Source organism: Melozone crissalis, unplaced genomic scaffold (genome assembly GCF_028551555.1).
Source record: "Melozone crissalis strain CALT ecotype California unplaced genomic scaffold, PUWL_Pcris_2 ptg000018l_1, whole genome shotgun sequence".
Taxonomy (NCBI): domain Eukaryota; kingdom Metazoa; phylum Chordata; class Aves; order Passeriformes; family Passerellidae; genus Melozone; species Melozone crissalis.
Window position 1 is genome coordinate 1687790 of NW_026535796.1, and position 237736 is coordinate 1925525.

A 237736-nucleotide genomic window follows, 5' to 3' on the forward strand; every position below is an offset into this window, starting at 1 on the left:
CTGACTTTGAGTCAGAACTCGACAGAAACAGAGGTTAAAATTCTTCTCTGCCTTGGATAAGGTGGCTTGGGAATGCAGCAATGGATTTTTGGGAGCATTTGGGACTCTGCCTAAATCACTGAAATCAAAGGGTTCTTTCCACTGGCTTTCTGTGAGAAAATAAACCTGATTTGGGGAGAAGGGATTGTCTTTAAAGGACTCAGGAGATATTAATTCAGCTCTTGGCTGTGCCAGATGTTCCCAGGGTGTTCTTGTGAAGAGTGCCTTGTGTGCCTCTGGAAGTTTTCCACTTGCACAGTGGAATGGTGCTGCCTCTTTCCCAGCACCTTCTGCCTGCCTTGTCCTTGGGAAGTGTTTGTGTAGGATCCACCCCAGACCTGGGTTTGCACAGCATCCATCACACTGCAGTCCCTGCTGAGGGGGGATCACAAAGGACACTGCAATGAATGACTTGGTGGGAAGAACATCAAATAGGAAATATTATTTATAAAATGAGTGGTTCAACCAGACAAAAAGAAATAGAATATTTTGTACTGAACTAAGCCTTAATTTTAAATTCTTGAGTCATTCTGGGCTCACTTGCTGGAGATAAAAAATAAGAGACAAATCAAACTGAAAGAGGAGAAATTTTGGTAAGAAGTTAGGAAGAATTTTTCCCTGTGAGGTGGGGAGGCCCTGGCACATGTTGCCCAGAGAAGCTGTGGCTGTCCCACCCCTGGAAGTGTCCAAGGCCAGGCTGGATGGGGCTTGGAGCGCCCTGAGACAGTGGGAGATGTCCCTGCCCATGGCAGGGGGTGGGAATGGGGTGAGCTTTAAGGTCCCTTCCAACCCAAAGCAGTCTGTGCCTCTGTTAGCCATAAACCTGTGCAGCACATCCCTCATTTCTAGGCTGAATTTCTATATTATCCAAAGAATCTAAATCCTCAACCTCCTTCACACAGCTTCTGAGTCAGTAATTAACAACAGCAGTGCCAGCAAGCCTGGAGGGAGGTTGTTCCTAACAAGCAGCAAGCACATTTTAAGTGAACAGTAAAATTTTGGGAGAGCTGTTTGTTCAGATTCGCCCTCTTCATTAGAGTATCAGAAATAACATCCTTATTTCTGCATTTCTCACCATTCTCCCCTACTCAGCTTCACCAGCCTAATTGGGATAGGAGACCTTTTTCCCCTCTGATTTTACTCTCCATGCATCCCATAGATACATTATGGTTCATAATAAATCCTGAGCAACAGGGATCCAAGTGTGCTTAATGTCTGCAATCACCCAAGGCAGATTTGCTTTGTTTATTGTGGCAACTGATCAGGAAAATCTTCTTTCAGGATAATAATGTTACTTCAGAAAGAGCTGAGGCACAATAAATCAAAAAAACCTTGGCAATACAAAGGGGGAAAAAAATAGTTGGCATGCTTAGGTAAAAGATACAAGCCCAGGTGGGTAACTACTGCACTGAGCATGATACAAAGCCAGGCTTTCCTGGGAGCAAAATGATGTTTGGCAGGATAGCAACAGAGGAAAAAAATAACATTTTTCCAGCTTTATTGGCAAAGATTACAAAGGGTCAGATCCATCATGCCTTTGTTAGACCAAGTCCATGGAGACTTTCCTTGACACAACCAGATCTATCAAAAGAGGAAGAAAACACAGTTAGCAGTCAGCACTAAGGGATTCTTGTCAGGTTCCCCCAAATTACTTGGAAAAATATCTTTCCTTCAATTCTAGACTTGTCCCTGGGTATTAAACATCTGCTCAATTGTAGAAATACTTGAAAGATTAGTGGGAGATAAAACTGAGAATAAAATAAAAGGTTCTCCAGGCAGACTGATAACGTGTACACTCATCCAGTAAAACAGATCTCCTCCCTGTGGTCTGTGACACAGCAGGGAAGGGACTCAGGTGAAATTTGTCACCTGGACCACGATCCAATTCCTCCCTTGCTCCCTGAATTTCTTCATACATCTATAATCATCCATGATTTTATGATATACCAGCACAGCAGTCTGCAGAGGCTTCAGCTCTCAGGTGTTCACCTATCATACCAGCCACACCACAAAAAACAGCTGCTGGCCTAAAACCTCTGCAGACAAAAACCTAGTCCTAAAAAACTCCCAAAAAAGTGCAAAAATTTGGGTGGAACTCAATAGGACTGTGCAAAACCTCTTGGATGTTTTTGTCCCTGAGTGGTTCCAGGTCAGCAGCACACCAATAAGCAGAACATCCGTTTCTATATTCAAAACTGAGAATTTCAGGGAATTGAGAACATTCAGAGCATTTCCATCATGGGGTATTTAAGCAAGGTAAAATATATGTTGTGGATTAGCCCAGAGGGAGTGGGCCATGGTAAAATGGGATGGCTGCTTGCCCATCAGCCATCCAAACTGGCCCCCCTGAAGGCTGTGGGTACCAGGGAGGGTGGGGAATCCCAGAGGATGGATGGGAGTTGTTCCCACTGGATCCCAGCTGGGGAAAGCTGGGAGGAAATCAGCTCTGTGTATGGTATTCCCTCGAGCTCCTTCCTCAGAGGGTAAAAAGCTTTTGAAGAGGGATGGTGGGAGGATGAAAAGATATTTCTGGCACACTCCTCAGTGCTGAAGGAAACTGCTGGAAGAGAAGCCGCTGTCCTGAAGATGTAGTGACAGAAATCCCTAGAAATTGATAAAAACGAGAGCAGGCTCCCAAACTAAAGTGATTTCAGCTTTTATTATAAGAAAAAGGAAGGCCTAAAGCAAGGGGAGCTGCGGGCCGAGCAGGAGCGTTCCCATCGAGGATGCTGCAACGCTGGCACTGGGGCTGCTTCAGCAGTGATGTCCCCAATGTCCCAGATGGAGCAGCACGGATTCAGTGGGTCAGAAGCCCCTTTTAATCTGTTTTTTGCCCTTTTGGATTGGTTTCTTTTTGGATCCTTCATTTGCATGAAGGTTTAAGGCGCTGGATTCGCCCATTACAGTTCTGTCCAGGCTGGCTCATTTCGCTTGGGGGATGATGCACTTTCCTTAGGTGTATTATGGTATGTTGAGTGCGTATTTCTTATAATTTCCCTTTTACAATATAACAACCAAACTAACAGTGTCAGGGTCTCTAGCTTGTCAGACTGACCCCAAGAAATGTTAAAAAGTCTTTTTTCCCAGCCTGGTGTTTGAAGAAGGAGTCAGGGCTCTTAATTTCTCTTTCTCAAGGTTGTTTATTGAATTTTGTCTATAAAATTCTTTCTCCTATCCTGCCAAGGTCCACCCAGCAAGACAGTCTGAGGCACTCTCCCTGCCCCAGGGGTGTTGTTATATCTTTATACTAAAAACTACCTATACAATGTTTACAGTTGCTTTCCAATACCTATCACCTATGTTAGACAGCGAGCTTCTACTCTAAACCAATCTAAAAGTGCCAACATCACAGCAGAAGATGGAGGCCAAGAAGAAGAAAAGCTGGACACGCTCAGATCCCTCCATCTTGCCCCCCTGAACCCCATTCTAAAAACCCCAAATCTACTTTTTCACCTTGTGATAAATTCACTATCATTCTACTTAATTTGTCATGGCTTGCAGATCTTCATCTAAGGTTGGTAACTTGCTCCAAAGGTCACAATCAAAACCACAGGGGCATCTTGGGCTCTGTGCCAGGGTCTCTGAGCCCCCTGGCAGGGGTCTTGGCTGCTCAGGACAGCCAGAGGGATGTCCTGGGTCCGGACATAACAGTACATAACGATCTATAAACTATTTCACAACAGTTTCTAACCTATTTTTAACAGAAATCAGCAATTCTGCTGGCCCAGACCCGCGGGCCCCAGCCGAGGCCACCCGTGCAGGATCGGCCGCTCCCCGCGGCCCTGAGGGAGCTGATAAAGGCGTTTGAGGCTGGAAAGGCAGGCAGGGCACGGAGCCGCTGCCGGGCTGCTCTGCAGGGCGGTGATAATGGGGGCTCGGCCGGCCCTCCTGGCCGAACCGGAGCGAAGGAAGGGGAAAGGCGGTGCGGTCAGGCCGAGCCCACCGGGCCCGGGCCGCGCTTATCGGCGCGCCCAGAGGCACAGGCCCCCCGCACAGGGGCGTGTAAAACACCCTGCGGAGCGATAGCAACGGCACCGAGCGGGAAACAGCCCCCGAAAACAACAATTTTCAGCGCTGCTTGTTTTATTTCCTGTTCCTTTTTTTTTTTGTTTTTTAAATTTTTCTTTAAAACCTGAAGGCACTTCTGAGGGTATCATACCCTCTGAGGGTAGCTCTGTTTTTCCGTACACTCTCCTATCACACATCACATTACGTGTCACATCTATATTTCACACTGACAAAATGTACAAAATGTCCTGAGCTCTGGGAAACCCAAATCCTTGCTCAGCAAGTGCTGATCACATCCACCTCAGCAGCAGGGGCTCAGAGCTCAGCTCACCCAAGGCACACACACAGATAGAATAAATGAGGGGAGTTCTAAAAAGGAAAATATGGGTGAGGGGAAGACAAGGGGAAAATGAAAATGGAAGTATGTGGAGGGACACAATGGAGAGAAAAGCCAAGGAATGTGATGCTATATTTAATTAAAGTCCAAAGTGTAGCTGGAACACAAAGAAGTCGCATGGTTTGCTGTCACAGGAGTAATGGAGTGCATCTGCTTTCATCATCAGCCCTGCTTATAGGAACAATAAACAGAAGGACTTTAAAACTCAGGGTTTAAATATCTAATATAGCTATCAATTAAAAGCTAGTGTTAATTTTTTTCCCCATAAAAGGCAGGTGACAATCCCAATGGGTGGGTTTAGACTGGATATCGGGCAGAAATTCTTCCCTATGAGGGTGGTGTGATCCTGGCACAGGTTGCCCAGAGAAGCTCTGGATCCCTGGAAGTGTTCAAGACCAGGCTGGATGGGACTTGGAGCAACCCAGGATAGTGGGATCTGTCCCTGTCCATGGCAGGGGTAGAACAGATTTTTAAGGTCCCTTCAAACCCAAACCCTTCTGTGACTCTGTGACCCCATGGTTGCATGTTAAACAAGAAGGATCAGACCCAGCACATCTTTGTGCATGAAATACTCCACAACACTACAATAAAAGACTTACCACGTTGTGAGGCAGTGCTGAGCGCAGATTTAGCCAGGATCACAGGAACACCAGAGCAGTGAATGAGTTAAAAACAAGAAAGGCTGTGGAACAGGTACAAAAATAACACCACTACAAACACTTGTGGGAGTGAGAGACTCGCAGGTGCCTGGCTGAAGGCAATCCTTGCCTCAATCCTGGCAAAAGGTGGCTCTGCTGATCAAAATAATTATGGAGGTGAAAGTTTATTGTCAGTGCAGAGGAAAAAAACTGCAAAAATCATAGCCAACAGATCAGAGCCAGCTTTAGAGGGAGTGGTGAGAGAAAAGTGATGTGGCTTCAGATCAGGATGAAGTTGCATCAATCAGATATGCAGATTTTTACAGTTTAGGAGGGGGGAAAAAAAGGAAGAATGGAGTTTAAAAATGCTTGTTATTTTCCTTGATGCTATAAAGGCATTTTATTTGGAGGGAGCCATTAGAGAACAGAGCAAAAACGATACAGCAATTCAGACAAGCACATTGGGAGGACAAATGTTGGGGACTCCTGCAGTGCTGCAGGAATTGGGGAAAATTAAGCAACTGGTTCAATCCAAGGCTGATATGAAACAAAGAACAAGGAATGTTCCAGCACTTCCATTGGACATTAGGGTGGTAAATGAGTGGAAGCATGTGACAGTGGAAGATCTAAACTTCACATTATGCAAATGGCATTGCAGAATTGCCAGAGAAATGAGGTAACGTTGGTTTTCTTTGCTAACTGGCAAAATTGCTGCAGTCATCCTGAGGTTTAAAATCTGTTGGGAAGACAGAGAAAGCATTTCTGCCTTGGAAAGAACAGGGATTTTTGTGTAAATATGCCTGGGGAGTTTAATTGGTGCTAAGGAGAAGGAGGAAAGAAGTACAAAGATTTGCTTAGCCAAGAGCTTAAAACATGAAAGCATCAATGTGCTGAAAGGGAGCTCTAACACTCTATAGGCTCTCACTAAGCACAGGCTGTACACACCAATTTTATCTTTAAGGGACCTGGCTGAGGGAACAGCAAAGACATTCCTGCACCCACACAGGGCTGAATGGATCCCCCAGCCCCATGGCTGGACCTTCCTGCCGGGAGTAGGACTGCCAGGAATTTGTCAAAGCTCTAGACAAGGGTGTTATACAACTCCTGTGCCTGCAGAAAAAAAAAAAAGAGCTAGGAAAGAAGACATATTAAAGTCTCTGCCTTGGCCAAATTCCAACTCAATTAATTACAATCCTCCTTTTAACATTCCCCCTGAAGTTCCAGCAGGATAATACATCCTTCCATCCTTGCGTGCCCTGTGAGGCTGGAGGAGGCAGAGCTCACCACCGATGGGTACCGCGGGTGCTGCACAGAGCCCAGGTATCAACTCGGGATTGGGGAGACCCTGGAACCCTGGAAAATGGGAAGTGTGAAGGTGATGAAACCATGGAAAACCAGCAGCAGCCAGTTTGCTGTAAAACTTCCTGCTGGACGATTTATTTTTTTGGTAGATGTTCTCATGAAACCTCGCTTCTGCCTTCTAGTGGGGAAAAGACAGGAGAGCAGGGCAGGAGTGAGAATTCCCGAAGGGAAAATTACCTTGGGCTTCCTCAACATCATTATTTACAAGACTCCAGCAGAAGTCCTGTGGTTTTTCACTTGTAACAAGGACTGTTGTGCTCACTTCTCACCCCGACTCCATGGATTACAAGGGTACAAACCCCTCTGGAAACTGCACTCCAAAGAGGAAGGACAAAGTACAGCAGTCATGGCACTGAAAGGCTCCATGGATTTTTTAATTCTCCATGGAGGTCCCAGTAGGAATCTTAGGATTATGGAATGGTTTGGCTCGAAGGGATCTTAAAGAAGATCTTGTTCCAGCCTCCTGCCCTGGGCAGGGACACATCCCACTACTCCAGCCTCCAAGCCCTGTCCAGCCTGGCCTTGGACACTTCCAGGGATGGGGCAGCCACAGCTTCTCTGGGCAGCCTGCTCCAGTTTAAGCCAAAACTCTTCATAGGATGATGAATTTTACAAATAATTTTAAATTGTATCAGCACTGAGTTAATAAAATGGCATTGCTTACTCATCCTTGGAATATTCAATCCAGACCTTCTTCCAAAAAAACTGAAACAAAATTTTCACCTTTCTCTAACACTTCCAAGATTAGTTTTTCCTAACAGCCATCTCTGATGTGCTGTTGGCCACTAGGGATGTATACACTCGGTGGGAATAATCACAGAAAAACGCCAAATAATCGAGGATTGCTTCCTTTCTTTCATCACCAGCAGAAGCCAGAACTGAGACATCTCCCTGAATCTCCTTCAAACCACCGTGACTGTCCCGTGGTGTCCCTCAGAAAAATCCTGGAGCTGAAGGGATGAGCTGAAAATGGAGCTTTAAAGCAGTTCTTGAGCGCTCTCTAGTGGTTAAAGAGCAACTCCTGCTAATGGCACCTTCCATCACCTTCTCAATTTTAATCAATAAATCACTCACTGTGACTCATGCCTCCCAGAGATAAAAAGCTTTTAAAATTAAGGTTCTAATTACTGTTGTAATTATAAACGATTTTATTACAATTTATTCTTTGGCACTGGAGTGGTGTTTTTCACTATGCAAAGTGTAGAGAGAGTTTAACATCAGTCCTGTGCATCAAAATAACATTTACCTTTTTGAATAACCAACAATTTTCATCCAAACTCTGTGATTCCCCACTGGAAATTCATCCTATCCACAACTATGAATATTTCCATGCCTATTTTCCCACTTATTCCAGGATTACTGATGGCCACTCAAGGTCTTCATAGAAGCTCTGAATGTATGTCACAGAAAAATGCTAATTTTTCATTTCACAGCAGAAAACAAAGTTGAGAAAGAACTGGGTGACCCAGTTATGGAAATCTGGCAGCTCTCAGACCAAAGGACAGATTAAAGCAAGGAATATGCCACAGACAGCAATGACAAAATCCTGGAGTTGGGTTGGAATAATTAATAGATCACAGGCCCGTGTCCACAGGAATATTTGCATGGAGCATTATTTACATACCTTTTCAATGTTTAATTGCAACTTGTCCAGCAAAAACAAACACCCTGCTCCACAGACACACGTTATTTGAATGTTTGCTTTTACTTTTGTCTGCTATCTGCTTATTTGAAGCCTGTGCCTTCTTGTTTGCCTGCCTTCCTCCCCACGGCTGCTTCCTTCATCATCAGTTTAAACACCAGGCTGCCTTCCATGAAGATTGGGAAATCACTCCAGTAACAATCCTTCACAAAGCATCCTGGGTCTGTAAGGATTGTATCCCCAATATTTATTCCAAATCCCACATTTTCCACCAAGCCCTCTTGTCCTTAAACAGATGTGGGGAATAAAACAAAGCTCTGTGAGCAGCTCCCAAACTTCATGTTTGCCAGGAAAACTTCCTGTTAGCCAGCAATTTGCACTCCCTGGTAATTTTTCATGACATTTCGCAGCCTGACAACAATTTCTCGCTTATTAAATCATTAAAATACATTGCCATTAATTTTACTTCCCAATTAGATAATTGTTCTGCCATTGCAATTCTCAGAGTGTAACATGTTATTACTGCAATGTTTTAGTTACTAATGCCAGTGAATCAAAATTACACGTTGTTTTAGGGTTTGTTTTTTTTTTACCTTTAAATATTTCATTGCTCCTCAGCAAGGTGTGCTCCAGCTTCCCCAGGGACTGCTGTTCCCAAATTTCTCACTTCCTCTGCTGCAGTGGGATCTTACCCTGTGTTTGCAGATACATGGTGAGTAATCCTAGAGCTCCTGAAACACATTTATGATCCATTCATCACTGGGGTGCTGGGGAATAGAATTGCCCAGTGGACCTGAAGAGTTTGGACTTCAAGTAAAAAAACTGTTGAAGCACAGGCAAAAATTAGGAATAAATCTGAATTTATGTAGGTGATCTCCTCACCTGCTTTCACATTATTTTTATGGTTTGGGGGGTTGTGCTTTGTTTGGCCATTTTTTGGTCCATTTGAGGCTTCTTTCACACAGAAGCATTTTCAATTCTTTGGTGGAAGTTTTAGTGCAAGAATTCTTTAGTTCAGCTTCCCTGGGATGGACATGGCCTAGAGGAACACAAATTTATTTCTCAGAGAGTGCTGAGCACACAGGAAGGAAAAGGGCAGCAGTGCCAGTGGGCACTCCTGGAGCCAGCACACATGGAAAGGCAGCTGTAACACCAACAGATTTGGAAATACTTGTTTAAAGCAACCATTAATTGCTCTTTAATTTTGAGTCTGGGATCAGTCTTCCTCAAAATAGCCCAGCTGAGCCTCCAGTACTGACTGGAGTGAGAATTGCCAGCCCTTACTTGCTCTCCTCTGGGCTGGAGGTGTTTTATCCTGGGGGGGTAAAGGCTTTCTGCATTCCTCATGCCAATATTTATTGTGAGATGTAATTCTGTTCACTGTGGGGAAATGACATCTCTATTAGCACTTTATCTGCTAAACATGGGTAGGCTCTGCCATCTCACAGATAGGCAGAAAAATACTCACATACAGCCAATACATTATCAACCTTAAAATACACCTGACTTACAGGAGAAATCCTCAGAACCTCCAAAAGACAGGAGACTCAGGCTTAAATATGATGGGAAGAAAACGGTAAAACATCCTGTGATTTTCTTCCCTCCTGCTCCATGGTTACCTTACCAAGATTGCTCAGTGGAACTGGAAGGTACAACCTGTACCTGCCCCTTCCTAAGGGTTGTTTGCTTCCAGCCATGCTCACTAAGAACACTTTTATTCTCCACACCAAGGATATTTTGCAGAAGAGGTTTTAAGTATTTCCTGTCCCTTTCTGACCTGGCAAAGAGATATTGGGTTAAGAAATGTAAATTATATAATACAGCCTGAGCTAAGCAGGTCAGCACAAACAAGCACAGGACTCAGACTGCAGAGTGGCATCCTCTCACCTCAGCTGTTTCTGGAGGAAACTTAGCTATTTTAAAGCTCTTATTAAGAGCTTTTCAACTGAGAAATAAAATTAAAGCAATAAATTGATGTGGCCACCTTCAAATTAAGCTGTGTACGTGGGTCTTCCTAAATTAAGTTAGAGATGCTCTACCCTTATTTATTAAATTACTTTATTAAACATCCCAAGTGACTAGGGGGAAAAAAAGGAGGTAACAGGCAACATGAATTTGCCACAACCAAACTGTGCCAGACTATTTCATTTCCTTCCATAAATGGACAGAGGAGAAGCAGAGAAAAATCAGAGAAAGATCTCCTGACTTCAGTAAGGTTTCTGCTGCTCTCTTCCACAACTCAGATGCAGCCTAAGAAATCAGGACCCAAACCAAAACCACAGTAAAGTGAGTGCAAAGCCAGTCTAAGTAAAGAACAAATTCCAGTCATTCCCTGTCAAAAGGAAATGAGGCATCAAGAGAGGAATTTGTCCTATATCAGCTTTATGGATTCCCTAAAATAGCCAGTTATTCTTCACCTTCCAGTTTTATTTCTCCTTTACCTTCCTTATGAATGTGATGTGCAGGAAAATCCTGAGGTGTACCTTGGAGAATGCAAGGTTTGATTGGCAATTTTCAGGTGTTGTGAGCATGAATAATTTATGAATATAATTAGCAAAACCCATTGTTTTTTCTAATGACTGTGCTTGACCAAATCAGCTGAAGGGATGAAGGGCTCAGGCACAAAATTCCTGGGGGGCTGGATAAGAGGACAGGCATTGGATCTGCTCATTTGTCAAGAACTATTTGGACTCCTCAATTCATAGAAAGAGCCATAGAAATAAAGATAAAATTATTCTATCCATAGAAATAAAGGTAAAAGGTGGGTATTAGGCACATCATGAGCCCCATGTTACCCATTCCACCTGCAGTAAAACCTGGCCCTTGGCAGCACCTTTGCCTTTCAATTACTGAATTTCATGATACATTTCTGCACTGGGTTGAATATCCTCTCAGTAAGAGCCATTTTTTTTACTCCACAGTTACTCAGCACATCTCTTTGAAAAAAAAAAAAGTAATATTTTCTAAGGTGATTACAATTTTGGGATGACAGTCTCTGTAGATGTTCTCCAGAATTAAAGATCTAAAACAGTCAGACTATGATCAGCCTAAATTTGACTCACAGCCTAGTGATACTCTCCTTTAAATGGCTGTGATACACTAAAGTGGCTGAAAAAAAACCCCAAACCCAAATTGAACAGAAGATTGTTATTTAAGAGGATACTTTACTTGAGGCTGCAGCATTTGTCACAATATTTTCCTGAGCAGTAAGGAAATAAAGACAGAATTAATTACTTGATCTAATTTACAAATACAAAAAGATGACTGAAAGAGTAAATGAGAGGGAGGACAGGCATAAACATCCTGGAGGGTGTGGTAAGCTGGGTCCATCCAAATTAGCTAAGCCAGGCAAATATAAAGCCCTGGGCAGTTTTGGGCTGCTTTTCAGACCTCCTTTGGCATGTGTGACCAACCTCCTCCCTTCCTGTGCCAGGGCTTTGTCCATAAACCAAGGCTTGATCTGCTTTGCATGAAGTCTGTGGAGCAAAGGAGTGTCCCAGCCTGGTTCTGCAGCTGGAGACTTCAGTAAACAATCACTTTGTGGAAGAACTGAAAAAGAAATACCTTTTGCAAGGATTTTCCATTCATGGCTATGTAGGGAAATCTATCATTTAGTAGCATTTAATCAATTTTTCCCGGCATTGGATTGGAATTACGTTAGTTTTGACTAATTATACTATTAGATTTCATTTAATCTCCTTTGAACTCAAATACCTTCTGGATTTTTTACTGATTTTTCTCCTAAAACATCAATGTTTAGCATTTCTGATAAAAACCTTGTATTTCAATCTTTTTCAGACAAAACAAAAAACATACACTGAGCTTTCAATCCTTATTCAGAGTAGTTTATTTTGTCTGGGTCTCATTTTCTTATGAAAGCTAGCCAGCCTGTGGGCTGAGATAGAATGGGAATTTCTCTCCTTTGAGCAAATTCCTGTGGAAAACGGAAACCTAAACAAAACCAAAGCAATACCTTTCTAAAACAGCCTGATAAGCAGGAGGAGCCCCAGCTTTTGAAATGTGCAGACTGGGCCCCCTCAAAACCTAAAAACCACAATCCCTGTATAACAAATCCAGGAACTGGAAACTGAGGCTGGTCCTTTCCATTTTCTGTGCTCCAGAGGTGGAATGGTGTTGCCATTATAGTGCAAAGGTTCCACATTACCAGAGTTTCCTACCTACCTCCTTAATGTTTCTCATAGGCAGCTCCTCCAAGCACTGACTCTTCCTTCTTCTCACAGCAGCCAACTGACTCCAGAAGCCCCCAACCAACAAATCCACTCTTTTATAGCACTCTTCTTACTATTGGCTACAGCTGTGTGGCCTGTTAAAATCAATCCGCTCCTAATCTTTAATAATTAACCCAGCTGCAACACTTTTAGGGGGTAAGATTACTTTCTATACTACCTTTATTTTCTTATATTCTATCCCCCTACAGAATGGGATCTGCTTTTTAACTTAGGCTGTGGTTATCTCTAGAACCCGAGAGAACACTGGCAATGCTGAAATCCCATAACATTCCATGAGCTCAGGCAGGGAACTGCTTGATGAATAGGCCTGTGATAACGTGCAGGAAGGAAATTTCATTTTAGCCTTATGGAGCCTATTAAAAAAAACTAAACCAAAACAAACCCTAAAAACCAAAACAATGCAGCATAGAAAAAAATTGAAGTTATTAATTATGTTCATTTCATTATATAGTTCAGGATAATTCTGAGTATGACCAGGGAGTAGATGTGGTGATTAAGGAGAGAGCCCTGAGTGGGCCAGAGTTCCTGGTTTGGGGAAGTTGGGAACAGATCAGCAGGGTGGGAAAGGTGGTGAGCTTCGGACAAGTGGGGAACCAGAAGATGGAAGGGCACAGGGAAGGGATGCCAGGTTTGGGAAGACAGGAGCACATCTCTGTTAGTGGGCTCTGATTACCTGCAGGAAGGGTCAGAGCCTGGCAGAGTTGTAGGGAGACAGCTCATCCCTGGAGCTCACAAGCTGGTGTTGGTTTTCTTAGTTTTTACAGAGACAGGACAACTGAGAGGCATTTTAAAAGATTTTATTCTATTATCAGTCTTGATAAATAGTGAGACACAAGAGATGTAAAACAACACTATTCTATCAAAAGCTAACTTATTTCTTGGTTACAATATTTTATAAATGTTTTTCAGCTCATTAGTTTTATTACACAATATCCCTATTACTTCTAACACTAATCACCTATATTTTTTCTCCATGTGGTCTTGCTATAATGCATCTTTCACAGTTCTAATGCTCTAAAATATCTAGTCTTTTTGTAAGGCTATATCTTGAAACTTGTTGAAACTTTGTTTTAGTTTAATTTCTCTCTCAACAATGTAATTTCCATTCTATGGCTTTCTTAAGTTAGCACACTTTATCTTAGTCTTTGTATACAGATGCACAAGACTGTCTGAGCTTTCTGTCAGGTTTTGAGAATTCTTTACAAATCCATTGCCCACAGCCAGGACATCACTTTTGCTTGGAAATGGTTTTTAAGGCATTTGGGAGAGGGGGGAAGGTGTAATTTTTCCTTTTTCTTTTCCACTTGGAGATAGGACAAGGGGGTGGAGGAGTAGTAGTACTTCCCTGTAGGATTTTCCCCAGAGGGAGTGGCAAGGCTTGGCTTGGTCAAAAGTCCCCGAGCAAAGGGGAGCAAAGAGGGCAAAAAGGGAAGAAATCTGAGATGGGAAGGGTCAGGAATGTGACTTCCCTCATCTTGACCAGCTCTGTGTTCTAAAGGCTCACATTTGTGGCAGTGCTTCTGCTGGGGAGACTTTCTCTGCTCTCAGGCCTTTCCTTGGGGACTGAACAAATGTGACTCCAAACTCACTGAACAAATGTGACTCCAAACCCAGCAGCTCCAGAGCTGACCTTCATTTTACAAAGCTCCCAAACACGAAATGCAGGGATACTTATCTCTGAGGAATGGAAATGCTCAGACCCACAAGCTGATTACAAGCTTGTCACACTGGAAGCTGCCAGGATGGAGTTTACTCACAGCTCGGCACCACTTCCTCCAAGCAAAGGTCTCAGCTCTTGCTGGGGATTCTGCAGGGTTTTCCTCTGCCAGGTGATCAATACTGTTGGCACAGAAGGATGAGGAATTTGTGGTTGCTGTTTCTACAGGAGTGGTGGGAAAGGGGTAGATCAGTAATCCCCAGCAAGAGCTGCATGAAATGATGAGCAGTAAGAAATATTCCAGGAGCTGAGATTGGCTGTGTGATCTCATGCAGTGACTGCTCTCAAGAGTAGCTTTTAACTTCCTTTATTTATTTATTTTATTTTATTCCTTTTTAACTTCCTTTATTTCTGAGACCATCAACATTTGCTACCTCGTGTTTCACTTCCCCATGAAGAATAAACACCTCAAAAGGTTCTGAGCACAAACTCTGTCAGAGCTTGGCTGAAAAATCTGCCTAAGCTGTGCCCAGAACTTACGGAGAATTGCAAAGGCAATGTGAGGGAAAAGGAGAAATGAATAGGAATGGATGAGACAATTCCATATTATTTTAAACCATTGTATTTTGTGGTCAAAAAGCCTCAAGTGCTTCACATGTTGACAAAAAAACTGCATTTTGCTTGGGGAAAAAAGGTCATTTCAGCCCCCATGTATGGGGCTTGGAGAAGTACATTCATAGAAATTAAATCTTGTAAATACAATGGAATTAAGAAAATACAGTGGTATTACCAAATTTTTTTTTGTTGAACAGTGAAAAGGACTTTCAACAATTGAAGATTTCGTTTTATACATCGTTTATTCAACTGAAATAATTAGGCTGGGTGATTTATTACATGTCCCATAACCTGTTATGCAAAATGAAGTGATTTGTAAAGCAAATATCTAATACAAAATGACAAAGCATTGAGCTGCTCCAGAAAATGCAGAGATACGTGGAAAGCAGAAGCACAAGGAGCTGTATTTACAGATGGAATGGAGGGGGAGAATCTGCCCATTGAGTGACCAGTTCTTGTGCATTATCAGCCTGAATTAACTCCTGGGGAGCAAGAACCAGGATGGAAACAAGGTCAAGGACTTGGTGAGGAAGGGCTGTGAGACATCTCCCTTCTGGTGGTGGGAACCGTCAGGTTGGCCCAGTTGTTCAAGGAACTGGGCTTTTTCCTTTTTTCCAATGTCACTGACCGTGTGGATCCACGAATAGAGAGAGCAAAGAAAAAACCCAACAATTAAAAAAAACAACAGTACAGTCTTTAATTGTTTATTTTAACCAAAATTTCCAATGTCCATGTGCAAATACTGTGAACTGGGTTTTCAGGGATTTCTATTCCCAAAGTCTTGCACCCATTAATTCCAAGACAAGTCAATAAATACCAAATCCTTTCCCATTTAGCTCCCAGCCTTCTCAGGGAAGTGGCATTTCATTTCCAGCTGTGCCTTACCAAGCAGCAACATTCACCCAAAAACTCCCTTTGCCTCACAGAAACCCCCATGTTGCCTTTTATTTACTAACACTGAAATAATTAATATTGAAAGAATAAATTGCTAGCATAGAAGTAAAGGTATACTGAGTGCTGGCAGCTTTTGGTGAGTGAAACGTGTAAGACTAAAATCACACACGCTACGTGGGGATCGTAGGGACATACAGGGATATATCTGGAGACGCAAATCCCAGCCTGACAGACAGATAAAGCAACTGCTCCCGGCCACTGAGCTGCGGCTATCAGGGCTCAGTTACAGCCGTGACGGGCACCCCCGGTGTGGGGACCCGCCGCAGGGCACAGAAAGGCGCTTTGGAGGCGTCAGTGCCGGGAGCGGGCGGGGGGCGGCTCGGCAGCCCCTCAGGGACCCCCGGGCTCCCCTCAGGGACCCCCGGGCTCCCCTCAGGGCCGCCCCACCATTGTGTCTGCCGTGGGGGCGCCCGCCGCGCGCCTGAAGGACCCGCCGCGCCGCGCCTCCCCCGCGCGGGCAGCGCGGCAGCTGCTACCGCCGCGGGCTCAGGCGTTCTCTGCGGGAACCCGTAGGCCGGCCAGGACCCCGCGCGCTCCCGCGCCGCCTCGCCTCTACGCGCCGGCGTGCGCGCCGCCGCTGCCTCTCTCTCCCTGCCTCCCTCTCTCTTCTCTCTCTCTCTCCCTCCCGTGGTAGCAGGAGCAGCGCGGGCGGCGGGGCTGGAGCGTGGCTGAGGCGGCCATTCCTACCGAGCGAGAGAGAGCGCAGCGTGTCCCCCCTGGGCTCAGTCGCGCACAGGGTGAGGAGGGCGGCGCGGCCCCTCCGGACACCCCGAGCGGGGCCGGGGGGGAAGGGCAGCGTGAAGGCAAAATGACCGTTGGGCGCGAGGCGGCCGCCCCGTGCCGTCACGTGACCACCGCCGCCCCGCGCGCGCCGAGGGAGGGAGGGGCGGCTCTGGGGGGGGCCCTCAGGGGCGCGCGCGCCGGGGCAGGTGCGGCTCGTGCGCGCGCGGTCGCGTGCGCGCTCCCGCGCGTCCCCGCCGCCCGCGCTCCCCCCGTGACGCGCCCGCCGCTCTCTCCGCTCTCTTGTCTCTCTCTCTCTCTCCCGCCCGCCCTCCCTCCTTCACAGAGATGCCCTCGGCTACCAACAGCACCATGGCGAGCAGCACCACCGGCAGCAGCACCGGCAAAGCGGGACCGGGCAGCGAGGCTGCCCCGGCGGCGGCGGCCCCGCAGGCGGCGGCGGGTGTGAACATCACCACGGTGCAGACCGAGGCCATGAAGCAGATCCTGGGGGTCATCGACAAGAAGCTGCGCAACCTGGAGAAGAAGAAGGTGATCCCCACGTCCCCTCAGACCCCCCAGCCTTGTCCCTCGCCTTCGGCCGCCCCTGCCCCCGAGCCGGCCCGGCCCGTTTCCCTTCCGCTCCCTTGTGCCGGGCCCTCCGCCGAGCCCTCCCGGATTGTTCCCGGCGTGGCCCCCAGAGGCCGCCTGCTGGAAGGTTCCAGAAGGGCGAGCGCCGCTCCCCCGGCCTGCCCCCTTCCCCTCCCGGGGTTCCCCTGCCCCATCCCGGCCGCCCTCCCCGCGCCCAGGGACCCGGCCCGGTTCCCTCCGGCTGGCGGAGCAGAGCCCGGAGGGGCCGCGGCTGCCGACCCCCCTTGGCCCCCGCTGCCCGGAGCCCCCTCGGCGGCGCCGCTCCCTTCCCCTTCCCCCTCCTTCCGCCTTTTGTTCCCGCGGCCGGGCCTTTCCCAGCCGCGCCATCCCGGCAGTCGGCTCCCCACATCCCCGCTCCGTGTGGCGGCCGGAGCGCGCCCGGTGCCGCGGGGCGGGCGGGCAGGAGCTGCGGTGCCCCCGGTGCCGGGCACATGGACGCGGAGCTGTAACATGGCGGCGGCCCGGCCTCCCCGGCGGAGCGCATTGTGCCGCCCGCACAAAGCCGGGGCCACCCCACCCCGCCCCAGTGTCACCGCTCGCTTTCCATCGCCCTAAGCTCAACTCTTTGGGAGCCTGAGCCCGGCTGGAAGCGGCCTGTCTCGGGTTATTTTTAGAAGGAGCAGCTACTCAATCCCTGGTGCTCGGACGGTTCGAGTTGTGGCACGGGAGGAAAAGGCTGCCGTCGTTACTCGCGGCGTGTTTTGCACCCTCTCGGTGGTGGCAGATTAAATGAGCTTCGCAGGGCTATACAACCTCCGGAGCATGAGGTGTCCATCAGAAAAACAGCTAATACGTGGCCTCAAGATTTGCCTCAAAACACCACAGTGCCAAGCTAAAATTACCCCCAAAAATTTTATATTTGTGCCAGAGTCCTAAATATCTTATTATTTTTAGAAGTGAATAGACACAATAACTCTTCTGTTAATTTTTAACTGTCACTTTTGATATTTTTCATAGTGTTCCATATTGTATAAGGTGGAAGTATTTCCAGTAAATTAGTCTGTACAGGTGGGTTGTAAAGGAGAGAAGCTGTGCTTTACCTATAAATAATACACTGTGTATCAATAATACACTGTATAAACACACTGTGTACAGTGTAGCTTCCCTCTTCAAAACTGGGTGTGGGATTTTCCTGGTTTTTAGAAATGACATGGCAAAAAGCAGCTAGCCAGGACATTTTAGGTAAGTTTTAGAATCAGAGGAGCTTTTCCTCCATGTCTGTTGTGTGTAGACAGGACAAGATGTCTGTCTTAAACTTGGCATTAATACACAGGAATATCTGCACGGCCAGTACTGATCCTCAGCTCGAGAAAGAAAGCAGATCTTTCTGTCTCTAGTTGTTCTAATACAAAAAAAAAATTGTTTGAAAATTAACTGTTGTACCTAACATGCACAAAAATCCTCTGAAAATATTTTTATCATGTTAAAAGCATGTGTTTTAAAAACCAAAATTAGTTAGTGAACATTCTGACCTGTTCTGTACTTGGGAGTAATCAAGAGGATAAACACAGTGTTACTGGTGTGAGGGTCCTTGGGAGCAGTGGTTTTATTTACTTTTAAATAATTTACACTTGCCTTAGCCATTCCATTCTATTTGAGTGGAGTTTTAGTGTTTTACCAAGTGAGTAGAAGGGACAAAGTGCCCATTTTTTCTGGATATGGCTTTTGTTGGAAGATGTTCCATGAAAATTACTGAAAGCATTTATTTTTTAAATACTTTGTGCTGGGCAGTGTGGGCTTAAAGAACAGGCAAGGGCTGGGGCTTAAAAAGGAAAAAAAACTCTGTGTTGTCTCTCACTGATGAGTTGAAGTTCAAAGATTCCTAAGTCTTAGTGGGCTGAAGTTGTGAAACTTCCTGAAGGAGAACTCATAAGCACTACAAAAGTTATGAGAGAAATGGGGTTTGGTGTATTACAGCAGAGAAACTCATTTGTGGGCTTGAGCCTCTCCCTTGGTGGGGGAACCAAGAGTTCTGTAGTGAATGATGTCCTTTGGGAAAGGGAGCAGTACATGCTTTGTGTCTTAAAACAAAGCTCTTTGTACACAGCAGCATTTCCTTATATTTTGCGTCCTTGGACAAGAATATATTTTTAATTTTTCCAAGCATCCAGAAAGTAAAATTGTTCTGGAAACTGCAGAGCCAGGAGTGGATGAGAAATGCAGTAAATCTCACTGGGAACTTGTGCTCAGTTGGACAGTTAATCCTTCCTTTGTCAGCAGCTGCTAACCAAGGCCAGTAGAGATGATTTTCAGAGCTTTGTGTCACAGGATGAACACAAATAAATACTTAGACACACATTTCTGAAGGGTGAAAAATTACTGCTCTGGAAGATGTACCATCTTAGGTTTTAAATAAAAGGAGTGTACAGTTTTTAGTAGAGGAAAGGTCACTCTTCATAAAGAAATTTGAATTTTTGGAGTGAAGTTTGTCATGTTTACCTGCAAACGGAGAGGATAAAATAACGTGACTACCAAAATTCAAATTGAAATAATATTTATAACTTTGGTTTATACTAGTTTGAATGTTTCTGTATAAACTAAAACCACTGCATTATTAGTTACACTTTCATTTTCTTTTCCTAAATGTGACCTCCTTTAAAAGAATGAGTATTTCTTTTGTTAAAAGGGACTGGGATAATATGAATTGCTGTTCAGAAATGGATGTGAAAACATGGCCTGAAAACGTCTGTGTTCCCCTAGCTCTTTGTATTTGGAGAAGATAGGAGTGCTGTCCTCTGCTCTTAGGTGACAAGATGTTTGTGTGTGCATGGAAGGGGGTAATTGAAGGGGTATTTTCTCTCCAGGACCTTTGGATGTGCAGCTCAAGTTTATGTTGTCAAGCTTAGTTAATTTGAAAGTTGCCTGGACTCCTCCAGGTTTGTCAGGTATCTGGGGTTAGAATCCTGCCAGCTGTCCACGTTCCCTGGGAGAAAATAGTTAATCTTCAATTTCTCCTTCTCCATGACTCTTCTGGTTTTTGTTTTTAGAGGAGAAAATCCTTTCCAAATTTTAAGCCAATTGAATGTGGATCAAGCTCTGGTTTTGTTTCAGGGCTGAATAAAAAAACCCCAGTTGTTTTTGCTTTCATCTTGTGTAATAGGGCATGAGCCATGTAAGAACAGTTCATCAAACAAACCTTCTGCCAAAGGGGCAGAATAGCGAGTGTGCTACCACGTGGACATGGGGATGGGCAGATGTTCACAGGGTAACATGTGAGCTTAGAGCTTGGTGTGAGCTTGGTGTCTGGCGTTGGAAACACGGCACATCCAGCCTGTCCTGGTAACCTGAGCTGCTGTCACTTTATCAGCTTGTCTGAGTTTCCTCCTGGCTGTAACCCTGGCTGGGTGCAGAATGAGCAGCTCACAGGGGCTGCTGCCTTTGCTGCACAAGAGCTCTCACAGCACAGCAGGGGGACATCTGAAGTTGGTGTGACTTGGTCCAGTAAAATTGGATTGAAATCCCATTGGATTTCCCCTGGGAAACAGGAACCTGTAGTAAAAGCTGGGCTCAGTTTTCCATTCTGGTCGTTTGAAGCTGCCCATTGGTAGCAGCTCTCTCAGTGTTTTTGTCCATGATTTGGACCCCTTGGATGTTCAGGCTTGTGAGTGGCTCCAGAACCTCCCCTTGGGAGGTTTGGTTTGAAATTAATCTTTGGAGATTTAACATGGAACAAATTGTAAAATTAATTTCAGACAATGTATTATAAGCCTGAATCTTTCTTTGAAACCTATTTTAGTAGGAATTTTTGATATCAAACTTCAGGTCAGAAAACCCAAGCAGTTTATCTGTGAAATCTTGTGGTGGCTGGTGCTTTGAGGTTTCAGGCTGGTCTGTTTTGGTTTTAACTGGTTATTGTAGAATAGGGATTGTCTCACAGTGAGTTCAGTTAACTGGATGCATGATGAGTCCAAGGAGCTGTGAAACATCTTCTAGTTTCAGTTTTTCAGACGCTGCTTTGGGGCTTGGATTGTGGTTTTTGTTTGAAGAAAAAGACATGCAGAATGTGTTGGGAGAGACACATTTGTGCTCTAGAATTCACTTGTAAAAGTAACTTTTTGGAACGAAAATTATGTGTAGAGCAAAATCCACGTCTCCTACAGTGTGGTCAACTTCCCTGTAAATTCAGAATGTTTCTGTAGGAAATCCTGTGTGGTGGTGATTTGGAAAGAACATCTCTGCAGTCACCAGAACTTGGGGTTCCACTCCTCTGTGACTCAATTCTGGTTACTGGAGAAGCTTTTTCTGCCTCTGGGGTTAACTGATCGTGAAACTGCAGTCTCAGAATTGATGTGTCCTTGTCCTTTGTTTAAAAACTAATACATTATGCAGATATTTTTTCTAAACCATCCAACTTCCCAGACTGTGGGGAAAAACCCTCCCAGCAGAATTTCTACTACTGTTACTCAAAAAATCCATTCCATTTAAACAGAGGACCTGTAAGTGTTTTGTGTTCTGGAGTATTGGTGTTACTGTATCCTTCCATCTTCCTGCTTCCAACTCAGGTCTGAAACAGCTGCTCAGAACTGGTGGGGTTTGAGAGGTTCTGAACTTCCTTGCTAAGTGTTTTACTTTTTCCTTTTTTTGAGGAAATACAAGACTGGTTTTTGTTTGTGGGTTTTTTTGGTCATTTCTGGGCAGTTTTAGCTGCAAAGCCATGAATAAGTGTGGAGGGCAGACAAATTACAATGCAAAGATGTAAAACAGGTTAACAAACTTCTAATTTTTAACTTGGCATTTATTTGGCTTCAATGCAAACTGTATTACACAGCTGTTTTAAATTTTTGATTTTCTTAATTGCTTTTGTGCTGTCAAAAACATTCATTCAGTTTTTGAGATACCTGAGGAGACAAACTTGGAATGTCCTTTCCATCTTTTCTTACCTTGTGTGGTAGAGTTTGAATTACTAAAGATTTACTCCAGCTGTTGGCAGACGTTCCCTTGTCACCTTGCAGCTTGTTGTGCACACTTGTGCTGCTGTAATTGGCAGAACCACAGCATTGAAATTATCTGGTTAAATATAGAGCCTCCCTCCTGCTCCTGACCCCTTTTTTAGGGGTTATTTTTAATCTGATGATTCCAGTGATCCAGTTTGCAGCACAGCACTGGAAGTGGTGGCTCAGTGGTCAGACATTTCAAAAACCAGGCTGGGTTTGGAGGGTAATGCCAGGTAACTGCAGTTTTTGTTTCCACTTCAGGATGATGTTTTTCACACAGTTCAGAGGAGGTGAAGAGAATTGTCTGTTAGTGCAATAAAGTAACTCAGTTTTGGATTCCTATTAAAGTAAAATCCAGGGTGTAGTTCAGCAGTGAGCACCACAGTCCCAAGAGCCTGTTAGTGGTGCTTTTTCCCCAGGAAACTCCAGAATGCTTCAGGTATGTGTGGAAAGAGCTGAAGCAGAGTGTCTGGCTGCCTGCAGGACTGGGAGCTGCTGACTCACGAGCTGCTCAATACACAATTCATGTGCTCACTTTGCCACTGGGTTATTTTTTTTCCTGCTGGTTTGGTTTTTGTGCTCTGAGATCTCTGTCTGAGGAGTGAGGGTGAAGTTGTGTAAGGAGGGGTAAGATGGAGAGAGTCTTCCCCTCTTGCAGGCACTGCAGTCGGTTCCTGAGCAGGAATTGCACTGCAGTTGTTTTACAGCTCTAATGCTGCTCTTGGATTGCTGGTAGTTGACAGTGCAGATTAAAAAGGAAGGCATTTCACTTAATATTTCTGTGTAATGCAGCTTTGGATCTTAAAAGTGTCTTTGTGATGATAGAAGAATGCTTACTTGGCAGTCCAAATCTTTGTGGTAACATTTAACTAAATGCACATTGGCTTGTCCTCTGCATTGCAGCTGACAGGGCTTTCCTTCCTCTTACCTTCCCAACAGGAATATTTTGTAAGAAGTAAATGTGAAGACAAGTAACTTTTCTTCTATTCCTAACAGAAAGAGACATATTACCCTTGGCTTTTTAGTTGAATAAAAATAAGCAAAGCATTTACATTAGACCTAAGAGTATTTGACCATTCAAGAAAAACCTTGTGCATTGTTCACTATGTTACTGCAATAGCTTATTCTGAAAGGACCAACCATGCATGGAAAAAGGATACAGAAAAAAATTGTAGTTATTTAGGGTATTTTTGCCTCTTCCCTTCCTTGTGCCCTCAGCCACAAAAGGGATTTTGTGAGTGTTTCAGTGTAATTTTGTAATATATGTTGTTTTTTTCAACAAAGTCAAACAAAGTAGTGCTCTGGAAAACAGTGTTCCACCCATTTTGTTTCACTGTTGTTGTTTGTGGGTTTGTGTTGGAAACTGGATCACAGAATTTGTTTCAGTGCATTTTTGTAGCCCCTGCTCAAGCTGGCTCATGTTTGCAGTGTATTTACTGAGCAGCCTCACAAACAATTGCATCAGGGTGACCAGGGGAATTGAAATCTGCAGCAGGTAGGAGCAAGTAGGACTTGAGCAAGTAGGAACTTCCTTGGAAATTTGCTTGTCTGCAGAGCCCCTTTGCTTTGGGATTTCAGCCATCAGAGGTGTGGGTTGACCTGGCTTTGCTCTGGGGCACTGCAGTGGTTCAGTTCTTTCACCTCCCTTGTGGCTGCACAACTCTCCCAAATCAAGAGACTGTCCTGTGATTGTCCAAGCATGTCATCATCTGCTCTGAGATCAGGATGGAGAAGAGTAACCTGACCTTATTTCCTGTTGAGATAGATTTGCAGTGTGCCAAATGCTCTCCAGGGCTGCTTTTTTGATCTGTTATGAGCTGTGGCTGCTGCATTTAACAACTGTTACCATGTAGTTTCTGTCCCCAGCATGAAACTCCCAGTAATGTATTTTTGGAGCTCTGCAAGTTCTTGCTTTGACTTTGCCTAGGCCATTGCTGGCTCTGATAAACTGGAAGGTGAAGTAGTTAAATGTTCTGTCTGACCTGGAGGACTTAAAAAGATCCAGCACCAAAAATGGCATCAAAAGGACCAAGCCTCATAAGGGTGATAGGGTTTCAGGAAATAATGATGGGCATCAAATGCTTAGGAAGAGGAGCTTGCTTGATAAACTGTTCCACAGACTTTGATCTTTCCAAAAGTCTGAGACTGAGCATAGAATAGAAGTTGAATTAACTAGAAAAGTACCAGTAAAGTATTTTAGCTGAAAAGTCTGAAATGTTAAAGATTTGTTTTAATAACTTTTTGAATTAGATCATGGCAAATTTCATTCCAAATGCAGTAATTTGTGCTAATACAGAAATGGTGAAAACAATGTAATAATTAGGTGTGTTACCTTTAGAGGCTTTGCTTCCTTTTGAAGAGCCTTTGTAGTTAGCTGTAGCATCTGTCACTGGGGCACACGGGAGTTTGTTTCTGGCTGATGCCCCTCTGCTGTGTGGGTTCTGTTTAACCAGGTGAGAAAACTGATCCTGCTGAAAAGTAGCCTAATGATTCTTTTTCAGTTTTTTCCTGTGGAAAAAAAAGTCCTAATGCTCTTGAACAAAAAACTATTTTAGAGCTATTAATATGAATTGTGTTGGTGGGCATTCTTGCACAGAGGATTAGAAACTGTTTAAAATTCTTTACAACTATCTTAAGGGATGGAGCTACAGAGAATCACAGTTCTGAATCTTAATAGCCTTGTCAGTGGGGGTTTGCAGTCAGATTTTTGGTATTGTAGTGATGAAGTGGTGATAAGCTCTATCTCAGCCCTCAGTTCAGCTCTGGTGTTTGGCCTGAAGGACATGTGCATTGGGAGTGCTTGTCCCCTTAGGAGGAATGTGAATTTCCTTGGAATTTCCAACTAGCCACGAAGACATTGTAATAGCCAAATAAGATAAAAATATTTACCTCTTGGCACAATATTTACATTTAACCCAGAAGACAGTTTTTTCTCTTGTACACTTCCTACAGGACAGTTATGTTCTTGTGCAACATGGTACAATCTGTGTAGTGTAACATTAGAGTGCATCATTTTGTTAGCACAAGTAGAACAAAGCTTTACACTGATTTTTGCCTCTTCATGACAGCATTTTTCTTTTGTTTCAGAGCAAACTTGATGATTACCAGGAACGAATGAACAAGGGAGAACGTCTGAACCAAGATCAACTGGTAAAAACAACGAAAAAAATCCTAACCAGATCTGTTAAATTGTTTTGTTACCTTTGTGATGAGGAGTTTTTCCTGCCTCTCTCCTTTCTGGGGCTGGTTCTTAAAGTAGGTTATTGCAGAGCTTGATTCAGCAGCAGTTTTGCAATTGTAAATAAAAAGCAAGTATCAATTTCAATTCAGTTGTATGGTGCAAACATGCACATTGATACTTCAAGAAATTACCAGATGCTCAGTCTTATGTGAAGTTGAATCCTTAACAATTATCTTCCCAGTCTAGGATCAACAGTGTTTTGTGGATGATTTTTAGCACTGAGAAAGTGAAGGGACAAAAATGTACCTTCCAACTATTGCAGCTGCTGACACTTTAAAGAATGAGCTGCTTCCCTTGGTCCCTTGGATTGATTTCATCTTCATTGTGGTGGTTCTGTGCCAGCTGAGAACTGAAACACCACAGATCTGTGTATTTGTGTTTTGTAATGGCCTGTTGTGAAGATAAACCACGATAGAGAACTGACATCATGTTCAGGAGGGAAGCTCATGGTTTTTATGAAGCCTGACCACCAGGCTTGATAAATATAAATGTTAGTTTGGAGAAATGCATTCTTTTGTCACAGCAGGAATGTAAATGTCTCAGCCATATCCTCCTGATTTGATATAATTTCTCAGTAATACCAAATGGGTTGAGGAATTTGGTTTGCTTTGGTGCAGATCAAAGTGTTAGGTTTAAGAAGATAGCAAAGCAAAGATTTCTGGAGAAGGGGACATTATGCTCTGTATATTCTGATTGTGGCTCTGACTGGAGATAACAATGCATTAATTCTCAAACTCTTAAGCAGTTCTGAGTTGCCAGCTTGTTCTTCTCCCCCATTCTTCCAGTTGTTTGTTAGTTTCGGTCAGGAACTGGCTGCAGCCAAACATGAAACCAGTCCATCATCCATGTGAGCACATAAAGGCATATTTCTGTGTATGTTTAGCATATCTAAAGAAACTGGAGGCCCTAAGGACATACACAAGTCTTTGATATCTGGGCCAGTAAAAATCTAAATTTACCTTAACATAGTTGCAGTCCCATTCAGGGATCCTGTGTCTCACTTTAGAACTAAAAAATGTGGGAATTTATTTGTTGGAAGTATATGTTCAGTTCTGTTGCTGATGGTTTACATTTGTATATGTTCAGTTCTGTTGCTGATGGTTTACATTTGTATATGTTTAGTTCTGTTGCTGATGGTTTACATTTGTGGTCTTTCTGGGTTTTTTTTTTAAGGATGCAGTGTCAAAGTACCAGGAAGTGACAAATAATCTGGAATTTGCTAAGGAACTGCAGAGGAGTTTTATGGCTCTGAGCCAAGATGTAAGTAAAGATCAAGCATTGCCATGTGGGTTATCCAAACACTTTAAACTCTTCCACTGAGGCAGTAGTCACCTCTGTTTACAGAGATTAATTGCCCTTGATTTCTTCTGTTTGGCTGTTTTCTTCTATTTTTTTGTATTAGTTGATGTCAGGTTTTCTGAAGAAGTCGTGATGTACTACATAAATGTATGGAAACAAGAATAATGTAATTTTCTGACAACACAAGTGTTGAAAATAGTGATCACAGAACCAGGTCTGTCATGCAACATTAAAGATGGCCACTTGCTGCCATTGGTAACATTTTCTTAAATGGATTTCATAGAGTTTTCATTTCTTGGTAACACAATCTGAAACTACATTATGGGGCTATGTTATTTTTGTAAAGGATAAATTAACTGGATGCTGTGAAATAGGTATGGGACAATATTGTTTTTGTAAAGGGTAAATTAACTGGATACTATGAGATAGGTAATCTTTTGAGTTGGTATTTAATCAAGGATGCAGAATAATACTGTAGTCAATAATTAAATTCTGAAAATTTGGGAGTTGTGGGAAGAGCAGCAGCATTGGGGGAGTTGGCTGAGCAGTGGATGTTAATGCAGCTGACTGCTCTAAGGAGCAGACTTAGCTTGTGAACAGGCTGGGATAATTTGAAGGGCAGCAGCATCCTTGTGTTATAAACTGCTTTCTGCATTGGCTGTGGCTGTAAATTAATTGTAGGACTCAGCCAACTTGTTTCTCTATTTTCTGGCATCACAGTTCTGTGATGGAATGTTAGTGATAGAGAATGTCCTTTTCTGGATAAGTCTGTTCTGAAGTGTTTCCCTGGTCAGCTGACTGCGAAAACAAGGCAGTGAATGCAGGAGTACCAGATGGGTGCTCTGCTTTCAAACTTGATGGTACTTTTTCCTGACTGCAGTTAGTTGATTTTAAGATATGTCTTTGATTTTTAAAAACAAAATTTGGATGTTTCAAGTGGGAAAGTTACCATCAGGGTAGATTTTTTGGAAGTGAATATTACATTTCCAGCTGAATTTGGGACACTGAATGCTTGGATTAAGAGTGGAAGAAACATTCTGTACATTCAGAATGGTGCTGCATTTAGGCCTTGTGGAAAGTTCAGTGCAGAGCACAAGGCTGCTGCTGATGTGTCATCCTCTCCCTCCTTGCACTGGGAATGCTGCAGTGGATGCACATGCTTGTTCCCTGGGGTGTGCAACTGGGGATCTCGTGTCCAAGAATTTGTTGAAATCCTTTTTTGGACTTGCTGATCTGTCTATCTATCTCCCCAGCCTTTCATGTCAAAACATTCCATGAGTTCCCTCTTGTGGTGTGTGACAAACCAGTCTTCTGTTTATCTGTTTTAAGCTGATCTCCTGGTAGTTCCAATGAATGCTTCCTACTCTGGTGGGATATGGTGAATAACCCTGTTCCTGCTCTCAGTGTGGCCAGTGTGAGCAATCTGCATCACCCAAGCCTTTCCAGATGGAAGAACCCAACACTTGGGCTTTTCCCTTGCCTTCCTCTGGACGTTCTCTTAGCAGTTAAAGACATTTGCAAAGAGTTTTCCCTTGGGTCATTGCAGATCCAGAAGACGATAAAGAAGACAGCTCGCAGGGAGCAGCTGATGCGCGAGGAGGCCGAGCAGAAGCGTTTGAAGACGGTGCTGGAGCTGCAGTTCATCCTGGAGAAGCTGGGGGATGATGAAGTGCGCAGCGACCTCAAACAGGGATCCAACGGGGTGCCAGTGCTGACAGAGGAGGAGCTGACCGTGCTGGATGAGTTCTATAAGCTGGTTTACCCTGAACGAGACATGAACATGAGGTAGGGTTACAGCAAAGTGCTCCTCTTTCTGATTGCCAGTCACTTAACAATGTATTTGGTATGGTAATTTAAAGACTCAGTAAGAAATTAACTCTTATTAATTAATTTTTAAGGTTGAATGAGCAGTATGAGCAAGCATCTGTTCACCTGTGGGACTTACTGGAAGGGAAGGAAAAACCAGTTTGTGGAACAACCTGTAAGTACAGTCTCTGCGTGAAGAGACAGCACACAGAATTTGTGTCTGAACTAAAACACACATCTGATGTAAGAGAACTTGGGCAGTTAATTGTCTATAAGGTCTTAAAAGAACTACTTTTTCTCAGCTCTTAGCTGGACTGTAACAGTGACTTGTGAAGTTTTTGCTCAGTCTGTGGTGTATTTTTTATACTGGCTCAGCATTACTCAGTATTGAAGCTTAGTCTGTTCCTGCTGTTTCAGCAGTACTCTGCTGCTGGTGGTGCTCAGTAACAGTTCTTTGTTTTCTGCAAACCTGGCTGTGAACAAGGTGACAGTGTAATACATACACTGACATGGCATTCCTTATTGGGATGTTCTCTCCCCCTTAGCTCCTGCAAAAAGTGTTGCAGTTTTGCCCTGTCTTCATTGATGAACTGCAGATCAGGGTGTGACCATGCCAGCCAGACTGCTTTTTATGGAAATCATTCCCAAATACCTGGCCTAGGCAGCCAGGAATACTGCTTTGCCAGTGGGGCTGATGTCTTTTGGGTTAAGGTGCCGCAGTATTCATCTGAAGCACTGAGGGCAATTGTTCTTTGCTTACAAAGGCTCTTTTGAGCCACTTCACCTCAGGAGAAGAACCCTCATGAATCAGATGGTACCTGTGTAGATTTATTTTTTTTTAACAGGTACTTGTTTTGGAAGAAATTGTCTTACAGTAACGGTTTTAAGTAACAGGAATAAAAGTCTGGTGAAGTGCTCCACAAAGCTTCTGAAGAGTTCTGTACTCTTTAAGATCCTTCTTGCCCTTCAGATTTTTCTGAATGACAGTGGGTTATTTATGGATTTATTGAATGTGACCCAGTAGGAGAAGAAATCCTGGTGCTGGTGAACTGGCTTGAGGCAGCAACATCTTCCCAGCAAAAGCATCATAAAATGTACATGCAATCTTTGGGAAGGAAGGATGGAAGGAGAGAGAGGATGATGAGGACTGAGGTGGTGCTGATGTCTCCCTGTTCCATTTCCCCAGATAAAGCACTGAAGGAGATTGTTGAACGCATTCTTCAGACCAGTTACTTTGACAGCACCCACAACCACCAGAATGGGCTGTGTGAGGAAGAGGAGGCAGCACCTGCACCTGCAGTAGAAGACACTGCAGCAGAGGCTGGTGAGGAGGGGAAGATGCCCTGTGACTGACACGTTTGTGTTGTTCTGTCATGTCTGTGCACTCCTCAGAGTGATTAAATTGCAAATGCAGTGTTCATCCCTAGCACTGAAACCATCCAAGATGAAAGTTCTGGCTGCCTGAGGCTTTTCCCGTTTTTCAGTGGTTCCCACCAGTTTAAGCTGAGCTAGAAGGGAGCAGTTTCTGAAGCAGACAGTGTAATTACATACTTAAGAAACTTAGGATGTTGTATCCAATTTTAAGACAACTCAAAAAGGGACAAACAACAACAGACAACTCAAAAGGGACATTTTTCCCTTTTGTGGAGAAGGCATAGCTGAACATAATTCTCTCTAGTGAGAATTTATTGGGTTTTTTCCTTTTCAATTCAAAGCTCTGAGAACGTTTGTTATTACTAATTCTCTGTTAACACCCAGGACATTTCTTTATTCTGAGACACAAGATTTTCTCATCTAACTTTGTGACTTCTAGGTCTATAACATGAGGTTATAGGTCTTTATTATTGTTGTTTTGGGGTTTTTTATTTGTTTTTTTCCCACATAAATGGTTTATTTCTTTTTCTTCCAGAACCTGATCCAGCAGAAGAATTTACTGAGCCAACTGAAGTTGAATCAACTGAGGTATTATTCACTGAAACACTGTCATTTTGTATACCTTCAATGCCACTTTACTTTTACTTTCATACCCTTTCTTATTTTTATTTTAGTATGTAAACAGACAATTCATGGCAGAGACTCAGTTCAGCAGTAGTGAGAAGGAACAGGTAGATGAGTGGACAGTTGAAACGGTTGAGGTAAGATCTTGTGTACTGCAGGTAAAATTGCAATCCCTGTTTCTGCTGGCTCACAATTCATGATAGGTTTTAGTATTGCATCCCTTCTCCCCCAGTATATAAAAGAATACATTTATTTAAGTAGGCTTGGACTTGCTACTTGATTCTTTAATTACATACTTAGCTCAGGAGTACCTGAGAAGAAAAAAGAAAAAGAAATAAAACCTATTGAGTCTGGCTAAGTTTGCAGAGAACTTGCTTTTCTTCATTAGTGGCTTGCTTGGGAAAACAGGGCTTAAAAGTCTTATGCTTAAAAAGACTTTAAGGACTTCTTTTGAAGTCTTTTTTCTTTTTGGAGAACTTAGCTGCAAATGTAGAACTTGAAAGTTTATCTACCCAGCTGCTGACAGTGTGGTGTAGTTGTGCTTTCATGAAGCACAGGTGCCTGGAGAGGGAGCTGAAAATGAGTAACTCAACTAATTCCTACTCCAGATTGCTTCTGTGCATCATTTGGTGTTAAAATGTGCTCATATGTGTGTACATCTCTGCTTCCCAGAGCTACAGCTCTTCAGGTATCTCACTTGTTGGTCCTCTGCACTTGACTGGTGTTCACTTGTGGTGTTCATGGTGCACTGGTGTTGGGATCCATTCCCAGTTCAGTGATTTGCACTCAGACTTCGCTGCATGTGCAAATCCATGATTTTATTGCACTGCAATTTGTGGGCCTCGTGTACAGGAAAAGACAAAGCCCCCTCTTTGGTGCTCACTACTGTTGGAGTTTGAGTTGTGTCTGTCTGGGAAAAACAAGTATGAGCAGCTTCTTTCAGGTGCTGGAGAGTTAATTTTTGATTGATTTTAGCCTTCTGCAGCATCAAATTGCAGATGGTCAGTTTTTTTAGACTTTCCTGGTGCCTTTGGCTGTTTTTAAGTGTAGTAGTGAAATAAGTGTTCATCATCTTGTGTAGTGCTGAAAAAAACAGAGCAGCTGAAATTTTGATCTGATAAAATAAATAAAAATCTGGCTGATTTTTACATTGAGTCTGGCTGAAATTCCTATTTTGCAGTCCTGAAGACCACTTAGAGATGTAATAATACTGAGGATGAGGGTGAGACTTCTAAAACCAAGTAGACAGCTTTGCCATGTATGTGAAGGAGTTTGGTAGTTCCTTGTCACAGTATTTTATTTACTTACTTAAAAAACTCTGAAATTGTCACTGCTACTCACTGCCTACTGAATGTGTTTTAAGAATTATTTTAACAAACTGAATAAACCCTCCAACCTCATACATTAAAGTCATGCTTGGTTGGCTCAGCTTTGTTTTCATAGGACAATTCTGTCCATATATCTTGGACATGGTAGAAAGGAATAATGTAGAAAAAATTAAAGTTGAAGCCTGTTTCTTCATAATAAAGAACTTTATTTTCTCAACTATAACACAAAAAAGGGAAATTGAGAATATCTGCCTGTAAAATTATTCTTGCTGGCACTGCAGTCTCCTTTCTCAGGAGAATGCAGCTCAATTGTGCTTTGGTAAGATGGTGACACAGGATGTACACTGATAGCTTTGAATTTTGAAATCTGAAAGAGATCATTAGCTCAGAAGATCTCTGTAATTGTTCCCTAAGGGGGAGGATATCATAAACTCCTCTATTTTTCTTTCAGTGACCCTCAAGTAGATGTGATACAGTCAGGATTTCTGTGCTGTGTTTCTAGTTAGGGAGGAGATGATGTCTTCACAAGGATGTTTTTTGTATGGTCCTTCCATAACTTTTAAACTAAATAATTTCCTTGTGAATTTTCCAAGTGTATTTGGATTATATAATGTTCTGATTTTGATGAAGATGTCCTTTATTGATAATAGTATTTATGGAGATTTTTTGTTGCTGTTTTGTAGGGTTTAATTTTTTTGAACTGTTTCTTCTCTAATTAGTCCCTGAGTCTGGTTGTACACAAAGTTCTGTGTGTCTTAGATTGTGAAACTTTGGTTTAATGGATTTTGTGTAGAATTGAAAACTGTTCTCAGACTAACAAAATACAAGTTCATTCTCTTGGCTTGTGCTGTTATTAAATTTGTGGTTTTACCTTTCCTTCTATTTTTTTTCTGTCACCTGTCAGTTTCCTTGCCTTGTGTCTGGCAGTTCTGCCTGCTGACAAGGATCATTTACCTCACACAACTTGAAATTTGCTTAGTTGTTCATCTTACTGTGGTTTACTTGCTCAGAGTACCCTGGTAGTGCTAATAAGGCTGAAGGAATGGGTCCTAAACTGTTCCTTTTGTTATCAAGAAAGGAGCATTGGAAAAGATAATGTAAAATATGAAATACCATCTGAAGTTACTGCTGTGCTATTTGTAGAAAAGGAAAACGTTGGGTATTTTTGTCACTCTTGCGTGTTCTTGATTATTCCATTGACTTTTTTTTTCTTGAAGATACTGAATTGTTGTGAATGACTTGGACTCCATAAGTTGAGTGGTAGGGCTCAAATAACTGAGAGTACTTTTGGTAAAAGTTATGCAGGAGATGAGTAGCTGTTGGTTTTACCACTCAAATGCACATTTTTTTCAATTTTTAAACTTTGTTATGTGCAAAAGGTCTCTATATGTGCTCTAGATAATTTTTTCCACTCACAGGGCTTAATTCTTAATTTGGAAACAGTCCATAATGTGAAATTGAGGGACAGTTTGCTAGAGCAGAGTTGTGCTTGGTTTCCAGTTGGACTGCCTCAGGGTGTCTTTTTCATGGGAATTGTCAAATTGCTTCTCTGGATTGCTACCAGTGGTGATTTGGGTCTGAAGGGGATCTCAAAGAGGACTGTGGCTGTGGTTAGCTTTTAGTTCTGTTCAGATTCTCTGTTTGGGATTTGCTCAAGGAATGAGCCATTGGAGTTGGTGAGGCAGCTGCATGTGCAGAATGCTATGGACAAACAAGGTTTGGAAATCTGGGCAGGCAGCAGGAATGCTGGAACGTGCTGTAGGTTTCTTGGAGAAATTAACAAGAAATGTGCAGGCTTTGAGGGTGGATAGTGACAGTGTGGGGCATAAAGTTCAGACCTTTGTTACAGGATGGTTTGTAATTGTCATGGCTGGGTACAAAAATCTGTCTTCTCCAGCTCTAATAAGAAATCAGGTATTTTACATCAATATTTTGAGCTTTCAGGTGCTTGTATGCTAATTTATATCCTGTGCAAGTAAGTTTTAAGGCTTAGCTCTTTATCTGGAATGTTAGCAATGTTACCAGCTGATTGAAAGAGAGAAGTAATGGCAAGAGACAATGGTATTTTTAAAGGGCATTTGTTGACATTGGAAATGGCACTTCTGGATTACAGGAGCTGCCTAAAGAGCAGGTGAGGGACTGGTTAGGGCCATCAGAGTGCATCTCAACCATCTTTGTCACTGTGTTTTCAAACTCTTTGCTGATGGATGTTTGAGGTGCCCATGTCCAGCTTGGCTGGTTGCTTTGCTGTCTAATCAGGTGCTCTCTGAAAGCCCATTGCAGTTTGTTCCTTGTTGTTTGCCACTTTGGGATATGTCTGGTAAATCTGAGCTTTTAGCCCTCCCTGATCTGTGCTTCTGCTTTTGGGCTTCTGGTGTCCCCTCACAGTGCTGTCTGGCAATCCTTGTCATGCAATGCTGCCTGTTGTTCCTGAGACAGTAAATCAGGGAGCTAGGGTAACAGTGGCTGTGAAAATTGAGCATTATGAAGTCTTAAAAAAGACCAAAAACTTCTGACTCCACTTATATTTACCAAAAAGCTATGAGAAAATAATTGTTCCCCATTTGTGCATATTTCTGAAGCTTACTCTTCCCCCACTTCCTTTAAATTTCTAAATGGTGATAAATTGCTGTCTCAAATCCTGGTCTAAAAAACTCCATGTGATATTGAACAAATACTTTTTTCATGGAGAAAAGAGTAGATGGAGAGAAAAAAGAGCAGAGTGTGAGCTCTGTAATCCTGTGAGTGCTCAGATGAGTAGCTGGCCACAGTACTGACCTGTCTAGGATGTAATGCTATCCTTCAACACCACTGCAGCAATTCCATCATCCATAGCCAGTCAGGCAATAGCCAGAAATGCAAGAACTCCTGAGTCACTTGAGTGCAGCACTGCCTGGAGCTGAAATTGCAGGTGGTTGTTGTCTCTTGTTAGGTTGTAAATTCCCTGCAGCAACAGACCCAGGCGACGTCTCCTCCCGTCCCGGAACCTCACGCACTCACTGCTGTGGCTCAGGCAGACCCCCTGGTCAGGAGACAGCGAGTACAGGACCTCATGGCACAGATGCAGGGCCCCTACAACTTCATGCAGGTATTTCTGTACTCTAAACATTCATCTGTTCAACCCACAGCTTTGTGGATTTGAGATTTGATTTTTATTTTTTTAAATTATTTTTCTCCCCAGGACTCGATGCTGGAATTTGAGAACCAAACGCTTGATCCTGCCATTGTATCTGCACAGCCCATGAACCCAGCCCAGAGTTTGGACATGCCCCAAATGGTTTGCCCTCCAGGTTTGTAATGGTAAATCCTAAAGAGAAATACTGGGGAAACCTGCACGTCATCTCTTAGAAATGCTTCAGTTGCTGCTGCATAATAAAAAGGTCTCCACAAGTAATAGTACAATCCTTTTATAGTGTGTTTTTTCTCAGAAATGTGATTGTACTGTTTTTTAGGCTTCCAGTTCTCACTTGCTTATGGGTTTTGCTTGGAAATATGGAGCAGCTAAAGCTTCTTTGGTTTTGCTTTGGATTATTTTGGTCAACTAGAAAAAATGTTCTTTGCATGGAAACAGGAGTTGGTAATTTGAATATAGCTTTGCTGTGCTTAAGGCTTCATCTTCATGATGATCAGCTTTCACATAAGTGCTCAGAGCAGATAATAATGCTATTCTGTAAAAGGTTTGATTTTGCTGTGTAATAAGTGAAATTATTTTTCTCCAGTTCATGCTGAGTCAAGACTTGCCCAGCCTACCCAAGTTCCTGTGCAACCAGAAGCTACACAGGTAAAATGTTTAGTAAATTCTGGTTTGGATTTGAGTTTGAAATTAGGCCTGATGGGAGTTACAAAAGGGTTTATTTCCTAACTACATGAGAGACTCTTAAGAAAAAGCTGAAGGACCAATTTTGGGAAATTGGTGATCTCCATTGTTGCTTACAAGCATTACTAGTTCCTAGTTTCATTCTCTACTGACAATGCAAATTTCCAGTAATGGGAAGCAGGTAGTTTATTTATTTGCAACAGAAATGCCAAAACCACTTGGTTACAGGCAGCCTGTGTCTGTCCAAGTGAGTGTCAGGGCACAAGTAGATCTCATGCATTAACAATATGGAGTTTGTGTTCTGTTTGATTATTCCCACTTGCTTGGATTGGGATTTTACCCTGGAGTTGTAGAGCAGTCAGTGTGAGTTGAGTGCTGTTTCCAGTTGAGCTTTAAGTGGGATCTCCTAAACTTGCTTCTGCACTATATAAATGAAGTAGTCACTTTGTTGTTAAGATGTTTCAGTTGTCTGGTGATTAAAGATTTTTTTTATTAAGCATGTGTGACATCTCTGAGGACTCTGCTGGTCTCAGTAATGGGTCTGATCCCTCTCGGTATTTGCAAACCAAAAAAAAATCTGGATAGGTGATGGCTCTCACAGTACAGGCAGTGTAAATTGTTTCCTTTGGCTTGTCCAGATTAGGCCTGCAGGTTTAAGTCACTCATTTCTATAGAAACAGGAGTGAGGGAATTGTTTCTTGAGTTTCCTCTGTATGTACCTCCTGAAATGCTGGTGCTCTCCACAGTTTTGTTGTATCATAGGAGTAGAATAATTGGTTTTGGGCAGAGGGTTTTTTTCTCTGCACTAGTTTTTATTTTGTTGTTAGCTGTCTGACTTAATCCAATGGATTTTTTTTCTTATTTCCCTTACCTCAACCAGTGCTGCCAGTTATTCTCTCAAGGATATTGCAAGCAGTAGCTAAACTTACTCTTGGCTTTGGAACATTCCAGTGTGATGTGAACACCCCCATCAGTCTTTATCCATTGCTTCTTTAACTCCCCAGTACAGTCTTTATGCAAAGTGCTTTGCTTTCCTGGCTGGACTTTTCCCTGGGCTCTCTGTGTGGGAGCAGAGCTTGTAAAATGTAAAATTCAGGCCATTGGAAGCCAGCCCTCGTCCACTTGTGTTTGAGCTTGGAGCTGTGTGGTGTTAGAATGTTGGTGGTTAAAAAGGAATTATTTTGTACTGGTTTGAAGATGTGCTGGCTCACAGACTAGAGAGTACCATCCACTCCAGAATCCTCTGATACTTTTTTCAAAACTGTGTGTGAGCATCAGCTGACTTCTGGGGGCTTTGGGGTTTATTTTGTCAGGTTCCCTTGGTTTCTTCTACAAGTGAGGGATATACAGCTTCCCAACCCATGTATCAGCCTTCTCACACAGCAGAGCAACGGCCACAGAAAGAATCAATTGACCAGATTCAGGCAAGTCAGGTTTCACAGGGGTGGGAAGAACTCTTGATTGCAGGTGGCATCAAATGTTAGACTATGTTTCTTAGTAAATAGCATTATTTTTAGTTGATAAGGGTGCTTCATTTCCCTTTAATTTCAAAATTCTCAGCCTGTCTGTGACCAGTGAGTCCTCCATAGCAAGATTTTTCATTTGGAAGCTTGTTTGTTTAGTTGGATGCAGCATGCCAACATCAGCATGGGAGCATCAGTGTTGTTGGCTTAGGAAGTGGGATTTATTTTTTCACAGCAGTTAGCCTGGAAACTTCTTCATTTCCCCCCTCTGGATTTTTGTAGTTGTGTTTCAAGTTAATGAGGGAGAAGATGGTTAGGTTTTTCCTCTCATTATGCTGTTGTGAATTAGGCTGTTGAGCTGAAGTACAGAACAGTCATTAGTAGAGGTGAAGCTGAGGCATTGCCACTCTTTTTTAAGCAAAGTTTTTGAAGTTAAATTTTTGGTACCTCAAGAGCTAAAATGTTGTTTGTTTTAATTATTAGGCTTCCATGTCCCTGAATGCAGACCAGACCCCATCCTCATCATCACTTCCCACTGCATCCCAGCCACAGGTGTTCCAGGCTGGATCCAGCAAGCCTTTGCATAGCAGCGGAATCAACGTCAATGCAGCTCCATTCCAATCCATGCAAACAGTGAGTAGGAAATCAGGCCTGGATCCCTTTGGCTTGGTGCTCATCCCTTGTGGTGGGATCAGTCATGCAGCTACATATGATAGTCCTTGGTTATTCACATTTCTAAGGCTCTGATGCTTCTTTACAGAGCTGTAAAACTGAATTTCTGCTCTTACAGGTATTCAACATGAATGCACCTGTTCCTCCTGTGAATGAGCCAGAAACCCTTAAGCAGCAAAACCAGTACCAGGCCAGTTACAACCAGAGTTTCTCCAATCAACCTCACCAAGTAGAACAATCAGATCTCCAGCAAGAACAACTCCAGACAGGTAAAATTCTTGTGGCCTTGGTAGAGCAGGTGATAAGTCTGTGACATCCTAGATGATGGAGCACAGCGTGTCACAGGTTCCCTTGCAGGCCTTTCCCCTGAGCAATACCAGGTTTTGTTACTCTGTCTGGGTTGGAATATCCAATAGGGAGTAAAATTCAGTATATCTATTTCCAGTTGTTAAGCCACTTGACTGAGGTTTATATGGGTTTAAAAAACCCCATGAACAGGGTTATTCTAAAGATGCAAGTACTGGAGTGAAGTACTGGCTCTGCTGATGTTAAGGTTGCTTTAAAAAAACCAGTGCAATTTGAGGCGACATTCTGTAAAGGAAATAGCAAGCCAGAAATGAGAGCAAATATGGATTGCTTCTCACAGTTGATGTAAGGTCACAAAGGCCTGGAATCTTGTGCTGAAATCAGTGAGAAATTATTTGAATTCAGCAGGCAAAATGCTTTCCAGGTTAGCAACTTAAAAAATAAAAGTCTGTGTCCAGAGCTGTTTTTCTCTCAGCACTGCCTTCACTTTCCACTGAAGTGCTAACAAGTACTGGATGTGGAACGAGGACAAAGAGCCTCTGCCTCTTCCTCTGTAACAGAATGTTGGATTTAAAGAGAGATATGTGGGAACATAAAGAAATTCAGACTTTTCTCCTTCTTTTTCCCCCGATTCCCCTGCAGTGGTTGGTACCTACCACGGTTCCCCGGACCAGAGTCACCAAGTGGCAGGAAACCACCAGCAGCCTCCCCAGCAGAGCTCTGGATTTCCCAGGAACAGCCAGCCTTACTACAACAGCCGGGGCGTGTCCCGGGGGGGATCCCGCGGGGCCCGGGGCCTCATGAACGGCTACAGGGGCCCAGCAAATGGATTCAGAGGTGAGAGCTCTGCAAATCCCTCCCTGAGCTCTGCTCCACCCTGGGGGACCTGACCTGCTGCTGGGAGACTGGGGTAGCAGCCCTGTGAGACAGCGAAACTTGCAGTAAAAATCTTAGTGGTTGTAGATAAGCAACGTAAAATTTAAGTGTGTGCTTGGACTCTTGTTACAATAGTAAGCATCTACTGCAAGTATAAGCAAATGCAGAAATATCTACCCATCAAGCAAGGAATTCAGATGCAAGTTGGTATTTCAAAAATGCTTAGCGTTTCCACAGTGTATTTTGTGGTTCTGTGTTTCATCACAATGAGAATAGGGTGGCTTATATGGAAGTACAGGAACACAAGAGTCCAAAAGTCACTAGGCCAAGGTAATTAACAGGAGTGGAGGAATGATAGTGTAGTTCTGGATAGATAAGAGAATGTTCATGGTTCCTGGACCTTATATGTGTGGCTGTCAGTGTAACAAAGGTTTATGTTAGAATAGGACAGAGATTTCCTTGTCAGGTGTTCTGGGATTGCTTATGGACTCAGGTACTGTCTTCCATGTTCTCTTCCCCTCCTGTGGCTGGGGAGTAGAGAAGAAATGCGTGTAATAAAAATACAGCTGATTGGAGTGTGAATGCAGTAATCACAGCTGGGACATTTAGATCCTACCTAGGATCATGTTTAGCTCTGATCTGAATGTTCTGTAAATCAAACCTCAGGTTACTCTGAGAAATGCACTGAACTCTGCCTCCTCGCAGGCCTTAGGAGGTGTTCATTCTCATTTCTTGTGGTATAGCAGCTCTGATGGAGTCATTTGCTTGTTAAACAGCCCTTGCTAAAGGGATGGGATTTTTTTATGGTTTAGATAAAATGCTGTTGCTGCTTTTCTTTCTATAGTAGCAGAAGGTCAAGTATTAAGTGCAGCTTTGATTTCCAAGTGAAAGATTTGTGCCCTGTTCCTTAGGGGGATACGATGGCTACCGTCCTTCCTTTTCCAACACTCCAAACAGTGGCTACACACAGCCCCAGTTCAATGCTCCTCGGGATTACTCAAACTACCAGAGGGTAAGCTACCTGTGGGGAGGGAAATAATCTGCCAAAAGCACTCAGAGCTGTTAGTGACATCTTCCTCTGGGACTTTATTGCTCAGGAAAACTGCCCCTGTGTAGTTTGGAAAAGTTGAACACTAAATGCATCTATTTATATTTCTCAGTTATATTGAGCAACACATCCTGTAACTGGAGCGAGCATTTGTCACTGCACATTTTATTACAGCTGCTAGGCACTAGTGGAAGTAAGAATTTATTTTTTAAAGATTATTTTTTACTAATAAAATGTTGCATGTTAAAGTTACAGTGCATATTGTCAGTGCATATTGTTCTAAAAGGTCCTTATTTTGCTGGCAATTAATAACAGAATGCCCAGGTTTTATGTTGTAACTTTTTAAATTTCTTTGTTTCAGGATGGATATCAACAAAATTTCAAACGTGGCTCTGGACAAAGTGGACCTCGGGGAGCTCCTAGAGGTAATATTCCTGAGTAGGGAATAATTGATTTGGGTTGAGTGGAAGTTTCTGAGCCAACTTTTAAAGTTCTGCACTTGGAAAGCAGCCTCACTCCTTAGTCAGCAGCTCTCAATTAAGAATAAGCTGACTTGAATTATTGGGATCCTGTGAACTGGTGGTGGAAGTCAAGTTGGCTGTTAAATGAGGAATTCTTGGAAAAGAAACTAAAACACCAATTGCTGTTCACATTCAGTTATAGTAGAACTATTTAACTGTCTTTTATTAATGAAAGACTTGGGAAACAAACCCAACAGACATAATGAGGCTGCAGTTAAGCTTCTAAATTCTATTTTCCTCACATTTCCTCAGGTCTTTTTCTTAGTACGCTTTTGATGATGACACTGTTCTGTCTCCATATGGACATTGCTGTGAGGGCAGCTCCAGGCTATGCCCTGCATCTGTGAAACCCCACTTGGTAGTTCAGTTTTGAGGAGATTCAGTTTCTCTCCCTGCCTTGGTCCTGAAAGCCCTGAGGTGTGGAGCTGAAGCCTCTGGAGTTCAGTGCAACATTGGGCTGTGCTGAAGCTGAGAGTGTGTTTTAGGAAGCACAACAAAGTCGGACTGAGTTCAGAGCAGAAGATTTAGGGCAGTTTTTAAACTAACCAGATTTCCTGCAGAATTCAACCCCCTATTTGTGTTTTCCAGGTCGTGGAGGGCCCCCCAGACCAAACAGAGGGATGCCTCAGATGAATGCTCAGCAAGTGAATTAAACACGTTCACAGGATTCCATTCAACGCCAAAAACACGCTGGCCAGTGTACAATACATGTTACCAGAAGAGTTATTATCTATTTGTTCTCCTTTACAGGAAGTTTGTTGTAAAGGGACTATTTTCATTACCCATAATGACAGGACTACAGTTGCCAGCTTTATATTCCCTGGATATTGAAAGGAACGAAACAACGTTTACTCTGCATGTTCTGTCCTAAGCATCATCTTGAGCCTTGCACATGAGATTCAGATTCCTCACCCTTGCTAAAAATAAAGCAAAAAAGGCAATTTTCAGGGTGATCCAATCTCCATGGTTAACTGAAGTGGCAGGAAAAAGCAAAGACTCACTTCTGTCATTTAAAAGTAATTTAACAAAATTCAGATAAAATCTGCAAATTCATAAAAAATTTATGTGGTGGCAGTTAAAAAAACTTAAATGTTCCCATGAAAAGATGGAAAAGGTGAAGTGTGGCTTGGTAGAACAACTACATTTCATCTTTTTCTTAGTAAATCGAAGCACTGAACAGTTCAAGATGTGTAGTGATGCAATTGCCCTGAATAGACAGGTGGGCTTAGAGGCAGTTTGTGACAAAGAAGAGACACCCTTAGCTGCAGCACTCCTCATCACCAGGGCCCTGATTCCTGTGGCTATGGAGTTAAGAGCGCTTGCATAACTGCTAATGTAACTGTGTAATTAATTTTTTTTAGGAGACAAGGTGAAAAACAAAAAGAAAAAAAAAGCTTTGATTTGGCACTTGGACAAAATTTTGCAACAAATCCTGAGCTATAATCTGGATGGCCACTGTATATTTGATGTGAAGTATTTAGATATCTCTTTGAAACACTTTTAAGTTTCTTTGATAGCAATGACTTTTGTAAGGATTGGTATTCTCTATCATTCCTTATGACTTGCACATTGTCTGTCACTAATACTTGACCTTGCTGTATTATCACCTAAATAACTGATGCCGGTACTGATGGAAATCCCTAATGGATAATCATAACACTTTTGGTCACATGTCCTTTTGTCTTTCCTGCAGCCTTGAAGGTTTTAAGAAATCTCAAATGCCCGCTGCTGCTGCCCTTCCAATTGCTGTCTTTTGAAAAGCACCAGTCTGTGTTTGAGTTGATTTCCCCTTTTCAGGGAAATGACAGCCAGCAGTTACAGTTCTAATGGTATAAGCAAGATAAATAAAACATGTTTATAAAAATTGTATCCTGGAACACTGGTTTTCAACGGCTGAAACAGATTCAATGTGATGGGGTGACATTTCATAAGGGGTTTTTTTCTTTCTTTCTTTGGTTTTTTTCCCCTGATAGTCTCTTTTTCCTGACTAGATGTAAACCCTCCTGCTGTTTTTCTGATTTTATTCTACTAGCTGTGACTTCTGGGAAACTTTTCTTTTTGATGGACTTTTCCTTTTTTTTGTTTTCTTCATCAAGGCAGCAATGTATAAAAGAAATGGCATAAGCCTAGGAGCTGGAAAATACCAAGTCTTATTCAAGTTTTACTGCATCCTTGTGGTATAATCTTTGGAAAAATCACTTGTGCCTGCCTTTTGCGCACATGCACTCTCTCTGCAGTGGGGAGAATATTTTGATAGCTGCCTCCATAGAGGTGTTGGTAGTTCTGTTGCATTCTATAGCACGTGTGAGAAGAAAAGTGCTATATTCTCTGTTAAGTATTGCTCATCCAATAATTCCTACCTGTGGAAAGGTGAAATTGAGGAACAGCTGCGTGGTGTATAACTGTTCTGTACAAAACTGAAGGTTGTTTTCACTCAGAGGGTCATTTCTACTTTGTGTCACAACTGAACTTTCAGAACTTGCAGTCAGATACTTTTGACTTCGTTGTGAAGCAGTCTGGAACTCCATACAAATAGGTGGGATATCACTTTTCCATGTCCTGTGTGAAGAGCACAAATGAAAAATGTTTTCACTGCGGGAAGTGATAAGCTTGTGAAGACCATATTCCACACCAGGCATCCTGAAACGGGGCTGATGTCTGGAAGCAGCAGTTTGAGTCAAGGCCTAGAACATTCCTAAACTGCAGTCCGGTGAGAAGTTGCTGTTCTGTGTCTTTTTTAGGAAGCTATTACTGAGATAATAGTCCCAACTGTTTTTTAACTGGAAAAAAAAATAAAAAGACAAACCTTTTAATGTTGAACTGATGTAGGAAAACAGTGAATTATTTTAATTATTTTATTTTTCTTTATGCATCAGCTTTTAAATGGTTGGTGGAACACAAGCTGCTCAGCTTTTTCCATTGCACACCAGATGCTATTTAAGGAACTAATTGTAGTTTGTCAGTAAATGTGCACCATACTCAATCAGAGACCTCTGAATGGATCAAGACATTCCACCTTGAGTTTGGGGGGTTGGTTTGGGGTTTTTATCCAACTTGAATTTATTAATAAAACACCGGGCCTCTTCATAGAGAGACAAGTTTGTAAACCTGTATGCCAGTAGCCTTTAGAGGAGAGGGAGCCCTTTGATCTCCACCGTGGTGTGATAAAGTCCTGAGACATCAGCTGGAGTGACCCTGTGCACCCAGAGCCCTCACTGCTCCTCTGGCCTGCTCAGGGCACCTCTCAGTTTTTACTCCATGGCTTGGCTCTGGTCTGAGCTCCCTCCAGATCCCAAGCACTCCTTGGTAGGTTTCTTTTGGAAAAGGTTCTGTTTAGAGCAAAGACTGTTGCCAAAAGTTTATGTTGAAGCAAAGCTGTGGCAGTTGGGGGCTGGTTCTGGTGCTGAGCCCCTTGTGGATGAGGGGATGAGCTGTCTGTTCATGGGCAGCTGGAGTGTGACCCTGGGACTGGGACAGGGCTGGGTCTGAGCCTGTTCAAAACCAAACTTCTGCCTTCAGCCTCATGCTTCCTCTTGGCTGCAATTGAAGGGTTTCTGAGCAAGTGATTTTTAAATCTGAAGTATTTCAGATCTTTGTATGTATTGTTATTGTGTCTGAGAAACTTGGATCTTTCCTAGACATCCTCCTTATTGAAAGCTGACCCAGAAATCATGAGCTGTTGTGTACCTGAGGCCAGCCTGCTCATGAATTTTACTCCTGTGTTTCTGCTGTGTACAGGCTGATTTCTAAGAACAGTTCACCAGTGCAGCTTAGGGGTTTTGCTGTGGAGAGGGTTCTAAACGTCACTTAATCCCCGTTTTCTTCCCCAGATCCTGTCTTTTGTATGCAGCAATCTCTGAATCATCAGGCAGAGTAGTTGGAAGAGGCTTTTGTTACTTAACCAGGCAATGTATCCTGCTGGGACTCCTCATCTCCTTAAAAATGTGTCTTCTCAAAATGTCCCACCAACCTTAAGTTTTTAGGAAGATTGGTTGTGTTTCAGGTCTTTGGAGAAAGGATTGAGCTTCCCTTTCTCCCAAATGACATTTGAGTAGAGAGAAGTTACTGAAGAGGTTCTAACTGCAGATAAATACTGCAAAGATGATAAATTATACTGAAAAAGTTCTTAAAATTCATATGATTAAGACCAAATAAGGCAAAATCTTTGTGGTGGGGCAAAATCTTTGTGGTCCTGCAGAGCAGGATACAGAACCAGTTGGTTGGAAGAATCTTGATATTCCCCTCACCCTGTTCATGAGGCTGCAGTCACATCCCGGGAAATCCAGACCATGCCTCTTGCTGATGTGAAACTGTTCTTGGGTGAAATTTATTGCGAAGTATTGACAGGATGCTTGAGCTGCAGCTGAGGTTTGTCAGTGTGTGAAGGAGGCTGGTTTAGTTCCTAAAACCTGAGCACCTGTTTCTCCAGTTTTCCATCTGCACTGAGCATGGATGGGACTAAAAGGTTTCCCTTCACTTGAGCTGGCAGCAGGGAACTTGCAGGGATGTGCTGGGAAGGTGCAGTGCCCCTCACTGATGGACCAGAACATCTGGAGAGCGAGGAGGAAATGAGCCCAGACAATAAAACTCTCCTGTTGAACTCAGAGGACAATTTCCTTATTTAAATCTGGCCTTAAATATATTTGTGATTATTGTCTGGAGTTTGCTGGAAGCTCCCTTCTGATGGTGTTTTTCCTGAAATGAGAGAATTTGTTAAAGTGCATCTGAGCCCTCCATTGGTCTGGACTGATCTTGGCTGTCGTGGAGGCAGTGGCACAATTAAGGGAAGGAGCTTTTGACTTTGACAAAAAGAAAGGAGCTTTGGGAACATTCCCTTCTTTTTGCCAGCACACTCTCAGTCCTGGAGAGGGCTAATTGCTTAAACTGCAACATTTTCCTGTTGCCCAATAGTTTTTGCAGAGGGAGGGAGGTGAGGAAGGTCCTTCAGTGTGGATTTTTGGTGTGATGTGGAGAGTGTGATGAGAAACTTCCTTTTCTAGACTGTTTATCTAAGGGCAGAGGTGCTATTCTGTGAACCACTTTCAGAGGCTTTTTGAATAGAATGGTATTAAAATTTGTGACTCTCTAGTTCCAGCCTTAAGGGAGGGAAAAAAATCTATTTTCCAAAATCCACTTCCTAAAAGCCGCTTAGACTAGCATGTAGGATATCTACATTAAGAATACTAGAGGCTAACTTGGCATTTGGTTCTGAATTTAACTTTTTTTGCTCTTGCTGCAGTTTCATTAAAAGCAAGATTCTCTTCCCCTCTCTTTTTAATACTCCTAGAAGAGTCAGAAGGGTGTCACTGGCTCAGTTCCAACCCTGCTGGCCCATTTCTACCCAAGGAAGGATCAAGAGGACACCTGGAATTTTGGTCTCAAGCTAAATTTTAGGAAATATCTGTTAGACTTTTAAGAAATGAAAATGTACTTCCTCTTTTGAAGCTCTTGGATTTTAGAATGAATTTTAGTAATGCTTCTAGCACATAAAATAAGTGTTGAGAATTTTTAGTTTGTTGTCAGGTTTAAATTTTCTGATGGCCTTAAACATACCTGTATATATGTCTTTGCAGTTCTTAAACTCAGCGTTGGAAACAAATTGGTCCATGGCTTATGTAAACACTCGACAAATAAATCTATTTAAATGTTTTATGTCCTTCCCTTTTAACAAATATTTCATATCTAAAGGGATTGTCTTGCTACACTTTTGTTGCATTGGTGGTTTTGTCTCAGTGACTGGGTTTAACTGGGTTCACCTAAAAGAAAATTGTTCTACAGCCTTTATGATTATTAATTCAGTATTTTTATCATATTTTTGTTATATTTTGAAACAACCCCAAATACATCCAGTGGAATTAAACACATTTTTCCTATGCTGTCACCTGGTTTTAAATACTTCATTGTTTGTGTTCAAGTTAAAAAAAGGCAGTATTAAAAGCTAAGAATAAATCTATCTATGCAAATAGCTGGGCTCAACTTTGGTATTGAAAGGTTAGAACAGCTTGAGAATAAAATTCCATGTTTCTGAAACCTCACTGGAATTTCAGCTCAGGTTGATAGATAAGTCATTTTCTTGTTGCTGCTCCATGGCTGTGCAGCTTGGGATTTTGTAGGGAAAACTTTCCAACAGCTCTGGTGGATTTATTAAGCAGCAGAATTAAATGTCAGCAGCTCCCTCCTCTTCTGAGGAGCAGGATTGCTGATATTGATATTCCCTGAGGGTGGCTGAGTGTCCTGAAACAATGAATCCTAAAGATCTGTTCTTTACTGGATGTGTTCTGTTTGCTCTCTGCATTCTTGTTTCCTTAGGAAACTGCCTCCAAATGCCCTTTTACATACATACATACATATTTATTTATTTATTTATTTATTTATTTATTTATTTGGTTTTGTCATCTCTCCCCCTGGAGGAAAGACCACCCAGACTCAGAGTTGGCAGGTGTGGAAATGGAATTATCTTTATAAAGTCAAAAATTTAAAATTTATAAAACCTGCTCTTTGTGCCCACACGCCTGGAGGGGTCAGAGGCAGAATTTGTTTAGAATAAATCGTAAAAAAAATTTAAAAGGGAGGGAAGGGAAGAAATTTCAAGGAAAAGAAATTTCAAGGAAAGGAAAAAGAAAAGGAAATGGAAAGGAAAAAGGAGGAGGGAAGCTGTGGGCAGTAGGGGCTGCTCTGTGTCTCGCAGGGATTTTGGGAGCCGGCTGGGCACAGAAATCCTTTCCCATGTGGAAAGCTACTTTCAGTTACTCTACTTGAGAGCTCGACACACAGAGCAATGTATATGTGTGTGTGTTTTATGTGCGATTTTACAGAAATGTGTATTTAGAAATACACCTGGGTCGCGCAGGCGGCCGGCGCGGGCAGCCCCGGGGTCCTCCCAGAGCGCGCGGCGCTCGCGGCCGGGCCCAGGCGGCTCCCACGTGGTGCGGGGGGAGCGGGAGCGGGGAGGGGCCGCGGGAGAGAGAGCCGGGAGAGCGGGGAGAGGGAGCCGGGAGAGCTCCGGGAGCCGCAGCCATGCAGCGCCGCAAGGTGGACAACCGCATCCGCGTCCTCATCGAGAACGGCGTGGCGGAGCGGCAGCGGAGCTTGTTCGTGGTGGTGGGAGACCGCGGCAAGGACCAGGTACGGCCGTGCCGGAGCCGCCGCGGCTCCTCGGGCCCTGCTCCGCTCTCTCCAGCGGGAACGGAACCCTGGCAGCCCCAGGCAGAGCAGCCTCAGGGCCCTGCTCCGCTCTCTCCAGCGGGAATGGAACCCTGGCAGCCCCAGGCAGAGCAGCCTCAGGGCCCTGCTCCGCTCTCTCCAGCGGGAATGGAACCCTGGCAGCCCCAGGCAGAGCAGCGGGACTGAGGGGAGGGAACTCACAGGGACGGGGTTGGAAATGGTGTGTGGGACCCCCCTGAGGCATCTCCCGGCTGGGAAACTCCTGAACGGCAAATGGAGTTCAGGACAGGCGGCGGTGTGTGGGCTTGGTTTGATTTTTTAACTTATTTTTGGTTTGGTTTTTTAAGTTGTTTTTTAACTGTTAAACTTTGTGGCCAGCTGGAGGTTTTTCCCCTCGATTCTGCCCTGCGATGGTTTCTCTCTCGGGGTGGGCTTGGAGTTGTCTCGCAGATGAACCTGTTCGGTGAAGTTGTGTGGAGGAAATTTAGTGCTAAACTCGTTTTTCTTCGGGGACTCTAGCTTTGTGTTTTTCAAGTGGGGAGGGGAAGAACAGTTCGGCAAACCCACGGTGGTTTAGGACAAGTCCATTCACAGAATCACAGAGTTGTTCAGGGTGGAAAAGCCCTCCCAGACCACTGAGTCCAGCAAGGCCAAGGCAGCCCCTAACCCACGTCCCCAAGTGCCACATCTGCGGGGCTTTTTAATCCCTGCAGGGATGGGGACTTAACAGCCCACTCAGGGAAGAAACTTTGCCTTAAAACCAATCTAAACCTCTCCTGGCACAGCCTGAGGCCATTTCCTCTCCTCTTGTCCCTTGTTCCTGGGAGCAGAGCCCGACCTTGCTGCCCTTTCCCATCAGGATCTGTGCAGAGCAATAAGGTTCCCCTGAGCCCCCTTTTCTCCAGGCTGAGTCCTTTCCCAGCTCCCTCAGCCATTCCTGGTGCTCCAGCCCCTTCGCCAGCTCCATTCCCTTCCCTGGACCTGCTCCAGCCCCTCAGTGTCTTTCTTGCAGTGAGGGACCCAAAACTGAGCCCAGGGTTTTGCCCTGCCCTGTGCTGAGCAGAGGGGAGCAATCCCTGCCCTGCTCCTGCTGCTCTTCTGTTCTAAGTGCTGTGTAGCTGATAATTCATTTATTTCCAGTCTGTGGACAAATAAAATTAGCTAATTATTAAAAAAAGTAAAACTTGGAAAAGAATGAGTTTTTCAGGTGGCAGTAGAGGAATGTTGGCATTATGGCATTATTTACTGATGAGTTCTGGCCTCTGATTGTGTTCACTGAAGCCCTCTGTGGAAAATCCATATGAATGGGTTATCCATAACAGACAAAACTATGTTTAGCCTGGAATTATCAGTGTTGCTTCTGGCAGAGAAGGGAGCTGAGGACACAGGAGGTAAAACCCAGTGTCCTGCAGCCCTGGAGCAGGCACAGGCACAGCCAAGGGGCCCCTCTGTTCTCCACGGTAGAAATGCAGCTGTAAAACCAAGTTTAGAGGAACTTTTTGCTTTGTGGTGTTCCCTGAGAGCTGTTTGTGAGTGCTCTGTGCCCTGGCAGGTCGTCATCCTCCACCACATGCTGTCCAAGGCCACGGTGAAGGCCAGGCCCTCTGTGCTCTGGTGCTACAAGAAGGAGCTGGGCTTCAGCAGGTGAGAGAGCCCTGCATCCTGCTGCTCCCTGGGCAGCCAGGGCTGCAGGCTGAGGGGAGGGAGGGAGGGAAGGAGGGGAAGCCAGGGCTGTTCCTGGAGCAGCTGGGGGAAATCTGCTCTTCCAGGAGTGAAATTCCACAGCAGAGCTGGCATTGGCAGAAAATACCTCTGGTTTTTCTCCTGTAGCTCTAACACTGACTCTGCTACCCTGGGCCAAACTCCCCCTCACGTTTTTTAACCTCAAAACTTGGGTTCCTCAGCTGTTTCACCTCAGTCATATTTAGGACTGAGCTCTGACTTCCAGGCTCAGCCTCGGCACAGTTCCCTCAAACCCTTCCCCAAGAAAACTCCTGTATGTTCTTTTCCCCTCCAGCCACAGGAAGAAGAGGATGAGGCAGCTCCAGAAGAAGATTAAGAGTGGGACTCTGAACATCAAGGATGATGATCCCTTCGAGCTGTTCATTGCAGCCACAAACATCCGCTACTGCTACTACAACGAGACCCACAAGATCCTGGGGAACACCTTTGGAATGTGTGTCCTGCAGGTCAGGAGGGCCTTGGCTCCCTAAAGGGCTCTACAAGAATCACTTAAAATGTTGCAGGAATGGGGTTTGTGGCTTCTGTCACTCCAGTTTTGGTGGCCTTGCTTTTCCCTCACGAGTGGTGTGAGGGTGAGGTGGCCTCGTTGGTAGGAGTTGGAACAGGGCATTGCTTGGTGCAAATTTCAGTGGGAATTAAACTTGGAGGAATAAAGGTTTTAGGCTCTCTGTGCCTTTCAGTAGGAGTCAGCTGCCCTGCTGGACTCTGAGCAGCTCTGAAGTTCTTTTTACTGCCCAGGATTTTGAAGCCTTGACTCCAAACCTGCTGGCCAGAACTGTGGAGACAGTGGAAGGTGGTGGAATTGTGGTGATCCTGCTGAGAACCATGAACTCCCTGAAGCAGCTCTATACAATGACCATGGTATGTGTAGCACAGAGGGTCTGTTCTCTGCCAGCAGCTGCACTGAGGGGATGCTGGGTGGGTATTTATTGATTCTATTATGGGCTGTTATCCTCCTTCCATCATCTTTCCTGCTCCTTCATCAGGAGTGGGAGGAGATGGGATGGGATTTGTTACACTCAGGCATTTCTGAAATGCTGCAGATGTGGGTGTTTGACCACAAAGTCAGGATCCTGTCTGGGATGTGCTGTGGATGGAAATGGAGGGATAAGAATGGGAAAGAAGGGGTCACAATCCCGTAAATGTCATTGTCACATTTTCTTTCTGTTTTCTTCCCTTTTTTCTTCAGGACGTTCACTCCCGGTACAGGACTGAGGCGCACCAGGATGTGGTGGGGAGGTTCAATGAGAGGTGAGTGGCTCAGAGTGCAGAGGAGCTGGGCTGGCAGCCCAAGGAGAGCACCAGGAGCAGCACTGGCTGTTCCTGATGGGAAAACATCCCACAGGTCTGCCTTGGAACAGGCCTTTTTCTGGAAGCTGGACTTGCAGCTCAGCTGTGGGGAGCTGTGAATACTCAGCTGTGGGGAGCTGTGAATTCTCTGTTTAGAAGAGAGTTCAGCTGAACCACCAGGGAGTGCTGCTGCTGTTTCTACTGAGTTTTCTCTGCCTGCCCAGGTTCATTCTGTCCCTGGCCTCGTGCAAGACCTGCCTGGTGATCGATGACCAGCTGAACATCCTGCCCATCTCCAGCCACGCTGCCAACATCACTCCTGTGCCCCCCCAGTCCCAGGTCAGTGAGTGACCCCAGCCCTCTGCCCTGCCACAAATCCCTCTGAGTTGGCCACAGGGTGTTAAAGATTTAAAAACAGGGAATTTTTTTTTTTTTACCCTGATTTATATCAAAGGATGGCATTGCAGAGAGGACGCAGAACATTCTGCAAGAATTATGTGGGTGAAGCTTGGGGAGCTGTTTTTTCTATATTCTGTTTGTTTTGTTTTTTTTTTCTGTGCTATCACTTTTTCTGCTTGCCCATATTTTTAAATTTTCTTGTGCTGCTCAGCCAGTGAGGTGATGCTTGATTGTGGTTGCATGGAGGGATTTCAAGCTGATGGACCAATAAAAATACTTTTTTGGCATTTGAAGGGTGAGAGAGCACTTTGGAAATAAGTATATTGCAGGCTCAGGACACAGCTGGAAGCTGTGGCAGCTGTTTCAATTTCTGAGTTACACATGTCACATTCCAGGAAGAATTCCCTGAGGATAATCCAGACACATATTTGCACTGTTAGAAGTGTATCCTTTTATCACTTCCAGTTGTGGACTGCAGTAAAGTGGAACCAGTTTTAAACAGAAATCTTGAAGCATTTAAGCTGTGCTGTGTGGTTTAAGAAATAACCAAGACAGCTTCTGTCAGAGCTGGTAAAAACATTCTAATAAGGCACTGATTGAAAAATAAATAAAACAACCTGCTTTTATTGTTAGGACAACACTGACAGCAGCACAAATGCTTATCTGTTGGTTGCAGAGGCTGCTGCCTTTGGAATTTTAAGTGACAACCAGGAAAATCAGCCTTCATTCCCATCTAAAACTGGTTGTGTTTGTGTCCAAGTTTATTGTTTAGCTCTGAAGGTCTTGATATTATTTTGGTATTGGTGCTGCAGTAGTTTTTCCCCCTGCCTGGACACTGCATATGAGAAGTGTAACAAAGATCATGAATGTCCAAAGACTAAAAAATGAATTAAATTACTCAGAGCACTCTTCTTTAATCTGTTTTTTCTATCAGTGCCATTCTGTAATTACTATGTGCTGCAAAATCCTTCCCTTTTTTCCTTCCAAGCCTGGGGAAGTCAGGACTGGGGAACCCCTTTGTGACCATTCTCCTGGAGATGCCTGGAAATTTAAATGTTAAATACATGTCTGTCAGTATAAATTCTCATGGTTTTGGGGAATACATTCTTCTTGTGGTAACTTTTCCTTCCAGATCATTTTCTCTGCCTGCCCAAAGGTGTCAGAAGACACCACAAAGGTAGGATTGTGCTGAAATATCCTTGGCTCATCCTGTTATGTGCCTGCAGGAGGAGAGCCTGGGGCCCCAGGACCTGGAGCTGAGGGAGTTGAAGGAGAGCCTGCAGGACACACAGCCTGTGGGAGTGCTGGTGGATGGCTGCAAAACCCTGGATCAGGTTGGTGAGATGTCTCAGGTTCAGCTTTTATATTTTTCAGATTCTGTGCTGCTTTAGTGTGTAGTTCTGAGCTCCATAGTAGGGGATAGTAAGCTCTCTTCACAGAGTAGGGAGACAAAACAAGGTAGGTAGATCAAGGATAAATTATCCAAATTTCAGGCCCAAGATCATTATCAGTGGCAGAATGAAAAGAGGAAAACAGGAAGGATGGGACTTCATAAGCTAAAGCTGTAATTGGACAATTAACTCCAATATGCAAATGGAGCAGAACTTATAAAAGTGAGAGACTTTGTGACTGGTTGTCCATTTTGTGACCATTTTGGTTCATCTTGGGTGCAACCCTGGCTGGGCTCTTGTGCTGCCCAAGGTGGATCCACTGAGGCCTTCTAATAAATCCCTGCTTTATTCTTTAACTCCATCCAGTTCTAGGCCAGCCTTCACAAGGCATCAGGTGTGCTGGCAGAGCTGAGCTTCTCTGGATGGGGCAGGACTCAGGGTGAAAGAAACTCAAACTCTCTTTTCTGGGGGTTTTCTAATCCTCAGGCAAAAGCAGTTCTAAAATTCATTGAAGCCATTTCTGAGAAGACCCTGAGGAGCACTGTGGCATTAACAGCAGCCAGGGGACGAGGGAAATCTGCTGCTTTGGGGCTGGCCATTGCTGGAGCTGTGGCTTTTGGGTGAGTGATCCCCCCCCCTCCAATCCCCCAGGCCTTATCTACATACCCGAGTTAAAAAAAAAACCCAAAACACAACCAAGGTGGCAAGATTGGAATATATTAGTAATATCCAATCTTAAATCCCTCATTTTTAATCTTACATCTTTTGATACAAGATTATATCTTGACAAAATTGTGTCTTTTGGTCAAATTTTTCTTAAAACTCAAAATAATCAACACATAAATCAAGATTATTGTCCATAGGAATCTGCTGTGTTTTGTTTATTAGGTAAAGTCAACCCCTCCTGTTAAAAACCTATCCTGTTTAGTACTTATGTAGTAAAATTTGTTAGAAAAATCATTCAGCTCTTGTTTTTTTTTTTTTTTCTCTGCAGTTACTCCAATATCTTTGTCACATCTCCCAGCCCTGATAACCTTCACACTCTCTTTGAGTTCATATTTAAAGGCTTTGATGCACTGCAGTATCAGGTGAGGGGAGCAGACTATTTTACAATATTTTCAAAGCATTCCTGCTAGGAAGTTTTACACCTCATCTGTGCTTTTGGCTACGTAAGTTTGCTACCAGCCTTTTTTACCATGTTCTGCAAGAAAAGGATTCATGGTAGAGTTGTGTTTCTTTCTCTATTTTTAAGCAGGGTAAACCAGTTTGTTTGTGAAGCAGATTTTAACATCAGTAAATAATTTCCCAGTTCTCAGGCCTTTGAAGGTTTTATAAGAATTTTTTATTAGAATGTGAGATAATAGTGTCTGAGCTTATTTTGATGATGATGATGATGGTAAATTATTTTTTTCTTACATCTTGGCTTCCTATATTGTTTAAAAATGTTGTTTTCCAGGAGCATTTGGACTATGAGATTGTTCAGTCCTTAAATCCAGAGTTCAACAAGGCAGTGGTCAGAGTGAATGTGTTCAAGGAGCACAGGCAGACCATCCAGGTAATTGGCATTCTTACCTTTCCAGGTTTGTTCCTGGCTGTGGTTTTTGCCAGTGTTGAAGTTGTTTTGATTTTGAGCATGTTCATTCTGTGTGATGTGGAGCTGTCCTGGTGGGTTTTGCTGGAAGGCAGATCTTCAGGGAGTGACTTCCTCAAAACACCTTCTCTCTTTCAGGGAGTAACTTGAAGATTACAAAGCTCCCTCATGGGTTTCTCCCAAAACAAAAGCAAAGGAAGGTGAAAGGAGTGATGCCTTAAGTTTTAGCTTTCATATTTTTCAGATTCTGTGCTGCTTTAGTGTGTAACTGAGCTTCATAGTAAGTGTTAGTAAGGTCTCTTCACAGGGTAGGCAGACAAAACAATTCCTTTTCCAGTTTGAGAACTAAGGAGAGCCGTTACAACCTCCAAAAACCATAAACAACAGGGAACTGAAGAGAGCAATCTGGGAGGATAGGACTTCATAACCTGAAGCTGTGGTTGAACAATTAACTCCAATATGCAAATGGACCAGAACTTATAAAAGTGAGACCTCGTGACTGGTTGTGCATTTTGTAGCTGTATTGGTTCATCTTGGGTGTAGCCCTGGCTGGGCTCTTGTACTGTCCAAGGTGGATCCACTGAGGCCTTTTAATAAATCCCTGCTTTATTCTGTAACTCCATCCAGCCTCTGTTCTAGTCAGCCATCACAAGGCATCAGGAGCAGTGCAGGAAGAGGTTTTAGTGATTAGATTTTCTTTATTTTCCTCACCTCTGCAGATGAATTCCCGTGGAGTTGTGCCAAACAAGATGTGTGAGCCTGTCCTTGTTAGGGCAGCCTAAACCCTCTCCTGACTTTCTGTTTTTCCACATCTCAGTCTCTGGCTTGCTGTTTGAGGAGAACAGGGGCAGCAAAGAGCTTTCCAGGGCCCCAGCTTTGAGGACCCTGGTGTTTCCCTGCTGGCAGTGACAGTGTACCCTCCTTTGCAGTACATCCACCCTGCTGATTCTGTGAAGCTGGGCCAGGCCGAGCTCGTGGTGATCGATGAAGCTGCTGCCATTCCCCTGCCCCTGGTGAAGAACCTGCTGGGCCCTTACCTGGTGTTCATGGCTTCCACCATCAATGGGTGAGTCTGGAGCAGCCACTCTGCTGGGGCTCCCCAGAGCTGCCTGGTTCCTGTGGTTCCTGTTTCAGCTCCCTGTGTCCTGGTTCCCAGGTACGAGGGCACCGGGCGGTCGCTGTCCCTGAAGCTCATCCAGCAGCTCCGCCAGCAGAGCGCCCAGAGCCAGGTGACCCTGACAGCAGAGAACAAATCCACAGCCACTGCCAAGCTCACCTCAGGTACAGCATGTCAGAGCCTGAATGAGGGATGTGGGACTCCAGGGGCTCTCTAAAATGCAGTTTATTCCATCCAAGATGTTCCAGCAGTCCAGGGTGGTGGGTGACAGAGCCTGTGCCTACAGTTCTCAGCTGCAGCTGCAGGCAGGCCTGGAGACCCTTTGGTTTTGGTTCCATTGCATTATATACTTTGCTGAGCATCTTAATACAGTAGAAGCAGTCTATACCTTAACTATTATCTATAGCCTGTCATAACTACTATAATATTCATGTTACTGTTCTCCAATCACTAAAAGTTAGTACATTACAGTTTAAGCTAGAAGTTGTTATTCAGTCTTCTTGCTGTGGAAAATTCTGAGACATTTTTTCTACTTGCAACATCAGCAGGCTTGTTTGCCTGTGCTGTCTTTCTGCTTAGTAAAAACATCTTGTTTGAAGTGGGTTTATCCTTTGCTCTAAGCCATAAAAACCCCTTCTGCCTCCTTGGTTATCCAGCAATATTGGCTCAGCAATTCTTCTATATCGAAACTTATTTCCATTTCTATTCCTTCATCAGATTCTACATTTAAAAATCTTTCTGCTAAGCATACATATATGTGAGACTTTCTTGTCAAACTTTCATCCTTCCCAACAACAGCACCTCTGGCCTGTGTGTCCCACACAGCCTGTGTGTGTCCTGGGGCTGCTGTCAGCCTGATCCATGGCTGTCCCACCCATCCACGTGCCTTGCAGCTGTGGGAAGGGGTTGTTGTGTGGGGAAATGACAGAACGCTGCTGGTTTTCCTCACAAGTTTCAGATGGAAGGCTTTTTAGAGGTGAAAAATCAGCATCTGAGTTTTCTGATCTGGGAGCCCTTCAGAGCACAGGGATCCTGTGGGGTGCTTGTCCAGCCCCGAGTGTCCTTTTTTACCCCTGCAGCTCGCACGTTGCACGAGGTGTCCCTGCACGAGTCCATCAGGTACGCCCCTGGGGACCCCGTGGAGAAGTGGCTGAATGATCTCCTGTGCTTGGACTGCCTCAACATCACCAGGATCATCTCTGGCTGCCCCCTGCCAGACACCTGTGACCTGTATCCTCACTGGAAGGTTCTCAGCCTGGCTCATGGCTGGGATAAGCTCAGCAGGCGGTCATTTCCCCATGACCTTGCTCCTGGAGTTCAGCTCTCATGGCACTGGTGGTGGGTGCTGCCAGGACATCACCAAACCCCAGTTTTACTGCAGAGACAACCTCAAGGAAGGGTTGCATGAAGGGAGGCCCTTGTTGAAATTACAAAAGGTTTATCTTTACAGGTGAAGGGTGTGAAAGCTGCAAAGACTGCCCAACATTATTTATTCTCGTAGATTAAGCTGTTGGAGTCTAAGAAGGCAAGCCCAGATATTGAAAATAAACCAACAGGAAGCTTTTTCCTGGTTCCCAAGGAGTTATTTTCCTTAATCCCTGTATTTAGATACTATGTAAATAGGGACACACTCTTCTGTTACCACAGAGCATCAGAAGTTTTCTTGCAGAGGCTGATGGCCCTCTATGTGGCTTCACACTACAAGGTATGGCTTGGCTTCTTCCATCCAGTTTCATTCCCAGTTTCAGTGTGGAATTTTCTGGGGACAGAGGTGCTTGTTATGACAGCTTGATTGACATTTCTCAACAGCTTCTGTTGCTTCTTGTTGTGTACAGAGCTGTGTTCTTCTTTCTCTGAGATCTCTACCTCAGTCCTGGCTGTACACACTGGATTTCCAGATAGTCTGGAATATTTTTGCCTTGAAAAAATGTGGAGACTAAAATTCTAAATGAGCCTCCAAGCCTGTCAGGATTTTATCAGTGCTGAACCTCATTTGCCGTTCTCTTTACCATGTTCTGGTGGGCCTCAAGTTCATCAAGAGCAGCACTATTATGAGGCTGAAAAGAGGAATAATTCCTCTCAAGGTTTCAAGACCAGGGTTGATCTGTAAATCTGGGGAAGTCCAGAAGCGCTGAGCTACTGAGTTCTAAAAATCTGAGGCTTAAAAAAAGATTGAGATTTGGTACTTAGGAGGTAAGGAGCTGTATGAAAATATGAAGTTCAGGTTCATACATATTAGAGCACAAGGTTTCCCTTGAGGAGAACCAATGCTGTCTGGGGATGTGACAGCCATGAAATGGCCTGGGAGCTCCTCCATCCCTCAGCATTTTATGAGTTCCAAATTTCTTAATAGCTCTATGGAAGATAGAGGGATTGTTTAGAAATCAGCTGGATTTTGAAGCTCTCCTCATGGAATAACCATTTGGTAACACTCTCAGGCACATTTGTGGCATTTTTGGGGTTGTCCTGTGCAGGGCCAGGAACTGGACTCAATCCTGATGGATCCCTTCCTGTTCAGGGTATTCTGTGATTCTCTGGACAATTTTTGATCTTTCTGATGTCTTCACCCTGCAGAACTCCCCCAATGACCTCCAGATGCTCTCTGATGCCCCTGCCCATCATCTCTTTTGCCTTTTGCCTCCTGTTCCACCCACCCAAAATTCCTTACCAGAAGTCCTGGCTGTTGTTCAGGTAAGACAATGAGTCAAGTGTCAGTTTTGATCCTGGTCTAGTTGAGCAGGAGGAAGCATTTTGTGTGTCTGTTTTCATGGTTTTGTGTCTTTCCTGGCAGGTGTGCATGGAGGGAGAAATCTCCCGCCAGTCCATCATGAACAGCCTCTCCAGGGGGAAGAAAGCCTCTGGTGATCTGATTCCCTGGACCATTTCAGAGCAGGTGGGTGATTTGGCTGTGCACTGGCACCCAGGGTGGATTTCATGTATTTCTTGTCTCCAGAGTGCCCAGCAGTGTCCTTTAATGGGCTCTTTGTCCTTGTGCAGTTCCAGGATCCGGACTTTGGGGGCCTCTCCGGCGGGCGCGTGGTTCGCATCGCGGTTCACCCGGATTACCAGGGGGTAAAGTACCTGGGGCCAGCTCTGGTGGGGCCAGGGAAATGGAAATGGCTCTGCAGGCAGAGCTCAGAACAGGACAAACACTGCAGCTCCTCCAGTTCTTAGCATTTTAAGCTCAGGACACCAAATCAGTGCTCCCAGAGCGTCCTGAGCCACCGTACACAATCCAGGGATATTTGCTGTGACCTTACCAAGTGTTCGGCATTTTCTGAGTGCCAGAGTTAAACCCCAAGAATTACTACACAGCCCTGAACTACCAGGCCTGATGCTGATTTTGTCTGTACAGTCCTTCTCCCTGGAGCTGCCATGTGGCCAAAAAAAGCATTTTTGCAGTGACTGAGTGATGTCTGCACTGCTGATTGTTAATAGGTTTTAAGGGGAGGACGTTAAAAATCAGAGACCTGGTTTTGCTTACAGTGTGCTGTTGCTTCTTCACAGATGGGCTATGGCAGCAGAGCTCTGACTTTGCTGCAGATGTACTATGAAGGCAAATTCCCATGTTTGGAAGAAGAAACAGTTCAAAAGCCAAAAGAAATCACAACTGTGAGCAGTGAGGTATGGTAATTTTTTTTTTCTGTCATGCTAAGCTGCATAATTTCCCCTGTAAGTCTCCACTCTCTAGGGAGGAAATACTCAGCTTTGATTTTCATGGAGAAGAAGAGCTTTAATTTGCAGCTTTCTGTGGGGATTGCTGCTAACCCATTCCCACTTTCTTTTCCAGACTGTTGGTTTATTAGAAGAGGTTGTGACACCCCGGAAAGATTTGCCTCCTTTGCTGCTCAAACTGAGTGAGAGACAAGCTGAGCACCTGGACTATCTCGGGGTGTCTTATGGCCTGACACCCAGATTGCTCAAGTAGGACATGATTCTACTTCCCAGTTACATCTTGCCCTTCTTCAACAGATAATGGGCTTTACTTGCCCAATTTTTCCAGGGTGTAGAAGTAAGAACAGCCTGTGATAGGTAGGGAGTGGTTAAATTCTCATCCTGTGACCTGTAGAAACTTGAGGTGCTGCTGACTTCAGAGCTGGTGTTTTTTTTTTCCTGACTGGTGTAAATGCCTTTCACAGCACCTTGAAAGTTTTTGCATTTTTTGACATTACAGTCATAATTTTTCACTTTCCTGAGCTGAACCCTCATTCAGGTGGACGCTGTTCCTGCTTTCTGACAGAAAGCTCATTTGCTCTGATTGTTGGTGTGTCATAGAGACTTTTGCTTTCTCCTCACCAGCTGTCCTTGTACAGCAGATAAATTGCATTTAACCACAATTTATTACGTATTTAGCTCCATAATTCTCAGTGTGTTCCCTCTTTTGCCCAGGTTTTGGAAGCGTGCTGGATTTGTGCCAGTTTATCTGAGGCAGACCCCTGTAAGTACCACACTGTTCCTGAGTGAAAACCCAGCCCTGCTAAAATCCCTGCGCATGCATTCCAGCAGATTCTGTGAGAAGGGGTTTGGGGCAGGAGGGCTTGCTGAGGCTGCTTTTAAGGCTTGGTTTATGTTCATTTTTGTTCTTTGGGCCTATAGTTAAGGAGTAGAGCTTTAGGGTTGTGAATGTGGGCCTCCAAGCAGTTTGCACATAAAAATTTAGAGCTGTTGAGGGCTATTAATATGGTTATTGGTAAAATAGCTGAGATTTACCAAATTCTAGAAGTTCATAGGTTTTCCATTAAGTGGAGGTGGTCGGTAGCAGTTGATGCGTCTGTTGTTGTTGATTTAGAAGGTATTTCCCTTCCTCAGCTGAGCAGAGTGCAAAAGGTTCATGGGGATGATGGGAAATCCACCACAGAATCACAGAACTGTATCTTATTTATCAGAATGACCTGACAGGGGAGCATTCCTGCATCATGCTGAAGATGCTCAATGAAGAGGACTCTGAGCAGGAACCTTGGCTCACTGCCTTCTGGAAAGGTAACTCTGATCCTGCTGACTCTGCAAGGACCATCTGGGCTGTTTGTTATTCTATTCTGTTACACTGGGGTAATTTATTTTTGTCCTCTTGCCCCGTAGATTTTAGGAGGCGCTTCCTTTCCCTGCTTTCCTACCAGTTCAGCACCTTTTCTCCCTCCTTGGCACTGAACATTCTTCAGAACAAAAATATCAAACAGCAGTCCCAAGCACGTGAGTACCCTGACTGGGACAGCTGTAAGTGAATGGCAGAGCAGGGCTGGAGCCTGGCACCTCAATTTGCTGTTTTCTCAAGATGTTTAACAGGAGAATCCTCTGGGGAGATCTTGGTACTTGTGTCTTGTGGGGTTTTAGTGTCTGGTTCTAGATGGTTTTCCTGCTGCAGCAAGGGAACAAACCTCTTTTACAGCAAAAATTTTGAATTAAGACCCTGGAATCGACAAGAGCTCTTTGAACAATGACTTGTAACTATTGTCAGGTGTAATTTATGCCCTTTCCACCGACTGGACTTTTACAGCATTAAATTGCTGTGTTGTAATATAGCAATGCTTAGTGCCAGCAAGAACATGCTTTAAGCAGGTAATAAGCAGAAATATTATAGTAAGGCTACGAAACACAAGTAATAAACGACACGATTATGAAGGTTTCTTTCTAGGTAAACAGAGAGGGGGAATTGTGGGAATCCACAAAATCAGAGGGTTTTGGGAAAGCTGCAAGATGCAGGCCTCAGATACAGCAGATCTGTGAGTAGAGCTAAAGCAGCAGCCATGAGATAGGTCAGCAGAAAAAGTATTTAAACTGTAGAAAAGCAAGTGCAAATAGAACAATGGCCTGTGTATTAATGCTTGTCTGAATAGCTTTCTAAGCTACAGAAAGTATATCTAGCAAGATATTAGGAAGGTTAAAGCTTAATAATGGAGCTCTGTGTGTTGTGTTTTAAGGCTTACAAGCAGGTATTGTATTCAAAATAAGCAAGCATTGTTTTAGCCAAAGGTATGTGTGCTTATGGTGATTGGATAGAACTACTGTCAATGTGCTTTTGCTTTGTGTGATTGGTCAAGAAGCTTATAAAGTAAGTTGTAACATTAGGTTTTCTGGTCTGCTGCCTGGAATGTGAGCTGGTGGCATCTTCCCATTGTCATAATCATGTAATGAGACTGATGCTGAAAAATAAAACAGCTCGAGGCGCTTTCAGCAGCAGCCCCATCTCGTTCATGTCTGTAAATAGCCCCCCTTGCCAGCATCACTAAATACCTGAATTCCTGCTAAACACTGAGCTCCTGGGTGCTTGTGGAACATTGCCAACCTTGCTGTGTTTCTCTGCTCCCGCCAGCCCTCAGCCGCGCTGAGCTGGAGTCAGCGTTCATCCCGTACGACCTGAAGAGGCTGGAGATGTACTCCCGCAACATGGTGGACTACCACCTCATCATGGACATGGTGCCCACCATTGCCAGGATGTTCTTCCTCAGCCAGATGGGAGACATCTCCCTCTCTGCTGCACAGTCGGTGTGTGTGGGCAGGGTGGATCTGGGGAGTGAGCTGGGGATGTGTGTCTCTCTTTGCTCTGTGCTGAAATCCCTGTCTCTTCCTCAGGCCCTTTTCCTAGGGATTGGCCTGCAGCATAAATCTCTGGACCAGCTGGAAAAGGAGCTGGAGCTGCCCAGCAGTCAATTGATGGGGCTCTTCAACAGGATCATCCGCAAAGTGGTGCAGGTGGGAGCTCAGGACAAGCCTTGGCCATGTGGGACCATCATTCCAAAATTCACAGAAAATACCACACTAAGAAAGAGCTGGGTCAGAGCTGGGCATCCTTAACACATCCCCACATAAACTTCTTGGCAAGTGGGGAAAATCCCAGCTGGAAAGTGTGTGGCAGTGATTTAAATGCCCATGGTTGGAAGTTTGGACCTCAGTGGTCTTTAAGGTCCCATCCAACCCAAACCACTTAATGATTCTGTGTAGTGATTTCCCAGATAAGAGTGCTTATCTTATAGTTTGCCATGTTGAAGTGCCCTGACCAGAATGCTGAGCTGACAATCCTTGTTGCCTAAGCCATTGTTCAGAGCATTGGTGGCATCTCAGCTTTCCTTGGAAAAAAATAAAATTATTTCCCAGTATTATCTAGAGGTAGACCTGAAATCCACTGAAATAATTGTAAAGTTTTGGAACTGGTTCCTGGTTTTCTTTCTCTCTAAGGTTTAGGATAGCAAAGCTCCTGAAGTCTGAATTTAGGAGTTCATTGTAGAGGTGGTAAATGGTGTTTTAAAAACCAAGTCTTACATGTGCTGGCTTGTTTCATTTTCAGCTGTTCAACACAGTCCAGGAAAAAGCTGTGGAGGAGCAGATGGCAGCAACAAAGGATGTTGTGATGGAGCCAACGCTGAAATCTTTAAATGATGATTTGGTAATTACAAACTTTATTCTTGGTTCATAAGAATGGTAAACACTTCAGGGGAGTTCACCTGAGGGCAAAAACATTAAATTTTCCTGGATGGAAAGGGTTCCACACCACATCTGGCACTGTAAGGGAGTTAAAACCTGACAGGTTTGCATTATGTGCAGCTGGAGTTGTGCTTTAAGCTGCAGTGTGGGGTTTTCACAGAAAATTACAAGTTTGGGTGTACAAATAACGTAAAAATGAAATTAAATAAAAGAGAGAAGCTATTCAGGACCAGCTGGTATTTGGTTTAGGGGATGTATTTGTGGGGAAAAGGTATTTTCCTCTCATTACAAAATCATTGTTGCCCTCAGGACTTAAAGCATCTTGTGCTGTCCTGTTGCAGGAGGAGGCTGCAAAGGAATTCCAAGAAAAGCACAAGCAGGAGGTGATGAAGCTGAAGGAGATGGACCTTACACAGTAAGAATTCATCCCTGGGTCTCAAATCCAGACTTTTCCTGGGTGGAATGCTGGCTCTTGCTGGGATTTGTGCACAAGGCTGTAGGTGCAGTAGACCATCAGTAAATGAGAACCAGTGTGTATTGTCAGCAGTGGGTAAAGCATAAAAAACCCAAATCAACACAAAAAGGGCAACCAACCAGAGCTTTACTAAAGTGTCTTAAGCAGACTTTTACTTAAAACCAAAGCTTTTACTTCAGTGTCTTAAGCAGACTTCTGTCTTTTTGGACCAACAGGAGTTACAGATGCCACTGATTGTCTCTCTTCCCTCTCCCCTCCCACTTTTTGTCTTACAAACACTGCTCACTGTGCTGATGTCCCAGGGAATTTGTCTGGCCTGGCTCTAAATTGGTCTCTGGTAAATCTGGCAAAAGGAATTTTAACCTTCTTTGAACCTTTAGTTGCCATGTTTGGAGAAAGGACAAGAATGGATGTGATTTGAAGTGACTTGTAAGTCAGTGACATAAGGAAAATAATACAACCAGAATGTTTTCAAATGAATTCTATTTTATAGCATTGATAGTGCTGCATACCTTTTTGTCATTTTGGACTCTGTTTCCTCTTTTTTTTGTCCTCAGCCAGAAACAGATTTTTGTTCTCCATGAGGAGAGAGACACAAAAATCTATTTTGAATACTTTTCAGTGCAGGTTGTAGAAAACTTGTGGGGCTTTGTCCAACATTGTTCAGCTTTGTGGACAAAGCCTTATCTATTCCAAAACTCCAAGAACTTGAGATGGAGAGCAGTCACTCCATTCTGCTACACAACTGCTTTGCCTCTTTAAATCTGGGTGTAATTTCCAGTGTGCTTGAACACCCAGACAAGGGCCAAAGGACATGAGCTTATTTGAGTAGCAATTTTTGTCTTAATTTCTCTTCTTAAAAGCTCTTCACTTTTTCCCAGACTGATTTAGGAAAGCTGTCCCATGCCAGCTTTGCCAGCCTGACTTGGTGTGTGTTTCCCAAATCCCATTTGCTTGTTTGCAGAGTAGTGTGTGCCTGACAGTAGAAACACCTTATTTTTATGTTGTTTTTCTCTGTGCTAACAATTTGACCTGACTTTCCTTCCCCTTTCCCACTCAGGTACATTATCAGGGGGGATGATGAGGAGTGGAACGAGGTGCTGAGCAAGGCAGGACAGAACGCTTCCGTCGTCAGCCTGAAAAGGTAAAGGAACTTGAAATATTCCAGAGATCTCTCCTCTTCCTGCTGGCTTTGTTAAATGTTTTCCAAAAGAGTGAAGCCTGAGGGTTAAAAGTGAACTCAGGGTCCTGGCTAGATCCTCAGTTTTCCTGAGGGAATTGGGGTGTGAGCAGCTGTGAGCTCCACTACCCAGTGTTTGTGTTGCTCTAAGGATGGTCCTCTCTTCATTAACTTGTTTAATTCTGGCTCTATTGCTGATGATCTGATCCTGATCCCACACAGAAGCTGGACTGTTCCTCCCTTGGGTCACTCATTCCACCTGAGTGCCCAATTTGCTTTGGGATCTAACACTGAGTGGGAGCACCTGGAGGTGCCAGTGGAGAAAATGCAAATTCAGGAAAGAATTCTTTCAGAAGTGAGCTTGAGCCTGGAAAATGTCTGTATTTCTACAATTCTTTAATTCTCATCCATCTTCTTTCTTCTGCCATGCCCAGCATGTAATTTTCTCATTTTTTCCCTTGGGGATTTATAGGTGAGACTTCCCTGCTCACTTATTTCCCCTTCCTGGAGTGCCTGACAGCTCAAGTAATTATGTGATCTCTGTTCCACCCTTCCATGGTTTTTTCCATGAATGCTAGGAGCTGTAAGTTTCCAAAAGCCTTCCAGGAAGGAGAGACTCTTAGCAGCTGCTTAAAAAGATCAGAGCTTGGAATTCCTGTTGTGTTTACTTGAATCAAAATCCAGTGCAGGGACAAAATTGAATGTTTTAAAACAATCAGTAGTTTCTCTTCTAGGTACTCTAAAATCCAGATACCGCATTTAGGACAGATAAAGTTTTGAAAAGCAAAACAAGAGCTAAAAGACAAGAGCTAAAAATCAAGATCTTATGGGTTAGAGAATGTCAGGACACTATAAAATCTAAGTCAGGCTCTTCTTTGTGCTTTTTCTAGCACCAAGTTTAAATTTTCTCCCTCACTCCTATATTACAACAAAAATTTCCCTGCTGGATGGCAAGCCAGTGTATTTTTAACAGATGTTTTGTTCCTGTTTTTCAGTGAGAAGAAAAGAAAACTAGAAACAGCACGAGGACCCAAACAACAGAAGAAATTTAAGAAAACTAAAGATCTAAAGCAGAAGAGGAAGAAATGACTTAAAAGCCAATCAATCAATGAACTTGAATGAACAAGTGCTCGGTCTGTACTTAAAAAGTCCTGTTCCCCTCTAAAGCAAGAGACTATTTTGGAGGGAAGAAAAATCCTGAGAGGCATCTTTCAAGTGTTTGTACTGTGGGAAGAGCAGTGTTCAAGTGTTTGTGTGAAGATTTTTATATGAAGGGTGACTGCAGCATGTGAGTGAGGAACTGGAATGCACTGGAATAATGAAAGTGCTTGAGCAGCTCCAAAATTCCCATTCCAGGAGGGCAGATCTGTAAACTTCCTGCATCTTAATGGTTCTGTGGTTCATTAAACAAGAGTTTGGAGAACAAAGGACAGAAATGTTACTCTGCCTTAGTACTGCAGCTCACCTTGGTCTCTGCAGCTGCTGGTTCTGGTGGTCCTTTGGGGCTTGAGGGGGCTTTTATGTCCTTTGTATTTGGGGCTGGCTGGTCACTGCACACTCACTGTGCCTCCCTGCTGGCCCAGAGCTGCCCCTTGGCTGTGGTGGAAAGTTTTGTGTTCAGGTTGCCAGAAATCAGCACTGTTGCACCAAAACCTGCTTGTGGGATCTCCTCTCTGACCTCAGGGGCCAGTTGAGCAGCCAAGCACTGAATTCCCAGCACTTGGCAATGACTGTGCCAGTCTGGAGCTGGGACTGGCTGTGACTCTGGGTCTGCTGCCTCTCACACTCCAGAGGCTTCAAACCCAGGCCAGAACTTTGCCATAGAGTGTCCCAATCCTGAGAGCCCTGCTGCAGTGCCCTGATATCCTTCTGCCTTTTTGCTGTGGGGGTTTGGAACAGAGCCTTCCCTGCAGCTGAGGGCACAGCTGTGTTGCATTTACCTGCAGATCTCACAGCTCCTTTTCCTGGCAAATCCTGAGGTAAGGACAGCTTTTCTTCTCTAGGAGGCTGATTTTAAACAAACACAGCCTGTGCCTGCCTGTGGGTTGGAAGCCTCTGTGGTGTGCCACCACAGTTGGTGGCAGTGGCACATCCCTGAGCAGGGACATGTGCAGCTGCAGCCCTCAGAGAGGGGCTGGGATCACCCAGCAGCACTGCCAGGGCTGTGGTGGCCACTGCCTGCCCTGAACTGGCTCCAGAGGTCTTGGAAAAGGAGCAGGCATGGAAGGCAAGGAGTGTGAGGCTCTGGACAGCTGTGCCCAGGAGAAAAGGTGAGTGTGAATTCTCCCTGGTTTTGGTGTTATTGTTAAAAATAGTGGTGTGCACCCTGAGGTGATCTGTCCCTTGTTTGTTCCTTGGAGTGGTGGCTGGATTTGGGAGGAGCCAAGTATCCTGGAGCTGTGAGGTTTTTCCTGTCAGAAATCCATGGTGGGGATGTTTTCCCTGGCTGTCCCAAGTGGAAGGAGCAGCTTTGCAGTCCCCACAGGCTGGGGATGTGTCCCCTGAAAACCAGTTCAGGATTGTTCATCTGACTCTGCCTCTGACCTGTGACTTCCAGGGACTCTCCTGGTATCCCAGATATTCCAGTGCTGCTTTTTAAAGAGGGAATTCCAAACACAGTAAGTCAGTCATTCAATCTGAGCTGTCAGTGGTGGGGTGTGAGGGAGAGGAAGAAGGGGTGGTAGCTAAGACATTCCCAACTGGGATTAGGGCCAGGCACTTCAGACACCTTTAAGTGGGCACTAAAGGGCTGCTCCCAGTGCTCCAAGCCCTGTGGTGGAGTTGAGCAGGGGGTAATGGGAAAACTACAAGAAAAAAATAGGGGCAGGGAACAATTTAGAATTCCTGGCCTTCCTTTTCTGACAGCAGTTTGTTATTTTGGGGCCCAAGCTTTCAAAACCTGGAGTGTGTGATTGTTCCCAGGTGTCACATTTCCAGACTAGGATCTGATGGGGTGGTGACAGTACAAACATGGAAGGGGGTGGCTTGGAAGGGACCTTAAATCTCATCCCATTCCAACCCCAGCCAGGGGCAGAGACATTTTCCACTATCACAGGTTGCTCTAAGTCCTGTCCAATCTGACCTGGGACATTTCCAGGGATGGGGCAGCCACAGCTGGGTAACAGGTACCCCTTAACTCCATTTCTGACTATGTCTGACTCCATTTCCCTTCCCAGCTGGCAGCAGATGAGAGGGAACACTGCACCAAAACCTGCTGGAGTTCCAGCTTCCAGCTCTGCATGAAGCATTACATCCACATGTGAACACTCACCAGAACAATTCTGCCATGGACCAAAGGAACCCTCAGGACTTGTCTTGCTCGTTTCTCCCTGGAAAGAGACATGGCATGAGCACCTTCAGTTATTAGAGAAATCCCGGAAAGGGCAGGAAATCAGGGTGATTGGAAGAGTTTTGTGCTGTCACACAGCAGTTCACCTGTGTTGCTCCATGGTCCAGTGCCAGCCATGGAGCTCTGCTCCACAGACGTTCCAAGGGCTCGTGTTTAAAGCAGCATTAGCATAAAAGGAGCTGCATTGGCATAGGAATTACCTTGTTGGTATTTCCAGTTCCCAGCCTGGAATTCCAGATGACCCAGAGATCAGTTCAGCTGTTTTGAGCAGGGTGCTGAAAACACTAAAGGTTGTGGGTTCAGTCACTGGATAGGCCATTCACTTAGAGTTCAACTTCATGATCCTTGTGGGTTCCTTCTATCTCGCAATATTCCGTGATTTGGAAACACAGATTAAACATTTCAACTAGAATTTTACTAACAGATTTTGCCATTGGAGACTGTGAGTTGCACGGATCTCGGGGGAAGAGGGAGGAAAGCATCAGATCTCACCTGGCAGGGGCTGAATGAGCAGCTGGAGCAGGACAGCGCCTATGCTGGAGCAGCTCCTCCTGCCCGCGGCTCTGCAGCTCCGCTCATTCCCCGGGATGCGGTGGGCTCAGGACGGGCGGCGGGCCCTGCTCCGCTCAGGGGGTGCTGGGGCAGAGGTGCCGCTGGTCCTGCTGGGTAGGACCGGCCTCACACGCCCGTGGAAAGGGGCTGCGAGGCCGCTCCTACCGCCGCTCCTACCCAGCGGGACCGGCGGCCTCGGGGGTTCCCGCGCCGCGCCCGCTTCCAGCCGCGATCCAGCGCCTGCTCCGGGAATGCGCCGCTCTCCTGCCGGGCCCGGCACCGGCACAGCCCCGGCTCCCCACGGCAGCAGCGGGACCTGCCCGGAGCCGCAGCGGGAGCAGCCCCGCGGTGCAAGCGGGAGCGGCAGCGCCGGGCTCGGTCCGTGCCGTCCCGGAGCGGCTCTTCCCGCCCGCGGCGATCCCGATCCCAGCCCCAATCCCGCCTCGGTTCGGCGGCCACACAGCCCGCCCGGCGAGGGACAAGCGGCTCAGCCCGGGACCCCCGGCACACTCCGGCAGGACCCAGACCCGAATCCCCAGGCCCGGGTCCCGTTCCCGGCCCCACCTCAGCGCCTCGAGCCCCGCGCTCCAGTGAAACCCTGGCTCAGGACAAGGCTCTCCTGCACAGGTGCTCCTGCTGGGAGTGACAGTTCCTTGGAAGGCAGCATCTCCTACCTGGAGCTGGGCCTTCCCCAGCCTTTGGTGGCCGCTGTCTCCATCCTCCCACACCTCCTCATCCTCCTCCTCGCCAGGGTTGGCTTCCTCACCCTGCAGAGCAACCACAGGGACAGTCACCAGCCTGCTCAGCCCAGCCTGGGCAGCAGGGACGGGCTGGTGGCACCCTCTGGATGTCACCCTGTGCCCGGCACCGTCCCTGCTCCGTGCCCATCCCCGTTCCTGCCCCGGCAGCTCCTTGGATCGGGATGTGAAACCACAAACGTTTGCTCTGCTGGGGCTGGCACAGCAGAGACTCCCCCGGGGCAGGGGCAAAGCTCCTGCTCCCACAGCCTCTGCCTCTCACAGCCCTGCTGGGGCTGGCACAGCAAAGGAAACGCCTCAGCTCCTGCTGGACATTCCCTCCTGTGCCCATAAACCCAGGGAAATCCTGGCTGCTCCATCCCTGGAAGTGTCCAAGGCCAGACTTGGGGCTGGAGTAGTGGAAGATGTCCCTGGACTGAACTCAGCAGGAGCCAAATCCCACGTAAGGCCATTCCCAGGGCATCCTCCTCCAGGGAACAGGAGTGCCTCCAGACCCTGACACCGCTGCACAGCTAAGGAAAACTCAGAACTCTCCAAAGCTGGGTCATCCCAAACTGTGTTCCCTCCTGAAAACCAAACAATGAAAGCACCTGGGGAGCACTGGGAAGGAACTGTTGGAACCGCTCTGATTTCACACATGGATTTTACAATCCGTTTTGTTCCGCCTGGGACTTTCCCCACGTTCACTACTCATAGCTTCACTTTCACCTCAACACATTCATTCTCTCCCCCGCACATTAACTCACATTTTACCCGAAATGTTCATTTTGCTCCCTACCCGGTGCCCGCAGCTCCTGGGCTGTCCCCGCCGCCCACTCGGGGCTGTCCCCGTTCGGGGCTGTCCCGTTCCCCGCTCGGGGCTGTCCCCGCTCACCTCCGAGCCCGCCGCAGCCGCTCCCGGTGCCCCCGGCCCGGCCCCGCCGCTCCCCGGGCTCCTCCATCGCCGCTCCCGGCTCCGCGTCTACGCTCCGGGCACAGCACCCGCGGTTCCTGCCGGGAGCGCCCCGGACGAGGGCCCCGCGGCCTTGCACGGCCAGTCCCCGTCGTTGTCCCGGCCCAGCTCCATGTCCCGGTTCCGGTGCCGGCGGAGCCGCGGGAAGCGCCCGGCGCGCTCGGAGCTGCAGTACCGGGTGCGTCCACAAGACGGCCGCACTGAGGGAGCCGCGGCCACTGCGCATGCGCAGCGGTTTTAGGGGTCCAAAAATCCCAATTTCAGTCAATCCCAGATCCCGGATTTCGGGTGTTCCAGAGGGAAGAGGGAGAAAGAATTTCGCATACACAGAGATGTTTCTAGGTCCTTCATACAGACCATCTTGTCTTACCTCTTTGAGCCCTTTATTGTTTCATTTGTATTTTCAAACCCTACAGATCCATATTGAGAATTTCTTACAGTCTAAAATCTTGACTATAACACAGCAGGTAGGCGGGGTTATTTTTAAATAAATTTTTATATAAATTAAGATTATTTCTCAATATATAGAAAATGAGAATCTTTGTAGTTTTAAGTATTTTACACACAAACCCCTCAAGAATTTTCTGGCATTTTTTGGGCTATAGCCTCCCCTGGGTTTTAGGAGGAGCTCTTCGGACCCCCCTCATCCCTCACTCACAATTACACCATCACCCCCTGGACTCCCCCATCTCCCTTTTTCCTCTCTCCCAGAGAAGGCACAAAACGAGCCCAAGTGCCCTGGCCAGCAGCTCAGTGCTTCCATAAAAGCCCTTTCCACATGGACATCCCCCCCAAAAAGGGGGAAAAATCAAGGGAGGGCAGGGCAGCTCCCTGAAGGGTTGGAATCTCTGCAGCTCCTGTCCTGCAGCACAGGGAGTGTCCCTGAGCGTGGTGCCTCATCTCCCACCCCGGCTCTGTTCTGCCACGTTCCCCCTCGGCTCCTCCACTCCACACAATGCCAGGAGATGCCTCCTCCCTTCCCTGCGGTGCTGCTGCAGGGACACCGTGGCACCAATGGTTTGGAAGACGAGTCTGGACTACAGCCCTGGGATCCTGAGGGTCTGATATCCAAACTCTCTTCTTGAGGGTCTGATATCCAATCGCTCTTCCAGAGGGTCCTAAATCTAACACTCCTCACTGCAGCGGGGCTGTTCTCTCCTTTCAGCCCACCGGGAGCCATGGATGGCAGCAAGGATCCAACTTTTTGCTTTCCTCACGGCGTTCCTCAAGTCCACGTTGCTGAGGCCGTAGAGGAACGGGCTCAGCATGGGGGCAGTGGTGGAATACCCCAGGGAGATGAGCTTGTCCTGCTCCAGAGAGCAGCTGGAGACAGGCACAGGTCCGTGAGGGTGGAGCTGCCGTGGCTCAGAGCAATGGAGGCCGGGTGGGAGGCGCAGGTGGACAAGGCCTCGTGCCGCCTGGCCGCCGAGCAGATCCACAGGACGGCAGCCAGGACGGACAGAGAGGACACCAGGATGGACCTGGATGAGCTGTGGTGCTCAGCACATTGAACCCCACCATGGCAGCCACCATAGCCTCGCTGGCACGGGTGTCGGAGCAGGACAGGGCCAGCAGCAGGGGCCTGTCACAAACCAAGTGCTTGATGGCCCAGGAGTGACAGAACAGGACATGGAATATGGAGATATGGTGTGGAGAGTGGAGCTGAGCCCTCCAGCCCTCCATCCCAATGCATGGGACATGGACACGGAGTAGAGCAGGGGCCTGCAGATGGCCACGTAGTGGTGGTAGGCAATGGTGGCCAGCACATGGCACTCAGTGGTGGCCCAGGTGGCGAAGGAGAAGAGCTGGGTGATGCATCTCATGAAGGAAATCACCTTCTTCTCCACCAAAACATCCCTCAGGCTCCGGGGGATGATGGTGGAGGAGCAGCAGACATCCAGCAGGGACATGTGGCTCAGGAAGAAGCACATGGGGATGCGGAGGCACAGATCGATCTGGTTCAACACGATGGCTCCCAGATTTCCTAAGAGAGTGACCACGTAGAGGGCAAGGAACAAGACAAAAAACACCACCTGCAGATTTGCTTGGGTGGTGAAGCCCAGGAGAATAAATTCAGATACAAACATCTCATTTTCTCCAGCCATACGGAACATTTTATATATGCAGATCAGCTGCTTTCTGTCTTTAGATTGAAGTGTTTAATGCACATAAATCCATTGATAATGATAAGAATGCTAATTTTTGTCAAGCAGTTACAAAACTTTCAGTCAATAAAAGGTAAATTCTCCTTGAAAGAGAAAAACAACAAGTTCCTGGCACCAGTATCCCTGTTCAGCCAATGCATTTGGAAGCAGGGGCATGTTTAAGCCATTAAGAAGGGAAATACCATATCAAAATAAATAAATCATAAATAGGTTGCAAGGCTCCCTCCTAGTTCTTCTCAATCCACTTACACATGGAATTCCATGATTTTCCTGATAATTCCTGGGAAAATGAAATTGTTTCTTATCTTTTGACCATTCCGTATCCAGCCTGAGCACCTGAGAAATAAATACCCACTCCCTGTGTCCCAGGAAGAGATTTTCTAGGTGAAATCATTGGAAAATGGGACTTCCCTTAGTGTATTTTTTCCTGGTGTAGGAATAAGAGCTAGGATTTGTCTTTCCTCACTTTGCTTTAGCTATGATGCTTGATTTGGAGGTAAAACATAAATTCATGTTCCATCTTGCTGTTCACCAGGGAGAGATCAGCAGCTCCTAAAACCTCACTCTACAACAGATAGAATAAATCAACATGGATTTTCCTCCTGGATAATTATGGCTTGACAGAATTGCACCAGAGAGTAAACCAAGAGTAGGCACTGCTGACTCCTGACAAATGGATCCAAACCTGGAAATCCTCATTATTGCATGAGCCTTGGTTGAAGGCTGAGCTCACTCCCAGAATCTCTTTCAGGTGTTCCATGGTCTCCTGGAGTTACTAAGGAGGATTTAGAGCTGCTTGTCATTACCCTCATGAAGATGACAGAGGTGTTAAAAATAAGGAAAACCAAACACTTTTGAGGCTGAATTTCCCCCAAGAGGCAGAATTCACCTGCTGCCATCAGAGAATTGACCTTGATTTCTTGCTTAAGTAAAGTCCAGCCTCACTTTTTCTTACTTAACCAACCAGCTTTACTTTTTGTGATGGATCAGACACCTGGAATGGAAATAAACTGAATTGAAACCCATGGGTTATATTTTATTCTTGCTGAGAAGCAGGTGGTAGGTGTGGAATAGCTAATGGAGTGTTCATTCTCTCCTCCTGTGGTGAGGATCTCCATTGTGGCACCCAAATTCCATAAAATTTTTGGGCAAAGCAGTAGAAGAACTTTCAATGAGCTGCCCTAGGATTCACCAAGATTACCTCATCCAACCTGGCCTTAAACACTTCCAGGGATGGGGCAGCCACAGCTTTTCTGGGAAATCCATTCCAGGGCCTCACCACCCTCTCAGGAAGGATTTATTTCCAATATTCCATCTAACTCCACCTGAAGGATTCAGACAACCTGAAGCATCAGCTGAAAATTGTCCTAAGACAAAAATAAAATGCAGTTTAAAGCATCGTTTCCAAATGAGAACTTCAAACACCCAATATTTTCAACAGGCTCTGGAGCTGACACTTGAAAAATAAAATATCCAGGTGTGATCAGGCACACAATGCCATTGTTTTATTTATTGCCTACTTCTCAGTTTCCTGAGCAAGAACAAGGCACTTTTCTACCCAAGGCTTACAGAAAAAAAAGGAGGTTTTAGGTAAAATAAAAAGGAGATCATGTTTCCAGCAATGTCCAATAGATGGTGGTGACATACAGGAAATACTGATGGATATTTTTTAAGCTTTTTCCCCTTCCAGTTCTCTACTTCATACCTTAAAAGGATTTTTGTGGCTCTTTAATGTCCCTTGGGATTGACAACGGAGTACCACAGTGCACCAAAGGAGAAAAAATAAGTTGTTAATGTAAAAACAGGAATTAAATTAATTTGGAAGTAGATGAAATGCAACGTTTTACAATGAAAGGGTTTTTTTGACAACAAAAACCAGGTTGATTTGTCATCCTTGCCATCACCAAGTTTTCATCCAGAATGTAGAGAAATGAGGGAGCTGCAATTTTGATCCGGAGTTATTTCTTGCCTAAAAATTTGACTTTTTAAATAATTATCACCCTTCATCTTTTAATTTCAGGTTTTCAGGTTTTTTCTTGCTTTGCTTTGTTATTTTTCAGTCCCATCTCTCCACTGCCAAAGGGCAAATCTCTGGATACGAACTCCACTGATAATATTCCTGACTTTGTTTTTGGCAAACCACCAGGGGAATAAAGAGGAAAACTAATTAGAGCTTTGTTTGAAGGCTTTGAAAGGCAGAAATTGAGAGTGGAAAAAGGACAGGGCAAAGTGACTGGTTCAATTGAACCTGGAAATTTACCCAGTTTTCAAATATGAAGTTATTTATTAATTAATTTATTGACTTGGCTTATAGGTGATATCTCATTATCTCCAAACTGTGATAAAACTGCAAAATAATCCATTTAGAATGTTATCCTTCCATCTTTCCTAGAAAGGACTTTTCATGGGAGCTGCCTCCCTAATCCAGCCCAGAAATCACGGAAGTCTGGAATGTGTCATGTGTTAAACCCACAGAAACTTTATACAGGGGATCCTGACACCTCTCACACAATCCTGGAATGGTTTGGGATGGGAGGGATCTGAAGGATCATCCAGTTCCACCCCACTGCCATGGGCAGGGCCACCTTCCACTAGCCCAGGGTGCTCCAAGCCCCATATCCATAAATACATACGGATATAAATGGATAACTTGCCATCCTAGGGTCAGAGATCTCCTAGATGTCTGTCCTTTCTGATCCAAAATCATAAATATATATTAAAATTCAATATAAAATGTACATTAACCTATATATTTTTACATAACATGCAAAATATTATTGGGTTAAATGTGTGCACCAACACCCACATGTTACTGGATCTTTTTCTCCCTCACAAGCCTCCATGAATCCCATTTCATTTCCAGCTGAAACCAAGGTATGAATAAGAGTCCCAGCATGATGGAGGGAAAAAAAGAGCCAGACAGAATTCCCTGTCCCTGATAACACAACAAATCAGAATAAAAGGATTAAAGATAAAAATCCAGTTCTTACCTCGCCAGAGGATCATCAGGATCACAAGGTTCATTGAGGAACCCTGTTCATCAACAAAACATCCTTTAATAGAAATATAATTTAATTTTTATAGTGAACATAACTTTACTTCAGGGTCAGGGGTGGGTTTGCTCCATTGCAAACAGCTCAGGCTGTCCTGGATGGATCCCTGGAGCAGCCAGCTGGGATTACAGGGGGTGAGGGCTGATCCAGGCCTCCAGGTAAGGAATGGGCCGAAAATGCTTCCAGGCTGCTCCTGGCCTAGCACTGGGACCTCTGTACAGGACCCACCCGTCAGAACATGATCCAGAGTCCATCAAACATTCTCATTCTGCTCCAGGTATTCCCAGGAATATCTGAGCTGCCCACAAAGTACAGTTTGGATCCAGAGATGGGATTGATCAGTTATCAATAACACATCCCATGATAGCTTAGGTGGAATTAGAGGGATCAAGAGACCCCAGGTAGGCTGGAAGAGGATGTGCCATGTCCAAAGGAGACCCACACAGGGTCACAGAATCCTGGAATGGTTTGGGTTGGAAAGGGCCCTAAAGATGACCCAGCTCGTGCTGATGTTTCAGTTGGCTCTGCAAACAACAACATTTTAACATCAGTGTTGGAATTTGGTGAGTTTCCATACCAAAATTTCACCACTGAAATTTCCCATTAGTTCCTGCTTTATTCCCCAGGCACAACTTCAAATACTCCCTCTTTTCTCAAAATAATGAATAAAACCAGGAAATCCACTTATTTCCATGAGAAACTTTTGATACTTAGAAAAGAATGATCAAGAAGGCAAAACAGCTTGTAAAATAAGTTAAATAATTATCAAAGATAAAACTTTGAACTGTTTATCACTTAATCCTTCCTCTGCCTTTGTGCATTTTTCCAAGAAAAATGGCAATTTTTGCTTTCATGAGTATTTCTGCTCCATTTCTTTGGCATTGACCCAAATCAGATCTATTTTATCTTTTTCCAGGACTGTATTGCACCAAATCACCACTGACTTCCCCAGAAACCTTATTTTTCCACCTCCCAGCTTGCTTCAAAAATCAGAATCAGATTTATTCCAAGTCTCCTGATATTCTCTGAGCCAAGACTCCAAACCACCAAGACAGCTGGTGACAATGAGGCAGGTCCAAGGTTGACCTAAATTCTATTTTTTTAAAAATCGGGTATTTATTTTAATTTTAATCCAGTCTATCAAGCTGTTATGCTACATATCATTCACAGTGGATAAAGTTCACATAGATAAATTAATGTTTTTTACCTTTATGAGGTCCAGCAGGCTGAAACATCCAAAAACCAACTCAGTCCTGGTCAGGGCTGGATCTGTGATCAAGACAAGATGCAGATTAGTGGAAGATGTGCGCACGTTGTTAAACTGGCAACCAGGACTTCTGCAGAGGGAACAACCTCCTTGGGCTGAGCTTAAATAGAGTTTGTGGGTCAAGGTGTGGATGGAGCCCCCAGATGGGGTGATTAATGCAAATTAGTTCACTCTGGGACAATTAATCACTGTCTGGAAGTGCCCAGAGCTGCCAGCCCAGGTGTGGACATCTGGGCTGCAGGTACCTCACCGTGGATAATCCCATCCTTGAGGGAAAACTGGGCTGCCTGGTGTCCACAGAGGGACATGAGCAGCTCCAGAGCTGGAGGTGCTTTCTGTGACACTTGGGGACCCTCTGACCAGCCGGTCACTGCTGATGCCACGTGTCCATGTGATGTGGTGACTCATCCACGTGATGGACTTGAGATCCCTGAAGCACAATGAATTTCAGAATTCTATTCTATCCCTTTTTTTTTCTCTTTTCTTTGTTTATGTGCTGCGCCATGAGGAGCCCTGAGGGTTTTGTCCCAGGAGAGCAGAGGGAACATATTCACAGCCCTGTCACCCACAGGCTCAGAGCTGGAGTCAGGGAAGGAGCACATCCCTCTCCACATCGGCCTGGATGTTCCCTGCTGCATTTGGGATAAACCCTTGGCTCCCACCACCGCAGCGAGGGCACAGGAGGAGCTGTAAATCCAAGATAAAGAAGTTGGATTCCTTCTTCATGTCCTCATATCCTCTTTTTTGGGGCTGTGCTGGAAAACAGCCTTCCAAAAGTAGGATTTTTTATACTATATGGGAGCAATGGCTTCTGCAAATTGGTTTTTGTTTTCCTTAGGCAGGTAAAGCAAGATAAATGGACTTATTGAAGTGTTAAGCACAATTCTTATTTAGTTATGAAGAATTGTCAGCAGAATGCAGTTGTTAACAAATCAGCCTCTGGAACTGGATTGTTTTAAAATTAATTCCCATTCAAAGTAAGTTTTATCTTAATTCCCATGGTTCTGGGATGTTTCAGCCTGCTGGAGCTCAGAAAGGTATAAAACATGAATTTATCCATGTGATTTTTATGTGTGAGTGATATAGAATACAACAGTTTGATGGACTGGATTAATAATTAAAAGCAGAGGAAACATATCCTTAATGTGGTGCAATCTGGGATTTCACTAGCACTGGGACTTTCTCCCACTCCAGGTTCACATTATCTACAATGAGATTCCTCCAAGGTGCCTTCTGAAACAAATTTCTTTCAAACCAAAAGGGAATAAATATCTGATTCTTTTCTTCAATATTAATTAACATGTGCCAGAATAAATCCATAATTTTACGTATCCGAGCACAGAAAAGCAAATTTGCCATCTGTCTTTCTTTAAGCTCTGTGTTCTTTTCTAGGCACTTCAACTGATAAATAAAAAAGTATAGAATTTATGTTTGGAAAATATATGGAATATACCAAAGTATGGCAATTAAAATGGTGATCAATTGGAGTTAAATATGACCCAAAAGCAAAACTCTGGGTTTTACAATTTTGATGTATTTCTTCCCTTTGCCTCAGCAGGTAACACCTGGCCATGGGAGGAAACTACACACAGGCCAGATTCATCCTCCTGGGAATTACAGACACTCCCTGGGCGCAGGCCCCTCTTTTTGTGCTCTTTCTGTTGATTTACATCGTCACTTTGGCGGGGAACATCGGGCTGATGGTCTTGGTTTGGGTGGCTCCCAGCCTCCACATCCCCATGTACTTCTTCCTCACCCACTTTTCCCTGGCCGATGTCTGCTATTCCACCGTCATCTCCCCCAAAATGCTCACAGACCTGTTATTTGGGGATAAAACCATTTCCTGGGCGGGCTGCGTGACACAATTCCACCTCTTTGCTCTCTTTGTCACGGCCGAGTGTCACCTGCTGGCCGCCATGGCCTACGACCGGCACGTGGCCATCTGCCACCCCCTGAGCTATGTCCTGGTGGTGTCCCCCCGGGCCTGCTGGCAGATGGTGGCCTGGTGCTACCTCGTGGCCTCCCTCAGCGCCCTCCTCTTCACCGGCTGCACGTTTGGGGGCTCCTTCTGTGGGCCCAACCATGTCGATCACTTCTTCTGCGACGCCAGCCCCGTGCTGAGGCTGGCGTGCTCCGACACCCGCGGCTGCGAGGCCGCCATCTTCGCCCTGGCCGCGGCCAACGGGCTGGGCACCAGCGTGGTCATCCTGCTCTCCTACAGCCGCATCCTCCACGCCGTCCTGGGCACAAGCTCGGCGCCCAGCAGGGCCAGAGCCTTCCGCACCTGCGCCTCCCACCTGGCCTCCGTGGCCGTGTTCTACGGCTCCCTGTTCTTCATGTACCTGCAGCCGGCATCGCGGCACGGCAGCCCGGACAAGGTGGCCTCTGTCTTGTACACCGTGGTCAGCCCCATGCTCAACCCTTTCATCTACAGCCTGAGGAACAGGGAGGTGAAGGCAGCGCTGGGGAGGGGCAGGAGGAGGAGGATGTTAAACCTCTGCCGGCAGCAGAGAGGTGCAGCTTGTGGCATCAGGGAGTCCTGGAATGGTTTGGGTTGGAGGGGACCTTAAAGATCATCTGGTCCTATACTCCATGGGCAGGGACACCTTCCACTACACCAGGCAGCTCCAAACCCCATCCAACCTGGCCTGGAACTCTTCCAGGCATGGGGCAGCCACAGCTTCTCTGGGCAGCCTGTGCAAGGGCCTCCCCACCCTCACAGGGAAAAATTTCTTCCCAGCTACTTTACCTACTCTCAGCTTAAAGCCATTCCCTGTTGTTCTGTCACTCCATGCCCTTGTGGAAGAAAACTGCTCCTCTAAAGCAAGAATAAAAAAATAAAATTAATTATATGGATTTTTCCCTGATCCTCACAGTTTTATATATGTTCTTCCACAGTTCCTCACAAAACTCAATTACAATATTTATCCTGGAGAAATAGATCCCACACTCACATATTCCTTGGAAGGAAACAGGAGTGGGAGCCTCAAACTTGAATGTCCTTTGTGGCCATGAGGCTGCTAGAAGAAATCACCCAGAATTATTCCAGGGTATTATTCCAATTAAACCTTTCTTTCTCTCAGGAAAAGCAAATCACAGCTTTATTGGTTTATAACTTATTTTGCACTGATCAATATGTATTTTTCTCGCAAGATTATTGTCCTTATTCCTAAACTCCAATAAAATTCCTCATTGTTACCTGTGAGTTATTTATTAAAGCCAAGCTGCTGGGGTGGGAGGGAGCATATGGGAAGAATAAGAGTATTTTTAAATTTGGTCGATAAATGAGAAAGGTAAAAAGCTTTAAAAGTGCATTTTTTTCTGACTTAGAGGGACAAAGAGCTGGTGCAAGCCAGGATCTCAAGATACACCTTAGAATATCAAGGGGAATGAAAAACACATTGAAAACCTAACAAGTGCATTTCACCTAGAGTTTAAGGACTTAAGTAACTTGGTTTCCACAGATGAGAGAATCCTCAACACCTGATCTATGAATAGTTGGGAGCTGTTTGGGTCTGGAAAAGGCCCTAAAAAGCCAAAAACAACAGTTCTCCAAATTATGGCTCAATAAAAAAGGCACAGGGATGGCCACAACACTGGGGAGAGACCAGCAATCCTTCATCTTTTCCTGGCAGGCACTTAGAATGGAAAAAACTCCCACTTTCTGCTCATCCTAACAAATTCCAAAGGATAAATACCCTTGTTGTTTTTGAAGGCAAACTGAGCACAATCCTGCAACTTTCTTTCACAATTCAGATGGTCTGGATAAGCTCAGCAGACATTTTCCCCTCTTCCTCTTCTCCTCCTCCCCAGTTTGGTTGTCCCTCACCTGTTGACACCTTTGGAAGTGGAATGAGTTCCCTCTGCAGAGGGATAAGCCCTGGCTGCAGCAGGGAAAGGTGGAAGCAGAAAACTTTTCCCTTTGGTGTTGTGTTGTAGATGTTGTGTTCTGAGGAGTTACGTGAGAATTCACTTCTGTTTGAAAAGTAAATGGACTGTGAGTAGTCTCCTTGTTCTCTGGGAAAAAGCAGCAGGAGAAGACATGCTTTAAGTCTGGGGGGAAGTGGGAAGGGTAGATTTGGACCTGGCATTGATATAATTAAATGATGAAGTATAAATGTCAAATATAGATATCAAAGTTGGGTGGGAAGGGATTTTAAAGCTCATCCCATTCCAACATCTTCCACTAGACCAAGCCCTGTCCAACCTAGCCTTGCACACTTCCAGGGATGGGGCAGCCACAGCTTCTCTGGGCAACCTCTGCCAGAGCCTCAGCACCCTCTCCAGGGAAGGATGTCTTTGCTATATCCAGTGTAAGCTCCTTCAGTTCAAGGTTTTCAGGTTTAAATGAGGAATTAAGAAAGCCCACCAGCAGGTCTGAGCTCCAGGGTCCCACCATACAGGTACTCACAGCTATTTCCAGCACAAGGGATGCTGCTCCCACTCCCAGAGCAAGAAGTGATCCTGGGAGACCAACCACCCTTCAAGGGATCACCACTTTAACAAGATCTTCTGGGCTTTGCCAAGAAAGTTTCCTAATCATCATCATCATGGAACTTCTCAGAGGGCTTCTCAACAACTTCTTTCATTCATTTTAACAAGCCATTAGAGACTAATTAGTGAAGGAAAACAAGGAAGAAACTTTCTTCCTTGTTAAAGAGAAAGTGAACTTCTCCAGGTACTTTGTTTGTCAGATCCAGGTCCTGGGGCCAAAAAGCTGGAGAGTCAATGTGTTGGCACAGGACTGTGTTAGGAGACCCTAAAGCTCAGCCAGTGCCACCCCTTGCCATGGACAGGGACACCTTCCACTATCCCAGGCTGCTCCAATTCCCACCCAGCCTGGCCTTGGACACTCCAGGGATGGGGCAGCCACAGCTTCTCTGGGCAGCCTGTGCCAGGGCCTCCCCACCCTCACAGGGATGGATTTCTTCCCCATATCCAATCTAAATGCTATCAGTGTAAAGCCATTCCCTCTTGTCCTGCCACTCCAGGCCTTTGCCCAGAGTCCCTCTGCAGCTCTCCAGGACTCCTTTAGGTCTGGAAGGGCCTCTCAGGTCTGACTCTACAGACTGAGCTCAGATATGGGTTAGTGCTGGCCTTGGCACAGCTGGGTTAGCAGTTGGGCTCCATGATCTTAGAGGGCTTTTCCAACCTAAATGATTCTGGGATTCTGTAACTGCTTCTACCCCATATTTACTCCTGGTCAGCATTCCTGCCACTCCTTCTGTGCTCAGTTTCACTGTAGTTCGAACAGTTTGTTTTTCCTTCCTCTCTGTCTCAGTTTATTTTAGAGGGGAAATCACACAGTTGCTCAAAACTAAGCAAAGCCTGTTTGATAATAAAACCAAAATATGAACAAATTCCTGGGATAGAGAGCAGCAGTTGTAATTCCACCATGATCCATGGGAGATGCCAGATGAAGGCTCCCTGCTCTTTGAGCAAGCTTGGGACTTGAGTTGGGTCACTGCCCACCCTGTGGTGGGACATTGGAAATTCCTCTTGGAATGGATGACTTTGGAAGCAGCTCCTTCAGCAGGAGACTTGTAAGAAAAGCAAGTTTACTTACTTGGTAAGTAAACACCATCAGTTTCAGGAAGTTTGATATATATATTCTATATATTGTAGCCTGAGGGTTTATGTCCCACTTTTTATATATATAAATTTATATGTATACAGATCTTAATACATATTTCTTTATACATATAAAGAAAGGTTGTTTATAGAATTTCTTTATATTTTTTCTTAATATACATTTAATTTTAAATATATGTAAATTTGTCCTTGAAATATATAATTGACTTCTTGGGCCAATTATATATTTCAAGGATATAAATAAATAAATAGAAATAAAAAGAACCAGTGTAAGAAATGGAGATTCAGGGACTGGGAAACAGCTGGGGGTTTGGAGAAATGCTGCAACTGCTAACTGGCAAGAAGGGAGAACACTTTAGAAAGTCTCCTGCTGCATTTTATTTTTACATTATCTGAGATATCCTGATGTCTAAAAAACCCAAGAGTGTCACAATTGGGCAGATGGAGCAAAGTTTCTCTTTTTTTTTTCCCTAAAAGAAGGAAATGGTCCCAGGTAGCTGTAATCAGAAGAGATGAAGAGCCCCTGGTCCCAAGCTTTACAAGTGGTCAAGAAGGGCTTAAATTCCTGAAATTAAAATACCAGGCAGCAAACACAAACCAAAAAGGAAATACTATTTTTCACGGAGTGTTTCCTCCCCATCAGGCTCCAGAGCCCGGCCTTCACCTCCGGTTCCTCAGGCTGTAGATGAAGGGGTTCAGCATGGGCATCACCGTGGTGTAGAACACAGAGGCCACCTTGTCTGGCTGCCAGGAGCTCCTGGAACTGCGCCGGCAGTACATGGACACCAGAGATCCGTGGAAGAGCGCCATGGCAGCCAGGTGGGAGGTGGAGAAGCGCAGGTGGAGAAGGCCTTGCGCTTCCCCATGGCCGAGCGTGCGCCCAGGGCGGTGGCCAGGCTGAGGGCGTAGGAGAGGAGGATGGCCAGGATGGTGGCAGCCAGGCTGAATCCCGCCGTGAGGAACGTGCCCCAGCTCATTGGGCGCGGGGTCCGTGCAGGAGAGGGCGAAGAGTGGAGGCCCCTCGCAGTAGAAGTGGTCGATGGGGCCGCAGAAGCTCAGCCTGAGGGCCAGGCCTGTGTGAAGGGCGGCGTGGGTGACCCCAGCCAGGCAGGAGCCGGCCACCAGACACGCACAGATCCCTCGGTGTCAGAACTCAGTACATCCCTCCAGGTGTCCAGAGCTGCCGAAGACCCCGTCGGGGGGCTCAGAGACCTTGGCATGCTGCCCAGAACACCTGGGGATTTGATTTTGACCCTTGGAGCAAATTACTAGCTTTGTATGAGGACATGAAAGTCACACAGGTTTGAATAGTGTAAAAACAAAAAAAATCACAGGGTGAAAATGTAGATTTTAGGATTTTTGGTATGGGGATTATGGGGAAAAGATGGAGGAATCTGGGTGTGTCCAGCCTTTCTCCTTCTTGTTCTCCATTTTCTGCAGTGATGTTGGCACTTTGGGATTGGTTTAGAATAGAAATGCACTGTCTAACAAAGGTGATAGATATTGGGAATTAAGTGTAAATATGATATATATCGTTTGTAGTATAAAAGGACAACACCGCCTTGGGGGCGGTCAGAGTGCCTGTGGCTGCCTTGCTGAACAGATCTGCGCTGGGCAGAAAGAAAATTTTATAGATAAGAATTAATAAACAACCTCAAGACCGAAAAGTGAAGAGTTCAGACTCATTCTTCAGTTATGTGGGCCGAAGCAGAGACATCCTGCACATCTCGGGGCAGCAAATATCAGCAGCAACCCAAGACCTCGGGACATGGACAGGGGTAGAGCAGAGGTGGCAGACGGCCACGCAGTGGTCGTAGGCCATGGCAGCCAGCAGGCAGCACTCGGTGGTGGCAAAGGCCACGTAGAAATAGAACTGCGTGAGGCACTTGGCGTGGGAAATGGCCTTGTCCTCATCCAGGAGAGCCCGGAGCAGGCTGGGGGTGATGCAGGAGGAATAGCAGAGCTCCAGGAAGGACAGGCTGCTCAGGAAGAAGTACAGGGGGATGTGGAGCCGGACAACGAGCCTGATCAACATCAGCAGCCCCGCATTCCCCAGCAGGGTGACCACATAGAGCACCAGGAACACCACAAACAGGACAACATGGACATGGCCCTGCTCAGAGAATCCCAAGAGGACAAAGTGAGCACTGGTGCTTCCATTTCCTTTGGCTGCCATCCAAATGCAGGTGCTGTGGGAAAGCCCAGATGGAGAGTCAGGATATTCCTGTTTTCTGCACAAACTTGTTAAAAATGCCTGTGTTTTTATCAGCAAGCACAGCCTGGAGATGCAGGAACTGTAGAATTTACTGTTTGGTTCAAAATACATTTTAAAGTAGTCAAAGTTCACTACTGAGTTTGTTTCTAATGGTTTTAGTCTGGTTTAGTCACTCATTGGGTTTGATAAATCACTTTGCACAGTCGAAGGTTTATACCACCTCCTGAAGAAGTTAAGGGAATGATTATTCATCAGATTCAAAGCATTAACCCCAGCAATTTACCCTGACTTTAGAAATCATTATGAATTTGAAAAAAACACTGAAAACAACAAAAACCACCCAAAAAACCACCCCAAACTTCATTGGTTTAGAAGATCCAAAGGAGACAAAGCACTGGTGAGAGATCAGGACATCTTTAAAATTTTCTTTAGGAGAGTTAGAACAAATTAAAATAAACCAAATTTCTTCTCTTCCTTCCCGTGAAACTGGAATTCAAGTTCAAACAGGAGATTTAGTGTATTAAAAAACCCTTTAAATATGGTGATACTTGTGTCACTCCTGTGAGAAGTGTTAAGTGGAGAAAGAAAAGGGTTTTAAAATTCTGGAAGCCTCTAAAATGTTGTGGTACCATGATTAACTGGGGGGAGTAAGATGCTGATAATACAGTTCAAATAAATAGAATATTTATAATTTGGGAAATAATCCAGGTAGTGCTGTATGCAATGATTGATCTTCAGGGCCAGGTTGGACAGGGCTTGGAACAACCTGGGCAAAGGCAAGGTGTCCCTGCCCATGGATCATCACTGGAGGATCCATAAGGTCCCTTCCAACCCAAGCATGGATTTCATTATAAATTCCTGGGTTTTGCCTCAGAGACCCTGAGCCTGGATGATTTTTTGTTGTGGGAACAGGCTCCCACTTCAAGCCCTCTCCTTGCAACAGATCACTTCCCTGCAGCCTTATTTTGGCAAAACCTCACCTGTTTCCTCACCTCTCAGGGCCATTTTTGCTTGATCAGATTTTCTCTCCCAGACCAAAATTTCCAGGGAGAAATAAACCCAGTGTTAGCGTGGGAATAATTTACCTTCACAAATTTACCTTCACAAAAAGCATTAAAACTTGACCAAAAAATCTGCTGTTTGCAGTCCTCATTCACAGGAACACCAAGGAGTTTGTCACTGCCCAGCCCTGGAGGAGGAAATTTCCCTTGGGAATGGATGACTTTGGAAGCAGCTCCTTAAAGGGGAGACCTGTGCTGGTAAATAAAGACCATTAGTTAAAATAAAATAACTCAATTAGTTTCAGAAGTTAAATGGCAGCTTGAGGATTTATTTACCACTCTATACCTATATATATATACATATATAATTAAATATATTAACATTTTACTATATAAATAAAGTTAATATAGAGGTTTAATTTATATATGCAGTTAGACATGTAATTACTTAATAAATATTAATATTTTCCTAATATATATAATTTTATTTTATATATTATATGGATTTATATAATTTTATTTTATATATTATATGTAATTGCATACATTTAAATGTATCTCTTAGAATATAAAAATAATTTCCTGGGATCACAGGGAATTAAAAAGAACTGGTGTAAGAAATGGAGATTCAGGGAATGAGACAGCCCAGGGTTTGGAGAAGTGTTGCAATTGCCAATCAGGATGAAAGGAAAACTCTGCAGGAACTTTCCTGCTACAATTTATTTTTACATTTTCTGGTGATAATGATGAGCTGAATTTAAGACTTTTAGGTTCAGATTGACCCTTCAGTCAATTTGGCCAGAGTGTGCCTCCTAATTCTGATGATATGAGGAACATTCATCCAAAATGTGAGTTAGGAATGAAGGTTTAGATGTACTGGAATACATGTTTTGCAATCAGGAAGAACTTCCACAATTTCCTGGAGTTATTTGCTATTATATCCTTCTGCAAACGCTTGAGAAGGACAATTTTCTGCAACCAGCAAAAAATTGTCTCAAAACCACTTAAAGTTCCACCCTCTCTGATTGTTAAGATTCTCACAGGTCCTGGAGCTGAAGTCCACAAGCTCCATCAGTCTGGACAAATCCAAGAAGTTTTCCCTTCCCCTAACATGGCTGGAATATTTAAGTTTTACCCCATCCCCACGCAACCAATTACCACAGGGTCTCTGAGGCACCTGAACACACCATGAGCCTTCTCCAGAGGCCCTGGGATCCATCCCAAGGTTTCTCCCTGGAGTTTTAGGGATGGGATGCCCACAGCACATCAGAATTGATGCCTGCAGAGCCTGGGCAATGCCATTTGTGAACACAAACAAGAGGAAACACCAAAAGGAGGATTTTTGCTAAAGGCTTGAATTTGAAAAATTTTTAAATTCTTGTCTAATTTCATATTTCTCTTCTCACCCTCCCAAAGAAGCTTTTCCTTCCCTGTTCCTCCAGCTGTCAGTCAGGGTTCATTGCAGGAAGTCCCTTGGTGGCTGTCAGTGCTTTTCTCCAGCTGCTGGTGGATGTCCTTGCACTCAGAACACTCACTGATGGTTCATCTCCATCCTGGTGGCCACCAAACCTCCACAGCTGCTCCCCTGTCCCAGTGTCTGGGACAATTACTCCCCATGGGCAACACTCAGCATTTTCCCTTTTCCAAGCTTACCTGATTCCCATCTGCCCATTTCTGACCAGGAAAACTCATTTTCAAAAGCCATTTTGCAATGTGTGCTCCAAAATGGGTTCAGGAGGCTCACGGGGAGTAAACTGTGCCAGCCAGAGAATGCTGGGATGGCTGGGGTTGGAAGGGACCTGAAAGCTCCTCTCATTCCAATGCCCTGCCAGGGGCAGGGACACAGGATGGCCCCTGAGGAATATGTGGGGAATGTGTGTCCACCAGGAGCAAACATCAGTGCTGGACGTTCCATCTCCTTCCCACACGGTGCCTCCAGCTCCTCTCATGCATGGTCAGGTGCTGTTCCCACAGAAGCTGGACACAGTTCACCCTCCTTTCCCCAGTCCCCACTTGCACCACAACCCAAAACCTTTTGGGTTTGAGAGCAGCAGCTCCAGCACAAAGCCACAGCATGCACAGTGACAGTGCCACGGCCACAGACTCAGGGTTTAATTCACTAAGGGCTCACGTTCCTGTTTAAAGGTCAGCTGATGGCCAAGGCAAGACCAGCTGGACAAAGAAATTAAAACCATGAAATGCTTTCTCAAAATATTACTAAAATATTGAATATTTTTCAAATATTGAATATTTTTCAAATATTTTTTGTATTGCCAAATAATGGCTGTAAGGTCTCGGAGCAAAGAGAGCTGTTCTGGGGCTTATGTTTTAAATGCCTTAATGTTTTAATCAATTAAAAATTATGGGGGGATTTATGTTTTAAATAAGACATTAAAAATAATCTTTAGTCCTATTTAAAGATAAAATGTACAATCTTGTCTGCACCCAAATTAAACAATGCCCTGAGGGTGGCAGGGAGGAACAGAAGGGTGGGAGAACAGCAGGAGATACACACAGAGGTCCCAGTTCATGGTCCTGATCACAGAGTCACAGAACTGGTTAGGTTGCAAAAAACCCTCTGGGATCATCAAGTCCACCATTCCCACAGCAGTGCCAAGGTCACCACTAATCCATGTCCCCAAGTGCCACATCCACACACCTTTTAAACCCCTCCAGGGATGGCAGCCTATTCCAGGGCTGGACAGCCCTTCCCATGAAGGAATTTTTCCTTTCCCACCCAAACCTCCCCTGGTGCCACTTGAGGATGTTGTCTCCACATCTGTGGATGTGAGTTGAGGCCCTTTGGAGCCGCCCATGGGGGCTCAGCACAGCTGAGGAAAGAGGAACAGGAGCACAAACAGCTCAGGGGGATTCAGCCAGGCATCCTGACTAAATAATAATCAGGGAATTGTTGGCAAGATTTGGGAAAAAAGGATTCAGCTGAGTGACCCTGAGTGCCTGTGAGTTTTGTGTCATCACTAAATCAGCAAACTACCTTGATTCTGGATTGATTTAATCCAACTGAGCAGCTTCTCCTCCATCCCAAGTTGTTCTGAGTCTCTGGGAGAGTCTCATCACTCTGAATTTCACCATGGATCTGGCACAGGGTGAGATAATGCTCTGATTTAGAGGGTTTGGGGTTTTTTCATATATGCAATGCTTTAACACCAAATGTGTCACAGAATTCTGTAATGGTTTGGGTTGGAAGGGACCTCAAAGCTCACTCAGTTCCAACCTCCTGCTGTGGGCAGGGACACCTTCCACTAGATCAGGCTGCTCCAAGCCTCATCCAAACACCAAAACTGGAGTGAAATTGTTATTGTCGGCTGATACTGAATCAGCCAGCACATCATCTAAATCAAAGTGCAGAAGGCCCCAAAAATGTCTCTCTACATATTTCACAAAAATTCCAGCGTATCATCCACATCCCCACAACGTTAAAATGTCCAAGCTAATTTTATTTTCCTGAGTCTCCTCCAAGCCTCCTTCACCTCCCGGTTCCTCAGGCTGTAGATCCAGGGGTTCAGCATGGGGGTCACCACAGTGTAGAGCACAGCAGCCCATTTATCCCCTCCCCTGGAGGTGTCTGCCCTGGGATTAGGTACATGAGAATCAGTGGCCCATAGAAGGTGCTGAGGGCGGCGAGGTGGGAGGCACAGGTGGAGAGGGCTTTGCGCTTGCCCTCGGCTGAGCTGATGCTCAGGATGCTGGAGATGATGGCCACATAGGACATCAGGACCACCAGGAGGCTGGGAACACCGAGCAAGGATGAAGAAGTCCTCAGGATGAGGAGGCTGAGGGTGGTGTCAGAGGAGGAGAGGGAGATCAGCATGGAAATGTCACAGAAGAACAGGTCGATAGTGCTGGAGCTGCAGAAGAACAGGCTGGACATGCCAAAGGTTTGTCCCACGCCGTTGGTCAGCCCCAGGAGGTAGGAGCCAGTCACCAGCCGGGAGCAGCGCTCTGGGGACATGACAAGGGGGTAGAGCAGGGGGTGGCAAATGGCCACAAATTGGTCATAGGCCATTGCAGCCAGTAGGAAACACTCAGTGACCAGAAACAGGCCAAAAGTGAATATCTGAGCCATGCACCCAGCATAGGTGATTCCCTTCTTCCCCAGCAAAACCCCAGCCAGCATCCTGGGGGTGATGGTGGTGGAAGTGCAGAGGTTCACAAAAGCCAGGTTGCCCAGGAAATAGTACATGGGGGAATGGAGCAGGGCACTGGCTCTGATCAAGGTGATCATGCCCAGGTTCCCCAGGATGGTGACAAGGTAGGTGAGCAGGAAGAGCAGGAAGAGGGTGACCTGAGTTGCCGTGTCCTCAGTGAATCCTGCCAAGCTGAGCTCCGTTGCTTGGGTGCAGTTGATTCCTGGCATTGCTTCAAAGTGTGTTGTCTGTGTGAACTCCCTGCTGGAGGTTTCCTCCAGCTGGAAAACCCTCTTTGCAGTGGGATCTGTTTGGAGACAGTCCTACAAGATCTAAAACAAGAGTTTAGGCACAGATTGATAAACAGTGCTGGGTGGAAGCCATGGCATGGGCAGGGAGAAGCTGTAGGTTACACAGCCCTGAGGAGCTTTACCTTGGTGCTGCCTTCAATCCTCTGTGTGGCTTCAGCCTGGGACTTTGAAATCATCCAGCACAACCTGAAACACGGAGAAACCCAATAAAGCTGTAAAAGACAGCACAGAATTGATTACTCTTCTTTCTGTTGGCATCTGCAAACCACCTGCTTTGTGTCTTCTCCACAGACTCCTGTAAGGGTTTGGGTTGGATGGGATCTTGAAGAGCATCTCATTGCACCCCCTGCCATGGGCAGGGACACCTTCCACTAGACCAGATTGCTCCAAGCCCCATCCAGCATGGTTTTGAACACTTCCAGAGAAAGGGCACCCAAAACTTCCTGACTATGAAGTCTCCTCTCCCTCCTGATGATTTTCCTAAAATATTTCCCCAGCTTATTATTCTGTTCCTGCAGTCTTCAAATAAAAACATGCAACACCCAAAGCTCAGCAATCTCCTCCTGAAAATATATCTTTTTGGGGGAAAAAAAAATTAAAAGTCACCTTTTGGACATGCCTTAAATCACCAATAGTAAGATCCATAAGTGTTCCTTGCAGGAAAGCTGCCAGACCTCATACAGGAGCCCTTTGTGGTCAGTGAGAGGTACCCAGAGCGAGTGTTCCAACGGGGTGTCCTCATCCCACACCTGCAGCAGATCCCCTGGATTTGGTGCTGAGCCCGGAGTCCAGTAAGGAACTGGAGCCCAGGAGCCTCCAGGCAGGAGCTGAGATGAAGGCTGAAGCTGTTTCTTCTTTGCAAGAAACAACAACAGGAGATGGCTGGCTTGGCATGCGCTGTCCCTACTCATGGTTCTCCAGGATGATCCTCCCCTACATCCCTGCAGTCTCCCTGCTTCCCTCCTGATGCTCTTCAAGGTGGATGTTAAGGTGCTCTGCAGGTGAATTTAAAAATATACCACTGTCAGCAAAGACATTTGTCCACGTAATTTGGGGATTTAGAGGCTCCTGGAGCCCCAGGTGAGTGACAAAGCCCAAGGCAGGTTGTTATTGCTTCTCTGAGCTTCTGACGTTGGAGGTGATTACACAGAGGAGATTATCTCACCTTGAGTTAGCCACAGGGCTTTGGGGACTCCCCAGAGCAACCCCAGCACAAAACCCCATCTGTTGTGTCAAATTTTTGAGCATTCCAAAGATTTTCAGCTCTACAAATGCTGTGTTCAGCCTTACCACACCAGTGAGCTGAGGGGAATCTCACTGGTGGGGCACAGTCCCATGGGAGCTGGTATCCATCAGCAGTTCCAGTCACCAGAGATGATGAACCACCTTTCTATCCATTCCAAATTCCTTAGACTCAAACCACAGCTCACCTGTCCCATCCCTTGTGTTCAAGGTCAGGGTGGAGGGATCTGGTCTAGTGGAAGGTGGCTGGGGAGTGGAACAAGATGAGCTTTAAGGTCCTTTCCAACCCAAACCATTCCAGGATTCTATGAAGTTTGGCTGCAAGAATCCAGGAGAATCACAGAATATCCTGAGTTGGAAGGGATCCACAAGAATCACCAAGTCCAGCTCTCAGCCCTGCACAAACCCATCCCCCAAAGTCACACCATGTACCCGAGGGCATTGTTTAAATGTTTGTTGAGCTCTGTCAGATTTGGTGCTGTGACCTCTGGTCTGGGGAGTCAGTCCAACCAGCCTCTGGGTGAGGAGCATTTTTCTAATACCCAGCTTAAACCTTTATCTCTTCCACAACCAATCCTCCCTCCAAAAGATATCTACTTTTAATGGTGAGTGAGTGTCACTACATAAATAATGAAAAATTACATCATCCCATTGTGAGAGTCCACCCAGAGGGAGGAACCAAACATTCCTACCTACATATAATTTAAAATTTAAAACAACAGAGAAAAACCTTTTCCCACTAGATTCCCAGAAAAACAGCTTTCTTCTCCACTAAATTCCCAGAAGAAAACCAAGCCCATCTACACTACCACTGGACTGTCAGAAGAAAACTACACCTTTCCACAAGATCATTACCTCAACAAAACCACATCTATCTCTCCAAGAAGACTGCAAACACCATCTACTCAGACTGCTTTCAACATCCTGACCAACAGTGTCAGGTTCTATACTGACTCTGTCAGTGGGGTTTTTTTGTTTATTTGTACTATTGCATTTGTATTTTAATTTTCCTAGTAAAGAACTGTTATTCCTATTCCCATAGCTTTGCCTGAGAACCTCTTAGTTTCAAAATCATAGTAATTATGACAGAAGTTTACATTTTCCATTTCACAAGAAGCTCCTGCCTTCCTTAACAGACATCTGTCTTTTCAAACCCAGACAAGCTTCCAGTCAGCTAGAACCTCTCCAGATTCCCAAGACTGCTCAAAAAAATTGAGAGAGGTTTTTGACATCAGCAGCTCTTTGAGGATTCTTGGATGAATCCCATCGGGCCTGATGGATTTGTAGGGATCCAGCTGGAGCAGCAGTTCCCACACAACTTCTATCCTGTCTGTTACTCGAGGTTCTACCCATTGCCTCTTCAGCACAAGACAAAGATCCCACTCCTGTGCTGGATCCAAACACAGAATGGTGTTGTGGGAGAAGTTTGGAATTACTAGAAATGGATCAGCTTCACAGCTTTTCCCCTCTGTTTTTCAACTATTTCCAAATTCTTGGAATTACTCTCAAATACATCCAAGAAAATTCCTGTGAAAGGATCAATCAGAGGAACAACCTAAATAGAGAAAACCACCTCCAGCAGCAGCTGGAATGATCCCATTGCTGCTCTCACCTGGTCTCCAGGTGCTCCTGCCAGAGCTCCCAACAGCCACTGCCATTCCCAAACAGGAGCCATGGAAGACATTCCTGCTGTCCATGAGGGTGAGGAGGCCCTTTGGGATGTTCTTGGCTGTGCAATCAGACCAGAGAGCATCAATGATCCCGTGCTCCCAAGCCAAAGCAGCGCCAGATTCCATGGGATGATCAGCACCTTTCCCAGTTCCATTCCAGAAACATTCTCCCACTAACCCAGGACTTTCCTTTTTCTGCACCACATCAGGGATGTGTGGCCCAGTGCCCCGGGAAAGGGATGCCTCAGCATTCCCTGGAACACCTCAGGGTTCCCAGGAGTGCCCCAGCATTCCCGGAATGTCTCAGAATCCCCGGGGTGCCCCAGCGTTCCCAGAGATGCCCCGTCATTGCCGGGATGCCCCAGCATTCCAAAGGATGCCTCAGCATTCCCAGGGACGCCCCGGCACTCTCGGGGACCCCCAGCATTCCCGGGATGTCTCAGCATTCCCGGGGTGCCCCAGCATTCCCGGGGTGCCCCAGCATTCCCAGGGATGCCCCAGCATTCCCGGGGTGCCTCGGCATTCCCAGGGTGCCCCGGCATTCCCAGGGATGTCGCTCCCCGCGGCTCCCGCGGTGCGGCGCCGTCCCGGGCTGCAGTTCCGGCGCTGCCCACGGGGCGGCAGCACCGGGCGCTCCCGGGGCGGCCGCGCCTCTGACCCGCCCGGAGCCGGCGGGGCCGCGAACGCCGCGGGCAGAACCCCCCGATCCCCTGTGCCACCCTCCAGGGCTCAGGATCGCGGCGTTCCTGAGCCAAAAGGGACCCGCGGGGAGCATCGAGACAAATCCTGGCCCCGCACAGGACCCCAAGGATTCCTCGCTGTGCCCAGGAGCCTTGTCCGGAGCCCGGCTCTTCCCCCAGGATCCTGAAAACACAGCGGGGCTGGGACAAGGATGACGATGGGGGAGTTTTATTTATATGTCATTGAAGGATCGTTCCATAGCTCCGTTATGTATCGTTATCGGTAACCCTACAATCTATTCGTCCTTACACGTCGCTTTCACGGCGGCGGCTCCAGTGACCGACGAGGCCCCGCCTGACCCCCGCTCCCCTTCCCGCGGTCACACCAGGTTTCCTTCCCGGCTCCAGCCCTGGATTCCGGCGGCAGTCCCCGGTGTCTCGTTCCATAAAGCAAATTATTCACAGCAACACAGAGCCAGCCCTAGCTGGTCCCTCCGGAGAGCACCGACCACCTCATCCTTACCCCAAACTGTGCGTTCTGGCCCCTGCACATTAATTCAGATTTCACTCCAAAATGTTCATGTTGGCCCCTACAGAATCCGCCCTGGGCCCCGCTCGGCCGAGGCAGCTCCGGTGTCCCCTGCCCGCAGCTCCCGCTGCTGCTGCCGCTGTCCCGCTCCGTGTCCCGGGACGGGGCAGCGATCCCCGCACCGGGACAGCGATCCCTGCACCGGGACACCAATCTCCCGTTCCCCGCTCACCTCCGAGCCCGGCCCCGCCGCTCCCCGGGCTCCGCCACGGCGCTCCTGAGTTTGGTTTCAGGAAAAACCTCGGGTTTTATTTCTGAGCTCGGACTAGCAGGACTTGCCCCAACCCCCCCCGGGGCCCCCCAGTGTGCTGTAGGGACAGCCGGAACCCCGGCGCTGTCGGGCCGTGCATTGCACTGCAATGGGGGGTCCCGCCGAGCGGGTCCGGCCCCGTGTGGGGGCTCCAGGGACAGCAGGGGCGCCGCTCCGGCCCTCTGGGCTTTATTGTGCGGCGCCCCGGGGGAAAGAGGAAGGGGGGATAGGGGGGAATGAGGAGGGGAGGGAGAAGGGGGGCAGGAAAAGGGAATAAGGACAGGAGGAAGGAGGGGTAGAGGGGGTACAGGATGGGACCCCCAGGCCCCCGTTCCTCACCTGGGCCCCTCCGGAGGAGCCCGGCCCGGCCGCTGCCCCCGCACCGAGCGCTGAACGAGCCCAGGAGGCCGGGGCGGCTCCGGGGTTTGAATCCCCCGGTCCCGCCCCGCGCACCTGAGCAGGCCCGGCCCGTCTGATGCGCTGGGAGCATCGCCCTGTCCTGGTCCGGGATCAGGTCTCCGTGCCCGCAGGGAGATAGGAACGGCAGCGGGAGCCTCCCACCCCCATGGATGCCCCTCTCCACTGACCCAGCGTGTTTCCTCCCTTGTCCCAGCCAGGGAAACACTTGCTGCTCCTCTGGACAAGGGAACGGCTCCTGTGCTATTCCCAAAAACAGAACCCCTGGAATTAGTGCCCTGGGAGCCCAGTCTGGTCCTTCCAGTGACTGGGGGTCACCCAGAGGGTTTTCACCAGCATAAAATGAAAATGACATCCTGATCCAGTGCATTTCCAGCAGGATTGGACAATCCTGGCCACGGTGACCAGTCCATGGAAGTTGGACCGGTGACAATCCAGGGGGATTTGAAGTTGGATTCTTGCAGATTTCATTGTGCAGAAGTTCCAATTCTTTTTGGCACATCTTGTTTAAATGTTTTCCTGCTGGAAGAAGTGAGTTAGTCTTTTGAATGGCCAGACTGCCAGAGGCAGGGAAAACCAAGCAGCATTCCCTGCACATCTCCATCACTTCCATGTCCACCTGCAGCGAGTGGCTGAAGGACAGGAGCCAGCCCAGGACAGGCTCAGAGATGAGGCTTCCCACCCAAAACATTCCAGGATGATTCCAGCATCTCTCCCTGCATTCATTTTGTGTTGTTTCCTCTCAAATTTAGATGATTTGTTAAAGGAAAATAAAATCTAAAATTATTCCAGGAATAAAAAGGGGAGTTGTAAAACATACAAGAATCATTCCTATGTCCATGAAATAATTTTTAAATTGGAAGCTTACTCCCTCATCTCCATGCTTGTTTTGCTTTCCTGGAAATCCTTATGATCCTACAGTTTCTAGGTGTATTTCCCTCCTCAAAAAGGGATGGAAACATCCTGATGCACTAGGAAAAGGATTTTTTTGTTATTCCAAGGAATGACAAGCAGAGAGATGGCTTGGACACTAGGGTTGAACACTCTCAGCATTCCCTCTCTCCAAACCCTGCGCAGATGGGGCTGGGAATGCCGGAAGGAGCCGGGTGTGCCTCTAATTGCAGAGCGTGCCTTTAATCCCGGCCTAAGCCAGCTCAGCCTGTGAGCCTGTCCCAGCGCGGGGACAGGACAGGACAGGTCTGTGCACATCCCAGCACCCGGGTGCCTCAGTCCCGGCCTGCTCCACACCCTCCAGGCCGCTGTCTGCCCATTCCTGACCACTGCAGCAGGATCTCTCCCTCCTCTCCCACAATTTCCCCACAGTGACGGGGTCCCGTGGCTCATTGCAGGCAAATGTGGCAGCCACGTCTGGCTGAGCAGCTCCCTGCAGGTGGCGGCGAGATGTGACCTACTTGTCACTGGAATCACGGCCCTGCTCGGAGAGCCCTGAGCTCTTCTGACAGCTGGAGCCAGCTGAACCCAGCCTTGTCCTGGGAGGGAGCAGAACCAGGGAAACTGAGGCTGCTGCCAGCTGGAAGCGCTGCCAGGACAGGTCTGGCATCCCAGGGAAACTGAGGCTGCTGCCAGCTGGAAGCGCTGCCAGGACAGGTCTGGCATCCCAGGGAAACTGAGGCTGCTGCCAGCTGGAAGCGCTGCCAGGACAGGTCTGGCACCCCAGAGCAGCGTGAGGGAGAAGGGAGCTGGGTGGGAAGCACTGGGTAAGGAGCAGGAGGAAGGTGTGTGTCCTTTCCTGGTGATATTCTGGCCCTGGCGATATTCCCTTGGGAGTTTTTAACTTGCAGACCTGGGTTTCTGTTTGCCTGCTCACCTGGGAATCGCAGGTGAGGGCCCTGGTGTGTGGGCAGGGCTTTGTGTGGGAGCCAGGGCTGTGGATGGAGAGAGGGACACGGGAACCCTTCTCCTGCCTGAGCTAAGCATGGAGAAAGGATCAGCAGGTGAATCCTGTGCCTGGAACAACAGGAATAGGAACAGCACTGAGATGACTCCAGCTCTGGGTTGTGTCACTCCTTTTTCCTTGCTCTGCTGTGATTTTATCACAAGATACCTTTTTTGTGCCCTTCTTTTTCTTGAGCAAATAACGCCAAGTGCACCATTCTGTGGATTAATGGATCCCTCAGGCTCCAGTCCTGCCCTTTGGGGAGGCAGGTCCAGCTCTGGAGCCCTGTCCTGTGCCACAAGCAGTGTGACAGCAGCCTGCTGCCGCATTCCCTGGGGAGTGTCCTGCCTCCCCGCGTGTGACCCCTGGCTGTGCCTGTGGCAGGTGCAGGAAGCAGGGGCTGCCTGCCTGGGCAGCATTTGGTGAGGGCAAAGGGCCTGTGAGTGGTGCTGCTGCATTAGCCAGGGCCTGCCTGCTGTGCAAAGCCTTATTAGAGAGCAAAAAGGGCTTTATTTCAGGCTGGAAGTCATCGAGCCTGTTCAGGCAGATGTTTATTTCCTCTGCTCCCTGGAATGATGTCATTGTGGCCAGTTCTGTGCTTCCCCAAAGCTGGGCAAGCTGCTCTGGTACTTTCTCAGGCTCCCCGGGCAGCACTCTATAAAATACAGGCAGTGTACAACTGGTTTCACAAGGAATTACTGTTTAGCCTACTCATTAAAGCACTCCAAAGGGAATCTGAGGTGTTTGTATTCCATGATTCTTGAGAACCAGTCCCTGTTTATGCTGGCAGGTTTCCAAATAAGGAGAAAAAAAAAAAAAGGATACTTCTGGGTCAAATTCTTGCTCTTAAGCTTTTATACTCCTTACCTCTTGGATGAGTCCTGTGCTCCATCAATCCTCCCAGAGAGCACCAAGCAGAGCCCTTCTGGCCTTTGGGATCTGAGGTGACATGGAAGGATCACCTGTTTATTTTTTTAATACCTCTGACTTAAGAGTTACTTTAACCCTCACTGTTTTTCCTGCTGCAGAGAAGAATCCTGGAATTAGGGGTTTCTTGGACACTACATTTGCTGCTTTCTGGTGGAAAGCAGGTAATCTTATTCCAGCTAGGGAAAAATGCAAGTTAAACTTTTTAACTTCACAAAAATGTCTGAGCCTAAGAAGGGGAAATGAATGCCTCTGTATCCCTAAAATTAAATTTATGTACACCAAAACCAGTTTAAGATGCTTCAATTGCAACAGCCTTTTCCACATAAGTGTCTTTAAATCTTTTTTTTTCCTACTGTTAGAGGAACAGAACAAATAACAGCACCTGTGTATTTTAAAATTACCTTGTTAATAAAATCCCGGTACATTTACATAAATGACAACATTAATGTACAATTAAACAAAGCATTGTAATATTACAGCAACAAAAGAGGACCTACATATTTGTACAGATAGCTGGAGCAGCTACTTGAAAATACTTTCCAAAATAAAGCCTTCTGTGGCATTTCTCAGTGATAATTTTGACCCTCCTGTATGGCTTTCTGTAATAAATAGGGTTATTGGAGCTGGTGATGTTCAGCAGATGTGTACCTAAAACACAAAGGGAGTGTGCCCTGATCAACCTGTCAGCTGACTAAAAATCCTTATCCATGCATGCAATTTGCCTCTGTGTAAATCCTTTAGGAACAAGGCCATGTCAGATTTTGATGGATTTGCTGGGAGATGCTGGTGGTTCCTTCTCCTTCCCTTTATCTAAACTGTGTCTGTGCTGGGCTTTGGAGCCTGGGCCCAGCTGAGCCTCCTCCTTCCACTGTGTTTAGATACAATGGGAATAAATTGTTGAATTTCTAATAAGGAATAAATAGTTCTCCACTTAAAATTTGGTTTCCTCTTGTTCACCCATCTACAACAAATAGAAGCGTCCTGGCAAATGATTTTTGGAGGGTGCTTAGCCCAGCTCAGTGGGAATAGCTAGAGGTCTTTCCTTAATCCCAGCCAGCTCCAGAGAGAGAGCAAACCACTGGGCTGGATGTTCTTTGGAGGTCAGGGGAGGCTTTTATTGCTTTTATTGCAACTGGGCAGTGTTTCAGCCTATTGCCAGCTCCTGCTACACCTGAGCCTTCTACAAAGTGTCTTTTGTGAGGTCAGGTCTCACAGGCAATGTTCAGAAACAGGATTTTAAGGTGAAGAAAGTGACTGACTGACACTATCAGACCTTGACAGCAAAAGGGTAGACAGTCTTTTTCTTTCTCCTCAAAACAGATCCAGATTAACAACTGGCACAGTGAAACTGTATTTCAAAACACTCAAACCCCCAACTCTCCCCTCCCCTCCCTGCCCCAGCTCAGCTCCTCATATTAGGCTTAAAGAGTGAGTAATTTCAGTGTTAGTATTAGTTTCTACTCAGCTTTGAACATACAAAACCTCTCTCTCAAGGTGCAAAAGTTTTGGGGAAGTTTCTGTCGGTCTGTAGCGATGCACAGACGCTGGTACTACTGAGGGGAAGTATTTGTGTGCAGACAGATGGCTCGTGGGATGGGCTTTAGGATCAGGAAACTCCTTCTAGGCAGCCTTTTTACAGGGAAAACATCTGTGTGGATGAACCTAAGCCCATGTATTAGTGCTGGGCTTAGCTCAATTGCCTCTTTCTCCACGGCCCGGCGCCGTGCTCGTGGAAAGGGCAGCGCCCCTGGCCGCGGTTGGGGCTCTCCCCTGCAGCCCAGCTGGTGTCTGGGCCGTGGCAGTGTGGTTGTGTGACAGTGTTGTTCCTGTGGCAGCAGCAGCAGCACAGAAAGGCAGCTCCCTCCCTGGGCACAGGGGGTGCCCGTTCAGGCTCCAGGGCACTCTCAGGAAGGTGCAGGGGGCAGCCAGCCCCAGAGCAGCGCGGTTTGCCAGTGGGACCGGGGCTGCCTCACACCCTGGAGGTGACGTACACCGAGTGCAGGCGCCCGGCCAGGGCTGCCTGCAGGTCCCTCAGAGGGTCCAGGCCCTGCACTTTGCTGTTCCTGCTGTAGATGAGCTGCTTGAACGAGTCCTGCTCCAGCAGGGAGCTCATGTGCTTGAGGAAGAAGCCCTCGCAGAAAGAGGCCAGTTCTGGTGCATTGTGAATCTGAGGAAGACAGCAGCATTATTAACCCCTTCTGTACATCACAGACCTAAATGACATCCCTGAGCCTCTCATTCCTAATGCTCTTCTCCTTTTTGTCTCTTGGAAAATTAAAAGACAGGAGTAACAGTGGAAAAGTACTGAAGGCAGGACTTTGTCTGATCATTCCTCCTGGTGCTTTTTGCAGGGGGGCAGCCAGGCTTTTTTAATTCCTTCCCCTGCTGGCCTGCTGTTGGCAGAGCTGCTGGCCTGCACTCCAGCCCCTTCCCTTCCCTTCCTGCAGCAGAGCAGCTGGCTGATGAGGTGGCCAAGGTACCTGTTTGGCTGAGCCACAGCACACAACAACGCTGCTGTGCTGGCAGATGGTGAGCAGGGCTCGGGGCAATCAGGACACGGGTCACAGGACAGGAGCCTCAGCCCATCAGGGAGGGGCTGAACAGAGGAGAACAGGGATGCTGCACTCCTGAACCAGCACGAGGTGATTTCTGCCTGGGACCTGGCTCCTTTTGCTTCAGGATCAGTAACAAGAACAACGAAACTCAAATTCAATACTAAGAAACTCTGTACACACACAGCCTCTTCCTGGGAATTCTGTGCAAATAATAACTTAAGGAAAAGTACATAATGGCCAGTAGGGAATGCTGTTTCCCCTTTTTACCACTGCACACTGTTAAATTTTAGGTCTGAAAGAAACCAGCCCAATGTGAAAAAAAATTGAAAAGCATCAGTGGGACAATACACACACAGTGGGAAAAAAATCATTATCAGCCCTCTGTGCAGTTTTCTCCTTGTCTTTAAAGGATCTGATCCTGCAAAATTCCAGGAAGAGCAGAGCATTTCTGATTTATGTTATTTGCTACAGAGGTGTGTATCTGTCACACAACAGACTTTATGTTCCTTTTGGAGCTGAAAAGAATATTTTCTAGCAGCAGGGGTGCCAGGAAAAGGTTCACTCTGTAGTTGCTGTGGTGTGATCAATTGCCCCTGCTGCTCCCAGGATTTGAATCCCTCAGGATTTGCTGATGTTGCTGTATCAGCCTGTTAAGACAGCTTTCCCCTACTCTGCAGGGATCCCCCCATCCATTTCATCCATGATTGCTCCAGACAAGAAAACACACCGGGGCTGTGCAGGACTTTCCAGCCTGGAGCTGGGAATCATCTCCCTCGTGTTGTGGGTGGGAGGAATTTCCTGCAGGGAGGGTGCCCACCTGGGGTTTTTAGTTACCAGCAGCAGCACACAGGCTGCTCACTGGGGTTCTCAAACCAGGGGGGTTGGATCTACCTTTGCATATTTATAGATGTTGACAGAGTTGTCCATGCTGATGGTCTGGGCACAGAGGATTTCACAGTGTCTCTGGAGGCCGTCCAGCTGGAACAGGCTGGCAGCTGACAGCAGCTATGGGGACAAGAGAGAGGCTATTTGAGATCATGAGGCTTGAAAGGCCTGGGGAAGGCAAACAGGACGGATGATTTCCTCTCTGAAGAGTCTCTGACTCGCTGTTTTAATGGCCAAGTCCTCATCAAACAGCAAAAAGGCTGCTCCATGCTGAAGTGACAGACTGACACATTTCCCCTCTTAGCAAAGCTCCTCCCACAAGCATATTTGCTCTCCTTTCTGTCAGCATGACACAGAAACACCAAGCAGCGATGTTTTGAAACTCTAAAGCTCATTTCCAAACGTTAAATATGCTCCTGGACTGAATGGGAGCCTGCTGTTAGCTCCTGGATTTTGCCTTTCAACTCCGTTTTATGCCCCAGCGCACTTGGCAAGACTTGGAAGAAAAAGCTCTCTCACCTCTAAGATATCAGTGGTGGGAATTTCCATGGATTCTGTCCCTCCATAGTATAAATACTGCATCAGCATCTGGAATGGGAAGAAGGCCAGGCATGAAGTTATCAGGGCAGTCACAAGGGGCTGTTGATGGCTGTGCTCCCCTTCCTGAGCAGACGGGAATCGTGTCCTGTGCCGGCTCTCACCTCCGCTGGTGGCTTTTTTCTCACTCCCTGGCGTAGCAAATCTGCTGCTTTCTAATGGTCCTTTTTTCTCTTGGGCCCTGAAAAGGGCCCTGCTGGGGACTTTGGGCTGACGGTGACAGCGTGTCTCTGAGCAACACCACTGTCCTTGTCTGGGATCTGGGCTGCTGAAGCCAGGCAGGCCGGTCACGCGCGGAGCTGCCAGCGAGCCCAGCGTGAGCATCCCGGGGACCTCCCAGCCACTCACCTCCCTGCTGGGCTTCTAATCAGCTTCCAGCCCTGCTCCAGGCCCGGAGGAAAAGGCATTAATTGTCTGCAGGGAGAGCAAGAGGCAGCTCCTGCTCTTTGATCTGCATGTGCCACCCCCAGCCCAGGCAGTGTCAGGGGAGGGAATGGATCTGCTGTTGGATCACAGAAATGTCCTGGGTGCTGTGTGGGGCTTGCAAGCTCTGCTTGCCATTCCTAACAGGGCTGGGAACAAAACTGAGCTGGTCCTTGTGAGATTGCCTTATTTGTTTAACAGAGTTACATGCAGAGCCCTGAGCAGGACCCACATCTCTGGTGGTTCAGCATCCTCCACCCTACCTGAGCCTGCCTCTCCTTAACCCCTCTGACTGTATTTACCATCAAATTGTCAAATACTGCACTGTTTCAATTCTTTCTGATTTGTCTCTCTCCCTCCACTGAAGCACAAGTTTATCTTTAGAAACCTTTTGATGTACAAATGCTGTTAAGGAAGCTTATTTCAATACCCAGTTACATTTTCTTCTCTATTGTGGCTTGAAGCTGCAAAATTTGGATGTCACCTGTCCAACACAAAACTTGTACAGCCCCTTATAAGCAGAACAAAGATGTTCTCATGGTCAACTTATTTCCCTCTAGTGAGATAACAGCACTGCTGACCAACAGACCAGGTTTGTTTGCTTATAAAAAGAGAAAAAAAAAGCCTCAACCCTTTAGTGAAACAGTTACATGACCTATTCTGCACTTCACATCTCCCTGTTCCTCCACTAAATACGGAAATGTCATAAAAGCAAAGCACAATTCTCAGTTCTGAGCCTTTCTTGACAGGGACACCATTGATTTCTTACCATCTGATTTGAAATAATATGAAGCCTAGCAATGCACCTGCTGTAAATAAGTTACATTTTGCTTTTTGCTTAGCAAAGCATAAAAATGATGTTGTAAAAAGTGTGAAATGGTATGTTAAAAGTATAAAAGTATAAAAAAGTATAAAAAAAATGAAAATGGTGTGTTAAAAGTATAAAACTACTTTTCAGTAGAAGACTAGTTTCTCCTACTTTATGGAGGAGTCAGCTGCCTAGGAAGACAATAAGAATATAGACTGGAAGAGTCTGTTTTAAGGCTGGAACTTTGGAAAAAGGGTATTTCAGAAAACTCCTTAAATTCAGATCTGTTGAAAGGTACTCCATTTCCACTTGTAATATTACCTAATTATGGTATTACTTATTATCTACTTATGATATTACTACTTGGGTTTGTCTTACCTTCAAGTAGTTGAGGAAAGAAAAAGATGAAAAAGAATAAAGAAAGAGTTGGATTAAGTCCCATACCTTGAAAATGTTGTATTTCATATCGCTGATTTCTACAGTCTTGCTGCCGTGGCCGTCGTGCTCTGTTTTATTGGTCATTAGTGTCTTGAACCTGGGAATGGTTTTAAACAGATTTAATTGAGAAGATTTGATTTAACTGTATTAGTGTGCCACACACTCATCACAAACAGCAAGGGCAAAACAAAGATCCCTCCTTGTTCTTTGCAAGCTGAAAATTGAAACATTTTCTTTAATTTAATGATGATTAGTTCAGGGACAATTTAAAACTGTAAATTGGCTGGGTCTGATCTAATCCCACCCTGTGATAGGTGGCAAACCCTGTTTTTATGCCAAGAACAGAGAAAGAAACTGCAAACTGCAAGTGCACCAGGCCAGTGTGAAAACTGGAGCAAGTGCAGCTCTCCCTGCAAACTCTGGGAGAAGGAATGGGAAGGCAGGGAATGGCTTGATATGTATACTCCATCTACCACACATGATTTCAGGGATAATCATGGCTGGATTCATTATTCATTATGGATTCATTATGGTTAGTGACTCACCTGTTAGATGCAGTAACCAGCAGGACTTTGTGTGCATAAAAGAGCTTTCCTTCCACTAAGAAAGTTACATCAGACATTTCTTTATTGTTCAGAAAGTGAGGATCTGTTGGGTAAAGCAACAAACAAAAAGGTGACTTTTTTTTATACAGTGTATGCTTTTCAGAAAATAAATCCAAACAAACAAATAAAAAAAACCCCACTCCAGCAGCAACCAAAAGAAGCTCACTGCTGAGGTGAGCACCTTACCCAGCCGAGCTGGCAGAGTCTTCCGGATCTCAGGAATGCTGGGAATGGGGCTGCTGCCATAGCAGTGGGTGAAGATGGATGCCAGCTGCTGGTTGATGGAATCATTCTGGGAGGAGGATGGAACAGGGATCAGCAATTCATCATTTAGCAGGTTCCAAATGTGCTGTAAGGGCTCACCTGGGGCTTGCAGCAAACTGCACCCTACAGGAGTTACCTCCCCACAGAGGGACAAGCTTTAAATTAAGGCAGAATTACAATATCTGTGGAGTTATGGAGGTATAAAGAGCTGCAGAGCTTGCCCCAGGTGTATGTTTGAGGACTGTCTGGGGGCTATTTATGAATTTAGATAAATGCTTCCAGGGCCATTTCCATGCCATAACTCCAAGGCACTTTGCCCAGCCATTCCCTTTTTCCTGTTGTGCACAGCAACAATGAAACCCCAGAACACTCAGCTCTGGCAGTTATAAAACTCTGGCTTACTTTGCTGGTTTTGAGGATGTCAAACATGAGCTGCAGCCCCTCAGTGACCAGCTCCTCGTTGTAGTCCTCCTCCTTGATGGTGACAAACTCCCTCAGCAGGGTCTGCACCACGGAGTAGCGGGACTGGGAGAAGGTTGTCCTCAGGGACTCGATCCACACGTGGAGCTTCCAGGGCACTCCTGCAGCCACAGGAAAAAGGGACAGTGAAAAATGATTTCCTGAAGTGCCTGTGAGGAGGTTATCCTGCTCCTATTACTACCGCTTGGCAGCACTGAAGTAGCTCTACCTACATCCTAACAGCAGATAGATTTTTATCTTGATATTAAAGGTGACTGAACTGGGTCACTGACAGGTTAAGTGGCAAAGGATTGGCACCAGGATCATAAATTGGAAATTTCTGCTGATTTTTAAGGATCAGAGACTCTCTGTTTTGTTCTGAGCTTCATGGTTAGTCAGAACCACAAGACAAATTTGAACTGAAGTTATAAGGATACATAATGCCACACAACTGTGTTGTGAGGTCTTTTCTCCCAGTTACACACAAGTTTCAAAGCTTTTCTCTCTCCTACCTTGAGATTAGTTTAGTTCCTTCACCTTAAACCATTGATAGAGTGAATTTTAGGTTTAAGTATCTGACAGGGAGAGATGCCCCTTCCTTTTGATACGTGTGAACAGAGGATCCAGCCAAGGGTGAGGGACATCCCAGAGCAGCAGGAATTTGAAAAAAACCCACTTATGAGGAGCCTTAAACACTTTTAAAATTTAGATTAGACAGCTTTGCAGTTGTTGCTCTTCTAAGTGAGAGGGGCAGAAAGGAAGGTTTCTATGCCTTATGTGCCCAGTGCAGAGAAGGAGGGCTCACCCAGGGCCCTGAGCTCCATGGTGATGTCCACGTAGCCGTGCTCGGCGCTGTAGTACATGGCCTCCTGCAGCGCCTTCATGCGCGTCTTGCACAGCCGCACCTGCCCCTCGCTGGAGCTGCCCTGGCTCGAGGTGTCGCTCTCCACCCCCTCGGCCAGGATCTCCTCCAGGGACAGCACATCCCCCTTGGCCTGCTGCGGCTGGCTCAGGAGCTTGCGCAGGACGTTCCTGAGCAGGGACGAGAGGTTTCACTTACTGACAAAGGAAATTTCAACAACTCACACAGGACCACGGGGATTTGGGATTAGGGATCCGGCTCAGTAAACAATAATTTCCTTCCCAAAGACAGCTGGCACTGTGGAGCTGCATGGAAACCACTTGTCCTTCCCTACCCCACATCCTAGAAACTGGTGCCCCTCAGCAAGGGCAGAAACATGGCCTGTACTCCTCACATGGGGGGTTTGTTTGGAATTTCACACGGCAGTTGCAAGAAACAGACTTTTCTGTTTGTGTCTTGTTTGGGGAGTTTGCATCACGGGTGTCCCTGAGCCAGCTGGGGACAGCTGCTTCAGACATTCCCCAGCCCAGCAGGGCCACCCAGCACTCCCTGTGCTGCTGCACTGCCACCAGCCACTGCTCTCCCTGCACCCACACCGCTCCCTGGGGCTAAATCCGGATTATTTAAGGACCCAGCTTTAGGATCACCCCATCCTATCCTATGGCAGAACAAGCCTTGGATCTCATTAATGTTTTTTCTGGGAACACAGAGAAGCTTGCAAGTAATGTCTTATTTCTGAACAACCACCTTGAAAACAGGGTTGGAGAGCCCAGGCTGGCTGGTTTAATGATTCACCTCTTGGATGGCCACCCAAAAACCAGAGATGCAGACACCCAGGCTCTGCTGTAAGTTATTCTTGCCACCTCAACCTGATTAGATTCCATCTCAGAACATGAACCAGGATCTCACAACCCTGATCTCATAACTTATGAGATTAGAGTGCCACGATGAGAGTCCCACCTTAGGTGGGACTTGGTCTGCTGATGTGGGGCTTAAAACCAGCTCACTCTCAGTGCTGCAGAGCCAGACCAGCAAGTGTAAGGACAAGAAACAGCAAACAAAGATCTTTGTTCTTTGTTGTCAGGAGAGTCTTAACCCCATCTGCTGAACTGCACAGGCAGGGGTTTGGGTCACAAAGTCCCACAGGACACACAGCAACACCCAGAGTGCAAAAAGGGCCTGTTGCAATCAGGAGCAGAGCACTACCTGTGGCCGTGTGCTGCTGAGTGGCTGAAGCAGTTCATGTCCTCGTGGAGTGACGATGACATCCCGTTGACTTCCAGCATGCTCAGCAGTGGATCAGCGCCCCTGCTGAGCAGCAGGCTGACCAGCTCATAATTCCCTAGGGAAAAAGGACAGGAACATCAGCATGGTCCCTCTGTGGAAGCAGGGCTAGCCACAGGCAGGACTCCCTGGCTCCGTTCCCATTAGAGGGAGTAGGGAGTGGTGGCAGAACATCCAGCACTGGGTGTCACTGGGAGAGGAAGAGGCCTTTTTTATCCCTTCCATAAAGCTTGGAACAGAGCAAGCCAGCCACTCCTCTTCATAAAAGCACAAAGATAACAGAGAAAGAAACAAAAGGAAAAAAAACTAAAACCATTTTGAGGTGAGAAGTGTTGACAAACAAGGCCAGCACAGACTCGTTCTGAGAATGTTCAACTCCTGACAGCCCGCTACAAGAAATGCAGAATTTTTACCAGCATTTAACAAACTAATAAACCAAATTTCTTTATATAACAGTTATTTTTCCCCAGGCTGAATGGAAACTTGTTAATTTTTCACATCTGGGTGTTGCTTAGGCCCACAGACATGCCCAGAATAGACAGTTTATGTTCCTTGACAGTGCTGAGTGAAGGAGTTGGTGCCATCAGCTCTGCTGTGGGGGCTCTGGGGAGGAGTCAAGAGTGGGACAAGTTAGAAAACAGATAAAACAGATACTTGAGGCCCATCAGGCTGGTGGCAGGAAGAGATGGAGAGTGCTGAGGCCACAGGGAGCTCACCTGCAGCTGAGGCCAGCTGGAGGGGGGTCTCAGCGTAGTTGTCCTCCCCAGTGTTCACAGCAGAGCCCTCCACGTGGGCACCAGCATCCAGGAGCAGCTGCAAGGGCACAGGAAAGACAGGGAGTTGGGAAAAGAGCAGTTCAGAAGGACCAAGCAGCCAGGGGTGGGTGTTAGAAAGGAGAACCAGTGGGTTCAGAGTGAGGAGGGCCCATCTGGAGAGCATCTCCTCCTTTTTTAATCTCCTTTATGGTCGTGGCTGTGCAATTGGAATCTCCAACCCCAAAGGGCTCTGCAATCAGAGCAGGAAGTCCATCCTAGCTCCATGCTGTGCACAGGAAGCATGGTTCCCCCAGGGAATTACCAGGCTGGTCATAGCTCTGGAGCCTGTGTAGGGAGGCCTGGCAGCTGCAGGAACTGTCACACAGAACCTGCTTTCACTGAGCTGCTGTGAGGGAAAGAGCTCCCTCCAGGTGAAGGGGAGAAGGTGCCAGGGTGATGGGGATGTTTTATGGCCAGGTGGGGCTGGCAGAAGGCTCTGGAAAAACCAGAGCAGGGCTGGCAGGGAGTATCAGCCCTGTGTGTGCGTATCCATTAGGATATTCCATGCTTCCACGATTGTGGGCACTGCAGTACACAACAGGAGCTTTGATTCACTTGGCTTCATCTCCTGGGAGAATCAAACTCATATCTCACACATAAATTAAGGCTGTCCAACCTCTGGAATACCAAAGGCTGCCTGGGCAGTTTGCCAGGTGGAATCTAATCTTTATAATTATGCACAAATGTACACAAACAAAAGATGAGTGTGTGCAGCCTCCATTTACTTACATTTTTTTTTAAATTTTATTCCTTCCCTTTGAGCAGAAGATAAATTAAATTCAACAGCAATTGATTGTCTGCTGTGATCAGTTTTTCATTCCCCTGGAATTCTGGGTAGCATTTCTTGGGCTCCACCCCATCCTGTTGCTCCCTGTGATAATTCCACAGAAAAGGGAGCAGGGAGGATGCCACAGGCTTAAATCCCACAACAGCTTAAGTCTTGCTTGTGCAATTCTCAAGGATTATGAAGGAAGTTACAGATGATTTGCTGCCATTAGAGCAGACATCAGCACACCCTGGATTTTTGCATGTAAATTTATAAACCAATTAATATCTACTGTCATAAAGCTCCTGATCAAACAGCCAACCTGCACCCACTCCAGGTGAAGCACTAGTTTATTTAAAACTAAAGAAGTGATTGTGCAGCATTGTTTTGGGAGCAGTGAGCTTTGGAGCAACACTGAAACCAAAGAAAAATACAGAAACACGCTGTGCTTTGTTATCAAAGCCTTACTAGGAATTATGTCACCAATTTTCATTCTCCTTGTTTTAAACAGCAGGCAGTTTTTTCACTGGTGTTTAGGAGGCTCAGGAAGGCTGGGAGCAAGGCCTCCCAGGGCTGAATTCCAGTGCCCTGTGCCTGCTGGAAGGATTCCTGGCTGGAATCTTACCTGTACCACGGAGATGTGGCCGTGCAGCACGGCGAAGGTGAGCGCAGTCCAGTGCCGGCTGTCGGGATGCACCGAGGGGTATCGTGGAGAGCCACTGGGCACCTGGAGCAGGGAAGCAGCACTCATTACACACTGCAGCCCGCCTGCCTTCCTCCCCTGCCTTCTACAGAACCAGCCTCTTCCTCTGTGAGTGACAGACCTAGGGAATGGGGATTTGGGCCACTTAGAGAACACTGTGACCACCATCACACTGCCCCATCCCCTGGGACTTTTAATGGGCTCCCTGGTTTCTCCCTGTGGCAGCTCCTTCCCTCCCCGTCCCCTGCCCATTAGACTTGCCAATGCCAAGCCTAACTGGAGCCACTGAGTGCTCCCTTCCAAGAGGTTTGGAAGATTTTCTCCCCCTTCCCAAATCCCTGAAGTGACAGTTTCTGGGAGAAATGCTTGCTTGAAACTTCCAGGACTGAAGCCTTCAGTTGCTAGGAGAGATTTCAGAACTCCTGTTAGTTTACAGCTGGATAATTATGGGCAGAGGGTTACTCACTGGTATATCTAAATTTGCTCCAGCATCTATAAGCATTTGGACCATGGCTTCATCTCCAGCAGCACAGGCGTACATGAGGGGGGTCATACCCTTCAGAAAGGAAACAAAAAATAAAAACAAAAACAAAGTTATCTTTCTATCCCTACCAACAGTGACACTGTCATGGACACAGCCAGTTTGAATCTTAGCCTACAAAGTGTGTGTAGGGACAGCATACATGTATTTATAAAGCATTTCTGATTTCTATGCAGAGTGGGCACAACTGATACTGGAAAATGACCTGGACAAAACATCACTGGACAAGGGTGAAAGAACACAAAAAGGATCACTGAAAATCCTAGCCCTGTATTGTCCACAACTCTCCAGCTTTCCCAAGGCTGCCAACAAAGAAATGCCATTTCTTGGCTCATTTGTAGCCAAATGAACTGAAGGCAGAAAGCAACACAAAAATACAGACGATGAATTTATTTGGCAACTTCTCCCCATTGCTAAAATCCTATTTGCCTCAATATTTCAGCATTTCAATCCCATAAATCTCCCTCCCTGTACTTAACCAGCAAACCATGACAGCTCCGAGATGAATTATGAGAAAAATGAGCCTTACTTATAGAGCTCATTCCTGAAGTAGCCAAGGACAGAAAGGAAATGGCCTGGTAAAATCCATTCCTGCTCACATCCCACAGCTTTCCTGCCCCCTTCCCTTAATTATTGCAGGCATTGGAATTTTTTACAGGCAGCATCTCCACAGCTCAGTGTGCAATAACAGAGCTTCATCCTTAATGGAGCTGCACTGTAAAATGGAATTACATCTCTCACACAGGAATTCTGCTCTTGACTCTGTAAAGGTGTCTTTTCAAAGCAGCCACAACTCCCAGCTTCCTGCTTTGGGGCACTTCCACTGGTGAGGATATTTCTGGGTGAGATATTCTGGCTTTTGTAGGGCTTGGGAGGCTCCACACTCATTGTAGACAAATAAACTGAGAATTCAAAATGCAGGTCTGCAGGCACAAACCCCAGTCAGGGCTCTTACATTGTCCTTCTTTAAAATTTTAATGTTAGTTTTGCACTTCCTGCTTGTTCCTTGCAAAGGGAAGAAGAGATTGTTCTCCTAAACATCTCCAATCCCCTGAAACCAGAGTGCTTGGTCCCCATCAGAACTGAATACAGGGTCCTGCTCCAAACTCACGTTTCTGAGGGCATGTTCTGAGTTCTTTTCCACAGATTTCCATGTACACAGATGGGCAAGTGGGTCTGAACATCCTGGGCATGCTCACACTCTGGGAGTAGTCAAAATCTCAGCCTGGATCTAAAACCTTTGTATTAAATTATCCAGCAGCTCTATCATACCCAAGTCAGATTTCCCAAGGTTGGGCATCTGGCTTTGTCTTACTCTTTTCCAAAAGGAGCAAACCAAGCTGGTGGCAAAGTCCAGCTTTGGCTTCCTGTTCCAGCTATGGCAGAGCTCCTTCTCAGAATTTGGATTTAACTCTGCCTGGGGTGGGCAGTGCCATGCAGGCACTTGCTTGCACACAAAGCTGAGTTTCTCCAGAGTCAAGTGGAGAATTTCCAAGAAACAATGTCTCCAGAGGGGGTCCGTCCTGCCCTTTTTGTTGGTGCCAAAACATTCTCTGAGGGCCAAAGACACAGAGCTGCCCCTCTCACAGCAGGGCCGGCAAGAGGATCCCACCCACAGGATGAGACATCAGTGAGTGACAGCAGAAACTCCTCAGACTTCCCAAGGAGCTGCACACAGGAGCCTCTGTGCTGACAAAAGCCAGACAGCTCCCAGTTTGCTGGCTGTGTGAGAGGTACAGGACATCCTGCAGCAAGAAGTGACAGTCCTGGCACCAGTGTCTGAGGTGTTGGGGCACAGTGGCTCACAATGCAAATCACAAAATAATATTTGAGAGATTGAGTGGCCTCTGGGCTACAGGAACTGCAAAAGCTTATTTTAAAAAATATAAAGAGGAAGTGGGAAACCTTTATAATATAAATCTGTGACCTCAGTCACTTTACTGAAGTGAATATCTATGATGAGATACCCACCCCAGGGACCACAAAGCTCCTGGTACTGGATTTGTAAATAAGGCAACTACACACCCAGATATGTCCAGGAGCAGCTTCTGCTATTTGTGTATACATTCACACTTCCCTTAAAACTGCTGGATGGTGGGAAGTGCTTTGGAAGATGTGCCAGGTTCAGAGCTGGGTCTGAAATGTTACTGCAGTAAAATGCCAGCAGTGAGAAAACCTCTCTACCTGAACACAAGCCCTTCCCACTGCTCAATATCCTCTTGTTCCAGAGATGTGACAGCTCATTCTCCTCGCTGTGACAGCTGTAACGAGTGTTTATTTAGGAGAGGTGGCTTTTTCCCCCTTTTTTTAAATTAAAAGCTAATTCCATGCATTGAATGATATCCCAGAGGACAGACTCTGCTGTTGCTTGATGGGACTGACAGCATGAGCAGAAGCAGCCAGAGACTCCCAGGACTATCAAATCCCTGTGGTTCAGAGTAGCTGAGCAGGGAACAGTTAAAAATGGATAAACAGACACATCAGCATGATGGACTATGAGCAAATCTAACACTGACTGACACCAGGCCACTGGGGTGGGGCCCTCAGCGCTGTGTCTTGTATTCCAAACTGCTCTGAGCCTGAAAGCCATGAGACAAAAACACCTTTTGGTCACTCCTCACTAACCCAGCCGGGATCTGGGCTGTTGAGCCAGAGGAGAGTGTCACTGGAAAAGAAACCACTTTGCTTTGACATCCTCTCAGCACGTATCAGACTTTCCATTCACTGCCCCTGTGTTAACCTGCCTGCCATCAGTGCCTGAGACAGCCCATCCAAAGAAGAACAGACATTCCAGCTGATAAACAATCCACTCCAAGCTCTAATGGGGTTTTTTTTTGGAGGGGTGGCATGAGAGTGGGGTGGGGACGTATTTTTCTGTGTTTTAAGGGATGCATTTTCAGCCTAACCCACGAGCTAGAATTAGAAAACCCTTGGAGAGGCAACAAACACGACCTGGTATTGATTTGCCACGTGGAAAGGAAGGAGGGAACTGCTGATGCAGGGGGTTTTGGGGTGGTGAGGGTTTGTTCTGCACCTGATCATCCATGGTGTTCACCCCGTCGGGGCCCAGTGCATCGATGGCCTGGTTGATCAGATCCGTCCTCCCGCAGTTCAGCATGCGGAAGCCCAGGTCCTGCTGGAATTTCTCAGTAGCAGCTTTAGCATCCAGTCTCCTGAAGGAGCTGAAGCAGCATTCAGGTCTGTGAAAGACAAAAGAATTCCTGGATGGTGCCCATAGCATAAAAAAATGTATGGATCCTTAGTCTTTTCTGGGCAAAAAATATCAAAAATTTTTTAAAGTATTAAAGTTAGGCAGAGAACACCATCAACACTTTTCCAGCAACTCACTTGAAGGAAATGTTTTAACATTTCTATGAGGATCCACTAAATCCTTATCCTTTAGATGACTATCAGGACAACTTTTATGTCATCTGGAAGGAGCCCAGGGATTACTGTAAATCCTCTGGCTGTCTGCTCAGGCTCTTCTGAATTCCAGACCTGGAAGTGTGTCTCCTTCACTGAAGGATCACTTCCCAGCTGGAGGCTGGCACTGGGAGCTCAGCCCTTTGATGTTATTTTGGGGTGAATGCCTTCCACAGTACCCTCCTGGTTTCCAGCACAGGCTCTTGAGCAACGTCTCAGTGAGTGAGATATCAGCCTGCCAAGTTCCTCTGATAAATGAGATGCTTTCAGCACAGCCATCCTCCTCTGGAGAGCCTAGACAGCCTGCCAGAGGAACAGGCCACTCATCACCTCACAGAAGATTCAGGATGAATCTCTCATAAAATCCTACCATAATCTTGTTCTAACTGGTATCACAATTTACAGTGTTACCCAGAATAATATGTAATTACTTTATACAATAGTCAGAAGAAAGAAAAAAAGAAGAATTATGTAAAAAAAAAAGTGAAATAAAATGACTCCACTTGAAATCTAGTGAACTTCAGAAAAACAAAGGTTTTTGAAGATATGGAACTTGCCTTTGCACATTGTTCCTATCCCACAGCAAGTCAGGAATAAATAAATAAATAAATAAACAATTAAACAAACAAACCTGTTTCAAGACCTTCTTTCCCCCTGAACATGCTGGATACAAAATAACTGCTTTAAAGGATCAAAAAATGCAATCTGGAATTAACTTTTCTTTTTTTTGCTGGTTTAGATCTTTCATTCAAGCTATCTTATAAAGCAAAGAATAATTTTGTAATTAAGTCTGAGGCACAGAAAAACCCTGAACCCAAATAGTTGCATTTCATATTTAACTTTCAGAAAGACAAAAAAATCCTTCAGCCCCAGCTGCAGAGTTTGGCCAAAGCTCCTTTATCTCTGGAAGTACCAGAAAGTTAAACATGTATCGCTTGTGCAGCACAGAGAGATTTGACTTGTGGGAAATGTAGTGAAAGTGTGACCCTGAGATTAGCTCCATGGTTACAGCATGGTGCTAATTCTTAAGAGTTGAACTTGATGATCCTTGTGGGTCCCTTCCAGCTAGGAATATTCTGTTCCAGCTAGGAATATTCTGTGCCTGAGCACTGGCAGCTCCCACCTGTGGCCCGGGCTGCGGCATTTCCAGCACTGGAGGGACTGATAAGAGACTAAGTGAGCTGAGCTACAGCCCACAGAGGGGACTTTCTGAATTTGTCACCTCTTTTGGAGCAGCAAGAGGTTTTGTTGTTTAATATTGTCCATTTTTGTGCTGGTGATTGGCCAGCACCGAACCCACCCCATGAATTGGTACATCGGCCAGAAAATCTCAACTTGGCGAGCCAAAACCACTAGAGGAAAGTTTTAAGAAGCTCCAAGGACCAGAGGAGCTCCCCAAAGCTGAGCCCACGTACTTGAGCTGGCGTGGCTCGCAGTCCAGCCCCGGCAGGAGCAGCCTGGCCGTCTGCCTGATGTCGTCGCTGTCCACGGTGAGGCTGCGGCGGTGCTCGGCGTAGGTGATGGCCACGCGCATCCACTCCATCAGCGGCGGCAGCAGCATGAAGGGGCTGTGGAGGGAGGGCAGAAATCCATTAGGGAACAAGGGCTGGGGCTGCAGGGCACTTTGTGGGTTCCTGGGTGTGCAAGGGGGAGCCTGGCATGGATAAATCCCGCCTGAGGAAGGAAACTGGACTGGAAGGTCACGGCCGCTCAGCCTCGGTCACCCGAAGAGTTTATGTAAAAGCTGCGTCTGTTATTCTAAATAATCCATAGGCACAGGATTATTTATTATTTATTATTATTTTTACACTCCTCCACTAGGAACACTACAAATATCCTTGACTGTTTGCAACTTCAAACCTTGATAAATTCAGTCCTGCCTCCATTAATCTTCACATTACCGCCATCCCCACGGCTTTTTGCATTTTGCCTTTCTTATGCAGAGCTCAGTTATGCCCACCTGACCCTCAGCTTTGCTCCCCTGAGTCTCCAGACCACAGAACTGGTGGAACAATGAGGTTTTACTCAACATGAAGGGCTGCAAGGCAATAAAGGAATATAAATAAGGTAATAACAGCAGCACCAGCTCGTGATTAGCTCCCCTTACTCCTGCTGTAAGAATGAACACAGCACTGAGATCACACATTAATGTATAGTTACCATAATACTCTAATACACAACACATCTCATCCACTCTCTCAATATACAGCCAGACTGATCTATTTTGCTTGATTTTTCCCCAAGGATACCTGCCACCCCAGTGGAAGGCTTGGAAGTGCCGGCTGTAATGAAAACACCTCTCCCATTCCCAGAAACGACTTCATTAACGCTGTGGAAAAAGGGAAAAAAAAACCAAACCAAAAACCTGTGCCATTTAACCATTCAAAAGAAATGAACTGAGGGGAGAAAGGATCAATTCCTCTACAAAGTTCAGAGAGAAAAATATATGTATGAGGGAATATGAACTGATTTGGGCATTAATGAAAGCAGTTGAAGTCATGAAAGGCATTTTTCAAAGCTGTGCCTGTGTACATGTGTGAGGGCAGGAAGAGGGAGCTGCACCAATCCCGTTAGAAACCATTTATTCATAATGGGATTTACAAGCACAGCTCCCTTTATCACGACTTTGAACACCCTTCAGGCTGGAATAACTCCACTCTGTAAAAATATCTGCTGTTCTCATTTTCCCAGTTGCAAGGTGCACCCTGAAACGCTGCCGCTATCACTCTACACACACACCCACTATTTTTCACTCTTCTCCTTCCCTTCCTTTTCTTCTGAGTTGTGAAACAGCTTCTACAAAACCAGAGGTGTTTTAAGCACCGGATCCTGGATTGCCCAGGGCCAGGGTGCTTCTAACAGGACATTGACTTTCTCCTGTTACCAGTTCACTTTTCTGTCAAAGAATCAGAATATCAGGGTTGCTGATATTGCTGCAATCACCACTTTGAAAATCACCCAGCAGCTCATCCTTTCCAAGCCTTTCTGAAAGGGATGGGATGAATCATTCCAGCTCATCCAATTCAGAGCTGATGGACTTCCCCAAGGGAAGAGCAGGAATTGTCCACAGGCATTTGGGAGATGCCTTTAAGCAAATTCTCTGCTCCAGAGAATTTCAACTCTTATCCGGCCTGGAAAAGAGCCATTCACACTTTTTGAATGCAGGTACTTAAGAGAGGAGCCAAAATAATTATTTATCTTTTCTATGTACTCTGCAGAGCCTCTAGCATGGAATTCAAAGTTCCACAGAGGTGGTGAGGGCAGAGAGGTGGGCCAGGGAGGCCAAAAGCATCAAAACTAAATACAGAATTAAATTATATTTAGACTGGGGACGCTCAGGAGCACTGGAAAAGCTCATCTTACAAGAGATTCCATCTGGCACCTTTTGTGGTAAACAAAGCTTTAGGCCACATCCCAGCTTCCCTGACACTCCTGTGGTGGGAACACTGCTGGGCAGGAACCCTGACCAAACTCTGGTGACTGACTCAAGGCCTGGGCAGCCAGAACCTGTGGTCAGCCAGCAGCAAATGCCACGGAGTCTGCACCAGAAATAACACCTATCCTGAAGGAATTTCCACTCTGCAAAAAATCCACATGTGCCAGGGTTATAAATGGCTTCCACACAAGCAGACCTTGGGTGTGGAAAACTTGCTTTGGGAGGAATAGCAAGAAGAAAAACTTTTTTCCCCCCTTCTGTTTCTTTTTTTAATCTCAACAGATTTTTTTCCAAAGGCTTTAAAAGTGACAGCTCAGACTGCCTGGTTCTCCTTGTGTCCAAAGGGGAGCAGACATTGGAATGCAAAAAGCAGTGTCAGGAAGGATGTTCTCATCCTGCTGTCCTGATTTTCCAAACCTCACTGCTGGCATTGCTGTGCAAATTGGATAAATCATTCTTTATTATTCATTATTCTATCGAGGGTCACTATAATGGCTTCAATTTTGCTGAAAAAACTTTGTTTCTCTGCAAAATTTTTAGCTTGAGGATGGGCTTCTTACTCTTTTCCCCTGCTTTTATCCAATTATTTCCTTTCTCCCAACTTGGCCATGCTCTGGGAACAGCTTTATCTTCCTTTGCTCACTGACACTCCACCAGATAAGCAGCATTATCCCAGGATTGAAGCAGAAAGAAGAGGCGCAGTTCAGCTGAATCAAACACCAGCACTGGCTCACGTCGCACTAAGAAAATAAATGAAATTACTCATTTCCTAGAAAATAAAATGCCATTCTCAACCCTGTGGCCCTTAACCTGGGCATCCATCTTCCCCCAAGGAATCACTGATCATTTCACCGTCTGCAGCAGGGGAAGGGGGGGAAACCTTAGTGGAAAATTAACTGGGAGATGCTGCAAGCTAAAGAATTAATTTCTGTCTCTGCGCTCCTGCCTGTGCCATGTTCTGCCTGGTGCCATTTTCCTCTGGTCTTCCTGACATTTAGAAGTGTTTGGCAGCTCATTAAATTCCACACATGAAGTGATCCAGCCTTGGGAAGCTGTCATATTCCAGCAGCAGCTCGCTGGGGACACAGACCCTCAGTTTTCTTGGAAGCACAATGCCACCATGGCTTCTTCCAGTTTTTTTTGCCATGAAGTTGTTTTGGAGTGATGCCAATGTGAACTGGGAATGTGCACAGGACTGGGAAGTGGAATAGGAACTGCTCCTCTTCTGTGCACCTTGTGAAGGATCACACTGATGTCTGATACTGTCATGGGCTGTCAATATTGCACCCATAAGTTCTCTGAAATTCCCTCCATCTGGAATTGGACAGGGGATCACCTTGGAGCTGGGTGAGAGTGCTCTGAGAAAGAACAGACTTTATTATGGGCTTTCCCCCTTCCTTTGAGCTAAACCACATTGTTTTATTTAGACATAGCTGAGGAGGCCAAGCAGCTTTTAGCAGAGAATTTACAGCAAGTTTTAGGATAACTTTTTCCTGGAAAAGGTGCTTTCATTAGAATGGCTCTGGACATGATTGGTATGTGGAGAGCACATGCAGCAGCATCTGAGGAGAAGCTGTGGGATCACAGACTTTCAGGGATATCCATCACAAAGAAATCTTTCCCAAAGTGGGCTCTTCTGGGGATTTCTAGCAGCACTGGGATCAAGATATTTTGGCAAAGGGAAGTTAATTGTATGCAAAAAGGAGAGCACTCCAGAGGAGTTAGAAAATCACATCATCCTTCCCCTGCTTTGAGCACCTGCTAACTCGGGTGAAGACAGTGGGATTTCCCACAAAAACAGCCACTCTATCACATCCCTTCCCCCTGGCTGTGCCCCCAGGAGGATTCAGTGACAAGACTGCTGAAAAATCACAGTCATAGAATGGTTTAGGGTGGAGAAAGCTCATCGTGTTCCAACCCCCCTGTCATAGGCAGGGACACCTTCCACTAGCCCAGGCTGCTCAGAGCCCCTTCCAGCTGGAGGGAAAAAGGAGGAATAAATAATTTTCCCTGTTGCCCCACCTCTTCTCTATTTTTCACTGCCTTCTGCTCTGCTACAGCAAAACAAAGCAGGAGCCAACAGTGACAGCAACAGCAAGAAAGAAAAACCTTGTTCCTCTAAACAAGGCTCTCCTTCTTCTAAAGTGGGAAAGAAAATCCTGTCCTAATGGAAGCAGGTGGGAATGGCAAAATTCACCTCCCTCCTGGCAGCCTGAGCCGGGCCTGAGCTGCACAGGCACAGTCTCCATCCTGCCTATGCCCAGGCCTTGTAAATGGTCTGAGTGAATTAAAGCATGTGGAGATCTCACAATATTCATGGTCAGAGTGGAGAGGCCCATGGTAACCCCCATATTTGACTTACAGGAACTATACAGAGGCTCCTGCAGAGAAGAATCCCAAATCTTTAAAGATCAGTGTGAGTTTTTGCAAGGGACTAAAAAATGAAAAGGGAAGGTTTTCAGTACAGTGAGCTAATATTTGAATTTATTGCTGGAATCAAATTCTATGGCTCAAAATCACTCAGATGGAAAAATCCCAAGGATGGCAACAGAGTCAAAAAGAAATTAGAGTGAAGTCTCATTACTTGGAGAAGGGAAAAGATTCTGAGGCAAGACAGAGTATCCAAAACTCAAACCATGGCACACTGATGTGGAAAATAGTGGCATATTTACAATTTGGATTCTCAAACACTAAAACCTCTCTTCAAGCAGCAGGGAGGAAAAAAAATGTATCTTAGAGTATGTAATTATATGTGAATAAAATAACAACAGAGATGTTGATTTACAAGAAACACAGAATTGTTGCTCCAAAATACAACCAGCTTCACACAGGAGCTATTCCTCACAGATTCAAAAGTATTTCACAAAATTTCAAGAACTTCCCACATTTACAGGAGAAACAATAGGAATTACCATGCTGGGCCCTATTCAAGGATCATCTCAACATGTGCAACATCTTTCAAGGCAGACAGTCCAGATCCTTACAGAAAAGGAAGAAGAAATTTAACCACATCCAACTGACCCCAAAAAGTGTTCTTCTGACTTCCCTTAAAACAATGACTGGCTCACATCTCAGAAGATAAGAGTTCTCAAATTTTAGTGGATCGTTATCAAGTTACTAAGGCCTTGGCTTGGCTATGCCATGAGTTTAGAGAGTTATCCTGCAGTCAGACACTAATGGAATGAAAGCCATCTGGTTAATATTATATTTATTGGGATCCTTTCTCCACTGAATCTGCCTTCAGAGTTTCCTCTTTATATACAGAATATAAAATGGTACAAGAGTAGTTTAAATCTAGAACTGGCAGCTCTGATCCTTCTTCTCACAGACAGAAATAACACCTTTTCCATCCTTTGCAAACCACACTTAAAAATAAGGTGCAGCCTCAGACAGGTTTTACTTCATGGTGCTACAAATCAAAGGAAAAATTAAATTTGAGTTCACTAAAAAAATAACATGAAGTAATCATTGGGAACTCACTATGAAACTTAAAAAGAGCTCTCAAGTCTATGGTTTATTTATTGTAATCACATTTTACAAACCTTACTTTACCAACAGGGAAAAGATTTCATTTTCAGGCTGGAAACAAGCACTGGTGCTGCTCTGGAATGTGCCATGTGTCTCATTAGAAAAACATATTTGCAACATCTGCAAAGCTGAGGCAGGAGGAAGGTTTCTAGAGAGGCAGAAAATAATGAAAACCAACTTCAAATGTATACAGTTGTTGTTAAGAGGCAGATAAACATACATGATAGTTTAACTATGACAATATGGTCACAGTTATGGGGTCAAGATGTGACAGATTTCCATCTGTCCCCCCAGCCCCACACGGAGCTGTTGGAGCCCTGATGGACACGGAGGAAATGCAGAGGAAGGAAAACCACCAATCCTGCTCCTGCTGCTGCTCCCAACTCCTCAGTGCCCTAAAGCTCTTCATTGGGTGAAAACTACAGCAAACAATTTGGGGGATAAACTATTCTTCTTTCATGTATCTGGACCTAATTGCAGTCCTGACCTCAGTGAACACGGAGTGAGTCCAGTGGAGGCCATGGAGATGCTCCAAGGTCTGGAACACTCCATCTCTGCAGCCAGCCTGGGAGAGCTGGCATTGCTCAGCCTGGATGAGAGAAGGCTCCAGGGAGCACCTAAAGGGGCTCCTGGAGACCTGGTGAGGGACTTGGGACAAGGGCCTGGACTGATAGGACAAGAGGGAATGGCTTCCCACTGCCAGAGGGCAGGGACAGATGGGATATTGGGAAGGAATTCTTCCCTGTGAGGGTGGGGAGGCCCTGGAAGAGATTCCCAGAGAAGCTGTGGCTGCCCCATCCCTGGAAGTGTCCAAGGCCAGGTTGGATAGGGCTTGGGGCAACCTGGGATAGTGGGAGGTGTGGGCATTGGGGTGGGACAAGATCACTTTTAAGGCTCCTTTTAACCCAAACCATTCCATTATCCTGATTCCATGATTATTCCAACAGTGGCTCTGGCCAGGCCATCTACATCAGCCTTTCCCAACTGCCCTGGCTTGCAAGCACAAAACACTTTCCAGACAAGATCCAGCCAGTGCAACATGTGGAGTCCTGGTAGCCAGGACCCATCCTGAGGAATCTGACCTAGGAAAACCTTGCCATGCTCAACAATTCCAGCAGCAAAGGAAAAAACTGGTACATTTTGGAGCAGGACAGAGGCATAATTTAAACGCATGAAAGGAATGAGCCTGTAGCAGCACGTTAGGTGATAGTCAGAGATAAACACGGGCAGAGAGCCAGAGTGGGGTGTCTGCTATTCTTGGATCAGCCTTGATCCTGTGGGCAGAAAAACCAAGCAGCAACTCCTACGGTGCATTCCAGCAGCTACACTGGCAAACTAACAAAAACAAAACAAAACCAAACCAAAAACAAAACAAAAAAATATCCCATGCTATCTGCAAGCAGATTTACCAGGGGTCAGCTGGTTCTTCACTACCCACAGCCCAGACTCCTCCTTCCCCAATTTTTTTTTTGCCCATTACACATAATTCCCAGCAGCAGGAGCAGGATTGAGACAGCAGCCCTTTTAGTTATGACTTCAATCTGATTTGCCAATGTGCATATGTTAAAAGCATATGCTGGCTCTGGAGCCAAACCCAATGTGCCAGATTCAATCACTGAACTGGTTTTCAGGGCCCACTTGTAAAATCCTGACACGGAGCGTTGCCACACTCATGAAAACTGCCCGGAGCTCCCCAGTTAGAGCTGGGTGAGCAAAGAGCCAGGAAGAGAAATGGTTTTTTCTGCAGTTCTGGAACACTGAAAGCTGTTCAATTAATTATAGATGGAAAAGTTTGTTCTGTTAAACAAAGACAATTCTTACCGAAGCAAAGGGGTTTTCACAATAAACAGGGAAAACTTTCCCATTTACATCCCAGCACAAGCCAAAAGCTAATTAGTGTTTCAAATAAGACATTTTAAACCACAGAATACTGGTATCTAGAGGCAAAACATTTCAAGGTTAAAAAGATGATTCTAAGATGTTTCTTCCCCTTTCAGGACTAAGAAAAAGTTGATGAAACCACTGTTTTTGTACAGACTTGACTGATGTGGCATTCCTGTGCCATGTCACACTCCTGTGAGCAGGGACACTGTGTGTCATCAGTCACCCCACTGCTGATGTCAGTGCTTTCTTCATGAAAATCCAAGAAATCTTCTGGCTTTTCACTTTCCTAGAATCTGAGATGTTCTAGGAATTAATTTAGCATGAAGGCACTAAGAACACACCAACACATGCGGGTTTGCAGCTTTCTTAGGTGAAATAATGCAATGTGTGCTCTAAAATCAGGTACCCACTCCACCCAATAATGTAATTTAAGAGTCCATTTGCTTAAATAAAAGGTATTCAAAGCCCAGGGGTGTAGCATTTGTGAATGAATGGACAGGACTTTTCTAATAGTGCCATGTAAGACACAAAATCTGCCATTAATCAAAGTTCAGAAGGAGAAGTAACATGACTCATCAAATAGATGCTAGTGTGGCATTTTTAAATTATTATTTTGCAGGAAGACATCACTCTGTCCTAATGGCAAACTGCTCAATGAACACATTTCACCTAAATCTTCAAGAAGCTTCTGCTCTGCTCCTCAGTTCTTGTCTTAAAACACTGAAGAGTTGCTGTGCAGAATGAAAATTCTAGTGGCGAATGAATTTGTTTCTGCTTTTTACTGGAAAGCATGGAGTTCCATGTTTGCATTTTGCCTTAAAAAATTAATAAATAGTGCCATGTAAAGTTACAGATATGAGAAATGCAAGCAACAGAAGTGTCCTGAATTTAAAGAAAACAGCTGTTGCAATGAAGTCTTTCCATGCCAGACAAGAAATCATCTCCTTCTTCCATTTTGTGTTTAAGACTGTGAAATCTCCTAATTTCAAACTCTTTTTATGGTTCTATCTTTGGGATTTTTATGATCCTATCAATGGGCATCATCACTGTACCTAAGCAGCACTGGGAATGGCAGACACAACAGCTTAACTCTGGGATTCTGGTAGGTGGATTTAATTGGCCAAACTCAAATTCTTTCAGTTTTCAAATATCCTAAATTTAGAGCACGCGTGCACTACATTTCAACATTTGGAGCTTCTCAGCAGATGCCACAAATTCCAGCTATTAAGTTTGCTTTTAGTGCCAGCAGTGCTGCTGAGCAGCCTCTTGCTTTGTCTGCTACAGTGTATGAACTTCTACTGAATCTCAAATGAGAGTAACTATAATTATTCAAACCTCAATATATGGATGCAGGAGATCTTTCAGCAGGTCACAGCTTGGCCTAACCAAGAGCAATGCTGACAGGACACATGGAAAAAAAGCTCTTACCCTGACACCCTCAGGATGCTGTGGTCAAATACCAGCACAAACAGGAGGCCAGAGGCATAACCAATGCCCTCCTACAAAGCAGCTCGTCAAATTACCAGAGTTTCATATCTATTTCTCATGGACTGTGAACTACAGAGTTGCAGATTTTATGCCCAGATGGCAAATGCCTGAGTAAGACACCAGCAATATTTGTTTACACCCCGACACCTGCAGCACAGGGAGATGAAAAAACCCAATTGTCACTCAAGTCTCCATATCAAGTTATCTGCTACCCCATCTCTCTCCCTCTAAAAAGCCACACTTGAATAGTCTCATATTAATAGATTAGATAAACATTATATTAGGGATAAAATAATGAAGTTTCCCTATGCTCAGATAAAACCTGTTCTTGCAACAGGCCCAGCCTGGTTCATGCTGACCACGGCAGAGGGAACAGCTCTGGGCTTCCTACAGGAACACAAAGGAATTTCAAGCTCCAGCTGCTCTTTCAGCTAATGACCAGCATGAAAAACCAATAATTTTTGTTTCTAATGCCAAATGGCAGGGTTTTTCTTTCTTTTCAGCTCCATTAAAATGCTGCTGCCAAAAGGCAAATCTCAAACCACAGAAGCATCAATGATTGATACGATAAAAATGACAAAGCTGAACATGAGCATATTCTGATACCATTGCATTCAATGTGCACAATTATTCTTTTTCAGCTTGTTGAGGGAAATATCAGCATTCTAAAATTCTGCTCTACACTTAAGTACCTGTTGCTTTAATAAATTGTTCTCTCAGCATCCAATGCTCTGCATTTCAAGCACAAATAAAGAGTAATCAATGAAATGTTTACAACACATGGGACACACCTTTCTTCCCAGGGTTTCTACCTCAAAAGAACCATGAAGGAACAAAATTATTTGAGAAACAAACTGGCTTTCATTTTATTTTCTTTGCAGCAGGTACCTCTGAGCCCTGACTGTGAATGAAGCTGTACAGAGCCCACATTTTGTCACTATGCTGGGGCAAACTGTGCTCTCAGATTAAGCCACTTATCTTTAGGTATCTTGAGTATCTGAGCACAGACAGTTTAGCAGCCCAGAAGCAGCCCCAAAGTGTGTTAATTAAACTATTGTAACTTCTTGTACAAGGAAGAATGGGATGCCCAGATGGAAAGTCACTTAAAGCACATATGTTTCTGTGATATTCCACTGCACCAGCTCTTCAGAGAGATCCTTCCTGAAGAATTTGGCAGCCCCAACAGGGAACTGAGCACTGGCTACCTGGCACAGTGCAGGGCTGACAGAGGGAACTCTTAATCACCCAGTCTGGCTGCTGGGAGCAGGATAATTACAAGCAGCTAAGTTCTGAGCAGGTTATGTTAGCCCTGTTATAATTTCATGCTAACATGCTCGTATTCCTCTCAGACCATCTTCTGGAACTGCATCACAAACAACTCATCCTTTCGCACTGAAAATGTCCCCAGTTGTGCAAAGTTTGCCCAAGAAGAGCCCCCTGTTTCTCCAGAAAGATCCTTTCCATTTCTGAACAAAGCCAAAGGGGTGAGGAATTGTTAACTGAATTCCTTCCAGCAGCAGAGAGTTTTCCAGCAAGCCTAGGAATAAAACTTTCCAGCTTCTGCTTGCCCCTTCTGTTCTCTAGACATTATGATATGATAGCCTTTCCAATCCCTGAAGAGAGACCTGCAGGTACAAACTCTCCAGTGGAACTTGAATTGCCAGTGGTTTGACTCCAGGCTGGAAATGCCCTTTCCATCAGCATCACCAGCAAAGCACAGCCTGGTCCCTCCTCTTTTAGCAAACATGTTAGACCAGCACCATGGGATCAACACCAGGTGCTTCAGCTCCAGAAGAGTCTAAACCCAAGGCTGAATCAGCTCAGACATGCAGCTCATTTGAATAGGATTTGTCTTGCAGAGCAGAGGTGCTTTTTGAAACACTCACTTCAGCAGTTGCTGCAAAACCCATGTGATTAAAATGGTGCAGTTTAGCTCTGTAAGTGACCACAAGGTCGGGGCAGCACAGGGATGAGATGCGATGGGGAAGTGTAAACTGCTGGGTTTCTTTTTCCAAGGCAGAGACTCACCAACCTAGGTTACCCCAGGGAAAGCTTAGGTCTAATCTCCATAAGGTCAAACAGAGAATGATAGCTGCTATTATCACAAATTACACCCAGAAATATTTATTCTACAGTGGAGCTTGGCTCTTAGCAATGTGTTACAAAGATGTCAGGAACAATAACAGCAAAACTCCCAACAACCTGCCAGCCCTGGCTGCTGCACAGCAAAGGCTCAGGATTGTATTTATTTAGTGTGGCCTTTGTTTAAAAGCACCAGATAACTCCTTCCTCAGGAAACAGGCAAGTTCTGCAAGGGAAGGGCTGCAATTTAGTCCAATAGGAAACAATATTAACTTCAATTGGCAACAGCAATTACTGAAAAAGGAGAAACTTGTTGGCTTGTTACCATCACCGTTCTTTGCAACGTGCACAGAACTTTTCATCCCCAAAATTTCTGATTTTTCATTGTATTAGTTACAAGAGCACTGTGCTGCTATCAGGAGACTGTCCTTAAGGAAAGATGGACACAGGAAAGACAGAAACCTGCAAGAGTCAAGCAGAGAGGTGCAGACTCTCAGTCAGTCCTCTATTATTCCCATAATCACTATCTAAAAGGCAGGAAAAGAAGCCAGAACAGCTTGCCTAACTCATTCCTGTGTTTCTGTAATGCTCTAACAGCTTTGTTTTAGGTCTCCCTGGATTATTTTCCTTTCAATCTTGATGCTGGTTTGCTGCTCATCACAAGGAGCAACAACAAATAATGCACAAGCCAGGCTGCCCACAGGCACTGGAGATTCCTGGGTGCACCAGCCCCGAGATTTCAGGCAGCTGAGTTGCCAGGTTCTCATCTTCTTACACCTTCTTTTTTATCTGAGCAGATGGAAACTCAAGAGCAGGAGCCAAGAGCTCAACGTGGGCATCTCTGCCTTAGTTACAGTAATTACTGGAGCTGTAATTGCAGGGTGGTAACACACACAAACACACACACAGTGCCTCTTGTCTCTCCACTGCTGAACAGCACAGCCAGAGATCATGTCTCCACTTCTCAACACTTTTACAAACAGGGACTTTCACCAGAAGTGGCCTTGGTCAGTGACGGTCTTTGCGGGGATTTCCACCCAGCACTGGGGTAAAACCACTGGAAGAGCAGAAAATTGTGGTTTTCAAACAAACATTTTGTAACTGACAGGACAAAGATGTCAGACACCTCCAGGCAGGTGGTGAGGATCAACCACTGCCTGCTGAAGAACCAGTTCCAGGGAACAAGGTATTGATTCCTGTTGAGTGGGAAATCACCAAGTGAAGAGATGTTTAACAGCTCTGAGGGCAAAAACCAAAATTAGAACCACAGCAGCACAGGACAGCTGGGGTTGGAGGCACTTCTGGAGACCATTAAGTCCAAAGCCCTTGCTCAAAAGCAGGGTCAGCTGAGCACATTGCCCAGGACCACATGAAATGGGTGATTTTTCAGGTGTCCTGTCCCACTTGCACCAGTGACACTTGAGACTTCTCAAAACATGAAAAACAGCAGCCAAGTCTCAAGACAGCCCAAAAACCAGACTTTTCCCCCCACAGTTTCACACACAGCCTTTATAATCAAACTTCTGTTTCACTGTACTCTCTTTTCTACCTGTAATATTTCCCCTGTCTCTCCACACAGTCTGCTCTGTGCTGCTCCACTTCATACACAGGGAGAGTCTTCTCCTCCCACTTTTGCAGAGAAATTAAATAATCTGTGTTTGTATCACACCCCTGCTCTGGAACAGAAAGATCAGAAGAAGCAGGGGGGCTCCTTTGGAAGCACTACAGTAACATTACAAACTGCTTACAGCCAGCAACGTGGAAGAAAGGCTGGTCTGTCCCAGGTGTGAGATATGTAGAGGTGGAAAAAAATGAAAACTGAGCAGTGCATGTTTATACAAACAACATAAAAGAGAGGGGGGAAAGTATCTAATTGAGAGTAGAGTGCATTGCCAGCTTCAGCAGTTGCACTTGGATGGATTCGATCCTCACGCTTTGCAATTAATTCCTTTCACCACTGCCAAGGTCATCTCTCACATTCCAGTTCTGCAATCTTTGAACTATAAAGACATGAACAATTAAAAAAAAAAAAAAAAAGACAGCTCAAAATACCTCAATAGCTTAGAAATACAGTTTAAAGGAATATTCCAGGAATGGAAGCATAACTGGGGTCTGTCACCTATTGTTTTAATTCCTTTCCATTTAATATTCCATAAACACTTCATCCTGTGTCTCTCTGCAGCCTTTCAGTTAGAATACCAGGAGCACATATGCAGGAGTCCCACTTCCATGGGCTCTGACTCTGTCAAAATGTCATTTTTTTTTCATTTTGATCTAGAAGTTACTGCTGAATATGTGCTGAGATGTCCCATAAACAGCAGGAAAGTGAAAGCTGCTCATCATAAATGTGCTAAAGCTACTCACTTTTTAAAAGGATAGATGTCCTCAGATCTCAAAATTGTACAATATATTCAATGTTTTGAACTATTTAGTATGGACTCAGCAAACAAATGATCCAGCCTAAGGTCAGAAGCAGCACTGCCACTGAACAGTTAATTTCAGTCAATAGACACATGTGGGTTGCAGCTTACTGGCCTCTGAAATAGGGTTATTCATGTCATCTCCTTGTGAATGAGCACCTCAAAATCACAATTCAGGCTGACATTAACTGGTCAAAGTCTGAAAAATGCATGGTAGCAGCCTCTCTCCCTGTGCTGGTGAAGGAAGTTGATCTTATCTGTTTATAACCTTTTTATTCTACTAATAAATCTAGCAGACTAGGCTTTCATGGATAGCAAATGGCTTTTTTTTCCCTTTAAAAAGGGGGGTGCATTTATATGTGCCTTTTGCACAAGCAATGCCCTAATGACATAGTTCACTGTAAGGCTTCCTTCTCTTTGCTTATATTTAATCACTATATTCCTATCAAAACAGTTCTGGGGAAAAGAATAAAATCAATGGAGTGTGGCATGGGGATGGGGCTGGAATGTGTGGACACATCTTTCTGTTGACTTCAGGGATACTCTGAGTGGATTTAAGTACTGTCAAATTCTGCAGGATCACAGCATTTTGCTCTCTCAAGGCAAATGACTGGATCAGGGTCTGCTTTTATTATTCCTGTTCACCTATTTTTGAGTGGAGAGGCAGCTGCAGACAGAATGGAAAGATACTCAGAGCTCTCAGACAAGAGACCCCAGAACTTGTTTTATTGCAGACCTTTTCAAAGGAACTAAGTGTATCAAGTTCTGCTCCTGATACTGCATGGAAACAATATGGTATGGCTGTAAAATAAAAGAATTCAGACATAAATACATTAAAGTGGAATTAGGAAAGACTAGGCCACAGATAAATCTAAAAGACAGGCAATGATGTAGCTATGGCACTTAATAAAATTCCATAAACCTGCAGTTAAAAGGAACAGAGGGGAAAAAAGCCTCATGACAGATCAGTGAGAGTCTGGAAAGATCCATCTGGAGAAGAGATTTGTCCTGAAAAGCCTCAACCAGCTCTGAAAGCAGGGATTCCTCTCAGTGATGTTGAGGATGCAGCTCAAGCAAACACAGGTCTCAGAGCAGGCTCTGCAGGTTATTCCTGATTTTCCTTCCTTTCCTGCCAGCTGGATGCCCATGCTATGCCAAGCAACACTTTTTGGAGACAATTCCCACTAATAACTGGGCTATTAATATTCTCTTTAATCTGAATGAGAATCTTTGCATAAATGTGATCCATGTGACCAAATCACTCCTGTCTCAAGCAATTCCAGAAGGAACATTTAGTCGTGGCAGGCATTTTTTGAACACAGGGAAAGAACCCAGTGAACCATGAGGGAAGGAGTTGCAGGCTCTAATTATTTCTAATGATGCACCTAGAAATCATTGAGTAAAAAGGAACTAGGTAAGATCAAAGTAATGTGTTTTTAAAACATGGAATTTAGGAAATATGATGAGGAGACCTAGGGTCACTAGGGATTAAAAGCCAGCCATGCCATAGGGGCTCTTTATTTGCATTGACCACTGCAAATCAATCAATCAATTGATCCTGCTTGGGCAGGATTTTGACACTCTACCAGGAAGAATTAATTTAGACCCAACTATGGTTTCTGTTCCAGCCAAAGTAAGTCTAGATTACACACATGACAAAAACTATCAAGTGTTCCAGCCAATGATGATTTAAATCAATAGTTCAGATGTTGGAAGAATAGAGTATTTAAGCAAAGAGCACTGAAACACAGCATGAAAGGGCTGCAATCTTTCCTTTTATAGCATTGATATATCTTCCTTCAGACTCAGATGCATTTTTCACCCCTTCCCAATAAATAACTTTGCTGGGAATACTCCACAGAGAAAACTCAAGTAGGCAGCTCAGCTTCTGTCTCTTCTGCCCAGCTAATAGAGGAGTCCTTTTTTCTGCCTGGCTCTCCTGAAAAATATGGTTTCCATGTTTATCCTTTGGCTTTGGATCATGAGAGGTAACAGATGTAATGGGAAGACTCCTGGTGGAAGCAGAAAACAAATCCAGGTCACTTTTGAGCCTGGTAGGCAAGAGCAGCCGCTGAGCTGAAGGCAGGATGAGCAGCAGCCTTCCTGAAGGATTTTCTGTGACAAGGGAGAAGTTGAGTGAGGCCAGGTTTGTTTACAAGCAGCAAATCTGGAGCCTACACATGGCAAACCCAACGAAGCTTTCTCTTCTCTTAAGAGGTGGCCCCTGGGCTTCTTCCAGTTTTCCAGGTTAAGAGCTGTGAATTTCCTTTAAATTGACAAGCCCCAAAATTTCACTGCTAGCAGCTGACAAATCCTCCATCAGCTCTGGAATTTCCCCAGCGTTTTGCTGGATTTCCACTGACAAGCTCAAGATGGGTACAGTCTGTGGGCTCCTGCAGATGTAAACTGTTTTATACTCCCTCCCTGATGTCTGGGATAAAATAATGCACCAGCAAACTCAGACAACATGTAAAACTTGGCACTGCTGCAGCATGGACAGCTTGGAAAGGCCTGACATGGCTGGATCGACAGGCACTGATGGACAAGCCTGGAATGAGCTCCACAATGTTCTACAGACCAGCAGTACCAACAACAGACAAAAATTTAGAGGTTTTTTTCTAATAGGGCAGCTGGAAGGGGAAGAAGCCCAGCCTACCCAAAGCCACAGATAATCAGCTACACAAGGAAGCAGGATCCAACTTTTTTTGCCTGTTCTTAGGTATTAGATCATGCTGACTTTCCAACAATAAGTGTTGCAGGCAGATGATAACCAAAAGAGACAGGATGAGGGCAGTCAGTGGTGTCTATTCCCAACTCTTAGGTTGGACCACTATGCTGGCCAAGTAATTAACCCAGGGCAGAGCAGTCCATTCAGCAGTAAAATGAGCCTAAATATTGACCTCGATTTGGGCTCTGTGGGAGCTGACAAATACTCCCCAAGATAAGCATCACTGCGAGAGCATTCCTGCCTTGACACACCATTAAAAATAAAACAAAAGCTTTATATCCCACTTGGGGAAAAGTGAAAAAGGAGAAAGGAACTTCATTTACCTTTGAATGGCTCTTCTCAAGTCACAGGATCCCAAACAACCCCAGCAAACATGCTCAGGGACATGAGCTCACACTGCAAGAGTGCTCCCAAGCTTAGCCTGCCTGACATAAGCAATGGGAGAAATCCCAGAGCAGGAACAGAGTGAAGAAAGCAAAAATGCCACATGCCTGGTCCAAACCCACATAGTTTGACCCCTAACACAACACAGACTAGGATCTCAGAGAAAATAAAAGTATCTTATTGCCCAGCAGAGGCCTTTTTTGCTGCAGCAGCAGCACAGACAGAACTCTGCTGACACAGAAAAGCTCCGAGCCTCGGGGCACTCAGGTGTATCCTCACTGAGCTAGTGCTCACCTCAGGGTCTAATTCCCTTGCCAAAATATTGCACAAGTGGCACTCTGTGTTTGTAAAACGCTTCCTCAGGTGTCCTGTTCGACCCCAAACAGCAGATGGTTTACTGTCTGTGCAGCAAACGAGGTCATTCTGGGGTTCTAAGTGGGCCATGGCTTGGTTGCACAGCGAGCAGCTGCATTCACTTTGGAAATGCTTCATGTTTTGCCTGAGATATCTGAGTGCTTTCTAATTCTGCCTCCTCTCCTCCTCCTGCTTCAACACCTTCACCTGAAGGTGCCAGAAGCAAACATCCCCAATCCACAAACTCTGCAGAGTTTCAGCCTATTGGGTATCCCAAAGCATCCACATACTCCAGAAAGCTGTATAGGTGACTCCATCCACCCCACTGCTGCAACCTTCTCCACCTTCCTCACCTCAGGTCTTTTGCCAAGGTGTTTAACATGGATAAAAATCCACTTGTGTGGGTTGAAACTGGCTCTGTTCAACAGGGTGCCTCAAATCTGCAAGTGTGTCTGTTTTCATACCCTCTGCAGTTTGCTGCAGGGTAAGTGCAGAAGCTCAGCCAGGCTTTTAAAAGCCCTTCACTGCACGTGATAGCCTCCATTAGGCATGGTTTCAGAACTGAATCCTAGGCTGCCTTCATGCTGAAGTGAAGATCTTCCAGACCCTACAGGGTTATGATTTTCACAGCATTCTGAATGGCAGTGTGACACACAGAAAGCCAAACTGCACAGCTGACTGTCAGGTCTGTGGATGAACCACTGCAGCTCCTTCCACTGAATCACTGTGTCTCATGGATCTTCCCCAAAACCAGGTCTTACCAAGCCTGCAGCTCTAACAGCCACCCCTCTCTGCTGAATTTCAGATCAATAGATGCACAGATTTAGGCAGGAGTGTGGGGACTGAAGCACAAGCAAAGGCAGAACAAGTCAGCATTACTGTCCCTGCTTGTGACCGGGATTTTTCCAGCAGAAAGCGAGCTGGGGTTGCAGAGCATGGAACATGTGTGTTCCACAAAGTGTATTCCAGAAAGTGAGCACACACACACAAAAGAGCAGTGCCCAGTTTGCAGCTGATTTAGCACAGCTCAGGGAAGAATAAAAGAACTGGGCTGCACAGCCTTGCCAAGTCACATTAGGTGAATCAGTGCCCTCGCCTCTCACGCCACGAGTCCGGCGCCTCGCACGCAGCCTCGGCTGCCTCTCTCCTCCTCGGCCAGGAGAGAGCAAAGCACCCTCTGCAAAGTGATGCCAGCAGGATTCATCCCCTGCCTGTGCTAGATATGTGCCCAGATTTCAGGACAGCGAGACACAAACACATCCTGCGGCAAACTCAACGTAGGGCTGGATGGGCAGTACTAATTTCATTTCCAGCTTCCATAAATTTTTCAAAGCCAGTCCTTTAAATGCTCAGGTTGTTTTCTTTTTTTTTCTTCATGCCAGTTTTTGCTCCATTTTAATATATCCTCTTTAATTTCCTTTACAGCTAAGTACTGGTCAGAAAAAATGGCAGAAATTTCCCTTACCCCAGCTGTTGCAGGATCTAGTGCGGATTTCAAAACAGAACAGAGCTGCAGCCTCCAGAAAAACTCCAGTGAACCATGTGAAGAGCATTGTTTGGGAGCAATTGGAGAGATAACTGCTCTCCTGATTTAACTCGTTTATTATCCCCAGTGTACAAAACAAGTAGCTACAGTAACATCATTACACTGAGAGGACTGAAAAGAATACAAAACAGAAAGCCTAATCTACATTTCTGATACGAGCTGTTCAGCAGCCTCAGCTGTATCACTGTGGGAACCAGTGGCACAACTTTACACAATCTGGCCTCATGAAAACTTTTTTTTGCACAGTGTGCAAAATAAATGGCCTTGCACTATGTAGGGGTAACCTAGATTAAGGTTAGTGAGCACAAAAAACTGAGCCACCAGTAGGCTGAGGTGTGCAGCCATGCTTCTCTCTACTCCTATTTATTCAACTTAATTCCTCCTGATTCTTCATATCTGTACATCTCTTCCCTCTCTTTGAGGATTTATGCTCTTTTTGAAAAGATTTCAAGGGAGGATCAAACAGAAAGGCAACCTTTTTTTATTCCTGTAATTAATTATTTGTGTGTTACTACGATTTCATACAGATCTCAGAAGCTGGGCTGAGTACAGTAAAGCCCAAGGTGGGAAGAAGAAACTATGTTATTTACAAAACTGCAGAGATGTTCTCCTTTTCCTGCTCACCTGTCCAACTAGCATTTTGCTTTTTTGTTTTATGAGTATGGCCTCAGCACATCAATACACGAGGAAACTTCCCAAACACAGGCTGCTTTTGGGAAGGGCCAGGATAGAGCCTTCCCTCAGCCTGATGTCCAACAGCTCAGAAAGATATCCAAAAAGCAAGCTGGAATATATAATGGATAACTAGAAAACAAAACTCCCCATTTAAGATTTCTGAAATGAACAGAAACTTGGATGTGCACTTGGAAGTGAGAAAACAAGTCTGGAGTGGCCTGGGTCTCCTTACAGAATGCAGCTGGGGAGCAGAAGCTGCCTGACCTGTCCAGGAACTCAGCTCTGAGGGCTCCTGTGCCACCAGCCTGTCAGGCAGCCTGCCAAGGGGCTGGGCAGGAAGGAAACCAGGGAGGCTTCCAAGAGCAAAAACATCCCACTGGAAAATTTCTGACTGCTCTAATAATGGCCCTACTTTGAGAGTTGGTCACAGAGCTGGCAGAAGGCAGGGAGACCCCAATGCCTTCCCTGGTTAGCTCCTGACTTCCTGTAGAAATTTCTTTCTACTCCAGACACACAGCACCAACTGAAGTAACCCTCAGGTAGGATGTTCATAAAACCCCTGTTCATAAATCCCCTCAACCCTCCCCGCAGCAAACGGCATGGCTTTTCCCCAGAACGATGACAATTGTTAATTGGCACCATTCAGGAGGTAACATTTTCTTTGGGAAGGCCTTTCCTGCTTTAGGCAACCACATGTACTTTTGGCAAGGTCTCCAGACAAGCCCTGTTGGCAGCACACAGCCTTGTGCCTCGCTTGGAAAGACCGCACGAAAAACCAGCTCACTTTCCAGCTCCGATTCCAAAGCTTCGCAAACTTGGCAGGGCTCACAAGCTAATGCGGCCTGGCTGCAGGAACAAGTGATGCCTCCTAGGTAGCATCCCACAAACCTGCCCTGGAAATCCAACAGAAGGAGCCCTTTCAGCCTGCTCCGTGCCCGCTCCCATCTCACCGACCTACCGCTCATTGCTCAGCGTCATCCTCGGAGGGTCCAGGTTGGGATTCTCCATGGACTCCATCTGGGGACAGCGTAGGAAGTAGTAGAGGGTGTGGAGGGCATCAGGGGACCAGGAGATGGGCTGCTGCTGCCGGGTTTGCCTCACAGGGCTCATGCCAGGCCGGATGGTGTTCAGGCACTGCATGTGGTGCATGGCTCGCGAGACCAAATCGCCTGCACGCACACACAGGGAGAAAACACAAAATCATTTCTTTATTAGGCACCCACAACGCTTTTAATCATGCTTCTTGAAGAAATCAAAGCTCTCACAGGTCAGAGGAATGTTTGCTGTGTGCACAGAACCTCCTCCACAAAGGCAGAGGGTGTCCTGTCCTTCAGGCTGCCACTCGGCAACATTTTCTTTCAAATACCAAGTTATCAGTTAGAAAACATGAAGTGCAACACCTCTCAGTTAGCACACATTCTTTACAGTGAGTTGGCTGGTTTACTGCTGGTGCTCTCCTCTTTCCAGCCACAAATACCAAATTTTTTTGCCAACCTACAAAAACTATTGATGTCTTTGTAAAATGTTCTCTGCCCAACCTGACAGCGACAGTCTCACAAGGCAAAGGCAGTAGCACCAATACTTCACTCTCCTTTTTTTAGGAAGTTGCTCCCATTTCTTCCAACTGGGTCATGCTGTTCTACCCTCCTGCCCAGGCACTTGAGACAAATTAGTGATATTATGTTCAAAACAGAAACTCCTTCTTTGAGGGGTCTGCTGCTCCCATTCTCACTCCAGCTGCAGGTTTCTCCAGAAGAGCCAAGACCTGACTCTCTTATTAAAAAGCCAATCTTTATCATGCTGGCTGTCTCAAGCTGTGCCAGAAATCTGTCCCTGAGCATTATAAGAATCTCAATCCAGGAGGTCTCTGGGCTTCTCATTCCTCTTGGTTTTTGAACTACAGCCAACTGCCTCTGTGTCGGAGCATGGTGGACCTGAGGAGGCCTCGACTAAGGTGACCTGGATCACACAGTTGCACTCAGAATTTTAGGACTGCAGATTTTTAAAAAGTTCCCAGAGCAATGACCCCAAAGTTGGTCTTTTTGCAATAAGCTTGCTTTAGGCACAACCCTGTTTAATCTCCTTGTGTTGTGGTGCATTACAAACTCCAAAAAGCTTTAAAAGCTTCATATTTGAGTAGTGTGACTACCAACCAGTGAGCTAAATTATTACTATACTTAGCTAGGATATGTTTTTTCCTTGGGAGAATCTCTGCTGCTTTATGCTTCACAGTCCCCTCAAACTCTCACAGGAAACATTGCTCTATTGTGTCCAAAAGTTACAATACTGGGAAAGGATGGAACCAAAATAGTCGCCCCATCACAAAGCTGGCTCCTGGGAAAGCAACCTGAGTTTAGTGGTGCCACATATGCATTAGCAACACCTCCCTCTGAAATTCTTGGGAAGTTATTATTTGTTCATTTATATCTAAAAGCAATACACTAAATTTGTTAGTCAGAAGCCCTGGGGTTCTACTGTTACACAGGAGAAAGCCCCACAAAGCTACTGTATATCTAAACATGACATTTTTAGTGGTTCAGACCAACGGGGTATTAAAAATCTCAGCTTGTAGTCTAAAGCCCTGCCACTCCTTTGTTGAACAGCACTTTCAGCTTTAAGGACCCACTTCAGAATAATAAAAAAATCCTTCTAACAACTCTGCCTTTCCACTTCAGTAGCTCCAGGATCCGCACGTTTTATGAGAGCATCACGGATCCTCCAGCGCTGGTGCTAACACAGAAGTCCGCACAGTTTATAGCAGAAATGCATCTGGAATTCAAATTTTCAGCTCAGAATAACGTTCCTTCTCCTTTGCACACTCACTCTATTTTTCTGGCAATGGGCAGCAACTTTTTTTTTTTTTTTAAAAAAAAAAAAAGGCAACTGTATCAGGAGAGCCATTCACTGGATGTACTGACCAAGTTGGCCAGGCAGGGATGGGGGAAGAGGGAGAGAGGAAGCTGTATTCAATTCCAGCCCCTTGCTACAAATGTTCTCTTGTGTTCCAGGATAAATAGAGGTGTGTTGAAGGAATTTGAAAACCTCAAACTAAGGCAGGTTGCAAAATAAATGGTGAGACACACAAACTCCTTACTGGCCCTGGCATTCATTAGCATTCAGATGGTGCAGGCTAAGAAAGTGATGCCAGCAGAAACGTTGCAAAGGGGAAAGTAGACCAGGAAAACACAAATCATTTTTGTTTACTTTAAAGGGGCTTTGTGAGTACTCTAGGAATGGAACATTTCATTTGGTCAGCTTTAAAAAAAAAGGGGGGTTGAACAAGTTTTTGTGAGCAGAATGCTCTCAGATTTTCTTTTTCCTTCGCTTTTTGTTTTTTAAGTAACCAAAAAGCTTTTCCTTGAATATCCCAGACATTTCCACAGCAGAAACACTACCCAAGAGAACGCTCTTTGCTGTCTTTGGGAGGTTTGCTGTGCTTCACAAATGCACAGGAGAGCCTCCAGAGGCATCTGGGAAAGAGCATCCAACTTCAGCTGGCAGTAACTTCTCTACCAAAAAAAAAAAAACCCACCAAAAAACCAAAAGAAGCACCTCTCACACCTCTCCAGGTGATTTAGACATTAAGCAGACTAATGAAACCAGCTGATTTTCATAAACAGCACCACCAGACGATTACATCTCACCCAACATTAAATGCTGCTCACGCTGCCAACAGTGGCAGCGCTCCTGCTGCCCCTCAGCAGCGGAGGAGGGATGGGCTCTCGTGCCCTGCTGCAAGAACCCCATGGTGGATTAGAGGATTCCATCCCAGACTTACTCAGTTCCGAGATGCTCCCGACGCAGGTGGCCAGCAGGGACTGCTCCAGGGTCCGCAGCTCCAGCTGCGCGTAGGCGTCGGCCCGGCCGTCACTGCACACCGAGCCGTCGTGGTAGGGGCTGAAGTAGGCAGGGAGGGACAGCACACCTGCGACAGAGCACACAGCACACCTCTTACAAATCAGCCCACACTTCGTGTGCAAAAGCAAATCCCTCCAGGAGGGATACAGAACTCGCACCTTTCTCCGGGAATTTCTGAGCGGTTCAAAGGAAATCAAACAGTGCTGTGAACACTGCTGGAATGGCTGAAACAGGCTCCAGGGAGTAAGGCTGGATGTTCCTACAGCCTTTAAGAGCTGGAAACAAATTGCAGTCGAGATAAAACTACATGAAAAGCTTTGGTTAAGTCTCTAGTCTTGTTTATACAACAACAGGGCTGCACACACACGGCTTGCTGCTGAACAGCTGTATGCAGATCCCCAGATAGAAGGGCCTGATCTGGAGAGACGTGGAATATAGCCTGGAGTCCACCTCATCCCTGCAAACAAAACCAGGGGCTGTGCCAGCCCTTTGAACCTGCCATGGAGTTTCAGGTGCTCAGACTGTGGTTTCTGCATGAGCACGCCTCTGAATGCGCCCAGCAGTTCTGAGGCTGCCTGAATTTTCATCTCTGTAAATGACCCCATGTGAGAGAGAGAGATTAGGAAGGTAATTACACTGCACACATATGTTTACCACACACATCTCCTCTCCATCAAATGCACAGGACCTGATTGCTCTGTGTGGCACAGAGAAAAGGGGGAATGTGACCTCTGGAGTGGATGTGAGGCAGGGAGCAGGGTGTGTGACAGGCTGGGCTGGGAGAGTGACTTGCCCTGTCCTGTGGCACCCTGGGGTAGATCTGGTGCCACTGCATCCACAGGGCAGGTGGACACCAAAAACCCACCTGCAGTCACTCAGCCATTGTTCCTGTGCCCTCCCTACTGCCCCGTTTTTAATTACAGATCCATCCCACAATTCCAGCAGCACCTCCTGGCCCATATTTTCCCTGATTCTAGACAAGGGCACTCAGAGCAGCCATGACTGCCTGTGCTCTTAGCCTGCTGTATCCTGTATTTCTGCTTTTTAACTTTGATCCCCAGCAATAGAGTTCAGCTCGGACCCACGTTTCCTTCCACCCTCACCTCCTGACCCTGGCTCAGGCTGGGATGTGGAGATCCTTTACTCCTGTGGCAGTGACCTCCTTTCACATAGGTGCTGGATATTGTTGCCCAACAAAACCCTGCAACTCATTGTGCAAGACCTTTTGTTTCTTTGTCTTGATGTTTTCTTTTGAGATTTTATGCTGGATTGATCTCTCCTACCCTTTTCACATCCTCTTTGCATCCTGCTTTGTGGCAAAGCCAAGGGCTGTATCAAAAACTTCCTGGACATGATGAGAATAAGGGAATGATTTATCCTGTTGTGCTTCTTCACTGTACATCACTGTTGGTTAATGGAGAACGCTCTGCCAATGCCCTCTTAACCTGAATAATTAGGAAGTTGAGGCTTTAAGAGCTACCAGAAGCCATGCATGCAAACTAGGAGAGCTTTGCTTTAAATACACTATACAGAGCCTAAGCCACTTCCTTTTCCATGCCAAAGCTATGAAAGGATGTTTGAGAGACATATGGATTGAATTTATGGCAGAGGGAGAATGAAAACAGCCTGATTTGTCAAAACTTTCAAATAGAGGCACATAATTCTACAGAGGCGAAAACAGAAACTGGCAGCTCCACTGCTGAGCCCGGCAGAGGGAAAGGAGTGGGGCACATTTTCTCTGCCAGCCTCTTTCAGTTGGTTCTGTTTTCTAACAAGGAATTAAAAATAAAGATTTGCAGAATGCTTTGGCTTGCAAAAGGCAACACCATTTTCTCAGTTTTTCAGTTCACAGTTTGTCAGGTGATGCTTGGAAACTGGGAGGATTTATTTACCTTTAGAAAAATGACTCATCCAAGATCGCTGTGGACAAGATTTTTGCTGTCACCTGCCTTGGCAGAGCTGAGGAACATCCTTTAGGCACCAGAGAGGAATAAGGAACTCACCAAGACTTTGGCCACATGCCAATGCCCAGTAATGCCACCGGGGATTTTCCGCGGGAGAGGGGGATGAATGACACACAGATTCCCAAGGCTCCCCACATCTGGCAGGTCTCCACAGCTACAAGCAGGCCTGGGAATGAGGACACGCCTCCCAACACTGATTTTGGGACACTGGGAAGCAAAACAGAAATGTACCACACAACTGTTCTATCTTGCAGCACCCTAATCTGGGTTTCCTCTCTGATCCACTCCCAGTAACTCTGTAGAGCTGGAAAAGCATCATTGTTGCTCCTCAGATAAGAATTTCAGGCACAAGGACATCTGCAGTCAAGCTTTGTCCACTGATGTTTTAAGTAGGAACAGGACTTAATCTTTAATACCAATTAACCCCCCCCCCCCTTTTTTGATAACAGGCAAGTGCCTTGTGCTGATTATTTGTATCCCAAACTCTGGTTCTTGCTCTCCTGCTTCCCAAATCATGGAATTTTCAGTCAACAGGTGTTAAAATGGTATAAAACACGGGCATTCATTGTGTCTGGCATTCACATTCCTGCATTTTCATATTAGTGGCAACACTGGTTTTAATAATGACTAGCACGATAAGCAAAACTGCAACTGAAATAAATCAATCCATGTAAGAACACTCTCAGTTTGATATTCACCTTTATTTCCTGACTTTCCAAACTGTGTTTTTCCCACAAAACAATGTGAAACAGCACATATTTACTGTGCAGGAATGAACCACTTGGGCAGTATTTTTAATTAAGATTTTAAGTACAGGATCCAGGCCCTAGTGGAGCTAAGGAGAGACTAAATTCAAGTGTGGCTTAGCTCAAACCTCAGGAGCAGCAAGAGCTCACAAGTCACCTCTGGAATGGCCTGTTTCTCAATTAAAGCACGGCTGGCTAACAATTTTTTCCTGATCTTTCCATAGCTTTTGAAACAGCAGCTGGAAATAAAGCCATATTTATTCTGCTTCAGTTAAATATGAAACCTGTTCACGAGCACTTGCTGCCAATGCTCTTAAAAGGCAGTCACGACTGGGTGAATTCCAGTTAAGCAGTTCCTTAAACTCAAATTATTCTGCTTGCCTCAAGAGTTTGAAATTGTTGTCCGTAATCTGATGCTTTTTAATAGCAACTGAAAATGTTTCCAGTCTGAGCAAGATCCAGGGAAAAGTCTGTTCACACTCCTGGACATCTTTCTGCTTTAAGAGGCGCAGCAGCTCTGCGGAGAGCTTTGGCTGTAATGTGACAGCTCCCCCGAGCAGGGCTGGGCAAAGCTCTTGTGTGGTTTCCAGCACGTGCTGGAACACCTCTGCTTTGGAGACAGTCTGGGAGAGTTGGGACTGTTCAACCAGGAGAGGGGAAGGGTCCAGGGAGAACCCTAGGGGCTCCAAGAGAGCTGGAGAGGGACTTTGGACAAGGGCATGGAGTGACAGCACAAAGGAGAATGGCCCTAAACTGAAGGAGGGTGGGTTTAAATGGGATGTTGGGAAGGAACTTTTTACTATATGGGTGGGAAGGCCCTGGCACAGTTTCCTAGAGAAGCTGTGGCTGCCCCATCCCTGGGACTGTTCGAGGCCAGGTTTGACAGGATTTGGAGCAACCTTGGTCTATGGCAAGCTGTTCCTGCCCATGGCAGGGGGTTTGGAACTAAATTATCTCTAAACATGCCTTCCAAGCCAAACCACTGCCTGATTCTATGACTCCCCAGGCTGGGCAGTCAATTCAGTTCCTCAAGCAGGATAATTCGTGTAAGAAACCCCAGGTCCACCTCTGAATGTCCTCATAATTCAGAGGCTGGCATCAAATTCTGCTATTTTGCTCTCAAGATACAGGCAAATGCAGACCTTTCCCTGAATTTTGCTCTGAGATTGGAATGTTTGACGTTTCAACTACCCATGGCCCCTTCACAGCTCAAACCATTTGCACGCCATGGTTGTGCTAAGGGACTTGCCATCATTTTTACCTTGTTGTAATGGTTTTCTCTGGGCTTTCTCCAGTCTGGACCCTTGATGTTGGCAGACAGCTTCCTAGAGATTAACTCATCAGCAATTTGATGGCTTTCAAACACTTCTGTGATGTCGAGAGGTTAAGATGGGGCCACTCACAAGTGGAAAAGGGCCAAGGAGTCTTGGCTTGAAGCACTTGAATTCTGCTGTCTGGGATTCCTCATGGAAATTGCCCAGGGTACTTGATTTCCTTATTTCAGAAATGCACTGGCTCTGCTCATGACAGATTAGGCAAAGAATCAGGAATATAATTAGGACAGGGATATACACCATGAACTACTGACAAGGAAAAACTGCTTTTTTTAAAAATAAACCTAGCAAAATGCATGGGGCAATACAATGTGCTATTTATACCTAAACACTTCCATAAAACAAATCACAACAGTAGGAAAAAAAGCACCTATTTGGCCAAACCAACTAGACAGCCCTTGGAAAATTCAAAATCATCTCTATACATTATAAATTGCTGCTAAAATCCCCATGTGTGAAACAACGAATGCTGTGAGTATGCTTGAAAAATGCATTAGGAAACCAAGCAGGAACCCCTACAGCAGCGTGCTTTTGCAGTGTTTGGCTTGGGATAAATTCTGCAAGAAACATTCTAGGGGGTGGGAATGATGGCTGATCCCTGTGAAGTGAAATTCTGGAAGGCCCAAGTTTTGAAGGCGGACGGTGACGACCTGACTGTGCTGGAGTTGCCAAATCCCACCAATTCCAAGGGAGCTGGGGGAAAGCTCAGCCAAGCGCAAGTGCAGTTCCCACGTTGGAACGTGGCCATGACATCGGGACGGCTGTCACCTTGCACAGTCCTGTCATTCCTCATGGCCAGGAGCATTCAAGGCTCTCCTTGTTCTCCCTTCCCCGTTCTCCCACACCACACAATACCCTGCAGCTCCCTCTTGCCATTCAGTTCCCAGTGGGGAGCACCAGCAGGAATTAATGCCAGTTCCTGGAGTTCTGTTTTCTCCTTGCTGACCTACCGTGGCTATGAAAGCTCAACCCCTCTTTATTTTATGAAATGAGATGGGATCATTTTGACAGAATATAAACAAATCCCTCCACAAAACAGCAACCAAAGTGTTCCTGATGGAGCTCCCTCAAAATTTAAACACATCAGGCTCTACAATCAACTGCAGCCATGCTATAGATGGTGAGAGAGGCTTGTGATCAGGGAACAATGCACCTAATTGCTCATATATAGGAAAAAAGTGTGGCTTCTGCTAGAAAGCAGGCAGGCATCTCTCCCAGTTTGTCAGCAGTAAGAAAAATCAAACACAGTTTCCTATATCTGCATCCACATTAAACAGTAATTCTGTAATTGGAAACAGGAGTAGAAGCAGAGGAGGGAGGAGCTGCAAGTGGAGGAGATTTTAAAATTTTCTGCAAGTGCTATGCTGGATCTCTCCATCAAAGAGCTGATGTCCTAAGGGGACACTTCTGGACACCTCAGAGTCACACAGCCCTCAGTCTTGGTTCTACTGCTCAAAGAGACAATATTCTCTCCAAATTAACAAAATACAGTTTTCCTGGACTTCAGGAATGTTATCAGAGAATGAGCCGCCTTCACGCTCACAGTCTTCCTGTAGCTCAGTGTTAACAGGCATTGCTCAAGTTAGGTACCAAAATAACCCAGGAGAGACTTATAAAGCACTCTCAAAATTCAGCACTCTTTCCTCCTGGGGTGCAGGTCACTGCAGAACTGGAAGTCTAAAAAGCAGGGAAATCCACAGAGCACACAGCCAGGGAAAGGGCAGGAGCCGGTGGACCATCGCTAAAAATGCCTCCCTAGTCCTTAAAAACTCCCTGTGCCTGCCTTCATCCCACACATTTTGCTTCCCTTTTGCTATGAAAATGGTGGAATTGGACAAAGGTAGGAAGGATCTGTATTCCATTTGAATCCAGCTGTGATATATGGCCTTGCAAATGACGATAAAAGTAGGAGAAAGGCCTTGGTTTAATACCGAGTCAGAATTTACTGAGTCACTAATCCCACTTCCATATCCCTGTGGTCTTCTGGACAACCACTAACCTGGCCTGGCCCCAAGCATTTAATTGAACATAAGCACAAGGGAACATAGCCTGGGCTTGCATTGTCATAACTGCCAAAAAACACAGCACAATGACTGTCCTCGTTCCCATTTCCGAGACGGAGAAACACAGGCAAAAGGAAGAGAAGCAACCACCAATCTCCTGCACCAGAACCAGCACTTGGCAAAGCCCAAACCTCCCAGTTCAAATTCTCAGTATGACAAACTAGGCAGCACAGAGCCATTGCTCCCTGTTCAAAATTCCCAGTTCAAATTTCCAGGATGAAACTGGGCAGCACAGAGCCATTGCTCCCACAACCTGGATCCCTGGATTGGAAATAAATGGAATAACTATGTGGCTTTAAGTCTAGGTTTGTAGAATTATGCTTCCTGTTTTATATGTCCTAATAAAAGGCCTTTGGGGATATAATCTGTAAATATAAACTGTAAATGATTCCTACTATTATTACTTCCTACAACTCCTTCTGAAGAGAAGTGTGTGTGCTCAGATGTCAACAAGTACATCCCTAAAACTCGGCTGATCCTTTTGGAATTTTGTACATGTGATTTTCCAGGCATTGGCTCTTCTATGCAGGGCCCAAGGGCAGGCAAAGACCCGTGCTACACTGTAATATCAGTGTTAAAAAATCCACCAATTATGAATAAATCCATGCTTCCAGGACTCTTATTTTCAGGATCCAATATGGAAAACCCCATACTGGGTTAGAAATATCAATGAAAAAACAGTTTTATGAGGAGTGGTATAAATAGATTATGAAAACTGTGAAAGAAATAGAAGACCAGAGTCCTGTGCCAAAAAATTACTGTGGTCCAAGAGGCTGAAGACTTAGAATTTCCTACTTGTGTAAACCCCGACCAGTTTGAATAATCTCAGAGTCTCAGTCTGCTTATCTGGAAAATGAGGATATTGCTTAATTCCTGCTAAGGGTGGTGTGACAGCAGCAGTGTTCTTGCTTCATTTCTCATCCTCAACTTACTCCTTCATGCTGCTTAATATTTAGTAGTGTCCCCATTTCCCATATGTGTCAGTAGCACATTTTTTGCCCTTTACCAACAGCCCTTTTTTCATTTACAAAGCTCTTTTAACCTTCAATAAGGCTCCCCAAGATGCAGCTACTTCTGAGATGAAAGTACAGATTTTATGACAATATTTAATTGCACCTCAGCAGAACTTATGACATCAGAAGAGAAGCTTTACCCAACCCTGAGAGGGTTAAGGAAAGCAAAATTATTTTAGCCCTACAGAGATGTGAATGTGGACAATGCTGGACAGTTGTTCTGACAAACAGAGAAGAAGCACCATAAGAAATTATAAAGAATATATATATATATATATATATATATATATATGCATGCAAGCTAAAAAAATAAGCTTTGTTTTTGAAAAAGGGAGAGAGGTATGACAGGTAAGCAGTGGTAAGTGTCCTTTAGTGGCACTTCTTTGGGGATCAGAAGGCTTAGGAAGAAGAGGGTTCTGTCTCCATTCCCCTGGAAGTCTCCAATTTAGGTGCTTTTACAGTAAAACCAGCTTCATTTGGTGTAAGCAGTGGGACTGCAGCAACTGCAGGCACCAGCTCGAGCCCTCATACCCTCCACAATACCCTTTTCTAATCCATTCCTTATTGTTCACTGTCCTTCCTGTAATCTGGCCTTTGAATCATGCCCAGTTCCCCAGATGTGCTCTGAGTAAGCTCTTTGTACATCCCATAATGACCTCTCTTTGCTTGCCTTCAATTCTTCTATTTATACATCCCATGATCTGTATGCTTGCCAAACAAAGAGGATAGTAAATTTATATCCTCAGCCACTCCCAGTTCCTTTTCTTAGGGAATGTCAAGACAGAGACTCTGACCAGGGAAGTACTCCAGAATAATCCAGTGCAATCCCTTCTAACGTATTCCAGAGCAATTTTTGGGAAGAAATTACCCCTGCATGGCTGCTTCTTTAGACAGGTGAGTCCTTGGCCTGATAAAATCTACCCTCCTTAGCCTCTCCTGGCTGTTGCAAGCCATTAAAATCAGATTTCAGAAACCATGGTCACTTAATAATAAACATCAAGACTACAATTACATCAGTTAATGACCTAAAATATCAGAGTGTCATAAGGGCTGATTACTCTCAGTTTATTTTTAAAAAGCCACGAGGAAATAGGAGCTCAGAAGTAACCAACTCACTGCTCCTAAAGGAATTTTTTTGACAACTCAGGGCCTGTCTCCTTTAGCTGTCAGCAACAGCAGCTTGGGTTTTGTCTGGGTGAAATATGCATCTGTCACTCAATATGAAATTGAAATTTTATCTAAGAGAAACACAGTGCTGAGCCCGTGAAGTCTGACCTCAGGAGGGCAAGGCTTGGAGGCTCCCCAGGATGAGCACATTCCTACCCTGCCTGCAGACAAAAATGATTCAGCTTTGGAGTAACTGGCCAGACAGCACAAAACTTGGGGCGGGTGCATGGTGAGCAGTTCAGGAGAAAAGAGCCAGCACCATTGTAGATTTGATACCTCCAGTTTAACCTTCAGTATTATTTCAGCACAGCAGATTGCTCACAGCAGCATTTACATGCATGAGTAATTCATGAATCACAAGCTTTGTCATTTTTCACCCCAGCTCTGCCCACAGCTCCATATTAGTGCAAGCTTTTGGGACAAGACAAACACAAAAAGCTTCACCATCCTGATAACAATGTTTGTGTTTGACAAGCACCATTAGGCAGGGTTTGCTCTCCAAGAGTATTTTGATAGCACTAAAGACCAGCAGCAATTCTAGCCCAGGACAGAAGCTATGCCTCTCTCAATTTTCATTTCCTCAAACAAACACTTGGAAGTATTTGGCAGTTTTCCCCCCCAATACAGCTGATTAGTCTCTTACTAATGACAGTATTTTGCAACTTTCTGCTTCCTCACATCAAAGCATCCTGGAGATCTTGTCAACAATGACCAATTGTTTAGACACTCAGAAGTGAAGCTGAGGAATTCCACTTACTCACCAACTGCTCAGCATTACCCTCAATCTGAAAGATCTGCAACACTTGAGCCCATTTCTCGCATCGTGTGTGGCACTCAAGGACCATCTCATACCATCCACATTCATGCCTGGCTTCCTTCCATGACGTCTTGCTCTGGTTTCAGCACCTATTTTACCCCCTGCTTCTGCATCTGAATTCCTCTTTCTTGTCCCCCATCACCTCTTTATTGTCATCACACTCGCACTCAGGGTCCAACCTTTCCAAGGCTCCACACCAGTCCCAAAAGAGAGCAGATCCAACATCTATTTTTGAAAGCGCCCTTCAGGGGTGGCAACACTGTAAGAATTTGGCAATATTTGTAAAGCTGGCAGGCAAAAGAAAAAAAGAAAAAACCAAACCCAACTGTACTACAAGGCTCTGGCCTGTCTCACTATTGCACAAGTGCCAAGTGCATTTCAAAGTCTAAGTCTCTTGGTTGTAGCATTTATAGTTTGTATAGAAAGCATAACTTGTACACTTCCATTAGAGCCCTAAATATAACTGCCCTGAGCAAGTACTCACTGCTCAAACAGGACCTCTTTGAAATTTGTTTCCAAAAGAATGTTGCTGCCACTATATTATTTACAGACATTTACATTAAGATCTGAATACTTGGTCAGAAAACCACTCTGATTAATGGATCCCCAACATTGTTTTATGACCAAAGAAAACCAGTATTTTTATTTTAAAACAGTAAATTTTTTGCATAAGCATAAAAAGCAGCAGTTCTCAGGATGACCACGGTTCTTTGAAGAATTTGGAAACCACATGTTCTGGGTTTTTAACACAGCATCTGTGTAGGGGATGAAAATTAGAATCCCAATCTTGTATCTTATTATAAAAATACACTTTGATATCTCTATCACAGCCGTGCAGCAGATCCATAATGGATTCAAACATTCAGCCCAATTGATTTTGACAGCCTGCTGCTGTCTCAGGGTTTTCCTGCACAGGACTTCCAGTTACCCCATTTCATAGCATGCAATTATTTTCCTGACACATAGAACATTGTTATTTGTGGAGGTGAAATGAAGGAAAAAAAAAACCCAAACATTTTTCATCATTTCAGGTAAAATGATGGAAAAACAGGGAAAATTGCCTCACAGCAGAAGAAAGTGAAATGAAAACAAAAGAACTTTTTAGAACAAGATTCTTTAACTGACAAAAACTGCACAGCTGGAAAAAACTTCTTTATTTTAACAAACCATCACAGTGTTATCTTTGTTCATAAAACTTCTGTAGTCATTAAGGTACAAAATAAAACCTCTATTTTCTATTTTGTGGGTTCTCTGTTGTTTTAAATTATGATTTTCTCTCTGAGGGCAATGTGGATCATCTCCACTGCTGCGAGGCAGAGATGCACAGCATGGAAGGACTTGAAAAGCAAAGGTCCATCCCACACAAATAACCCCATCCCACACAAGTAATCACTTTTTGGATCCAGCTGTTTGTCTGCAACCACTATATCCCAGCAATATTAATAGCTTTGATTATTGCCAAGGGAAAAAAACATCTTAGAAGGCTTTTCAGATTTGTCATGGAATAAAGCAAAAGGCAGAACCATAGCAGAGACAGAATTGGGGAGGCTCAACTGTCTAAGAATGCTTTTTTTGGTTCTTTTCACCAAATCATTGAAGTGATAGCTCAAATAAGAGACTGTTCTGTTAAAAAAGGACAAACTGGTAAAGGCTAAAACTGGGTTGCTCTGCAGCTCTACTTATGGGTGGGAACAGACTGGAATAGGAGATAGGGAACATCACTTGGAACTAACACAGAAACTTATTTGGAGTTCAAACTGTACTTCAGAACAATCTTTTCCCCCAAAAGTAATACAATTATAACAACAAGGAAGGGAAAGGAGCACATAGAAGACTCAGAGTGGCTGGAAATAGATATATGGAAGAAGGATGGTGGAAAAGGAACAGGAAAAAAACCCCAAACCCTTAACATTCCCTGATGGAAGAAATCAGTGAAAGAATGGAAAACAGTCCTATAAATAAGAGCAAATTCTGCACCTTTACCTTGGAAATATTTTTTTTTTTCCTCAAAATTACTGAGGAATGTGTGACACTATCTTTTAACCTCCAGGATCATTTGTCTCCCTTTCCCTCATCCCATTCCCTGAGAAGTGGCACAACAAACAAAGGGTGATTAAGCAGAGCAGGACATGCCTTGGCCCTGTGCTGATGGAACTTGATCCCCCACTGTAGCTGTGTGGGCAAAGTCATTTAGCTTCCAATACCCCTTCCCAGGCAAATTTCAAGATCACCATAATAAGATAAAAAAATAAATGTCTCAATTTTTTAACACCCTGCTTTGAAACCTGAAGTTACCTTGGGTGTGATTTGGGTGTTTTTTTGCTGTTTTATAGTTCTTCAGGGCAGAATAATCAGACAAACAGAAAAATGTAGCAGTCTCCTTACTACCTATTCTCAAGATGATCTTCACCTTCCTGCCCTGTTCTTCCTAATAAATCACTGATTTACTGTTAGGGCCCTGCAGGCTCGACCATTGCTTCTTCATCTCAGTGGGAGCCAAATGATGATTGAGATGCCAATATATTAGGCTGGTCTGATTCAAAGCAGGGTAAGGAACAAAGCATTTGTGCAGAGCGAAGATAAATGAATATAAATCAAGTGCTAAGCCATTTTCTGTGGCTCATCTTTCTTTGACCCAATAATGTCAAGGGGTCTCCATGCTGACAGGAACTAATGTGGAAATCTGTGCTGTGCAAAGCCAGGAGGAATCCTGATCTGCAGCTGCATTGCTCCTCTGTTTGCATTTTGCTCTCGCTCAGGTGTGAGCAATCCATCTCCTCCATCTCCCCTTGGGAAATGTCACCACAGTGCCCACCAAAACTATCTCTAGAGTATAAAAGATTTCTTCTATTCCGACTTTCTGCCTGTAATCCCATTCTTATCAGTAAACCAGCAGGTCATACATGATACCTCGGCAAGGACTGGATGGAAAAGCTTTCTCAGTATCTTACAGAATGGGCTGGAAGGGATCATCTCAAGGGATCCTCTCATTCCAACCCCCTGCTGTGTTCATCTTCCACTGTCCCAGGTTGCTCCAAGCCCAGTCCAACCTGGCCTGGAAAAATTCCAGGGACAAGGCAGCCCCAGCTTCTCCAGAAACCTGTGCCAGGGCCTCAGCACCCTCACAGGGAAAAATTTCTTCCCAATATCCCATCTAACCCTGTCTTCTGTCAGTGTGAATCCATTCCCCCGTCCTGTCACTTTAAGCCCTTGTCTAAAGTCTCTCTCCCTTCTTGCAGCTCCCTCCAGGTACTGGAAGCTGCAAATAGGTTACCCCAAGCCTTCTCCCTGGTATCTGATATTGCCAAAGTACAAAACTATACAAAGCCAGCAGCAAAACCCACACATTTGGATCAAATCTGGCAACTGCAATTTTGCCAAAAACATATGTGAGGGAAAAAACATTATTGTACACAGAGAAAACTTCAGTGGGAGTCGAGGCCAAACCTCTCAGTTCTGGAGTTCAAACCTCTGCAGTAGTTGGAGCTGTACTGTATTATATTAAAGAGTGGTTCAAGTGCACTGCATCACTGGCTGGTGGCAAAGCTGCAGGGTTTGAGAGCAGGAAACACATCCAAGCCCTGCAGCTATTGCAGCTCCCACCATTGGCATTTTCCAGATGCAAAAGTCGTGTATGACTTGTCCAAACCAAGAAAAGAGTGAAGCTTGTCCTGTGTCTGTGACATGAGCCTGGACACCTGGCTCTGTGAAAACAAGGGTTCTGTGCCTGGGCTGCTCTCCCAGCTCACTCTGGATCTGAGACAGCTTGGGAAACTCAAATTCCACAGGTGAGTGGCACTTGTTTAACCTGCTGCAGACTGAGTCACCTCTCACCCTCTCTGATGAAAGACCATCGATATTATGTGCTCCAGGCTGGATTCCACCCTCTTGTCTCCACATTACACTGATAAGAGGCAATATCTCAGACACCCAGGGCATTAAAAATCAGCTGAAGATGCTCTCATTACCACCTACATTGTTTTAAATTTCCAGTGAACTACATCCTAAGTGAGAGCAGCCCTGCTCCTCTTTGTCCCAAGCTTTGTGTTCCTGGCTTTTGTCAATATTCTCCCTCAGCAGGATCAGCTTTGGCTACATCAATTCCTTGCCTCAGTGTAAGCATTGTATAAACACATAAATGCAAGTGCAGGCATAAAAGGGCATTGGGGAAATGTTTGGGGGCAAAAAAGGATGGGTGAGACTGCAGCACCCTCGATTTAGTTCAGCTAAAACTGGCACAAAATCACACTACCCTGCCAGTGCCACCACATCTTGTAGAAATAACAGAAACTGCTGAAATAATCATAAATTAAATCAATTAAATAATAAATCATAAATTTAATCTCTTCTGCTTTCAGAGAAAATACTAAAATACTTACTTTTAGAAGTCAATAGAAAACTTCTCCACAGTTTTGGCATTCTGAAGCAGACGGAATTTGCCAAGTGCAAGAAGTTGTTTATAAGAAAAGAAACAGAGAACTGGAAGTAGTTCCAGAAAATTTATTATGACCCACCTGACTGAAGCCAAGAATATTACATCAGCCCAGATAGCCTGAGAACTGGAACAATATTGCTCTCAAATTAGCAAGTTGCTGGTACCACAGGCAGGGAGAAATGGTTTTGCAGGAGGTCTGGGTTCTCTCCTCAGCTCTGATGGGCAAGGCTGCTTCTAAACTCACTCCCTGTGACCAGAAACAAAGGATTTCTTCTCTTTATTCCTGAGCTTGGTTGGATGGGGAAATGGTGTTTGTTTTTACAACATCTTAAGATTCTTAGGACAGTGAGCATCTCTTAGTAAGGCCTCCAGAATTCTCTGTACTCCACATGAGCTTTCTTGGTTCATGCTGAAAGAGGAATGACTACAAGGTAACTCCAGCCCAAAAGCCACAGAGGCCCTGGTGCTGATGGGGAGTTGTAATTAAGTATAGTGCCAGCAAGCCAAGGAATTCTGTGGTGCCACGTTCAAACAAGAAAAGCACAGCACAGGCAAAGAGGTCAGCTGACACTTAAGTAATTCAAAGATCATAATTAGAGAACACCTCTGCAATATTTAGACAATTTCCCTCCAAAATAAAACACAGCACTGAGCAGCTACAACATGACAGCTCATCCAACAATTTTCTCTTCCTCTCCCACTGCAATCAAAGCCTGAGTGTTCCCCACTGCAGCTGCAGGGTGATTTCTCTCATTTAGCAGCACTGATAAATTACCTATTTTATGAGAGTCTAAGAAGCCAAGACTCATAAACTCTCTGATGAAGCTGGCATGACATCATTAATTCTGAAGCAGCATTATAGATGCCTTTTATCTTGAAGCATCTAAAAGAACTTTCTTATACATTAAACAAGGTGGTTCATCAGCAGTGCTTCCTGGAAAGAGCCTTTCTCCCCCCTCACACTGGAGCATTCTGAGGAAAAAAGGTCTGAAATGAGGTTCTGCTTCTGAACATTCAGTTCTTACAATGGTGAATCCTCTTTAACAGCTCCAGTAATCTCCTATTAATCTCTCACCACACTCTGGGGCAAAAATATAATCATCTTTAATCCTTTGGGGCTGGGGGAAGTTCCAGGATACAACCCTGAACCAAAAGCACTTAGTGCCTGAGCTAAAGCCTTCAGTACATGATCTTCAGGATGAAGAGGCTCTCTCCAAGTTATCAGCATATCCTGACCCAAAACCTCCATGAGTACCATGGGTATGCCCAGATGGAAAAATGCCACCTAAACATTGACTCAAGTAAGAACCACATTGCATCCAACCACAGAGAGCTCAGTTCCTACAAGCTTGGTCACATCACCCATAAGACCCATGTTAGGTCTAAATCATACCATACTTCATATTTTATGTGATTTTTTTTATCTATAAAATACATAAACCACATAAGCAAATAGCTAATGAAAAGCAGAATGCAGGAAATTTTACAGGGCAAACAGAGGTCATCTGTTTCAAAGAGGTTATGTTGTCATTTGTGTTTCTGCTGCCAAATGTCTTCTCTACGAATAAAAGAGCATTTGTTGCATCAGGTTTCATTCCCAATTTCACTTTCTGTATTTTGTCATGAAAAAGGAAATGCACTTTAGATACATCAGCATTTCTCTTCTCCTCACCACTGAGGAGGAAAATCACAGGGGGTTGGTGTCTATTTGTTTGTTTAGGGTTTTTGTTTGTTTTTATCCACACCTGCCTGAAATCTGAGGCATGGATTTCAAACTAACACAAAAAGCTGTGAAGGAGTATTTGAGCCTACTACACAAACACAGTATTTTGTCAAAATTAGGTTCAGATTTAGGCCTCACTAAAGACATCATCATCACCACTCTCATTTCAAACATGGTTAAAAAGCTGAGGTTTGGGTCTAACTGGAGCCTTTAAGAACTGTTTCCATCTCTGCACTTCTTAGGTAGGAAGGAAAAGGTCTCTGAATTTATTTTCATGTAACAGACTGAAAAAAAAACCTGACAATTCCTCTTTTCTTCTGGGATGCAATGAATAGACCCAAACCACTCTTTGCAGAAACACTGATTTATGGATTTGAATCGCCTTGGTCCTTCCTCCTTTTAAAGCAGTTTGAAGTTTTAAACAATACTTGGTACAAAGCAAAGATCCATATCACTGTCTTTGTTTTCCAGCAGGAGAAACAGAGGCACAGCCATCAAAGCCCTTGGAAACCCAGTGCCCAGGAGGTCAGGGAAAAGGGTGGGAGAACAGAGGTTATCAATAACTCTTTTCCTGTTTGCACATCTTTGGTGACCACATGGCACCTGGTGCCATGTCCAGGTGAAATCCATCTCTCCAAGCAGATTTATGAAATATCCTCCATGGAACCTGCCTGACAGCCTAAAAGTTCAAGGCATTTCCATATGGATATGGTTTATTCAGTGTCTTCAGCTGGGAGGTACAACAGAAAAATAAATCATTTCAGTACTAGCCTACATCAGTATTGTTTTGGTTACCCTCTGGCTTGTTTTCTTTATGTGCCCTTTCTCCCGAGGGACAGTGCCAACAAGACATGCACCTCCACCTAAAAGCATTGGAAGAGTCTGGAAGGAATGGGCACATTCACTCTGCCACTCTCCTATTTTCTCCCTTTGTTAAACAAGCACCCCTGTTTTGTTTCACTGCTCCTGTGCACCAGGCTAACGGCTTCCAAGCTTTTTCCACAACAATATCCAAAGCCCTGTTCCAGCACAGTGTTCTGGATGGTTTTTCCAGTGCACACACATATTCCCCCAGCTGACTTCTTTCATTTCCAAGTTATTGTACCATTAGAATGACAAGATGAGATTTATTGCACAGCAGAAGTATCTTAAATAACCCAGAGAGGCGCTGACATTCCCAGCTCTGGATGGGGCCTGTGCAAACCCCTCTCCTGCTGGAAGGACAAGCTGAGATCAGATTGATGTGGAGGTTTTCAGCAGGGAATGATTAAAAATTTTAAAATAACTGGGGGAGGGAAGGTATTTTGAAGAAAAACTTCTCTATTCTCAGAAGAGAAGGACAGCTATTTTTGAGGCAACATTAAAAACCCGAAGCCTGTGCTGAAACAGAGGCTGGAGTGGGAAAAGCCTTTGGAGGTTGCAAAGGCAACAGTAGGTTTAGTACACAGCTCCTGGGACCCAGCAGCAGAAATACTGAACTTATTCCAGTCTGCCACTAAATCATGTGGCTAAGGCATTTCCCTCAGCTTTCTCATCTGTTTAACAGTTCCCAACCCTGTTTCCACAGACCCTGCCTCAGAGATGCTGGAAAACGCTCCGAGATGCGAGGAAGGAAGCGGCAAGGCAAGACAAAAGCTCTCAGTCTGCACGGGGGAAAACCTCTAAACTGAACACTAAATTCCTGATCCACTGAGAGCAAAGTTGAGCATTAGTCTGCTGCTTTATATAAAACATAATACTGTATATATATATCAGCCTCAAAGCAAGGCAACTTCAGAATTCTGGGTTTCCTCCAAAGAACTCTTGGGCGAAAAAAACCCTCAACCAACACAGAGCAAGACAATTCTCACTGAACACAGCCATGACAAAGTTAGCAGCTGCTTCAAGACAAGTATTAACCTGAAAAACAAGCACTTTCTTGTCTATTGCAAGGCAGGTGTTGCTGCAATTACAGATTTCTGGTATTTGCAATTAAATCCTTAATTCTCAACCAGTGCAGGGACAAGGCAGAGCTGGGGAAGAACCCAGAAGTTCTGTTCAGATCCACCAAAGGGCCTGCTTGTTGCCTCTGTGTTTGTGGCAACATCTATGTCCTGATAAAAATATAATTTTTTTTAACATTTCCAAACCAAATTACGCAGCAAAGAAGCTGTTTTACAACAAATTATGAGATAAGGCTAAATCTCTCTCTGCTCTCTCCCCAGCCTTTAAAAGCCTGAAGGGAGATGAAAGGCAAGCCAGGGCACGCCAGTCGGAGCAGGCAAATGACTTAAAGATCACCAGTGACACACACAGAAAATTCCCTTTACTGGCTCTGTCTGACCAGAGAAGGGGGAAAAATCAATTAAAGAAGAAGATCAATCCCTTGTGGTGAGACTAAAAGACACCCAGCTTCATCAGACATCTTCACTTTGAGCTTCACACAAAGCTTCACTTTGTTTGAAACTTGGAGCCTTGGAGCAAGAGATGAGCACGAGGCTTGCTCTGTCACAAGGTAGAGCACAGAAGGATGTTGTTGTTGGGGGATTATATCCCCCAATTAGGACATTTTACTCCATGCCTTCTTTTCCATGCCTGGGAACTGAGGAATAACACATGAATTTTTATTCGATATTCAGAGTTTCAATTCTTGATGGGCAAGGCTCATTTCTGCAGCACAGCTTCTCTCTGAGCAAAGTTCTGTTTCAGTTTGACACAGAGGCTGCAGAGAGGACAGTTTGCAATAATTCTGCAATGAGTAATGAACCCACAGGGCTTCCAAATGCAGCACGTGATCCATGGAACTTCCCAGAGGAGGAAAAAGCCTTTCCCTGCAGCCCAGCCTGGCGGGACTCTATCAGCAGCTACTCCCAACCCACGTGCTCCAGCATCTCCCTCTTGCATGGAACCAATCCATGCTGAAATTGCACTTATTACCCTCAGCTTTTACTCCTGACTTCAACTGTCATCTTTAAAACAAAGTTATTTCTTTCCTTGCAGTTTTCCACATTCCCTGACTGTTTCTGAGCAACTCCATCTCCATATGACATTAATAACATCGCCCCTGTAAGGACCTGCTGCTTCATCCCTTGGGGCTGAACTGCAGACAAGTTTGTGACAGGCAGAGCCAAAAAAAAAAAAAAAAGGCTTCTTTCATCACATAAGAGACTGATTTTTACTTTAATACCAAACCAATCCCTTCCAAAAATAAAAGGCAAGTAAATGGTCAGTTCAGCTTCTCTGCTGCCTTTCCCGAGGTCATGACCAAGGGCTGGCAGGCTCACAGCCAGGCTGTGAAAGGGATGAATTTCCCCTTCCTGATCTCTTAAAAAGTGTAACATCTTGGCTCACCCTCATGCCTCTTTAATCTCTTTGCTGTATTCATACATTTTCCTCACCAACTAGAATGCTATTGCTGTTCCACAGTCTTTTTTTTTCCCCAATAAACATTCCTTGTTAATTTTATTATTTAACATCATCTCTGATGCTGCACTCTGGAAGAAGAGTGATTTTGGAGTGCCCGTAAATCACATCACAAACAAGACTGAAATAACTTTATTTATTATTATTGTTCCTGTTATGCTTTACAGCCTATTATTGGAAGCAGCTTATCCTGCCACGTATAAAGTCTAGATGAATTAACAAACAAACAAAAAACCCCAAAAGCCAAAAAGAAAACAAGAGAAGACCCAGGTACCACCTGTAGCTCATACTACTGGAAGTAAGGGCTGAGGAAGTGGCAAGGAGGCAGCTCTTGCTAGAATTTCTACACTGTGACCTTCACTGGAGTATTTTCTGCTTTGTGCTGGCCAAAGAAATACAAATTGTCTTCTCCCACAGTATTTCACCAACTAAAGTGTGCAGGTCTCCATGGTTCAGAACCACTACGGCAGAAACCAGAAGTGAAAAAGGTTTTCTGGCAATCTCTCTATATTCTGAAAAATGAACTGTATTAAGACAGTGGTTCCCTTCCAGTTTAAGGCAACAAAAATCAAACCGGGAGTCTGCAATACCAAATTAAAGGCTAAAATAAAGAATTATGGATAACAAAGAACTGGGGGAAAAAAATCCTCACACCAAGAAAGCACTTGGTATCTTTGGCTCATTAGATCACAAACTGAAGACTCATGGAAAGGGATGGAAAAGGCTTATTCACACTCAATTCTCTTGCAGTTTTTGTGGTTTACAAGTGACATTTCTCTGCTTGTCTGTATTTGTGCTCAGGACAGAACCCTGCCAACAATGAAGTGGTTTAAATGACTATGCAGATTTTCACTGGAAACAATAAAATTCCAATGGGAATCCACACTGGGCCACCAGAATATCTGTGCTTTAGCTCTGTCCTGGAGGCTCTCAGCAGATGCCTGGACCTGGATCCCCTCACAGGCATCCAGTGGGATCCAGCACAGTATAACCAGCAATCAGCCTTGGAAGTTCCTGTCCCCTTGGGTAAGGACCACTGTCCACGTCCGGAGCATCTCCAGAAGAGCACCCAGTGCAATGCCACCCTCGGGGCCATGGCTGCACTGGAAACTCGCCCTGATGGATCCCAGGGGGATCTGAGGAGAAGGAGCAGGGTCCCATCCCCACAGGGACACACACCAGCTCTGTCCCCAAGGTAAGAGCCCGCGGCAGGAAACCTTCATGTTTAATTCTTGTGAGAAACCACCCTTCCCTGCTGCACGGGAATGACTGAGGATTAAACTATTACACTTGGAGATGAAAGCAGCCAGGCTTAAGTCACGAATGTCACATCAGCACCAGCCTGGTGGCTTTTGAAGCTGGCACTGGGTAGAGAAGGTTCAGGAAGGTGCAGAACCTGGAACCTGCAGGAGGCTTGTATTAACAACCAGATTTGGGTTAGTAGCTGAGGAAAAGCAGGAACAGCACAGGGATAGGGTGTAATTGGATCCTGGCTTGGGGAGGAAAGACAAGGCTGTGCTCTGTGTGTAAACACACATGGAGGAAAAGCAAAAGGAAAGCCAAAAAAACCTTGTCAGAGTTGACCAAACTTGATTTCCACAGCTGAGGTTTCCAGCCACCGTTTTTTATTACAAAAGAAACAAAATAAATACAAGCAGAGCAGAGGATTGCTGTGAGCACGGTGGGTGTGGGAGCGGGACACGTATGACATAAGTTGGTGGCACAGCAGGGCTGTGAATCATATGGTAATCAGAGAAGTTCCTGCCCAAACAATGCACACAGTGTTGGGCTACAGGTTGTGTAGGCAGCAGCCCTGAGCTCACGGACTGAGCTGGAAAAGCCCCCAAAAGAGTCTGAACAGCAAAAAAAAGTGAGAGAACCCGGGCTCTGGAATCGTCACACTTTATCTGTCTCCCCGAACACAAGAACCCCAAACCTACTGAGAAAACTCTGGCTCCTACTGTACCCCACCATCCCTCTCTGTTGAAGACTTGCCTCAGATCTTTGTAATAATGAGTTAAATAAAAAAGATTTACTCAGATGCTTTTGAGCACCACCAAGCTGTTATTTACTACATTAAACTGCTGAACACCCTGACTACAATTACCTACCTATTACTAAAATAGTTTTCTGACTATTTTTCAGCAAGATAAAAAAGGCAGCAAGAACTCCTGAGTCAAGCAGGAGGTGCTGAGCCAACCTGGAATCTGTCTCTGACTGGGATCTGGAATACCAGTACTCAGGAGAAAGACAAAGGCCTGAAAGTCACCTAAAAATAACAATTCAGAGAAGAGAAATGTAGTAACACAACAAAATGCAAAGAATACGCAAGCTTACCCAGCAAATGCCAGAGCAGGAGACCAAAATAAATCCCAGCTGAAGGAAATCTAGTGAAAACCACAGGCATAATAAAAACCAGACAGTAAAACACAACGGAGATGGATTGCTAGCTCCAAGTTTTCTCTGGTAATGTTTGCAGTAAGGCCCAGAAAATAAATCTCATGGTGGAAATGATAAGAACTTCTGAGTTACAGAGCCCTTCTGAGTTACAAGGCTGTACAGATGCATGAAACTGAGAAGGAAACAGCAGAGTCTACAATTTCTACAAAGCTGTGTAGTTGCAGTTTCTCTGGAATAACATCTGTGTGCACTGAGGGATGGTAGGAAGGAAATATGCTCCTTAAAAACACGCTCCACTTCTTCTTCCAAGCAAAACCAGGTACACACTCGAGCTCTGTTAGCCCCACTGTAAGACCAGTGTGATCACAGCCCCCTGGGGCTCCAGGTTCTCTTATTTTACATTCAACAGTCATGGGAGACCTACAGGAAAAGGCAGAAGGCTACAAAAGCAAACAAATCCCAAATTATGCTCTTCATAGCAGCCCTGCCTTTCCCTAGGAGAGGTTGTGGGACAAACTGGAGTTATATCCACTGCACTGACCACACTTTGTCAGAGCAAACACTGCCCAGGTTGAGGGATACTCATCTGCCAGGGCTCTCAGGGAACAGGCAGCGCCAATTTCTATTGAGAGCAGTCAATTCTGCTGAACTGAAAAACCATAATTCTCTGTACATGCAGGCCCCTTCTTCTCTCCTCAGGCCATCTCCATTCACCTTTTTTTACTTTTTCTTCTCCCATGGTTGTCACAGCTGTTTAGCAGGGTTCATCTCAGACAGAAAGTGCAAGACACTGATTTTTCTGTCCGAAAGACCTGCAAGTGTTAATATATAGAAACAGTGCCCAGAGGTGAGCTTTGGATTTGGGAGAAGGCTTATGATGGGCTGTGAGCGTTCTGCTTTGAGTGCATAATACCTCATCATATAAAGACAATCACAGAATCATTAGGGTTGCAAAAGACCTCCAAGATCATTAAGATGAAATACCCCTGTGCCCACTGAACCATTTCATGAAGTGCCACATCTACTCCTTCACATTCCTTCTCCACTGCAACAATGGAGTACATTGGACTAGAAAACATTCTGCCTAAACTATCTCAAATGGAAGCATGGACATATTTAAGTAGCCCTATTAATTGCCACACAGCCAATGCTGAGGAGACTCCCGTGTGTAACAAAGGTACCAGAGATTTCTCCTTTGGATGCTGTGACGCCAGGGACTTGCACAACTTATGGCCAACAATCAGTGTGAGCAAGAGGAGCCTGAGACTCAGACACTGTTCTGGCAGATGAAAGGCTTTGCAAAAAAGCCCAGGCAAGAGCTGAGCTATGCAGGCCACGCCAGTATCTGCAGACATGGTTATTAAAGCTCCAGCAGCCTCCAGATCTCTTACCTTAAAGCAACAATACTGAGAACGTGCCAGGCAATTTGGGAATTGTCACTGGCCAGACAAAACCAGGGTGAGTTAAGGTTGAAAGTGCAACCTTTCCTCTCAACACCAGGAGAATCCCCCACCTCCCAGTTCAGCAACAGGATCCTTTATCCACTGGGCATTCAGCCAGTGCTGTGCTCCAAGGGCAGGTATGCCAGGATAATACATCAGACTTGCTTTGGTGGCCTGTGTTCATTTCTGCCTCACTTCCACACTGAAACTTGGGAAAACCTTAGTGAAACCAAGTGAATTTCCCAGTAAACCATCTGCTCATCCTGCAGAGACTGAGAGTCTGGGTTGGATTCGTGGGAGGAAATGGTGAGAGGCTTGCAAAGCCAGCCTTGCATAACCTCGCTGACATCAAAGGCCTGCCAGGGGTTTAAATCAGATCAAAATTTGACTGTGTAGCATTTGCACTAGAAACAATCAAAACTCAGATATCCTCAGAAGCAATTTTTGATTCATGCTTACATTTTAACCAACAACTTTTCTCTGCAATTCCAATGTCTTTATTTTTTCTAAAGCAGACCAATTTAAGATAAGATTACTCATATTTAGTAGATCATTTTATAAGTCTTTTAAAGCAACTGCTTAAAATGCCTGAGCCCATGCAGGGAACACCAGAATATTAAACATCTGACATGTTCAGTGAAGCATTTCTATAGAGAATTAAGAATAGATAAGAAGGGTATGAGGAAAGAGGATAAAGTGCAATCAGCAAGAGGGACGAAAACCCAGCCTACTACTTGCTGGGGTTTTTGAGAGTCAAATAACTGGCCTGAATGAAACCACAAATACCTGTTCACTGTGTTATGTTTTGCATCCTGAATAATACATACACCTCTCCTGCACATTGAAAATAAAACTCACTGGAACTGTCATGGTTACTGGGCAGATGGAGAGTGTCAGGATGAAGTGACATCCTTAGGTTACACCTGGAAAACGTGCAGAGGTGTAGGTTGTAAAGGAAATAGTTTTGTATTTTAGCTGTTGTCCCAATTCAAGAAGAGCATGGAGTGCATCTAGAGGATGTTTCAGTGTCTGCAGAGGGAGAGAGGTCCCAGCACAGAGACCCAACCTAACCCAAGCATCACAACAGCTCCCAACCTCTGGATTCACAGGACAGGCTGCATAAAGCACCTACTGAAAAGAAATTCACAGCATGTGTGTGTAAAGGTAAAGACATATTATTACAAAATAGAAATATATGTACTTTAGTGGAGCTGAAGTGACTGATACCCACAGGATTAAAAGTATAGTTTACTTGGGGTCACTTTCTGAACTGACAGAAGTTAAAAAATGTCTTTGTTTTTAGTGAACTGGCTAAGACAAATTTATTGAGATGGAGCAGATATGAACAGCAACAAGGATTAATTACAACATAATTAATTAATGGTAACGTCTGGATTAAATGTTACACCAGTGGAAAGATTAAAAAAACCCCTGAAGTGTGATACAGATCCTTGGTAACCAGATCCATTATTACCATTAGCACCCAGAGGCAGCATTGCTGTTTCTCTCTCTGCCATATAAAGTTATAATTAATTATGCAGCGCAGCCGTGGACACCTGAGATCGATTCCCAGTTCTGCTCTTCCAGGACAAGACTCCATGAGAGGAGAGAACTTTGGAGACACCTGATACTGCCTCAGCATCTGCTACCTTGGCACAGCATGTGCTGGAACACAGTGATCCCCTCCTCTGACACGGCACAGACTCAGGAAAAACAGAGGGAGAAGGGTGCATTTAATTTTTTAAAAATGCAGCACTTCAGAGTTGATCACCTGTGTTTTATGGGTAGAACCAGAAAGGCACCAGGAGCTCACAGACTCGTGGCAAACTCTTTGACTGTGCCCTACTTTTAGCATGAGCTTCCTTTTTGGATTGCAAAGTTCCTGGAGTTTGTCAGAAACACAGGAGCAGGTTGTGCTGCACAACACTGACACAAGGCACTTTCTGCAGTGGGAGATGCAGCCTTCACCTCAGACAGTCCCCAAAAGGAGGAATAATAAAAGGGCTGCAAGATTAAACCAGCCCAAATTGATAATGAACTGCAGGTTTGTTTTGAACTGAGCTCACTTTTAAATGGTGTCCCCTCAACCAAGTGACTCAGGAGATGGTTTTGGAATCAGGGATGGTTTGAATTGCTATGTTCTGGATTTCATTATTCCCCTCTGGGCAAGTGGATGCATTTCAGAGCCTGAGCCTTCATTTGGAGAAATCCTGCTATAGCTGGAAAAGCAGGAATCAAACCAACCAGGATGGGATACATACTCTGAGTCAGCATTCAAATTCCTGTTCCACTGCAGCATTTACTAAGTCTGGAAAGGACAAGAGGAAATAAAAAAGAGACAAGAGGCTTTCCTTACACTGCCAGCAGCACAGAACCATGTGTGCACCACAGGAAACAGTCTTGGGCTTCATTTTTCAGAAAGTTTCCTTTATACATGAAGCAGCTCATTGTATAAAATCACAATTCTATTCCTGTTCCTGGTTTATTCTGTGCCTCACCTTCCTACCAGCTGGTGGCTGCAACTGCTGCTATCTCATCTGCTAGGGAGAGGTGAATGTTTTGCCTTTTGACAGGAGACGTGTTGCTGCAAGTCTGATATATTTAACATTCTTTCTACCTGGTTCATTTACTAACACATAATAATTAGCTTCCAGAAACAATTGGCAGGGCTCAAAGGACTCCTCCACTGAGATTTGTAACCAGAGTTTTGAGTCTGAGCAAACACAAAGGGAAGGAAAAAAAAGAAGAAAGGCAGAGTGTGTGTTCAAGATGAGACTTGAAGCAAAAGCCTCAGCCCAGTGCTGAACCCCAGGTGATAATAGTGAAGGAATGCACAGAAGCAGAAGGTTAAATCTGCAGCACCAGTGGACTCAAATGTGATTGCAGTTATGGGGAAGATGTGCTTCTACTCCTCACAGCTCTCCTTTCTCTTGGCTCACACCCAGCAAGAGTCATAGAGGTTTTATGGGCAACTCATATTTGAGACCAAAAATTAATGGAGATACTGACCACACACATAGCATAAATTAAAGTAATTTGATTTAAAGCACAACTATTAGTGCTTTTCTTTCTCCAGCTACCTGCCTAACCAAGAAACACTCAGGAGACAGCAATTAGAAAACAACTTGTTGATCCTTAAGGACTAAAAGTAAATAGACCTATGTCGGAGATTCACAGAATTCGAGAATGGTTTGACTTGGAAGGAACCTTAAATATCACCATAGTTCCATCCCCTGCCCTGGGTAGAGACACCCTCCACCATACCAGGCTACTCAGAGACCAATCCAGCCTGGTCCTGAACACTTCCAGGTGTAGGGAGATGTGTCATTTAAAATAGAAGGGGGCAACTATCTGTTTTGGGACGGGTGAACACAGAAAGAACATTCTCAAGCACTCAAAGGCAGAGGTGAGAACACGAGGTGCTGAGACAACCCCCAGGTCACGATTTGTACAGTAAAAGGCCAAACTAAAACGAGAACTCTGGCTCAAAGGGATCACCACTGGGGCAGGTTCAAAGGAGAGATTTCAGAAAGTTCAGGCAAGGACAGATCCTGATCAGGTAGAGCTGTTAGTGGAGCTTGACTTGGAAGACAAAAGTTAAGATGATTCCAAGGTTCAAAGAACAGATTAAGAAGCAAGAGATCTTGGTCTTCCCCCACCTCAGACATGGTTTCATCTCCCACTCCATCACAACTTGCTGAATTGTCAAAACTCCTTCCACAGAGCACCTCACACTGAAAACAGCAAATGGCCCTTGAGAAGCAAGAAATTCAGGATCTGGCTTTGTCTTTGTCGGGCACTTCATGTTTTCATTTGTGAAATAGAAGCAATAAACATCTCTGTTACTTCAAAGCACTGCAGTGCTTTGAGCTCCTCCTCACAGAGAAAACAGTAGGTACAGTTATGATCTGCTATGTGATCATTTCAGGAACAGCACAAGCTTTGCTCTCCCAGATTTACAGCTCCTTTACAGACCATTCATTTTATTTTTTGTGTTACAACTGAAGGAGCTGCTGACTAACTTGCTGAATATAGAAATGCTACTGTACTCCTTGGAGTATTCCTTCCTGCATCACTTTCCCCACCCCCAGACATATGTTAGTAGTTAGAATCAGCTTGCTGAAGCTCCAAATTTGACAGAGGAGGGGGAAAAATGGGAATAGGATATGTCTGTTCAGAACAAAACAGGATACCTAAAAAGACTGCCCTTGTCTCTCTAGCTACATACATACCTACACACACACACTTTTTCCCCTCTATATGAGATTTTTAGTTAAGGCCAAGGAACTTCTAACCAGCTGAAGCAATAAATACTTCAAATGGCTCTCACTGTGTATACCTGTCCCTGAATAAAAATAATGACTGAACAATGAAAGAACTCAGAAATTGGTAATGCACGCACACTGTGCATTCATATGGATCACAAGGAGTTATCCCTTAGAATATGCCAAGTTGGAAGGGACCCACGAGGATCATCCAAGTCCAGCTCCTGATGACAACATCAGCACAGTAACTATTGTAGTTTATACTGTGTCTGGTTGATGCAGTGGCATCATCACTGGAAGGCTGAGCCCTGTATCTGAAGCAGTGCAGCATTTCCTAGCAGAATTTCTGAGGAATAACACACAGAAGTAGTAAATGGAAAGGGACAATGCTAGCAGTGGGTTTGCTAATGTCCAAAAGACAACAGAAAAAGTTTTCCTGCTTCTTACTTCTCTCCTGCCAGAGAGATGAAGAGGGCAGAAGGTAAGGGAGCAAGTTAAGAGCCACTGATCACCCCAAGCCAAGGCCAGGGATATAGAGAGCTGAGGAGGCAAAGGAGAAGAAAGTGTGGCTGGTGGTGGACATGTCACCCAGGCAGGGAATTCCATCTGGGAAGAGCTCATTCCAGCTGTCATTGCTGTGCCAGAGGAAAACACCCCAGTGTCCCCAAGCCAGCCCTGTGTGTCTGTACCCATCCCCTGGGAGCCACGAGCTGATGGGAAGCGAAGCTGTAGCGGTGCCCACAGTGAGAGCAGCTCCTATCTCAGCCCTGCCCCAGCAGCAGGAACCCCCAGCAGGGCTGGCACCCTGCCCACAGAGCACTTACTCAGCCAATTCAATTTATGTTATCGTGGAGTCACAGCACAGAACCCACGGGACAGCCCAGCTGTCCTTATCGTGGTGCTTCTCCTTGGAGCAGTGTCGGTGACGGGGTGCAGGGCAGCACAGAGAGGATAAGGGAAGCTGGGACAGCCTGGATAAGTCAGGCACTCTGCTCCCACTTCCAGAATTGGGCCTGGGAATAGAATTGTCACCTTGGCATTAATATGCTTTCCCCGTGGGAAGCAGCAAAGCTGAAGTGAAGGGTTGAACAAACCCAAAAATACTACAGGCTTTTCAAATTTTCAATTTTTGGTTAAGTAACCAGAATTACATCAGTACTCTGGAAGCTTTGTCATGGCACGTGTATTTTTATTTTGAAAGAATAGAGCAAACACATTCAGCTCCAGCTCACGAGTTTTCCCACATTTAGTGAAGTGCTTGGCAACACTTAAAATTATAAAAATGCTGCTGTACGTGTTCCTGTGTTGGAGTTACCCAGCACAGGAAGAGCAGGGAATTCTTTGGAGTTTCAGCAACACTAAATCTTGCTGTTTTCATTCCAGCAGGACTGCTTCCTAAAAACCCAGCCATCTCCAAGTTAATGCCCCAAAACAGAAGTATCCTAAGAAAATAACCTGAAAAGGTTGAAATCCCACACCCGCATCTCCCTGGATTTTAGATCCTCCATCTGAGATGTCCTGAAGCTTCATGTTGTAAATACGATGTCCTGCTAACCACGAATCATGACCACAATGCTAAGAGCTGCTCTGCCATGGCTGAGGCTTGGTCTGGCAGAAAGCTGTAGATAAGCCATGAAATGCTGACATGGGAAAGGGAATGGAACTGAAATTCCATTCCTGGACTATTACAGGTTGGGAACAAAACCCTGGCAGGCTCATCAGCACAGGGAATGAAGCTTGGCAGATCTCATGTGCTTATCACAGATTAAAAAAAAAAGGAAAAGAATTGTGTTAACCCTTCAGACTTTTTCCCCCCAGAAAGTTAAATGCTCCTTGTTAAACAACTCACTTTGGTATTTCCCATGCAATATGATTACAGCTTCATAGCTGTCGTTTCTCACATGTGGTTTCCAATGTGCTGTTTTGTTTACAAAGGACAATTTGATCCAGCTTTCAGATCAAACCCAGTGTGTGGCAAGTTAAAAGCCATGACTGTTTAGGTTGATTTCTTCCTCACTCTACAGAACAGAGCTCAAGATTTGCCTGGTCTAAATAAAGTGCCCAGAGTGGTCTGATTTTAGGACTGCAGCTTATTTAGCTGGCAGGAATACTGATTTTTTGCTGATACTGTTTTCTAGAAAAAAGGCTCAGCTGACTGCCGAGCACTGCAGAGATGCTCATGATAATTGTAAACAAGTTAATCACTGGGAGTGCAGTAATTGCAACAGCACAGCACTAAATATGGGTTAATATACCCTGCTAGGACTCCAGGATAAATCTGCCTTCAAGGAACTCCAGGGCACCCCAGCTGTCCTTTCTCAAATATTCAGGTCAACTCCATGTACTGCAGCATAGGAACACCTGGAATCTGAGAGAAACAAAAATATTTAAGAAGGGGAAAAGATGTTCAGAATTAATTGGGAAATTAACTGAAGTAGAAAACCTCCAGGAAAATTAGTTTTTCTCTGTAGTTTCTGAAGCTTCTAATAGCTTTTCTTATAATTACACATCAGAAGGACCCTGGAAGCCAGGGACAGCATTTTTGGGTTTGTGAACTGTAGCCCATACATGGAGAATGAGTTAAGGAGCTGTATTCCACTCTTGGGTACTCCAGGGTAGAGAGGAACAGAAAAGGGAGGAATATCCAGGGCTGCGGCCCTTCAGGACTGACTTCTGAGTCAGTCTAGCTCCAAATTACCCTACACATTTTATGACAGAAAGGGAAAGCTTGCTTGTGAGCTCCTACAGCATCTCTCTGATTTGAGCTCCAGGGCATTACTGATGTATCAATTGTCTCTCTAATTACAGTAATTGGAACAGACAAAACTCACTGGGTTTCATCTTCATCTCAGCTCAGGATTTCTCTTCTGTTGAGGAGATTTTTATGTTTCCAACAGTGGGGCTTTCACTGTTGGAAACATAAAAGTCTTGCTTTCCTGCAAGTCTGCTTGACAGAGCAAGACATCCACTGTCAGGAAATCCTTTGGTATTCAACTTGAAGTTCCCTTTTGCATTCTCTTTCCTCTGCCAATTACCTCTCCAGAGCGCACTAAGCAAATCCTTCACCATTTACATCTTTCAAATAATATGGCATAATTAACTCCAGGGGAACAGCTTTCACCAAACTACCTGTATTTATCTCTTATAATCTTGTGCTATTAATTTAACCCCTCCAGCCAGTCCCTGAGTTGTTTGGGTTGCTCCCCTGTGAGCTCCTGCCAATTTGTGAGCTTTTTTCTGGTGACTCAATTGCATTAAGCTCACAGCAATGTGGTAGGTGTGGTCTGTGCTGAGCCACAGGCACAGATCTCCACGGTTAAAGTCCATTCTGAGCCATGAAGGACGACAGCACATTAAAACATTTTGGAAGTGGAAGCTAATTCCCATATGTCTCTCTGAGAAGGGAAGTGTCTGGCCTGTTCTACACATTAGAAACAACAAAACATTTTACCTCTGGCCACAAAGGGAGAGTCAGTGTAAAAACAGTGCCTGAAATTCAGCATTTCACCATTAGCCTTTGACTTTAGACCATTTCCATTGGTCCATAAAAGAAACTGAAGGAGCTCCAGAGAAAAAAAAAATTCAGAAAGACATGAATTTAGCCCCAGTTGTCCTGTAATTCTGCTTCTGGCTCTCTGGTCATGCATTATTGTATTGGCTCTGCTGCTGAGTACCATGGTGCTTCCCAGGGTTCTGTTTTGATACTTGACTTGCCTCCCTCATTCTCATCCATTTCAAACTGGAGTCTGAACCTCCAGCCCTCCAGAGTCCAATCCCCTTCAGCTTTGAAGCCAAATGTCAAAATACTCAACATCAAAGCACAAGCCTGAGAACGAACCACACCTTCGAAAAGCCACAAGTGCCTCTCCAAAACTACAAGTCAAAGGTGTAGATTTGTAAAGAGAACTGAACATAAAGCAGTTCAGTGCAGGATCCCTCTATTTGTGGGGGAAAAGCCCTGTAACATTATGAAGTGTTGGCACCATTCAACTCGTGCTTCATACGTTTCAGCAACGCTGAGCTGTTGTTGGTCTTGACAGACCGAGCAATGCCAAGTCCTCAGGGAGCGCTGCAAGGAAACTGCTGCATGCCTGGCTGGAGAAGGAGCAGCTGTAGACTGAGACCAGAGACTAAAGAGAACATGTTTCAGCTTGATTTTTGTTTTTTAAAGCCATTTCTACACCTTCTACAAGCAGCTTGTTTCCCTTGCGCTCTCACTCACGCTCTGAGAACGGCTGGTTTTGGGCCTGGGATTTTTTTGGGCCATGACTACTTTTGTAATCTTTTTTCCAAAAAGTTTGGCAGAACTTTCTAAAAACAATACAAATATCACAGTCTGTCTCACCATGTTAGTGGCAGCTGCAGATGACTCTGGTTTAGTATACCTTTGATCTGCTAAATAGATGTGCATATCTATGTGCTTGATAACTAATTTTATTCAGATTCAGTATCTGGATAACCTGAAGCAGTCCATAAGGCATGTGTGCACTTCACATCCCCTGCCTGTACAAATTTGGGAGCTCACACAAGATTTAAGGCTTCCAAAGCCAGCATTTCTCCAGTCACACTCCCTTCCAAAACTCCTTGAAGGTGGAGAGACACCAAAGTGTGGGACCCACACAGTGCTGACTCTGTTCCCTGAACAGTTTTGCACTGACTGTGGAAAAAGTCTGGACCTTCCTCCAGCACTACACATGGAAAACTGTAAGAAAATAACGAAAATAAATGGGAGGAGGTGCTTGAGAGATCCTACATGAAAATATCTCCCAGAAAGGCAGACTCTCCTGATGACATAGCATTTCCAACCCAGGCAAAAACAAGACACTTGTACAGACATGTAAATTACAGCATAAGTGATAAATATTTTTAATTCTGCTTCCTCCCAGGTATTTACTAGGCCTGTACCCAAACAGAGAAGAACTTTTGAGAGGAGATTTCATTTCTCCTGGAACCTAACCTTTCCCTGGGGACTCTGCTTCACAAACTCAAATACAATACCACTATTCATTAACCTCTCTCGCTTGCTTTCCTTGAGGGGTCCATTCCCTGCTCAGCCCTTTCCTCCAATTCCCCCTCCTCTTCCCTGCACTGTCATTCCATGAGCCATGTTCCTTCCATTCTGTGATGCCTGCAGTACAGATTTGATGTGCTTGGCGTAGAGAGCCAATGTCTGTTTAGATTAAAACCATGTTGTAATTTCCAGGGAAAACATACAAAGCCACGGCTGAGCGTGACGGGAGAAAGCCATTCCCAGTTTTGGAAGCTGCAGGATGTCCCTCCTGGGAGCAGCTCAGCCTCGTGTTTATTACTTTAACCAAAAAGAGGGGAAATGGCTGAGGTTTTGCTGGGCTCCACACTTACAGAGGCCAGGGCTCATCCCCCCCCCCAGCTATGCCGAGGTGAGCATTTTACACACACTCTCATTCCTACTTAATGGCTCTTCCATCCTTTCAAATAACCCTCTCCACTCAGGCAAGCATATACTTTATGGAAGCCCAGCAGAAAGGAATGGATTACAGGGCCAATGAATGAATCAAATAAACCCAAGAGGGGAGATCATATCATCAGCTGCATGGGACTCACTTTTTGAAATGGCATTTCTACTGCTTAGGTCTTTGTGCATGGTTACACTGAGGTTTCAAAGAGCCAGGATCCAGACAGACACTGAATTGTTTAAAAAAACCTCCAAAACTGTGGAATTTTTCAGTATGGATCTGCCCCCATTGACATCTTTCATCAGCATTGTCTCCATCCAAATTAGCTGCCACTGATGCAAAACTTCTGTGACAGCCTCTACAAAACTTGGGACAGAACAACTTCAGGAGCATTTCCCTCTCAAATACACCTATGGCACCAGGCAATCCTAACAGGACACTTCTCTTGGAAAATATCCAGGGCTGTGAGGTTCTATTTGCTCAAATTCTTCCCTTTTAGTAATATTATCCCTGAACCTCTAAGCTGGTTTGTACCCTAAGCACACCCTGAAGAGGTAGGAATACCTGGAGACTCCAGCAAGAACAGCAGACTTTGCCCCAGATTTGCATTCCAGCAGCTCCCTGTGATAAAAGCTTTGCCTCTCCACCAGCCCAAAGAAGCTCTTTCAATGTCAGTTTAAATATCAGGTTTGTGTCAGCAGTAACAAAAATCCCAGCACAAGCGTTTTCTCATCCGACTCTTTATTTTCCGAGTAAACCTTTGTGGTTTTTTTTCCCACAGCTTATGATGAAACAAATCATAATTTACACACACACACAGAGCCAGTGGTTGGTCTGGATTTGCAAAATCTTATCCTGCATGTTTTGCTTTATGTAATCAAAATCATAGATTACTTGACTCAGGTCTAACTTTATTTAAAAATTAAAGGCAGTTTTGCCTGAGAGTGGAACTGAGGGTGGTGGTTTAAATATAGTTTAATTTATGACTATTTTTGAACACTGAATGCATATGGGAGAGAATGGAAATAAGTCTAATTCTATCAATTTACCTATTGAGCTATTCATACAACTTCAGGCCTACTATCGAATTGTTTTCACAACATGAAAAACTGGTTTGTTTTGATTGAAAGTTTCTTCAGGTTTCACATTAAATGCAGGCAAATAAAAAATTTTAATTCATATTGACATTAAAATCTTTGCCTTTTAAGTCTAAAATGTAAATGTTTTAAACTTTCCAAATTTTAATTCTACTGATTAGGCCAATGTTCTGAATTTGATGAATACCCATTTTGAGCTAAAATTAAATTGCACTTTCGGGGAATGAACTATTTGATTAATAATTCCTAGTGTTCCCTCAGTATTTATTTCTTCCCTCCTGCCAAAGGAGGGTCACCAGAGGGAATGAAGAGCTTTAGCTGAGAATTAGTTTAAGATAATTATTCAACATCTTTCAGGCTCTTTCTACATACAGGAGAACAAATATTGTGGAAACAGGAGTTGTTTTGTGTGTATAATCTGAGAATATATTTTGCAGAACGAGTGAGCGGGATATTATTTAGTTAATGCCTACAGAGCTAAATTCATTAAATAGGGTTTTTTATTAGTACTAAGAGAAATACTCTCTTTGAGCAATGCCTTGTGTTCATCATACCTAAATACTTCCCAAGACTCATCTTCTCGCTGCCCAAACGCTGAAGTTTTTACTTTACCCAGTCTTGTGAGATTCAGCACTTTGCTATCAATCAGATTTACTGCGAGCTACCAGCACTGAGATGACAAAACCTGCTTCTATTCCTGACTAATATAATTGATTGGACCCTGCTCTGCACTTTATGCCATGTGGAAAAATAAGTGGCAAAGAGTATTTTTCCCCTTTCTCTCCCCACAAAGCCTGACATTTCATTTCATCCAAGCCTTTTATTGGTTCTCACATCTGGATTATATAAATTTAAAGCGCAGTTTTCAATATCTCAGATGCTTAAGGTTACCATATTTGACAAATCCTATTCGCCAGGCTGTCAAATTATATTAACATGGGCAATGGAGGGGGAACAAAAGAATAAAGAGGCTGAGTTTGATTCCCTTGTGTTCTCAAAGTGAGACAAAACTAACCCCTCTGAAGGGGAAGCACCAGCCCTGACAGGCAAACCTGCCAGAGTGGTAACAGGCAATGTGACAGAAACCCAGGAATTTTGTTGGCTGGCATCCCAAGGATCAAGTGGCCTTTTTTGTGCCATCAACTCAAGTTTTCCAGCAAACACACCAGGTAGGTTCCATCTCCAATTCAGTCACAAACTCGTTAGTGGGCCACAAAGACTAACTGGTCCCATATATTTTTAGCATCCCAAGGGATGCTCTTCATAGCACTCCTTTAAAATTCTTCCTCTGCAGCTGCACACACACAATCTTTTTCATTTTGTGCTCCAGGGTGTGTTTTGGGGGGACACCACACTTCAGCAGCCAGTTCCTGTGGGGGGCCACTTACCAACAGCCCCCCACAGAAAAGGCACACAATGCCCAGAAAATTAGTACAGATAGAAGGAAAAGTCAGGGCACTGCTCTGCTTCATTCCTAACAGATGCTTAAATCTGGTGTAGTGCTGCTCAGACTTCCAGGTGAGACTAACTCAGAACAGCAATCCTGCACGGGACCTTTATCTGCTTACATTCACTAGGAAAAATCTTGGATCCTAGGCTGTGTCAAGATGGCACTTGAAGGTCTCTGCAGGGGGCAAGAGGGAGAATTCTTTCCTCAGAATTACCTGTGGGCTCTGCAATTGCCTCTGCATTTCTGAGATAAACTTGGGTAGCCACAGTCCAGAGCTGAGACCTGAAGGTCTCATCTTCATTCTGCTCTTCCCATTTTTGTCCCTGATGGTTTCCTGCATCCCTCTCAGTTATGGATGGACAGACTACACACACTCTTCTTCATTCACAGCTATTATGGCATTTCTTCCTACTATCTGCATGGAATTTTGGGGCAAGCAACTGTTTAACTAATGCCTAAAGTCTATATAAAATAATTAACTTCAGTAACAACTTCCTATCTCAAATATCTTTGTGTTCACTTTACATACATTACACAGACCCCCTATTGAGCAGCCCCATTACACTGAGCAGGACTCACTTTTTAGGAAATTAAGAAAACCACATGGCTTTGTTATCATCATTCTTGCCACTGCCGTGCTGCAGGGCAATGATGATTGCTCCTTCCAGCTTCCAATTTGGAATGTGCTTTTGCTTATCTCAACTATCTGCTGACAGCAAACACCAATGTGATCATCTAAATGTACACATTGGTACTTTTTTTTTTTTAAACCACCACTTTATGGCAAAACCAAGGGACTGACAGGCAGTAAAAAAGGAGAGAAAACATATCAGCAGTGATGCTGTTCTGAGGCACAGTAAAGCAAGACACATCTGTCATGAGATAAGGGACCACAAGTGTAAATCTTTTTTGCATGTACATACATGAAAAGATATATTTGATAGTGATCATGATGTCAGCGTGGTACCCAGGCTGTCTGGAAATCCTGAGAAGAACTGGCAGCTCTTCTCATGATCAAAACCACCTCTCAGCTAAGCTCACTTAACACTAGAGCCACTCCTTGGGGATATTTTTAGGTTTGTAATAGTGACATGAACGGATGAATCACACTTTCTGTCCTCTCAACTCATCCAGTTTCTGCTTTTAGAAATTATCCCTCACACTCCCACTGCCCCCAGCGTTGTGTACTACCCCCAGTCATCTGAAACCTCCAAACCAATACTCATTAGAGCACTTTAGACACTTATTTTCTCCCTAAGAAGATGACATGGTTCAGACAGCACATGACTGGGCCTATGGTTCAAAACTGAACCAGCCATGGGTGAAATCAGAGGCACCACCTCATCACAGGGACATAGCAGCTCCCAGAAGTTGTTCTATAACAAATATTTACCAAGGGCTTTTTATGGGCAAAGGGTCACATGCCAAGGAAGAGACAAAAACTAAAATGAAGCTGCAATAATCCAATTCTGAGTATTTGCAGGTGTGAGGAGGTAGAAAGAAATTGGTGAAGAAAGATGCTTGAAGGAAGGAGAAGGAATCTGAGCAAGTCTTGAGAACAGAAAGAGGATTTAGGGCAGGTCACCGAGGTCAGTTCAGTGGAAGAGCACTCAGCTTGCACAAATTAAGTGTGTTTGGAGTCGTATTGGGGGAATCCATTGATGAAGACTCTCAGCTGGGGAAAAGTGAGGTTGAAATGGAGGAGGAAGAGAAGCACAGCTATGTTTGGAGGAGGAGAACCTCAGAAACACAACAGGCACGATGGAAGCATTAGGAGTGACTCCTGTGACAAAAAGAGGCTTTTGGATGGTGTTCCCTTTGTGCTTCCTTAGATTCCCAGCTCAGCTTACCACAGGCAACATTTTGAGGCCGAGGTATCAGATGAGATTCTCCTTTCCCACTGGGAATCTAAAGTTACAAAGTGACTTCAAAAAGAGGCAAGACCCTGCTTATTTCCTTATCAGTGGTTTCTGAAGCAGCTCCTTATCTCTGCAGGAGGGAGCGGCTCTCTGAGCTCAGCAGCCCCTGCCCTGGCTGATACTTCAGATGCCACAGCTGAAGGACCTGGCTGTTGAGTTCTGCTCCACACCTGCCTCAGCAGCCTGCTTTGAACCTCTCCTGATCAGCTTTTGTGTCCAGATACACTGCCCCAAACCTTAGGGAGCCCCAGAGACCTGCCCGACAGAGCTAAACCTGCAATGAAGCAGCAGGGGAGTTGTTCAGCATTTATTTCTTGGAAGGATTAATTCTGTGCAAGAATCAGTGCCATGAACAGAAACCCCTCAGCTGATCGATCAGTATCTGCAATTGCTGAGGTTGTAAAACTCCAGTGAATGAGGCAGATCACTCGGGACAGACAGAATCAAAAGTTCCTCCTATGCTCTGCTAGGATGGATAATGTTACACAAGGCTTCCTGGGATCATTAAACCCCAATATAATATTCATTTATCTGCTCAGATCTGCAGTTCTTTGGGGGACATTACATTCACTTGGCAAAAGAGAATCTCCATCTCCACTACACGCAGAGGAACATAAAATAAGAACAGCAGCACATGGCAACACTCATCCTTGTTTAGAAGATTTAAAAAATGAGATGGTTTAATGGACTATTTATTCTAGAACAATTATTTTTTCATTAAAATCAGTTTTATCATCGATCCCTCACAGAGGAATTCAAAACAATTTGAAAGAGCAAAAGCATAGAAAGCAATATGAATATTCAGCAAGGGACTGACTAACAGAAGGGAATTAGAAAGTTTTGGAACTTCAGAATGACAACGTCCTCAACTGCTGGTCCTGGAAATGATTACATTTAAATTTAGGAAATGATGGAGGAAAAAACCCCACAACATCCCAAACCAAGAGCAACCTGCACTCCTACCCCTGAGCATCAATACAAAGCAAGGCTACATGCCACCACAGCTACTCCTGCATGTTCTCTTCCATACAATTATTAATTCTACTGTCACAGGATCAAAGGCAGAAGGCAAGATTCCTTCTTGGGTGGCTCCAATCCCAAATGCTGCACATATGGCAAAGTACAGCAAATAAAAACCTGATCCCATCACCCTCAATCTGGAATCAAAAGGGTTTTTTCCAAGATCTGCTTTTGTGGTTTGCTCCAGTCTGAAGGGAAAACCAGAAAAATGCACATTCTGCAGAAAAAAAGAAAATAAAAAATTAAACCCTATTTGATAGGGATTGAACCAGGAGGAGGAAGATCAAAAATGCAGAGTAACAATAGAAAATATTCCAGCTTTTGAAATTATCCACATACCAGCTCTTTATCCTACAATGCCCAGATATCATGAAAACTAAGTGCAACACTGTCAGGCATTCCTCATTTCTCCTGGACATTTATTATTTAGACATTATTTCTCTTTTATGGTTTCCCTGGAAGGTCAAGACAAATTTTCTCTCATCACCTCCAAGGCCCAGGTTGGTAATGAAACACCTACCCAACAAAATAATTGCTGCATTATAAGCTGTAATGCTCCATTGGAATAGGGGACATGAAATAGCTCTATCCTTCAGGGAGCAGAGCTTCCACTCACAACACCAAGAGCTTTCACATTTCTCTCATTTTTTTCCTTCCTGTTCTGTAATATCATGATTTTCTAGCCAGAGGTTATGCTGAAAGAGATCAAAACAACTTTGCCACTTTCCATCCCTTTCACTGAGCAGATCTGCAAACCAAAAATTAAGAAATCTAGTAACTGTAAGGAAAAAGACACATTAAGGAAAATTAATTGTATACAATAATAGTAATTTTCTGAATGTAAAACTCAGTACTAGTAAACAATATCTCTTACAGAGGGCTAATCAGAATTATCCATTTGAATTTCCTGCTCTCTTCCCAATGTCAGAGCACAGCCTCTGTTCTTGCTTCCAGTGTTGTGACACTAATTTCAATTTTCATTAAAAAGCCTGGAGTTTGGCCTTCAGATTTGCATTTGTTCCTTGTACATTAACAATGAACCATATTAACATGAAAAAGCAGCTTCAGAAAATGCACTTGTGAGCCACGAGAGGCTGTTTATTATTGTTACCCCAATTCTGTACCTGAACAAAAGCAGGTAAAGCACAAGGATTTGCACCATGGCCATAAGATATTTTTGCATGCTTTATACAACACACTGGATTGTACATTTTGCATTTCAGTGATTGGCTCATATTTGATAGCACCATTTTGATGTTTTTGGCCAATTTTTACCACAATGTATATGTTCAGGCCAGTTGAAGTGAGTGCCTGGCAAAGCAAATTGTGAAGAGTTGGAAGGAGAGGATTTATTACTGGGAAAGTTGTTCCATGCAAACTCCTGTTTGTGGAACACCTCACCACCACAGGCACAGCTGCAGGACTGCATGGTCCTTGCAATAAACAGGGAAATGTTTAAGAGAGACAGATGCAAGAACTAGCTACAAAGCAGAGTAACCTGATAAAGCTCTTTTTAGCAGCTACTGTAATAAAGAACCTTGATCTGCAGCACACAAAGTGAAGTGAGTTTCTGGAACGGTCCCCCTAAAAATGTGCAAACATGGGCTGAGTGTGGCTTCACTCCTCTCAGTGGGAGGAACTTCCAAGGGCAGCTGCACCAGGCTGAGTCTGCTCACAGGTCTGGGATAGATCTTACAGGGATATTGCTCTCTTAACAACAGAAAATTAATTTATTTATTCTACTTTCCCCTGCTGAGGGGTGGGAGAGTGATACAGAGAGTTTTATAACTTGTTACTAAATGCTTTTTGTAGTATTTATTCCCGCCATATACCTGGTCCAGAAAAATAATGATTTCCACCAATTTAAGGTTTGGTTCTGCAGTACCTATTCCCCCAGGTTACCTGTAGGGACTACTTCCAGGAATAAAGGGTAACATTCTGCTTTATGAGCACCTTGACTTCAAACAGAGCTACTCCTGATGTATATCAGAGTGAATGGAAAGGGGATCAGAATGAGATGGGATCTTGCATAAAACTTCTAATAGAAAAGGAAGAAGTGTGTCCATTCATTCCTTCATGTATCACCAATCAGGAAGATGAGATTAGGCCACAGGAGATGAGAGGATAAAGCATTTGTTTTCATGCTGGAAATTGCAGTTTCCTGCTGGTTAAGTGTGTCACCAACTCAAGGGGAAGCACTCACCCAGAACTCTGACCTGGGCTGCAGCTTCCTCCTGCTCCTGACTCAAAGCAAGGTGTTTCAAGACTTGTTCCACACCCTCTGATAAGGCTGCAGGGAAGTTTCACGTTTATCTCATCCTTGTCTAGGAAATACCCATGATGTAACAGCTGCTCAGGACTGCAGGTGATGCATTGGCAAGGGGTGAGTCAGTGGTACAAAGGACAGGATATTTGCCTGTCAAATTCCACCCATTCCAGTGTTTCCACATGCAGAGCTACCATCACGCAGGGCAGCTCACAGCCAACAACACAGAAACCAGGATCTCACCTGGAGGTACCAAATGATGTCTTGAAAAGGTCCAAATTATTCTGTAAACCTCAGCTAAGTGTTATCAGAACTCAACCACCGAGGTCACATCACGCCGGTGCTGTCAAAAAGTGAAATCCTATTTTCTTTTTCCCTTAAGGAGCAGATTCACACCCTCAGCCTTGCAGAGTTTTGTGTCTTAGAATCCAATCCAATAGAAAAATCGCTTTTATAGTTTGGAAAGCCAGTTTTCCATTAAGTCAGCAAACTGATCCAGCTTGCCCACAGTCAGAGCTGCCAGAGCAAACACAAACGGAGGAAGCACATGGCTGGCCCAGGGAGAACAGGATCTCATTTCACTGGCAGCCCAAACTGGGGCTGAACTCCATGTAACACAAACCTGCACCCTAATTGTCTCTGACTGACTCACAGGACACTGAAGGATCTCTGGACAACTACAGAAATTGCTGTGCATGAGGCTGATTCCTCTTCTCTCCCATATGAGAACATGGAACAGATGTTAAGGATTTTGCTGCAACAGTTTTCATATGTAAGTGGTGACAGAGGTTGTCACAAAGCTCTGGAGAAACAGAGGAACAACAGATCCAGAAAGCAATTGTGAGACTTTCCTGATGAAACCTTGTCCACATGCTATGGACTCAGGAAAAACAAGATTTACCAAATTACTAATTATTATTATGAGGGTTATGCCAGCTCTTAGCAGTTTTCAGTGCGAAGACAAGGCTCCAGAAGAGTCAGGAGTTGACACTCTATTGAAAACATGGGGCTTTCTCCAATTCTCAAGCACAAGTGTTAAATGAGCAGAAAAATATTTTTTAGAAGAACAAAAAAGTCAAAACATCCATATTTTTATTTTTCATAGGTAAGGACAATTTAAATACTGCAGGCTAAAAACAGAAAACAACCAAAACCTAACCAAAAATAAGGTTTTTTTTGTTTTGATCTGTATTTAAAAAACAAAACAAAACAAAACAAAAAAAACCAACAAAAAAAAAACACCCACCAAAACAGGCTCCTAACTTTTGAATAGCCAGGCCAGGATTTTAGAGTACTGAAGATGCTAAAAGAGCCAAGCATTGATCCTGCAAATAAGAACTCTTTAGCATTCCAGGACTATCATCAATATCAAAACAATATATAATGTATTTTCTGTTAGAAAGGTCCTTCTGATTTAGTCAAAAAGCTCCAGTAATTTATATCAAGTTCCAGTTATTAGTGCTCTTTTCTTCTGTGGTTAATATCTTGAATATTTAAAGGATGTAAATTATAAGTATTAAAACTTTTATACCATCATCTATTAATGTCTTTTTTTATTATTACTAATTTTGGTATTTGAATCCTATGCCAGCTGTGAGGGGAAAATTTGGAATTTAGGAATTCACATTGTAATTACCTTATTTCTGCCATGCAGGTCTTTACTGCATGTCCTGGAAATTCACCTGGTAAAACAGAACCTGTCCAGCTTGAGTTAGGGGGTAGTTTAAATAAAACTGAGCAAAAAGGTTAAGCTGCCCAAGATGAACTCCCCAAGCAACACCAACACCAGCACACTTTGAACCACAGCACTTTGCAAGGGAGGAAAGAATCCCAAATGGCAGCAGATGCTTTTTGTTCAGATGTATAATTCTGCTGCAGAATATTAAAGTTCTTTTTCAAACTTGAGTTTCTAAAGATGAAAAGAAATGTTAAGATTAGAAACAACCCAGTCAATCTGACAAGAGAGTCAGATTTGGGGTCTAATTCTAGAGGACAACATCCTTTAGCACACAGGCACGTTTTACACAGGCTTTTTAAATGGCTTTCACATTTATTTTGCCTCTCCATCACTGACAACACAATACAAAACTGCCTGAACTTAAAATATGCATTTCATTTCCACTACAATGGATTTATCTTTCCAGCAGATGTTGTGTGGAATATCCAGTGATTGCAAGAGGTTTTGATCTAAAGTGATGACTAAAATGTGCACCAATAACCCCCTTTCTTCAGGGAGATTGGTTTTTTGCAAATCTAGTTCCTATAATCTGTGGGACAGCCTTAAAATCCAGGCACCAAGATGAGGTGTCCACAGCACTATATTCTAAAGAAATACTGATTAAAGAATGTTGTTTCTGATCTCTAGGCCAAGACTTCTCAGCAGATCAGGTTTCCTTATTTTGAGGAATGGATTCTTTGGAAACCTGGAGCAATATTCCTCCTGGAAAACAATGAAGGCAATTGTTTGAAAAGTAGAAGCTGACCTGGATTATCAGTGTCAGGGCAAGAACTTCAGCTGCTTGATGTAATTTTTAGTAATCAGGCCAGGGAAAGTGCAGAGTGTTTGGGACAATAATTGCACAAACACTCCTCTAAATTTTTGTCTGCTTGGCTTTGAAAAACGTATGCTGCAGGAGTGGAATGGTTGGAAGTGTCATGGAGGTATTTGCATGAGCAAAGCCCACAGTAATATGGTCTCTTATTAATACAGTGCCTTACATCCACTGTTTCAAGAGTTTTGGTCAATCCTATACCCAGGATTGTTATTTCACTCTCCATATTTTTTCTTCCAAACCCTCCAACCTATTTTCTTAATCAAGTGATGGTTATTTGACTTCTCTAACTCTCACTCTGGTCTCTACCATGACAGTGTCTAGGAAATGCGGTTTCTGTTCTTCATATATATATATATAGAGAGAGAGAGATAGATATAAAAATTAAAAACAATTTAAAGACTTGAGCAGTTTGCCTCTTCTGGCTAATTCTGAGATTTTTCTGAGAGCTTTTAATTGCTTTTGCTGGCAGTGATTTGATGCTTCTATGATAACTTATCTTTGTCCAATGTTTGTTTAACAAGCCTTCTCCAACAGACTGCACATGTGAAGAAATAAATTTTTTAAAAATTGTGAAACAAATTACACTCTTGATTTGCAAGTTCAAACCTACTTAAAAAAAAAATCAGACTGAAATCAGCTATAAGCATAGAGAGCAGAATTAAATTAACTCCCATCAAAAATTTTACATCTGGATTTCAATTAAGCTCAGAGTTAATTGTTAACTGCCTTAACTCCTGACCCATCAAAGAGTTAAAAAAACAAAAAGGAAAAAAAAAAAAAAGAGAGAGATCAGGCTTTGATGCCAGTCTGGAAGTTGCTGAGCTACTAATCAGTGGTTATCAGTTCGCCTTAGATGACTAAAACTCATTAATATAAACGAGAAGCCTGAAAGGATCACATTAGTGTGTTATCAGTTTCATCATTTACAACCTTGGAACAGCTAAAAGAGTTAAGCTATCACACACTGCACTGAGGGATAATTTGGCATCATTAATTTTGTTCTGCCATTTGCCAAACCTAATTGGGAATGATAGGGGCTTGGAAATCTGAATTCACAGCTTTCACCTACATCCCTTTATTTTTTCCCCAGAGTCCTGGCATTTAATGAATGAAAAGCACCAAAACCATTCAAAGGTTTTAATAACTCAGATTTTGGTGAATAAATTTCACATTGCCTTTGATTTCAGAGATATATCCATCATAAAAGAACAGTACTGTGGCAATTATTTCCAAATTTGTTCATTCTTAAAGGGGCTTTTACACTTTTGGCACACAAGGAATGTGATGAAATGGAAACAGTTTCTTCTTTGCTAGTTAAAAATTTAAAAAATATTTTTTGTGTATATGGCCAATAGTGAGTAAAATGCACTCTCTCCTCAGCCTCATTTCCACTGCCTTTGAGTAAAAGCTCAGTATTTCAATAGTTTATGAATAAAATAATAAAAAGCAATGCATAAATATTAAATATTACTCATCAGATCCAACCTACCTATGATTTCAGGCTTGCAAACACTTAGCTAGGTCAGGGAGAGCAATTCTTAACTAAATTCATGTGTGGAAAATGCCTGTTCCTGTCACTATAATTCACCGAAAGGTGTAGTGAAAGCTAAAAGAAGGAAGGTGTTCCAATGGCAGAGGTGGATAAATGTGCTGGACCAGGAATATGGTTATTTACTTCCACTCCAGATCTACATTCAAGATAAGCTGAATTAGCTCCTGTGTAGCTGCATCCCTTGGATCTGAGAGGCTCTGCTAATTTCAAGGAATCATTCCCAATGAGACAAGAACAAATCATACCTGTGCTTTCTAAAGAGATGTCATTCACTGCACAGAAGGAAAGCATTCGTCTTTCACATTTTGGCACTTGCCAGATAATCCCTTTAGCCTTTGGGTTGATGCACTTTATAGAAATTCAAAATAACCATCCACCAGACTTATTTCATAGCATAGCCTTTTATGACGCTCTTCAAAGAGCATTCTTATTCCAAAGAGATAAGGGAGTTCTCTTGTCACATTGACAGAGAGACTTTATTATCCTTTAATGGAAACTTCATCATCTGTGGCAGTTTTGAACCTTAAGGAGGTTGTGCTATTAAGACACAGCAGACGTGCTACTTTTAACCATTAAAAGTTAACATTCAAGAAAAGAATTTTCCACTTTCCTTTAAATATTGTGATGCTATACAAGACATTTGATATTTTCTTGAGTCACAGGAATACCCAAATTACAGTCCTCTTCCCAAAACTCCAGAGGTTTTTGTTTTTTTTTTTTAATAAATTGTTTTGAAAGCAATTTTTAAAGACAGGGATAAACAAGGGCTTCTCACAGTTCTGCGTTCTGAAATTCTGTACCATTAACTTGCTTCACACACTGAGAAATAACCTTCTGCAAACCAATAAAGGATTAAGTCTATGAAAATACATTTCAGAATATCCAAACGAAACCTCTTTTGGTACAACTTGAGGCTGTTTCCCCTTGTCCTGTCCCTGGGAGCAGAGCCTGACCTGGCTGCCTGCATCCTCCTGTTGGGGGATTGTGCAGAGCCAGAAGGTCCCTCCTGAGCCCCCTTTTCTCCAGGCTGAGCCCCCCCTGCCACTCCAGACCCTTTCCCAGCCCCATTCCCTTCTCTGGACTCACTCCAGCCCCTCAATGTCCTTCCTGAATGGGAGAGGCCCAGAACTGAGCACAGTGTGATTTCTTTTACATTGGCATAGATTATTCCTCAGGTGAAGAAAGTTCCCATTTTCTCCCTTACACAGAATGCAAGATGTTAAGGAGCAACAAATTCTTTCCCAGGAATTCACCAACACTGGAGCTTTGTTAACCACAACTCCTTGGATTTACATAATCCCAGACTTTGAAAAACGTGAAAAAGCATCCACCACCAGGGTGGTGTTTGTGAAAGCATCTCAGGGGAATAATTTTGCAACCTGCTGACATTGTGTAAACACACAAGCATCTTGGAGAACCTTTTTAAAAACTTGTGGTGCATTTTCACTCTGGCCAAGTAATGCTGCTCGCACCAAACCACCCCAAAGGGGGTTAACAAACATCCTTCATTGCTCTGTTTGATACAAACCCATGCTCAGTAAACAGCAGGTACAGGATGTTCCTTGTAGCACTAGGAACTACACAAGTAGGAAAGAATATAACCAGTAACCTTCCCATGGCGGCAGTAAGCTCATTTTGCTTCTTTGTTTTAGAAGCGAGGACAAATTTTACGTAACTGAGATTCTGGAAGACTCACAAAATATTTTATTTTCATTAACACAATTGGCTGAAGGGGAGTTGTTCCCAGACCTTCAATGCACTTGCTGTTTGACAAGGAAAAGTTCAACTTCACCTCCCACTGAGTTCCTGGGATGCCTCTGCTCAAAACCTGCATCTTTACATGCAGCAGGTATTGGGGATGCCTTTCCAGGGATGAAAACAAACCTCACCAAACCTGCTTTGAACCCAGTCATGCCTAATAACTACACATGCACTTCAAACCACAGTACTGCCACCAGGGGTTAATGAAGAGGCTGAGAGAGAAGTGCTAATTACCAGGGTCAGAATGGTATCCACACCCATTATTACTTTATACAGCAATTCCTTATTTCTGTTTCCAACACCGGACACTAACTAGCTTCTTCAAGAATGGAAAAAAAAAAATCAGTGTTAGGTGTCTAATCCAAGGTGTCCCTGCCCATGGCAGAGGGTTAAAGATGGTCTTTAAGGCCCCTTCCAAGCCAAACCATCCTCAAAATCTAGGATTATCTTTTTTGTTTGTTTTTTCTTTCCCCCCTGCACTTGCACAGTAGATTTAACAGAATCCAGACTTCTTGGCCCACATTGCTACAACTCCCATTACTTCAGAGGGTCCAAGTCTTGCAGAAATGGAACAGGCAATATGAAATGTAGGATTAAACCCTGGCCACACCACAGAAGCGAACAGGTTTTGACATAGAGAGGGCAAGTAGGGAGCATGTACGCAGAAAAACGAATAAAAATGGGAAACTGCAAAGCAAGAGGTTCCAAGAGAAGCAGACCCTGTTTCCAACACAGCCAAGCAAGTGGAGTAGTTAAGTACAGGCAAAGCCACTTAGATTTGGGCTAAAACTCAAATTCAATCCAGAGATTAGATTCAGAACCCAAATTTCACTACTGCATTTCTGAGGGGTGTCAGTGACTTCCTGAAGCTCCAGCAGCTCTGCCAAATACATTAGCTCAGCATGGATTCAAGTCAAGAGATGGCATTTCAAAATTGCTCACATGATGTCTCCAATTCTACTCTGATACCATAAATATAAGTCTGTTTGGAGTTTAAATCCATTCTGGAGCTCTACCTGATGATAAAAGATGACAGCATCTATTTTAAATGCAATTATTATTTGAAAGGTGCTCGTTAGTGCTAAATGATTCCTCTTTGATAGAGCTCAGTACCTGCAGCACAGACTGGTATTGCACTGGAATTCCACACTCCCAGGAGTGAGCAGTTCCCTAAACTGCTAATTAACGTGATAACACCAGGGCTCCTCTCAGATACACTGTAATTGAACTTAGGGTGCAGAAAGAACAAGCTCTGCCATCTGTATCTGTGCAGAGGGAAGTGCTTGATTTGGAGTGGGATGGGGATTTGTTTGGGATTTGCCTCTTTTTAGCCAAAGGGAACCCTCTCACAGGGGACTGCTTGCTGAGAACTTGAACTCTGTGTGTTTGTGCTGATGGTGTGGCAGCCCCTGGTGTGCTTTGGAAGTCTGTCAAGCTTTGTTTGCAAATTTTCTACATCTTTTAAAAAATGATTTGTGCCACTGTTCCCTCCCCCCCTGCCAAGCAGTTCTGAATAATTAAAGCGTTTTTACAAATTTTGTAATTAAAAGACCTCCTGGAGTTACTATAGTAACGGGGCCTTTAGAAATCAATTCAATAAAACAAAAAAAATGGGGTTGATTGGTTGGCTTTGATCTTCTCTCTTTGTTCACTGGCATTAAGAATATTCTGAAATATCATATTTTTCTCCCCCTCAACTGCAGAGTTGTTATAATCCAGGATGTACAGTGTGTAAGCTTTAGTAATCATCATCAAGCCATGGCATAAATGGGGATGACTTTCTGGGTGCCCTTTTCTTTCTGGTACCAACCCTGACAAACACAGAGCAACTCCATTTATTCCATTTTAAGACAACCTTATCAAATGTTTATCACTGCTTATTTTGCATTGAAATCAACACCTGAAAAAACTCTCAGTCACAATACTCGTTTTAGTGAATATTCCTCAAAAAATGCAACCCAGTTCCAGTTACAAGAACAAAACTCAGAGCTGATGAATTTCAAAGCAGGATCCAACTGGATGGTGCAGTTAGCTTATTTAGTGCCAGTGTTCTGTTCAGTTTTACTTCCACCAGCACCTGACTCTTCAGGTTTCCGTTTCAGGAGTGTTTCCACTTTGAAAAATCACTTTAAAGCCATGATGAGCTCTTCTTAACAGCTCTGCTCCTTCTCACAGAGCCAGATCACTGCTCTTAGGGCACACATCATGCCTTTTGCACTTTTCTGTTATTTTACTTGAATTTCTAGCCAATGAAAAAAAATCACACCAGAAATTTTCACTGGGGAAAACATTTAACAGCAAGACGCCAATTAAAAGACCACAATAGTGGGGGTATGAGGAGGATGAGATCTTATTTACCAAGTGCTCTCCTGCTGCAGATGAACAGAGGTGCTGCTTGCTTTGGGATCCCAACCCTCCTCAGCACAAACACAGCTCAGTGCAGCTGCCACCCATGCTGGAAGGGCAGGATTTGCACTCCAGAGCCTGTCCTGGGAAAGGGTGAGCTCAGTTCTCAGAGCCAAGTCTGGCCTCTGTTGCAAGCAGCCACCTCCAACACTGTTTCAGTTTGCAGTGTTAAAAATGAAACTTTTCCTCCATAAGGAACAATTAGCTTTCATTAAGATATTTCTATTATTTACTGGGATCTGTTTGGAGAATACTTTCACGAACATCTCATTGCCGTGCAGAAGGTGAAACTACAAATCTGAATGTCAAAATCCTACCCACAGATAGGGAATGCTCTGCCTATCTCTGGTATCACCCCATCCTAGGATGCTGGCATGGCCCCACTTGGTCCTCACCCATCAGTGGTGCCCAACTCCAAACCAACACCATTCCAGGGACTCCCTGCAGTCCCATTTTCCCAACTCTGCTGCTGTAACTCTGCTGGAAATTCCCATTTTCCTTGGAAGAACATTTGGGTGCCCAGGTAACCAGGCAGACTGGGGAGGAGATGGAGAGATCCACACTCGAGTCCTGTCCTGCCTTGTGGTAGGTAGGAACACCAGAAGGTGTTAGACCAGCTCTGCAAGGCACATCAGGATGAATCCACCCCACAGCTTACGCAGAACCAGAGACCAACACTTGAAAATTATTTTTCTCCAGAGGAAGAGACATTTTAGAACAAATTTAGCAACAAGGAAATTCAGCTGCACATAAATCAATAACATTTCCAGAGGTTTAACATGACTTATGTAAAAGCTGTTCTTTATGTCTAATTTAGGACTGTTGTTACAAGCTTACTCAACCAGATAAATTTATAGTCACACATATTTATGGAACAAGCCTAAATCTCCATGCAGAAGTTGCTTTTACCTTAAATAACCAATTTTACTGACTAACTAATTTTTATTGGTCTTAAGGGCCATTGTTTAAAACAGGTTTCTTTGTAGATAAGAGATAGGAGCCCAGATGCTCATTTCAGATACATGACTGGAGCTCAGATGAACACCAGATCCATTTGGTAAAGTCAGAGCCTGATCTGAAAGCAATAAATCACAACTTTTTGTTTTATATTTAACTTATGCTAGTGAACTTCCTCAGGCCTTTGGAATTTTCTATTTCTAATTAAAAAAAGAAATCATATTCTTGGCTGATTAATGACAGAAGCTGCTTTTATCTGTGAGAAACCAGTTCTTATTTAGTGTAACACTGAACTGAGTTGCAGTTCTAAAAGAAGCCATCAAAACAATGAGGGATTGATTATTTTTTTGGTGAAATTTTATAAAATAAGACAGTAATGAACGCTCTATACAGCTTCCATAAAGAAAAATGCAGAAGCAGATGCATACCCCTTCAACTTCAGCATCTACCAGAGGCTGTAAAAGAAAGAAGAATTCCTTCTGGGAAGGACCAAATGGAAACAGACTAAGATTTCACTTTCAGCATGGAAAGGAGTTTTGTAATCAAATCATATGTGGTACACTGAGAGTTGGCTCAATCCAAGAAGGCAATTCCCATTCTCACCTTGCTGCAGGAGCATCTCTCTCCAGAAAAATTCCCTGCAAAACCTCTAACCAGAATAATTCCTTAAAATGAACATCAGCACTCCACAGTCAAAGGATGGCACAACCTTTTGCTCCCTAAGTCTCAAGCAGACCACCCTCTGACAACTTCCCAATACCCAAAGGAATTTCAGGAAGGCAGCATCCCATTTCTTGTCTGGGGATAGAGTAGGATGCTGAAGATGCTTTGCTGTGTCATGTCCCACCTCCACTGTCTGTGGGCTGTAAATTCATGCAGTCCTGGGGTTGCTCTGAAAATTCCTAAATTCTGCTGCAGCCTCATGTTCAGGACACCTCTGCTTCAATTCCTGAAGAACTGGTACAAGTCCTGAACTAACAACACTTCTGGCCATTAGGTAGCACCACAATATCAACTCAGATTCAAGAATTCTTTTCAGTTTTGCCACTTTTTGGTGTCATTTTAAACAAATCACTTCTGCATACATTTCATATTTTCATTTTTGTTTTAAACTTGCAATACCTTCTGCCTTGATAAGCACTACAAAGCTTATTTAGTACTTGCAAAACACCAACAAGAAATACTTCATTAAAAAATCCAAGTTATTTATTATAATAGTAAGTTTTATAGGTTTCTTTATTTAAGGCTTGAGCCCTTGCAGTGTTTTGTAAGCAGGGTGTGAGGTAGAACCAGCACACAACTTCTTGTGTGTCATCTTCTCCACCTCTACACTGCCTACAATGCTTGGAAATCTACACAAACACCCGGAGAACCCACACAGCTTTTCCATGTTGCTGAAAGGGGAAGAGAGGCTTTCGTCATGTGCCTGATATGCCCTAATTCTGCCCAGCTGGAGAATATTTTCAAAAAGAACCATGACAGCCTCTGACATACCCAGCAGAGTCATCACCAACGCCATGCAAACTGAATCCAAAAACAGAAGACTGAGCTTCAGAGAGAGAAAGAGAAAGAGACCTTCCCATCATTTGCAACAAGGAAACCACCTTGGCTTATCAGAAAAGAGAAGTTGCTGGGCTGAGGCAGCGTTTGTCACCAGGCAGATAACATGGAGGTTGCTGCTGGGGAGCTGCCCCAACATGTTCTGTAATGAGGTTTCACAGTGTTCTGCTCTCCTACAGCATGGAAATGTTACCCAAATGTGGCTGGCTGTACACAGGGTATTCCTCAGAATATTCCATCATCATACACTGACTTTCAGTCTGACAGAATGCTACAGCTGAGCTAAATGGAAATCCCCAGGGTTATCTGGCTACTCAGATTTTCACTGCTCTTCCTCATGGCTGTCCCAGCCTACCAGGCTGCAGAGAAAACATCAGATGAGCAACCAGTTCAAAGCAGTTGTGGAATTTATTGCAAGCATCAGTGATTTTTACTGCAGTAAGGTCTTGCAGTTATTTTCACTGAAGGCTTGATGCCCATGGTATAAAATCACTGCTAAAGAGTCCCATCATCTACTGGTGCTGTCCCAAGTGCAACTTGTCCTCTGGAATCTTAAGCTCTAAACTTTCACACCAGGAGAACACAAATACTCAAAACTTGAACCAGACAGAACATCTAGAATTCAATCCCAACTTTAGGACTGACTTAAAAGGTGGTCTTGGACAGTGAATTGAGTTTTCAGTGCCACATCAATATAATGGGTAGGGTGCTGTACTAGCATCAATATTCAGCTTAAATAAAGTCAGGCCTTGCTGAAAAAATAAAAAGGTACTCAAAGTACAAGAAAAATCTACCCCATACATGTCTTTATTTTCATAAAGGGATCTGCTTTCCTTTTCCTTTTGTCCCCAAAGGGATTAGTTTTCCTTTTCCCACAGAACAACCCCAGCAGTGAATACAGATCCCATTTTTTAAATCTTGTCATGTTTATTCACCCACAGTGTTCCATCCACTGCTACATTCCCTAGAAATAACATGGACAAACCTGGAGAGGTTTGCAAATATTTCAAATATTTCAACTGCATCCAGGCCAATCAACATAAAAGCAGGAATAATATTTGATCCCTCAGGAAAGCAGGGGACACCCCTAGTCCTCCAGTCACCTACATGCTCTTCACAGGATTCTACTACAGAAGTAACTACAGTGTACTACTATTACAGTAAATCCATTCAGTGCTGGGTTCCCTGCTGTTTGGTCATAATTCTCATTCTTGGTCATCCTTCCCTTTTCTTTTTTTGGTGAGGAGAATGAAGGAAGAATTCTAAGCAATTTGTTTTGCAATCTCCACCTCCTGCTTGGTTTCCAAACCACAGTATTCACACACAGCTCTTCCACAACTGCATTACTTATGTATCTGTGTCTTCTTCCCACCAGAAAATTATCTTTGCTTTAAGTGTATGAGGGTTTTTTGTGGGCAATAAGTGTAAGTTTAAACTTAAGCTGCTGTTAATAGACTGTTACTGGTACCAGTGAAACAGGTTTCTCACGATGCATCACAACAAGCCTTCCTACTGAAATTGTTTAAAGCACATTGCCAGTTTCTTGGGTTTGTTATTTATGATAAAAATGTAAAGATGAACCCCCTCAAAGTCAGAGCTAAGCTAAGTACCCAAATTCATGAGCTGTTGTGATTAAGAGCAGCTGAGCAGCAAAGAAAAAAAATTACAACAGAATGAAAGAGAAAAGTGCCAAACCAGATCAAAGACATGAGTGAAGAAGCCTGGAAAGACCTATTTAGCTCAGAATCTGAACAGCTTTTTTAGACAAATAACAAGAGATCCCGCTGCCTTCAGAACACAAGAGACCTTCATCCTAACACTGCATTTCTGCTATGAGGGTATTTCACAATTATCAGTATTCCCAAGAATGGGAGCAGGGGGGTATTTGTGGCACAGGAGCTTTGGAACCAGCTGGGGGTATCTCCACATCTGGGGAGCAATGCTCCTGTACCACTTGTCCCAGCTCTGACCCCCAGTCTCTCCAGATACTCACTTGTATTTGCACCTCAAATGCGTTAATCTCCTGTTAATCTAGTCTCAGATTAATTTATTCTGAGATAAAAAAAAGAGAACTTCCCTTCCCCTTTTGCAATCCCAAACTCCAGTTCCACCATCTATGGTGGTCATGTTTTTGGGAAAGCTTTTCAATATTTGTGCTTGTAGAGAAGACATCAGATACAATTGCAGTAGGATCAAAAACATGTAAGCACATGGTGTGCTGGATAAAACTTTACAAATTCCCTCCTAATACTTGGGGAGGGAATTAACCAGCAGCAGGGCTCAGTTCTGCAATGAGCAAAGTTTAATTAATAGCTTTCAGCACAGTGCAGAGGTGGTTTCTCCAGAATCCTGGGACTGGGAGAAGCTCACTCCTGTCTGGATTTACAAGCAGAGTACCTGTACAAGCCAGCAGCCCAAACATCCCACCAGCTAAATCCCAGGACAGAGATGACGAGTTACACGGGGAGCTTGCATGGGGTTGTATTGCTTTATAAAAAGGGTTTTACTAGCACACGTTTCAGATGACTTGAGAGCTCAGTAGTGGCTTCCTGAATAATGTGGCTGGCTCAAACTCACACCAATAAAACTTTTACACCGGCCCAAACTGCCACCTAGTATTTTAACATCACACATTATGCAGGGAAGCTGTTTTAGAGAGCTTTAAATGCTCTGTATTTGCTCTACTTCCTCACGTCTCCAGCGATTCCGTAGCTGCCAGGAACAAATGGCACCCAGCTGCACAGTTAGAGGCACAAATACAACACTTCTCAGGTCCCTCCAAGGGAACTGGTTATTAAACAAAGATGAGAAGCATTGACAGGCTGTGTCTGGTCAGGAAAAGCCCATTTCTTGCCCTGTGTTTAATACAGGGCTCGCCTGTGACAGATGCACAGCCCGAACCTGATTCCAGGGATGCTCTCCTGAATTAGCAGAGCTGCATCCATCGGGACACAGGCAAACCTGGCTCTGAGCCACCTCCAGCTTCTGAATCCTCGTGTGTGTGAGGAATCAAAGGGCTGGTCACATCCCCCGAGTGGAAGGAATTAGTTCCTGACAAAAGATAACATTTTCCTGGAGAAGGCTGCTCCCTGAATGAGAAAGTGCTGAAAGGGGCTGCATTTCTGTAACGTGAGTGCGCGTTTAAGGGTCCCCTCCGGATAATCCACATGTAAATGAGGCAACATTTAGCTGCAAGTATCTCTTGAAACTTAAACTGGCTGCACATTCTGAAAGTTAAGTAAAAACAGAACCACGGGAGAGAACCCCTAATTACCACATAGCGAGGGGACTGATTAAAACCATCAGGGCAGGGATCCTGTGTTTCATTAAATAAATATACCAAGTTGGGCTTTATTGTTATTTTAGCTGATGAAGGAAAAATAAAGTCTACCTCTGCATGCATGAAATTACCTAAATTCAAAATCTCACTGGCAATAAGGGTAGTGCAAGATTTTTTCCCCCCAATATTTGTATTTAAGTAGCCCACTACAGTTACTCAGATTAATATGAAATGTTGGAACACTGTTAACCTCGGCATTTTTAGCATCTACACAGAGCCATTTCTTTGGATTTCACATGGCAGGGTGTAACTAATAAATGCAACATTAAAATACCATTTTAATTATTTTTTTCAGCTGAAAGCAGAGAGGAATTATAGAGCATTTTGGTGTAAGGGACAACACCACCATCTCACTCATTCTCTAGCACATGGGGGGCTTTTTGCTGTTTTCTGGCTACTGCATTAAGTATTCAAAACTGATTGCCAAGAGCTTGAGCAAACAGCCTTGGTGAGGTCATTTCTGGGTAGCAATTTCACAGGGGGTTTACTTCAATTAGAGCAAGACAGACATGAATTTGTGTGCACTTCCCTCTTGCTACTACCAAACCAAATTTAGTTCCACTGCCCCAGACAGGAGAACACCATTTTCTGGGATATACCAATATTTGCAGTCTATACCTCATTAGTCAGCATTATCTCTGCTGACATTTTCCAGAGTTTTTAATAATGTAAAAAAAGAAGTCTCTACTCTTTTTCCATCTTCCATTCCTCTGAGGGAAGCCTGCATCCAGAAATGGCACTGCTGGCTGATGGGTTCCAGCCTCTTCAAGGAAGGGTTCGGCACAAGCTCAACTTTTCCACAGGAGAGAAAGTTACAACTCCTATCAGTTGTTTGTACTAATTACCTCAAAAGCTTGAGATTTAGGAGCTTTGTTCAAGAGCTGAACAAGTTAAGACAGAATAACTTTCAGTGTCACAGTCTCCATCCCCGTCTCTCTCTCAAAGTTTATAACCTTAGAAGTAAAATAAATGAAAGTTGGAAGACAAGCAGTGTGGCTACATTGAAAGTAGCCCAGTCACCAGCATTGCTATTTTAATTGAAATAGAATCCTCTTCAACTGCTTGCTTTAATATTATTGGTCTGTAATTTTTGGTGGTGATGTTATGTTTTTAAGGGTTATGTAAAACTACAACATAATCCCATACCTGTTTTCCTGGGCAAGCAGTGTTTAGAGCCACATTTTTCCAAAGAGATGTTGAATGAGCCTTTAGTTTTTTGTGAAAGCTCCACAATGCAGTGAGTAGAGAAACCAAAATATTTGTTTCTCACTTCTCCAGTTGCACAGAGTGCCTCAATTCTCCAAGTACATGAAGGCAGCATTCATGTAAGTGACTGCAAATTTAGAAAGGGCAGCCAGGGATGAAGAATTACAAAAGAGAGTCTGCTGTAACCTTCTTTACCATCTTCTAAGCTTAAAATCATCAGGCAAGTTATGCCTTCAACTCTGGTTGGGGGTACAGGAAAGGAAAGGAGAAAGAAAACAAGCACTGAAACCTGAGACCAGATCTCAGGCAGAAACAGACTCGCAGCCAGACTTCAAACCCTTGGTTTTGAAGGTGTCTGGATAGTGAAAACACTGATATTCTCACACATTGCAATAGCTGTAACTCAGGTGAGTTTGCAAAAAAACCATAATATTCAATTGCCACACAGAAGACTTTAAGGATTTCTGTTGATTTTGCCAGGCTTTTTGGGGAGTTTTCCAGTGGTTTGGAGATGCAGTGGCTTTTTCATTTTTGTTTCAGTTCGGTTTTTTAAACATCAGAAATAGCTTTGACTGTACCAATGTGTACAAAGGAACTCAAGAACCCCTGCTTGTGGCAGCAAGCATCCCAGTCATGAAATGAAGTCATTTCTCTATGGAAACTCCAAAGGGCCCTCCGAGTTTCATGCTCTGACAGAATGAAAATTCTCCATTTGAAACTTCTCTTTTTCCACCTCAAAAAGTCACAGCCTCAACAACATAGTTCAGCAGCACTTTCCAACCTGAAAGGTCTCCTGCACTCAGGGTGAGGCAGAGATGAGAGCAAACCACACAATACAATGTACTGATAATGGTCAGAGAACAGCAGCTGATCCTGAGGTCCAGCTTGCTCAATCCCTTCAGGAGCAGCCTCAGCAGGTTTGTGGGGAACACAATTTTAGGCTCCCCACTTCAAGTGGGACATGGTTAAACTGCAAAGAGACCAGATGGTCTCTGCCTGGAAATTGTGAGGGTAGAGGAGCTGGGCTTGTAGAGTCTGGCTTTGAGGACACTAAAGGCCAATTTAAAAAGCACCTACAAACTACCTGAAGGGTGGCTAGAAAATTTATGGAGTCAAATTCTTCTGTGAAGCAGCACATGATGGGCACTGGCACAAACGTGAGTTAAGAGCCTCATGATGGACATCAGGAGAAACATCTTCACTAAAAAAGTGAGCAGGTTGCTCAGTGAGGCTGTGGGATCTACCACAGGGGTGTTTCCAAGATTTAGAGATGCAAAGCCATCACTCAGCTGATCTAGTTCTGGCAGGAGTCCAACCAGAAGTGGAAATGGACTGAACAACCTCCAGGAGCAAATCCAGCATTTCAGTGATTCTGAGGTGCACTGCAGCTGAGATTTCCAGCTTGTGAAGTATTGATATATATTCCTCTTCCCACCCTTTCTCAGCTTTAATTTATCAGCTCACAATGCTTTCACAATTAATCACAAATACTTGAAAAATCCCCTAAAAATACAAACCCCAAAACACATTGAACTGCTAGTCCAGGCAACTTCCCTAATGCTGAATGTAACAGAGCACATATCCATGACATTATTGGGGAAAAAGCCTAGGAGATATTTCTATTTGAAACATCTCACTCCTTTATTAAATACTGCTTTTGTCTTAGCTTGTCATAAGCTGAGGAAAAGAGACGGGCAAAGGAAGCACATAATTCCCCACCAATAAAAATAAACCTAATATTCATTCAACGTTTAGAGCAGACCCAAACACTTCAGCAATACTTAAAGCCTTCAACACCACTGCCTGAATGGTGTTACCAAAGAGTGGCTGATGACTTGCATTAGGAAGCTGAGGCCAAAGAATAATGTATCCCAAAGAAGCCAATTGGAAAAAAATAATAATAATCAGTGAACAGCTGTGTGATTGCTGCACAACAGTTGTGCGAAAAGCAGTGCAGCAAGGTCAGGTTCTGATCCATTACATCACTGGGAATCAAGACAGGCTCTGTTGCAGAAGGAAGCCATTAAAGATGTGAAATAAGCATTAGAGATGTGAAATAAGCTCAGAGTCCAGTCCACAATCTGCAGGACAGGCAGCAGAACACACTCATTAGCATAGGCACATGAATGCCATTATTCAAACAAAATTAATACTACTCTGCTCTCAGCCCCAGCTACTCACTGTGCCAAGCCATGCGTATTTTAAGAGGAGGCACAACTCAGACCCCAAGAGATCTCATTCTGGTTCACCTCATGCTTTACTAACCCTTCTATCCAATTAAGGCTGCCAGTTTTATGAACTCCTATATATTAATGACCACACAAACCTGACTGTACCCTCCTAATAAAATGAAAATGCTGCTTGAGTACCCTCCTTTAAGGCTGAATAGAAGCTTGGTCCCGTGCTTATGTTCCCATTTTGGCTTGCAGGAACAGACAATTGTATTATTAGACAATTAAGGAGCAGGTTTCTGACCAAATCTAATGCTCCCTTCCTCTGTCTCAAAACTGATCTAGGTTTTAATGGTTGATCTATTTACTCCTACTCCTCAAAAAAACCCAACTCTGTAACAAGTTAACGTTATTATAATGTAGTAAGTTCTTCTCATACCATTAGGACTACACAGGGGATATATAAGAAAGACATCCCCAAGGGACTTGGGGTTTTAACTACAGAATAAGTCCTGCTGTAAAATAAGCACTGGGATTTTTGAGGGGAGAGGAGATGCAGAAGCTGGTTAATGCACTGAAAGACTTTTAGGAAAGTGAAGTCTTTTGTGTTAGCAAAACTGAACAAAGGGAAGAAGCCACTATCCCAGGACAAGAATTTACACAAGAGGAGAGTTCAGAGCAGTTCTTTGTGCAGGTACTTATACAGCCACCTCCCGCTCCTAAAAATGAATAACAGGAGAGCCAACAATTAAACAGGAATCTGTTTTGGTTTTACTCCCTATTATAACTATTTGATGTTCTTAACCTATAGATCTGAATAGACAACATATGTCTTAGGATCCCTGGCATTTCAAAATGTACAAGAGATGCAATAAGTTTTTTTCAATAATAAATGAAGGTCAAGCTAAGTGATTAATGAGTTCTTTAATGTGTTATGCTGATTTTGTTCCAAAATAAGCAGCTGCTTTATGTGACCTGTCTCATTTCAACAGCAAATCACAAAAAAAGTAGAAGAAATCACTCCCACACGAGTCTCCTAAAGCTTGTGCTGTTCATCACAGAACAAGCCCAGAGAATAACCTGCTGTCCCTGAACATCAGAAAAGTGTCCTCAGATGAACTGTCCACACAACAAATACTACACATTCTTCCAGCTATTCCCTGAGCAAACTCCTCAGTAACAGCTGAAAACAAAAAGCAAGGTTAGGAGAGCAGTTGATTATTAATGCAGATCCATATTCAGATCCAGAAGTCAAATTAGAATGTGTCTATCAAGCCCTAATTAAGATGAATCAAATACAACTTCTCTGTCTCTTCTAGAAATCACTCTGGGTGACAAAGTCAGCTGAAGCCAGCCCATGCAAGCTCCATGAATATTTTAAAGTAAGAAATATTGTCTCTCCCCCCCTTAACTGGCTCGAGGGATCTGACAACAAAAGATCTCGTACCTCTAAGCAAAGTACAGATTGAAAATACGAGTGACAGTAGCTTCTTACCATTGTGGAGCATCAGAAAGAGCTGTAGCCCACAACAGATTGTTCCAATCAGCCTTACTCAACCACTCGAGCACTCCTTTGTTATGCTCTCTCATCAGAGAAATACTTGGCAGTGTTCACATGTAAATCACCAGCAGCTTTTTGGATCACTTCTTTTAATGTAGAATCAGCTCAAACTTTTCAGAATTGGGATGTTTCCCTAGAATGCTCTTTCAGGAATACAATGCGCTGCTGAGGGCTCAGGCAGATGGCTTGGCTGAGACAGTCTGCCATTTGAATACTGTCTCCCGTCAGATTTAAATAAAATCAAAAAGGAAAAGCAGCAAATCTTTCTGACATTATATTGCACATAAAAAGGCAGCAGTTATTGGAAGATGCAGGGTCATGAAATAAACTGCCTCAGTCACTGATCCCAGGCCCAGGGTTAAACCCTACTGAAGTTTTTAATTTCTAATGAGATTAATTGGTAGCTCCAGTTTCATTCTTGACAAATACATCACCAGCGCATCCAGCAATATTTGGCAGTGTAACACACAGACCTCACCTTACTCCTGGTCACAGCTCCATTCTTCCAAGCAGCTGGAGAGGCACTACACACACAAGCCAAACTGGAAAATGCCCGGTGAACAAACCACCCTCTTATATGGCTCCCTTCAGTCAGAATTAACCACAGATGGGCCTTGGAGAGAAAGTTTTAAAGTAGGTTTTTACCACAAGAAGTTTGCTGAGCTCCTGTTCTGTCTGTCCAGAATGCCTCCCAAGCACGATGCTCAGTGTGGATTTGCTGGAAATTTTAGTCAAGGAGTATCTCCTTTACTAAAATTAAATTAGGAACTGCTGGAGAAATTATCCTTTCCCCCATCTGTCAAGGCAGCTTAAGCTGACCAGTCCTACACTACACTTCAGACACAGTGGAAGCTCTGCAGACTGTGCAGTTCATTACACACAGATTATTGCGCTTATCTCTCATAGGCAGATGATAAAACTGTTTGCTCTCCAAAGCAAATCACCCCAGTATTGCCTATTTTAACCTACAGCTCAAGGAAAATGCATTAATAACTCTGACCCTGTGATCTACCCAGGGCTAGAAAGCGACCCAGCTCCACTAACCAAGTACCTTCTGCATTCCTGTCACTTGATGGGCCATACACACATAGCCTCCCATAGCAACACTCTGTAGTGCACAGAACCCAAGCCTTGATCCCTGAAAATAGAACTAAACCCCCAAAATGAATCCCTGGGAAGGAGAGGCAGGGGCTCCTCTTCTGCCTCACATGCCCCAAGCTCCATGTGGTTACTCCTTTCTCCTCCACTTTCAGCCCAGTACAACCAATTAAGCCAGGGCTGAATCAGGCCCCTTGTACATCAATGGATCATTTGAAGTTCTGCACGTTACTTTACGTGGAAAAAATTCCAGCTTTTAAAAAAATGAGCGTATAAAACATACCAGGACATTTAAAGCGCGCGGGCACACACAAGGCAGCTTTGCTTCTCCCTGCCTGGTGAGCAGAACAGATAGCCTGTTCTCTCAAAGTCCCTTTTAACTGCAAACCTTATACAGGCTGTGTGTATTTTGGAGCCTTTCCCATCCTACCATGATTTCCTGTCTGAGTCTGCAGCCCTTGGCAACGGCAGAAAATTGGAGTGCAGGCTTTGCAGATGGCGCAAGGCCAAATGCCCCGTGCCAGCTCTGTATCTTCTGCCATAACATAAGAATTATCTAAGTCTTGGCTGTGTGGCAAGGGGTACCTGCACGCTAATAAATTATATTCATTTTCAGTTGTAAGTTGTGCTTGCCTTAGGGGAGCTCTGGCCTTCTGCAGTGAACGTGAAAAACCACAATCACACAGCCTTGCTTATACATCATCACACTATAACAGGAGAATTTTGAATATTCTGAACTGCTGTGGAGGTACAAGAAAATTCAGAGTTTAATCACTCAATTCCAGCAGGTCATAGGTCACCTCAACCGTTTGAAAACAAAGCAAGACAGCCCCCTCCCCAACTTTATAAATGTGGAGCACATACATCATCCCACAAAATAACTGTGCTGAAAACTGCATTTCCACATGTCTCCTACAAAAACATGAGCCACAGAATTACACACATAGGGAAGAAGTGCCAGAAACAATTCCAAGGTTGCTTTCCACGGAGAAATGTTGAGCATGAATCTTCCTTGAATGGCGCTTTAATAGGAGACTCTGCATCTGGCATTGACCTTAGAGAATGGAGACACTTTTCCAAATAATATTAACACCAACAAAATAACAAGATTAACAAAAAACCTACCAGTCACCTACATTGCACTCACCAGCACAGCTACAAAACTACCTCAGGGCACAGATGCTTTAAATCTCCCAATCCAGGTTTTCCATTGAAGAAATGGTCACCAAAGCCAAAGCTTCTCCCACCTCAAGGTGTAAATCCTTTAAGTTTATTACAAAGCACTAAAACAAAACCACCTCAGACAAACATGTGGCCTGAATCCAAGCAATTGTGAACCCAGGCAACTGCTTTAGAAAGGATCCAGTCTTTTCTGCTAAGCAAAAATTGACCAATATCTATTAAAGAAGTGGAAATTATTCCTTAGGCTGCAGCAAGGTTAAACTTCAAAGTAAGCAACACTTCCTGCATGGACTCTGAGCTTCTTTCAGCAGCAGGTCATTGACAACAACTCTGACAAATCTCCTGATCTTATTCAGGTTTGAACAAAACTGACATCCATTCAAGCCAAAGTTTCAACATATGCTGACAAAGCATAACAGAAATTTTCATAACACTTCCTGGGGGGGGAAGCTTTAAAAGTCTTTATATAGTGACAATAGAATGACATTGTTTATTAAAATCAACAATAAAGATTATGAATGGGTTACTACCATTATAGTTTTTCACCTTCTTCCCTCCACTCTAAGTCCAACTGTCCCTACAGTGCAAATATCCACAGACACATGATAAAATTCATATAACAGCTTAAAAGTACCAGAAACTACACTAAGATAGTAATAAAATTGTATCAATGCAGCTCAAGAGACATTTTTATGATCTCTAGACTAAACAAAGTCGCCAGTGCAAGCTGAGCACAAAACAGGGTGGGGGGGCTGGAATGAAGATAATATTCAACCAAAGAGCAGAAATTCAATGTGCAATTCAAGAGAACTTATATCCACCCCCTCAGAGGAAATATGTTTCATTATATGTTATCTCTCATATTATTACAACAAACACCCATCCCTAAGGTTTTGGTTAGGCCTGTGGTGTTATCTCAGGAAATTGCACAAAAACTGGGAAAAGAAATAAAAAGGAACCTCACAACCACTTGTAAGGGGAATCAAAGGTAAAGATGAGTGAACTGCCTAAAAGCAGCTTGAAACCCTGGGTTTTGCTTTCACCTGATACGAGTCAGAGCTGCCTGGAGTACTGAGTCATCATTTAAACAAAATAAACAAGAAACTGACTTCTACTAAATTCTAGTAAAACATCAAAAACCCAAATAGTCTGAAGAATAAATATGAGGCAAAACTGGCCCAATTCCCTAGTTTAACTGTCTGCCAATATTCAATTCTTGTCCTTCAGCTCCAATAGTAGTGTGCTTGATTCACAAACAATAAAATGTAAATATTAGAAGAAAATCTATTCACTGTCATCTTGGAACTAATCAGGAAAAAAACCAGAGCTATATAGCATCAAAAAATAATAGATAATTATGCCTCTGCATGCTTATCTTTTTAATGTATAAGCCCCAGCATAAACAGAGGGTTTTTTTTTTCTTTATTCTCCAGGACCCAAGCAAAAACTCCAGATTGGGATAGAAATTAAAGTGACAGAAGTATCCAGCATGGACTGTGATGTTATAAATACTGCAGAATGGAACAAGCAGATTATGTCTTCTGTAGTGTTCCTTTCCTCTCATCCCCAAAAGATCATAAACAACTTTTACTTTGATCTTGCACAGCCCCACAGCAAATTTATCAGTTGTTATAAATCTACATCCACAAACTGAAAAGCTGCTCTGAAATGTTTATTTGGCTTCAGTTCTTTGTCTCTACCCCAGGATTCTACCACAAACACTCTTCATCATCTCAAGCATTTTAGTGTCACTACACAAAAACTACAGGAATTATTTAAGTACATTTTCCCCTTTTTTCAGGTTTTTTTTTTTTTGTTTATGTCAAGGCTTTCTAATTTTTGGACAGGGAGAGCCAAATGCAGCCTCATGACAGATTGCTCTGGCATTTTGCTCAATTCAGACTTGAAGCAGGTCAAGTACAACATGATGTGAACATCAAACAGGTTTTAAGAAAGAGATGGTCCATGTGTAATAATTAAACAACCAGAACAAGACTGAAAAGTGCTCAGGTGTACAAGTGACCTCTGAGTGTCTGGGTCAAAGCCACACCAAGAGCACCAAACCATCCCTCAGACCCAATTTAATGATGCTTCTCAGGTTGCAGCCCAGCACCTCGGGCTCTGCTGAGGGGCAATTTCAGAGAAATGCTTCACATAAAATTACAGCACAGACCAACCCAAACCCCTGCCCCATGGAGGAGCTCCTCAACAGCATCAGCCCAACCAGGAATCACAGCATTAAGGAACAGGTTTTGAGCAGATGAGGAGGAGGAAGTTTACAATTCCAAGGGGTTTTCACCTGCGAGTACCACATAACAAGCAGGTTTTAGAAGATAAGGATTTTACAGCTCAGAATTCCATTTAACTTCAATCCTTAGCGTTCCCTCCTGAAGAGCACAGCTGTCACATCATCCTCTTTCCTCAGAAGTTACTTCCATGCTATTAATTCCATCCCACATGTCCCAAGCTCACAGAAATGCAGCCACCACCCTGGCAGGCTGCAGGCAGACACCTGAATTAGGGGTTGACAAAGCCACCACTGCCTTGCCAGGCTCAGCAGGTCACCTGCTGTATCCCAACCCTTCCAAGGAGCAGGCTGAGCTCACAGATCCTGCCTGGCTTGTGACCCAGGGACAGAGGCAAGTCTGGATGTGTTGGGGGTGAAAGGAACAAACCTTTCCTCTTTCTATTGTTGCTTTCTTGGGACAAGTCCTGTGATGCAAACAAGGCAACTCCATTTCAAAGCCTCTCCTCACTCATGTGGTTGAAAGGTCATCCTTCAGGTCCCTTCCCACCTGGTATTCCATAAAAATCCACAACTTGGAACCCTTAAACTGACTCATGCTCTCAACAAGGTCCACCAGGTACTTACATATATATATATATATATTTGTTCTTTGTTTTTTAAATGTAGCTGCTCTTCTGTACAGAAAAGAATCAAGAGTTCTGTTGAAGTACTTTGGCCCCAATTTGTAAATGAAAGCACGAAGCCACCACTGTCCTGGATGTACTGGTGCCTCAGGCTTGTTTGGATTTATTGGAATGTCATGTTAGGCACTAAGAATCAAAATACCACATAAGTCAATCCCAAAAAAACAAGGGACCACCAGAAATTCAATTGGTTTTACACTTTTGTTCATCAGCCTGAATTCTCATAGTTCAACATGAGCAAATGGACATTTCCTCTGGCTGTCTACTGGCAGGGCAAAACTTCATCAGGGAGAGAGAGGTTTTCCTTAATGTCCAGCTTGCAAAATCCTGAGTCTCCAACAACAGGAAATGTTTATAAATAAGGACCACATACACGGACTGTAAAGCTCAACCCTGACCAAATGCAAAGTGAGAGTTCAAATGTAAATGGAGAATTATTTTCATCTTGTTTCCAAACATTCAGAAGAATTAAGACAGCTGAGAGATTTACTGGGCACTGCAGAGTGTCCAGTGGGTTTATTGTGTTTACAAGCCTCTGTTTCTCTTCTGTTTAATTCTGCTGGCACAACTGACAAATTGCTCAAGAAAAAGTGAAATGTAAAATGCATTAGCCTTTAAGAAAGGACAACAAGCTAATTTAGTGAAGATCACAGGATTAATACCACTTTTGGCCTTATTCCATTTTCTAGCATTGCTGTAAAATGAGTTTTTTAACGATTTACTTCTACTTCAGCACCAAGATTTTGGGTTTAAGCTCCCAAGTGCAAGCAGGCACTTTGGAGCTTCGGCGTTCTCTGCAGTTAATTAAGTGTTTGAGTCTTCACCCATCCTACCCTGCAACTTGGAATTGTTTGTTGTAAATAAATGTTTCCAACACTTTTACTTATGTTTCCTGCAACAGAGGACTTCATAAACTGAAACATTTCCTCTGAGTTGTTGCGGACCCATCCATTACAAAGCAAGCTGGGGAAAGGGACTGAAAAATCAAACAGATGAAGAAAGCTCTAAATGGACCATTAACTGGAGTAATTGAATCACATGATGTATATCAGCAGAGACAAATTATTACAACATGAAAACATTGCAATAACATTATTACCCAAACAAGATTTTTCAGTGTAAAAAGATGTTTCATCTCAATCCCATTAATAGAACAAAATGTATTCAAAATTCACCACTATTTGTTACTACTGCAGTTAGTTTTGGAATAACTCTAAATTAGGGTGGATTAAGATGTCAAAACAGCCAAAATATATATATATATATATATATATATATATGGCATCCATGTTCTGGATGAGTGCTGATCTCAAGGATGGGGAGGATGTCCATAATCCTATAGATCAGTTAAGGAAGTTGATTGACTTCAGCAACCCTCCCTTGACCAGGTGAGTTGCTGTTTCAAATCACATAAGAAATTCAATGGGGTACATGAGAAAAAAACCCACTCTGGTGGCTCAGTTCAGCAAAATCAGCTGCAAGATCTCTACTTTAATTCCAGTTATTCCAGGATCAGAAGACTGTACATTAAACACATTGCATTTTATTACTAATAATATCAACATTTAGAGCTCATTTCCTGCTCTCACACACACAAAACATCATGTAACAGCACCCCATATACTGCACATGTGTTCACTGCTAATCTTTGAGCTAAACCAGCTTTATATTTCACCTGGAAAATCAATTAATCAATGAACCAAACACCAGAACTCTGTTGTCACTTAGGGATAAAATTCTGTCCTGACCCCAACAATATTTGCTCGGTTCAAACTTTAGCAGTAACAAGAGATTTCAGCCTTGACAAAAAGGTCACATTTTTCTCTCCAAGAGACACAACTCCTCTATTTCACAGGGTTAAGTTGCCAGCAACAATGATTCCACTAAAAATCTAAACATCAGCAGCATTTGCTGCTAGTAGTAACAGACAGACGGATTTCAGCACTTGCTCTTTAACCACTTCTACTGAAAGGACACCAATTTTATTGCCATGAGGCAATATCAGCAATGTGAAGGATTAATTTAACACAGAATCATTACATCATTAATTTTCCTTTACTAAAACTAAAAAAATATATATAGACACACAGTAAAGTGGGAAAAAATAGGCAGGTCAGCCCTACTTGCTCTGTACTTTAACAAATATGCACAATTAAAAACACAAACATCTGCAGATATGCACCTGGTGGTTTGTTTTTTGTAGGAGAGGAGAGCATGTGTGTACAAGCATTAATATTTAGGCTTAAAGAATTTGTCCCTGTGGGTTTGTGGATAGAAATCCAAGCTCTTGGCTGTGTAGGAGTAGAAGCACACAAGGTGGGCTGGGGGTCCAGAGGTGAATGAAGCCGAAGTTGGAATAGGATCATAGCTACACCCAGCTCACCCAACATGGAAATGTGTACAAAAGTTACCAAATTCCTGCCCAGGAATCCCCAAAATTGCTTCAAACTCCTGCTTCAGACAAAGTAACACAGAAGACAGTTACTTGGTTATTTTTTTCTGAAACAATTTACAAGCCACCTTGTAATTGTACCTGCTGTAGCACCATATAAATCCTGTATTTCCCTTCAAATGCATTTATTGATTGCATTTGCAGCTCTTTTCCCTAAAATGCCCCCCCTTCCACCATGCAGTGCTTTCCTGAAGACTTGTGGAGCTGATAGCTTATTAAAATTGATGAGGCTCTTGATGAGCACACCAGTTTGTTCAGCTCAGATAACAAAAGGACATTCTGCTTATTGAAATGTCATTATTTTTCCCCCATGCTGCATTTCAATACAGTACCATGACTATGCAGAAATAAAAAAGTTACTTCAGATCATGTGATAGGTATAAAAAGGAATTTTCATCACAGTGTAGCTCTAAAAAATCCTCTTAAAATCAGCTATAATTTTTAACTTGTAGTGTAAAATATAAAAGAACACAGGGTTGGTGACAGTAAATGCTAAGCCCATGTATGCTGTTTGGTAAGGTTTGTCAGTATTTAATATTAGAGAGAAGAAAATTCATGCCTTGTTTAATTCTATAGAGTCCAAACCACTCCCTCACACTGTGAGGAAAGGTTACACATTTCCCCCCTCAACCCTTCCTAAGAAAAATACCTCAAAACACAAGTAGAATTCTTTCAGACCCTATTTTTCTTCATCCTCAGGTGAGCAAAGCGCAAGACTCATTTGTGTATTAGATTGTCCAGGGAGAACTTCAAGTGTTTGGGCTAAGAGGTACATGAAGAAACAGCATTATCAGGTTAAATTCCAACCCTTCCCCCTCTCCTTTTTTTTTTTTCCTTTGGCAAAACATCTGTCAACACTTCTATCTCCAGAGCACCAGGATGTGCTGATGCATTAAACAGCACAGCAGGTGGACTGGCAGACAGAGGAGTGCCTGACCATAACCAGAGAGTTCACTACAACCCAAGTGCTGTAATTAACAGGGCAATGATATCCAAACGTATTTGCAGTGCTGACAGCTCAGAGCCTAAAGAACCATGCACAAAACATAGGCAGATCAAGTAAGAGAATCACATTCTCAAGGTAAGTTCAGATTTCAACTTCTCTCTCCAGCATTTTCAATTAATAGACACTAATATTCCTAATTAGAATGTCTCAAAACCCCTGTGAAACCACTGGGTGCATTTTCCACCACTGCATATATAGATCTCCACGTAAATAAAAATAGAAAATAAAACCTGCATTCCAATTTACACTTGCTTTACCTTTCATTGGCTACATTGTTCAGTAGCTGCTTATCTTTTTTGCTGCTTTTGTTTCATTTTCTTTCCAGCACTGCATTGTTTTTGCAACATCCCACCTGAACTCTGCCTAAGGAGACCTCACCCTTGGGGGCATTAAGAACTCAGGGCCACAGGCTCAGGTTATTCCTCCTCCTTCCAAGGCAGAGCCACCAAGTCCCAAGCACAGAGTCAGAACTTGCACTGAGGGCAAAAAACAGCTCACAGAAGCAGCAAAAAAGTTGATTAAAGAACAGCTGCACAGAAAGGGCAAATAAACAAGCAAGCCACTGATTATTATTTATTTAAAAATAATATTAAAATTCCCCCTTAAGCATTTACAGAGTTTGAAACTTTACCCTTCACACAGCAGGTGTTGATTAAAACACATTTGTTGTAATACACAATATTGCTCTTTCAGCCTCCAAAGCTTCAAGTGACTGGACTGTAGTCTTTGATGGGAGATTAGTCACTGAAGAAATACAGGTCTAAACCTCAGTCTCATGAGAATTTAGGAAGATTTATGTATTTACTTACTGTTTCTTTGACTCCAAAGCAGCAGGCTGTCCTGATCTAATAATGAAAATGGTATTCAATAGATCATAATGCCAGAAATGTCCATTATGATAATCCCGTGCAATCTTCTGCATAGGACAGCGCCATGGATTTCATCCAGGGATTACAATGCTTGACTGGAGCTAGAACTGAACCTCTAAGTGCTTTTTATCTCTGCCATCAAACTCAGGGCTATAAAACAAAACCCAACACACACACCCCGCAAGTTTGCAATTTACCAGCGCTCCACTAAATGCTTTTACTAGGAAAGAAACAAAAGTGACAGTAAAGCAAGTTTCTCTGTTCCTTAAACAGGAATAAATCCAGTTATTTTACTGCCAGATCTACTTCAGATTTAAATTAATGTAAAAGACAAGATCATTTGAAAGCACTGTGCAGAATGATGTGAATACTACTCATTTACAATTCCTACAGGGAGAAGAATAGAGAAGTTATTTCAAGCTTTTTTGAATCCATATAAAACCATTTGTGGCCTTCCAACTGCAAGAAAAGCCATTTAGAGGACTCACTGACTTGTGTCAGGTAAAACACTAGTGACAGACTGTCACAGGAAATCACAGGATGCCTTCATGCGCAGTTTTATTCAATTTCCAGACTTTAAAAATGCATTCAATTATTGACAGGATTGATCTGAAAGGCAGGAACAACAAAAGAGGCAACAGAAGTCAATCCTTCTGTGGCCACTGACTGCTTGGCTTTCCACTGTGCAGGAGCGTTATCATAACTGACCATTTGGTGCTCTGAATATTTATAAGCATTTCCCTGCACACTCGCCCTTCTTCCCATTCAACACCAGCATCCATTCACTCACTGCAGTTTTCCCAGGGAAATTTCTCCTAAGAAATAGACTAAAGAAGAAAAAAAGCTGAGTGAGGCTCCAACTCTTCACTTTACACACAGAACCTGTGTGGCAGAAGCACCGAGCAGAGAGGAGCTGAAATTTACATTCAGGTTCGCAGAACAAAAATACTTCACTCCAGGTTCCCTAAATAAGGAAAAAGGGAGGAGAAACAAGTCCTTTTCTCAGAGCTGGTGGCAAACAAACACTCCCATGAAAAACGAAGAATGACAAGTGTTTTGGCAGACACATCCTCATACCTCTCTAATCACCCAAGCGCTTTTAGTTAGAAGTGTAGATGTCTGCGTCTGACCTTGAAACTTACAGTTATGCCTTGGAGCAGAGCCAAGAGAACATCCAAAAGGCTCTTCACATTTATTTCTCAACTGTTTAGTAATGCTGACCCAACGGGGACAACTCCCTGCAGTCACCTACTCGTGATCCGAACAACAGAATTGCCCGGGTATGGAAAAACTGCGGGAAATCAATGCACCCAGGGAGGAGAAGGTGAGTCAGCCCATCTCTGACAGCTTCAAAGAGTTTTTCCCTCTCAAATCGAAACAGCTCCTTTACTTCTCTCGCTATGAGATTCCCTTTTGAAAAGCCCCTCGGTTTTATAGAGTTAAATCACAAACGTATTAAGCATGGAATAGTCGACCGTAACAGAGGCCAGCAAAAGTCATGAAACCGTGGGTGGTACACAAAATACTTTTCTAAACTGGACGTTTCCCTGAATTTTTCCATGGGAAAAATATGGTATTCCTCAGTGTGACAATGCGAAACAAACAGTGCAGCTCCTTAACACAACTGTCACGGCTTAAGCCTTCCAAACTGCTCCTCGCTCCCGTAAGAAGGTGCCAACATTCCTCTATCTGCTTAAGTGTTCGGAAACTTTGCTTTCCAAACAAATGGCAGCGGTAAGTACCTTAACAGTGTGTTATTCTCATCACTGAGACACCGTCCCACGCTCGCACACGCGCTCTTGTTTATGGCAGGAAAGGACACCACAGGTTTCTGCTGAGTTACAAGGAATTCCAAAGTATACAAGTTCAAAGTTTTTGCTCATAAAGTGAATTTTACTACCGCAAAGGAAAAACAAGATTAATGTTGTTTCCCCTCTCCAGGCTGTACGTGGTAACAGCATCTTTAAAATAAAACTACAAGATACTCGCTGTAAGATAAATTTTGTTTAACAGAGCTACAGTGGTACTTTCTGGACAGCAGCTTGTGAAGCACATTTCATCTTAGGGTTACAGAGAACATATTTGCACGCCAGTTAGAGGGAAAATGCTCAAAACAGCAGCTGGTGTAAAGTCAGATGTTTGTTAGGACAACAGGGCTTGGTTTCCCACAGCCTGTTATAACCTGGTACATCTTAAGAACAGAGCAGGATCATTCTTGCCTGGCAGGACCGTCATGCCTGCTTTACGCACACATAAACCGCGAACAAGATGCAATCCAGATGCAAAGAAAACCCAGAAAAACCCCAAGTCCACAGAGAGCGAGGACTTTTACAGTAAAGCTTGCTGGTATGAAGACAACAGACCGTAAAAGCTGGATCTTACCATTAGCGTTTTTCCCACAGATGAGGTGCTCGTAAGGTTGCAACACTCCCCAAAGTTCCGCATCGTTGTTGATAACCATCTCCAGGATTTCAGCCGAGATCTCCCCTCCACCATCGGGGCTCTGACTCGCCAAAACCCTAGCCTTAATCTCGTCCACCAGGTTCTCCATGCAAGCGGTTAGGGAGATGGCCGCGTACTCGTGGATCCTCACCGAGATCCTCGTGTCCACCATCCACCTGAAAAACCTGCCCACCGAGAAGGTGAGGCCGCAGCGGGCGGATTTGCCTTTCCGGAGCCCATCGCCGGCGCTCATGCTGTACAGGGAGAGCGCCTTGACGGTGGCCAGCACGCAGCTCTCGGCCAGGGCCCAGCTCTGGATGAGTTTGATGGCGCTCTGCACCTCGAAGCGGGTGCACTTGGAGTGCATCACGCTGAGCCGCTGAGCCTCCCGCGACACCCGGATCAGGGCGCGCCGCAGCAGCTGCGAGAGCCGCCTGACAGCCTCCTGCGAAAAGCTCCTGCCCGGGCCCTCTCCCTTCCCTTTGCGCAGGATCCTGCCGATGTCTTCATCGGTCCAAGGGTACTCCTCGAGATCCGGCAGCTTAGGGCACTTGGAGAAGATATCTGCGACCTCGGGGTCTTCCGGCAGCACGGTGTTCACGGTGTCCCAGCTGTTATTCCTACTGTTCATGGAGCCCGAGTAGTACCACCAGTTGCCTCTGTGCTGAGAAGAGGTGAAGGCTTGCGAGTTGGACTTGGAAGAAGAGAGACTAAGGGACCTGCAGGAATCCCCTGCCCCATAACCAGAGTCCAAAGTTAAATCCTCCAGGGTCTTCAGAGTCGAGCTGTATATCCCAGCCATAGGAAAGACGGGTTAAGCCAAGCGGCAGGACAAGCGCGAAAGGTGAGGCAGGGGCAGATCCCTAGCGAGCCCCGAGCGGCGCGGGCGGATTGGCAGCGCAGCGGGCAGGAGCCCTCCCCGAGGGCCCGGCTACCTCCATCCCGGCGGGAGGCTGCGCTCAGCCATGTCCCGCTCGGGCCGGGGCGGCGGAGGGCGCGGAGGCTGCGGCGGCCGGGCCGGGACGGGCGCTCGGCGGCGGCTCCGGCGCAACTTCTCCGCTGCAGCACCGCCGCGAGCCCCGCACCGCACCATGCAAATGAGGCGCGCGGCGAGCACCAATCGGCGGCGGCGGGGGAACGGCCCGGCCAATCACACGCTAGAGGGGCGGGGCGGGAGGCGGGGCGAGGGAGGGCGCGGGGAGCGGCCGTGCAGACAGTGCGGGGCGGCGGGCGGGGGTCGGCGCTCGGCCCGGGGATGGTGCGGGCGGTCCCGGGGCCCGGAGCCCCCCACGGGAGCCTTTGAGGCACGGCGGGTGCCCCCAAAGCGGGCTCGGGCCGGGAGCCGCCCGCGGAGCGGAGGAGTTCAGCGTGTCCCGTCCCGCCGAGGTGCGCGGGACGAGCGCGCCCCCGCGCGGCCGCAGCGGGGAGCGGCGGGCAGAGCCACGGGTCTCGCTGTGCTTCGGGCTCGGGTCCTCAAATCCCTGGAATTTAACTTAAAAACGCGCTTTGCGCATCTTGCTACAGGTCGCAGCCTCTAAAAGATCTTAAACCCGCTGCTATTTACGGCCCCGATCCAGGAAAACGCGATAAAGCAAGAGTGCGTGTCCTTGATAATGCTGCCGCTGTGACAAAGTGCGTAAAAACCCAAAGCCACAGCTCAAAGGATAACGTTTTTATCTGTTCGTTCACACGGATTTTGAATTTTGCTCTCTATTGCTGCCATATACTCGCTGTTTGTAGGATATATATGATAGGGTATGAGTAGAAGCCTAAAGAGAGTACGTTCAAAGCTTCTCACAAAGGACATTTTCACTTCGAAGTACTGTCAAGACAGATCTTACACAGTCCTTAACTACAGACTGAAAAAAAATAAAAATAGATATTTTCCACAGAAATGTTCCTTACAAGATACAACTTCCAACTATGATCAGCTTCAATACCTGGATTTCCAGAGTTAAGTTAAAAATGACAAATTGTCTGTGCACCACAAGGACAAACTTTTCAGCAGGGCCTGTTGCAATAGGACAAGAAGGATGTTTTTGAACTGACAGAGGGATGGTTTGGATGATATAGAAAAGAGACTTCCTGCTTCTAAACGACAATGCCTTACAGGACACCCCTTTGTCTTTTTGTACTGCAGTATACACATTAGTTAGTGTCAATAAAAATGCATCAAAACTATTAGGCATGAATTAAATACTTGAAAAATCATCTATTTTACTAATGCACTCCTGCACACAGGATCAGGCAGCTTCTGTTTATACTAAAAGACAAAATATTTAACAAGGCATCCTAACTTCCACTAGCTGAACCCCAAAATTGATATTTTTTTAAACATAAGATCATCTTTTATCTTTCTTATATTGAAGCCCAACTATAATGCAGCTCTCAGCTTTTTCATAGCTTCTCCCCATGAAATCATGAACACAAAGGAAAAGTTGTCTAATAAAACCAGACCTAATTCTCTCAAAGTAATTCCAATTTATTTGGAAATCTGAACACCTCAGCACTTCATTTGTGCTCCACTGTCAGCTCAGAAATTGGTATTTTTACTGCACAACTGATGCTTTGCTCAGGTGTTATTTTATAGATCAAAGCTAACTCTGCTATTTTGGTGTATTTTTTAGGCTATATTTTTAAGAGCTGACAATACAAAACTGACAGTAAACACGGGAAATAGGTGCCTAAATGTGAGACAAGGCAGGACTGTTTCAAAAAACCCAGTTTTAAGTCTCATTTGTTCAATCAATACACTTCTTTATAAAAAAATTATAATCTTTCTAGTTACATCTGTATTTATTCCCCAAACTTAGGGTGCCATGGGCTACTGCAGGCCTCTTAAATGAGACTTTTGGTGGGTGACCATGTGGTGCCTCCTCAAAACCAGGGTATTTATTTACAAGGATCACTGCAAGAATGGGAATAGGGCAAAAAAAGGCAACAGAGTTGGCCTCTCTCACCAAAAATCCTTCATGCTTTGGTCTGTGATACTGCTTTGCAAAAACTTCCCCTGAAATTCATCCTGTTCTATCTCCTAGAATTAATTTCAATCACAAAAGCAAGGCCAAATTGACACAGAGAATTGCTACACAGTTAGCAAATAGGAACTTGATATTATTTAGGAAAAATGCAGCTGTGCAAGCACTCAAAACTTCTACAAACCGCTTCTGTTCCCTCTCTTTATCACACTTCTCCCATACTCCCACGCAGTTTGTTATTCCTGCCATTCCATGTCCCTTAACAACACCAAAAATGATCTGGTTTAACAAGCAGTGTCTGCCTTCCCCACTTCCTTCAGCCAGTGTTTTTTCATTGTAGTATTTATTTATAAAAGAAAAACCTTTGCCAGACAAATCCTTCTCTCCTCCTGCTGCAAAGGTATCACCAGCCTTTCCTACAGGGGAAAAAACCTTAGAACAGAAGCACCCCCAAATGTGGAAAGGATTTTCCTTACTGAAGATTTAAACCTCAAACTCCAAGATCTTGAACCCAATAAAGACATCAAGTCATACATCAAAACACCCATAAAAACAACTCAACATTCCTTGATTTATAAGGCACAATAAATGCTAAGCTATTTTTTTGTTGTTGTTTGCAAGTGGGGCCATCAAGAATCCCAAGTTATTTTCACACAATAAAAATCAACTTTCCACAGACAGATTTTCTCATCATCATTTCTCTCTAAAATTAGTGTTAAAGTAGAAAGCACCAGAAGACTTCCAGGAACATAAACAAAACATGTAACATTGGAAGTTCCATAATAAACAAAATCACGGGACTCTGGAAGCTCCATTTTCCTTCGTGTAAAGGGCTCAGATATGAGCTTTTCTAGCTCTGATAAACTCCAGGGTTTAAAAATTTGAATTTAAAGTACACCAGAATTAATTAGTAATAAAAAGCCCTTGCATTCTCTGATACACCAAAAGCAATTGGATAAATAGAAAACCTATTTAAAAAACAAACACTTGTTTTAAGGAACTACAGCAGTCAAAGCAAATGTAAAATCCCCATAAACTTAATCTCTACAAAAGCCTCCAAATCAGTACTTTTTAAAGTAACCAATACTGAGATTGGCCTGTTACTGTTCAATCCACAAAGTTCAGTGAATTTCTAGGAAAGAATATTCATATATATGGTATTGAGCAGCATAACCTCTAGGTCCCATGAAGATTATTTTACTCACTTGAAGAAAAGAACACTCATGAATTTCCAACAGGAAAAGAAAAAATAAATAATTAACAACAAAACTGGCCTTAACAGAGCCCTCAAAGAAGCTGCTTGATTGGTGCCACCAACCCCTCAGAGCAGTACTAAGAAGAGAGGAGCCCCTTCCTGACCTTATTTAAAGCACTTGTGGGAGGGAGTGTTAATGAGCCCAAAGGCTCAACAGCTGGCTGGGCTTCCATGGATGTTGCTGGAAATTTCCTTCTCAAGCTGCTGTCTCTGTTTTGAACACGTGCTAATGGCATTTTCCTTGTGTAGCTACTTCATTAAACTGCATTTTATCTGCAAGGTTCAGAACTATTTTTGTTAATAAACAAAGATAGCTGCTGTCTGATACCTGAAAATCAATGTGAGACCAGACAGCAGGAGATGTGGGGGAGCAGAGATGAAGTGTGACTAGAGCAGGTGAATCACATATCAAGTCTAAATTAAATGGAAAAAAAAAGTGTTAAGAGAATTCATTTTGCATATTTTCAAAGCACCACTGACAGAGAGAAAATGTTCATGTGGTGTGTTTTCTACCATGCAGCAAAATCCCCATCCAGCCCTCAAATTATTTTCTAACTGGAGTTGCTGGTCCAGTACTTGGACTGACCAAATACTCCCTGCTGACCTCCACCACTGCCAGGTTCTTGTATCTTCCCAGCTGGAGAGAAAATTTATTCAATGTGTAACAATTCAAAGTCTCCCCCCATTCATTTTGTGCAAAATGGCCTTTGCCAAGGTTACAATACTTGTCTTTCAGAATGTCTTGATTGGTAATTTAGGTAAATCTACTTGATAGCACTAATTAAAATTTAAAAAGAGAACATAGAATCTCATGAATGTAGAATTTTAGGAATAATACTGTCCCTTGTGTAAACTTTTCAGATGGTTAGAAGTCACTGAAATCAGTGTGTGCTGAACAAATCTTCAGGCTATTATTAATAAATGGACATCTCACCTTCTCCCTGTCTTGGTTTTATTTCTGATTTAGCATAGCCTAAAACTACATTTTGCTATTAACAATTTCTACCAAGAGAAACACTCCTGCTTAACAAATCTTGCCTCATTTTCCCCCTACTCTACTATTTAGTCTAATAAAAGACATTTCTTGTCCTTACATAACTTGCCTCACTCGTATCCTTAGGCTGTCAATTAAAACATAATTTCTATTTAAATAAGATCAGGAACTTAAATTTGCTTAGCATAAGAAATCAGCCCAGATCAGCATTACTGTTATTTATAATGACAGATAAGGCAGAGCTTCTCAAAATTAATACTGTCAAGAAAGAAGGGGTCATGTCTATCATGACTAATAGTGACTGTTAAGCAAGACCATTTAAAAAACTTTAATTGCTGAAGATTTTATATTACAACCTGCTTCTGACACACATTTTCAGGTATGAAAAGAGTGTAAGAAGCACTGAGAATCTATTAAGAATATCTTTTCTACACTCAAGAGCTGCCTTTTGTAGTAGATATAATTGGAGTGATAAGGAACTAGGAGTGAAATCTCCATGCACAAGTACATCAGATGCCCAGAATGAACAAATAAGTGGTTTTCTGCTGCTTCAGAGATCCTTCAAAGCAAACTGGTCAGGTACCAGTCAGGTACAAACTGCTCAGCATCACCTTTATCCTTGGGAAAGGGGTGGAACAAAGAAGCCTGGAAAACATTAAGGACAAAAAGGTGATTTAGAATCACAGAGTTTGGATTGGAAAGGACCTTCCACTACCTTCGTTCCACCCCCTGCCATGGGCAGGGACACCTCTCACTAGACCACGTTGCTCCAAGCACCATCCAACCTGGCCTTTAAAGCTTTCCAGGGATGGAGATTCCACAATATGTCTGGGCAACCTGTGCCTGTGTGTCAGCACCCTCACAGGGAAGAATAAATTCCAATACTTGAGGCTGGATGCAATTGTCTTTCTGGATTGCAAGTGTGTGTTGCTGGGATTTGTTGAGCTTCTCATCAACCAACACCCCCAAGTCTTTTCCAGGCTGCTCTCAATCCATTCTCCAGTGATTTGGGAAGGGGAAATTATGCCTGACCAATCTGTCAGCCTTCCAAGATGATATCAGTGGTATGATGGATGAGGGAAGGGCAGTTGATATTGTCTTCACCACAGCAAGGCTTTTGACACTCACTCCTGCAACATCCTCATTGACAAATTGATGAATTTTTTTTCCTGGTAAACGGCTCCTTTCAATCTAAGTGAAAAACTACTTTGGATAAAAAGACCTGTTGGAAAACAACTTGGATGTGAGCTGGGAATACACCCCTGTGGCAATGTAAGGCAGCAGCACGCCAGGAAAAACACTGCCAGCAGGTGGAGGAGGTGATCCTTCCTCTGCTCAGCACTGATGAGACTCAGATGGAGTGCGAGTCCAGCTCTGGGTTTTCCAGTACAAAAGAGGTGCAGACAAACTGGAGTCAGTCCATCAAAGGGACACAAAGATGATTAAGGGAATGGAGTTTCTGTCATTTGAGAGGCTGGGAGTGTTAATGGTGGAGAAGGTGGGACATTGTCTGTAAATACCCAAAGAATAAAAAAAGGAAAAAGACAGGTGGGCTCTTCTTAGTGGTGTCCAGGGAAAGAATGAGCAGTAGGCTCAAAATGAAATACAAAATATTCCATTTAAACTTTAACCCCCCCCACCTTTCCACTGGAACAGGTGAAACAGGTGACAACCTGGAACAGGTTTCCCAGGGAGGTTGTGGAATCTCCAAAGTCAGAGATATTCAAAACCCAACTGGACACAATCCTGGACAAGCTGCTTTAGCTGACCCTGCTTTGTGATTCCAGAGGTGCCTGTGGGATCTCAGCCTCTCAGGACTGAGGTGCAGAGTGACCGAGACCACCCTTGGGGGGCTCGGGAGTCCTGGAATGTTGCCAGAAATGTCTGGTGGCTGGACTTTGATCCTACACGGGAGACGACATCAGTATGAGGATAGGAGGATTTCACTGGGGTGAATGGTGAAGGGATAAGTTAATTGGAGTGTGAGACACAGGGTTTAAGATTTCTGTACAGGGGGGTCTAAAGAAGTAAGATGGAGGAATTGGGGCGTGCCCCTCTCCTTCTTCTTCTTCTTCTTGGCCTCCATCTTCTGTGGTGATGTTGGCACTTTGGGATTGGTCCTTACTAAAAGTGCACTGGTTAATAAGGGTAGAGGGTATTGGAGAAGAATGATAAATATTGTATACGTAACTCCGAGTATAAAGATAAGTGGCCGCCCCGGGGGCTCTCAGTGTGTGCCCATGGCTGACTGCTGAGCAGAACTCTGTCAGGCCAAGAGAAAATCTTTTAGATAAACAATTAATAAACACCGAGACCGAGAAAAGATCTGAAGTCCCTTCTTGTCCTTTGAAGCGCGGGCTGCCCAAGGCCACCCCGGGCCTTTCCAGACCATCTAAACAGCCGAGAATCCGACAGTGCCTTCCAACCACCAGAAGGATTCCATGAATTCTGCTCTTTCCACTGCAAAGGGCAGAGGAACCATTTCCAACACAACTTCCCCTTTCCAAAGTCTGCCTACATTTGGAATGATTCTCCTCACAAGCTTTCAGCACTGCTGCTGAATCCTCTGATCTTTAAACATTTCTGGTTTATTTTGTTTTTAATCTCTCTCAATTTAGCACACATTGTATATGTTAAGGCATTTTTAAATCAAACATTTTCTAAGGATGAAAGTATTGCTGAAGATGCTTTCCTCACTTTTCGGAAAGAGCCTCCCTCCCCAGCAGCTGTTTCACTTGTAATGTATTTGTTCCATGGGTATTTTTTGAAAAAAACTTTGAAGCAGGAAAAGTAAACTAATCTCAGAAACAACCAATGAGATTTTACCTAATTTAAAATGTAATCCTCAACAAGCATCAAACATTTCTGTCCTGAAGTTTGGAGTGTATGAAGACAAGAGTTGATATAAAAATGCTTTTTAAAATTTGAAGTGCAACCAGACAACTGAGCAAGTGTTATAGTAGGCTTTATTTGGAAAGACTATTTAACTACAAAAGTTACAGATCTGTGTTGGATTATTTTGCCCAATAAAATGATTGTGACGGCAAAGGGTGGAGAAAACTGTCAGAATAAGAAAGATCAGACTGGAATGCATTAAATTCCTGGATAAAAACTTGGTACAGTATCAGACTTTCTCAATCACTATCACAAATCTCATCAGTGAGGGTTCGTGGGGAGAATTATACTTTACCTGGAATCAGATCAAATGAAGGGAGTAAAAGAGTATTTACTTCATCACACAACAATATTCAAGATGAAGGATGTACTGAAACTTACTGAGGCCTCTTTTCCCACTCCTCCTCTTCTCATTTCACTCCTACTATTAATTACAATTTTACAGTGCCTGCATTTTCTTCCTAATGTAGGAATCAAACAACCAGAACATTCTGAGAGCCATCAGGCATTACCAAATAGCTGCAGACAATGATGTTGTTCTTCAGCATTTAACAACTTTTAATTTATAACATCCAGCTATAAAGTTACAGCAGGATAAACTTCCCCAGTCAGCCAGATCCTTAGCTCTGATCTAACACCAGGCCTGCCAAGTCTGTGTATGATAGCTACCAGTGTAAAATAACTCTAATTCTTTGGAGGCACTTGAAATAATCTCAGATATCTGGCCATGGGATCCACTGCTATATCATGTCTGTGTGGAAACCTGCTGCAGTCCTGTGTGCCAAAACACACATTTGGAAGAACTTCATGTCAAAATTGCACTTATTTACTACAGCCATTCACTGGCTGTAATATCAGCCTGTCTCATGAGGCACTTGATAGAGCCAATTACGTGTATCAATTGCAAAGGATGTGTGTCATGTTTCCTGAAACAATGTTCATATCCTCAGCTCTCCCCTATTGGCCAGGGACACAGCATTGACAAGAACATTATCAAGACTCTATCACTATAAATGCAAGGCCAACAGAAAGAATAGCCAAAGAGAAGGAATTACAGCTAAATATTGTATTTTTCATAACCCTGAACAGTCAGGAATTTGCCAGGGAGCCAAATAAACTATTACCCTCTAAGAGTGCTATGAAATGGATGCCCCAAAATTTATCAGGCCACGCTGAGATCAGTGGTTATTTGCAATGGGAAACAACACTGAAAAGAACTGAAGAGAAATTATTGACAACACTCAAGGTCAAAACCCCATCTGCCTTGCCTGGGATCATTCAGAACTATCAGACAACAGCCGCAGTGTTTGTTCTGGTACTGAAATACACCAAGTGTAGCAACAGCTTCCTAGCTACTCCTCCATCATCATCTACAGCGGCCTAAATTCTGCTTCGCCCTGGTCGTGCTTAAACCTTTATTTTCCCAAGGAATCCCGAACTCGCAGGATCAGCAGCTTTGCCGTGTCCCGTAACCCGCTGCCTCCCTCTTGAGGCCGCAGTGCCGCATTTAGGCTGCGGCAGGCTGTCCGTCTGCTCCCGGAGGAGCGGAATGTGGGATGCTGAGGGGAACGATGGAGGCGCAGCCGTGTGAACAAGGGCTGCCTGTCACTCCTCGTGCCATGGGCGTGCGTGTGAGCCATGACGAGGCGCTGCCTACGTGGCACAGGTGATGCTGTCCCCACGATGTGACACTGTCACAAGGTCCCTGCCTCACAGAGGGACCAGCATGTGCAGCACCTTGCACACGAGGATGTCCAGAGCAACATCCCGACTGCGTGGTAGCAAAGCTGCCGACTTTCTAGTTATAAAACTCCAAGTAGAAATCTGCTTTCTTTCCTCATCCTTAGCCTAAAGCCTCTGGAAGGGGGAGAGTTCCTTCTCTCCACTGGCAAGACAGACTCAGCACCGTTGCAGAGATTTTTCCACAAAAGGAATTGAGTGTAGTGTGGTAGTGAAATTTGCCACTGCTTTTTTCCACTCAACTGAGGAGCAGATCAAAAACTCTGTGAGGCTTCAGGTGCCTCACTTTGAACTGGTATATATCCTGTAAAGTTCAAACATGTTTGTGGGGGAAAAAAAACCCAAAAATGAATCATTATTTCCAGCAACAAAATAATTCCTAAAAAAAGCCAAACATGAGAATAAGGGGGAAACCCACAACAAAATATCTTTAATTGCAGAATTCTCTTTTTGCTCAGAACTTCCTACCTTTTTAGTTCATGACCCCTAATCTTCTTATCTCTGATTTCTCTCGTAAACTCAAGAATTTTTCACCCTTTCCACTAAACACCAGAAAACTTTGCCTACCTGCAAAGAAATCTACAGTAGAACACAATAAATGTTTCAGTTTGAGGTACATTTGTATTGTTTAAATACCTTAGAACCAAAAGCATATAATTCTAATTCAGCAAATAAATGAGTGGTTGCCCAAAATTAGGCTGAAATTTTAATAGTTATATCTAAAATTTATAAGTCCTATGTGAAAAGTGTGATAAAACTCACCCAGCAGGACCATTAATATTGGCTTTTTAAAAAAAAATAACAAGCCAGAAACCCAAGCTTTGCACCACTAGTAGGCCACTAAAACAGAAAAGTTTGAGATAGAGGAAAAATCTTTCTCTCTGAAGGAATCTGTAAAAGAGTTTCAAAGAAATCTCTTTATTCTGTATAATATTGTAACACTATTCTAGGATTCACTACTAAATTGTATTCCCTTTATTAATAATTTTAGAAACCTATTTCAGTGAAAAGATTTAAACTCAGTATGTTGAGAGCAGGAATTTGTAGCTGGACATTTATTGCCAAGGGAGTGTAGTAATTAATGGGAACTTTCTAGGTGAGTATGTTGGTCAGAAAGCCTTCCATAATGCACTGGTCACACTTTTCCAGCATATCCCTTCCCATTTTTTATGTGAATGAACAATTTTTTGCCATCTCACCCATCTTGTGAAGATGCAGAATGTGTATCCCACCATGGTTTTGCTACAGTAGAACAGCAAGTGTAATTCTAACCTCAAAAAGTAAAATCCTGGGGGGAAAAACATTAGGGAAGCAATTTCATACCAAGGTTTCAAACCTAATTGTCAGCTCAGTACAGGCACACGTTGTTAATTAGCACTGTAGGCTCAGAAATCACCTTGTCAACGTGCAGCCTGAATAAACATAACGCCATCCACTTCCTCGGATCCCTAACTCCAGTTATGACACAGGGCTGCTTGTTATCACATAACCCAGGATTATTTTTCCAACAAGGAGATGGCTGACAGGCCAATTTGTGATTGCCACTCAGGATGAAACACATGCTGGGAACAATGGGGAGATAATGACACTTTTTTTCCCCTTGCCTGCATCACTGGGAAGGAATTCCCAGGACACATCACCTGTGATGGAAATGTAACAGTGCTCTGTAGTGTTCTGTGCATGGCACAGCCAGAAGCCAATGCCCAAAAAATATAGAAACAGTCTGGATGATTCAGTAAAAGTGGGGCTGTTCCAGGAGCCATCAGCACTCAATAAAATGGTGAGTCAGAATGTATCAGAATTGGATGAAAGGATTTAATTAAATGAAGAATGGAGGGTGGATGTTGTAGGATAAGTCATTATGGATCACAGCAAAAGCTCCCTGTTCAAAAGAATCAAAATAGATGGGGACAGATCCAGGTTTGCCTCCAGTTCACAGGGGAATACCTAAAAAAAAAATTCTGAAGTACAATGGGATAGGAAACATTGGTTGCAATCCCTAGGAGTGGTGAAGAGGAAAAGGAGGAAACCATCATTGCGGAAGAAGACAGTGAAAAGCCTCAAGAATCTCAAGAAAATCAAGATATCTCAGCCTTCCATATCTTGAAAATTATTTTCAGTTTCAGGAATAGGTATAGATAAAAACACCAAGCAGAAGAGGGATCGGCACATTGTGAAAACAAGTAAAGAACCTCTCTACCATACTAACAGCAAAAGGAAAGGAAAAATAAAACGAACCTTCTCAAATAATATGATAACCAGAGGACTACTGAAAAAGAGTTGTTTTCACCCTGGGGGAATCAAAAGTAGTTGGTGTTCAAAACTAGGCCAAGTTTCCATGCTTAATATGATGTAGTGCTCTTTGTTGTAGCTGTAAAAATTTATCAAATATTTTTAAACCAAAAGTATTGAAAAAAACTAAAAGTGAAACATGTATATTCCTCTTTAAATTGTTGGGAAGTCCACGTGACAGGTGAAGACCCAATTGTGCTGTTTAACCACTGCCCTCAGTCCAAGGAAAATAGGAAATGCAACCAAAGCTGGGTAGGAATGCTGATAGGACAGATCCCTGTAGATCTGTGCAGAGGGTTTGGTGTATTTATGAGTTTGGTGGTTTGGAAGCTATGATCTGTATTTCATTTTTATCCCCACATCAGAGGTTTCTTGGCAGTGTAAAGGGCTTGTAAACCTCTTGTAAATACCTGAGAAACGTCCAGCCAGGGTGCAGGTAGCAATTAGGAGCTGGAAAGAAACATGTCAATTAACCTGGTAGTTTAGCATCAACCTCCAGGGAAAAAAGAAACCCAAAACACACTAACAATTTGTTACAGTTTCCATGTTAGGTCAAAATAATTATTTTAGCAACTTTTGTAAAGAAAATGAACATTCTAGAAACACAGTTCTTCAAACACATGAAAAGCTGGCAGTCTTTAGGATGTGTAAAAATGGACTACATGTCTAAGTAAAGATACTGTAATTATGAAATTGTTATCTATATATTTTGAGCTTCCATAATTCCAACTTACCTATTTGAGGCAATGAATTTACTGTGAACAGAAAAATGAGGTCAAATGTACAGAAGAAGACTTTAAGAGCAAGAAGAAATCCACCCTTTGTTTTCCATGCACCTACCTGTGCTCCAAACAGCCAGGGGCTTGTCCAGGACTTTAATTCAGGAGCAGGTCCCTGGCAGTTTGTAAGTGTTAAACAAATCAATGGCCATCTCTGCAACCCATAATGATCTAGAACTAATTGCTTTTAGGAAATGACTGGAGCAACAACTCAATTGCTGATAGCTGGGGCAAAGGGCACCAGCAAACTGCTGGCCAGATGGCAGGCACTGGGCTGCAAGAGTTATTTTATATTTATCTAATATCCCACTAACTCCAGAATTTCTTTGTAGCCTTTCACGTTTTCACAATGAAGATGTTTAAGCAGGTGGTTTACTTTTTACCACTCTTCAATCCTTCGATGTCTCCTATTATGATGGAAAACAGACTGAGAATGGCAGCTACTTCAAGAGAAAAAAAAAAGGCTAAAATATTCACATCAAAATAAAAACTGATTTTCAAAGGTACTGAAACTCCTATTGATTCCAGCAAAACAAATTAGTGTGCTGGTGTCCTAGGATTAATTATTCCCTGTGCTGTATTTGCTACCATCTCAAGGGACAAACCTAAATGGTTGTTATTGCTCTTAAACAGGGCACCTCAAGAGACAGCTACATCCATCTTCTAGAATAAAGCAGATTTTTCAAACTGCCTTTATTTCACAATTCATTGAAATTATCTTTTAAAAATCAGTTATGTTTAGCGTCTATTAATCAGCTAGAGACACTGAAAATTAATCAATCTAAATATATTCAAGTGTGTGTGTATTTTCAGGGCCAAAAAAGCAAAAGAGAAAACATTTTAAATATATTTGGATTATAAACACCTAGAAAATGCTGTTTCAATGGGATCTTGCAGGCTGTCTCCACACTGGAATTTGCAGCAATTCCATGGGAAGCTGACCCAACCAGTCAGCAGAGTGGATTACTACCCATGTGGACTGCTTGCTGATGCCCTGGCACACAAATGCCACGTGTGCCTGCCACCATTGTCACCTTGTCACCAGGTAAGAGCTTTTGATGTTCCTCTGCTTGCAGGGTGCCCCATCTTTCCCAACTCACTGAAACAGAAAGGGATCCATCCAGCATTCCTTAGGACACCTAAACACCACTGGCTGCCTGACTCCAACCTCTCAGCTTTGCCTTCATGAATAGATCAAATCTGGAGAATTTCTACCTCCTATTCCTTTCAAAGACAATGACATTTCCTCTCCCAGTACCTCACAAATCCAATTGTTTGCCTTTCCTTGTTCTCCAGCATGCATGTTTGCTGTGGTTTCCACAAATTCATCTGGTTTGTTGCCATTCCACTGGCTGCTCTCTCTGTTGTTGTTGGTTTTTCTCCATAAGCTCCCTGTGATGATATTTTATTTTCCAGTCAGCACCATGATCCCATATTCCCAAGGAAATTCAGAAATCATCACTGTAAAAAACAAATTTTAACTTTGTTTAGTACCAAACTATCTGAAATTTGAGGTATGAGCCATGCTGAAATCCATCATCACTGGTGTTAATGAATTATATCAATAATCTCTATGTGTCAGCCTAGAGCCCTACTGATGCATTTAGCTACACACATCACTCCAAACTTTTCAAAGGCATGTATCTGATTTTTCCTGGCCATGAAATAATAGCCTGATTTTCCAGTCCTGCTGGGCAGACAACATTTTTAATTGCCTTTCATTTTCTGCAGCTTCAAGCTCTGTTCATTTAGGATTCCCTTCTTTCTGTGGAATTGGAACACATGAAATGACACCTAGAGTATCAAAGTATCTCTTGGATCAAACATCTATATTTATACATGCAAACATCCAGCATGCTAATTAAGCACTTGACTAATTTAAAGAACATGTGACTAAGTCATACCAAGGGTTGACCCATTTAAAAGGTTAAGAGCTTCTGATTGTAACAACAGAACAAAATATGGCAGTGTTTAGCTTTAAATCTTTTCTTATGCAGAATGAAGCTCCAATGGGCAAAATCAGGTTCCAAAATGGAGGTTTTATGAACTGCCACTGGGTAGATGCTTCAGACAATGCTGCTAATAACACAGAGAACAAATGGAGAAAAGCATTCATGTGGGCACTCTAACTTGAAAGGAAATCAAATCTGCATTAACAAAAAGAAAAGTGTGTGTCTATGATGTGAAATCATTTTAATGGTGCAGTTTTGAGGAGTAAAAACACAGAACTGAGGTAGCCAGGATGCTAAAGATGTTTGAAAACCCCACAACCTGAGAAGTGCTGCATTTCTTATCCTGTTTTTGTTCCTTCGCTGATCTCAAGAAGTAGATTGCAGCTGTCTTTGCAGCACTAAATATGAAACACAAATTCTTCATAACGATGATCACGAGTAGTTTATGAAAAGCAATACATTATACAGAAATTAATATAAATTAAATTCTATTTTTGGTAAAAAAGGACTAGGTCTAGGACCACTGGCATTTACTAACCCCATACAAACCTCAAAGGTTGAAGACAACTGCTCCAAAGTCACTTAAGTCATTCTCGTCTACGGAGAATGAGAGAAGCAAATAAAAACATGCTTGAAACATATAAATTATTAATATTCTAACACACTTTTCTATATTTGAGGCTAATTTTTTCCTAGTAATTTAAATTGAGACTTTGCCCTAATAACTGCAGCAGAGGAAGGTTAAAAATGACAAAACACAAAGCAAACTTTCCTATCATCCTTTCCCTGATTTTCTTCTAGGTGATTTTTCACATTTTCTGTGCATCTCAGTATCTCACTCTGTCCAATGACACTCCAATGTGCTATTTCCCATAAAAGTCAGACTTCCTGCCTGCTTACCTTGTTGTCCCCTCAATGACCCCTTAAAGCCCACCTCTTCTGAAGATGTATTTCCATGCTTTCCATGTTTTCCATTAGATGACTGAAAACACAAAATTAAACAGGCCATGCACAATGCAAGTTACTGAGTGACAAACTTATCATCAAAGCTGCAAAATGTGTTCAGACCTATCTTACAGATGGAGAGATCCCCAGTTTATCATTACCCATCTCCTGTTCCATCTCTTGTGCTCACCACAGACCGTGTCAGACACCTCCGCACGTGTCACCCAGGGGCTGGCTGACCTTTCACAGTGTGAACTTCACGGCTGTGTAATTGCCAGCTGGAGGTACAAAATTGCCCTGAGTGTGTGTTGGGGATCAGCACAGACAGAGTGTTTTCTTTATTGCATTAAAACTGACATTAATCTGTTGTTTCTATTAATAAATCTCTGCTTTTGTCTATAATAGAATAGCAACATACTTCGATCTGTGGCTGCCATACCTACCTCTCAATCCTCTGCCATGTTATTGTTCTGTGTTGCTCTTTCCATGCTTTTTCTGTGCCCTGATGTTTACACCAGGCATGACAGCAGAAGGATGAGTGGAAAAAGTTTCTGAGGTACTGCAAATCTATAAATATTAGATATTGATAAAGGCCAAATAAAATTTCAGGTCTTGAGAATAGATTCATTATATTATTTCATAACTGGTCCACATGCAGTAGCTGAATTTGTTTTGTGACTGAAAATACACTCAGTCATATCAATTATACTTTTATTGTGTGAGATTGAACCAGAGCTTTGATGTTTTTCTGACCTTATTCCTTGAGGCTCAGAGTAGAAAACATATCCAAGCCTCACCTCCAGATGCATAATTTGGATCCTCTGGAAGATACAAGTTTGAACATCTTTAGCAGAAGGGTCAATAAGCCTCCCAATCCTGTGGTAAGTGTTCTCATCAATAATCAGTTTAATTATGAAGTCAGCACACTCTCTCTTGTGCTTCTCTTTCCTGATCTCTTATTGTAAAAGTCATCTTGTCCCCCATGCTCTGTGCTGGGTTTAAAGGCTCTGGCTCTGCAGCAGAGGCACTCAGAGTGCACAGATGTTGTTGTAGGGAGCTTGGGAACATTTGCAACTCTGATTTAATCACGGAGCAAGCAGGGACCAAGGCAGCCAGAGAGGGCTGCTAGATGCAGGATGAAAGTTTGGGGTGCTTGTGGAACTTATTTAGCAAAGCAAGAGGTGCTGCTGACCTGCTACTCAACTAATTCTAGATCCTTTCCTTGGGTGTAAATCACTGAGCTATGTGCAAACTCTATTTACAGCACAATCGTGAGTGACACTGACCTTGCAGTTTGTGTTTAAACTCACTTTAAATACAACAATACACAAATGCTAAGCACTCTGCCTTTTAATCTCCCCAAATCTTAATTAAGGGCAAAGTGTGGTTTGGATCATGCCTCAAAAAATCATGTGGCAGCAGAGAACCAGTCTCCCCAGGTAAATAAAGATGATTAATTTGGAATTGTTTGAAGTTTGTTTACTTAATGCAGATATATAACAGGAGGCAAATAAAGTGCTGCAGGAAACAAATAACATCAAGATAGGAAAGGGGGGAAAGGAAAAATACAAAGATACCCACAGCCAGATACCTGTGGAATCCAAACCAGCATTCACTGCTTTTTTTTTTTTTTCCTGAAAAGACATTTTCTAAGACAAAATTAGAGCAAGGTGAGAGGCAAAAGTATTTGTGTCACTCTGAACTTTGCCTTTGACCTTTCTTATGAAATGCAGTCACTTGGTTTTAGTTAAACTGAAGTGCAAACACTGTTTGCAATAGGTGCCACTGGTGTTGCCACCTTCTATCTCCTGGGCTTTGGTTTGGGGTTTGCATATTTCCTCAGCCAATATTTAATCTCTTGTTTGTTTTTTATGCAGGCACACACATGTAAATATATGTATATGCACATATATCCTTTCCTCTAGCATATAATAAGAAAGGTTCATAGGAAAGGAAAGAAGTTTTTGCAAGTTACTCTTACTTTGAAACTGATTTGTGACCAGCAAGTTTACCTAAACATGTTGGCCTGCTTAAAATTTAAAGTGTTAAACTGTAAAGGAAAAGCAAATATTGACTGTTGATGAAAATGTTCACATTTCCCCCAATTTGCTGGTTAAGCAAACTGAAATAGCAATTATTGATTTAAAAAAAAATCATGTGGGCAATCCTATTGTTAAATCTAGGTGTGGTAAGTGTAGTCTACTGATGGATATTTTATATAAAAATATGAGAAACATAAGCAATCTTCCTTGCCCTTCTTTATGATGTTGGTTATCATGCTGAAGCAGAAAAGATTATGAGGCTTCAAGACATGAAAAAGAAGTCCCAATAAATGGTGAAGCAGAAAAAAATGGAGCTTGCTGTTCTTAATTCTGCAGAAAAGGAATAGAAGTAATTACATCCCCTGTATAGTGCAGACCTGAGTCTGGGAGCTTTAACCCTCTAATCCATAATAACACGTACCAGATAAAGCAATTGTCTATTTGAATTAACAAGTTTGACTGTTCTTTGTATCTATTAAGACAAAGAATGTAGATATAATCTTGCAGATAAGGAGTTTAAGATGGATTATTTGTGTTGTTGAAAGGTTTTACCTCAAAAATAGGAAAAATTACCAGCTTTTTGTCACTCTTGTCATCCTTAGTAGGTGCATAGGCCCAAGCCAGGGATATTCTGCAGTATTATCAAAACTACTTATGTCATATTTACTCACAATTTGTAAGTATAACCACATCATTCAGAACTGGGTGGGTTTTAAAGGTTAAAAATACCAGTCACCAAAGAAATGCTCTTTTGTTGGGTGCATATGACTGAAGTGAGCCACCTCTACTCCATTTCAGGCACCAATACAAGAATGAGCCCGTATGTAGTTAGACACTGATGTAATTTATATAGTTACATAATTTATATAGTTATATATCGGTCACTTTGATTTTGCAATTTACAAACAAATTTGTTTCAGCAAATTTCAGCAAACAAAAGTTTCAGCATTTTTTTCACTGCTGAAACAAACCCTCCCTCAGAAACTCCGTAAGTGCAGCTTTCACGGTGGCGAACCTGTAACTTTTTCCTGTCACTGCACAACGCCTCCACCACCAGCAGTTTTAGAAATCTCCGGCATCTCAACAATGCGATTACAGGCGAAAAATCCCTTTCGCAGGGATTTTGGTCAATTTCGCTGGGCTATTGGTAAATTTCCTTTCAATTTCAAAGGAACCCGACAGCGCCGCTGGCCTCTCCCTCACAGCGCGAGGAGGGGGCGGGACCTCCCCGCCCATGATTGACGTGTCTTTAGACCAATCAGACCTCGCGGTGGCGGCTGGCCGCGGTGCTATTGGCCGAGGAGGTAGCGGGGGCGGGCGCAGGCGGGAGCGGAGCTGTATTGGCGGTGCCTGCCGCTACCCGCGGCTGCTGCGGGCGGGACGCGGCGGTGGCGCAGGGTCCCCGCGGGGTGACAGCGTGACCGGGCCACGGCCTGAGCTCCCCGCCGCTGCTGCCTCCTCGCCGGGAGCGAACACAGCCCCGCCGCTCCTCTCCTCGCTGCCCTTGCTGCCTCGGGGGTCGCCGGAGACCGCAAAATGGCCGACGGGCGGGACGACGCCGCGAACCAGCTGAAGCAGTGGAAGAACCAGCGGGGCTCGCAGGTACCCGCCGGGCACCGCCGCTCCCCGGTACCCCTGCGCCTCGCATCCCCCGGGAGCCGCGGCGCCGGAGGGCGCAGAGCCCCGCGGAGTTGAGCGGGATGCGGCGCTCCGAGCGCCCGGGCGTCCCCGGGGCAGCGGCGGAGGGCGAGGCGCCCTCGGCCCGTCCCGGCCTCGCCCCCATGGTTGGAGTTGTGCCCGGGAGCAGCGAGGCACGGAGGGCTGGAGGCTGCCAGCTGGCCCCGAGCGATACGGGCGGGCAGCGCTGCGTGGCCCCGGCCGATCCTTCCCGGCAGCGCCGGGGCTGCGCTGCGCCCCAGCCGCGGGCCCGCGGGCAGGCCTGGGGGCGATGTTTTTCTGTCTTAAATCAGAAGTTTGCGTTTCGGTTTGCTGTCACGGCGGTAGAGCCCGGTGGAAATGTGACTAGGGAATAACAGAAGAGATAAAGCACGTTGAGCAGTGTGTGCGGGGCCAGGAGTTGGACTCGGTGATCCTTGTGGCTCCCTTCCAGCTCAGCGTATTCTGCGTGACCAGACCGAAGTGAATTTTTTAGGAAGAAATTCTTCCTTGTGAGAGTGGTGAGACCCTGGCACAGGTTTCCCAGAGAAACTGTGGCTGCCCCATCCCTGGAAGTGATCAAGGCCAGGTTGGACGGAGCTTGGAGCAACCTGGGATAGTGGGAGGTGTCCCTGTGTCCCTGCCCGTGGCAGGGGGTGGAATTCAATGACCTTGAAGATCCCTTCCAACCCAAACCATTCTCTAGTAGTATGAAGTGGACTGGGACAGGTGGCTGACTGAAATCGTAAGGGCATGTAATCAACAGCATGGCGCTCAGTCATCTGAAGCTGTAGAATAGACTCCAAATATTTAGGTTAAGGTGTAAATGTTGCAAGAGTTCACTTCCCTTCTTCGTCAAATCGCTGTGACAGTTTCCACATGTCGTTTCTGACGAAACGTGTATTTGCTACTAAATACATTTTGTGCTGGTTTTAAGTGGCAATCTTGCAAGACGCAAGCGGACGTTTCAGTTCCCATTGGAGCTGTTAAGTCGTCTTAATTTTATTTTTTCCTCTCGGTTCCCAATGGTACAGTGCGAAAACTACCTGATGACTTGTGACTCCATCATATCCTAGCATGTGTCATAGTAGTTCCTTTTTTATCCATGAGTAATTATTTTTGTAGGGATGTCGGCTTTTCTGTAGCAGAGCCGCGTTTGAAAAGAGGCCAAGGTTAATTTGGAGATTGGGAGGCAACCCAAAGTCTGTGTTGCATAAGGAGTCATGAGACTTTAAGATAGAAAGTAGGGAGGACTTATTAGAATTTTAAAGTGAGTTGTATGAGGTGCAAAGTATCAGTAATGCCTGGAAGTATGTACTTTGATGTGTGCTGTTTGCCATAGCAGCAACTAAAATTCTCCTGGCTTTCCTTCCCTTCTTTTTGTCATGGCAGGTTAGTGCTGTAATGAAATACAGATCTGAAAGCTCTTACCTATCAAGGTTTGGGCTGTGTGCAGCTCCCAGCCAGAGGAAAACACAGGCATCAAACAAACTCGGGTCCAAAAGTAGTGTGAGAGTTCTTCTTTAAACTATGGGTTTGGTTTTTGTTCCTCTCTGGAACTTGCTTTGTGTGCCCCACATAACGTTATCCTGAAACTAAGTAAATGAATATTCCTTACTTCTAATGTGAACACTAGAAAGTCTGCCTACACAAAGGAGACTGTACAGCCACAAAGCTGTTAATTTTTTTTACAGCCTTAATGTCAATAAGTTGTGGTTTTAGCAACTACTTCTGGTGGCCTTAAATATTGGCATTTTAGAATAGTCTATAATAAATAAACAGTGGAAAATATACTGAGAACAATTTCTACTCTTGCATATTTCCCATAAGAAGCTATAGACAACCTTTTGATTTAAGCAGATGTTTGTTTGACTTGAAATACAAATTTGGCTTTATTTAACTTCCCTGTAACTTTCTGAACATCATGTTTATGTTTGTAACCAGTTGCTTATTGTCTTTTATAATGTTTGTGCAGATTTCAGTGTAGGTGAGGATTCCAGGCATCCCAGAGGAATTGGATTTATGCTTAAAGCTTTATGCTAATGAAGTGGTGAAGCAATAAAGAAGGTGGATATGTTGGGAGTTTAAGCCAGCTGCAGTAGCACGTGCTGCATGTTAGTAGGAACACAGTGGAAATGCACTTATCCTCTCAAATGTCTTTTATGTGGTTATTTGTGGACCTGCGTGAAACTAAGGTGTCTGGAACTCCCTGTGTTCTCTGCCTCGTCCAGAGCTCTGGGTGTGGATGTGAATAATTATTCTTTCCTTGCCTTTGTGGGTTGCCTTTTGGGGGGAATAAAGTCTTCTATCAGATGGGAATTTTGTCTGTTTGCAGTAATTAACCCCCTTAAAGCAGAACTTAGGGTAAGAATTGGAACCCCATGCAGTCACTGTTAGAATAATGAATGCTTTTCTCATCAAGAATTGCTTCTTCCTTCTCTCCACCATCCCTTTTCATTTATAGAACTTTAAAGGAGGAGAACTTGTCAGGAAGGGCTGAGGGAGTTTGTGCTGATGTGGTTCAGGTGTGTGGATGCTTCTGGAGAGTGTGGATGGAGAGCCCATATAGAATTATGTCAGTTTAGTGCAAGCTGTGGTGGATTTATTGTTAGCTGGAATCTGTAACTCTGTTTGAGCTCACCCTGTTGAAAATTTTGTGTTTATTTTCTTTATTTTTTCCTTGGTCCTTATTTTTTTTTGTGTTCCTCTAAGTCCTTTACAAGGCTCCTAACAATAAATGTACTCCAGAAAGAACTGAAAACTGTGACCAACAGGTCTCTGGAGCTGATGTGCCTTTCTCGCTACATTTTCCACAGCACCCAGTAAAACAGGAATATTGCCTTAGAGGAGCATATAACCCCACATGTGATGCAGATGAAGTCTTTTCTACTAGAATCTTTTTATAAGAAAATTCTATTCTCATATTCTCATAATATTCTCATAAACTCAGTTCTAGTGCAGGTGTTTCTTGAAGTTGTAGGACATTTCCTGCCAGTAGAGCTTCTTAGGGTTTGTGTTAATCTTCGTCTTTCCATGGTGCAGGAGTCTAAAATGGTGATTCCTCAGGTATTCCTACTTCTGTTGTTTTCCATAACTCTTCCAGACCAATTCTAATTAAGGAAACCCCATTTTGGTCTGACTGTAGCTCTTTCCTTATGTCTCTACCCCTGTTCTGACATTTTTTCCATCCCATATTTTTCTTGAAATGCGTTCAGTGGCCTTGAGAAGAAACACTTCTGAGCCACAGAAAACATTCCTGGATTTTACATGACTTCAACTCTCCTTCTTAAAGTGTCCTAAAACTTTGCTTTGTAATTTAGGTAAACATCTGTGTGTTCTGTAACTTCCCTCAGAATCTGAAGTCATTTTGCCACCTCTTGTTGATATGTTCTGTGACATGTAATGATTGAGTCATGCACATTGTGTGGCTCAGATCCAGAGGATTTTTAATTTCTGGTGTTAAAAGTGACTTTCTCTTGCTTCCAGAAACCAGATGTCCTGACCACAGGCTCTGGGAACCCCATTGGGGATAAGCTGAATATCCTGACACTGGGGCCACGTGGACCTCTTCTTGTCCAAGATGTTGTTTTCACTGATGAGATGGCTCACTTTGACAGAGAGAGGATTCCTGAGAGAGTTGTGCATGCAAAAGGGGCAGGTATGTTTAAAATCACATATTTTCTCTGTGTAGAATTAAAGAGCTTTTGAGTAAATGTGTAGATTGTGATGCCTAAATTACATTGTTATTTATGATTTAGTGTTACTAGCTATAATAAATCTGTATAAACAACAGTGGTAAGGCCTGGTTTAAAAGAACTCAAAACTTGGAGCACTGGAAAATTGTTTACAAAAATGAGAGAAAATATGGCTATAGCCCCTCAATTTTTACTGTGTCTGTTGTAGTCTCTGCTTCTTCTGTCTGTTCCTCCCCATCTCTATTTCAATGTTGTTTACATGTTACTTAATAGAGAATTTGGCTTTGTCTTCTAATGTATGTCTGCCAAAGCAAGCTGATAATCTAATATTAAATTAAAAAACCTTAAGCCTTTAAAAAATTATTCTTGATCTTAGTAAGGTAGAATTAGTACCTTGAGTTTTGTCATGCATTGCCCTAGAAGGAGCAAATATGGGGCTATATTTAAAATGTGATTGTACATGGGAAAAGTTCCTCTGTGGGGGTGGAAAGGGTTGTGTTGCTTCACCCAGCTTACAGATGCACCAAAAATTCTGCAACTCATAGAAGGATTAAAGAAATACCTGCCTTGCTCCCAGATGAACCCACAGATCTTGGCAGAAGAGCATCTTCTGTGCTGGAAGCTGGTAACAGTCAGTTAAGGAGGAGAGAATGTATTTAACACAAATAGCTTGTGTTAAATCAGTTTCATTTTGTGAAAGAAAATGGAGTGTTTAGAGCATTGTTTAAACTGGTGTACTTCCTTTGGACTTCAAGTTGTATGTTATCAGACAAGCTAGGAGTGGGAGGAAGGTACCTGGATCTGATATTTTGAACTTGCTGTTCTTCAGGAGCCTTTGGCTATTTTGAAGTCACTCATGATATCACCCAGTACTGTAAGGCAAAAGTGTTTGAGCACATTGGGAAAAGGACTCCGCTTGCCATCCGCTTCTCCACTGTTGGTAAGGCTCTAAATTCCCTTTGTGTCTTCTGCATGTGTGTCCTGAGAGCACTGTTTGCATTGTGGGGCACTGAAGGGTGTCTGCAGTGCTGGTTTCATCTTCTCTGAAATTCAAGCAGCTTTTGCCCCTCTTTGTCAGAGCTCTCTGGAGACACTTTTCTGTCTGAAATGTGAGAGGGAGGGCAGCCCCCGCTGTTTTTTTCTGACAGAAAACTTGCTTTGTTTCTGGTTGAATCACAATCAACACTAATAAGTTAAATACCTATGATCTCTTATGCTGCAGGAATGTTTTGGGGATAAATGATGTAAACTAAATACTGGGCAAAAAAACCCAAAAAGTCTTCCTTAAATAAACTCTGATTTCTTAAAGATTGGAATTCACAAACTAGCAAAATCTTAAATGCTATTAGTTGAAGCTGATTGTGATCAGTAGCTTGTCTGATAGAAAAATTGTAATTCATGATGTGGATGTATTTAAAAGGAAAGAAGTCCTAATGAGGATTCAGTTCTGGAAGTATTGGAGAGAAAAAAAGTAGTCCAGCAAGGCTCAGGAGTCTGCTGGCTTTGGCCTACTGGCTGTTTCCAGTCTTAAATCCCTTAGGATTTAGGGTGTCCTGAGTGTTGTACAGGGTAAGGACACTGTGTTGAGTTTGAAATGTGGACTGCTGCTGGAGCAGGTTGTTGCATCCTTCCCTTCCCTTTGTCTGCCCTGTTTGGACACGTTCCCTCCCTGCTCTTCTGGAATACACAAGGTTTTTAACGAGGGAATGAGTGTCCTACTGATTTCAACACAATTCAGCATTAGCTGTTCTGAGCACTTCTGGAACACTTCTGCACAGGTGTTGTGCTAAGCACTTGTGCTCTGGTCTAAATTCCCATTGAAAATCCCATCCTGGGTGAAGCAGGAGGAATTAAAAGGATTACAGCTTTTCCATAGTGTTTTATTAGGCACGCTGGTTAGATTGCTACCTTTCAGATGAGAGCTTTCCCACTGGGATTTGGTGCACAGAAACGAGTGCGGGTTTAGATGATTCAGCCTTAAAATCTGATGATGTCTCTCTTAGTGATAATGCAAATTCCATTCTTAATTGGCTCAAGTGGATATACTTCGTTTTTTCCTTTTTTTAACTGAGGCCTGAATGTTTGGTCGGCTTTACACTTTGAAAACTCACAGTGCCTGAAGCATTGTTGAAAATATTCCTACAATTCCTTGGTGTAGAAAAGACTGCAATAAACCTTGCCCTTTTAGGATTTTATGGCCTCTTTTCAGCTCATATTTATATGCATTTCCTATCCTAACACTTCTGTGTGTTCATGTATTTCTTCAAGCTGGAGAATCTGGCTCAGCTGACACAGTTCGTGACCCCCGAGGCTTTGCCATGAAGTTCTACACGGAGGATGGGAATTGGGATCTTGTGGGAAACAACACTCCCATCTTCTTTATTCGGGATGCAATGTTGGTGAGTAAGCACAAAAGGTGAGGGTGCTTTGTGAGAAAGCCCAAAAGTTGATTCGCATCTTGTTTTGACTTCCCTCAGAAGCAAAAATTTGGTTGCTCGTCAGATTGTCTGAACGTTTTTTACTTGGAAAGATGTTCTTAAACAAAAGTAAATAAAGAACTAAAGCTTGATAACTTACATGGTTTCATACTTTTCACTTGAACTTTTCACTTGAAAACCTTCTTGCCAATTCTGTTTATTAAATCTGGGGTTTTTTGGTCTGTTGGCATAAGTTTGACAGCAGCTAGCAGAGGGGTTTTCCTTGAGTGCAGGAGTTCTGCACAGATACTTCATAGTATCTCTATATTCATTTATGAGTCACATAAACACAGATATACAAATCTGAACAGTTTTATCTCTCACCTTATCAACCACAAAATGAAAGCATTCTTTACCTCTGTTTATTCTAATTGTGAATGTTTGACATTACCCTAATTTTACTGACTGGTCTGTGAATTAATGTGTTTGGCAGGAAGGGTATAGCAGTAGAAGATTTTTTTTCAGTGATCTTATAGCTTTGTGTTGTTTTTCTTTTTTTTTTCTCTTTTTCCTTTTCAACTTCTGGACGAATTAGTTTCCCTCCTTCATCCATAGCCAAAAGAGGAATCCTCAGACTCATCTGAAGGATCCAGACATGGTGTGGGACTTCTGGAGTCTTCGCCCTGAGTCTTTGCATCAAGTAAGCTTCTCCCGTGACTTTATTTTGTATGATAAGATAATCATGTTATGACAGCAGGTTCTTAACTCTCTCTTTTCCATGTTTTGATTTAGAAGTCTACATAGTGTTATTTATATTTTATTTAAATCTGATTTTAAATTATTCATACTTACCTATGCTTACAGGGGAGTCAGTTTTATTTCATTAACACTTAAAGTAGAAATTCCTCAAGGAATTCCTGACAGCATTAACATAACTCCCAGTGATGCAGATTAACAATAAACAAACTTAGTCTGGAGTGAAGAATTTCTCCTTGATATGCTGAGCCCGTTCATAGCGTTTGATCCCTCTCTTCAGGTGTCTTTCCTGTTCAGTGACCGTGGCATTCCTGATGGCTATCGCCACATGAATGGATATGGATCACACACCTTCAAACTGGTTAATGCTGATGGAAGAGCAGTTTACTGCAAATTCCATGCCAAGGTAATGATTTTTTTAATTGAAACTATACATCATACTGGATAAAAACCATAAAGATCTGTGACTTTTCAAGTTTAATTCAGGTTCAAAGGTTTGTGGAGTCCTTGTTGAGTATCAGTTTCATACCCTTAACCAGTAGGAGAGGCATCTCTCTTCTTCTATTCATTTACTAGACTGTAAGAAACTCTTATTTGGGCATCTGTCTCTTGTTAATGGAGCACTATCAATGAACTGATTTTTATCTGGAAGGCAGCTGTTGAATGTACTATGAATCTAAACTCAAGTTACTGGAAGTCAGAACTTGGACAGTCTCATTCTTGGATTATAAACCTTGTTAAAATCCATTCTTGATGAATAATCTCTGTAGTACTTTCTGCATGCTGTAACTGGTGCTTGAATTGCTTTTAGACTGACCAGGGCATCAAAAACCTTTCTGTGGAGGAAGCAGGAAGATTGGCTTCTACTGATCCTGACTATGCCATACGGGACCTTTACAATGCCATTGCCAAGGGGAACTTTCCCTCATGGTCCTTCTACATTCAGGTTATGACCTTTGAAGAAGCAGAGAAGTTCCCATTTAATCCTTTTGATCTGACTAAGGTATGTCTGATAATTCTGGGAATATTCAGTTTCAGGTAGTTTTTAAGTGTATTCTTTATTGTAGAGCCACGATGAGCCAGGAATTCTGGAGTGAAGCTGTAGTTGTGTTATATCTGATGTTACTTTTCCTCAGGGAAATATGGGTAGGGCTTGATTCCAGGCCTGCAGATCCCATGGCACTTCAGAAGTGTGATCTCAGAGCAGAGTCACACCCTGAGCGTTGCTGGTCTCATTTTGTCCCACTTCCAATAGCTGCTCCTAGGAATGCCTCATTGAAAGATGACAACATAAACTAGCGTTGCATAAACTCTTTTTTTACCTCTAACACCATTCTCCCCAAGTGGCTAAAGACCTTTGAACTTAAAAAGTGCAGCTCAGATGGCAAAGAAAAGGTCAGTTAAGCCAGTTAAGCATTTTGAAGGAACTGAAAACATTTTTGCCACCAGTTCCACCCACGCCCTGCTTCCCTAGGCAGCTTTTCAAGGGCCTGCGGGTATTTTGTTCAAGTACTCAAGTGCTGAGATTATGCTGGGATGGTGAAATAAATTGCATTAATAATCTGTGTTGATTGCAGGAGGCTTCTTAAAATAAGACATTCTTCAATGTTTGTTAAGAGAAAAGAAACTCAGTAATGTATTTTATTAATCTAGACTGAAATCAGGTGAATTCTGCCTGGCGGTTAAGCTGCATAATACTGTAATAATGTTGATTTTACTGGATGTGTGTTGTGTCTTACAGGTTTGGCCTCATGGTGACTACCCTCTCATCCCTGTGGGAAAGCTGGTCTTGAACAGGAATCCTGTCAACTACTTTGCAGAGGTGGAACAGATGGCTTATGACCCTAGCAACATGCCTCCTGGAATTGAGCCCAGCCCTGACAAAATGCTGCAGGTAAACAGGAGGTGTGACCTGAGGAGCATTGGTTACTTTGCTGCTTATGAAAGCTTTGAGTTGACATGCCCCAGTGTTTTACAAGTGGTGGTTCGTGTTTGTGCTCAATGTTTTAGGGGCGCCTCTTCTCTTATCCTGACACCCACAGACACCGCCTGGGCCCCAACTATCTGCAGATCCCTGTCAACTGTCCCTTCAGAGCCAGGGTGGCCAACTACCAGAGGGATGGGCCAATGACTGTTTCTGACAACCAAGGTAGCTAGCTTTCAATATAATAATTTCAATATAATCATGCTCAGGCATGGGCTACTGTGTGCCCTTCAATTCATAGGGGGCTTACGATCCATGTTTATTATCTTTACGTACTTGTGTAGAATGCTTGTAGATCTTCTCTGTTAATCCAGTAAAGGAGACTTGGGATATTTGGATACGAGATGAGGAGTTTGTTTGAAAGTATAAAAAGCAAACAAAGCTTAGGATGTGTTTAAAACTTAATAGAAAGGTCTTTAACAGGAAAGCAGTTTGTGGAAGAATACCTGAAGTCAGGTTTTAGAGACTGACTTGGCTCAGTCCACATCACTAAACTGCTTTGCTTTCAGATTTCTGAGAGATTGTGAAAGACAAAAGTGAAAATGCCAAGAGTAGAGCTGTCGCTTCCCTTCTACTGAGCAGCTTCTGTTCTGTCAGGGTTTGCCCAATATGGCTGTTTTCCACCTAAGAGTAAACAAGGATGTACTTAAGCTGTGGCTCATGCCAAAATATGCGTTCCTCTGGGCTATGAATTCAGACACTTGCTGGGGGAGGAGAGGGAAATATTTTGAAAAACAGGAACTTGAGGACAGCTGCACTTGTCCCAGAACAGATAATGAGTTTATTTTTATGCAGTTCTCTTAGTTCACTAGGTGTTTAAAATACACCCCCTACACAGGGAAGCATTATAGTACTTCAGATATGTAAATGATTGTGTTTTTATGCTGCCTTAAACTTCAGCCATGACTTTCTGTTATAATTGAGAAGTATTGTTGTGGCCAGGTTTTCTTATTTTTGAGGCAATATTCTCTGAGAAAAGCTGTGGAAATTCTCTTTGTAGCAGGCTTGAAGGTGTTGACAGAAAAATGCTGGCAGCTGTTTTTAATAAAATGAATCCTGTCTCAGTAATTGATTTAGATTCCTCCAAGCAAATAACATCCTCTGTCTTCTGATTTACTTGAAAGTGCTCCCATCCGATTGATTTGGTTTGGGGATGATTTTTTTTCCCAGGTGGTGCCCCAAATTATTATCCAAACAGCTTCACTGGTCCTGAGGATCAGCCCCAGCTCAAGGAGAGCCGCATGTTTGCTTCAGGGGACGTGCAGCGCTTCAACAGTGCCAATGAGGACAACGTGACCCAGGTGGGGCTGTGGGAAGACTTTGTGCTGCTTGGCACACAATGAGGAGTGTGTAGAGTGTGAGTTCTCACAGAATCTGAAATTCAGATTTTGGGCATTGTTAGGTAGAGGCTCTGACTTGTTTTCTTGCCATTAGTGTCTGGAGAAGAAGTTGTTGGTATATTTGCCGAAGAAAAACCCTGACAGATTGG

General features: G+C 44.1%; 7 protein-coding genes across 9 annotated transcripts in view; 4 read left to right on the plus strand and 3 right to left on the minus strand.

The window, feature by feature from the left end:
- The first annotated feature begins 16117 nt into the window (after positions 1-16117).
- On the plus strand, positions 16118-43062 carry CAPRIN1 (cell cycle associated protein 1). Of its 3 annotated transcripts, XM_054275280.1 has the most exons (19): positions 16118-16299; positions 16629-16834; positions 24955-25017; positions 26282-26368; positions 27954-28192; positions 28306-28388; positions 29400-29537; positions 30123-30175; positions 30262-30348; positions 34472-34627; positions 34721-34829; positions 35259-35320; positions 36670-36780; positions 37303-37452; positions 37610-37760; positions 38440-38634; positions 39585-39685; positions 40083-40146; positions 40831-43062. In XM_054275280.1, exons 2-19 carry the CDS (start codon positions 16631-16633, stop codon positions 40893-40895), a joined length of 2118 nt encoding a protein of 705 aa, XP_054131255.1. In that variant the 5' UTR covers positions 16118-16299; positions 16629-16630; the 3' UTR covers positions 40896-43062. The 3 variants fall into 3 exon arrangements, with proteins under 3 accessions (XP_054131255.1, XP_054131256.1, XP_054131257.1); XM_054275281.1 differs by lacking the exon at positions 30262-30348; XM_054275282.1 differs by lacking the exon at positions 36670-36780 and having other exon boundaries at positions 16120-16299.
- A 4177-nt stretch (positions 43063-47239) lies between these two features.
- Positions 47240-66571, plus strand: NAT10 (N-acetyltransferase 10). Its single transcript, XM_054275430.1, has 28 exons — positions 47240-47367; positions 48959-49050; positions 49424-49595; positions 49888-50010; positions 50339-50400; positions 50664-50778; positions 52065-52172; positions 52716-52849; positions 53224-53317; positions 53686-53784; positions 54750-54886; positions 54977-55101; positions 56017-56167; positions 56546-56642; positions 57512-57628; positions 57729-57830; positions 57935-58009; positions 58445-58561; positions 58728-58861; positions 59327-59375; positions 59824-59917; positions 60017-60127; positions 61248-61420; positions 61508-61627; positions 62220-62318; positions 62698-62771; positions 63892-63975; positions 65007-66571. Exons 1-28 carry the CDS (start codon positions 47260-47262, stop codon positions 65098-65100), a joined length of 3060 nt encoding a protein of 1019 aa, XP_054131405.1. The 5' UTR covers positions 47240-47259; the 3' UTR covers positions 65101-66571.
- Positions 66572-70746: 4175 nt separating this feature from the next.
- LOC128936679 (olfactory receptor 5F1-like) lies at positions 70747-71727 on the minus strand. The gene is given in 4 exon segments (XM_054275828.1): positions 70747-70958; positions 70961-71099; positions 71102-71266; positions 71269-71727. Coding segments are annotated over 4 exon segments (975 nt in total).
- Positions 71728-77678: 5951 nt separating this feature from the next.
- On the plus strand, positions 77679-85191 carry LOC128937040 (olfactory receptor 8U9-like). The gene is made up of 2 exons (XM_054276398.1): positions 77679-78579; positions 85061-85191. The coding sequence occupies exons 1-2, from the start codon at positions 77679-77681 to the stop codon at positions 85189-85191; spliced, it is 1032 nt and encodes a 343-aa protein (XP_054132373.1).
- Positions 85192-88352: 3161 nt separating this feature from the next.
- On the minus strand, positions 88353-89293 carry LOC128936680 (olfactory receptor 5G3-like). Its single transcript, XM_054275829.1, is given in 2 exon segments — positions 88353-88513; positions 88516-89293. Coding segments are annotated over 2 exon segments (939 nt in total).
- An 8170-nt stretch (positions 89294-97463) lies between these two features.
- ABTB2 (ankyrin repeat and BTB domain containing 2) lies at positions 97464-208863 on the minus strand. The gene is made up of 17 exons (XM_054275414.1): positions 207808-208863; positions 136781-136927; positions 133961-134171; positions 113893-114045; positions 112089-112254; positions 108980-109069; positions 108436-108537; positions 106946-107042; positions 106152-106287; positions 104889-105115; positions 104027-104205; positions 103547-103652; positions 103301-103403; positions 102762-102852; positions 101009-101077; positions 100496-100609; positions 97464-99216 (listed from the first exon to the last, which is right to left on the minus strand). The coding sequence occupies exons 1-17, from the start codon at positions 208667-208669 to the stop codon at positions 99019-99021; spliced, it is 3051 nt and encodes a 1016-aa protein (XP_054131389.1). The 5' UTR covers positions 208670-208863; the 3' UTR covers positions 97464-99018.
- An 18214-nt stretch (positions 208864-227077) lies between these two features.
- Positions 227078-237736, plus strand: part of CAT (catalase) — a 12757-nt gene continuing 2098 nt past the window's right edge. Inside the window, exons 1-10 of the mRNA XM_054275449.1 lie at positions 227078-227341; positions 230882-231053; positions 231920-232030; positions 233359-233489; positions 234103-234207; positions 234544-234669; positions 235075-235266; positions 236005-236157; positions 236274-236412; positions 237418-237548. Coding sequence (XP_054131424.1) covers positions 227276-227341; positions 230882-231053; positions 231920-232030; positions 233359-233489; positions 234103-234207; positions 234544-234669; positions 235075-235266; positions 236005-236157; positions 236274-236412; positions 237418-237548 — 1326 coding nt within the window. The 5' untranslated portion in view covers positions 227078-227275. The remainder of the gene's footprint in view (positions 227342-230881; positions 231054-231919; positions 232031-233358; positions 233490-234102; positions 234208-234543; positions 234670-235074; positions 235267-236004; positions 236158-236273; positions 236413-237417; positions 237549-237736) is intronic.

Bases quoted from the DNA above. Each gene is read 5' to 3' on its own strand.
- LOC128937040 (XM_054276398.1), top strand. From the start codon at position 77,679: ATGGGAGGAAACTACACACAGGCCAGATTCATCCTCCTGGGAATTACA. The intron at 78,580-85,060 runs GCAGGAGGAGGA...TGCTGTTTGCAG, and splicing joins GAAGGCAGCGCTGGGGAGGG to TCCTCATTCACAGGAACACC.
- CAPRIN1 (XM_054275280.1), top strand. From the start codon at position 16,631: ATGCCCTCGGCTACCAACAGCACCATGGCGAGCAGCACCACCGGCAGC. The intron at 28,389-29,399 runs GTAAGTACAGTC...CCATTTCCCCAG, and splicing joins ACCAGTTTGTGGAACAACCT to ATAAAGCACTGAAGGAGATT. The intron at 34,830-35,258 runs GTTTGTAATGGT...ATTTTTCTCCAG, and splicing joins CCAAATGGTTTGCCCTCCAG to TTCATGCTGAGTCAAGACTT.
- NAT10 (XM_054275430.1), top strand. From the start codon at position 47,260: ATGCAGCGCCGCAAGGTGGACAACCGCATCCGCGTCCTCATCGAGAAC. The intron at 57,831-57,934 runs GTGGGTGATTTG...GTCCTTGTGCAG, and splicing joins CCTGGACCATTTCAGAGCAG to TTCCAGGATCCGGACTTTGG. The intron at 60,128-61,247 runs GTGAGTACCCTG...TGCTCCCGCCAG, and splicing joins CAAACAGCAGTCCCAAGCAC to CCCTCAGCCGCGCTGAGCTG.
- ABTB2 (XM_054275414.1), bottom strand. From the start codon at position 208,669: ATGGCTGGGATATACAGCTCGACTCTGAAGACCCTGGAGGATTTAACT. The intron at 107,043-108,435 runs GTAAGATTCCAG...GTGCCCTTGCAG, and splicing joins GCCACATCTCCGTGGTACAG to CTGCTCCTGGATGCTGGTGC. The intron at 101,078-102,761 runs GTATGGGACTTA...TTCCCATTCCAG, and splicing joins TGAAATACAACATTTTCAAG to ATGCTGATGCAGTATTTATA.